The 281,842-nt window shown below is 48.8% G+C and overlaps 7 protein-coding genes across 26 annotated transcripts; 5 read left to right on the top strand and 2 right to left on the bottom strand.

Moving 5' to 3' along the window:
- Positions 1 to 31,772: 31,772 nt before the first annotated feature.
- Positions 31,773 to 48,376, bottom strand: BDH1 (3-hydroxybutyrate dehydrogenase 1). Its single transcript, XM_087739123.1, has 7 exons — positions 48,254 to 48,376; positions 46,826 to 46,957; positions 43,673 to 43,745; positions 42,118 to 42,228; positions 36,785 to 36,926; positions 35,041 to 35,193; positions 31,773 to 33,630 (listed from the first exon to the last, which is right to left on the bottom strand). The coding sequence occupies exons 2-7, from the start codon at positions 46,906 to 46,908 to the stop codon at positions 33,161 to 33,163; spliced, it is 1,032 nt and encodes a 343-aa protein (XP_087595249.1). The 5' UTR covers positions 46,909 to 46,957; positions 48,254 to 48,376; the 3' UTR covers positions 31,773 to 33,160.
- A 16-nt stretch (positions 48,377 to 48,392) lies between these two features.
- On the top strand, positions 48,393 to 67,163 carry LOC104015740 (D-beta-hydroxybutyrate dehydrogenase, mitochondrial). 9 transcript variants are annotated; one of them, XM_087739115.1, is made up of 7 exons: positions 48,393 to 48,512; positions 52,344 to 52,454; positions 53,029 to 53,115; positions 59,501 to 59,642; positions 63,010 to 63,162; positions 64,861 to 65,388; positions 66,992 to 67,163. In XM_087739115.1, the coding sequence occupies exons 1-6, from the start codon at positions 48,393 to 48,395 to the stop codon at positions 65,340 to 65,342; spliced, it is 1,095 nt and encodes a 364-aa protein (XP_087595241.1). In that variant the 3' UTR covers positions 65,343 to 65,388; positions 66,992 to 67,163. The 9 variants fall into 9 exon arrangements, with proteins under 9 accessions (XP_087595241.1, XP_087595242.1, XP_087595239.1 ...); XM_087739116.1 differs by having other exon boundaries at positions 66,976 to 67,163; XM_087739113.1 differs by having other exon boundaries at positions 64,861 to 67,163.
- Positions 67,164 to 79,334: 12,171 nt separating this feature from the next.
- Positions 79,335 to 85,357, top strand: APOD (apolipoprotein D). The gene is made up of 5 exons (XM_009468468.2): positions 79,335 to 79,434; positions 80,233 to 80,386; positions 80,681 to 80,802; positions 82,603 to 82,691; positions 84,166 to 85,357. The coding sequence occupies exons 2-5, from the start codon at positions 80,264 to 80,266 to the stop codon at positions 84,399 to 84,401; spliced, it is 570 nt and encodes a 189-aa protein (XP_009466743.1). The 5' UTR covers positions 79,335 to 79,434; positions 80,233 to 80,263; the 3' UTR covers positions 84,402 to 85,357.
- Positions 85,358 to 86,638: 1,281 nt separating this feature from the next.
- On the top strand, positions 86,639 to 102,129 carry PPP1R2 (protein phosphatase 1 regulatory inhibitor subunit 2). Of its 7 annotated transcripts, XM_087740018.1 has the most exons (9): positions 86,746 to 86,831; positions 87,285 to 87,943; positions 91,553 to 91,660; positions 92,141 to 92,221; positions 92,524 to 92,627; positions 93,897 to 94,070; positions 95,377 to 95,532; positions 97,095 to 97,145; positions 98,527 to 102,129. In XM_087740018.1, exons 3-8 carry the CDS (start codon positions 91,578 to 91,580, stop codon positions 97,097 to 97,099), a joined length of 603 nt encoding a protein of 200 aa, XP_087596144.1. In that variant the 5' UTR covers positions 86,746 to 86,831; positions 87,285 to 87,943; positions 91,553 to 91,577; the 3' UTR covers positions 97,100 to 97,145; positions 98,527 to 102,129. The 7 variants fall into 7 exon arrangements, with proteins under 7 accessions (XP_087596137.1, XP_087596143.1, XP_087596141.1 ...); XM_087740011.1 differs by lacking the exon at positions 87,285 to 87,943 and having other exon boundaries at positions 86,639 to 86,831; XM_087740017.1 differs by lacking the exons at positions 87,285 to 87,943; positions 95,377 to 95,532 and having other exon boundaries at positions 86,639 to 86,831.
- A 2,229-nt stretch (positions 102,130 to 104,358) lies between these two features.
- On the top strand, positions 104,359 to 177,308 carry ACAP2 (ArfGAP with coiled-coil, ankyrin repeat and PH domains 2). 6 transcript variants are annotated; one of them, XM_087738919.1, is made up of 26 exons: positions 104,359 to 104,601; positions 124,912 to 124,969; positions 128,163 to 128,282; positions 129,483 to 129,536; positions 133,267 to 133,325; positions 133,831 to 134,014; positions 136,276 to 136,320; positions 137,444 to 137,539; positions 142,091 to 142,165; positions 149,040 to 149,152; positions 153,519 to 153,539; positions 156,724 to 156,775; positions 158,177 to 158,277; positions 159,483 to 159,588; positions 160,008 to 160,216; positions 160,440 to 160,509; positions 161,726 to 161,820; positions 163,217 to 163,401; positions 163,754 to 163,858; positions 164,227 to 164,319; positions 165,629 to 165,816; positions 166,157 to 166,266; positions 167,277 to 167,387; positions 167,627 to 167,688; positions 172,574 to 172,711; positions 176,679 to 177,308. In XM_087738919.1, exons 1-25 carry the CDS (start codon positions 104,549 to 104,551, stop codon positions 172,675 to 172,677), a joined length of 2,469 nt encoding a protein of 822 aa, XP_087595045.1. In that variant the 5' UTR covers positions 104,359 to 104,548; the 3' UTR covers positions 172,678 to 172,711; positions 176,679 to 177,308. The 6 variants fall into 6 exon arrangements, with proteins under 6 accessions (XP_087595045.1, XP_087595047.1, XP_087595044.1 ...); XM_087738921.1 differs by lacking the exon at positions 172,574 to 172,711; XM_087738918.1 differs by lacking the exon at positions 176,679 to 177,308 and having other exon boundaries at positions 172,574 to 173,486.
- A 67-nt stretch (positions 177,309 to 177,375) lies between these two features.
- XXYLT1 (xyloside xylosyltransferase 1) lies at positions 177,376 to 216,990 on the top strand. Its single transcript, XM_087738924.1, has 4 exons — positions 177,376 to 177,842; positions 184,966 to 185,113; positions 200,518 to 200,650; positions 215,821 to 216,990. Exons 1-4 carry the CDS (start codon positions 177,393 to 177,395, stop codon positions 216,215 to 216,217), a joined length of 1,128 nt encoding a protein of 375 aa, XP_087595050.1. The 5' UTR covers positions 177,376 to 177,392; the 3' UTR covers positions 216,218 to 216,990.
- Positions 216,991 to 271,715: 54,725 nt separating this feature from the next.
- FAM43A (family with sequence similarity 43 member A) lies at positions 271,716 to 273,813 on the bottom strand. Its single transcript, XM_009468525.2, has one exon. It carries the CDS (start codon positions 273,582 to 273,584, stop codon positions 272,496 to 272,498), a length of 1,089 nt encoding a protein of 362 aa, XP_009466800.2. The 5' UTR covers positions 273,585 to 273,813; the 3' UTR covers positions 271,716 to 272,495.
- Positions 273,814 to 281,842: the final 8,029 nt, after the last annotated feature.

Raw genomic sequence — 281,842 nt, 5'->3', positions numbered from 1 at the left:
GTATTCAAAAGTGGGGTATGTAACAAATCTGTGTTTTATATTATTTTCTTTCATTCAAATGTCAGGATGTTGCATATGCAACTCTGCAGCGTGCCCGCCTTCTCACTAAGCTTATATTGCCCCTTCCCAGAGGAATGGGAGCAAGAGCAGCTCTACTGAGTTGCACATTTCTTTGCGGCTGTCCCTGCTGGGTGATGGTGACATAAGCTGGCTGTCTTGGGGATTTCACATAAGCTGAAGCTTGAAAGGCTGAGCTACATAGAAGAAGCGTCAAAGCACACCCAGGAGCCCAAAATAGGAAGGAGGCGGCAGCACATGGACTGAAGTGGCTCAGAAGCACTAGATCTGGACAGCAGATTAAATATAAATTGCTGTGAATGTGGGGTTATTCTAAACCAGCTCCAGCAAGACAGGGATGAGATGTCCTGCAGCATACCGCAGGCAGGGTGCTCCTAAGTAAAAATTCTCCCTGCAACCAAAGCGAGAAATCCCAAATCAAAATCTAGTTTGGTTAGAACTATCAATACCAAAAATATTTTTTGGGCAAGTGGAAAATATAAGCTTTGAAGCAGCAAAAGGCAGGTGACAGAAAGGAAAGAACAAAGTACGCAGGGTCCCTATGCAGTCTGAAAGCACTGGTTGTTACCTTCTACGCTGGGACTCTGAAACATGACACTGAGCATCCCACAGCGCCGGAGGGATCTGGAGTGACATCCAGATCCAAACAAGGCTTGCACAGTCCATTTGGGAATTAAAGTACGGTTTAAGCCTCAGTTACAGTCATGCTAACATTACTGCAACTGGCAGCGAAGGTGTGTGACTGCAGAGCCCCCTTTAGGGAGGGATCGCCAGCCTGTGCAGGGAGAGGCAGACAGATTATTTGCAAGTCTTTTTTTTTTATACACTCCTCAAAACACCTTTGGCTGCTTCCCTCTTTCACGGGGCCAGGTAACAATGCAAACAACCAACTTACTGACTACACGTTCTAGGTGACATTCAGAAAAAAATAAACACGCCTGTATATGAAAATTCAAGCTTTGACTTGCTCATATGTTCTCACGTAGCATGAAGCTAGGGCAACAGCATACAGGTGTGTTTTACGGATGGGTGTGAAGAGGGCAGAGATGTAATCGCTGAGCTGCTGTGGTCACGTTCGGGGATGACTGGCAGGTTTCAGGAAGTGTTCATCTTCCCTGACGAGCTGTATGCGAACGGTGATGAGAAATGCTGTCACTTCATTGCTAAATCCAAAACAACACATTCACCTTTAATCTGCTACATTTTAAAAAGCATTAGTCAGACTAGGCACATGACGCTTGTTACCCCAGTAGCAACGGTAAGTAAAGCTTAGAGTCTCCTAAGCAGTTTATAGGCTATACGTTATGCTCGAGTGCCTCCTCTAAGTAAAAACCCACAAAATCCTTCATCTCAATGCCTTCAGGAGCAACAGAACTGATAACCAGCTACGCAAGAAGCTGACACAAGTCACAAGGTCAGCACGCAGCACAGAGGTACCACCTTGTCCCCGCGCAGCAGGACAGTCCCACCACCAGCACAGGCACCGAGGCACTTTAACATCTTCCTTGCTGCATCTGTTTCTACATCAGCATGGGGCACCTCCCAGGCCTCCAGGACTATATGTCTGTCCCTGTTCTATGCACCACAGTCACTCTGGCCTCTGTGGTTCAGCGTCCCTGAGATCAAGGGAATTTATATCTGGATGAGATCCTATGTAACTAGGCAGAAATACATGGTCATGAAAGCACGGTAGTGAAAACAATCCTAGCAGGAGCTGGGGGAGCACTCCCAGCAAGGAACCAGTTCCTGCCTGGTGCCTCTGTTGGGGATGGCTGGACACAATTCCCTTTGCAAATCAACGTTATTCATATGTAAATCAAAAGCTGGTTCAAAGGCTTCTGTTGAATTCTTGATTCCCCCTGACTCTGGCTTTCAGTTTTCCCCCTTCATGCCAACAGCTTAGTCAGAAGTCTTTTAAATCACTGGAAACATCTCAATTATATAATTAACCAAAATGCGAATATCTGCAAACTGCAACAAGGGAAGGCTTTGGCTGCCCAGGTTTGAAGGGATGGAGGAAGCTTGTATGCTATCAATTTTTAGCGAAAGCTGATAGATAGGAAGCTAAAACCAGCTGGGATCCTCTCTGCCAGTTCCTCCAAGGACATGGCAGCCACAAACGTTGCACTGTGCCTGCATAATCAGGTGCACCCCATGGCTGTGTGGGGAGGTTTGAATCCCCTCTGTTAAGGGAAGGAATTGCACAGGAGGTGGGGGTTTTGCATCCTTAGAGACAACTTGGCAAGCCCGGAAAATGCTTTGTTCCCCAGGCCAGGCTTTGCAGGAGTGCCCCATCACCTGATCCGCATGAATAAGCCTCTTCCTATTTAAGCTTCACTCTCAGCTGATGGACCATGAACTGCTGAGCCCTAAATGAAAGGGCAGAGCCGATGGAGGCAGGAGAGCAAAGGAGTTATGCAGTCACCAGCCAAGGGCAGTGAACAGGAGAGCAGGGATTTATCTGCCTGGGAAGCAAAGATGAGGACAGTTATGAAGGCAGCGTGAAGGGAACGCAAAGCAGCGCAGAGACAGGAGACTGCAGTGCCACAAGATATACGTAGCCCTTGAGAGGGGCACGTGGTGATGGTTGCTCCAGCATATAGTGCCAGTGGCAGAGCTTGTGAAAAGTGAATGGACAAAAATAAATTATTATAAATTGAGCACATATTAATTTACACCAAACCGCTAAGAAACATAGGTCTGATTCCAAATTCCAATTCCAAAAAGCAAATTGATCAGCTCTAGGAAATGAGAAATCAGCTAGGCTGAGGAATTCAAGGACCAAAAGTGGAAGAAAAGCTCTTAAACTGCTCTGGGACTTGTATCTCATGCAAAAGGGGTAAGGTCTGGAGCAACACTGCAAGCCCAAGTCCACACTTCACCACCTTAGAAGAGGAGTTGGAGCACGCAGAGACTCCATGTGGAATGGAGTAGGGAATAAAAGCAAAGGTACCAATACATGACAGGTCAAAAACATTTGGTTATCACCTCTGGCAATCCTCAGACCAAACACCACCTCACAGCAGGTATTAAACAAATAGAAAAGTTTAGTCAGCTATATGAGAAAAAGTAGATCAAAGGAAGGAGAAGAGAAGGTCTTTTTACAGAGAAAATGGAGTAAATGCTAACCTCAGGATGGCCCCAAGCTAACTCTTTGCCTTACTTTTCAATAGGAAAACAATAATGTTGGATATAAGGTAAAAGGCAAGACAAATAATGGATAGATATGATAAATAGTGTAATTGGCCATTTTTTCAGCCCAGAGCTGGGCGGGGGGGGCGGGGAGAAGCAGTTTCATGTACTCAGCTGGAGTGGACTGACACATAAAGCTGCAGAAACAGCAGTATTTGAGCAAGTCTGGGACATTACCATATGACTAGGGAAAAGCAAAATATATTGATACTGAAGAAGGGAGAAGTGATGAGGCAAGCTCGAGGCCCGGTAGTCTAACTGCAGTAAAAAGTTGAGTCTTAAAGCAAATTTTGAAAGAGTACAAGATAATGAAAAATACAATAACAATAAATGTGGACTTTGCAAAGAGAAATTTTGTCAGACTTTGTTCTTTCTTCCTTTGAAAGTCAAAGGAAGCCCTTTAGAGCTCATCCCTTTGGACTTCAGAGAAGCAGCTGACGTGGCATCAAAGGGAGATTAGCAAACTGAAGATGCTTCTGCTAAAAGACAAGATACAAAGTAGGAATCAACTGGCTACGAGAGAGGCAATGAAAAACAGCATTGACAGAGGCAGGAGAGCCTGAAGAATTACTACCACAGGTCCTTAAGGGTCTGCCCTTGAGTTTGATATTTTGTCTGTGTATCTGGCACAAGAAGTGATGTTTGCTCTTGCTGCCTACATTCAAGAGAGCTGGATTAATTTCAACAGACACGAAAGAGGGTACCACCAGGAAACCAGCCTGCTTCGGCAAAGACTAAGTGGCTGGATAGTTCAAGCTGCAAAAGAAAAACAGAGGAGATCTCATTCCTTTCTAAAACAGACCAGAACACAGGCACAAGAGAGGAAACAGTTATTTCAGCCACCGACGGCAGCAGCGCAGGCTGGCTGGGGTACGTCTGGCGTGCATCAGCTGGGGCAGCGGGGGCAAGAAGCCAAACTCATTTCCAGATCAAAAGGGAGTCATTTGTGAAGAGCAGCAGACAGGGCAGGGTAGTGGGTGCAGTTCCACAGAGACACCCACGCTAGCAAAGCCATCCCATTCCCTAGAAACATGCCACTTCTCTCTCTTGCTGCCTGTTTCTTTCCACCCACATTCAGGCAGGGTTTCACTTCAAACTGTGCCAAAGCGCTTGCTCGGCCGCGGTACCTGCAGCACTGCCAGGGAGAGGCTGAGAACTGGCAGAGGTGCTCTGCTGCCCGGCACTGCTGGGACAGACCCCTCGGTGACAGCGGATGCCCCGGCAGCAGCAGCTCCCAAGTAATTCGGGAGCATTTCTAGCAGCATTAGTCACCACCCTTGTCCTGACACATTCTGGGCTGTCTAGCCAAGTTAATGACACAGACGTTGCTTCACGGTGGTCAAATCTCTTGGCTCATAAAATAGTAGCTTGAGTTTCCTGCCTTTCATAAAAATCAGGAGCCCTTCAGTATCCAGCTCATTCACGGAAGATAAAAATCTCTTGGCAGAGGCTCTTTCCTCACTTGTAGGTTAATTTCATTGTTCAGGCTCTGCAGAGCACTTAATACACCTCTCCCCTGTTAATCTCCAGCAAACTTTTTGACGGATAGGGCTGGGTATCAGCCAGGCACCACCAGTTAAGCTGTAGGGGGGGGTTCTTTACTGGTATGTTCATTTTGTCTCCCATCTCCATGACCAGCAACACGCTGTGGGATTGCACAACCCAGCCTGTCATGCTGCCCCTTGCATCTCTAATCCGCCTCATCCACCACTGAAGGCGTGTCCCGTGCCTCGCAGCACCGATGGAGTTAATGACTTGTCCACTGGGGTGGAAGCAGCAATGGGACCCAAAGGTGTAATGGCAGGGAGCAGGAGATGGCAACGGCCACATATCAGGGAAACACTACCAGAAACGGCATGTGCCTGTAAGTGCTAAAACGGCCTGGGCCTTCTGGTTTTCCTTAAGGACCACGCACAGTAATGGTTACAGCCAGCCAGCATCAGGTGTGTCCTTCTGTTCTGCGAGGTAATGGCACCACTCCAGCAAAGTCAGTACAGTTCAAAGAAATTAAGGAGCACAATTTTAATTAAAATTATAACCTAATGAACTAGGTTCCCAAGGGACATAATAAAATATCCATCGCTGAGTTTTCACAGCGAGGCTAATTGCATAGCCAGAAAATTAACAATCCTTGGTCTGGAACAAGCGTGGGAACTGTGCAGAGATCTCAGCATCTCCTTCAGAGACCAAACTTCAACGTCTTTGCCCACCTAGTCCTTCCCTCATAGCTTGTTGTGGATATTTACCAGTTGCTTCCTATCACTATTTAACTAATGTGGTCATACAGACTGCCCAGTCCTCATCCTAAAGCTGTACCCCCTTTATAGCCATCTCCATGAATCTGCAGAGCTCATTTAAACCTTCTGCTGCCTGCTAGTGGTGTAGTGTTTTGTGTCAGGCTAGTAACTGAAAAGCCTTTTACTATCACAATTTAGCCTTACGTAGAAGCGTAGTTAGTCATGGATGTGCCTTTGCAATTCAGAATTGCAGAACTGAGCCTAAAAAACACAGTCCTACAAAGAACATTAATATGCAGAAAGAATGGGGCCATTTTGTGTGCCCCCACATGGTCCTGCATCTGTCCCTGCAGTGCTGCAGCAATGATGAGAGCAGTACCATTCCCTTTGGTTTTTTTCTCCACCAGTGCTAGTACTTTTAGAGGCTCAACATTATAATGCAGCGCTAAATAATAACAATAATTTAAAAATCAGCACCTCTGCTCTGTTAGGCAGCTACAAGGACACCTAGCACTGCTCAACCAGTTTGGTTTTTGTCAGGACAGCACAGGGCTCTTGCACTGTTCCTGCAGCTATGAGCTGGCGGTGTCCGGAGCTTGGCAACCTCTCTGCAAAGCCTCGCTAATAATACTGGCACCACTGTCATGCTCAGGAAGGAGACCTGAGCTTTCCTCGGCCTTCTCTGGTGATGCCCACACCAGGTCTTTTTAGGTCTCTGTTGCACAGGGCAGAAATGGAGGGGCTGCATTCAGTTTATGAAGCTGACGAGGGATTATCTGCAGCGTCCGAGCAGCAGGTCATTTTGCTGTTGCAGGGGGCAGCTCACCATGGGCAGGTCTGGTCACCAGGCTGTGTGTGCCTGTAAGACTTGACCCTCAGTTATTCTCTGCCTTCAAGCTCTTCAGTCCAAGGATCAGTCCCAAGCTGTGTCCCCCAAGGTCCCCCACATCTGCCAGAGCTGGCTATGCCTGGTACATACATACCTTTACACATAGCTTTAGCTCTCCTAGGCAAAAAAGAACGATGTCACACTGAAATACATAGATTAATTCTGCTCCCAATCTATAAACCCAGTGATCCCTGGATCAAGTTTTCCACCTCCTGAGCCCTGTCTCATGGTAATGCCCGTTCCTGCTGGTTAACAGTCTCCATCCCCCATGGTCACAGGGAAATTGCCAAACAGCTGGGGAAACAACAATTTTGGAAAGGATGCAGCAATGATCAGAAGAACACAAGCTTCCGCTGTGACACTACATCCAGACTTGACAAAGTGCTAGCTAGACAGCCAGGGAAATATCAGGGCAGAGATATTGCTGTCCCAGCTGTTGCTGCAGAGCAGAACCCACCCTTCAGGAGTCCTTGAACACAGAGATGAGCTCAGGAGCACCAAAAGGCTTCAACGGGGGAAAATAACACGAGGAAACTCAGCAGATATCACTTCTCTGCATTTCTGTAACATACCTGTCACAACCTGTCACAGGACAAGGGGTGGAGGGTCCCATCCACCCCAGCTGGGCTCCCTGAGGACAGGGCACGTGGAGGGGCAGGATGAGCATTACCGCAGCAGCAGCAAGTACCAGAATCCAAAGCTAGCTGCCCCCCTCCTCCCCAAACAGGCCTGAACCTTTCTCACAGAAGGCTAGGGTAGGGGGAAAAGGGAAATCACAGCTTTGTTTCTAAACCGATGACAAGCTTTCTTTCACTTAGAGCAACAGCTACATAAATGCTTCTTGGAAGAGAAGCATTTGCTTCTTTTTCAGGAGCCAGTAGGCAGATGCACATGCAGCATTTGGGGCAGAGCAAGGGTTTGTCCAGGGTAATTGCGTTTCCCTGCAAGTACTAAAGCTTTTTTCTGTTCTGCTGCCCATTAATTCCTTGCATCGCTTGTCTCACTCAGCAGGAATGACCTGAGGCAGAGGCCCTCTGGAAACATCTGGGTAACAAACCAATACGTGTTTGTCCTTTTTGGTAAAAGGACAATCTTGCAAAACAATAAAAACCCACTTTATAGAGAATTTTAGTTTTATATTTATGTCTCCTCTAGTAATTGTATTCACAGAATTGCATATTTCATCAAGGCATCTTTGTTCTTTTATTTCCCTTCTTGTGTGCTTACTCCAACAATGGCTCACTGCAGTGCCAGCTGAATTAATATAAAAATATTTGTACAATGTCAAACTAAGTAAGTCTCCTGGAGAATCAGAAAAATATTCAAATAGGTGATTTCATCAGGTAACCTATTTATCTAGTGAGAAGGTTTTGTGATGTGGAAAATTATTAAAACCAAGTTTTCATATGTAAATTTACATTAATAACTTCAAGTTCTAGCCCCAATTCTCATTTTCATGTGAAGAAGCAATTCTTTGGCAAAATCAGTGCGACTTGACTCTTCTCTGTAGTAACCATGAAAAAGCAAGAGGTAGAGAAACAGCTTTGATTTGAATCACCAAAAGCTTCCCGATTTACTTCCCACTAGAAACACAAACAAAAAATGAGGACCTCATGAATGCATGCAATAGCTTTTCTATGAGTTGACTTTAAAAAACAGAACAGAATCATACTGGTTCACAGTGGAATAAATGTTGAAAGTAGCATCTTGAAAGTCCACTTCCTTAAGTACATGGTAATAATAGCTGAAATATGAGGGCCAGTGTCCAAGCCATAAAAAAAAAAAAAAAAAACAAGCTCAAAACCCCCATACAGCTATTAAAGCTAACAGGAGCTGAGGGGTTCATCACCACTGAGTGGGTGTACGAAGCCAGCTTGGGACCCAGATCAGGAGACTGTGCAATTGGCACATAGTCTCCACACAAATTTGAGTCAAGACCTGGCTTCGCTCCACAGTCCAGGCTAATGCAGTCTTTTTTCCACACCAAAACATCATCCCCACATCCAAACACGGCTCTTTGGGGACAACTGCAGCAGTACAGATTGTACACTTGAACTCCCATAGCAATATCATTTGTTGCCTGTCTGTTTCCCACCTCAGTCCCCTTCCCATCTGATTCTTTCAGGTTAGAAGAGTTTATTCTGAAGTCAGAATCTCTGTGAACAAGGGTGTCCTTTAGCGTAAGCTCAGAAACATCAGATCTCTTCTCTGGAAGCAAAGAGGTAGACACAGCTGTTCCAACAAAGTGCCCTGGCACAGGACCATCAGCATCTTGCTCTTGGAATTTGGTCTGACCATCCTGTATCTTAAGGTCATTTTGCAGGTGATGTGCATTTTCTGAATTGTTGTAGGTAGTAGATAAAACATGCTTACTTAATTGTTCTGAGCACAGAAAACAGCTGCAGAATGATCTGTTCTAAGAAATATTCTTCTCTGACATGGCTTTTTCATGGAATATGTGTTTATATAATCCACAGCAAGGGCTTTTTCCAATTTATCTGGTTTGTCCAAGCATAGTATAGCCCTCTGGTTGAAAAACAAGGTCAGCAAAAATTCACATATACAAAATAGTATATGAATTTTATTCATACCAAAATTTGTTTGCTGCTGTACCTGTGCATATTTGTGCAGAGACACCAACACACCCCTCCAGGTAACGATGCACAGAGGAGCAACGCACTAGGGTGTTTTAACAAAGTTTCACAAAAATAAGTCTTTACTGGAAGTCAGGAGGGTTCTCCAGGATTAGGTTTGAACAGAATCCACAAAATAAGGCTTTCTCCTGGGCTGCTAGTCAATTAACTTTATTTTTTCCAAGTTTTGCCTGTCTAAGGCAAGACAGCTGTGCTGCCTGCAGTACCCACTCCGCAGTGCCCTGGGCACAGCGGTGATCACTGTGCGGATGGACAGACAGATCTTGCAGGTTGTCAGAGCCTGTGGCCATGCAGCAGGTCAGGACAGCTGCTGGGTCATGGGCTGCTCTCCCCAGGCGCCCAGCACAACAGGGCTGCTTCCATCCGCTGCAGGAGGAGACTGATGTCAGAGAATATTTTGAGCCTGGCACCATGAATGGAGGTAATAACTAGTATCATCACGCAGGAGCTAGAAGTGGGTAGAAAGAGAAGCTTTGTGTGGGTGGTGAGAGAGAAAAAAAGGCAGATTAAGGAGACAAGGATCAGAATTTGCAAATCACGCAAAACCAGTTCTGTGTCAGGCAGGGAATAATTAACTTGCTCTTTTTTTCTAGAGAAGCAGCGCTAGTGTTGATTTAGAAACTCCCTTTCTGACACCAGGTGAAACTGGACACCCTTGAGGATGTTTTGCTTTGGATTTTCAGTGGTTTAGTGCATAGTTTTGCCATTCACTGCATATTAATATGGCACTACAGATGGATGGTAGGTGCTACCCTCCATTGCATATCCAAATCTGCTGGCAAAGACACAGGACCTTAGTGAGGGTCAGCGCCTGGGGAAACCATTCAAGACAGCTCTAGTGATAAACATCAGCCCCACTGCCAGCCGGGGCATTCTCCTGTGAGCTTAAACAAAAGGGGGAGTTACTCCCTAGAAAATTTTTTGTATCAAGGTGTAGTGGAATTCTTGTTACTTTATTCATTTCTTGGAGCTTTCTTCCACACAAGACTTTTGCACTGTTACACTCATGCAACTTTGAGGGTGGGATCCAGGAACCTGACATGCTGGAGGGAGGATCAGCAGCAAAAAGCTGCCATAGCAAAGCACAAACAAAACCAGCCTGCTGGCAGGTGAGCTGCCCCTTCCTGCATCAATATGGGCCTGTTATTTCTCCATTACTGCCTAGGTTTTTTGCTTTGTTGGAATGAGGCATTTTCTGAAGACACAGTTATGTCCCACATATTAAGAAAATTGCCAGTGCAGGCTGTAATGTTATGCAAGCCATACCTGCTCTTGGCCATCATCTGGCCGTGATCAGGCTGCATTCATCTATTTTCTGCTGGCTACAGCACTGAGTGTAGTTAGTTCTGTTGATCAAGTTGTAAAATAAAAGCTCAGTATTAAAAACAAGAAGTCCCCGACCTACACCTTACAAGCATGATACACATGGCCAGCATCAGATTCGAAGACGCGCCGCTTTGCTGCCCTATGCAAACCCGCGCCTGGTCCCAGACCAGCACAACAAGAAAGCAGCAGCTGTTTGCTCTTCATACCTTCGACACAAGAATCCCAGTTTCTGTTGTGCTTATTTTCAGGACATGTGGGGAGTAGGTAAGCATCCCAGGCATAAATAGAGGCACAAAAAGGATTAGAGGACTTGACTACCTGACCTCTGCAGAAGTTGACTGAAAACAAAATCCAGGAGCCTTTACACTTTGTCCTGTGTGCTAAGAGCAGAGGTGGAAAGACTCATTGCATGTTTTCACAAGTCAGAGAGAACAGAATCATCCTGCATTTAGAAAAAACAGACATTCAAAGACTGCTGTTTTGAGAAAGAAATTGTTCTAACTCAGAAAAGAGACCCAGGCAGATATTATTCTGTCTGTACAGGACTTATTAAATAACCCCGTGTCTGCAAACCATAACTTGAAAATTTTCCCTGTCATACAACGTGCCAGACCACAGCTGCATAAAATAGAGAAAACCCATTATAAGTGACCAGAGCCATTGGAAACTGTGGAAATATTGCCTCAGGCTGCAAGGCCCTTTCCTGTGGAAAGAGTATTTTGCAATTGTCTATTAATACTGTTCCTTGCTGACAACTAGCACTGATACATTCTGGGCTTCATCAAAAAGGCTTACGTATAGGCTGTTCAAAGCTCTGAATGCAAATAGAGCAAATTTTCTTCCTCATTATTCCAATTTATTCGTTTCTCCCCCTTCTCTCCTACCTCACACATCAGACATTGAAGAGAATGAGAACTCAAAAGCATGGAAATAATGAATGCATGGGAACAGGGTGCCACATGGCACAGAGGCACCATCACTGGATTCTTCATGTAATAAGGGACATTTCCAGACTAGCATATGTAAGAAGACGCTAGAAGAATGCTTTAAAACAATTTTGTCACTATTGCATCAATACTTAGCATTATTCTTTAAGCAAAGCAGCACTCCACATAATCAGTTTTTTGCAATACCTTCTAAGACACCAAGTGAATGAGCAGAAATTGGTGACTGAATAGCAGAGCTGCAAAATTCTACAAAAACCTGCAAAGTTGTAGACCATGTGCAATGCTCCCCTCCCCCTCCCAGGCTGCTCCCTTCAGGGCTCTAACTCAGCATCCCCGCCAGTGAAAACTGCCCCTCCCCTGCCTCACAGCCCCATCTGTAATGAATTGTCTCTCCCCAGGTCTCTGCTCCGTTTGTGCGCTGATGTTCATCACCACACATTGCTTTTGGATGAGAACGAGCCAAGGCCTTTGAGCTGAATAATTCACATGCTGATTTTTGCAATTTTTTTTTTTTTCTGAGCAACGTACAACTGCAAGCTAACAGATCTGCAGAAGTGTGGAAGCAATTAAACCTGGGGTCCAGGGTAAACTCAAAGCTGACAAAGGGGCCAGTTAAAGATTTAATATGGACAAAGGTTCTTCAAAAGTTTAAGGATGCTGGTTTGGGCCCCTCCATAGCATCTGGGAGAACACAAGCCCAGCTTGCCTACCATCAGCCCTGTCAGTCCTCACTTTTCCACTCACTGGAGAGTTAACTTTCTCTAGATTCAAACACACACAGACCCTGCCAGGACATTCTCCACAGAGCTGAAAATATATTGTTAACTTTTCCTGCCAAAAACGAGTTTGCCAGCAGTCGCCTTGCTGGGGGCCACCAGAAGGAGTGACACTCACTCCAAGGGGTGTAAGCCAGAAGGGTCACAAAAAACAACCCCAGACTGTGAGCCCTCAAATGGAAGCAAGTAAAGACAACTCAATGTATACAACTGGTAAAGCCACTTGCAGTCCTTTGGCACCCCACATCCACAGGACAACCCCCATCCTGTTCGCTGGTTGCACACCCGCCAGCAAGCGTACCACGTATGTCTGTGAGCTCCGCAGCACTTCATTGCCTTATGGTACATAATTCCCCTCTTCAGCTTGACTGCAATCAGAATAGATGTAGTTTGCCCTTGTGTTCCTAACTTACACAGCATGGAAGATATAAGCACTAATGGTTTTAATGGGGAGGCTTCTGGCAGCAGATTATAGCAGTCAATGTAGAGAAGACTGGTCTCACAACTGGACTAAGATAAGCAGAAGTTTTAGGGAATGACCAAAGAGAAGAGAATTACCAAAGGTTTAAAAGGGAAGCATTATTTCTGGAGCATATCCTAGCCACTGTTTCAACGTGCTTTGCTTGTCAGCTCAAAGCAGGATTAAAGCAGCAGAGCAGGAAAAAGCAGCAGGGGACAGGAGCTAATGAGGGTCTGATTCACTGAGCTGGGAGGTGGTGGGCAACCTGGAAATAACAGGACATTTGGAAGGGTGAGAGCTCTAGCAAAGTCAAAACACTGTCAGGAAACACAGGGGTCTTCACCAGGGCAGTGAAAAGAGCAAAACCAAAAGTTGTGCAGAAGGCAACACCCATGCCATCTCATGGTGGTTGCACAACAAGCCACCCACTACAATATACACCCCCCAGACAGCTCTCATGCTGCCATCAGGGACAGGCTCTCCTGCCTGCAGGACAGGATCTACAGCAAGGCAGGAGTGCAGATGCAAAGACGAAAAGGCATTTAACAACAACAGATGTCAGCAAAATCTGAGTAAAGTTTCTGTTTTTACAAGTCTATTGCAGAAAAATAGCATAGATTTGCAGGTTTCTTCAATTTGTCATTATTTTGAACCCCAGTTCTGTCCTCCAGCATGCTTGCTCTCAGCCTAGTATGCTCCTCACCATCCCCTGTGAGCCAGACTTCTGATGGAGCCACAGCGGAGAACCAGACCTGGGGCAGTCCTCCCCGCTTGCTGGTACAGAGCAGCGCTTCACACCTGGGCAGCAGGAGCACTTGCAACATCTCAAAGCTTTCAAACACTTCAGCAAAAGACAGCTTTATACCACTCATCAGAAACTGAAGCACAAGTCTGCATAGTGCTGAGAAATCAAAGAGACGACCTAGAGATCTTGATGAAGAGGGTTAAAAAAAGGGAACGCTAACTAGTGTGGGCTGCCAAAGGGGTGAGCTCCTGCCCCAGGCAGGGAGCTGCCAGGACCAGCCTGGCTGCTACCCAGCCATTAACCATATCACAGCCCAGACCCCTTCCAACAGCTCCTCACCTATCCCCTCCTAGCGAACATCCACCCACAAACCTCCCCATATTCAGCTAATTCACAGGTCACAAGCAACCCGTGCCCCAAGCCAGCTCCAGCCCAGAGCAGGGTCACCAATGTCCTGCCACATCCTACTTCCCGGGACAAGAGGGGAACCTCTTGCTTTCTCAGGCAAGGCAGGCTTTTGGCAAACCAACAGGAGCAGGGAAAAGTCAGAGTAACACGGATGTGAGGAAACATCTTACACAGCAGAATTCCAGGCGGCTCCAGACCACAAGGGCAGTTTGCAGCACTGACAGCAGCCAAGCAGCTCTGTGCTGCACGGCCCAGGGAAAACTGAACCCAAAATAAAGAGAAAAACAGACTTGCTGGTAGCACAAGAAAAATCCACGCAGCCACCTCCAGCTAGTGGGGGAGGGAGCCCTGCGAAGTCACACAGCCCAGGGCCAGATGGAGAGGTGGAGCAGTGGGCAGCACCCGGCTTGCAGCAAGAGTTAATCAGTAAATAACACCAGGATTTTTGGCCATGCAAACAAACGAGAGCAAGGGAAGAAGCGAGGCTGTGGCAAACTGACACTGGGGCAGAACTAGAGTTCTTCCAGGTCCACAAGAAGGAAGCAGTTTTAATTACTTTTCTCTAGAACAACAGTGGGTGTGGGAAAAGGCACGGGCTGCTGGGAATGAACAGTTAAGCGAGGAAATAACCACATCAGAAGCAAAAGGAAAATTCTGAAGTGCAGCATGCCAGACCAGGGGAGGCCAGGCAACAACCATCCTGGAGAGCTGGACGCCAGCATATTGAATCACGAGTCTGACAGCAAGGATTTCCAGCAGAGCCATGACCTCACATTGTGTCAGATGGCTAGGAGAATGGTTTTCCAGGCTAAACACAGGTAGATTCAGCTTGAAAGGCAAGGCTATGGTGGATGAGTGGCTTCCAACAAAAGGTTTGTGTTATCCTGAAGTTTTGAAGATTTGGGGCTATATGGCTGGGGATGAGGGTCTTGTTTTCTACCTCCTTAACACCCCTGCTCCCCAGCAGGAATAGAGCAGAGCTGTCACACAGGCCGCCCCCAGTGCTGGGGCTGAAGGAAGAGCAGGGCAGGATGAGACCCAACTGGTCCAGGGAGGCACAGAAGAAGCTCAGGCAAATGGGATACCCTGGCACTACAATACTTCTCTGCCCACAAACTGCAGCTTTGCATACTGCGAAGACACGCGGATGCTGCCCGCTGGCTGTGGAGGATCTATATACCCTATGCTTCGGTCTCCGGAGGGGCTTTGCCAGCACTACCGCGCTCTGGCTCCCTGCAGTCCTCTCAAGAGAGGGGCAGCCCTTTCCTGGCAAGGAGCTGAACCCATCAGGCTGAGAAAGTTTTTGGGGTGCAACATGGGACAGGCAGAGAGTCAGAGATGCAGCAAGCACCTCCAGGCTCATGGTGTGGCTTGGGAGACCCTGAGGAAGCAGAAAACACCCACAGCACAAAACAGATCCAAACCCAGCCTCAGAGATGGGACAAGGGAGAAACTTCCTAGAGACCCAAAGGACTTGTTTCAGAGTTTCTTGCAACTCAGGAGATACTGAAATCTGCTGAAGTGGAAAGCGAGACTGGAGTTAAATGCCTTCTATCACCCCCCAGAACCCAGCAAGAGGAAGTAAATCAAATAACAAGGTCTAAAACCAATTCACTCACACAGGAGATCTGTATTTGCACTGTTCAAAGGACAACATTACTCTAGTTACAGCAAAGCACTGTTTTAGGGATCAGAACTGTTTTGCTGTCTCCCACTTAGACAAAGATGGGGCAGTTCCACCTCCAGCTGTTGCAGAACCCTCTTCCGCCTCTCATGGTACTTACAGCACTGCATGATGCTGCTGTCACCCCATCACGTACTCACCCAGACAGCAAACCGGCAGCCCAGATGAACCCTCGCCACTCTCACACCTTCACTTCCAAAAATAAAACTGAGAGCAGAGGTGGTTATATACGAATGGGTACCTGAGCAGCTGGGAGTGAGAGGGGCTGTCTAGGCTGGTGTTGCCACAGGAACAAATTGATATCATCTGGCCTCAATTAAAAATCAGGCTGTGATAATTTTTTTTCTAAAACAAGGTTTCTATCCATCAGAGCTGTGGGTGTCTGCAGCAGCTTCCATATAGGAATAGCGCAGGCCAAGCCCCGCTGTTTATGAAAGGGATTACATCACATGGTTGCTTGAAGTAATAAGCGATCAGATTTGAGGATCCATGAATTTCCTCCTGACTTATTTTCTGTGATCCAAGGAGAGGGTGTTTTTGCCTTCATGTTCAGAGCTGGCTAATTAGGAGAACACCTGCAAAGAGACCAAAGCAATCTCCCCATCCACAAAGGCACTCGTGCAGGCTCCTAGACCATAACAAGGACGTTGTGCAAAAATGGCGCAGAAAGTCCTGAGCAGCACCTGGCAGGTGTCAGGTACGTAGGAAGGGAGAGCTCCGTCCTTCCTATGGTTTCTGCACATGGAAAGCATAAAAACCTCATGCTCAGCCTGAGTCATTTATTACCAGTACTGCAAAGCCTTAGCCAAAACAGATTAAATCAGCTGGCAGTGGGCAGGCCGACAAAACATCTGCTTGTACCCATGTGGCATGCGAAAACAGGGCTGCCATGTTCTAACGTCTTAATGGTATGAAATTAGAGCAAAACCACATGGCAAACAGTTAAATGGTGTTTTTATCTTATGGAGAAATTAAAATGTATCTATGGCTCTTGTGTACAGGATGAATCTGTAAGTTGCTAGCAATTAAGAAAAACACACTTGAATTAAAGAGCCATGTTGGTTTTAATTTTGAGATTTTATTATTAGATTGCAGGTTTAATTGAGAGATAAGTGCTGGCCTTCTACGCCCTCTGCATCTCACTGTGCCTGTTGGATCTGAGGATGAGCCCGATGCTTTATTTCACGCTTACACAAAGCCATGGCCAAGACAAACCCAGCTTGGGCTTTGGGGTGCTGCTGTCACTGATCTGAACCAGACCCTTGGGAGGGGAGAAAGTTCCCTCGCAGGATCTCCGCCCTGCCCACACCAGCTCACCTCCCCTCTCTGCCCAGGCAGATACAGGGACTGCCTTCCTCACAGCTGTTTTGATACGATCAGGCAACAGATGATTTTTATTCTACCAAAATGAAACCTATTCCTTGAAGCTATTACAAGGGCAGCTGCGATCAAAGGCGACTGGGAACGCTGCTGGTGGAAACAGCCGTCAGCAGTTTGCATGACCCAGGGATGGTGTAGACTCGGGAGAAGATGAAGAAGGTCCCGTAGCACCTCCCGTGGTCTATTGTTCAGGACTTCAAAGAGCCCAGGGATCTGTAGCCACTGCTAATAGCTGTTATCTTCTGGCAACAGTAATTATGAACTGGAAGGAGACTCAGAGACTGTGACTGTAAAGGGCCCATAAAGCTACACCTTTTCTGCTTCATTTACTTGATTGCCCCCATTTTCATTATATCCACCCCTCTAGGATATGTCTTTTAATCCTCCAAGCTGATCTATCCCTATGAATATTCACTGTCAATAATACACTTATTACTGCTGCCTGAATATCCTGAAGCTGCTATCAATCATGCATTAATCTTACACGTAGCTCCTAGGACTTCATCTAAAATGCAAATGCAAAAATATGTAAAATGTAAAGAACCAGGAGAAGAAAACGCTAAAGTCAGTAAATGCTGATTTAAGCTTTCCCAGTTCAGCTTCGTATTCATTTTGCCATTCTGGATTTTAGAGTAGTAACTGATCAGGCAGCATTTGTTGAAAGTCCACATATTATTTATGCAGAAACCTATAAACTTCACACGTATGTTGAGCAAAGGGACTTGGAAACAGTGACAGTGAGTCGGACCCGTGGTGCATAGCCTCAGTGCCTGCCAAGGGAAGAGTAAGTGTCCAGGGGAGCTTGCAAAAATGACTCCCGAGTGTCCTCCCCACGTCTGCTGGCACTTTTTTCAGGCACTTCATAGTGGGATTGTATTTGAATTAGTGACCACCAGGTATTTTCTTTCATGAATCCAATGAATCATTTTTTGAATCCTTGTAAAATTTTAGTAGCCTCTATGCCACGCAGCAAAGAGTTTCACAGCTTAGCTACAGATTTTGTAAATGAGTATCTCCTCATTTGTTGTTGTGAACAGGCTTCTGCTAGTTTCACCTGGTGCCTCCAAACCATATATGAGAAGAGGCAGAGGATAACCATTCCCTATTTGTCATGGCACTCAGTATTTAGTAGACTTCTATAATATCTCCCTGGGTCATTTATTTTTGCAGTCTGTGGAACTGCCCTAACCTACTGAACCGTCCCTTGTGGGGAAGCCATTCAAAGCCCAGATCATCTTCACAGTGCTTGACTGTGCCATGTCCCTAATAAACCACTTTGCTGAGGTGACGCTGGGTGACATACAGATGGAGGAATTTGCTGACGCAGTCTGCACGAGCAGCTGGTGTGGCACTCCTTGGCTGCCACAGCAGAGCGCTCCTCCAGCTGCAGGCACTGAGCTGGTGCCCATCCCTTCTGCGTGCTGAACCGGCTCCGTCCCTTGGTCCCTTGTGCGCTGAGCCGGCTCCCATCCCTCCTGTGCACTGAGCTGCTCCTGCGACTGCCAGCACAGCAACAGCATCCCTGGGCAGGAGAGGGGCTGGCTGTTTGCACAGCAAGCTGCCCTGGCACTCAGGGTGGACTGAGAGAGCCAGAGGGTGTGCTCTGAAGCCGGGACTTCACTCATCGCTATTTTACACATCACTCTCTTCGTATTTCTTCTTCTACAATGAAATGTCGTAAGAGGGGCAAGAACGCTTTTGTCATCAGCTGATGGGGAGAAACAATAGCTCTGCTCACTCTGTCACCACCCCCAGAGGCTGAATCACCATCACAAGGCGAATTATCCTCTTGCCTGTTGCTCAGCTCCTTCATCCCGGTGACTCATTCTGGAACAAGGCGGATGCTACAACCTCCTCCCCATATACCGAAATGCGAACCAAACAGTAATCTGTGGTTGGGATCATCTCAGGGCAGGGGACAGTGAGCAGAGCTGGTGAGGAGAGCCTGGGAGGCAGCAGCAGGGCTCAGAGGCTGGGGAGCTGGCACGGGGTGCGGGGAGCACAGGCAGCCTCTGCCCAGCAGCTCCGGGCGAGCAGTGGTTTTGCTGGTTCTGCAGCCTCTCTCGGGGCTTGGCTTTCTTGTTAGCTAACTCCACCAGCCTGATACAATGCATAAAAGCTTGTCTTTCCTTGCTCAGCAAAGGTTCCCCATAAGGGATAATATTTCTTCTGCCTGCCTTTGGTGAAGAAATGAAGACTGTTTGGTTTTCTGTACACAGGGCCAGCAGAGCACTGCCTGCTTTGTGGGTAGCATGGAGAGATGCTCCTCTCTACAGACTAGTTTAAATAGATTTAAATGGGCTGTAGGTGCCCACGAGGAGAAATGAACCCTGTTCTGGTCTAACACGGCTCTCATGGCTTGTTCTGGAGGTGACGCATGCCAGGGAGTCTCTGACCGCCAGCTGAAGGCTTTTCTGAAGGGGTCCAAGCCCCACACGTACCGCCGGGCTGTGGGCAGCCAGGGCTGGACCCTGAGCTCAGCCTCACACGTTGTCCCCGCAGCACAGCCACCCGGCTGCAGAGCCCGAGAGGCAGCAGCTCACCCGGCGCGTGATGCGTTGTAAAACAAGTGCTGGTGATTTCAGGTTAAAGAAGCTCAAAACAGCCTGATAGGGGAAAATATATCTCCAGAGAAAGGGTACCATATGTGCCTGCCAAGCAGGGCTGCTTTTGCCGCTGCAGCGAGGCTTCTCTCGTTACTCATCAGCAGTGAAACGCGCTGCCAGGCTGGTGGCAAAGAGACATTGCACTACCAATATTAGACACAAAATCTATTTTGCAGGAGGGATAAAACTAGTCTGAGGGTAACGAATTTTAAAACATGCTGCCTTTTGGAGCATGCCAAAGGGCAATTCCTCCTTCTCGTGGCTTTGCTGTTACCCAGGGAGCCCTGAGATCGAGGTGCAGCAGGGTCTGTGTGAGCACCCGCTTGCCCTGGGGGCTTGGGTGAGCAAAAGCATCTCTCAAAACAGGGCGCAAGGAGGAGGGTGCACACACAGCCCTCAGCTGACCCGTGTCGAGGGGCAGCAGCATCTCTGCTCCCTACCTGCCCCAAGGGCACTCTGCCAGGGAAACCCTAAAAAACAGCCCATGGGCACTTCTTTGCTCGCTGGGAGAATCGCTTGTGGCAGAAGGATTTATGGTGGTTTAACTCTCTGTATTTATGTCTCTCCTGTATCACCGCTTGCCTTCCTGGTCCCCACAGCCACTCCTCCCCTGGGTTTCCTCACCTCCATCACCACCCACGCCGCAGCTCCGCTATACGTACTGTGCCTCGTGGAGGCTCGCAGGAGTGCGGCACAGCCAGCAAAAGGCCTTTCCTGAGCACACAGAGCTGAAGGAGGAGGCAGCAGGCGCCACAAGCCGCTATGGGATAAATTAATTGTTGATGCAAGAAGGTCATTGCATTATCCAATTGCTAACAGAAAAGTTCAGGCAATTAAGCTTTAAGACACATTGGAGGTACTAGCAGTGGTTACAACTGTCAAATATTTTGTGGCAATAAATACCAAACGAACACAGATTTTTACCAGGCTTTTCAAGCTTAGGGGAAAAAAGTCCTTTTATTTTTATTTTCTTATAAACCTTCCCTGTGCAAAGGCAGTCAGTAAATTCAATGTACAAGCCTTTGCTGGGAAGGAGAAGCTCTTCAGTTTGCAGCCCCAGTGTAAGCTCCTCTGTGTATCATCATACCCTTAATTGTGCCTATTATGCTCAGACATCACCTGTGATTTCATACAAACCATATAATACAAGGCACGGGAATTTCAGCGTGTTGCGGAGGAGCAGGGGGAGCTCTGCAGGCAGCATTTCCATTACGAACCGACTACTCCATGGCCCGCACCAGCTGCTGTGCATGTTGGACCAGCCGGCACAGAACAGGGCCCGGCTGCCGTAACCAGGATGCCCCATGGCCACGAAGGGAGAGAGGAGCATCCCCAGGCGCTGCCTCCGGCAGAGCCCAACAGCCAGCACAGGGCTGCGACGCAGCCAGCGCTGCCGTTAGGGGAGGGCTCGAGATGCTTTGTCCATGAAGCCTAGCTGTGGTCTCTCCTGCAGGGAACCACAGAGGGTCTAGGAGCTTCCTGAACACCTAAAAGGTGACTGAATGTGCTGAGCTTCTCTGCTGACTATGCGTGGGATGGCTGTTGCTGCGACAACAGTCTTTGCCCAATGGCACAGACCCCATGAGATGAGCAAGGATTCCCATTGCAGGGTAGCAGGTATCACTGGAAAAGCCCAAAGTGTGGTCCAGCTCAAGTGCCCAGCCCCCATGAGCTGCAGAGCAGCCCTGCACCCTCTGAGAGTATTTTCTGAGACACCCAGAGAAGGGGAGAACCTCTCTACAGCATCACCAGGATCGCTTCAACACTCGAGCAGGGAATAGCATCTTCATGAGGCCACCTGCCCCCATTCCTTTGGGGATTAATGGCACTCACATGTGCTGGTGAATCATTAAGCCCAGGAGAAACGGTTCTCCCGCAGTAATTGTCTTCCCATTGCGCGGTAATGTCTGCTAATAGTACTGACAGCCTTCGCCTTTGGGAGGCTTATAGTGTCAGAATTAGAAAATGGGTATTCGTGTTCCTCTTGACCCTGTGCAGACTTCAGCCTCTCTAGATAGCTAATTTTATCCCAATAAAAAACAGGCTTGCTTAGAGATATTATAAATAGACTGATAAGTAAGCATAAATGACAGGGCTGCTATTATACCAGAGGGTTATGTTGACATTGCAAACCGATGCTGAAGCTGGAGAAGTGGTGCTGGGGTTGTTGGGCTCCCAGGCAGGACGTTGGTGGTGCCCACTGCGGAGGTTCACCCTGAGATATTTCATATCGCTTCGGGATGCGTTTCCGTAGCTATTCATTGACAGCATTTCCAAGCTATTTTTAGTACAAAGAAAATAAAATAATAGTGTTTTGCACAAAAGACAGCTGCCACAGTTTACAACTGCTGCAAGCCTCTTGAAGCCTTTGAGTGCTAAGGGGTATTATCAGCATTTTTGAAGGCTGGGAACAGTCTTTGAGGATGCGGAAGCCTTGGTGACAGTGGCACGAGTCTGAGCAGGGAGCTCGGGAGAGCCAGCTGAGCCTGAGTTGCCCATCCCTGCTGGGCTCCAGCCTGGGGAGGCGGCTCGCAGCAGGGTGATGGGCAGAGGAAAGACAGGGAGGGTCACGAAACAGAGGATGGGGGACATCTGGACTCCTGCATGGTCACTGCCTGCTGCAGAGCTGGAAGATGCTGCAACCACTGTGGGGCCCAGACCCAGCGGTACCCGAGCAAACCGCGTGGGAGAGCCCGTCCAGCACAGCTGGTCTGCGGGAGCACCAGGACCCAGCCCAGCCCCGCGGGTTGCTCAGACGCTGGCTGGCTGGGCACCTGGCTGAGGAGACTGGGGTCGGAGGACACGTCTGACAGCAGTGCCTGCGTGCCGGGAGACCGAGCTGCGGGTCCTTGGCACAGCGCCGCGCTCTCCCCAAACACAGCACACCATGTAAAAGGCAGTGGCACGTATCACACAGATAAGACATTTCCTCTCTGAAGTGCTTCATGACTGTAGCCCAGCCAGGCTTCCCCTCACCTCCCAGATGTTACATGACCCCCGGGGCAGCACTCTGCATATCAGAACTGCGGCTTCTGTCCCCAGCGGTGTGAGACCATGCTTGCTGAGGTCCTGCGCTGGCCCGACAGACACAAGGAAGGGATCGCCGACCTGAGCACTTGTCTGTGTCCCCTGGCTGTAACAGTCTGCTTAATTAAAAACCTGCCTCTCCCTGCAAACCCAGCACGGCAGGAACTCCTGCCAGTGGAGGGGAGCGAGTTTGGCAGGTCTCTGCGCTCCCCAGGAGAGGCGAGTGGCTCTGCGTGCCTCAGAGCCGGGAGAGGGAGCACAGCAGGCACCAAGCCTGGGCCCCCCGGGAGCAGATCCCTCCATACTGGGGGTCCCTGGGAAGCCCAGCCTCTCCACCACCCACCTCAGGGGTCTCTTCCCCAAAAAGAGGAAAGGTCTTCAAAATAACGCTCTTACTTGCTCCCCCTGCTCAGGACACATCCAAACTTCTCTCCACGATGGCAAGGGCTGCAGATCTGCTTCCTCGGGGCGAGGAGGCCAACGCTGCCAGCTAACCGCTTCAGCCCCGCGAGCCTGGAGCTGCAAGGAGAGGAAAGCCACCAAACCTTCTGTGACTCACACCGAAACCATGAGTCGTTTGCATTTCCAGCCAGGCTTGTAATCAGGCTGGAAAAGGGCTGATCCTGAAAGGGTGGGAGGGTGACAAGGATCCAGCCGTCAGAGGGGTCACAACCTGAGCCAGGTGTCCCACAGCTCGTCCCCAAGGGCGCAGACCCCCAGGCTGGGGGGAGCATCTCCCAGCAGCCATGCCTGCATTTCCCCTGGCTGCTCAGGGGCTGCTGCTGCTGCAGAAGCTTCAGTAGGTTTTGCCACTGACAGCACTCATACCACCTCCAAAATTAGGTCTTTTAAGGAATGTGATGTTTTAAAAATTCTGCTGTGGGAGTGCAATGTGCGCTGGTGCGGTTACAGCTTAAGCCACATCCACCACCTGGTTACCAGCTGGCTAAAAATCCAGCCCTGCCCGTTTTCTGCCTGTGCTTACAGAAATCCTCCAGAACAGTTGTGATTGCTTTGGGAACGCTGTTATTAGCTCAAAATCTCCTGCCTGCCTGCTGCTCACCACTGCGGCGCTACAGGAGCTCCTGCGAGCTCTCCCACCACATTCGGGATCAAAGCCACCAGCTCAGCTCAAAGCGCGGCTGAGAGTGGATCTTAAAGAGCGTTTCAGCTGAGTCCTAAAAAAAGCTCATCTGCTTTCATCCTCGCTGCGGTCTCACAGACGTCTACAGGCCCCTGGGTAATTCCTTGCGGATTCCCTTTCTCTCTGCTGTATCAAACTGGGATGAATCCTGTCGAAAGCACATTTCAAAGATCTGAGGGATCTCAGCAGTCCCTGGGAGCTGGGTGGCTGGGAGGGAGGCAGCACTGGAGCCGTGTTTTCCAGGAGCAGGAGCTCAGCCTGCTGGGCATCCCCCGGAGATGCCAGGCACAAGGGCTGTATCGTGTGTCCTGCCTTCTCGGGGGCCTGGCTATCAGCTGGCCTGGGAATTCAGGAGCATTTTTTCCATCTCTGGGATGGAGTTAGCATGCATGGATTTTTTTCTAAAGAATTATAGAAGAGGGGAAACAGCAGTCAGAAGATGCAGTCCTCCAGGGAACCAACATTCCCCTGGAATAGGTAAGAAAAATGCCCGGTGTTATTCTCAGACACTAGGACATCTGCCTCGCTTCTGCTTCCCTGGTGCAATCCCCTGCACGTGCCAGGCACACACCACCACTGAGCCCAGCCTAGGACCCCCTAAGGCCCCATTTACCCACAAGTAACAGCATTAGCAGCAAATCTTGCATCTCATGCAAAGCCAAACAGAGCAGCAAAGCAAAGCCCCAAAGCTGCTGGGCAGAGCTGTGTGCAAGCATGCATCCAGGGTCAGGTTAGCTCCTGGACACAGACCTCAGGGCAACACGCGCAGCTCTGGAACGGGTCTTTGTTAGGGAATGGAGCTGGTGACGCTCAGCACCACATGGGACGCGTGGCATTTGGATGGGATGCACGTCCTGGGAGAGCATCACACCCCAGACACCAGCACACGAGGCTTTCTGCCCAGCGCAGCTTGAGAGTGGTCACATCTAGAGCAAACCCAAAAAACCTACATGTTTCTGGTGCTCCGCTCTTCGCTCTCGGTGATTTCTGGAGGATTTAGGCATGGGTTTCCGCTGCTGTGTAAACCAGAGCATGACTGCAGTGGGTCAGACAGTCACAAAAGCGTCCGTGTGCAGGATCCTCCTGCAAGCGGGGGACCGGGAGCGGAGGTGGGTGGCATGGGGTCCAGCCGCCGCAGCAGCCAGGGCCACAAAGAGCCTTTCAGGGTGGCGGGCGGCAGCTGGGGCTCAGCCCGGTCGTGCAGTACCAGCCCGTGCGTGGCCGGCAGCACTGGCGCGTGGCTCGGCTCTGTCTGCGCTTTGTGCTGGCGGCTAAATCGTCTCTAGCAGATGTGTCACCCCTTGTTCTCATCTGCCCGGGCTGAAAGGGACATTTTCAGGGTCTGGGGACAGTTGCTCGCCTCTGCCCAGCGCTCAGGACACCCAGTGCTTGTGGCACCCAGATGGGGCGCAGCACCAACACCCGTCACATCTGCAGGGGGACTGCAGGGAACAGCACAACAGTAAGGCACCACAGACTGGGGTTTCCAGGAGGTGCCGGGGCTTGAAACACCCCTTGGGCTGCACAGGGGATGGGGATGAGTAATTGCTTAACACTTAGAGCCAAGGAGCCCAGGTATCTGTGTACCTCATTCCCACAGCCTCCTCCACACAGGAGGGCCGAGCTGAGGCACAAGAGGGGCTTTGCTGCACGCTCGTCCCAGGAGCTGGGGATGCCCTGCCAGCTCCCCTCTGCGTGCAGGCAGCAGGTGGCTGGAAGGGCTCCAGGGGTTTCACTCCAGGGCCAGCACCTTGGGGACAGCCCGTCCTCCCACCCACCACCCCATGGCCCTCCTGTGGCCCCCAGGGTAGGAGCTGGCTGGGGGTGGTGCAAAAAACCTGCTCAGGTCCCAGTGCTATGTTGTTTTCAGCAGTGGGTTAGAGCCAAGTGACTTCTGGCAGTACCAGTGGGGGAGGCTTTGGTGTCACTGCGGGGTGGGCCCAGAGCTTCCCAGGGCTGCTCTGGCCAGGGGGAAACACCGCACATGGGAAAGCTGTTCTCGGGGTGAGCCTGCTCCCTGACACCGCCGGCTGGGCTGCAGGCAGGGCTGCATCAGATTTCCAAACCCCTTGGGAGTGGGCAGCAACTCACTGTTCAGCCACGCACACTCACACCCACCCTGCATCAGGCTGCCCTGTGCCCCTGCAGCCTCCCCAAGATGCCACACTGTCCCCCGTGGCACCCCTGCCCCATCCCTGTGTGCCTGTCTCACCCCGCAGCATCCCACAGCACACCCACCCACACCTCCTGTCGGCACCGTGGTCCCGGCCCAGCCGAGTCTGCAGGGAAAACTTGCTTTAAGGAGCAACAGGGGAAGAAAAACTCTGCCAACCTCTTGAGGTGCTCTCGATGTCCCTGCCAGCGGCTCACCTTCCCCAGCGCAGGGGCCTCCAGCTCCGGCTGTGGGCACGTCCCTGGGTTTTGGTGCAGAGTGCTCAGAGGGCTCAGCCAGGGGTCGTCACTGTCCCCCAGGCATGGAAACGATTTTGGATGGCAAACTACAGCTGAACCAAATCTTTCAAAAGACCCTGTGCACCTGCCTGTGCATTTCTATCGCCTCTTCAGCAACAAAATGCAGGTGGGGCACCCCCATAGCCCCAGGGCATCACTGCTCCTGCACCTGCAGTCACCCCCGGGCCACCGAATCCCCAGCCCTGAACACATCACCCTGCGCAGAGGAGCTGACCTGTGCCTGCCAGGGCTTCCCACCCAGGAGTTACCTCTGCGCTGGTGAGCCCCTCGACGCAGGGCGACGGCAGCCTGGCCTGACGCAAAGCCATGCACACCGTGACAAAGACACGGCTGCTGCAGAGAGGAGCCCGGGAGCCGCTCGCCGCCCCCCTGGGGACATTCGCCCCTCCAAGCCCCTCTCGGATTAGTGCCGGAGCACAGCTGGAAGTGCATTGATCCAGCCGAGCAATTAGCCCGAGGGATCCACCAGGAGCTGAGAAACAAAGGAAGGGTCAGAAGGAAGCGAGGGAGGAGGAGGGAAGGTTGCATCCCTGGGGATGCTGCCATCCCTGGGGATGCTGCCTAGGCAGCAGCAGTACAAGCAGGACTGGGCTGTGCTGTGCAGGTGGGTTCGCCCCCTCTCTTCTGCGCAGAGCCCCACTTTCCAGGCACGCTGGTGGTGTTGCTAGTGAGAAGCGCTGCTCCGCCGCGGGTGAGCTGGAAGAGCAGCACATGGCTCCTTGCTGAGGGATTCAGTGCTGCAGAAAACTCATAAGTAACACAGAGAGGCAGAGCTGGCCCACAGCGTCAGCAAAGGGAATGCAAACCCCTGTCACCATGGGGTGGAGGACAATTCATCTGCAAAGGTCTCTGCCAAGTGTGGCTAATCCCCACGGAGCAGGCTCGGAGAGGCAGGGAGCAGAGTGGCATCCAGAGGAGCTTCAGAAAAAGTGCTGGCAAGCCAGAGAAAAGCAGCTCCCTCCGCTCCTACGGATCCAGCACCCTCTGCTGAGGGCCGGCACATTGACTAGCTGCAGAAGACCGCAGGGACCTCTCAGCAGCAAGAAGCAGCAGCAGCATCAAGAAGCAGGACAAGGAGGGAGGGTTGACCTCCCAGCCCCACCAGGGTTATTCCCAGGTGCAGTAGGCTGAGTGAGAGCGGTCTCAGGGCAGATCCATCTCTCACCCCTGGGTGCTGCTCTTCCTCTGAGCAGGAGCGTGGGCAGGGGTCAATCCAGCCCAGCAGGGCCAAAGAGCAGCATCCTACAGGACCACTGGAGCAGGGACAGACAGCCCCAGGAGGGGCTAAAATAGGATCCTGGGCCATGGGCAGGGCGAGGGATCCCAGGTGGGGCTGGTCAGGTCCTGATGATCCATCGGGAGTAAGATCTTTCTCAGTGTTTTTAAACTCATTATAGATCCAAAGGTGAGACATCAATGACAATAACCCAAAGCTTCTGTTGAACCAATCTTTGTAATTTTTCCTGGTCTCTCCTTCAGACCAGCTATACTTTCAGTCTCATAACAACAAATACCCCAATTTCACCGTGTTGTGGAATGGATCCTGGTAAGGTTTCCCACAACACCTCCAAGATCTCATGATAGGGGAAGCAGCAAATACTCACCCTGTGTCCATGGGTACAACAGAAACCTACTGCTTTCTGCGCTAGCAATGCCCAGCCCTGGGTGGGCTGGTTCAGATGCAGCGGCAGCATTCAGACTCTGAAGGCCTGAAAAACTGGCTGGAAGTCTCTGTGGCAACATGTTATCTCGCAAGATTTATGGTCCATCCTGCTCCAGGCGAAGTCAGAACTACCACTGCAGTGATTACTCCGGATGTTACCGCATTTTTTATGCTACTGCTCTGACATTCACAGCCGAGGGAGAAATGAGGACGGGAACATTTACACTTTCACCCCCGGCTCCGGCAAGGGGGTTTGGCACGCAGGTATTTGGGGAGGGGGAGAGCAGGCTCCTGTTACTTCCCAACTTGCGATTCTGGCTGGACAATAAAGTAAGGTTGTGCTCAAGGATGAATGCCTGCACAAGCCCAGGAGGTGGATTTTAGTCTTCTATGTCCTCTTTTCCCTTGGGAAAGGCATGACCCCTCATCAGTGCCTGGCTCTGTATGCTGATGGAGAGGTAAGCAGTGACGGGAGCAAATACCCCAGGGACCAGCACGTTGAAGCTTGTCAGAAATGCAAAGGGAGGATGGGCCGAAGTCCCCGCCGAGGGCTGCACGTGTCTGGGGTGGCTGCAGCGAGGCCGCCGTGGTTCCCAGGGCACAGCTCCTCGGCACCACAGTCTGATCCCAACTGGTTTGTGAGTGGGACGACCCGCTTGCTGCATGGCTGTGAAACCAGGGTGCCCCCACCTCGGGAGAGCTCTGCTTCCCCAGGACTCGTGGTAGGTGAGGACAGGTCTCCCAAGCTTTTCTGCTAAAGCTGTTCCCTATCACACAAATAATTACACAACCTTGTGCGAGGGAAGGGAGGGGAGAGGATGACTGGAGGAGCCTGCAGCCAGGTCCTGTCCGTCTTCCAGTTCATTGTGGTGGTGAAGTCCCAGAAGGACAGAGAGACTCATTTGTGATCGGGGACAGATGCTGACAATAAGGCATCTTCGAATAACCACACTCAATAGCAAACAAAACACTGTGTTAGCAAAAATTATTTTAAGATAGCAACCTACATCTTAGCCAGACTCCTCGCCCCTACGCTTCCCGCAGACCGCAGTGAGCTGCCTTCTGGCTACGGGAGCAGAGCAGCCTGATTTGCCGTTTTCCAGGCAGCCCTGAAGTCCTGGGGCCCTTTGGAAGGTGGTAGACAGCAACCTCCGATTGTCCCTCACTGGTTGCAGGGGAGCTGCAGAGTGGCATCTGTGCCACTGCACGTCCCTCTCTGCGTGGTCGTGAGTGGCAGTCCTGGTAACACCGGCCAAGCTGGGACCCCGTCTTTGCTGTCACCGCCCTCACCGCTCTGCTGGCAGGGGGTGACGGTGAGCCTGCCCAGGCAGTCAGTCTGTCCAGCTGACGGAGCGTGCGCTACCCCAGCTGACTGCCAAAATTAGGGCACGTTTACAGCATCCCTTTCACCCGCTGCCCAGCGAGGGCTGTGATGTCCGGGTGACGGGTGGTGAGAGGCAAGGGGTGGCATAGCCCGGGTGTGACGGTGCACAGGCTGCTCCCGGCCCTGGCATCTCCCCCTTCGTGCACTCATTCAGGATGAGGACGAACCCCTCCCTCGTGAGGTGCCGCTGCCGCCTGCCACTCGCTGCTTTGGCCGTTCCAGGCTGGCGCTCCATCTCGCACGGGGAAGCGCCAGTGTAAGCCTGCAGCACCCCGAGGCTGCACAGCAAGCCCTGCATCGCTGTTGGGAAAGAGGGAAGAGAAACCAATGCTGTGTTCCTGAGCGGCATCTCCCCAGGGAGGTGTCGTCAGATCTTCTGCGAGTTATGCGTATGATTCCCTTTTTTGCTGGAAAGATATTTTCTTTTCAAAGCCATAGTTCCCGAAGCACCAGCAGCTGCACGTATGCTTCAGAGCAAGGCCCCTTGGCTTCAGCCCAGTCTCAGCACAGACAGGGATTTGACTTTGGGGCTCAGCAACTGAGACACTCGTATATTTAATTCAGTATCTATTTAATTGTTATGTTTAATTCAATTGGGGCAGGTACCCTGTGCTCAGCAATTTAACACTGCCTGAACCGAAGTGGTCCCTTCCTCTTTTCTGCATCCAGAGCAGCCCTGTTTCCAAACTGCCAGCCCAGGACCACGTCTCGGCCAGGCTCCCAGGGCTGAGGCACCACCCGGGGGAGCCTGGGCCAGGCCCCTGCTGGGACGCAGGAGCTGAGGCACAGGCATGGGACCAGCTCTCCTAAAGCTGTGAGACTCCCTGGCTGTGAGATTATTTTCTGTTTTACTGGGAAATCCCTGCATTTCATCCAGATAATGTGGCAATAGAGTCACTGACTGCTGGTCTCAAAAGCAGCCTTCACCACCCTCATCGCTAGGAGCAAAAAGTTCTGAAGTGGGTAGGACTTCATGATTTCCTCATTAAGGCTCAGAACAAGCTGTAGTTAAAATTACCCCATCTCTGCTGCCTCCCACCACACCAGGGAGAGTTATTTTTAACTCTAGGTTGCCCAAGGGATGCTGCACGGTGAGATCCGTTGTATCATTGCCAACGGTCTTTGCTTGGCAAGAAATGTGGGAAGAGAGAGCCCTCCCTCCAGCCAGCTGGGATCAGACTAGAGCCCAGGGCTGGACACGGCTGCAAACTGACCCTTCCAGGCTCCCCAGCTCCTCCCGAGTGGGCAGAAGCTCCCACTGAGGCAGCTCAGGGAGTGCAGAGGACCGGGTGCCCGGCCAAGTCCTCTTTTGCTATGCTTTTGCTCTTTTTAGTTTTCTAATAAACTTTGTGGGCTGAAGCCATTCCAGGAGCCACGGTGGCACCATGCAGGCAGGACCTAGAGTGCACTGAGTCGCAAGGACAGTCATGCAAAACCAGAGGGGATTAGCTTTTAATGCGCTTCTCAGGGCAAACCCTGAAACTGTGGGATTGCCAAGATCCCAGCAGGAAAACTAGCCAGCTTGCTGCCCTCCTGACCACGAATCAGCTACCCAACTCTCCATGTCAGGAAACTCGCACAGAAACCTAGGAACGGCCATGATGCACAGGAGCATCCTGGCCATCGCCTCCCCATCGTATCTGGCCACGCGGTCCCCTATGAATCGCGCTGCGGGGCAGCAGTACCGTCACATCTCCTCCGGCCCCGGAGCGGTGGCACGGCTTCAGAGCTCCCTGTGGGCACCTCACGCGACAGGGTTTAGAAGCCTCCAGAAGGGATGTTGTGCAGACGCGAGCGCAGTTACCCCTGTTTGGCTTCATCTTTCTGGCTGGGAATGAACGTGGTACCGTGAAACGTCTCCTACGTTTGCTCTGAGCTAAACTGAGAGCACTCAGCTGTGCACTCAGTCTTTTCCATACCTAACTTCATTGATGTCTGTATTAAAACCCAGCAACATGTGTAAAATTGGGGCCTTGCATCCCAAGTGGAATTGCATGATTTTTTGTGTTACTTAGCACCTTGGGGCTAAATTTTTACACTACAAGAACTTTTCTTGTAAAGGCTTTTCTCTTACTGCTGTGTCATCTGCAGCAAACATTGTTATCCAGGTGTTTTGCTCTGCACTGCAAGTTAGTCCCTGTGCCTGCTGGGTCTCTTGTGGTTCGTACTCTTACGTCTTGTCCCAGATAGAAGTCCACTGATCGGAAAATGAGGCGATACTCCTCCCTGCACCACAAGATGCAGCTACCACTGCTAAGACTCTGGAGAAGATCACAAAGCCAGCAGGTCTCTCCCAGGGTTTTATTTTGGGTCTGTCAGTGACCTGCTGCATGCCTGCCCTGCTGAATCACTTCCATCCCCCTCCCCTCTTCAGAGCTCGGTTTCTCCTCCCACTCCCTGGGAATAATCCATAATAATCCTTTGTAATCTGTGGGAGTCTGGTACAGATACAGGTTTAAGAGCTGCGAATACACAGAATCCAGGGGTTAGGCATATTTGTCAAGAGATACATCCGGTACTCCTGTAGAAGTCTTGCACTATCCAACATGGATATGCAAGACCCAAGACTGCAAATCAGCCTCTGAATGCAGTGTGTATGCGTAACAGGCACAAACCTCACCAAATTAAAAAAACCCACCACTAACGAATATGAGCTTTTCACCTTAAATATTAAAAAAAAAAAGAGAAGGAGCCTCTGAATTTTATTACCATTCATGTATATGTTTATTAAGCCAAAGGAGTTTGATCTTGTCACGGTATGTTACTAGAGTGCGTGAGATCCCTCTCTTTAACTTTGCTAACAATGGTATTTTAATTACTTGTTTGTTTTTTTGCCTTTCAAGCTTAAAAAAAAAATAACTCTTTCCGCATTTTCCCATGAAAGGATCTTTTATGGTTCTTTTCTTTTCTTACAGTACAAAACACATGTTTCTCAGACATGTAAACAACCATCATGGAAATGAAACTGCTCTTAAAGGTAACTTTATTGTTATGGACGTTCTGTTAGATTTCTATCATGTTAGATGTATTTCAGCTCAGTGACTCCTTCAAGGAAAGTCAGTACTGTTATCATCACCTGCACTGCAATAGTGCCTAGTGGCCCTGGTCAGGGTTAAGGCCCGTCTGTGCAAGGTGCTGTACAAATACTTGGGTGTAACTCTGAGGTCCCTGGTAAGAACGGCATTCGCTGATGTGACTATAACCCTCTCCGCTTCCCTCTGCTCAGCAGTGAGCCTCACAAATTATAGGAGCTGGAGTGAAACTCTTCTCCAAACTAAGTCTGGAGTCGATATTCAATTACTGTTAAAGAGAAGAGAAATGTTACTACAGGCCAATTCCGACGCCTGCAGTCCTGTGCGTAAAGCTGCTCACACTCATGGGAATGCTCATATGAGTAAGTAACTCCTGTGGGAAAGGTCTGCAGGATTGAGTCCCTGGATTGTTAAACTCCTTTGCAAGAAAGCATGCAAGAAAAGCAGACTGGTTCCTTTTCTCTATGGTTTCATCAGTATAACTCTAAGAGAGCAAGGGACAGGGTCAGTTGCTCAGTTTCAGCACCTCGAGCATTTTGAGTTCGGATCCCCAAATTAAAGAAGTCTCTGCTCTGCCTTGGGCTACTGTGACCAGGCCTGGAAAAGTCTGTTGGACACTCTTTGTCATCAGGAGACAACAGTTTGCCGTTACAGCATGGAGGGCCTCTGTTTTATGGTGTGAAGGCTGCATCCTAGGCAGGAATTGTGAAGATCATGTTCAGCCATCAGCAGAAATTATTCTGAAAACACTTCAGAGCAATTGCATTTTAAATAATTATTTTAGCTTGACATTTGAGGTGAAAAAAAAAAAGATTACATGAAATAAATAGCAAAGAATCAATGTCCCTGCACAAACTTAATGTATTCCTGCCTATGAAGCATCCCTTGTCAATTACTGCCCTTTAGGTTATGTCAGATGTTTAAATGAACCCTTTAGAGCTAAAATACAGTACTCTGAAATGAGGTTAGAAAAATTTAAAAACGACTAATGGGAAGTGTGTGCAATGCTCTCTTTAAAACAAATTTCCCACCTGGGTAGCCTAGGAGCGCGAGGCCTCAATAGACATAGAGCCGGTCTGAAATGGCAGCAGGCATGTGCGTCATGATCTGCATGCGCAGCCACCAGTAGTAATCCATGGGGTGGTAGCGGGTGTAGGGGGCCGTGGAGGTGAGCGCATGGGCGACGCTTTCGATGACGGGCGAGGTGTCTGTCGAGCCGCTGTTGCAGTATGTCTCCATCTTGCTGACCTGCTCGTCGAAGTACTTCCTGCCATAGTCTTTGCGCACTATCTCAGGGAGCTCGTCCCACATTTTGTCGGCTATGGCTTTGATTCGCTCGGGGCTGTACAGGTTGGTGGCAGCTATGAAGTTGCCAGGCTCCACGATGCTGACCATTACTCCCTGGGGCTGCATTTCGTACCGCAGGCAGTCAGAGAAGGCTTCCACGCCAAACTTGGTGATGCAGTACGGTGACCGGGCAGGGCTGCCCATCCGACCCATCATGCTACTGATGTTCACCACTCGACCTAGGCAGAGGTCAGGCAAAGCACAGCTGAGCTGTGGTACCTGACCCAAAGCAGGCACCTGACACGCACCACCCAACGGACTCCTGAACGTGCATCCACCCGCCCACTGCGTATCTGCAAGGGCTGCCTGGCAGACCTGCTGGTGGCTCTATCTGAGCATTGCTGTCCTATGCAATGGCCTTCAGGCAGGAGAACGAGCCCATTGCTTGCGCTCCCTGGCTTGTTACACCTGAGGGCACAGGCACATGGTGACACACAAAGCTCCGTGCTATGGGGAACACAGAAGAGGCTGGACGGAACCTGCACGGTGGGAAACAGGATTGCTCAGCAGCGATCAGGGCTGAGCCCAGACAAGAGGAAGGTGCAGCAGAGAAAGCCTCTGGCACCAAGGCTGAGCTTGTTTATTTGCAAGTCAAAGGCACAAAATCTAGAAGCCCAATGGTGGCTTATAATGTCTGCCTCTTGAAAGGGAATGGATTGCTCCTGCACCACAAATGGCAGAGCAGTCTAGGTCCACTGCACCCTTTCCTGTGTGACAGCTGGATTATGACTCCAGGCACAAAGCTGGGGCCTTTCTCCTCTCCAGAAGCCGTCCATTTTGGCTGGGGAGACTGCTGGTAGGAGACTGTGGATGCTGCAGTCTAGTCAGAGGTTGCAGTTCTCTGCACTCTCCCTCAGCGCTCATTGCTGAGTTGGGTTAGAAAGAGAAACCTTGACCACAGAAGTGGATAACTTTCCGTGGTGTAAGAAATGCTCCCTGGGCCACATACAGCCCAGGTCTGCAGCACAGGACTATGAAACCAACATTGTTAATGTCTGTGGATGCTTCAAGAGTAAAAAATATTCTCATTTAGTCAGGCAGTTGGCCCCAGTACAGGAAAGCTTTTGCCCCTTTATGCCAAGACCCATGCGAGCTCCAGGTCTGTGTTCCTTTCCTGTACAAACCCCACCTCCCAATGTAACACAGCGCACAGCCGACAACTTCCCTGCAAGCTGCACACAAGATACACTGCTGCTACCCACCCTGCCCAGCACTGCCACAGCTGCTTTTTGTATAGAGGGGAGGATTGCTCCTGGCACTGGAATTTATGGTGAGCTGCAGCTTCTGAACAGGTAAAAGAAGGTATGACAGATTAGATCTTGCATGGGATGTTGCAGGAGAAGGCAACACAGATGGGAAAGAGAAATAATAACCGGTTTTCAGGACTGCTGCCTTGCTGTGTAACTCAGAGTGGTTACGAAATCTGTCATTTGTGTGTATGTTGTGGGTCACATTCTGTCTGTAAAAGTATGAAGGTGACCAATGGTGCAGGGAGAAGCTTAATAGACCTTTTGGCCTCTGACACAGCAAGACATGGGGCAGGACAGGGGACCCACTCCAGAAGTGCCAGTCTGGAGGAGATCACTCACCCTTTGACCTCCGGATGAGCGGGAGGAAAGCCTTGGTGGTTCGCACAGTCCCCCACAGATTCACTTCAGCTACCTCCATGTAGGTGTCCATGCTGGTGAACTCTACTTCCCCGAATGTGGAGATCCCAGCATTGTTAACCAGCCCCCAGAGCCCTGGAAGACAAAATCAAGCAGAAAGCTTTCCCTCTGCGACACTTACGAGAGCAGCATGGAAAAGGCCTTGCTGATAGATTATGGAATCACACAACAGAACTTTTCATTAAGACCTGTAAAGATGAAAGCCAGACAGAAGAGAGGCCAGAGTGAACCTCAGCCTCCTGAGCAAATATAACCACAATCAGGATCTGCCTGTACTGCCCAACACTGCAGCCACAAAGTACCGTGAATGAGGCTTCCTGGGAAGTTCCGAGCCAGCAAACAGAGAACTTCAGCCTTGTCTAAGTTGTTCTCCTTGCCATTCTCTTTTTATCCATCGTGATTTTTTAAAAGAAGCAAAATATAGTCTCTAAATGCAAATAATAAGAATAGGAAAGACCTTGTAAGAAACAAAAGAGTAATTCTTTCAAAGTAAAATCCCTTGTGTCACCATAAGAACTAGAATGTCTGCAATGCTGGGAAGGGGGATGTGGGCATGGGTGGACATGGGTGGGCATGCATGCCACGACCTCTCCCTTTTATTCTGCTGCAAACAAGATGGCAACAACTGAAGCTACCAACTCATTTGGCAATGAAAAGGAAGATTTAAAAGGAATTTGGAATAAAATTAACTCACTTCTTATAATATTCTAACTGCACAGGAAACAGACTGAGAAAGGTCTGGGATGGCTTCTTTCTGCTGTTTAGAAAAACTCACTGTTATCTGTTGACTGACTGTGTCCAGATCTGTGTTCTCAGAAGCAGCCTAGAAAAGGCAACTTCATCCTGGCCTATGCTTGAGAATACATGGCTAGAAAACTTAATTTATACAGAAGATCCATATATAAAAATTAAATATAAAGAAAAGAAATAGGTTTATGCAAAATCCAAAATAAAACATTACTGGTTGTTCTGCTTTTAAACAACCTTCATGGGCTGAAGCATGGATGTTCTTTACAGGAAAAATGTAGTTCACCAAAGGGTGGAAAGGTTTCAGGAATGCATGAGCAACTGGGATTTTCACAGTACTGGAGTAGAATTTGCTGTCATCACCTCAGCAGAATGAGGTAGGCAGGCTAAGAAAGTCAGTTACAGCTACCCCCTGAACTCTGAAATCTGTAATATATGGTAATATCTGCAATGGCATTAATGATATTCAGCTGGCTTCATGGGAAATCCTTCGGAAAACCTCTCCATTTCCTTTGCCCTTTGAAAGCTTGGGGTAGACATTTCTGTTGCTAAGCCCCAATCTTTGGGCACTGGCCAGGTTTTACAATGTAAAGGGAGTCACCATAATAAACTTCAGGTCACAGGAATAAAGCACTAATCCCAGGGCCTTGAACACCACCCTGATTTCTGCTAATGTCCCTATAGGAGCTAGTGGAGAAAAAAGCAGGTTTTTTTGTAGATGCTCTATTAATTGGGAAGCTGCTCTCTGATATGACACAACATTTAAATAGGCCATTTGCTCTGCACTGCTGCTCCTCAAAGCTTTGTGCCCTTCAATCATATGCTCAGCTTTTGAAATACACCCTGAAAATGCTCTCAGAGCCCAGCTGAGGGAGCTCCTGCCATCTCTGAGACCTCAGAGCCCATTGCATGCACCTACCTTTCTCTGGGTCCTCCAGGCTGCTATTCACATGCTCAACTGCTCGGTCCACTTCTTTGCTGTCACAGACATTGAGCTGGACAGTTCTCATTCGATCACTGTTCATGTTGTCAAGATCCTTGGAGCCACCATCTCCCTTGTCCTAGAGGGGAAGAAAGTGCTGGCTTGAATCTGGCCAAAGAGCTTGTGTAGAAGATCAAATGCATAGCAACCATCCAATCAAGCAAAAGAGACTGCACAGGGCAGTCAGAATAATCAGGACAGTCCTGCAGCTCTAAGAGGAGGGGGAACAGACAGGGCTGCTCCTGCAGCAGAACACCATTCCAGCTGACCATGAGCCCTGCCACCGAGTCAGCTGGTACAAACTGCTTCGACCACCAAGAAAGCAGCCGGAGATGGACCAGCCCCAGCAAGGCAACTTCTGCCCAGTACAAGCTCCTGAGATCAAGCTATGTCCCACTACCGCAGTGGTGGGAATGTGGTGCCATCCTCACTTTGGCTTGCATACGGGGGCACAGCAAATAGCTTGGTGGGGGTATGGTATAAAATAGCCGGGGAGTGGCTGCCCATGTACGTTGCATGTGCTTCTCAGTCACGTTGCCAGCTCTGGGAGTGACAGTCCTAGAAGAGGGACTGCCTGCCCACTGCTCTCCCCCTTCGGCTGATCTACGCACACAGCTCCCACTGCCTGGAAACCTACCCACTGCCTCCAGTGGACTCCTACAGAGTCCATCATCAGGTGCTGGGCCAGCTTGCCTGCTAGCAATTCCCCCTGCTGTCTTTTCCAGCATCTTGCTCTCTTCTCTGTCTCTCCCTGTGAGCTTTTTCTCACTCCCATTTCCCATCTCCACTCCTTTTTTCTCAGCTCAGAACAACAGATTGCCCCAGTATACACCCATCCACTCACAGCCCAGCCACGTAACTGTGGCCAACCCCTGAGATACCTCCCACATGGGCTAGACGCTGCTAGCAACAAGGCTGCCATGCCCAGAGCTAGTCCCTTCACAGTGGTAAACCCTGGCTATGGTGCTTCCAGGACACAGACATGGGATATTAATATGAGTTTGGGACTATCCCTGAATCACTCCCATGGTTATAAGCTACTGGACTGTGCTAGCCACTCCAGGGTACTTTTGTAGAGGATGGTGAGGTCTAGCTCTGAAAAGAACCACTTTTTGGGAACATCCTTGTCTTTACTGTGAGAAACTCCCTCTGTCCCCTCAACATCATCCATCACCAGAAGTCTTTTACTCCCCATTAACAGGCTAGCCATGGAGCGTGTCCCACAGGATCATCTGACAGCTGCTCAGCTCTTCTTCCCCCATCACTCAACCCTCCAGGTAGCCCCACTCGCCGTGTCAGCACCAGCAGGCAAGCATCATTCACTCCTGAGCTTTTACAAGGCAGTTGCGATAAATGAGGCTTTTTTGGATACATAGCTTTTTTTCCTTTGACGTGGAACAGGCCAGTTCTTCATGGCAGGGCTGTTTCCTGACAGTTAAATGACATTAGCTCATTCTAAGCACCTCGAGCCACAGGCGCTCCCTGTCAGAGACTGTAGTCAGCTGTCAATGAGATGGGTGTTCATCTCTGCAGTCTGAACCCAGGCTGCCCATCTGCCCCCCCAGAGTGAGAGTCACCTTCAGACATCACGCTTTAGATACCACATGAGGGTGGCCATACATCCCCCTGTCTCTCTGCCACCTGGTCTTCCAAAACACCTTCTCTTGGCTCCTCTTACTCCTGGGCTTATCCGCTGTGCTCACAGACAGTTCACTAACTTAAGTACCTGATGTCTCCTCTGTCTTCACCCTTCCTTATTCCACTGAAGACTATTAATACCTGTTAGTGCTTGTCCTTAAGAGAAGGACACACTACTGCACTCTCTGCACACAGAAGCATAACGCATACAAAATGGAGATGTTAAAAGTCCCATGCACAGCTTAGTGGTGTTTGCCTTTATTGGTGACTGAAAATAGCGTTTTGTGCTAAGTTTGCTGCTCACTCAACAGCCCTGTGGTGCTGAAGCCAGTCTGTATGGCAAAGCACTGAAAAGCATACAAGTGGCACACGTGGGAATGCCAATAGGGCATCAGCAAATGCAAGCATGCAAGTCCCTCGGAAACAGCAGATATGGCTAAAGGGAAGAGGAAGAACAGTAAGGCCAAGGTGCTTCTTTCCCCGATCCCACGTCTACGAGGTGCTACAAAATCTCTCGACCACAGCAATACACCAGCCTCAGAGGTCTTGAAGCTCTGCTGGGACCTTCACAGCATCCTCTTCTTCCTCCTTTACAGGGTTGGCTCAGGAAGCCAATATCCCTCCTGCCCTTACACCCACATGCACCTGGATGCTCAGACAGGGACCCTTGGGGCTGGGATCCCGGCCAAGAGCTGGACTCTGGGCATTAACCCAGACCCACAGGGCCATTCCCTTGGCTCTTCAGAAAGGGCAGATAGGTGGTGTTTAAGTCAGGCACCCTGTGATTGTGTCATGCTCTCCTAGCACAGGACACGGCCTGTCCCACAACCGCTGGGCCCACACGCAGCAGTGGAAGGACCTTCTCATGCTACGCCAAGAGACCAGTACATCTCTCCTGTCGGTCCCAGGGTCTACTGTCCCCAGGGCAAGAGGACCCAGCTCTTGCATACTGAAAAAGCACACCACTGACTCATCTTCTCTTTCCATGGTCACCCTCGGGGGCCCATGGGCTTCAGCTTGTATCTTTATCAGCGTGTCCTTGAAGTGGTATGTAACACCCTGTGACTCTGAGCACTCTTGTTGAGCCCTACAGTAACTGGCCTGCATGCTGGCTGGCTCAGATAACCTCTGCGTTCTCATCCCCCTGCAAGCCCCAACAGGCCTGAGCGCAGAAAGCAAAGCAAACAGGGATTCCACCACACTCCTGACAGCCATGACAAACATCACATATGTCCACTGGTAACAGATACTGATGGAAAAATACCTTCTTCATCTTGTGTCAGCTGGCTCCTCCAGCTATTAACCAAAGAGGAAAAAATAAGACAGCCGCAGTGTGATCGTTCATTGGATCCAGTCTACCTCTGTCTTTTGGCAATGAAGCATCAACACAACGCTCACATGAATATATTTGCCAGTGAAAATGTTAAGAAGAAACTGTGTGTGAAACAGCACACTGTTAGCACAGATCCATCCTTGGGCTCCCCTCAGCCGTGAATCTAAACACCTCTCTCAAGTTTCCTTCAGTAAAAACAGTCAGGTGCTCAGGATCTGGCCACTCTAGGAAACCTGTCCTGATGAAGAGTCAGCACTGCACACACTTTTAATCTGCAATAAGGACGTGACGTTCCTAAGAACAGTGCATACCCTGAGGACACGACGGCTCCCCAAGCTGGAGTATGCTTCTGATGTGCAGGTGTGCTGTGAAAAACAGTTGCATGAAAGTAACACTCAAGTTTCATAGTCATTTCCTCTCCGTCAGGGCTAGGTCAAATATACCCAAGCAAAAGATGATGCTTCTTATTTCTACCTCCACTTCTATCTAGCATCTAAGAACACACCAGGCTTTTTCTGCCCCTAAAATCAGCACCAGCAATAATTACACTCTGATCAGAATTCTGCTTATGGTTTTGCTAGTGAAACCTGTGCCACAATGAGAAGTCAGCTCAGTCTCCTGGAGTTGTTTTAGTTCTACAGAGCTGTTCTACATAAAGTGTATGGCCTGAAGACACATGGGAGGCCAACCTGTTAACTAAGAAGCTTTGGCATTTTACAGTGTTTTTCTGATGACAACTGCTGTTACCAGTCTTGCCACAGTCACACAGATTTTGGAACATAGGATGTGAGTCCAGCTAAAGAAGCAATATTCAATTACACAGCGATACAGCAAAGCTCTCTGCTGATTTCTGGCGAGGAAATAAATATTGATCAAAGCCTAAAAGAGTTCTGGCATGCTGCTGCATGTTAGCTTATGCTAAAATTGTCAGAGGCCAAGGTTTTCCACTAACATGCATTCCATAGAATGAGTACTGAAGACACCAAAATGGAAGGGAAGTTCCAGTGACAGTTAAAGACATGCTCGCTGAAAATTGCGTCTTTCTGGCAGCTCAGACAGAGGAAGTGAAACCCAGAAATAACTTTGCAGCTCTGAAATTTTTGGCTCCTGTCAACATAGAGGCAGGCTATTATTCTACACAGTGGTTTTTAAGTCTGAAACGTTCTTATGTTGTCTAATGTTGATCTTCAGTTACAAAAGCTGAGTAGAAACACCTGCCAAAAAAGTACTCATCTACTTGCTTTTTGACACCTTTTGAAAAGCAGCAGTTTATAAGAAGTGTCTTGTTCTGCTGTGAAGCCTGTAGAGGGAGCCCAGGTTAACAAATAAACCCTTGACCCAAAGCTGAGACACCACAAGGGACAGAGCTATCAAAACACAAACTTCTTTTTTGAAAAAAATGCAGCAGAAAGAAACTAATCATTTAAACAAAACTCAGTAATAATGGAAAAATTAACAGCAGGAAGAGTATTGATAACATTAAAAAACACCTGGCAAATTCTTTTTAAATAATGTAGCTACTCAAGGTACATTTACAGTGATGAGTGAGCTAAAAGATTAGGATCAAAATGACTGACCCACCCCAGGATATCCCAAGGAGTAAGTTTGTTTCTGTTGGGAAACGGCCATGCAGCTAAAAAAGTGCAGTGCTTCATAAGGAGAGAGAGGCTGAAGCTCTCTCCTGTTCTCCATGACCAGGCATCTCTGATTGCCATACAGAGCGCTCCTGGAGAGCGTATCAAGACTGCGTCGCGAAGCTATTTGTGGCCTGATTCTGCTCTCATTTGCACTAGTAGAATTCTATCGCCTTCACAGCAATTTCAGGAGACCCCCAACACACACTGAGGCATGGCTGTACTCATGAATATAGAAAAATACGGTCATACCACATGCCATAAAATCACTGGTGCCTTGGTGTATGTCACAATTAATCAAAATAATCCCTGAGCAAATATGTATAGTCTGAGAGCAGGGCCAAAGGTCCAGACTCAACCTGATCCCAAAATTTGCTTATGGATAAGCCTATAAAATTAGTTTTGGGGTTCCAGTCCATCAGATATGGAACAGACCACAATGTTGTGATTCAAATAGGAACCCTCCTAGATACCGTTCAGTCCCGGTTCTGGTCTAGACCAGGTTATGCTCTATGAAATTCAAGCACCCGTGTCTTTCCCTTTGGGCTACCAACCACCCTCCCTCTCCTTGGCAGAAAGCTGTGCAGAGTGGAGAGGGAAGATTGGATTGGCTCCATGTCTGTGAACGTGCCACAGGTGAAGAATACAGTTTTTGTTTTCCCTACCTTTTGCAGGCAGCCAGCGTAAATAATGAAGCCTTTGGCATGCAGGTGCTTGGCCAAGGCAAATCCAAACCCTGAGTCACAACCTGTTATAAGCACAGCTCTGCTGCCAATCTGCAAAACAAAACAGAACAAAACACACTGGAATTGAGTATTTGAAATCAGTGATTTGCAGTGGACAGAACAAAACCGTGTCCTTGGCCAGGAGCAGTCTGTTCCAGGGATGTTCTTTACACTCATTGCCAGTTACTGCCAGCCGGTGCCTCCTGAAGACAGGAAACGAAGGTTTCATACCGAGTTCACTCCAGTGAGGCAGGATCACTGTCCTCCCAACACAAAGAGAACTTCAGCACCTCTGGCAACAGGCTCCCAAGGCAAAGAGACCAAGCAAACCACCATTCTCTGGCAGTTCACATCCATCTTGAAATCTGAAAATATACCAGACAGTTCCCAAGAAATGCTTTCCCTTCAGTAGGAACTGTTCCTGTATGTTCAAAGCAGGCAGGGGTCTACTATTCTGTGCCATGCAGCCCATACGGCCTGGGGAAGATAGCTTGACTGAAGAAAGGATGTGGATTAACCTTACTGACTGCTCACTCATCTTTCTCTCTCTAGCACATAAACCCTCTAGTGCTGGGTTTTAAAAGCTAAGCAGAATCAAGTGGGTTTAATATTTGAAATTAAGACCAGTTGGTCATCAGTCTTTTTGTTTGTTTTTTTTTTTTGTTTTCTTATTTTTCTAATTTACAATTTAAATAGAGGTACACCTCTTTCCTTCTTCTAACCCAAAGAGAGGCCGCAGTCAAGCGACAGGTTAAAAATTGCATGGTGTATCAGACATTCCAGCAGCAACAAGTGCACGCGCAGCAAGGTGCTGCTGTGGGTCGGATTAGGTAATAATTACTTGCAATTCATTCCAACCCATCTCTTTTAACAAAATAGAAATTTGGCTTTCCCCAGCATACACAGGGACTGGAAGCCCAGCAGCGATGCAAGGGCCATATGAGAATTCCTCTGAGACTCTATCCCAGGCTTACAGAGCAAGAGATGCATGCTCTAGCACTGCTACAATGCTGAGTTCTGTGCCACAAGACAGGCAAAAGGGCCAAACATCCCCTTCCTTTTGTCTGGCACTGTTCCTGGCAAGCTAGCGCCTTCAAGAAAAGGGCTGTTAAAGAAGAGGGTCACTCTCCAGAACAAGAGGTAAGGACACATCTGTTTATTTACATCTCTTTACACAACTACACTCCAGAAAGAGTGCTTTATTAAGAATTTGTCATGCAAACTCCCTCCACTCTAAGGTGGAAGATTTCATCTGCTGAGTGAGTTCCAAAAATAGAAAAAACCCGCTAGTCTGGTTGTTTATTTCCATCCTTAGCAGCATGTACTGTGCTACGTCAATGGAAGCTCTATGCTAGGAAAGAATGTGGAGTATGTTGGAGAGGTCCAGCTCGGAGTCTTTCTGGCAAATCGGAAAGAAGAATTTGGTCACCAGGCTTCAGGGATTTTAAAACCCATCTCAGCAGAACTAGTTCCTGGAAACCACAATCACACTCACCTGATCGACTTCACTTGCATAAGAGCGGCTGCCACATGGGGACAAGAAAGGGAAGCAAAATCTTTGCACAGGTCTGTTAAAAGAAAACAAACAACAGAACAATGAGGCATGGAATATCTTGTCTGTACCCTGGTGCTGCAGCATATGCGTGAAAAGGAATGTAGTGTTGCCTATATACATGATGTAGATTGTCATTTGAGAAGATGGAATCCAGTCTACAGTTCTCCTTAGTCTGAGCCTGTGTGTTTCCTACAGTATGAAACATTTGTTTCTCAAAAGACCTTGATGCTATTTCCAGCTGCAGAAGCCGTCTGGATATTACCAAGAATTCTAAAATAGCTCCCGGTCTGTAAGCACAGAGCTGCTTCCACCTGCAAATGGGCAGTACAGTGTTTTCATTTCCAACAGCAACAACACTCTTACAAGAGTTCCACAAAGCTGGGGTAGGGGAAGTTATTAATTTGTCTGATGAAAGTATTCTGCTGTGGCATTGTCTCGGATACCCAGCCTAAGGCTGAATTTGCTCAGATCTGTCTCACTGCTTTTACACACAGCTCCACCCTTCTGTCATTTTGGATGGCACTTCTTCCTCTGCAGTGATTACCCATTATATACTCTTAGATTTCATATCCTCTCTTTTTAACTGTTTAAGCTAAGAGACACTATGTCTTTGAGCAATACCTGCCATGCAGATCTGAAGCTCCTCTGCATAGTAAGTCTTACTCCCAGGAAAATATCACAAAGACAGACCAGAGCAAATCAACAATGCCTTCCAGGGAGTGAGATTCTACTTAGAAAAGCTATGCTACCAGTAGCATCACACTGTCTTAGTTCTTGCCATCATTCATCAAAACTGGGCCTAGACAACACACCAGAGTGACCCTAGCCTCTGTCCTTGCCAGCCACCTCTCTGGATTATATCAGCTTTTTCATTTTTCATTTGGGCACTGACACCGCCCTCGCAGAGCCTTCTGGCCTTCCCCTGGACTTGCCGTACTTCATCTACCCTCTGGGCCTTCTAACAACATCTATCCTTCAGCAGAGCTTATCTTCCAGGCTCCTCTTCTGTCTTCTAAGTGAATTTGTATAATCATTCACAATTATCTCCTGCTTGGACATCACAGACGCTCCCAGGGTGACCTGTGCTACACTGAACAGCGATCTGCAGACACTCTGGCCTCTGAGCTGCATCTTGGGAAAAAAAGGCTAGAAAAGGGGTCTGCTAGGGCAGAAGCTTTGAACCAGATGGGAAAGGAGCTGATTTATATTCAGGCAACACTGCCCACTCACCTTCCTGCAACAGTTTAGCTCTCTTTCTAACTTTGAGTGTCATAAGCCCAATCAGCTCTTGAAATAGCTACAGCCAATTTAATTGCTGCAAAGGTCAGTCCCCAGGCAAAGTCTGCGTTAACATCACTGGCCTGCAATCCTGGCTTGGAACCTTTATCTCAACAATAAGCTTCTTGGTGTGTTTCAAAGTGCCCAGAAACGTTCGTAACATTTCTTTCACTTTCATGAACTTGATTTTTATTTTTCAGTGTCGTGTCTGGTCCTGTTATTTCACTGCAGAGGACTGATTTGCTGCACTTTATTCACAATAACCTGTAAAGAATAACTACTTGCCATTCTGCCTACCTTCACCTGAAGGCAAGGGCATAAAATAGATGCCGGCTGCTGATCAGCAGGAACGTCATCAGAGGAAACAGTTACGATGCATATGCAACGTTAGCCCCCACACAGTACACTAATGTACCATGAGCCATTTTTGTCATTCTGCATGACTGAATTCTAAAGACCACAACCGAGACTTTTAAAATGCACAGATGGTCCTCGAATTGAATCTGTGCTTGCAACCATGCATTCGCTTTTGTTCAGTTACACCAAAAAAGGCAGTCCTCGGCTTGAAGAGTCAAGTATATAAATGCTACCTCAATGCATTAAGACACTGGTACAGTGACAACACTGCCTTTCAGATGAACAGCTGGATTTCCATTTCAGGTTTAGCAGCTTGTGGGTACCTCAAAAAACGCAATACATTTTTGCCCCGAGTACAAGATGCATAGAGCACAAAACGAAAGTAAACAAAAGAAGAAGAAAAAAAAAAAAAGAATATGCTGAAAATTCTTTTCTCAAGTTAATAAAGTATTAATTTGTATTTTTAAGGCCACAGCGGATTCCTGCAGGTGCAGCTTTGGTGTGTGTGGAGTAAACAGGCAATAAAAGGCCTATGTCTGTTTGCATAGGAAATCTCTAACAGCTTAGCTATCTTCGGTCTGTACAACTCCCTGTTACGGGAGCCATCCTTGACAGTGATGGTGCTGGACACCACTATCAACAGCAGTAGAGAAACACTGGAGGTGGCAGTTCTTGCTTAGCAGGCCATGAGCCACTTTTAAACGGCTTATGTACAACCAGTGGTACCCACACCATTGTTTGGGAACCCTGCTCTAAAGCAAAGCCAGTGAAAGCACTCAACTTGCTCTGAATTTGGACTAGTAGGGTTCCCATCATATATCAATATAAAAGGTATTTTTTTTAGAGCTAGGAATTAGAATTAGATAGGCAATTTTCTGTTCATGTCAGAAAAAAACAGCTTTGTTACTCAGCCCACCTCCATTTCTCACTAAAACCCTCCCTCTCAACTTTCTCTCTCATTTCATGTGATTCATTGCCTCTTTAATGAAGTCACAGAAATATATGACAGTTCCTTGCACTGCAGCAAGGCCTACTTGCTGATATTCAGGAATAAATCCTTGCTTGACACTGAATTAATGCTCTACTCAACCCCCTTTTGACTGCAGATGACTGTCCAAGTGTAAAAAAACCACCGTGTTGCCAACCCCTCCTCGCATATAGAGTCCATCTCCTCTGTGCTCAGCTCAATGACCGAGCACTGGCACAGGTTGCCCAGGCAGGTTGTGGAGTCTCCATCCTTGGAGATATTCAAAAGCCATTTGGACACAGTCCTGGGCAACCAGCTCTAGGAGGCCCTCCTTGAGCAGGGGGGTTGGACCAGATGACCTCCAGAGGTCCCTTCCAACCGCAACCATCTTGTGATTCTGTAAATAAACTGTCCCGCTAAAATCAAATGAGTCCTCGATGTGTGCTTTACTCAAGATCTCACACCTTCTTCTTCTCCACCAAGTTACTTACCTGAAGCCATTTCCTGCGTTCTTGAAATTCAGGGCTTTCACAGAGAAGTTCAGGAGAGGCCGGGACAGCTTGGTAGCCAACATGCTGTCAATCAACACACTCTGCCAACAGCAAGACTGTTCTCCCTGAGCTCTGCAATACAAGATAGCACCTCTGTTTTGGTTGCTCAATTATTTTTTAAGTCATGCTGACTCCATGCATTTCAACAGGAAAATAAAGTCCAAAGGAACTCATCTTTCCCCCTTGCAGTCCCTTACACTGAGATAAACAGCTCAACCTTCAACCACCTCAAGATGTTTTTAAATAAGGAAAAAGATCATAAGTAAACTGACAAGCAGGGAGGCATTTAAAGACTGTCAATTTCTCCTTTTTTAATGCATCTTTAACTGTATTCTCTGAAATACCTGAAAATTAAGGTACTTACATGGAATGTATTATTTCAAGTGAGCTACATGAAATAATTTTAAACTAAAATATAACTTCAAGTCACGGGTGATGTTATGTTACATGTTCCGAAAGCAACCCTTGGGCTTTACAGCTAGTACAGCCATGCAGTTAAAAGTACATTTCTTTGTCATTAAGTAGCTGGTGACGCTGGACTATGCACAGGGAATCACCATTAAACTCACTATGGGGTAACAACAGCTCAAAAACAAGAGTTAAGTACAGAAAGTTAATTTTGATCATATTCATCTTGGCTAAAACTGATCCAGCGCACAAAACATCCCCCCCCCCCCCCCCAGCTTAATGCATAACCTCCTTTATCAAAGCAAAAAACGATATCGAATTGCCAGGGCTTATTTGCATGTCTGCCGCAGGCTGGGCTGCTGCTGCAGGGCCTGCTGGAAACAGGCCTCGACCGAAAACCAGTGAAATTACCACAAAAAGAGCAGCGGTGGGGCACCGAGCTGGGAAGGGAGAGCTCTAGGCTCAGGAGGACTAGCCGCCTCCGGCAGTCCTCAGAAATTCAGGGGTTTTGATCAAATTCGAGAGCTCGGTTGCTGCCCACGCAATTTTTTGTGCGGAATTTTGTAAGGAAGGGGCGGGGGCCGGGCCTTCCCCGAGCAGGCCCCGCCGGCCCTGCCCCACGCAGGGGCGCGGCTCCCGCGGCCGGGAACGGCCCAGGGCGAGCGAGTGCGTGGCGGCCCCGCGCCCGCGGGAGCGGAGGCTCGGAGCGCGCCGCGGCCTCCCACGCCTGAGCGGCGTGGGGCGGGCGGCAGCCGGGGGCCGCGCAGGGGGAGATGCCGGCGCTTCCCGCCGCGGCCTGCCCCGCCCGGATCGCCCCCTCCCCGCGGGCGGGCGAGGGCACCCGGCGGCGCGGCAGCCAGGGGTCCGGCGGGGCCGGCCTGCCGCTGCCGCGACCCCTCCCGGGCCAGCCGCCCCCCTCTCCTCTGCAGGCCCCGAGGCGGCGGGCCACCCGCACGTTACCTGGAGGCGGCGGGCCTGCCGGGCGCTGCTGCCGTTTGAATGAGGCTGGGCCGGTGCCCCGGCTGCCGGGGCGCGGCGGGGGGCGGGCCGGGGGAAGGGCCGGGGCGGGTGCGGGCGGCGGCGGCGATAGGCTGTGGTCATGCGGGGCGCCGCGCTGCTGCTGGCGCTGGGTGCCGCGCTGCTGCTGGCGGGCGGCGGGCGGCGCCTGGGCCGCCGCCTCCTCTTCCTCCTGCCGCGGCGGGCCCGCCGCGGCTTGCCCGTGAGTACCGCGGCGAGCGGCCGGGCGCCTTCGGCCCCTCCTGGGGCTCGCCGGGGGGAGGCCTGCGGCGGCTCCCCCAGGCCCCAAGATGGCGCCGCGCTTCAGGCCCGCCTCTGCCGCCGGCTGCCGTTTAACCGGCCCGGGGCTGAGGCGTTGCGCCCGTGGCGGTTGCAGGCAGGCAAACGGCGGTGCCCGAGCGGGCGGCTGGGCTGGCGGAGGCCGAGCGCAGGCCCTGCCAGGGGACCTGCCACGGCGCTCGGCCGCTGCTGCCGTGCTGACCCCGCTTTACCTCACGGGGCTGGCGCAGCCGTGGGCGCGGGGGTTCTGTGCCAGTCCTCTAAATTTGGAGCGGAGCGTAAGGAGGGAAAAAAGCCCTGTGAATGGAACAGAATTGCATGAGCAGTCTCTTTTATACGTTCTAAAATACAACACAAAATGTCTGGGGTTCTTTCACTGGATTCGAGTGAACTTAGCTCTCGCTTACGCTCCAGACAGCCTTTCTGCAGGCACCGGGAAGAACTTGCAAGTGAACATGTTTTCCCTGCGGGGCCTCCAGCACAGTCGTGCCCCTCTGAAACGGCCAGATAACAGCTTTGGCCCCCTTGCAGCCTCCCACTTCGCTGTTCTTCCATCTGCTCTGCTCCTCTGACATTCCCCATCCCTGTCCCACCTGAGAAAATACCTTCCCTTTAGTGAATATTTTCAGGTCCTTCTCCTGGGGTTGAAAACCTCAGCTTCCTGATTCTGGAAAAAGGGAACAAGCAAAGTTTACTGTGTAACTGCTCTCATCTTCAAATTAATCTGTTTGATACAAGCAGATGGTGAGGGGAGGGCACAAGAGGGAACAGGATCCAGAAAACAAGTGATGCAGTAGCAGAAGATGAAGTCTAGGCAAGCATGGTGGGTTCCCACATCCAGAGGGGCTGAGGCTGAAAAAGCAGCTTTACTTTCTTTAGTCTCTTTTGCAATAAATGTGTATAATTTTGATAGATCACCTGCATGAATAAAATAAATTCTACTACTTAATAAAGCGATCATACCCTAGTAGGAAAAGCTAGTGAGGTGTGCGTACCTGAGCTGGCTGCAGGTTAAAATCAGGCTGCCTCGCTGGGGCTGTTTGAACTGCGTGGGATGTGTATTACAGTGCTGTGGGTCATGCAGCGGGGGTACAGACAGCATTACCCTGCCCAGGTGCCACAGCAGCACCTCCAGTACCAGAAGTTACTCGGCGCTCTTAGGAGGTCTCGGGTGCCCTGGCAGCGCTGTACACGAGTGCCGTCTCCTGTGCGGTATTTCCCGAGAGCACTGTGTGAGCGTTAGTGAGGGGGGCACCTGAAGTTCCTCAAAATGCTGATTAAGGTCACTGTGATGCCTGCCAGAGAGGTGATAGCTGGTCCTCTCTGCCTGCCTCAGCACTGTGTCAAACTGTAAGCTGCAGGCTGACTATATAAAACTCCAGGAACAAGGCCCATTAGGCTGTATCTTGGGAGTTTCAAAAGATAAGGACGATCAGGCTTTCCTGTGTTTGGAAGTTTTTAGGGGATAGAATCTTTTTGGCTGGGAATGGGGTCACTCCCTGCTCTCATCCCTGGGAGCTCTTTGTCGGCCAGGCATGGCACAAGGGCAGGGGCAGCTACAGATGTGAGAGCTAGTACATCCCTTGGGTTTTTGCACACTTGTTAGCGCTGCTGGCGCCTCAGTCTGTTATGAACCGTGCTGCTCTAGTCACATGTTTTTTTTACCAGCAATTAGGGTAATAGCAAATAATTAACAAATAATCACAGGAACCTTCTCATACTGTAAGTTGTTGCTCACTTTTCTCCCCATTATAGACAGCTGAGAGGACTTTTAAACCTCTTCCTTTCTGCCTACGTTTTGGTCATTTGTTTGTTGGTGTTTTTTTTAACCAAAGAAAGCAAACCAGCTGCTGAGAGCTAAAACCAGATGCACGCAGGAACACAGCCCAGCCATTTGCTTTTGTTTCCGGCAGCTGAGCTCTGTGCTTATCAGACCTGCTGATGAAGGAGCCAATAATGATGGTTGAGGATTGGGCATCTTCTTTGTTTGCCTGTCCTGGGCTCTGGAAGTGATCATGACTCCTTATCTCCTGCACAGTTCCTGCTCTTTTGGGAAGTCCTCTGTCTTCAGAATTCAGAGGCAAAGGGTCTAGGGAGGTGAGGCAGAGAAAAAAGTCAAATCCTTTCTTTTCCATGGGCCAGCTTGCTGAATTATTGTGGGAGGGAACCTTGGCAAATTCTGTGATCTGGTTCATACTTGATCCTCATCTCTCTTGGGGTTGTGTCACTGTAAGTTAAATTAAGACTGAGCACTGTATATTGAACTCTCATTTACTTTTTGTCCTTTAGCTGTAGCTACCTTCAGAGCTTTAGTAGAGCTAGCCTGTAGCTGGGTGCTCTTTGTCTGGGCGTAGGAATCGGTGTTAGTGTGGGGGTTTGTATTATAAATGCAGGATAGAAAGCAATAACTTCAAGATCAGTTATAGGACAGGACAGGGTGTAGCTTATTTGCATATTCCTCTCTGCTTAGGCTCATTGTGAGTTTGTGCAGTAGTGCGCTGATCGCTATCACCCTGCAATTATTCCTTATTGCCACTTCGCTACCACACATGTCAGTAAAACCAGATCAGAGAGCGCTGGTGATTGCCCCGTTTCTGTCTGAAAAAGTGGCTGGACAAGCCGGTACAATTCATACCGAAGTAGTATAAAATACAAATGTTCATATTCCAGCTGCTGTTAATACAGTAGCAGGGAATATTAGTTGCAGATATCACCACAGAGATGGAAGTGACCTCACTTCCTTATTGCTTTCTCTAGATTATTATTATATCGTGTTATTGCCTCACAGATATGATTTCAGTTTGGAGCAGTGTGCAACGCTGCAGCTGGGTGCCTGCTAGTTGGGTTAAGCGTTAGGAGTTGATTGCTTCACAGCTGTGGTGAGGAGAGCAGGGAAGAGATGGCTTTCAAGCAAAGAAAGAGGGTGAATGGGCAGTGTTTCGCTATAGGCTTTTCTTCAGGATTTTGGATTCTGTTTTCAGATCTGTCGCAAGCCTGTTGTGTCACACCAGATGGAGTATCGAATCTTCTCTCTCAATTTATCCGTCAGTCAAAAGATAATAATAATGTAGGAGAGAACCGTAGGATTTGATAAGTTGTTCCTGTTAAGACTGCAGCGTTTCAGAAGGAAACCCTACCCTGTAGTCACATTCCTGCATGCTGAAATACAGCGTGGAAAGTACCGCATAGAGTGGGAGTAGGTGGGGAACAGATAATGGAGTCACTCTGCAGTTAAAAGAGCTGCTGTACAGTTCAAGCAGGTGATATACTATCATTTGGATGTTTCCTATGCTGCTCTTTCTTATGATGCCTATGAGCTGGTAGATCACTAACTTCTTTTGAAATGTTTCTGTTTTGCTTTGGCCACTGATACTTGAAAGAAAGCGTTACTGTTCTAGCTCGGGTATCGGGGCAACACAAATTGTTACAGACCAGCAATTGAATAAATTTAGGGTTTCACAATAGTTGGGAGCTGGTTGTGTTTCTGCACAGGAATCTTGTCACCTCATTTATGCTGGTTGCCCCAGCAGAAGCTCCACTGAAATCGCTGGGTTTAGACTACGGTCAGGTTAGCGTGCAGACAGGTAACCTGTCTGTGGCCACTTAGACTTGCAGCTGGAATTGTACCTCCTAAACACTGTCTGGCCCTGGCTGCAGGGCTGCAGGCTGCTCCTGTGCGATGTCACTGGGTGCTGGTGGTGCCTGCAGCATTGCGATATTTGATAATATCATACTACTGTCTTTCCCCACACAGGCTGAAGGGAAGGCGGTGCTAATAACAGGCTGTGACAAAGGTTTTGGACATGCCTTGGCGAAACGGCTTCACGCAAAGGGATTTACTGTTTTTGCTGGATGTTTGCTCGTGGTGAGTAGTAATATTGATCAAAATTCTTCTCTGCTTGGAGAAAAATGCTTCTCAAGACAGCATCTTCATCTGCAGCCTCTGTTTACCCTAGTCCAAGACCTGAGGGAAGTGCAGTGGGCAGGGATCGTTACATCTTTCATTGCTTCATCTGCCTGTTGCATCTTGTCATTCCTGTAATTCTGAGCTCTTTTGGGCAGGGACTGTCTGTCAACTGCACGTTTGTACAGTAGCTTGCACAGTAGGGCACTGTTTGCTGATGGAAGCCTCTCAGCAATACCGCAACACACTCATTAAATCTGATAGTCCAAGATTGCTATGGCGCTGTGGCTTTCTGTCTTCCCTGGCATCTCTGTTGCTGTCTTTCATTCTGTCACTTTCCTTTGGCAACACTTTCCTCAAACTCATCTCCAAGCCACCTCTCTTGCCTTGTTCAGGTTCCGTTTCCAAAGTGTCTTCTAACTGTGCTTCTACAGTTTCAGTAGAAGCTATTCAGTTTCTGGATAGCTGAGTAAACAAATTTACCATATCTTTCTGATATATGTAGGTCTCACCCTCTGTCATCTGTGTTTGGCAGATGGCATCACTTGTTGTAAAAGATCCATTTAGGCACACTGAATCGGATGGGATTGCTGACCCGTCATCCCAGTCCCTGCTCTTGCAGGTAACCATGTTGTGTAATCCTCTTTATATACTGGGCCAGCTCCACTCCCATTTCTGCTGGGGTTTTACCCTTACTATGCTTTTTTGCTGTTTTGATATTCAAAACTCATGTCATTTCCAACCTGGATTGTTCAAAATCAGTTCATACCCACTTGTTTCTCTGTTTGAAGATGGCCATTTCAGCACAGGTGCTCAGGGACTGATGACCACAGATTTTTGAGTAGCGTGGAGGGTGAGAACAAAGAAAATAAGGTGGCCCTCGTTGCCTGTGTGATCTCAGCGGAGGTTACGTTCTTCCACCACACCAGAAGGGAAAGTTATTATCAGCTGACATATTGTGTAACTTGAGAGCAAGAGAGTCCTGTTGGAAAATTGCCACTATTTGGAAATTTCCATGCAGAGTCTCTGTAAATCCTTCAGTAATCATGTCATATGCTGCTTTGGGATGCCTGTCTCTGTGGTGATAGCAAGTCAGGCACTTGCTTTGCAGAGCAGCAGGTGTAGGGAACAGAAAGGACAGGGGAGATAGGGTGGTCTGAGAGGGCTGTTCAGAAGGCAGCACACTAGTGCAGAGCAGGGAGGGCCAGGCTCCATTTGAAGCCACATGAAGAACATAAATGCTCCTGAAGTGAGCCCTGCTTCTTGTTTTATTGATGAAAAAATATATATGACTTCTTGATCACAGATTATTACCTGTCCCAGAATGGCCAGGCAGCTCTCGGCATCACTTCTGATCTAGCCTGGCAATTTCTTACTCAGAGCCAAAATTGTTGTGGTTCCGTACTTATATTCTGTGTGGAAGTGGAAAACGCATCAGCAATCATAGTTGATCTGCAGGTGACTTTCAGGAGATTACCTGAGCACTTGACCCTGAAGGGGTAGAGAGTGGGAGAATGTGATTTTTCTTGTTCTGTGTGTTAATAAATTTTCAGGAGACTTGGACTCGGAGCCCCAGGATTTCACTTGTGGTTTTTTTCCCCTGCATTGTTAGTGTTATCTTATCTGCTGTTATATGCATCTGAAGGGCAGGGTCTGGTGGTAACACAGTTATCTGGATAGCTGTTGCAAAAATATTAGACAAATGCTTTCTACGGTTCTTGGGGCAGCCGGCATCCTCATGGAGCAGCCTTGTGTTTTAGATGGTTGAGGGAGATAACAGCCTAGGAATTTAAAATTTGGTGATGAGGAGCTTACTGAAAATCCAGTGGTAGAATGCATGTGGGATGCAAATGGTTATAAATCAAGAGCTGACTGCTCTGAGAAAAGGAAGTGTATAGTGACTGCCGAAAAGGATGATGGATCCAAAAGAAGCAGGAAACATCAGTGAAGGCGGGGAGCTGTTAGGTCAGACCACTTGTGAAGAACAAGGTATAAGCATATGAAAGGTTATTGCTGATAAGCGAAGGAGTGCACATGCAGCGTGGCTAAGGATGCAGCTACCCTGTGGTAACTGGCCGTGTGCATGTAACTCCTCAAGGCAAATGCAAGGAAACTTACCCTGTCATGAGAGAAGAGTGAGCTGCTGTTGGTTCACTGCAGGGTCAGAGCAGGTATGGGGGCAGTTGTCGCAGAGCAGATGCCAGGCTATTTGTTCACACATAGTTACTCCATCATCACTTACTTGCATGCTTTTATACTGAGAATTAAAGGATCCCTGATGTACTAGCCACCACAGAAAGCTCTTGCATTAAATACAAGATGGTACACTGTCAGGTGCATCAGGAGCTTTGTAATGATCAGACAGTCAAAAATAAAGCTACAGGAATAACAAGAATACTGCAAGCAGGCTGGGATAGAACTGGAGAGGATCGAGTGCAAAAGGGATTTCATTTAGCAAGACAAGTAAGTCTACAGAGAAAGTTTCTGTTAATATATTAGAATTAAGATGGAAAGACACACAGAAATTGAGAAAATAACCTGAAAAGTATGAAGTACAGAAAAAGTTGAAATAATCATTTCCTTATTTTCTTCGATCTTACTGAAAAAAAGGATAAATTGTTTTCAGATGCCTACTGCCAGCAATTTTCATGAGGACTGCAGGTGAGAAAAGGGAAAGAACAGGGAATGTTTACATAAATGGGTGTGTTCAAGTTCACCAGGCCTGGCGAAATGAACTGAAGAGCGTTTTGAAGGATGAGCCATTGTGATTTCTGCCTCATGGGTGATATTTTCAGGAGCATCTGGAGGCCAAGGGATTTCCAGCAGGCTGGAAGAGGGCAGGTATTATACTTGCCTTCCCAAAGGAGACAGACCTCTGGAATTGCCAACCAGGCAGCTCACCTTTGGTGCGCTAGATGAAGTTGCAGCACGCTGATCTGTCAATTTTACAAATGTCTAGATCATAGTGTGATACACACTGTCTGTATAAGTTTACCGGGGACAGACTGTGCCATGTCAGTCTAATCTCAGTCTGGCTGAGCAACAGAGTGGTTAAAGGGGAAGGAATAAATGTATCCTGAATAAGGGTTTTGACACAGTCCCTCATGATAGTCTCATGAGCAAACTTCCACTCTAAGCTTGTGACTGCTGTTCAGTCCCAGTGAAATTTTCTTGGATGTGCCCCCTGGAACAGAGTTCACTTGGAAAAAAAAAAAAGTGCATGGTGCCAAGCAGGGAGGATTGCAGGCCCTTTGGGGAATAGGGTTCAAAGTGATCCTGATAGACTGGATGGAGTCTGAAATCAATTAGATGGTATCCAGTAATGACAAATACAAGGAAACGCAGGAAGGGAGCGGGTGGATAGGCAGCAGCGGGGGGGGGAGCTGGCGCAGATAGAGCGAGCCGGCCGGATCCACGGGTGTTGAGCATTGTGTTTGTGGCTTCCTGATTCCCACTGACACCTCGCTGCGGGTGCCCAAGTGCTTGCCAGGACCTAATCCTGAATCCCATGAGCTTCCCTGAGAAAAGGCCATGGCTTGGTCCGTTAGAGGAGGGCTCTGCTAACAAGGCCCTGTGTGATCTGCCTGTCCCTCAGCACCAGCGGCATTGGGATCCTCTGAACCAGAGCAGGGGAGAGGTGCGAGGGAAGGAAAGGGGAGGCAGCCGAAATGCTGGAGCAAGTCTCCTCTGCTGGGTGGAGCGGGCTTGTGTGGCTGTCAGGCTTCCTGCCCAGGATCAGCCCCTGCTAGGCGGAGGGTGGGTTGGGCGGCCAGAGCCGTGCTGGGCTGCGAGGGCAGGATAACGGGGGAAATGAGATAGCTGGGAGGAAACGGCCAAGTCCCACTGAAGGCCTCTCTGGAGAGTACTTGGGCAGCAGGCTGGGCTGGAGCAGGGCGACTTTCAACTCTGATGGAACTGGGAAGGGCAAGCTGGGAGATTCTCTGAGAGGACAAAAATCAGACCAAAAAAAGTGACAGCGAAGGAAGCGGGAGAGAGGTTTTGCAGGAGCAGTTGGGCCACTGCTGCCAGGACCCCGCTCGACTCACGCTGCTGCGTGGCTCCTGCTGGTGAGTCCCAAGGTCACGAAGGCCATCCCAGGGAGGACAGCCTGGCTGCTGCCACGGGAACTGCTCCAGGTGTTTTCCCAGCCAGCAAATTTCCAATTTAAAAATCAAGGAGGAAGCACCATGTGGGTATCTGAAGAGGGAGTGTGCTTACAGCCCCTGAAGACCACAGACCATAAGATGATGTTCACTTCTGTCCATAAAAATACATGGCTGCTGCATTTCTGAAGAGGTTTTCTGGACGTAAGCATTAAGCAGTTTGTTTTACAGTTAAACGGTGTCTGAGATGGTGTCTGAAACTACGAAAAGTGCTTCCAATTGATATTGCACATTGAAGTCAGCCTTCCAAAATCAATATGTTTTGTCAACAATGAATAAATTGTAGCTGGGAATGTAACTTTGCAGATTGAGTTGCATTGGTGATAGGGGAAAATTCATTTCAATATGCATAATACAAACTATTTATACTGGATTTTTATGACTTTGTTTCTCAAAAACAGTGGAAGTATTTCTTGTTTAGTTTATAAGGATTATGAAAGATTAAAAAACATGCAGGGAAAGACATTGACCCGTTGGAGCAGGTCCAGAGGAGGACCACAAAAATGATCAGAAGGCTGGAACACCTCTGCTATGAGGAAAGGCTGAAAGAGCTGGGGTTGTTCAGCCTGGAGAAGAGAAGGCTCCGGGGAGACCTTATTGTGGCCTTTCGGTACTTAAAGGGGGCTTATAAGAAAGATGGGGACAGACTTTTTAGCAGGGCCTGTTGCGATAGGACAAGGGGTAATGGTTTTAAACTAACGGAGGGTAGATTCAGACTAGATATAAGGAAGAAATTTTTTACAATGAGGGTGGTGGAACACTGGAACGGGTTGCCCAGAGAGGTGGTAGATGCCCCATCCCTGGAAGCATTCAAGGTCAGGCTGGACGGGGCTCTGAGCAACCTGATCTAGTTGTAGATGTCCCTGCCCATTGCGGGGGGGATGGACTAGATGGCCTTTAAAGGTCCCTTCCAACTCCAACTATTCTATGATTCTATGAAAGGTGTTTTCAGTGCTCTGAAATGACAACTGGTACTTGAGTACAGATATAGTTAAGTTTTTGTTTCTATATAGATGCAGTAAATCTCTCTCTTTACAAGCTGAATTAGCTCCACTTTATTCACTGTTAAGTACCTGAAAGTTGCTTTGTATAACTCAGTGAAATGCAAGAGCATCTTCCAGAAATATAGTGAGGCATCACACAACCCTCACCCGTTTCAGAGGGAATATAATATTTTGTTCACTACGTTATTAACTGCTTGTAATGCCACTTTCAGAGATTCTTTTTGTGGCTAGATAAGAGGGCTAGACACAGCATGCAACCATGTTTGATGTGCATTAGAAAAGCTTGAAGTCTTTATTTGCTGTTTTTGTGATACCTGGAAATAAGTCAGCTGTGAAATGATACGCAGCCATGGGGCCAGAAACTCATTCCTACTATTGTCATAGCTCTGGTGTAACTACGTATTGATTTTTAAGAGAGCTACCCTGTTTTGCACAAGGCTGTGATGGACATTTCAGCTCTTTTCCTTCATTACACGTCACTGTTCACTGGACTGAAGGTGGAGGTGAGATGTTGTATACTATATTCATTAAATAGCCTGTGATATGTATAGAAAAACTGAGCGGTTACATGTTTCTTACCTCAGCCTGGCTGCAGAGGCAGCTGAGCAGGTGACTGTGGGAGGGCTGCTTGCCTTGTTTGCCCTTGTGCTGTGGGAGTTGGTATCAAGTGCTAAAGGAAGACTGGCAGCCAGGCATGGTGACTCACCAATTCATAACTTCTCCCTCCCTAATGAGGCAGAGCCTGTGATTCAGGGAGTAGTTTGATGAATTAAATCTCGAGCCTGCTGTGGAACTCCATGGCTAATCTGTGCTCTTTTCACTTGTACTTCTGATATACCGCCTGAGTGAGGCTGTAAGGCTTAGGCAGCAGTCCTGTCTGGAAGTGACCAGATAAAATTTGGAATTGTAACTGTGTTTGGGTTTGACTAAACAAAACAACCCAACACGATAGTAACAGAATCTCTAACGATAGCCAGGGGGTGCAGGGGCGGAAAGAGGAAAGAAAGGAAAAGGATAGAAAGGAAAGCAGAGCCATCACATTCTTATTACCTATAGTGTGAAAAAAAAAAAAAAAGATTTGTTCTTGCTTCCTCAGCCGGAATCTCGTCCTTTCATGGCTCATGTCTATAATCTTGTCATTGCGTGGCAAATCTCTGCTGTGCGTGTATTCCTGTGCATCAGTTCTGCTGTGTAGTAAGAGCAAAATATTATCGTATAGGTTCAGCTGTAAATGTTTCCTGCTGTATCCTATAGCATCAGACTATTTGCTGTTAGGCATGCCAAAGGTGTCCCTGCTGTCTTGTTTCCAAAGTGGTCTGGCAATACTGTTTCATTAGAAGCCAGGCAATAATTTGGAATGAGATGAGTACAGTGCCTAATTAGCCTTTTGCTTTTAAGCTGGAAAATCTGGCTCCAATTTATGTACAAGTGTTTCCTATGTTACCTGCAGAGCATGGAGACTGAGGCAGCAGAGTTGGGGATAACCAGGGTTGGGGAGGCACCAGAGTTGGGATAACCAGGGTTATCCCAGGCTGGCACAGTATTTGACATTGTTATGGATGTGAAACCCTTCGTGTGAGGAGCAAACAGCAGGGACTTTGGGACCCTTCAGAGCAGTGGGTCATTGATGCAGGTGTAGGGGCTGTGCTGGAATAGGAAGATGGCCATGGGTTGCACACTGGTTCGTGTGGCTCGTTGTGCCTATTTGTGCACCAGGTTTATACCTCTGTGTGCAATTTCAGTAGCTTCTATTTCCTGTCCATGTGACCATGCCTGGCCCCAAGCTGCATTACTGTTCCTTGTCTGTCTTAGCAGGACATCTTTCTTTTCTGCTGAGCAGGATGAGAATGGAGACGGAGCCAGGGAGCTCAAGAACATGAAATCAGATCGCATGAAAGTGCTACAGATGGATGTGTGCAGTGACCAGGAGGTGGCTCAGGCTGTGGATTTTGTGAAGAGGACCCTGAAGGACCCAGAGGAAGGTATGTGGGGATCTTTGTATTTGCAGCACAGCTGGCTCTTTGCTGTGCTCACAGAATCCTTCCTACAGAGCACGCCATGCACTAGCCAGGCCATTCCTTCTCTGCACCACCAAAAGAGGATTAACAAGCCTGGAGGCCTGTGACAGTGTGTGGCTGGCAGTCAGGCAGTGCTGTACCTGGGTCAATGGGGAGAATTCTCTTGCTGTTGATGTGCCGGCCACGTGGAAAGAAGCCAAGACAGGCTGAAAGATTAGGCTCTAACTCTACACCCTGTAAAAAGTGGTGAGTGGCAGCAAACCCACAAGAGCCTGTGTCTTTCTCCTTGAGTGTCTGTGAAGGGCATAGGATGGCCAGAGCTTGATCCCCTCCTGGTGCTCCTGCTGCAGCCTGGCTCACAAAGACTTTTCTGTAGTGACCCTGCTAGTGAAGAGGTGATGGGCCCTGGCTGTTTACTGCTGTCCCTACTGCTGTGCTGGTACAATCTGTTCCTGTAATTGAATGCTGAGCTGGAGCACAAACCTGACCTGCCCCCAAACCTGGATTATTCTTCAGCCAGGTCAATCCATGCTTTCAGTTTGCCATGCAACATCCCAGAGGTGATGTGACGCAGTGTTTGCAAAACCTCATGCGTAGCAGGGAGAGAGAGAAGTCTTGCATCCTTGATCAGCAAGTTGGACCGGTTCCTCTTGCTCTTGAGAGCCTTATCCTGTAGTACTTTGCTCCAGCACAGTGTGCAAAGCAGCAAAGGCTTCTTTTTAGGCCCATCAGTGTGACTGAGGTTTGGGACTTGCCAATAAATAGTGCTTAATAAATAAGTGCTGTAACATAGCGACTATTGAGACTGAGGTGCCTTGCGCAGAGGTGCTTGTTGCACACTGAGTGTGGCCCCAGAGGAGCTAGTGCAGAACGGTTCTTGTGCTGTACCTTTATACCTCTTCTCCCTATGCTGTGTACCTAACGCTGAACTCATTTTGATAGCAGTGCCCCTGTTTGTTTTCACTCTTATGCAGTTCCCACTGTATTGTTGACACTAAAGAAATAATAGTGATAAGGCTCTGCTCAATAAACACGCTGCTGTCCAGCAAACAGCCCTGTGACCAGGTACCTATCAGCACTTTGTTCTGTACGTAACGTCACCTGATCAGTGAGCAATGAAATTCCAAGAATGAACTCTTGTAAATAATGTTTTCATGAACGTCCCTGAATCTGATCTCGTAACACAAGAAATGGGAAATCATTGTAGAGAAATTTAGAATCAGGAATATTCTGCAGAGGTCACTTTGGGACTGACAGTTTAAGTCTTTTGTGGTCCGTGGTAAATCTCTGCCAAATTTGCTCTGCATAACTTCTTGTTCCTGGTGAAATTATACCATCAGATGCCCTGTTTCCACAATCCTCCTGCTAGCAATTAGACCCTGCTTTGCAGCAGAGCAGGGGACCCCATTCAGGCTGAGATGCTGTGCTGGCTGCCAGGTGAGTGTGAATTTCAGAGTTATCTTGACCGATTAAAGCTGGCAGCTTCAGTAAGTGCAGCACCGACAGGCAGGGGATCTTGGGCAGAGCAGGAGTAGAACTACCTGACTGCAACATTTAGAAACTTGAATTAATAAAAACAGAAGTAAGGATAGGTGAGCAAGATGTTTTCTTGGCTTTTGCTGCAGGCCACGACTTAGCTGTTATCCCAAAGAGCCCCTGGGGCTGTTGTGGCCTTGTGGGGATTGGGAAAGGGTTGTTCTGGAGGAGGATAGAGCTGCAGGCCAGTGAACTGGAGCAATATTCACTGCTGTCTGTCAGAGACAGGTGTGCAGGGCAAAAGGGGTGCTGGGATCATCGTGCGAGAGCTGGGAGATGCGGGAATGGTGACAGCTATAATAGGCAAATCCATTCTGGGACAGACCATGAGGGAATGGTTAATGCACTGTTATCACTGGGTAGGACGTGACCTTATCTGGTCTGCTATAGACAGCTTGTCAACGGCCTTCAGGGAAAACGAACTTAGCTGGAAACAGGGCAGGGTTACTAGGGCCAGTGTGAGAGTAGAGAGTCAGTCTAGCAAGGGCATGTTGGTGTTTTTAAATGCACCAGGAGGATAAATTCCATTGGTATTTATTGGGCAGTGATGGAATATTGCAATTTGCTTACAGGGCCATGTTTGGTGCAATGGTTACTGTCTGACCATGAAAAAATATAGGCTGGTAGTTATTAAAAAATGACTTTCATACATCAGAGCAGGGAAGCTATGGAGCAGAGGCAGGGCAAACAGCCCAAAAAATTCTGAGAGAGCACTTGATAAGTTTTGTCAACAGGGCGGCATGACGTGGGTGCTTTTGATAGCAATGTCAGAGTTCCTTGGACATGAAGACTCATCCTTAGCCCTGTGTGTGTTCTCGGTGGTAAGAAGAAGGTTAGGGAGTAGAAGGGGGCCCTGACACCAGCTGGGTACTTACACAGTGAAAAATAACCATGCTGTATGACAGGACATCTAATGAGAAGCAACTCTGTTATCTTGTTCAAGCTCCTCTGTTTGTTCCTCCTGCAGTTTATGGCTGCTTAGTCCTGTGCTTCAACAAATTCACAAAGCGTGGACTCAGTCCTACAAGTGCTTGCCTCTGGGACTCCTGCAGTAATCACTTCGAAGGGTCAAGTCCTCAGTGACCTGCTAAGTCCTGGACACATAAGGGGCTCAGTGCAGAAGCTCTTGGTAAGCGCAGTCAATTTAATTTTGACCGGACTGCATGCACAAAAGATGTTCGTTTTTAAATTCTAGTAGTTTTAAGGGTTGGTCGTAAGTTTGCCATCTTCTACTGTAGTTAGGATTCAGGGAAACCAAATACCTGAACTAAAATACAGTAGCTGTTAACTGGGCCATGAACCTGCAGGTCAATACCATGCACCTTCCAAAACAGTGAGTCAGAGTTGTGAAGGGGATTTAGAAATCCAAGATAGCTGTTTTCCTTCCATTTTTTTATTTTTAAATTGAGGGAAAGTCCAGCCCCTTCCAAATTGCAAAAGCCATGATAAAGTCACCGAGTGAAGACAAACCTGGGACCAACAGGAACATAAAAGAGGGTCAGCCAGATCCGGCCGTACAAAGCCCCAGGACAGCATTTGACCTTAGAGGAGACATTCAGGGAGGCAATGCTTGTGTGACCCCATCACTCTCCCTGGTGCTCCAAACAAGCCCCACTGGCTTCACTTCTGGTATACCAAGAGTGTATTTCATCTTCTTGCTGGGTTTTTCTCTACAACTTTTTTCTACAAAACTGCCCAGTTCTTTGTCAAGGGGCTGGGTTACTTTGAACAAGGAAAGCTGCTTCTCTGCAACACTCTTCCTCATTCCACTCTTTAACCGTGTGTTTGCCGGCAGGTCTGTGGGGCCTCGTGAACAATGCTGGCATCTCAACCTTTGGAGAGGTGGAATTTGCAAGTTTAGACAACTACAAGAAGGTGGCAGAGATCAACCTGTGGGGCACCGTGAGGGTGACAAAGGCTTTCCTGCCCCTCATTCGCAGAGCTAAAGGTACGTGCTGGGCAGTGTGGCAAGACTCAGAGAGAGCTTTTGCAGCACAGCAGAGAGATGTAGCTAAAAATCATGACTCAGACTCTGCTTCGAGGAATGCCTGTGCAGTCCAAGGAGGGTGTCTAAGGCATGCAGGCAAACTAGACAGCAGGGTTCAAAGTGCTGTGTAAGCATTTGGTGGCATTGCCACTCCAGGGGCAGGCCAGGCACCTACACAGCAGGTGCTATCTTAAACATCCCAGGATGTCAGAGACCTTCATGCAGTGCTGGCAGATACGACACAGGACCCCAGGCCGCCTTTAGAAAAAGTGAATGGAGGCCAGACAAGATACTTCTGGCCTCCAAAGTCCACCAAGGGTTTATGTTTGGATAACTGAATCTTCCCCCTTCATGTTACTCAATTCACAGGTGATTGCAGAGTGGTAGTGGTGGAATGAATGAGGGTCAATAACAGCCATTTTAGATATCTTGCAAGACAACAGTATTATCAAAAATCTTTGTTTTATTGGGGGGAAAAAAAAAAAAGACAAAAGATATGTATGAGCAGAACTCTGAAAAGCTTCTTTATTTAGCATGTGTGGGAGAATGCTGGCACAGCTGTGTGTTCTGTGAGGACAGAAAGGGGTTATATTGAGAAGATTGCTCAGATACCATTTCCAGAAAGTAAGTACCCACTTAAATAAGCCCCGTCTCACTACAAAAGGTAGCTTACCCATCAGGTCACCAGGTGGTTCTCACAGTCCCTCCAAGCTGCGTTTAGGTCTGGAATGAGAGAGCAGAGCCACCCACTTGTTTCTCAGCTAAAATTTCAAGCTGCAGAAGGGTGTCATGCTCCACACTGTGAAAATCCTCTCTGTAAAAATAGCTGGTGAGATTTCAAGGGCCTGTTTGTAAGTGCATCCGAAACCATAACCGCACACATCCTGGGGAAGGACAGGGCCACCGACAGAAGAGTGACCACTGCTGTCACTGCCCCTAGGCAGTGCATGATCTAACACAAGCTGCCAGAGCTCTGCAATTGGGCTGGCATGGGCTGCTGGTGGGAGTTAGGACAATTGCTCTTCACTGCCCCGTAGACAGCAGCATGTCAAGTTTCCTCTCTGTTTGTCCCGAGCATGTAGCACTCTGGGCACTCCTGGCCGGCCAGCTGGGTGAGCAGGCTGTGCTGCTTGTGCTGCAGGTTCAGAGAAACCTCTACTGGTTCTCTGCCATCCAGCTCAGGTCTAGAAGCCTGTAGCTGTGTTAGGCAGAGTGGCTGCAGATGAGCTGTCATGCTTACAGAAAGAACCAGAGCGCTTGTATGGCATCACGCTGTGTTGTGCGCTTTCCCTGCTAGCTGAGAGTTTGAACCCTTCTCTAGCAAGACGCAGGAGCGGGGCACACTGATGTGAGAGCACACAGCTAGTAGCCTCAGAAGCTCTGGGTACGACCATACTTGGAAATTAGGAGGGAAGGTCTTGCATGCTTTGTAAATCCTTTTCAATATAGAGGCAGGCATGTGTACCATCCATGGAGGAGGTCAGAGCAGGGGCCAGCCTTGCTTGAGTCAGGAGAGAGAGGCTCCTTGACAGGGGATTTGAACACCTCTTCAAGATTCAGATTTTACAAATTGGCATCATCCAGCAAAGCACATGTTACTGGGATGCTCTGGCTGCTGCTTCTGCAGCCCTTTATCTCTCCCTGCTCTTTTCTCTCTAGGCCGTGTGGTGAATATCACAAGCATGTTGGGACGGATGGTGAGTCCATCACGCTCCTGCTATTGCATTTCCAAATTTGGCGTGGCAGCCTTCTCTGACTGCCTTCGGCAGGAGATGTACCGCTGGGGCGTCAGAGTCATCCTCATTGAGCCCAGTAACTTCGTGGCAGCGACGGGCATCCTGACGGCAGATGGCATCGACAAGCAGGCTGAGGCACTGTGGAGCGGAGCCAGCGACACTGTGCGGGAGGACTATGGGAGGGAATATTTCACTCGCCACGTGGCCCTGATCAAGTCCTTTGTTAACAGTGGTCTGAAGGACATGTCTCCAGTCTTGAATGACATCACCGATGCGCTCACTTCCATGCACCCAAACAACCGTTACAATCCCATGGAGACCTACTGGTGGGTGAGGCTGCAAGTCATGACTCACCTGCCCACTGCCATTGCAGACTGGCTTTACATCCCTGCAGCCACCCTGTAAATGGCCGTCCTTCAGGCATCCTTCCAGTGCTCGTACGCACACACAGGTTAGAGCTGACGTCGTCAGGGCTGTCTGCACCCCTTGCTGATGCATCTCCCCTGTAGACGCATGTGCTTTCACTTTGGGTTATGGCTTCAAGTCTTGTGTTGTGGGATGCTGAGAACAGCATGGCTTTTTTGGTTTTTTTCCTAATTCTTGCTCTTTGTATTCACTGCTGTCCTGATTAAAGTTGAAAGGTGTTTTCCTTTTAACTGTAGAGGAGGCAGAGGAAGGTTGACATAATGGGTCAAATATTTGGCTAGTGTAATTAGGTCAGCAGAGTTCCCCCAGTGATCAATTTGGCTCATTAATGGGCTCTCGCTTTTCCTTACAAGGCTGCTAATAGCAGAGCAAAGCTGTTGCTATGAGATGTCTAGAAGGGAGAAACTAAAATGGGAAACAAAACCAGAGTTTTCCATTTGATTGAAAATGGGTCAGTCACAGCCTTCCGTTGTTTTCATGATACTCCTAGGAAGCTCTGCTGTGCTGTAACTGTCTGTTCTTTCCAGGAAAGCAGCAACGCTGCCTCTAAACAGCCTCATTACCTAGCTCGGGGGCGTCAGATCCCTGCAAAGAAGGGTTCTTCCCTCCCAGCACTGTGGCCAGGAGCTGCCAGAGCCAGCGACTGCAGGCAAGCTGGGCAGGCAAAAGCCCTTCTAATAATGAGTGAGGTCTGAGCCATCACGCAGGCAGTCCCTGTGGATGCTGGGACTTGCAGCCTCTCTCCACCCATTAACTGATGAGCTTTGTGGGACAGGCTTGAATCTGATGTAGCAAACAAATTTGGCTCCTCTGCTGCCTTAGATACTGGTGCCTGAACTACTCAGCTGTGGTACAGACACTGTCCAGCCGCCCCCCCCCGCCTCGCCCACATCACTGCCCCATGCTAGGCTCCCTCTTGCTGGTGAGGGAGCTGGTCTTGCTTTCCCAAATCAGTTTTTTGGTTTCATCTCCTCTGCACTTAGCAGTGACAGGGACACTGTGCAGCCAGTGTGGTCTGACTATGAGCTCTGGAAGGGTGCTTTAAGTGACACGTTTCCTTTTTTTAATATTGCACAATGAAATTTCCATGTCACACGTGATTGTCTCCTCAGAGAACTTCCTGATAACTGGTACGAGCTACTTTTGCACAGTATCTCCAAGGATCTCTCCTGTTGGCCACATACAGGGATTTCAATCATTTTTCCAAGTGCTGGGGCTGCCTGGCCTCACGCCCCGTTCCCTCTGTCCCAGTGGTGACTGCTAGTGGAGCAGCCAGCGGGCTGTGGGCACTGCTGGCCAGGCTGGGACCCTACCCTCTCACTCTAGGGACCAGCTTTCTCTTCTACTGCTAAACTTTGTTCTCTTTTGTCCTATGGGAGATTAAGTGACTACGGAAAGAGCTTATTGTTTGCACTTTTCTCATCTGTCTCTGCTAGCTCTGAGTTGGAAACTGTGCCATAAACTTTTTATATGTCGCTGGCTGTAAATGCTTAGAGCCTGCATGCAGCCGTGAATGCTGTGATGTCTGAGGGGGAAAGTAGGCTTCCCTTGAAGATGCTGTGGAGGTAGCTTGTATTACAAGTAACAGCTGCTGGAAATGCTGGCTCTGCAGTTCTTCTCTATTCCAGATCATCAGCACATGGAGATTGCCTGGGGTCCAGGACTCAGAACGATCCCACTGAACTGCAGCTTAAGCGGTGTGGTAATCACTTCTGCTCCCTGCACTGTGAAATGTGAGTAGTGTTAAGTAGCACTGATTTGCACAGAGAGAAAAATAAACTGTGAGATTTGTAAAGCACATGTCTGTGTCTCCAGTGCTCATTTCTACGTTGTTTTTCCCACCCCTTTTGCATCTGAGGTCGGGATGTAATTGCGCTCAGTAATGAAGGAGGTGGCAGTGGTTCAGCAGGTAGTGGGACTGTGGAGGCTCAGTGAGAACTGCCTGGAGCACAGCGGGCAGCATGACCCACTTCATCAGGGGACGGCAGCTAGAGAGGCCTCTCTGCAAACAAACACACCGTCAGTGTTTGTACTTTATGTGGTTTCCCTCAAATGACAGTGCTGAGAGAGTGGTTCTGTGCATTATTCATTGCCTCAGCACTCTGCGTGTAATTAATCCAAATGCTACACCTGCCTGTTAATAAGAATTAGCTCTTCTCACAGACAGAACAGACACTTGCAAGCCAAGAAGTGTTCGAGGCCATGCAAGGACCTTGTGGCCGAGTCAGGGTTAAGATTTCGCAGCATGTGAGTGCCAGTCCCTTCCTCTGCCCCCTGAGAAGTGCTCAGGTGAGCTGTCAGTGCCTGACCTGGTTTCTGCCTGGGCAGGGAGCTCTGGGTGGATGTCTGGGAGCGAGAGGAGCAGAGCGCTGGTGCGGCAGGAGCAAGTACCAACCGTTTCTGTACGGCGCAGATGATCATGTGAACTCAGCCAGTGGAGCAAAGCCAAGATGACCGAGCAGGTCCCTTCCCATCTTGAGCTTCCAGCGGCTGTTCAGTGTCCAGTGAAAACTTGGTTCTGAAATCTATTTCCTGAGGCAGCCAGACCTTGTTTTGCACCATAATGTTGCATTAATGCAGGCAATGAGAGCAGATGGTTATCTTGCTGGTGAATAACAGGGGGAAGAAATCTCAGTTCCGTTTGACAGTGACCTTCAAAGCCAGAGGACAGAGCACACAGAAGGAAGTTCAGTGAAATCCCCTGGAAGTCCATGCTCATTGCTGCTGTGGTATCCTACGAGGAGTTAGGCTGCCGAAGGTACCTGTGGCTTTTCTTTCAAGGGCCAGCTGCTGAGGCTGTGGCAGTGTCCTACCTTTTTCTGCATGTTTCTCACAATGCTGTAGAAGACCACGATGGTACGGCTCCTTGGTGCACCCTCTAGCCTTTGTAAGTGTTCCTGTTTTCCCTTTCAGATCAGCATGGTCCTCTACGATGACACTAGGAACCAGGAGGTGGTCCTCTGCATGTCATGTTTGCTGTGGTTCAGTTTAACACAGCAAGGGGCCTGCTGGGGTCTCCCAAGCGAGCGCTGTGAGTCTGGATACTCCAGATCGCTTCAGGTTCTTTCTGTCTTGACCAAAAACCAAGTCCCAAAGCAGTGACAAGTCCCAGTGTGTGTCCCAGACCCCATGGCACCTGTGGTTCCTGGTTTAGCCCCAACATGAAACCTCCACTAGCAGCAAAGGGAGAGTTTAGAAGACAAAAAGTTTATTGCGGGTGAAGTGCATAAAGATTGTCTCTAAAAGCCAAGAGAAACCAGAAGTCTCTTCTGAGTGGCAAGAGCTGCAGAGGAAGTGGTTCATTTCAGGCAGAGGTGAGAAGCAGCAAGTTGCTATGGAGATCCCTCATTGATAGTCCTGTACGTGTTTCTGCAATGAGCTACACAGGGGATGGGAATGTATGCTGCTTCCCCTGGGCTTCAGAAGTCTTTACCACTGTCATGAGTGGCTGATGTCCTAGGTTTGCTCTTCTGATGTGGCTGAAGATCTCAAACAGTTGCAGGGCTGGCCAGGAGGCGTGCTGTACCAAATGCGAGTTGTGTAGCGTTACTGGGAACTGTGCTCAACAGCCTGCTGGGCTGACAGGCGAGACCCAGCATTTGGAGGAATGTTTGTAGGCAGTGGGATGTGATTTCTCTTAGACAATGTTGACCATCAGGGTGTTCCCGTGTGCCACTTCCCTCCCAGGTGGTTGCCTTGTAGGTGCTGTCTGGTTACTGAGCACTGGCAAAAAAAAAAACAACAGCGCAAGGGGTGCCAGTGTTAGCAAAACGGCTGCTCCCCTCTGCCTACCGGGCCCAGCTAATGGATATTCCTTTTTCTGGCCAGATGATGCATACGACTGACTCGCGCCATGTTGGCACTGGCTGCTGTGTAACCTGTTGCTTCGACACCTGGGATGGAGTTGATAGGTGTTAGGGGAAATTTTAGGATTTGAGAAGCGCTTCTTGCATGTCTGGCTTTGAACCTGCAGCTGAGCAACCGCCCGCTGCCAGAAATGTTATTGGGCAAAGGAGGCCAAGCGTTGGCAGTACTCTCGCACACAGCAACGGCCCTGAAACCAGGAGATTACTCAGGGCAGCTCTCCTCTGCCCTAGGTCAGGGCTTTACCTCTGCTTTCCCTGCTCCCAAAGGCCGCCGCATGGGTTCTCGGTGCCTCCCAGGTGAGCTGCCTCCCCGAGGCTTCTTGTCTTCTTTAAGAAGAAATTCAAGGAAAACATCAATCAGCATTACCCTTCGGAAAAAATTAAGTTTTAAACATGTCAAACGAAGATTGGGAAGCTGTGCTAAAGATGTCTACAACAGCCACAACAGGTCAGAAAGGCTGCTGAGGTCCTGCCTTGCACAGAGAGATGCTAGCCCGGCCGCTCTGCGGGGAGCAGGGGCAGCGCATGGGAGCGGGACGCCTTGGCAGGCTTCTGCTTCTGCAGGGAGCTCTGCTCGGCAGCACCCAGCTCTGCAACACTGCCACCCAGCGCACCCTGAAATAGGAGCCTTGCTGAGCATTTTAGAAACTTTAAGACCTAGGAAACCCAGGATGGGTTTATCTTTCTATCTTGGAGACACACCGCCCCCCGCCCCCGAATGCGGTGGTGCTGTGTAAATAGCAACGGCAGCACCTGTCCTTCTGGCTGGGGTTTTGAAACATGAGTTTTCAGCTTCTTCTGCAGCCACAATGCTGAGAAATGTCTTAGAAACAAACCAAAACCAATACCAGCAGGTTTCTCAGCCAGCAGCCTGAGCCCTGGGGAGTGGAGAGATGCTACAAATAGCATAAGAATTTGTGACGGAGCCAGCTCCACCTCCGGGGCCTGGTCTGGAGCCAGATACAGTTAATTCATTCTCAGCAGTGCTGGAAGGGCCACAGAGATGCTACCGATACAGCCATATCGTCCTCTCCCCTGGCACTCGTTCAGGAGGGAGCAGACCTGTGTCTTCACCTCAAAACAGTGATGTGAAATAATACTTTTGCCCCCACAGAAGCTTATCAGGGGGCCCAAAGCGGCCATGCACGCAGGCCTCCTGCAGCACATAGTGCCTTCTCTTCCAGAGTCTTGGTAGCAAAGCAGCCCTTCAGAGCACCCAGCAGGGTGCAGGGAGAGACGTGCACTGATCTGATGAACTGTGCTGGGTGCGCATCTCTGGCTCCAGGCACGCAGGCAGCAGGGCTGGCCGGCGGCACCGGCTCCCCGGTGCAGAAGGGAGCTCTGGGCACAGCGCTTGCCTGAGCCGGTGTTCAGGTGTGGTTACCATGCGTGTGCTACAGTGAACATGCAGTAATTCACTTCCCTCAGGCTGGTTTAATTTAGTTCCCCGAGGGTAGTTTGCCTCACAGCACTTCTTGCCGACAGAGTGGGTCTCTGCTCACCTCATTGCCTGCGGATTTGCAGTATCGCTTTCCTCTGTCCTTAACGGAGAAGCTGTTCATGTTTTGGTCTCGTAGGCATGGTCAGGGAGGCATTTTTCTGGTCTCTTCTGATAAAGCACATCATTATCAGGTTATCCTTAATGAAGGAACTCCCACCACCAGGCAGCTTTGAGCCCCAAGGAGCTGACATGGGGTAAGAGTCTGAAGTTTTCTGGCTTTTTGGAAAAGTATCTGTATTTCTAAGAGTGAGGTTTTCTAAGACTCGATGGTACTGCTATGCTATTGCCAGCTTTGCAGTTTCATAGCCCTCGCATCATGAAATTGGCCCCAATACCATGAGTTTTATGGGTTTGCTTTGAAGAGCACATGGTGACATTTGGTCTGCTTACCAGTTCCTCCCTTCTTGCCTTCCCCTGTGCCTGCCTCCTCCTAGCCAGCATGGCACAAGGTTGTCCACCCCCCAAGCATGGCCCCTTGTATGAAAGCCGTTTCTCGTGCAGGACCTGGCAGATGATGTTGTGAAGAGCAATGAAGTTTCCCAATCTTTGCCAGCTCCAGCACACAGCTGGAGCAGCTCTGGCCACCTGAAAGTCCAGCAGATCTTCCTTCACTGTGTTTGCCAAGACATCAAAACAAGTAGAAACAGGTAGAATGAAAGAAAATTTCTGCTTTGATTGTTGAGAGGGCATTCGGCAGAGTAACCAGGTAAGAGCTGGTCTGTTTTAATGGTATAACGGAAAGACTTCTGCCTAGGATGGAGATCCAGCACTTCTGGTCCCGGCCCTGCCACTGGCTCGCTAAGTGTCCTGAGCAAACCACTCTGCCTGCACCAAGTTCCTTTACCATCCCGGCCATCTTTGCCACCACCCTGCCTGTGCTGGAAAGCCGAAAACCAGAAAGTATACATTGCAATGCAATGCAGTGCCGTTTGACTCATTTTGTTGTTATAACTGATGCCAGAACAGGTGTTATCTCCCTTCCCATAGGCTGAATTACTTCTTGTGGCAGAATAAAAAATGTGCCATCTCCAGCCTTCCGCATGAAAGCTGCTACAAGTGGCTTATAAAGTCCTCTGAACTTGTATAGCTTCAAGGAGAAAGGTGCCAGGGCTGAGGGCAGACATTAACACTTTAAATGGATTGTGCTGCCTTTAAATGGGTACCAAGGTTAACCATCACCCCACAGGCACCTTGCCCAGGGACCTTGAACTGCAGCTTGGGGGAAAGCTCTGTGTCATCTTTTACTGAGTAGCTCCAGGGCCTCCCTGCCAGAGCGATCGTGCTCCCCGGGTGCTGGCGGTACCCGTCACCTCGTGGGGTCAAGTGCTGTAGGAGAAGTAATTTTCCTGGTGGGACTTTAACCAGGGTTACTATGACAATCAGTCAGCAGGCTGCCAGCACCGCGCGTCCTTGCGGCTCCTTCCTGGTTTCTGCCAGCTCAGGGGTGTTGAAGCATTCGGAGCACAGCAAAGCACCTTCCCTTTCCAATTCTAATGAGATGCAACCGTTGCTCCAGGAAGCATGACTAATGAGGGAGCCGGTGGGAGAGGGAATGCACCCCGATAAGGCCCCATGGCTCCATCACCGACTGCAGGAAGGGATGTGGCAGTCCTGCGTCCTGCCAGAGACATCCAGTGGGTGTCTGGAGTATGGCTATACGGCTCCTCTTCCTATAGAAAGCAGTGCATGAACACTTGCGCTGGTACATACCCTGGCAGCCCTCCAGAGAAGAAGACGGGGATCAAGTGCTCCAATACAGCTGAGGTCCACCTTGATAATGGGAAAGTGCCTGCAGGAAATTTGCCTGGGGACTCGGGAAAGGCTTCGAGGTGGCAATCGCTGTCTTTAAAGAGGGTGGGATAGTGCAGTGGCTTGGCTCCGTGGCACGAGGTGGCTTAGAGGAGGTGCAGGACGGAGTCAGCCGGTGGGTGCAGTCATCTGTCCGTCCCAACAAGGGACTCCAGCACTGAGTTTTCTCGGGGCCAGCACCAGTGTGGGGATGTTGCTGGTGCTTTTACCAGGAGCTGCTGCCGCACCACGTGCGCACGCAGGAAGCACCTCTCCTCCCCATCTTCCTCACGTACTCTCAGCCCCTACACGAAGTCCCAGCCTCATCCCCTCTCTGCACACGCTCTTTTGCTGCACACCTTTATCGACAAGCAAGTCCTTAAGACTCTGTATCCCCAAGAGCACATCTGGACTTCCTTTTTGCACCACTGGCACTTTTCCACCCCCGATCCACACGTGAGCTGCCTGGTTCCTTCAGGCTTTGGGGACCCCTGTACCAGGTGGCCCCTGCCCACCTGCAGCACGAACAGGAGCAGGAGGGCCCCAGCTCGCTGGGGACAGGCATGGCACTTGGTACAGCTGGGTCCGGCTCCTGGTTCAGGCAGCTCTCCCTGCCTGTAGGCATGGGCCAGGAGCTGGCTCCTAGCTCTGCCTGCGCATGGGCACTTACAGACTCAAAATCAGTCCCAGGTTGATCCATTGCATCCCAAGGAGGTTCCTACACTCCTGTACATCTGTCCTGGTGCGAGAAGCTTTTTCTCTATTCCATGGGTAACAACCATTTTGCAAGAATAATTATGTCTGGGAATGCAAGGAATGACATCTGTTGTCATAAAAATTCAGGATAATTGGATAACGCATCTGTTGTCTCACCCCAGGTCTCTTTACGCTGAAATACATGCCTGGCTAGTATCCCTGGGGTGCAGCACAGGTAAAAGCATTTTTAACACTGTCTAAATTAATCATTCCCAAAATCTCCCAACCCTTTTGAATGAAACTCTGAATGAATAGTATCTCTGTGCCGCTTCAGACTGTAACTATGTATTGAATCAAAGTCAGAGCATTGACCACTGAATTTATGTTATTTATTTTCTGTATAATGTAAACTCCAGTCTAGCAAACACTTAGTCCTGTGTTTCAACACAAGGCATGTGTGCTCGGGCTTGGTGGCCTCAGTGCAGCTACTCACGGGCAAAGCCAAACACATATGCCAGTGTCTTTGCACTCTGCAGCCCGTGTGGAGGGATGCGACTTGCTCTTCCAGAAGGGGAATTCTTAAAATTCTCCTCTGACCTGCAGTGTGAGACTGGGGGGAGATTTCTTAATGCAGTGGAGTGTGTTCTCTCTTTCCGTGAGCGGAGCTGCGGTTACCCACACATTATAAATCTATGTCGCCAGGAAGATGTAGGTTTTATATAGGTCATAGAAAATATAATTGTGTAACTGCATTAATGCATTCCTGAGCTAAGGTGCTGAAATATGGTTTAGCTGCAGAAAATAGGGCTGTGGGCTTTAAATAGCCTTACTTGGGCATCTCTTGGACACCGCCGGCGATGCCGTGAACAGATCATTGTGCCTCCTCCGGGAGAACAGAAAGTCCCTTTGCAGAAGGTGCTCTCTAAGTACGTTTAATGACACTTTTTAAATCATTTAAAATATGTTTCAGCATGCTGGGGGCTGCTTAAGGAGTCCAGAAAAAACCATCATGAATCCATGGGGGAATGTGGGAGCTATGCTCCGGGAAGCGGGATGCAGAGCACGGCAGCAAGCACCAGCTGCCTCTCGGGTCTCGGCTCGGAGGGGTGCAGACGCACCCGTGCGAGGGGCGAGCAGCACCCTGAGCCCAGCCGCGGCACTTCAATCTGAGCAGCATTCACTGAGGGGGCCCGCGGGAGCTGGGTACCAGACAGCGGGATCTGGATCTGCTCCCGCATCCACTGGAGAAGCCCTGCTCTGCCCCCTTCTGCTCTGCGCTTCCTCGCTGCTCTCGGCGAGAACGAAATCTGGCTGCACGCCTGTGCTGTCCCGTACCAAACGTGTGCTGTGATAACCCGGCAGCAAAATGCAACAATGAAGAATTTTTTACCTTATTTAGCAGCATAAGGCTGACCCTGGTGCAGGGCATTCCTGGAACATACTGAAAAGCCAGGGTTAAGTGCATTACTTGAACTCTGGGGTTTATGATGAGCACATCCGCAGGGGTGAGATGCTGCTGGGCAAAAGCTTTATCACCAGTCCAGCTCTGCAATGTAGTTCTGTCTGCAGAGACTTGCCTGCTGTCTCTTTTGTACCTCTTTGTCCTTTTTTTCCTTCTCTCTGTTTTGTTTTTTTTCTACTTTCAGAAGAGTAGGGATCCCTCTGGCTCCTCTGTCCAGGGACTTGGACCTCAGCAGCAGCGCCAAGCAGGTTAGGGAGCCTTCCTCAGAGCCCAGCCAGAACTACTGCTGGTCCTGCACAACAGGGTGTGTCCCTTAAATAATAATATCTTTTTTAGTTTTCTACCTTCTTAAATCTCTCTCTTTGGTTTCTTGTGTTTTGAATACATAACTGGATAATTTCCAGGGTGGGGAGCTACTCACTAATTGTATATACATGAACCACAACATCTTTCGTGCACTTGTCTTGGACCAAGTTCCCATATCCCAGAGGCCAGCTCACGCTTCCAGAGTCTGTTTACTTCCTTTGGTGTCACAACTGTAATTTGAAATTTTACACCATTTTGCATAAACAGATTTCAAAGCACTTTCTGCCACTCCTAGAAACAGAGGAACATTCCCACCTGCCTTCCCTTTCTCTGTCTTGTCTCCTGCAAGTTCATTTTTGTTTCTGCATACATGTCGCAACGTGTCTGGCCAACCCAAAGCCCCAGTTCCTTTACAGGAGGGAGAAAAACAAGAAAAATAAACTTGCAGGAGAAAAGACAGAGCAAGGGAGGGAAGGCACCTCCCGAGTCGGGAAGAGCTGTCCATGCAAACAATGTCATCTCCGTGGTGGGAGCCTCAGGACTCCCAGGATATCCTGGATCCCAGGATATGGTGCCTCAACACTGCAGGTCCCGCAAAGAGGCTCCAGCACTGGGGCTTCAAAGGCAGCAGGCCTGAAGACAAGATCTGTTCATGCAGAATGGTGCAAAATGGCCATGCCCATGGCAGCTCTCCAGCCCCCGTATGTTTGGGTTGCTCAGACACCATCCGGAGCTGAAACCTTCCTCATGGGGACAGGCAGGGAGCCCTGAGCTAGTGGCTCCCAGGGCTGGAGCTGGTGGTGTCCCACAAGCAAAGGGTATGCCCAGAGCTCCTGGTCCCTGCAGTGCAGAGGGAAAGCCAGAGGCTTTTCCTGCTGATAAGAGCTTGGGCAGCTTCTTGGCTGTCCTAAGTAACGTCAAGGATCTTATCAGAGGGCTGAGAGGACCATGTCACTCCGGCTGCTCTCCCATCCCATGGCAGGTGGAAAGCTGCTGGGGGCTTCTCTGCAGCTGCTGAAATCCCAGCGAAGGACACAGCGTGATAAGACAGCCTTTCCCTGGGGAGCCAGGGCCCCACCAGGCCTGGCCGGCTAAAGCGCCTCTGTTGCATAGGTGCCAGGAGCTGATTGCAGGGTGGCCTGGGGTGCGCAATGGGACAATCTCACTTCTGCACTAAGCCAGGCTGGCTGCAGGTAGAACCTCATGGGTGGTGTGGCACTGCCCTGTCCCAGCCCCCAGCTGGCTGGATTTTATCTGCAGCTCCAGCTTATTCTAACAAGGGGGTTTTCTTTGCTGGCAGCACTCAGTACCGTTGCCTCCTCTCCCTAGGGTCAGCCCAGCCTTCCCTCTGATATGGACAACTGAGTTAACACGAGAAAATCTCGGCCAATGTAGCCCATCCATATGTGCCCTGCATGCTGGGCTGCCTCACCCGCCCACCCGGGGCATGCTGTGCAGCTCCTGCCACCTCACCCCTGTCTGCTCTGCATCCACTCCTGCCTCCCCGTGTGCGCGCGCTGCCCGTACACCCCACCCGCACCTGCACTGCAGGCAGCGCTGCCTTGTCCTCCAAGCCCTGCAGCGCTTCGTCCTCCGTGTGCGTGCACACACGCCATACGCCTGCCTTGCAGCTGCCTCGTCACCCAAAAATGCAGGGGAAGCTTCATTCTTGCATGAAGCATCCAGAGGTGTCTGCTGTCCCTCCCCTTGGCCCGGGTGTCCCCCCAGCTCTCCTTCCTGTCCTCCCACCCCTGCTCCACCTTCCTGTCCTTTGATCTGCCTCCCCTCCTCTGCTCCAGGGCACGAACTGCTGACCAGGTGGAGACAACTTCTCCCCACCCCACAATTAGGTGCAATTATAGAGTTATGCTTTTCCCTTGCTCCAGTGTGCATGGAAGGTGGACAGGCTCATGAGCGCAGTCCTGCTCCGGGCTAACGACAGGCGGGACACGGAGCAGGGCCCTGGTCTGTGCAGGCAAGCAGTGCCGGTGGGTGCTGGAGGCGGGATGACAGGATGACAGGAGGGTGCTGGCGATGGGGTGGCCACTGAACACGTCCTGGCCTGGTGGCCCCGAGCAGGGACTCAGCTGCAGGAACCTGAGACTGCTCCATTCCAACACAGGAGCAGCAGATACCTGGGTGCTTCCCGCTGTGGTTAGGCAGAGCCCAGATATGTGCCCCTGGGGAAGGCGTAGCCAGCGCTCACGTGGAGACAGGTCCCAGCAGCCGGCAGCGAGCTCAGCTGTCAGCTCTCATCATCTGTGCTTTAAGGCGTGCAGTGCCTCGGCACCCATGGGATGCCCTTGGCTGGCAGCAGCCAGCGGAGGAGTGGGGCTCCATGCACTGCAGCCCCTGGGCTTCTGAAGGTGCTGCCTTTGGCTGGAGGTGGGACCCCTGTGTCTCCTACCAAGACACAGGTTTGCTTCCACTGCTGTTGGTGCTGGCTGCGGGGGAGCTGATGGCTACAGCAAAGCCCACCCCACATGTCATACCTGCTTTCGCTGGGGCTCAAGGAGTGTCAGCTCTTGGGGGCTCCTGGCCCCTCATCGCCTCCTGGCCATGTCCCAGGTGAATGCACACTCCTGCAGCAGGTTTCGTGGAGCGTGGGTGGGTGAACGCCTCCCTGCTCCGGTGTGACTTTGGCCGCAGGGAGCCAGGAGCCAAAACTGCAGTCAGTGCCCAGTCACCTGGGCACGGCTCCAGCAGGGCCAGCGCTGCCGGGCAGCCCTCGGGTGCTGGGCAGAGCCTGGAGGCCGGAGCAAGCACGAGCCCCTCCTGCTGCAGCAGGGCAAAAGGCTTCATCAGAACTGCTCCATCCAAGGGCAAAACACTGCCACCACAGCCAGGGAGCCCTCGCTCCATCCCATAGGAGAATGGTCCATGTGCAGATGTGGATATGCACACGGACACACCTCCACATGCTTGTCCTCAAGCACACAGGGCAAATGCTCTGCTGTGGCCAAGGCTGGCCATTCTGCAGTGCTTTCTCCTCTGGTTGCTCCGCAGGATGCAGGCGGCCAAGCTCAGGAGAAAAAGTGAGCTGGCTGGTCTGCTGTGGGGGCGTGGATCTCACCGCCGCAGCGCACTATGGCGTGGCAGCGCTCGTACTGTTCAGTTCAGGGCATCCGTCCAGGGTTTTTCTGATTTCTAACCTGTTTATATCACAAGAGGTGCAGATGAACGTGAGGCTTGCAGAGGGTCTGCAGGACGCCTTTGACTTTGACATGGGCAGCCAGAGCAACCCCATGCACATGGTGGCTGCCAAACCGCTGAGGGAGCTGCGCGCAGGCAGGGAGAGCCCCTGCGTGCTCCCCTGCCCCATGCCAAGTGCTGCCAGCAAGTGTGGAGCGGGTGCTCCCCTGAGATCTTCACCCCCCGGCCGGCGCTGCTGCGTCTGCGTTGGATGAGCTGTGCTCAGCGGCGATGGCCATTGAGGTCCTGGGAACACCTCGGCTGGGGCTGTGTTTCAGGGCATGCCTTGGCAGCACGGCCCCGGTAAGGGACACGACTGAGCTATTTGTGGCTCTTGGGGTGGCATTTGGGCAGCCGGGGGCTCAAGAGCGTGTGTGTGCGAGTCAGGCACGCGGTGCAGCGTTTAAAAACACACCTAGAGAGAAAGCCTCAACAGAGATTAGATTAAAAGAAAATGTAATTAAACACAGAGCGCATCCTGTCTGTTACTCAACTCCCCTTGCATAACCCTTGGGACCGGCTGCCTTCACAGATGGCTGCTCTGCTGTCATAGTCATTTGCTGGGCACCTGTTGGAAAAACTGCCAAGTCAGCACAGAACTGATTGCACCGGCATCTTTCCTTGTAGTGAGATTTAAAAGTCTAGAGGAAAAATTGCTGAGAGGTCTTGCAGCTCCTCAGATGAGCCTGCAATGCCTCCTGCTACTTAATCCTCCCCATGTGCTCCTGCGAGTGACTGTGATGGGGACGAGGACATTGCAGTGGCCCGGAGGGTCTCCAGGGCTCAAGTGGTCCCTGGCAGAGGAGGCTGCACGTCCCCCCTGGGAGCACGGCAATGGCTGCTGCTGGGCCGGAGGGAGCAGGACAGGAGCCACTGCTGTCCCCAGCCCCTCTGAAAGGCTGCGGCACTTCTCCCCATCCCCTGCCATTTGCACCCAGGTCTGAGGGTCTTGTGGGCGGCCGAACAGCAGAGAGCTCTGCAGCTGCGGAGTGATACCCAGACATGTGGGGTGCCTTTGTTTGCCTGGGTGAGCAGCCAAGTTGCAGCCCATCTCCAGCTTCGTACCAGCTGCCAATCTAAGGCAGCTGACTGGCCTGCCAAGAAAACAAAACACGTCGAGGACCAGGGAGTGGCTTGTGCTAGTCCTGAATAATGATGATCCCAGCACGCTTATAAAACAACGAGGCAGAGAGTTCACCACAGAGCTCTTCCTTCCAGCCCTGGTCCTCCCCAGAGCATCACTCCACCTCGTCAGCCAAGGTACGTTTCTGAATTAAGAGATTCAAAATGGGAAATGTGTCTATGTCCGCAGCAGGGCCCATGCTCTGCAGCTGGACACAGACTGGGCTTTTCCTTTAAACTTGGGGAAAATGCTACCGCTGCTCCTGTGGAGGAGTTTCTGGCCAGGGAAGCAGAGCAGCCCCGTGCTGCAGGGTCTGTACGAGCCAACCTGCCCCAAGCAGAGCCTGAAGCACGTGGGCAGCATCCTGGCTCCAGGGGCTGCCTGGGGGTGAGCAGCACAGCTCCCTCCTCTGCTCTACAAGAAAGTGTGTCCTTTCCCTCCTCGCAGCATGCTTTTGGGGGTCGGTTCGTGTTTTATTTGGTGCTTGACCAACTTCCTCACCCTGCAGTGCGGCCATGCCCCAGCTCTGGACCATGTTCCTTGTGCTCCAGCATTTTATAGCAAACATCTCTGCATGTCCCCTTGCATCAGCTTTGGACAGATGATGATGCTTCTGCACGTCCTCAGGCATTTATCACCCCTGCATCTTGCTAAGTGTCAGGTGTGGGTGACGGGTACAAGTACTCTCACCAGGCATTGCCTTGCTTCCCGCAGAGCTGCTGGGCACAGCCTGAGCACAGGCAGGGCTTGAGGCCATTTTGCCATTTTGGGCTGGGGAGTTATGTGACACAGTGCCTTTGAGCTCTTCTCATGATCCTTTTCTCCTTGCTGTGCCCCCAAGGTGCCCTGCTGCAGATGTTCTGTCCTTCTTGCCCTATTTCACACACAGTTCTGCTGCAGGGATGCCCCAGCTCAGTTATGTTCCTCCTCCCCAGGTCCATTTCCCGCCTGCATCCCGGCGCAGCCATGCTGAGCACGGCAGTGAGGCTCTCAGTCCTGCTCGGCCTCCTCGGCTTTGGGAGAGCCCAGATGTTTCACATGGGACCATGCCCAGATCCACCAGTCCAAGAAAACTTCAATATCAACAAGGTGTGAAGAGCTTTCTAAAAATCTCGCGGCGGGTAGCGAGTTAGGCTAAGGGGGCATGGGAGCAACAGCAAACTGCCTGGGTGCAGGCGGGGGGTTGGTGGGTCTGGTCTCGACACCTTGTGCCAGAGCTGCCAGCGCGGGTCTGTGGCCCCGCTAACCCCCCGCAGCCTCCCACGCCGCGGAGGTGGGTGCTCAAACAAACCAAGCAGGTGAAACCGTGCTGGCAAACGAGCCGGGCTGCTCTGCCTCAGCCCTCCTGTGCTAAAAGTATCTCTCTGGGCTTTCTTTTATCAGTATTTGGGGAAATGGTACGAGATAGAGAAGCTGCCCTCAGCTTTTGAGAAAGGAAGCTGCGTCCAGGCAAATTACTCGCTGAAGGAGAATGGGAAGTTCAAGGTGATCAACAAGGAGTTGCTGTAAGTGTTTGCGTTCGGGCTGTGTCCTCACCACATCTGTGGCACTCCTGTCACCTCTCCTGCTGTCCTGGGTGGTCATTTTTCTCCAAATTGCCTGTTTCTGGGTCTGGGGGTGCTGGGTGCACCCTGTGATTGCAGTAACTCTGCCGGGATAACGGGCTTTGCTGTGGTTACGGCAGAGATGTGGATCTCTGGTCTCTGCCTGCGCTTCCCTGGGGCTCAAGTAGGTCTCCCTCTCGTTGTCCAAGGTGAGTAGTGACAAAAGATCAAATGCACATGGTGACCTCAGTGTGAAATAGCCTGGGTCTCCCCCCAACTGGTTTGTGATCCCCAGTGATGGCTGAGAAGGCAGATCTCCCGGGTCCTGTCCCAGGGCCGGGTTACGGGGTTGGTTACGGGACTGCAGCTACCACCTTGTGCCCCTGCGTGCTGAGAGGTGCCTGTGCCCTGTGCTCCTCTCTGCTCCGGAGTAAAGGGACCCGATGAAAAGCGGCAGGGAAGGTGAAGCACACGGGTTGTTTTTACTTAAGCAAATATTTGTCAGGCTTTTTCTGGAGCATTTACCTTGCACTGGTAGTAACTGCTGTGTAAGGGGATCGGCAATTGCTGCCCATTTAAATCAGTGAGCAAAGTGAATGCACCGATTGTTCTCTCGATAGTTTGCAATTACCCCGAGCTCTCCTGGCTTTTTGCATGGACAGATGCAGATATTAATTTATCTGCTTCCATCACCAGCCCCTGCTGCCATGGGGTGCTGCTGAATGAATGAGAGGGAGCGAGCAGTGAATGCAGCGCTGTCCCCTGCGCTCCTGGCATGGCATGGGGACTTTGTTCTGGCTCACAATAACAACAACGCAGCAACACATCCCTTGTGTCCAGCAGAGAGCAGCGTCCATGCCACTCGCTGACCACGCAGCACTGGCTCTGCAGCTCCGCTGCTAGGGCAGCGCCTGGCAAACAGCTGACCCTTGATTTGCGCCTGCATTCATCTGTGGCAGATCAATCTGATCGTTGGTGTCACCACTTCAGCAGCTCAGTCAGGAAATATTTTGGGTCAGGTGTGCACTGTGCATAGCTCCAGCATCAGCCTCTTGACCTCTGCTGCTGGCAGCATTAGCTTCTGCCTCCTTGGGTGTTCCTGTTTCATGGGGAAGCGTGAAACTTTCCTGTCCCACAGGCAGCATCCAGGTCTTGAGGCATCCAGGGAAAAATGCAATTATAAGATGGGCAGCCCGAGTCATAGGGCTTGCTGCCAGCAGGGCAGTGCTCTGAACGAGCAGCAAAACAAACCCTGGCTCACCAAGCAGGGACAGGTAATTTGTGTGTGGAGGAATGTGCCATGACCTGGAAAAAACGCAGGTGATTAAACAGATGTGAACACATGCCTTCCACAATAAGCAGGAGTTGAGCTGCTCCCTGGCACATCCGAGAACAGTTCTGGGATCATCCCATCCCGTGCGGAGGGGTCTTCCTCTCCCTCTTCTCCGTCACCATCCCCATGGCACTGAAGTGCACCCCGCTGGCAGGGGCACTTGGAGAGAGGCACCCTGGGGTGCTGGGGTGGTTTAACTGGGGACAGCATTTGCCCCGCTGTGCCTGGCCCAGGTCCTGGAGTGCCCCAGGTGCTGCTGGACCCATCCCCAGGGGCGAGCTGTCCCTCTGGGGATGCTGTGGTTACCTGGTATGCGTCTCAGCCACCTCTTGGCAAGTGGATGCGTCAGGAGGGGTGATTTAGTGGAAGCCAAAAAGTGATTTCAAACTCACCTGATTTTATTTCTCACCTTGTGATTCTCCCCTTAGTTCCAATGGCAAAGTCAACGAAGTCGAAGGAGAAATTATGCACATGGATGTAAAGGAGCCGGCCAAGCTGGGTGTCCGCTTTAACTGGTGTAAGTGTGTGGCTGGGAGGCTTGCAGCCTCCACCGACTCCCTGGTGCCTGCCGGCCTCGGCAGTGCTGTGGTGCAGGCATCGCGGGAGGGCAGCGCCTGCAGGAAGCAGGCACCACTGCCATGTCATCAGGGGTGCAAAATTAGCAAAGCAAGAGGCAAAGCTCCCTTGGTGACTTCAGTGCAGCACGACAGGGCAATGGCATAGGGTTAGGACAGACGTTGTGACCAGCAGGGGGTTGTTTGGTGATATTTGTACATCATTTATGGCAACAGGCCCTGCACTGGTGGAGCACTCTTCACCAGCTGATCTCAAAGCAAGAATTAGCAGCAGCATTGCTGTCCCTCCAGGGCCTTTCACGGATGGGGACAGGGAGGGTGGGAGGTGGGGGAGGCAGCCCCACAGCCACTGCAAGGGCCAGGAATAGGCTTGTTTTTCTGAACACAGCACTATAGCTACCTGCCTCTGCTTACAAGCGCCTTTTAATAACCATTAATAATATGGTTTTGTTTGCTTTTTCTTCCCTTGCAAATGTAACACACGACAGGAGCCTGCCGAGGTGCAGTGCCTTTTATTCACATTGCACAGCACTTTGCTCTGTCTGCAGCAACACTTTGGAGAGTGAGCAGAAGTCTCCCCTCGGCTCCCTTTTTATTCTTCTCCCTCACACCTTTTCCTTGGCTGTTTCATGGCACTCACACAGACGGGTTATTTGGAGAAATGGGTGGGGCAGGGGTACTTGCAAAGGTACTTGCAATTATTGCTCATGAGCGCAGCCAGACTTAATTATGCGCTGGTACGGCATCATCCACGGTGTGCGCAACCCCAACCGTCCTCACCGGTCGTGAGCCCCAGAGAACAGCACCTGGCACTCCTAAGTGGATCAGAAATAAATCCCGGGCACTTATGCCTGCCTGGTGGTTTGAAGCTGGAGTGGCTGTCTCTCATCAGAGCAGATGCTTTGGGTGTAGCAGCCTGATGGAGAACAGAATTTGGCCCGGGTGGCTGGTGCTAGTGGGATGGCCTGAGCCATACCGATTCCCACCGCCCGGACTCCAGCTGGCTCTGTGGGACAGGGCACCCGGGGCAGGGGGTGGTGGGGACGGAGGTGGTGGTTTGTGCTCCTCAGATCACCAGTATCAGCTCCCAGCCCGGCAGCTCCTTCCCACCAGCAAGCACCCTCACGCAGGTACGAGCTGGGCTGGCTGTTGGTGGCCCAGCCGAGCTGTTCAGGTCATAGTGTTAACTTTCCAGCAAGTCCTTCCTAGTCAGGGCTTTGTGCCTTTCTTGAATCCCTCTGGGCAGAACAAGGAGTCCTGATAGGCTTTTATAAATTATAGCTCCTTGTACTGACCACAATTATGCGGCTCAGGAGCAGCAAAAGTGGGAACAGCACTAGGAGCCGTGGCTGCAGTCCTGCTGAGCAGTTCAGAGTCGGCTACCCACGGCATTCACGGTGCCCCTCTTTCTCCTAGTCATGCCTTCTGCCCCTTACTGGGTCATCTCCACCGACTATGAAAACTACTCACTGGTTTACTCCTGCACCAACATCCTCTGGCTCTTCCATGTTGACTACGCCTGGATTATATCAAGAGCTCCCGAGATGCACCCAGAAACCGTGGAGCACCTGAAGAGCGTTCTCCAGTCCTACAAGATCGACACCGAGAAAATGATTCCCACGGATCAACTTAACTGCCCTCCTGAGATGTAACTCCCAGCACGCAGTGACACAGCACCAGACCAGCAATGAACTTTGTTGCTTGCTTTATTATCCATTAGAATTTCTCTATGTAACAGAGAAATGTAATAATCCTTTTGCTAACGGTAGTTTGCCAGCCCTCAGTTACTCCTTGCTGTCATTCCCTCTATTGCTCTCCCCGCTTTTTCATCTTGCTCTGACTTTTGCAGAGTAACTGACTGATTCAAAGCCAATGGGTGAAGAAAAGAAACCCAGAAGCGCAGACATGAAGCTCTGCTGTTGCTGCGAGTCCTCCAGTATGTGGATGGGAAAGGGTATGAGATGTGATGTGCAAGTATTAGTCCCGGGGAAAAGCCTTATGTCGCGGTGTTGTTTGTTTGTTTTGTTGTAGGCAGGTTTGTTTCCCATGTTTGTCTTGATGCTTCTGGGCCTGCTAGGAGTCTACGGTGTCTGAGCTACATCGCAGGCACTGCCTTCCCAGCGGCAACACCCAGGCACGGGGGGGTCGGTCCTTGCAGCCTGGGAACTGAGACTGGGGGTCTGTCATGTTTTCTGGTGCAGGCCTGTAGGTGTATGTTACTGCCACGTCAGCAGACCTCCTCACTAGAAATCAGATCTGGTCCTTTGTATTTAAGGTCTAGGAAATCTAAAAATGTCCAGAAATTCAGCATCGCTCCCTCCCCAGTGTCTGTACGTGACTTGCCTCAGGTGAGGCTGGTCCTGCGCTCCCAAGGGGTCAGCTCTGAGAGTACCTGTAAGCAGCCAGAGAGAGAAGGGTCTGCTCCCTTGTCCGCTCCTCCCAAGGCTTTTCCCGAACACAGAGAGACGGCAGGCTCTGCCTGACATCCTGCTGATCGCTTCTGTATGTGCCGAGTGCCCGCTGGCACTGCATTTGCCCTGGCAGGTGTTCACCAGGCACCGTGACAACTCTGCTTGAATAGCATTGATGCAACTCATTAAAAATGAAATCAAAATATCTGCTTCGGGGCTTTTGTACCTTCCCAGCTGCATGACCTTCTCGAGCAGGCTGGGGGGGGCTCGGTGTGCAGGGTCTGCCCCTCCTCTGAGGCCATGGCACTGCGAGAGCAGGGATGCAAAGCAACATGAGCAACCATGTCTGAAGTTAAATGGTTGGCTCCAGGAGCGTGCAGGCCTTTCCAGCTCTCTGGGATTGCATGTGTGGGCTTCCCCCATCATCTGAGCCATGCCAGCAAACCCATGTCGTGGCTTTGGCTGGCGATGCCCCCATCTGCTGCTTTTATTGACATGAAGAAACAACAACGTGGACACAGAATACTGTAAATCTGCAGGAAATGCTCTACCCTTACTGTGGTGGGACCGCGATGGGTGTGGGTGCACAGCAAAGCGCTGTCTTGCCCTGGGAGGGCTACAGGAGCTGGGCAGGGAGCCAGCATTTCACTAACATTTACCAGTCGGAGGAGGCTGAGATGGGAGGGAGGCCGAGACGGGAGGGAGGCCTTGCGGGGATCAGAAACAACTGCCATCTTCAAGCCGTGGCCCCTTTGAACTGTTAAATCCTAATGCCACAGTCCCTGTGGCACAAAACTGATCCTGGCCACGCCAGGATGCCGACAGCGGCACGGTGGCTCCCAGGCGCGTTACGTTTTTGGGGTGGATCATTTCATCCCTGCTTCATCAGGTTCCCATTTCCTTCCCCATCCGGATGGCGACGCGGCAGCCCACGGCCCCTCGCAGCTGCGCGGCCCGCCCACGGCGGGGTGGCGGTGCAGGCACCGAGCCCCTGGGGTGGGGGCCTGCGGCCACCACGGGAGGGGCGGCCGCCGCCCCTGGACCCGGCCGGGAACCGGGATCTGCGGGCGCTGCAGGAACCGGGAGCGCTTCACTCCGCGGCAGAGAGCCTCCATGTCCGAGCCCTCTGGCCTCCGCGCTGCCTCCCTCCGCGTGTCACGGAGGCCTGGGACAGCCCTGGGTTGTCCCGCCAAGCGCCGCAGTGGCACCCCGCAGCACGGAGGGGACTTCGGGGAGGCCTGGCGGGGGCAGCAGCGGCCGTTCCGGACGGGAGCCCTGCGCGCCCGCCGCCCCGGGCCCCCCCAGCGCCAGCCAGGGCCGGCCGCGGGCGCGCAGGCGCAGAGCAGCCCCGCGGTTGGCGGTCCGCCGGCCGCCAGGGGGCGCGGCGGCGGCGGGCTGAGGCGGCGGCGCGGGGCCCGCCCCCTCTCCCCGCGCCGGCGGTTCTGACGCGCGGCGGGGCGGGGCCGGCCGGGGCGGCGGCGGCGGCGGGCGGAAGCGGGCGGGCGGCGCGGCGATGGAGGCGGCCTCGGTGCCGGCCGCCTCGACGTCGGGTGCGGCGGGGCGCGGGCCCATCAAGGGCATCCTGAAGAAGGGCGGCGGCAAGTTATCGGCGGGGGGAGCGGGCCCCGGGGCGCGGCGGGCCAGCCCGGCCCGCGACGAGGACGAGCACGGGTGAGCGCCGGGTCCCCGTGGTGGCGAGGCGGCGGCGGGCCTCCCCTCCGCCCCGCTGGATCCGGCCGCCCTCGGGGGTGTCCGTGGGGCGGGGTCTGCCAGGCGGCGTCTGCAGCGGGGGCTGCCAGGGCTGCCCCGAGTTTGGGGGTGGCGCTGAGCGGGCAGGCCGGCCCGCGGGTCGCTCCCGCGTGCTCCCGTGCTGTGGCGGCCCGGGGCGCCGTTCCCCCCGCCCGCCGTGGTCAGGCCGCGGGGAGGCCGTGCGGAGGCAGCCCGCCGAGGCGGGAGCGCCGCCTGGAGCGGGGGCCGTGGTGGGGACGGGGATGGCGGGGCTGTGCCCCGGGGTGGAGAAGGTGAGGGCGGCCGGCGTGCGGGGAGCGGGGGAGCTGCGGCGGTGGCTGTCGCCGGGAGAGCGGTGTGGAGCCGAAAGAGCTGATGCGATTCTTTGCTGTTTAGGAAATGCCAGCAGAAGCACTATTGTCGTTAAATGCGCGCTCAGAAAGACAAACAGAAAGGGTTTGCAGTTGCTACGGGGACGGTTTGCAGTTTGGGAAATACGCTTTGCCATGGGAGATTCATTCTCGGCCTTCTCAAAGGGCGCGTGTTTCTCTGTAACCAGAAGCGTGTCCCTGGGGAGAGGACCTTCCCTGGGCTGAAGCACAAGCAAGTTGTATTCTTGGTTGCGCAAGATTCATCTATAAAGATCTCACGCTTGAGAATATGCATTGGCCGTGTGGTTTGTATTTTGAATGACAAGAAAATCTTGCTCTAACGGTAACATGCGGAGTTAGTCCAAATATGCAAGAAGTGGTCTTCAGCCAGCCAGCAGCTGCCCTTGACCAGTAAGAATTCTTGCACTTTCCTGATGTTAGCACCCAGTATGCGCTGCCTAACGTTGCTCTGAGACTCCGTCACCTTGTGATGACCAGGATTTGACCTGAACTCTATGTTTCTAAAATTGCTTTTGACAGTTTTCTTCATTTGGGATCTCGCTCTTGCAAGGAGAGAAATAATGATAAAATAAAACGGACGTGCAATTATTTTTTTTTTAATTATGGTAGTATTCCTTTCCGCTTTGCCTAGTTAAGCCACGAATATGGTCTAAAGTCAGCAAGGTAAGAACAAAAAGGTTTTAGTTTGCTGTGTTGCCTGTGTTAGCTGCTCCTGCTTTCCAGGGAGAATTTATTGCAACTGAAGGAATGAGACGGTGTTTTTGAAGGATGTGAATGTAACACATATGCTACACAAATGTTGCAATTTTTTTTCCTGGCTTTTAATTTTAATATGATGTAGCACAAGGTGTTTACTACCACACCAGACATAAAGTAAAACTGGCTGTTGGTAGGCTTTATTTCATTTTCTGTAGTCTCTTTTGTGCCATCTTGAAGAACAATTAGAAATTAGAGTACAAACTGATGACCTGACTGTATGGTGTATTGCTTATAGTACACAGTAATTTCTTGCAAAGCAGTTAAGTGGGCAGGAGTCCAGCTTCTATTCCTGTGTACCAGTGTGAATCAATAAGGTCAATTAGATTAATTCTGAAATTGCCTTGCAAGATAAAGGATCTTGGCTAAACCTGGCAGGCTGCATTGGAAGATTTCCTGGAAAGATCAGTATATGGTATTTAAAGCTGGTCCGTGTGCAGGTATTATTTTTGGTTGTCAACAGTTCATTTAAATAAGTGTTATTTCTGACTTCAGAAAAATAATTTTGTACTTAACAGAATGGTAAGCAGTACAGCATGATTTTCATTGAAGATTAAAAATTAGTTTAGAAATTAAGGTATCAGTTTTCTTCGTGCACCTCTATCAGCAGCCTCTCTGCTTATTTCTAATATTGAAATTCAGATCTGAATAACCTTTAAAAATAGCTGCAGATGAAAGAGCTCGTTGTGTCAACTGTCATCTTTTAAAGCACCATGTTCAGTAGAGCTCTCCTGTATTTGCATCATTATTGACCTTGCACTGTTGTTAGTAATGATAAAATTCTTTGGAAAACTTCCTTAATGAAAACATGATGCAAGAGGGAATCTTGTGAAATTGGGACACCACTGGTGCTGCATCCTAAGAGCTGAGATCATGGTTTAATGGTAGATACGTTCTTGGCATTCCTGGTATACGGTATTTTTTTGTCTTAAGGCTCCTGTAAGAGCTTGTGAAGGATCTGATCTGGCATTTTTCAAAGTAAGTAAGTAAATGAGAGAGAGAGAGAGAGAGTGTGAGTGTGTGTGTGTGTGTGTGTGTAAACAGCTGTGTTGGAACAGGGAAGAGTCGAGTCTGCGATGGTAGGAACAAGTGAGGGGTGAGAGGTGTTCTTTTCAGTAATATTGCCGCAGAACCTTCTCGCCTGTCACGGTGTGGTCTCAAAATAAATGATTATATATATTTAAAGATGTGAGAGAATACAAATGAGCACTTCTGAGATTTTTCCAAATCTGATTTTCCTAAGGAAGATTACATTTCATGTTTCTGTATCCGAAGGGGTGTCAGAAAACATTTTCCCGTGATGGTCCTACTGCTCAGGCATGCCTAAGCATGCTAAACTGGAGACAATCAAGGGAGGCGTGTGTTTTTAGAGCACTTAGTCACCCTCCTGTGATGGCTTTTTATGTGGAGGGGTAAAATGACACATTTGTCTCTTTGCCACTAATGATAGTTTTTTGTAGCTAAATTTTAAATTGTGCTTTGGGAGGTGTTCCATAGCCAAGGCGTTTAATGTTGGAATCTAAGTTTAAAGAAATGAGTGTGAAAAACTAAACCACTAAAATCTTCCTCAGTCTTCTATTTGTAAGTTACTGAATTGCTAGCTGTAGGCTGTCTGATTTCGACAGCAGTGTATGCCAAAGAGATTCTGCTAAGGTTGCCAATATTATTCTTAGGTATTGAGTTGTGAGCCCAGGCAATAAACGTTGATGTGCTCTGGGCAAGTGCGGTGAACACAAATGTGTCCGTGTGATGGGAGTTTCTCCCATCTGTCATATTTTCTCTTCAGCTAAGCTCTGTCTCTTTGTAGGGGCTGCGTACCACTGTTGGGCTGCTATGGCTAGTAAAAATTCTCATGTGCTTGCTATGTAACCGTATGATCATCTTATGTTAGTCATAGATGAACTTTAAGCAGGTGTTTAGCTGATGTTTAACTGGTGATTTTTCGACTCCTAAATAGATAGGTCGGAATAACTGGCATTCCTAGACTAAAGCTCTTGCTTTGTCATCATGAAGCTCATGACTCCCCACCCTGCCAGAGCAGGCAATCTGGCTCACGTGTTGTCCGCTTAGGTAGCAATTCTTGTGTTGCAGTTAGAACAAAATGATTAAATAGATCTGGAACCTCAAACATGAGTGTTTGGCATTGGTTACTATATGCTAAGGGGATTAAGCTCACTTGATTTGTATTCATTTCTGGTGTGTAGGTCCGTGCCATGTAGGATTCAGCATTAACTGCTGCGTCTGTTTTTTTTATGCCTTTAGTTTTTAGCCATTGTATTATGCGGTGCTCTTCATAAATGTAAAATTTAGCTTGTGCTTGGAATTTTTCTTTATCAGTTTTGTTTTACAGTTAGCATTCTGCTCAAGAGCAGTTGTATTATTGAGGCTGAATATATTTTTCAAATCGGGTAATTTGTTACTGGAACAGTCTGTGTTTAAGTAAGAGTAGGTAAGTTAAAGTCTTCTAGCCAACTACTCCCCCCCAAAACAAAACAAAAACCAACAAAGCCCTGTAACATTTGCTTCCTTAAATAATAATTGGCAGCACTTCAGGAGTATGCTAATGCATAAGGTAATATTAAATAGTGGAATTATTTTACGATTCTAAAGCTAAATTTCTTGGTTTAGTCTAAGGGAAAGACCACCTTGTATGAAGCTTGCAATAACCTTTTTGGAGAAAATGTGGAACCTGGTAGGTTCTGTTGATTAAACGTTTCTGTGGCTTTTAGATCAGTGGAAGGGTGACTCTTCGTCTGGCCACAAGGCTATTGCTTTCCTTATAGCTTATATAGTCCTGGGTGGACTTCTGTTTCTGCAAATACAGATAAAGTGGTACATTCTCTGATTAACTGAGGAAATGCTAAATAATGTAATATCACTGCTGTCTGTCTGTGTAAAATGTGAAGCTCCCTTGGCTTAATTACAGCAGTGAATCAGTTCTGTTTTGTGATTCACTTTAGGATGACAAAAGCAGTATTAATAACCGGCTTGTTCAGTGCTATTTATTTTACTGCGGGAAGTTATTTGTTGGTTGGTATTGTTTATGCAACAGTTTCGCTAATAATCACAGCAGCTCACTGAGCAGAGGTGAGGTGGAAGTTATTTGGTTTTGTTGAAGTGTTGTGGGTTGCAATAAGAGGAAGAATGATTTTACAGTAACTTGTAACAAGAGCAAACAGTTAATGGGACAGTGATTGAACAAGACTGGTAGTCTCTTGAGAAAATATATGTATGTATATGAATAAGAATACATTTATAGATAATTGAGTTTATTTAGCTATTGTGAATTGCTAGGGAAGTTAAGTTGCATTGATAATTTGTCATGACTTAACTAAAGTATGTATAGAACAGTGTTTAGTAGCTGTACTTTGAACATGCCTGTGTGTCATAACAATGTTCTTTGTGCATAGTATGTAGTAGAGGTCAAAAGAAGTTCTAAACGTTCTTTTTCTGTGGCCAAACAGAACTAATTGTTTTTAGAAAATAAGAAAATTTAACCTTGTTTTCTTATTTCAGTAAAAAATCCCAGAAATGGGATGAAATGAACATCATAGCTACGTACCACCCAGCAGGCAAAGATTATGGCTTGATGAAAATAGATGAGCCAAGTACTCCTTATCACAGGTAGGCTTGCTAAACTGCTGTCCAAAATGATGCTAGGTGACATAGTAGTTTTACAGCAAAATTGACTTTGTAGATGTTGTAGTATTTACTACAGCTGATTGCCTGACAGACTGTGCAGGCCTACTGGATATATGCAACCTATTCAGATTTACAAAGCTTCTAAATAAATGCTTATAGCTATCGAGGAGAACTGTGAAAAAGGACAAAGTGAATTTTTAGAAGGCCTATGTCTTAACAGGCTTTAGGCTTTGAATGGAATAAATAAGTCTGACTTGCATTGATTTTATTGTTTTTCAGTTAGCATCTGTGTACTAGAATATACAGTTGTCATTCATATCAATGTTTAAATTAGAGTTGGAAAGTTTTTAAAGTATTAAAGGTGTCTTTTAATTGAATTTTGTAAGGTTTTGACTGTTTTATCAAGCAAATTTTAAGCAGCAAATTATTGATAAAGGCTACCTTCTTTGTTTGCCTTCCAAGCATGGTAGGAGAAGATGATGAGGATGCAGTGAGTGATTCAGAATCTAATGAGCCCTTAAAAGCAGATGTGTTGAGTAAAAAGTAAGTATTGTCATGGAAAATTGACTAAATGTTAAGATAATTTTCTCTTTCCTGGAGTAGTTTTTCTTTATGGAAAGGTGTTGCTGGTTTCTCTAGCAGTCAAACTTCTGCTATTGTCAAATTAAGTACTTTTCGGTGTTTGGTAGTGCCATTGGTACTTCAAACCTCTTGCAAGTTGTTAGTACACATAAATATGGCAAAAATAATGAAAAAAGCAGTTTGTATGAGTGTTCTCAAATGTCATGTATTTCAAGTAGCAAAAACTTGCTGCTTCAGCATTTTGTATTGCATGTTTTATGTAGACTGGCAGCTGCAGCTGAAGGTAAAGGACCCAAGATTATAGCAAAGCAAGAAGAAAGCAGTGAGGAGGAGGAAGAGGATGAAGAATTAACACCTGAAGAACGAGGTAGGCATAAGTTGTTTTCTTTGTTTTGTTTTTTTTTCCTGCAAATAGTTTCAGATTTTCAGTAAGAAATAGTTGGGAAGAAGAAGTACTGTCCAACAGAAAAATGTTATCATTTGAAAATGGAGATAAATACTCTTCGAAGGGTGAGTAAAAGATTGAACAAATATGCTGTTTGTTTGTAATCGGGACTGTTTGGTTTGGGATCTACATATAAACAGGAATTCGCTGTTACTGGTTCCCCCCTTGTATACAAGCTTAAGGTGTGGGAATTCCTCTTAAACCTAGACTTCTCAAGTAAGATACTCTTCTGGGTTTGGAGTGAGGGAGTACTTCTTAATCTGAACATATTTCAGGTAGAGTTAACAATTCAATGAGTACCGCTGCAATTAAGATGCTACTAATTGCTTGCAGGCATACAGATGATATTTCTGTTGTTTTCAAAGCAACTGGTAGATGGATCCAGCAGGAAATCTACAATTTATTCCTAAGCAAATTGCCTCATGCATCTTCAACAGAGATGTTGTTTTGTGTTAGCTTGGGCTAGAACATTTTGAGGAAGCAGTCAAACAATGATACTTCTAAGGTTTCAGGCTTGTGTTATCTAGCTGTTGCGTCTCATCTTTCCTGGCCCCAACTTTGAGCGTGTAACCTTACTATTCTAGAGGAAGAAAAAAACAGTGTTGGGGCTGCCAATAAGCAAAGTTTAATTTAATTATAATGCGTTACTGCTAGACCTGCTAATGTTCAATATATGGAGCAAAGTTAGGCTTCAGGCTGTGGGGAAAGTGGAAAATATTTTCTTCTACATGTGGTAAATATATCTCTCATAACTGGCCTTTGGTAGCTAGCCAGGAGTCAAGTCAAACATCTGCAAAAGTTCGTCTTCTATCCCACCAGTACATCTCAATTTGTCCTTAAGTTTACTTAGAAACAAGGCTTGCGAAACTTTGGAATTTCGTATGCTGTTACTAGATGCTTCTTTTGGTTCAGACTTGCTCTTACTTGCAGACAGGTTCTTTTAAAAGTTCTTCAGCCATTCCAGTCCATTACTTACTAGCCTTTTTGTAAGTCAGGCTCATTTAAAAGAACACTCGATTGCTTGAAGAAAATAATTTTAATTCAGTGATTGCTTGACCATATAATCAATGGACTTTCAAGGTAGGAATAAATTTGACCTAGGAAGCAACTAGTTCCTCTCTGAAGAGGAAATAAGTTGATTTTTTTTTAAAAAAAGGGAAGAAATGAGTATTTGCATTTGTTTGTCCACAGAGAAAAAGAAACAGTTTGAAATGAAGAGAAAAATGCACTACAATGAAGGACGAAACATCAAACTGGCAAGACAGCTCATTGCAAAAGAACTACATGGTGAAGACGAGGATGATGATGAAGAGATGCATGATGCTGCAGATGTAGAAACAATGAATACAGAAGCTACTGAACATGGTGAGCTACTGATTACTCAAAAAGCATGTTTAAGTACTGGTGGTCCTTTCAGCTGTTGGGAAATTAATACACTCAAGTATGAGAATGAATAGAAAGGGTACAGTACGTATGTAACGCTCAATATGCAATACTGCATGCTGTCTTGAGAGGTAGATTTGTAGCATGGTACCAAAGCCATCAGTATTGCTAATTAAGCGTGTGGGCTTTTGCTTGTGGTGACATAGCAGAAAAGCAAACACCTCTGCTTTGTACTGTTTCCCCAGAATAACTGACTTTTGGTAGCGAAGTTGCCAGCATCCTTTTTAAAGGAAGAGCTGTCTTGTACAGAACACTTAAAGCTGTGGCCACACGGGAGAGCCTGGCCTTATGTTGTGGTTCAGTTCCCATTCTGCTCCCAAACCATCCTGTAGCCAGCAATGGGAAACTAGCATGAATGTTTCCTCCCTGGTGAGAGGAGTGTATCTAACTTCCTAAGTAAGAACTGTAATTTAAAACTGCTGTCAGGACTTCAGTATGCACTTGTCCTTAAGCAGTAATGTTCAGTTCTATAGTATGGGATAAAACCCTCAGCTCTGCTTTGAGTGCAGCTACTGAAAGAAAGTCTGGGACTTTTAGCTGGGAGCGGTTTCTGGAACCTGCTTCAGGGCTGTCTTTTGATAGAAAGCTCATAAAACTGTAGAGGCTGACACCTTCTCTTTCATCTTTAAGCTTCTCTCTGGGTGAAAAGGGTATACTGTATAATAAAAGTCTTTGATTTTTGTGGTGGCCTTCTGGTGAATAATTACAGCTGTTCGCTACCCACCTCTGTGTGTAACGGCACTTAGAACAAGTTTTTTGGCATGAAAGAAAAAAGACATCTGTTGCTCATGAGACTAGTGGCAATAAAGTCTGTAAGCCTCATTCATCTGTTGCTTGGCAAAGCTATGAGACGTTAGCACAATCTGCAGACTTGGGAAGATGCTGCATGGGTTTAACTTGGTTCACATTTGCTTTTCACAACCACGTGAACTAGGAACTCTTCTAAAATTAGTTTAAATTCCACATAATAAAAAGGTGATTTGCGAAGTTCCATGTTTTTAAGTTCTGCGGATTGCACATTTTAGTCCCATTATTTATTACAGGAGGACTAATGCCTTCATAATTGCTCCGAAAGGGTCATTTGGTATGTGTCTGAGACCCATTAATGGACTGACTTTATCCAGTAACTTACCATACGCCTTATAATGGCTATTTACTAGAACTTCACTCTCCAGGGGAAAGGAGGGCTCCAATAGGCAACATTATGACCTTTCTTCATGGCTTGAAGCTGCCATCTCTCTGCACTCTGCTGTAAAACAGAGGCAACTCCGCTCCCCAGCTGCATTCTCCAGTGGAAAGAAGGCACACCTTTGCAGCATTTTTCCATCTCTATTGTTGAAGTCCATTCCACCTTGCCTCATAACCAGCTTCAGAGCCACAACTGGTAATTATCAATTTTAGACTGCTCATGGCCAATAGATTACATAAATGTAACTGTTTGCCAGTTTATCAACCCATTAACTAACCGGTTCACCTCCACACCACAGCATATAGAAATACTTTCCATTAACTTGATGTAGTTCTCAATTCTTCATTTTTGTTTTGTATCATTCTGCTTAACAAACCTTGATGTTTCATTCTCTCCTAATCTCTGCATCAACTGTCATAGCTTTTGGTCTCTGTACTTGATCAGCTCTTCTGAGGTTAAGCACTGGTCTCACTTTTGTAGCAGCTGGTGAATTGAATGCCCTCGAACTGATCACGTGTGATTCTTTGTGGCAGGGTTGGTCAAAGGATGATGGAATATGGACAAAACTGTTAATAAACCTCTCTGTCTTCTGCCACTGCCCGTGTTTTAAGATATTCCTACATTGAGATGATAAGTGTTTAGCAACATAGCTGTGTTAAAGTAATGTCAAAGTTTTACTGAAGTAACTTTTTTGAGATGACATCTCTATCACTCTCTCATCTGTATTCTGAGGGCACAAAAGAATCTCCTTATTCATAAATGTTAATTAAACAGATATTGGAGCTGCAGAACATATCTCAGATAGGTGGTTTTAACACTCCCTACTAGGGGTTTTTTGCTAGTCTGTGCTCTTGGTCATGCCATGCTTTTGGTCATATAAAGCAATTGGGTATTTAAAACAGTATTTCAATTTGGTTGTTTCCTTCATGGAAGTGGATCAAAATGCTACTAATATTCTTGTTCCTGAGATTTCCCTGTTAGGACTGTAAGTGCGTGGAAAGATTATTCCTCTGGATAGCTTTTGAAGAGCTCTTCGACTTCAAATTGTTGTATTTTAAAGTGCTTTCTTATAGAGTAGAAAAGGAGGGTTTTCTTTACTCAGTGTACTGGGTGATGCAGGAGCTGATTTTTGTGATGGCTTATTTTGGCTTCACTCTGTTAAACTGACTAACAGCTCTGACGCTTGCTTTTAACTGCAAAGGAAATGTCTGTCCTTTTCTGCATGTTGTATTGTAGCTACATTTTGATAACTTCTTCCATTTGACTTCAGTCCCTCTGAAGTTACGGAGATCATCTGGTGATGTGGCTACCGCTCACCTATTATGTCTGAGACTGTCTGTCTATGTAAGTGAGAGCTGGCATGCAGTCTTTTTATTCCAGTGTAATAACATGACTTCTGTAGTACTGGTGATCATTCCAGGTAAAGATGTGACGTAAGAGGCATTTCTTAGTGGTCTGCTGTCACTCTAGGGCTGCACTGGCTCCTGGGTTGTTTTTCAGGCAATTTGAGACCCTCTTCTCACTTGGAATTTTTTTTGTCCATGAAGATCCCTTAAAGGTTCTGTGCTTCTCTTATCCGATGCTCCTTTCTACCCTCTAATGCTGTCTGTTTTGTATTTGAGTAAAACTAACAGTACTCTTCTAATCTCTACACACTGCTTTTGAAGAAGGAGCTAAAGACTTAGGACAGGTTTTTAAGAAGGCTTCTGTCAGATACCACCAGGTCTGCTAATATGAGTTGCGCTTCTTGGTTACAGACTGAGATTTCTTGCCGATTGAAATGAAGATGGCCAGTCCAGTCAGTGATGGTGAGAACTGTTTGTATATTTTTGCCCCTGTCTTCATTGTGGGCTACCAAGTGTTTTAAGTGGATGGGTCATTCCTTTCTTGCCTCAAGTAGCTGTGACTTATCCCATGCATGTGGATTCTAGCGGCCAAGCTTTTGAAAAGAAAGTTCAAGTTGTAATAGACTGCATTAGGATTGCTTGCTTCAGCATTTCAGCTTCTCTGGAATTTCTCTGGCTACTCCCTATTTATGACTCCATGAGTGACGTAAATAGACTTCGCCAGCAAAGTAGTGACCTTTGTTCCTCTCCACAAACACTTTTCCTTTAAAAATTCTCTTTGAAATCACTGAAGGAAAGATTCCTGATGTAGGTAGATTTAAGCGTGATGATTTCAATGCAGACCTGTCTTCTGCTACACAAAAGTATCACATACAAGGGTGTGATCTATAGCAGTTCAATCGACAAGCAGTTCTCTCCCTATGGTTCATTTAGCATTCATTGCTATGATAACCCTGCTCAGAGACTGCTGATGAGCTGAGCTGTCAGCTGACTGGGTATGCTCTTTGGCCTTTGGTAGATACAGAATACATGGTGTTTTCTTAACCACAGTGAGCATCATCCTAGAGATGACTGAAGTGAGAAGGCTGGGAGCATACACAAATTGGTTCTGCTTGTTAGCTATGCTTTTCACTTGTTAAACTGCACTTGTTACCAAGTCTAACTTGTGCTGAAGCCTAACTGGCCTTTTTTTAAAGAAGATTATCATCTGGATGTGGTTTTCTCTGATCTTTGCTTTATGCCACTGAATTTTCAGGTGTGCATATATATATATATATATACACACACATTCATATATATACACACACATTCATATATATATAGTGAGCTTTTTCATATGAAAAGTACTAATGAGAAGGAGCTTTCTCTGATTTATTGCTGTTCTTTGGCTCAAAACCATCAGTTTAACGACTTCCTGAAAAACACAACAGACTATGCTCCTTCATTTATAAGCTTGTTTTGTTTTAACATGTCTTATGTGGAATTGAAATTTGACCTGAAAAGTACTATGCTTGCTTGTGTTTCAGGAACCTCATGTGTTAGTTCTGCAAATTGATCTCTCTCTCAACTCCTGGGTTAAATCCTCCCAGTTCCAGGGGTGGTGAGCATTCAGTGCTCGGTATGCTGCACAAGGGTGTTAGCCACTTCTTCAGAACATCAGGGTGAAATAACTGTTTTGGAAGTTTCTGCACTCTAAAACTGAAAGCTTGTAGGTTGCTAAAGTGGGTTGGCAAACATTACTTTTGGAGAAGCAAAGATGATTTCAGGAGGATTTTTGTGTGTGTTTTGGAAATATTCAACGAGTGTGAAGAATTATCTGTTTTTTGTAATCTTTCTTATGCAGCACATGCTACTCGTGACCAGCTGGAAAGTAGAGCACACAGCATAGAAGAAATCTGTCCAGAACTGTAACTGCTTGTCAAAGACACAAATATAAACATCGCTTCATGATTTTTTGCAATTAAGGCTCTTAAATATTGAGAAGCATATCAGTTACAATGTTGTATTGCCAAGAATGTTAATTTTAGACTTGTCCATTAGGCAGAAAAACCTGTCTAATTGATTTATTCTTGTGCCTAGTATTTCATGGAGAATACTGCTTCATAATCTGTTCAACCAGAATGGCATTCCCTCTATGTATAACGCTGATTATCTTGCATAATGTACTGTTACTCTTCATGCTTCGAAACAGACGGTATCTTTTGTTTTTTCACTATTTATTTGACAGTGTTCTAGGTGTGGTATCTCTAACGGAAAGGTTTGGGATTCAAGAGCCAAACGGTACAGCATATATCAGATTGACATGCAAGCTATTTATCAGATGTGTTAAGCAGTTTAAAAAGGGATTATTTAAGTCTTACAACTTTTTTTGTAAAATGTTGACCTGTTAATCTAGATTTCAGTATGTTATTACCTGTACTTTCCCAGTCTTTACAAGAAGAGCTGTATTAAGAGTGGTGTTTGGAGTCAGTTGTTAGCTTCTGACTAGGGCAGTACTAATGTCTGGTGGAGGGCATGTTTTTACACTGGAAATGTGCTAACTTGAACTTTGCATTTAACTGTCATTATCTCTTCCATCGGGACTGGATGTTTTGTGGAGCTCTTTGGCTTATTGTGAGAACATGGAAGTTCCCTCCAACTTTTCTCTTAAAACCACATCCACTGTCACTCTTCTGGCTCTTGTTTCAAATCTTTGGTCCTTTCCAGTTGCATGAAGAGTGCTTGTGCTACTAGCGCCTGAGGAAAAACACCCAACCGTGAGCAAATCCACATCAGGACTGTGAAGATGAGCTGAGTTTAGGCTCTGGCTGTTCTTTATATAAAGATAACTGCTGATGGTCTCCTACTCATTTGGGGTTGGTAGCCTGCATACTGAAAACCACTGGTCTAAATCTTCCTGTATCCATTGCAACTTACAGCAGCTCCTTTTCGTAAAATGAAGGCTGTTTGGAAGAATAGAAGGGAAACTGCCTAATTCAAATACTTGTTTACAGTGTGGTTGTATAGCCCCTGTAAAGAGGGATTCTGAACCTCCAAATTGCTGTCAACAACTTCCCACTCGGTGGAATCTGACTGGTGAATGTTCCATTATTCAGAGTAGTTCCTGGGTTTTATTACACAAATGAAGTATACACTTAAGCTTTAGCTTGGTTATGGAATACAGTGTATATCTTAACTTTGATCTGAATTTGATATGTTGCAAAAATCCATATAATTATATGGATCTATTTTAAAATGTCTTTTTGTCCACTGTATATGTGAAGTTTGAATAAAGGAATGAAAGTTATTTTACAGTTATATGCATTCTCAAGTGTGAGCTTTCATGACATCTCAGAGAGACTGAGAGTGAATAAGGCAAAAGGATGCTGTCCTTTGAAAGATTTATACAGGAATAATTCAGTAGAATGGATGCATTGCCAAAGATACCTGTGAGTTGTGCTAATTGGGTGTTGCAGTGTGCCTTTCCTAACTGTCTGTTCTCCTTAGGAGGTAACAGGGTTGTCAGTTGTGGGATATTTAGTCTTCTAAGGGCCTGAATCAGGGTTAAAAGCAACTTTTCACAGGAAAGAGTTGAAGTCTTGATTCAGTTCAGTGTGGTGATGCTAATTTTTCAATATGGAGAATGCTGTTTCTTCTTGTATCTAACATGGTCACTTCTATAGAATAAACAGGGGCACAGAGTAAGCACTTAGATACTTATGACTTCTAAAGTCACTTACTGTAGCTTTAAATTTGGCTCCCAAGAATAAGGTTTCAAAACTTAAGTTTGCACCTTTTCTGTACCAGCTTGCAGTGTTCAGATTGTTGGAATGTCCGCACCGACCTTGTGTTTCCAACTGCCCAGCCGGTGGCCTGGGCTGCCCCAGCTAGGGCAGCTAAGTCCTACTGAGAGCGTGGCAGCACTCGGCAACAGTGCATTACTTCCAGACTGGAGCATGAATGGGTCCAGACTTGACCAATGTGTATGGGTAGCACAGAGGCCTTCTGCGATGCTGTAAAACAGATCACTTGTACTTTGTGGTTAAGTACAAGTGGGTACTTTGTACCTGCAATCACAGAATCATAGAATCGTTAAGGTTGGAACAGACCTTTAGGATCATCAAGTCCAACTGTTAACCTAGCACTGCCAAGTCCACCACTAAACCATGTCCCTACGCACCTCATCTACACATCTTTTAAATACCTCCAGGGATGGGGACTCCATCAGAAGCAGCTCTTGTTTGAGCTAATGTCCTGCACTCCTTCCACCCACGCTTTCTGCATCCAAGATCTCGTTTTCATTTTGGTGCTCAGTGGGGTTACTTTGTACCTACAATGCCTACAAAGCGTTCTGTTTAACAAACAAAAAAAACTTTGCTAACTTCCAGTGAAGACCTTTCCTGTAATGGCTTCCAAAATCCTGGATGACATGGGTATGAAGCTTTGAGGGAGGTACAGTATATGTAAATGCATGAAGATGCTTTTAAATGAACCTCAGAATGTATAGTAGGTCTCTTCATCGGTCAGATGAGTTTGAGCTGTCTGGGTGATCTCCCTTTTTCCGTGCCACCAAGCCCCCAAGTTTTAGTTAGATGCCATTTTGGAACTTGTACTGGTTTCAGTTATGGATTTTATTAAAGTCTTTGTTCTTCTCTTAATTCTCTTCAGTGCTAGCAAAAATTCTGTTCGTGCTCCTTCACCTCACTCCCCTGGAGTGCAACCCGATGTACCTGACACTGCTTTTAACTGAAAGGCTGGTTTACTTGATTTTATCCAGGCTTACACCTTCATGCATTTTAAAAGCTAAAATAGGCAAGTTTGCTTTCCAGTAACTTACGGATACTCTATATAGCTTTTTTTAAAAAGGGATGTCTGGTTTGTTTCTATTCTGGAAATATCAATCATAGGTCCCTGCTGAATGGGGACAAGAGAAGAAATGCCTTTCCTCTTTTTACATTTGATGGGGACTTAGCTTGCACGCACATCTTAATCTTGGGGTGCACATGATAAAGGCTCATTCGTGCAGTAGAGAGTGGTGTAAAGAGGAAACAAAAGACACGCAGCCCTTACTAACGTGGACATCGAGCTCCACAGCATCATAATTGTGAAGCTTCTTGCACAGGTTTAAATCCTCAAGCTGCATCCTGTTTAGAGAAAATATTTTCAATATGCTTCCAATAGGAAGATCACTTGCAAATAAGAGCCTTAACGCCATCTTTAAAGGTTTTTTTTTTCTGTCCTTAAAGTTTCTTTCTCACTGAGTTGTACACAGTTCATGGAAACTGCAAGTATTTTTTCCACAGCTCGCTCTCTCGTGTTAAACTTGTGTATCTTACCAGAACTCTTTGTTTCTGTAACATGCTTTTTGTGGTGTTTATGATGATACCACCTCACAAATGTAATTATTCTGTTTTAAACCAGTGTTAAGTGTCACAACGTAAATAAAACCATTGTTTTCATTACTGCATTATGGCACTAATAGTAGATGTATTGGTTTGCCTTCTTGGAGCTTTTTAGAAGAAACTGGCAGCTACTGTAAAGTTTGCAGGTGTGTTTGTAGATGAATACTTAAACCAATATTGCAATTTCCTCGTCACTGCAAACGAGGAAGTACTCCTTAGTGTAACTTTGATAGACACCCGTTTGTACATGCTTCCAGATTTTGTGGTTGCTTGGCTACCTGGACACGAAGGTAGATGTGGGAACCCGAATCATGAATTTAAGATAGCAGCACCACAGAAAAGGTTGCATTTTTCAAGGTAATTTTCTGTGTGTGTTGTCGGATTAAAGCAAGACTGGTCTGTCTCTTCATGGTCAGCATTGAGTAATCGCTCACTAGCCTTGAGTAATGGGAAATGACTAACACCAACTGCTCCTTAGGAAGTAAAACTGTATTCCAGAAAAAAGAGCTGGGCTCTCTTTTCAATTGCACACTTCCAACTGAAAAGTGGATTTCACAACATAAATGCAGGCGAAGTGATACAAAAATTTCTTAACTTGCTGCTTTTTCTATGCGGGTGTGATGGATGCACTTGACTTCTGAACCAAACTAACGGTAGTTTGGTTAGTTTTGGTGAGCGACAGCTCACAAAAATAAACCATCGTCATATCTGCGTGACTCGTAGTTTGGATCTGACATTTCACCAGTCTTAAAAAAAAAAAAACAACCCCAAAACCCTAAACCACAACTGACTGAACCAAAAAGCTTCCCCTTGCTTCTGCGGAGGGGGACTTTAACCCGGGGCGGGGCAGTAAGGGTACAGCAGGCATTCAGCTTCTTGGGAAGGAAAGAAGTCTTGTGTTCCCCTCCATCCCCCGTGCCGACTGCGTCTCCTTGCGAGACCACAGGGCAGTCGGGGGAGAGCGAACGGGTGGGATAAGGGAAAGGGATAAAGAAACAGGGGTGAAGCTTGGTGCCGGTGACGGGGCGCTGGAGGGACGCGGGCCTGAAGACTGCAGGGGGTGAGCAGGCTCGCTGGGAGCAGCTACGGCGGCTCCTCAGACTCCTGGAGGAGCCGAGAGTGGACGTCATCAGCTGACGTCATCCTCCCTGCACGGCGTCCCTGCGACTTGGGGTGACATTGCTTCCTCTTCGCCAGGTTTAACTTGAAGAGAGCGGTAACTTGTGCTGCCCTGTCACTGCCCGTGAGGGGGAGCCGGGGCGGCTGCCGCGCCTTTGCCCCTGCCACGGCCGCACCTGGGAACGCCGAGCAGCGCCACGCTTCTCAAAGCCCTCCTAAGGCATCAGAAACCGACAGCGTTCGGCAGCGCTTCGCTGCAAAGCGGGAGAGGACCGGCACGGTCCCTCTCGCTCTGACACAGCCCTTCTGCCGCCTGAAGCGCCTGCCAAAGGCCTCCTCGGGCGGAGGCTCCCCGGCACGGCCGCCCTTCTCCGCCCGGGGGAGCTCTGAGCCTCTCTCTGAGCGGAGAGCGCCCGGAGCTGGAACTCCTCCGCGGGGCCTCGGCGGCTGCCGCCGCACCCTCAGCCGGCGCCGTCGGCTGCCCGGGGCAGCGGGAGCGCCTGTGGCCCCGCCGCAGCCACCGCCGCGCTTTCTGCTCCGGTGGGCGCCGGGCCGGGCCTTCCCGCGCGGGTCTTAGCCCCTCACGAGGGCTGTAATTAAGAAAAACCGGAGAGTTCCCGGGGATCCACCGGGGACCGGCCGGGAAGCACCCGCCCGGCAGCGCCCGCCCGGCCGCTCCGGAGCCCGCTCGCCGCGCCCCACCCCCGGCAGCGTCATCCGCCGCGAGCGACGGGCGGACCAGCCAATCGCAGCGCTGGAGCGGCCCCCTCAGCGTTTATGAGCGCTGGGATTGGTCTTCCGGGTAGCCGTGGCAATGGAGCTTGCCAATTGGTGGGAAGCCAAAGGCGGTTTTCCCGTTGGCTTGCCAGGCTGTCACTCTTTGGGACGCTCGATGAGGAAGTAATCCCTACGGCGCCCGGCGGTTGGCTGCCTCCTCTGAGTGGCTCACTTATTGTTATGCCCTCCCTCCTCGCCTTGTGATTGGTCAGAGCGCTCCCCTGCTCCTGCCGCCGCACCCTCAGCCGGCGCCGTGGATGGACTGGCTGCCCTTTCCCCGCCCTACGCCGATTTAGGGGAAGCCCCGCCTACGCTGGCATCTTATTGGCTGTTTCTGCTGCTGGCTGCCGCCTATTGGCTGGCCGGGCCGTCAGTCGCGATTGGGAGCGGGAGGCGGGCAGAGGCGTTGCTCGTCGCGGCGTCCCCGCAGCAGTCGCCCCGCCGCCGCTCCATGAGAGCCGCCCCCGCCTAGCCCCGCCCGGCGGCCGGCCTCCGGCCTCGGCTCGCCTCCCCTCGGGCTCGCCCCGCCACCAGCAGCAGCAGCAGCGGCAGCAGTGGAGGCAGCGGCGCGCCCCGCGGCAGGGGAGGATGAAGGTGACCGTGGACTTCGAGGAGTGCCTGAAGGACTCGCCGCGCTTCAGGTGCCGCCGGGAAGGGGCCGGGCCGGGGTCGTGCGGGGGGACAGGCCGCGGTGGAGCGGCAGGGTGCTGGGGGCCGCGCAGGGGGGCAGGAAGCGGGGCCGGGTGTCTGCGGGGTGACAGGCCGCGCAGCCGGGTGGGGAAGGGGCTGCTGGTGCGGGCCGGGCTGCGAGGGCCCCGGAGGGTGGTAGGTGGCGGCGAGCTGTGGGCAGCCGGCTCTGAGGAGAGCGGAGGCCGGGGCCGGGGCTGTTGTGGGGAGGTGGTTGCGCGGGACAGGCGAGGGGCAGGGACCGGGGGACGCGGGGTGGCAGGGCAGCGTGTGCGGAGCGGGTGGCCGTGAGGGGCTGCGTAGGGAGGTCGGGGCCCCATGCGAGGAAGGGGCTGTCGTGGGGCTCTGTGGGCCGAGGGGCTGGGCTGGGGGGGGCTCTGGGGAGGAGGAGGAGGCGGGAGGTGCGAGGAAAGGGGCCAGCCCGCGTGGTGCGCGGCCGGGTGGGCAACGCGCGGGGCCTGGGGCTCGTGTGGAGGCGGCCCAGTCTGCAGCGAACGCTGCGGGGGTTGCCCGCCCTTGGGCAGATGCGGGGGCGCGAAGGGAAACGCTCAGCAGCCGAAGCAATGCCTGCCCAGGCTCAGGAGCGGGAACTCCCCGGTGGTCCATCTCCGATTCTTCAGAGCTGCGCTTAACGCTTCAGCTCCCCGTGTCTCCCGCCTGCGTCTGCTGCATGCGTCCATGCTCGGTCTGCCCGCTGTTGGGGTGCCAGTGCTAACCAGGCTCGGTGTACAAGCTCTTACTTCCTGTTGTCAGACCAAGGCATGTACTTTTTTGTTTTTCCCCACTCGAGTGACCGCTTGTCTGTCACTGCTGTAGGCTTACTTCTGCTTATGTCGGGCCGCTTTCCCCTTCATCTTTCCCGATGCTTTTATCCGTTCTAAATATATACTTTGCACCATTGTATCTACTCGACATAATGCTGCCTCGCTGTTGGATGCGTGGCTGGTCTGTGCACATAGGCCCACTTTCCGTGCCTGGTATCACCCTGCTAGCTGATGGAGAGGCAAACAGCTCTGTGACTTGATGTGATGTGTCACTGCTGTGCCCCTCCTGTCCTGTGCTGAGCCTGTGTTTGGAGCGCCTGTGGCTCTGTGGTTGGCACAGGCTGGGTGAGCTCTGGCTGCGGAGGGAAGTCGTCCTGCTCTTCCTCTGGTCTCTGGCTGTGTGTTCATGCCTCCTCTTTGCGTCAGCTTTAGCAATCGTGTGGTTCTGGGATGTGGAGGAAGTTGGAGAAGAAGGTTTGAATGGCTTACCCCTGGCAGAAGTCGGAGTTCTTGTTCTTCCCTCCTTTGCTCCTGTCTCTGCTGCCAGCTTGGCTGCTTCTGCCGCGGGTTTTTCTGGTGACCGTGACTTGTATTATTGGATCCTTCAATGAGCTAGCTGCCCTGGCAGAAGAGACTGGATGGTTTTCTGCTAGGTTAGTGAGCTGAGTCAGCGTTGCAAGGGCTGTGAAACCTACTAACGCTTATGGGGAGGAGGAAGAGGAAACTTCACTGCCAGAAGCACAGCTAGAGGAAGGCGGTGGGGAGTGAGACCTCCCCTGAGGCAGCAGGGAGCTTTTACATTGCCTTAGCTATTCCAAAAAACTTTGCCCGGAGTTGGACGTGCTTGCTAGTATAGGTACTTTCTGGCACAACTATGTTTAATATGGGCCCATCCTATTTGGTGACAATACAGTCTTAGATTGGCTTAATTTAACTGTAGAACTATACCATTACATATATTTTTTTTTTAATTACTGATACCTGCTGAAGTATAAGATACACTTGAGAAAGCAAGAAATTGTGACTAAAATTTGTGAGCAGAAGTGTGCTGCTGTCTCTTCAAGTTAAGACATACTAGTTTGTTTGAACTAACGTTGTATCATTCTCATTTTGCCCCTCTTTATTCCTTTCCTTCAAGGAGAGAAATGGTGGAAAACCCTTTGTCAGGGTCTTCTAGTACATTGTCATCTTTCTGACAGTCTCTGATACTTCTACCTTTGAAGAAATTGCAGATAACCTTATGGTGTAATCACTTGATGACACCAAAACATCCTTCCAACCTTCAACTGATAGGAAGTGGTTAAAATTGTGAAGCAGAAATCCTGTAGTATTTCTGAAAAAAGTTCCTATCTTTCATTATTAGTCATTAGTATTTGCTGTTGCAACTTAAGTCATTCTTAGTGTTCGTATGAATTACCTAAACCAAATACTGGAAACCCTCTAAAAGAAGTTTACTGCAGTGGTTTTATTAAGGGATGGTAGAGACACTAATGTAGAGCAAGGTCATTGCAAAGGCCTAGTGTTCTTGCAGGGAGTAGTGTGGACACAAAGCACCTTCCTGTGTTGTGTTCCTTATCTTATGGCAAAGCAGAGCTGCAGCTTTCTCCTGACCTTGCTGAGCAGGTGGGTGTAGTCTCCGTCCTTCCCATCAGTATACCTGTTGGAGCAGTTAAATAAACCTGTTGGGAGGCATACAGTGTACAGAAATGTCATAGTTTACTTTCTTATAGTCGTGGAGAGAACTGGGAGGACGTGGGTGAATCAGAGTTCCTGAGTCACCAAATCCCTGTTTTCACAGGGAGCTATTTAAATCTTTTAAAACATGCTACTACATACAGCTTCAGACACATGGCTTTCTTGCTTATCTGTTTCTCATGAAGTTCATGTTGATCTCTTTTGGCTTTGGGATGTAATTGGGAATACCATAGTTACCCAAATCAAAGTAGTAAAGGTTTGATTGCTTGTTCAATATGTATATGAAGGGAGCATCATTTGTCACCGTTGAGTTGCTGATATGTGATTAGATAATAATGGCTATAAAGATTCACGTCAGAAGTATGGTGGGTTATTTCATAGTAAGGCATGCTTTCCTCCCACCCCCAGTAGATAAAGAAGTCTTTGAATTATAAAACCTTAAGCAATGATGGCCTATTGCATCACTAGGTTTGTAAACTTATGACGTACCTGATCAGTTTGGAGTTGGAAACTTGAGGTTTCGAAACTGGTTTCGAAAAGGGTAATGGAAAATTTCAGACTAGATATAAGGAAGAAATTTTTTACCATGAGGGTAGTGAAACACTGGAACAGGTTGCCCAGAGAGGTGGTAGATGCCCCATCCTTGGAAACATTCAAGGCCAGGCTGGATGGGGCTCTGAGCAGCCTGATCTAGTTGTAGATGTCCCTGCCCATTGCAGGGAGGATGGACTAGATGGCCTTTAAGGTCCCTTCCATCCCCAAGCATTCTATGACTCTATGAAAAGGCTATGAATTCAGGCACATTTTTGCAGATTTGCAGTTGTATTTTTTTTAAATCCACTCTTCCTTTGAAGCTTTGAAAATAATCTCACTGAAATCACATGCTTTTCCTTCATGACTCCCTCTCATAAAGTATGGACGGACCAAAGATCTAGCAAGGAAATGCGTTTGCAGTTCTCCTGCAGTGCGTCGATGACTTCCCATCAAATGAAGAAGTTGCCTGGGGAGGTGCCTTGGAGCAGTCCTTGAGTAGTAAGAACTGAGCTGTGCTGGCAAGTCCCATGTGTATAATCAGGAATTCCTGGAGTGGTTTTTTGATACGCAAATGGTATTGTGAAATAACACTTTCTCCTTACGTTTAAACAATTAGAGTTTCAGTGTGTAATGGACCAGGCTTTTACACTGATATTTCATTTTCGTTTTTTCTTCTGGTAACTAAAGAACATTTTCTCTTAATGAGTGAGGTACGCACTGTAGCAGCCACATGGATCACTCTGAACCCAAATTTTTTAGAAAGGAGAAGCAAGTTATAGTGATGTGGAAATATATCTGCTGTAAGTAACAGTTAACAATCTTGATAAACAATGAATAATAAAAAAAGCAAAATTCGGTTGCTTGAGATATGTGCAATTATAAGAACTCTCTAGAAAAAACTTGTCTGCTCCAGTCTTTAAAAATGCATCAGTAAAAAGCTGTGTATTTTTGAAAGAATTTCTTTGTCCTTATCTGTCACTGTTGTTGAAGCTTAAATTTTTGTGTGTGTTCAATTTTCTGCTCACTTCCTGAGACCCCAGCTGCAGAACAGATGATGGATGAATGAGGTAGATGAAAGAATATAAATGAAACTGTTGCCAGCTGCCATTCTTAGTAAAAGTATATCATGGGTAGTTTCTGGGTAGAACTGGTGGTGATAGTGTATTCCCTTCAAAGGGACTTGTCTGAGGAGTCTTCCATTTGGATTGAACTAAAGGATTACTTTGTGTAGGCAGGCCTGCAGCGTAAGTCACTGAAGCTCCCTGGTACGTGTGTTGGTTTTCTTCTTCTGTGGCTTTGATTCTGGTCTATCTGAATGGGGGAGCCTGAGATGCACCTCATGCTTATGTAGGGGATGCGGGCTGAATAGGTCACTCATGCCGCTTTATGGCTTTCTAGATTTACAGATTTTTTTCTCTCTTCTTTAGTACTGTGTAACCAAAGTTTAGTCGCTAAGCATCTGTTTCCCAGGTAACAGGAAGTGTTTTGTCACTTTAAAACGTGCGTAATATAAGAAAGTGACTTATTTCACCTATTTGGAACAGGTCTTGTTCAATAGTCAGAGAAATGGGCGTTGTGCCTAACGCATATACTTTGATCTGCTTGTTACTATCTGAAGAAAACATAGAAATTGGACCATCGGTAAACTTGTCCCTTCTGTGTTGACTTCCAGCGGGTACGGTGCCGCAGCGCAGCCTGCTTCCTAACCTGCTGCGCTACAGTACTGCGAGTAGCCAGTAAACCCCTCTTAGTCCGCGTGTGTTTATGGTGTGGGTAATCTGTGTGTGGTTGTGGTACCCTTGAAATCACTGAGGCTGCTCACATGGGTAAACTCAGCCACATTTAAGGTGTTAAGAGGTATGTGACCAAGAACTCTGTCTGCGTAGGAGATGTGTTTGTTTTGCTCAGGCTTACCTAACTTTTTTAGGAGGCATTTCCAAAGAAACGTTTGCTCAGGGCTTTCTGCCCTTGGTATTTGGGGCTGAAAAGCAAGTTTGTAACTTACTTGTCGAGGCAGGGTGGAAAGTATTGCAGAATAACTGAAAAATAAAGATACAGTAAGTTGAAAGAGAAAGAAAGCTGCCAAACATTTGCTTCTACATTGGCGTTTACCATTTTTCATACTTATGTGGTTATGTTTATAATTGCCAGTATGTGATTGTAGAACAGCGCTTTTCATAGCCGAAGTGTAGTGACATAGAGGACAATCTTAGTGGGATGGTGGTGAGTTACACGTGTACAACATCTCCGTCTGCACTGCTGGGAGTCTGATGGAGTTAAACAGTGCTTCCAGGTTTCTGATTCTTCACTTCTGTGGAGATTACAGTGAATGTGCTGTTCTACTCAGTCTCTAGTCAATGATTTATTTATTTTTAAATTTGTGACTACATCTTTCAAATGTACATTAAGAAAATAATTGACCTAAAGAAAGGGGGATGTATTGGAAGATAGGATCCAATGTTAGAGCATTTTCTTCTAGGGTAACCATACTAGAGTAAAGCAGTTTTATTGAAGATCCCTCTCAAATACATTTCATCAAAATCTCTCACACTGAAATCTTTTAAAGCCTTTTCAAATTTAGTAGTAAGCTGTTACAGTCCTTCCTAACGGAGATTAGAGAAGTGTGTCCTGAAATCAGGTTGTCTTGATTTGGTTAGTGCACCTAAATTGTTTTAATTGAAAAAAAAAAAAAAACCCTAACCTTTGTAATTCATAATTATGACAGCAAACTTTTAACGGTGGTTCTGATTCTGTTTCTTTGTTGTTTGATTATGATTTACATTAGGTAACAAAAAACTGAAAAATCTTAACTATCTCAAATTGCTAATAGGAACTTAAAATGTTAATTTCCTTGGTTTTGGTCTTTTAAAGTTTTTATCTGGGAATGTTTAAAAAACCCCACACACTGAGAAGGGAGCTTACAGTGGAAGTAGTAACAAAATCTGCTAGCTATCATAATGTTCGGGTAACACAGCAGCAGGATCAATTGCTGAAGAGCTGATATTAATTAAGCCTGTGCAACTGATCTTTAATGAGTACTGCAGAATTAGAAGGACAGCTTATTTGTGTGTGTGTGTGTGTGCGCACAATGTAACTGTAATTATACAAGCTCTTACAGTCATTCAAGTTTTAAATATAGATTTGAAGAGGTTTAGTTCTTTAGCCTGGAGTGTCTCATTTATGTTGGCTAAGCACATCTCATGTAATTACATTAAGGACTAAAGTTATGGACATGATAGCTTTATATTTTGGGGGGGAAGAATATCAATGGTAAAATTTCTGGAAAGCAGGGTTAGTAAATAGAATATTCATTAGGAAGGCGGCAACTATAAAATAGAAATCTATCTGTCTTGGGCTAGGCGGGCTTTGGGTAGCTTTGTTTTTTCCTGTATGCATCTGTGAAATCGTTGACCATCGAATAGCAAGTGTGCTGATTTAGCCGTTAGTAATGTCCTGTGATCTTTTTTCAGCCTTAGCTTCTTGACAACCTTGTACTCAGAACTGTATTATTTAGAGTCAGCATTTTTCCTGTTCTTACTTCATGCAGTGAACAATATGGCTTAAGTTATTGGTAAATTTTTACTATAGTAAACCATTCTAAAACGTTCCCAAAGCAAACTCCATCCTGATAATCTGCTTTGGGAGAAAAAGGAAAGGAAAATATCTAATTTTCATTGATGACTACGGAAACATTCCTACTGAAATTATGGTTTACAGAGCCAAGAACCCTTGCCTGGGTCTTGATGCAGGCCTTTCTGGCTAAATCAATTAATTTAGTATTTCAAGAAAATGCAAATACAGAAGTGTCATGAGGGAGTGGAGAAAAAAAAAAAAAACCAAAAAAAACCACACCAAAACAAACAACCCTACCCAAAAAGCCCATGTGGTTACTTAATGTTATGTCTTAGCACCTTATATTTATGTGAATGAATAAATTCTCACTAATTTACTTCCTTTTTTTTTTTTCCTCTGACTTGTACATGCAGAACTCAGTTTAAAAACATGTATAGAAGTTTAAACTGTGTAAATGCATTTGTGATCTTTTTGAGCAGATACTGTGCTGTTTGTTTGAGATTTAGATAACCCTGTGAGTTTAGGTAATAATTTAGGTGGTTTGCTTTTGTTACAAATCTGCCACTACCAAAAAGTAACAGCAAAAGTAGCTGTTTGCAATGGAAATGAGGAACTACAGATTAGCATGTGGACTGTAACATTATTTTAATATCTGCAGCAGTTTTCCATGCTTCACTGTGTGACAATATAAATCCTGGATTGTTGCCACTCTTTCATATGACTAAAAGATTAGATCAAGACCATGAGAAATAGTAGATATTGTCATTATGATCATAAGCTAAACAATTTTAAGCAGTTCAGTAGACTAGAACATTGTTTTGCTTTCCTGATGATCTCTTCAAGAGGAGTCCTTGCATATGCGGCAGAATAATTACTTTACAGTTAACATGTACTTTGTGAATATTAAAAGTAGCCAGGCCTCAGACCTAGGGTAAATCCGTTGTTTTGATGCACTGTACGTAACTCATGCCTGCTCAGAGGAGAAATCTAATTTATGAGTTGATGCCCTGTATACATTTTCATACTGACAAGACACAAGGACAGACTAAGAAAATAATTTGCTGCAAAATAGTCCCTTCAAGTATTTTATGAATGAGAGGAGGTTTTGAACAGAAAATGCCTGTCAGATGGTTGGCAAACTTGTTTGTGTGGCATGAATCTTTCTGTGAATCAGGCTTTCTGTTTGATATTCTAAGTTTTCTGTTTGAAATTCCAAGACTCTACAATATGCAGGCACGATGCTCTTGAATCATTTTGAGTTCATTTGTCAGTAGTAGTGGGGATTTAAATAGCTGCATTGTGGTTTGCATGAGAGAGAGTCTAACAGTAGTCAGTGCGCACGCACAAACTACCTTTTTTTTCTTCCATGAGTTTACGATACGCCTTCAGTAACAGTCATTAAAGGAAGACCTCTGCTGGCAACTTTCTATGAATTAACATAAAGCAGAGCTAGTGATCAGTTTGCACAATGTGATTTTGAAGCTTCTAAACTTCCAAAATGTTTTTTTGTATTTTAAGCTGGATATAATACAAAGAGAAATTGGAGAAGCCATATGTAGTGAAATGTATTCCATCTGACAAAATTTTAAAAACCAATTTCTATGCAGAAGAATTCCAGATTTCCATTTTTCTGGGTGCCAGATGTTAATTTAAGTAGGAACACATGGGTATCAAACACACTCAACATTTCTGTGCATTTTAAATATCCTAGTCTTCAATTATAAGTGATCTTGTAATTACTTTTAAAAAGATATATATCTTACGTAGTGCTGTAGATCATGTAACAGATTTTTGTGTGCTGATTTTTAGAATGACATTTTGTGGATTGAAATTTGAATTGAATTCATTCCTTTGGTACAAAAGAAAGGCGTGTTGTATTCAGAGTCTGCCTTCTGGCTGTGAACACTATCCCTGCTGCAAAAGAGAGGTGTGGAATTTAAGCTGGGAGATGGGGTTTGGTTTTCTGCTCCGTGGTCTCTACCTGGGGAGGCGCTGAGCCTCTTCTCTCCCCTTCCTCACTGCCGCAGCCATCCGAGCTGGGTTCAGGGCTCCCGCAACTGCTTTGCGCAGCGGTGGTCCCTGGTGTGAGTCGGTACCGGGAGACCCGTCCCACTTTCTGATGCCTTCCTAGACTCCAGCTCTCCAGTGATTCCCTTGCTGCTATGGCTGCTCGTCAGTCGGCAGTAATGGGAGGCTGAATGTTGCTTATTGTTAAAATAGAAAGGTGCAGCTTGAGTGTGGTTTTTTTGTTTGTTCGGAGTACTTCATGAAAGTAGTCAGACTCTGCATTTGACTGGATTCTTCTGGTGACCTTTAATGTAAAGAACATGTGGTGTTATTACAATATCATTGGTTTTATGTAACATGCTGTTGCTCATATACTTTAGGTTTAAGATGACCTAAGTAAGAGCTGGGTGGGTGAAGAAGAAAAAATAATGTAGGTGGAGCAGTGTTGGGCCTTGTGATCTTAACTGGGACTAGCAAAAGGTGTTAAAAAGACTCACTGCTCAACTGGAAATGTGGGTTATATCTTGTCTTTCCTAGACTTGTAGCATTCATGTAAGTTGGTTGGAGTTCCTGTCTGTATAAAGAGTTCGGTAATTAATGAAATAGGCCCATTCTTTCTTAACTTCCTTAAACAGGAAAAGTAGAGTTCATCTCATCTGTGTAGCTATCTCTCTTCTTAAGGCAGATCTTAGGCTTAGGCTCCTTCAAATCTTAATGAAGATTCATGGTTGTATCCCAAGTGCCTCTGGATTTGTTTTAGCCATATGGGTCATGATAAGGTGAACTGCACCCTGGAAATAGCGTGTTTCTACTCCATCGTTTCCAAAGGTGATTTAGATGACTAACTCGGGTATCTATGCTTAGATACCAGTATTTGATCAGATAAGGTACACTACAAGAATAGAACAAATGTATTGGCTTTGCTGGTCAGGGTTGTTATTGAGGATAAAAACTGTTTAAGATGACTGAGGAATCTCTGATATTTCATTGAGGATGCAACTTCTGGCTGAATTTGTGTTACTAAATTGGAGTATGTTTAAAAAGTATACGCACATATGCACACCCTACAGGATTATTCTCCAGAAGAATCTCCAGTTTGTGGAGAATGATTTTTAAAAGTACTCATTTAACTACCTGGAATGTTTTCTTTTGTCAAGTGTCTGATTTTGAAGAACATATCTGCCTGTTTATTTTATCCTACTTGATTTATCGCAAAATGAATGATGAAAAATGACAAGGTGAAGTGTTAAATGTGCCTACTATTGCAAAATATCCGCTATATTGTAAGTATCGCTCTTCCAAGATTTTGTTTGAAAATATTTGTAGTTGATCGGAGATGAAAAGCCTTTAGAATGTAATTAATAAAGGATATGTAAGCTTCTGTTTGGTTGAGAAATAGCTTACCTGCAATTAGCGTTGATAGATGAATGAAAGCCCAGGGTCTATAAAATCCCCTGATGACTAAAAGTAGTGGGAGAAAAGATACTAAATGTACCCAAAGAATACTTAAACCTTTTCCAGGGCTGTGGGTGTACCATATGCATTTTGTAGTTTTTATGCTATAATGTTCCAAATGCTTATTTTTTTAATAGATTACCCATTATCATTTGAGAGGGATGAAGAAGAAGGGAGACTGGCTTTTCCAAACGTGAAAACAGTACATTGGAGGAAAACACCAATACACTGTATTTCTGTATTCTCCTACTCCTAATGCTTACGTACTCTGTTATCTTGGAATTGGATTCATTTGACTGGCTGCTTCAGTGCAAAGGCATAAAGGGCAAACAAAGACTGTTTCTTTGCAGTATGAGGGAAAACAAAACTCCACAATAAAACTATTAATTTACATGTAAAATACACTTATGGTAACTGAGTGTGAGATACATGTATGTGTATATACCTAATAGCTAAACAAAGAATTCAAGTTCTGAATTTGTCTATTGCAACAAGGCTGCAACTTCCCCTCTGACTGTCAGATAGAGCATTCTGATTTTGCCAAAGTGTATTACCAAAATATTCAGCTTCTGAAATGGACAAAAAGGGTAAATACTTGCTGAGGACTCTCTTCATAGCAAATCTGAAACTTTCCTCTGGTTTTAGTAAAGAAGATCCACCTGATGTAAGTGGAATTGTAGAGAGCTAATGGTCCTTAGCTCTTCTGAAACACGGTGAGCTCTTACTATAAAGGCTTTGCCATCTTATGGTGGTTTGGACACAACAGTACTTTTCTAACTGTAGTAGGTATAAGTTAGCAGCTAAGGAAATTACAAAAAGAAAGGGACAGATATTGCCTTGTTTTTCTGAAATCAGAGCAAACAGAAGACCCATATCAAGATTATACGGTATCTGTAAAGAGTGTTCTTTGATTAATTACAGAGTACTCTGATCTCCAGTTGCCTCTACTTTATAGGATGTTTTCTGTACAGGTGGCTGTCTTACTGTATCAGTTTTGAACATACTGATACTGAGAATCCTATACTGGGGGAATCTAGTGATATTTACTCTTTCTGTTTTTCAGGCACTGCTAACCCTGTCTTTTGTATTGGCTGCATTTGAGGTACATAAGGGGTATCTTTCCAAATCAGGGATTAATTTCTTCATTCGTCCTCAGGTTGTTATTACTTAGAGCTGTTAAAAGAGAAGTTGACATGACTGCTTAGCATCTGACTAGGAACTCCAGATCTTGCGGCTAATAGGGCGTAGTGTTTGGATGGAGGGATGTCCTATCTTGTATCCTTTGCAGTTGGTTGCTTGATGGCTATATTTATTATTCCACTTCCTGACCTTACTACATATTTGAGTCTTCAAATGTTGAAATCCTTCATTCCTTCTGCTGTTTCTGTGCTCCTGGGTAGTTGCTGAGATTTAAAAGATTAAAGCAGCCCGGTGATGTTTGCAAGTTTTCAGCAACAAGAAGTTTCTGTGCAGCACCATCAGCTTCTTGAGCTTGTTTCTGCTGCCCTTTTTTTGTTGCAACATCTTGATACTATATTCCTACTTTATCTGATAGTAAGGCCTCCTAAAAAGCTTTTGACTCATTCTTGAGATGTTGGAATTACTAGTCAAAGTTCTGCAGGGCGGGTATTGTGGTGTGTTGCATTCTTATCTGCGTTTGCTTACGTTTAACAATGTAATCAGCTTCTTGTCTGTGATGCTTTCATGGTCACCATTGTCTCCCCATCTTGTTAACAGCTGTCCCATAATGAACAACACATTTAAGTTGAAAGATGAAGAGAATCCTGCTTATCAGAATCTTTGTGGAAGAAAAAGGTTGCTGATTTCCTACTTAGGCTTACTATCTATCAGGCTCTCCTCAGGTAAAAAAGCTTAGGGGAAAAATACTGGGCAAAACTATTAAGAAAACAACACTGTTGGGCATTTCTGGCAATTTACTGCGAAAGAGTAATGAGAGAAAAAGCTTGAGAGTTTAGGGGCAGCAGGTAGCACAGATGTCCTTACAGACTGTGTATGATACATTAAATGCTGCTGCAAGTTTAGTGGTAATCACTTTGACTTTCAGCCTTGTATATTAAGTGCAATAGAACTTGTTCCTTTTTGAAGACTGACTTGTTTATAATGTTCATTATCTCTTGAGCCGTGTGTAGTCTCGCAATAAAAAACAAATAAAGTGAAGCATGCATCTTGAAGGGATTTGTCCTGTTTCTTTCTTTGTTATATCAAAGGCCATATGAATTACTGAGGACGAACTAAACTTTGTAGGTGAAGATGACCTTAAAAACTGGTACCTACAAGCAGACTTTTGCTTTAATGCTTAAGTGAATTCAGTAAATACCATTGTCTTATTTAATTTGATTATTTTGTAAGAGGAGAAGTCTGACTTGGGAGAAATAGAAGAATGGTTCCTCTAATATTGAGGACTTGATTCTTGTTTATTTTCTCTGGGGAGATTTGAAACGTGGATAGTGCTTGCTATGGACCTGAGAAAACTTGGTTTGTTGATAATCTTCAGATCAGGAAATGCATTTCCGTATTTCAATCCACCAAGCTCATAGAAAACTTCTAGGATTTCGGGGTGGGGTTAAATAGAACGTCACATTTCTGATTCAAAGTGCTACTGTTCATGTTGTGAAGCCTTTCCAAGCTATTGATAAAACGTTTTGTGGCAATGACTGAAGAATTAATTGTGTAAGGACTACTAGCATGACTGAGGAAGTTTATCTCGGCCTGTCAGGGAGCATTCATCATCTGTTCCTCAGCGTGGAGGGGCTCTGTGCCAGCAGGGAAAAATGTCTGCAGTGCCAAACTGCAGAGGACTTCAGTGGGTTCTGTGACAGGCTGCAACAGTGTTCTTTCTTCAGACCATATTAATGATTATGACACATCTCATAAGTTATAAAACTCTTCTTGTATGTATCCGTGCTGTTATCCAAGGTTGTTAGGCCTTATTGTTCAGTGTATGACTTCTTTGTCCCTCAATATGTCATGTTTCTTTTTTAATCTGTGGTTGTCTGATGCCATTATACATGTACCAAATGTATTACTTGTTAGCATGTTGGTTAAGATGCCTCTAGATACCTTTTTATAGCTAACTATAGATAAAGGAAATCAAGTCAAGTACACAATGATGGAGGGAACAGTTGATATGCTAGAGGGTAGGTCTGCCATTCAGAAGGACCTCAGCAAGGTAGAGGAAAGCACTGGTAGAAAGCTCCTGAAGTTTAACCAGCACAAATGTGAAGACTTCCTCTGAAGAGGAACAACCCCATGCAGCTGTGCTGGCAGACCGGGACCTCTGCGTCCTGGTGAACAGCAAATGGACCATCAGTCAACAGCGTGCCTGTGCGGCAGTGAAAACTGGCGGTGTATTAGGCTGCATTAGCAAGAGCATAGTGGGCAAGTTGAGGGAAGAGATGATTACCCTGTATTTAGCTGTCATGAGGCTCAGTCTGGAGTGTTACGACCAATTTGGGATCCTGCTGGTAAAAGAAAGATATTACCACAATGAAGGATGTGCAGCTAAAGGCAACTGGAATGGAGTACGTGGAATTCAAGGAGAGGATGAAGGCTGTGGCCTTCTTCAGGCTAAGAAGGCTCATGGAGGATCTAATTGCTGTCTTCAGTTACCCAGTAGATTACAGAGTTCAGGTAATAGGTATAGGTGTGGGTTTTGTTTTTAGGTGCACAGTAGAAAGAGATGATGATTAAAAGGTGCAGCAATGCAAATGACATGCATTGAGGGTTAAGCACGGGAACAGGTCGCCCAGAAAGGTTGTGTTACTTCCATCCTCCGTTCTCATTCAAAGTGGAGAGGATCAGGAGTTTTGGTTACAAAGGAGTTACAACTTGGTTTGGGTGGAACAGCATCATCAAATTATTGCCTTTTTAGTGTTTTTGCCATAGCTGTGTTATGTTACAGCCTCTTGTAGGTGAAATGTCTGTTGATCCTTGGGGTTTTTAGCAGAGAGGGCAGATGGGGTATGGCAGCTTGAAACGTATCTCCAGTAGAACTGACTGTTTACTTGTTTGGTACAGTATTGCTATTTTGTCTTTTCTGTGACATTCACAACAGATTTCTATTGGGAGGACTTTGCTGTCAACACTGTATTTTTCTGTACAGTGGCATTAGTCATGGTGTTGTGTGTGTTCTCCCAGCTTGATTTTACCCTCAGCAATTAGTCCGTGTCTGTTTCTAAACTAATCTGTAAGTAGTTCCTTAGCATCTGGAGTGTGATACCAAGGTGCAACTGCTATGTGTGTGTGGAGGGAGAGAGCAAGCGGACCAATTAGGTGAGAAAGTGTGGTATCTTGTGTGGTATAGCTGCATTTTAATTTGCCTTTACATCATACTTACAGTTTGTAGTCCATCCTCTGATTAATGTCTACTGACCTTTTATAAGAAACTTGGTGACTGATTTACTCCTGTTTCCCTCTGTCACTGAGGATGCTGAATACAGTCACTGTTAGGAGTGGTCCATAAGCAACTCCATTACTGATTTTGTTTCAGTCTGATAATTGGGATCAAAAGGATTAGACGTCACTATCTTGCTGGCCTTTTCATCTGAATCTGGGCAGCACAGGTTGAAACCTAAGTCTAGTATCACATAAAGCTATAGCATCAGTGCTTGGTAATTTTGATATAGTTTGATTTTGGCACACGTCTACAACTGTGATACCACTGTGGGATGCACAGATAGCTTGCAGCTAATCTCTACTAGTGTCTGTATTGGGTTTGTATTGAACGTGAGAGTTAGAATGATCAATTGCTTTTACTTTAGCCAGTTATGAACTAGCTTTGGCCCTTGCAATTAGTGAGCTGTACATATCTTTAACTGCTTTTCAGTTTTCCTAACGTCCTTAAAGTTTAAAATGAAACGCGATTGAAGAGGACAAAGGGGAGTTAATGACAGTACCGTTTGCTTGTTGGTTCATGTTCAGTGTTCTCGGTCCCTCTGAGGCTGAATTGCTCTCCACTGGCAGTGGAGCATAGTAATGCTTCTTTATTTACTCTTCTGATACACAGCTGGTCTCATGAAATTATACTGCAGTAAATGAAAGAAAATGTGAACGTAGTCATACTTGAATATGTGTACTCAAATACTTTGATTTAGCTATTGATAATTTGTGGCTAGTCTTGCACGTCAACTTTATACCATTGAACTGTAGTGGATGTTAGTTGAAAGGACGTCATCTGCAATGAAGTCAAAGTTGTGCATTAAAGGGGCTCTTCTGCATAGAATATGTGCAAGTAGGAGAGCGGTGTCTTTCCAAGACTTGAAGACAAGACTTTAGCAGTAATATTATTGAAACTGTGATGGTGAGAATCTGTTATTCCCATTTTATGAGTCCAAATACATTAATATATTCAAAAGTCCCCGTCGGAATAGGAGTTTATTTTGTGTACTTGTTCCTGTTTTTCTGAAAGTATATTCAAGAGCTGAATCTAAGATTTAGGCTTTAAACTTTCCTCAATTAAAATAAAAAAAAAATAATCCCAAACTACAGTAAAATACTTTATTAATGGGCTTTCATTCTTTTGAATATTTTTTATAGTGGGATGTGCTAATTCTAGAATTAACAATAATTAATTGTTAATTATCCATAACACCTCTGACTTCTCCAATTGGTTGTTTGTCAGCAGCTAATTTATAATGACTGCTGATTCCAGCCTCCTGACTTTCAGGAGCGCAGTCTGAAAATGCAGGTTAGAACATGACAAATGAGCGAAAGGGTAAAGGCAGGATGTGGCTTTGATGGCAGTTAGATATCGTTTGAAGAACAGCTGACTTTAAAAGCATTGACCATTTGCATCTATGACACTGTAAGAGTAAACAGGCCAAGCAGACGCTTGTCTATGGCCACAGTGCAGTTGGCATTACAGTCAGCAGTGTGTAGTGGTTTAGTCCAGACTAAGTTATTTCCTTAGTACGTGTCTGCAGCTCGTGGCCTAAAAGTGACCGATTCTCTTCCTAGAGGAGAGTTTAGCTTTCTGTTTGGTTCCTGGGATTCTTGGAGTCCCATAGTACCTTAACCTGGAAGCAAGTCTTTCCCTGGTCACTTAAGGGGAGTGCTGTGATGGACACCAGAGAGTTCATCTTTCCTTCTGTATGCTGGGCTAGGTAACTGGTGACATCGGAATCATAGAACAGAATCATAGAATCGTTCAGGTTGGAAAAGACCTTTAAGATCATCAAGTCTACCACTAAACCATGTCCCTAAGCACTGCATTTACATGTCTTTCAAGTACCCTCAGGGATGAGGACTCAACCACTTCCCTGGGCAGCCTGGTCCAATGCTTGACAACCATTTTGGTGAAGACATTTTTCCTAATATCCAACCTAAACCTCCCCTGGCGCAGCTTGAGGCAGTTTCCTCTCATCCTATCGCTTGTTACTAGGGAGAAGAGACCGACCCCCACCTCGCTACAACCTCCTTTCAGGTAGTTATAGAGAGCAATAAGGTCTCCCCTCAGCCTCCTCTTCTCCAGGCTAAACAACCCCAGCTCCCTCAGCCACTCCTCATAAGACTTGTGCTCTAGACCCTTCACCAGCCTCGTTGCCCTCCTTTGGACACGCTCCAGCACTTCGATGTCCTTCTTGTAGTGAGGGGCCCAAAACTGAACACAGTATTCAAGGTGGCGGCCTCACCAGTGCCGAGTACAGGGGGACAGTCACCTCCCTAGTCCTGCTGGCTATGCTATTTCTGATACAAGCCAGGATGCTGTTGGCCTTCTTGGCCACCTGAGCACACTGCTGGCTCATGTTTAGGCAGCTGTCAACCAACAGCCCCAGGTCCTTTTCCGCTGGGCAGCTCTCCAGCCACTCCTTCCCAAGCCTGTAGCGTTGCATGGGGTGGTTGTGACCCAAGTGCAGGACCCAGCACTGAGCCTTGTTGAACCTCATACAGTTGGCCCCGGCCCAATGATCCAGCCTGTCCAGGTCCCTGTGTAGGGTCTTCCTACCCTCCAGCAGATCAATGCTCCTGCCCAACTTGGCGTCATCTGCAAACTTACTGAGGGTGTACTTGATCCCCTCGTCCAAATCATTGATAAAGGTATTAAAGAGAACTGGATAAAGATATTAAGCGGAACATTATCCTCACTTAAAAAGGTTGCTAAGTCAGGTCTTGCGTTTTCTTCCATCATCTCCTGTATTCCTCCTGCATTGCAGATGCGGCTGTGCAGGAAGCTGTATCTAGCAAACTGAACTGTGTTTTGGGAGGGGGGAGTGGAGGAGAGGAGGAACAGCAGAGGAGAGAAACACATTCCTGAGAGTCCTCGTTACGGAGCATGAAGAGTATGGGAGACTGCTCATTTGTAAAAGTTGTCCTCCACCCTGAGGCAGCTGTTCTGGTTTTGTGCGTTGCCATGCAGTGTTTGAACATCTCGGGAAGCCACAGATGTTTGACTTGGAATCATATACTGAGGCAGATTTGATCCTTATTCCTAATGCCAGAGCGTTCTGGCTAAGATTACCCTGACGCAAACCCTGCTCCCAGCTCCCACTTCACTAAGGAGCAACACTTTTGGTACGTGTCGGGTCTGGCACTTGGTCCTCAGCTGTTCTATGACCGCTTCCTGTGTTTATAGATGGAGATTGGGTCTTGGCTGTGGACGTGAGGTTTACTCGGAATTACGACAGTTTTCTGTGAACTTTTAAGTATTTCCTGACACAGATGTTTTAGAGATGCACCTTTGTGGTTTCAAAAAGTATTAAATTAAGAAAAACAAGGATAGCATTAACATAGCACAGCTCAGATCAGCTGTTCTTAATGTGTTCCCTAACCCAGTATGAAAACAATTTTTGTGACTAGATAGTGTTAATACATTGTTAGATATATGTATCAGTATTCTCTTCATCTGAGTGCATCCTCTCCATTGTTTTTGTGCTTGTAATCCAGTGTTGGTCTAACACTGTTGACTATGTTTGTATGAGAAAGTTTTCTACTAGTTTTTGTGTGATGGAACCAGTGAAAGTAGCCAGTTCTATGCAAAGGAGGAGTTGAAACGGGGTTTGGCTGGAACCTAACAGCTGTTTGATCCATAGCCAGCTGTAGGGCCCAGATGTACCTTCCCTCCATCATGTGGTGGTGGTGGGAAATAGCCCGGAGTACCAGCCTGGTGCTTCGGGGGCCTGTGGTGGTTCACAGATCTGCAGTAAATCAGGTGGTGGCGGGGCTGTATGTTTCCCTTCTCCCATGATATCTTTCTGCTTTGCTTTATACTTCTTTCTTGACCTTCCCCTCATCTATTCAGTCCTTTGATGTTCTGTTGTTACTTCTCTTTCAGTTGAACTTATTCTGTCTTAAAATTTTCCCCTTGGAATAGAGCTTTAATTACTGAGCAGACGTGTTGTCTTCATTCTGCCTGCTCTAACTGCCTTTATCTCTCTTCTTCATCTTGCATCTTAGACTTTTTAGCTCATTAAGTCCCGTGGAGCTAGAACTGTTTGCTAGTTAACGATACTAAAAAAAAAAAAAAAAATCTTATCAGATCTTGCTGCAGTTCTGTAAACAAGCTACTTAATCATGCTTTTATGTTAATGCCAAAGAAACAAATAAAAATTGGTTGCACTGTGATTATAAACAAATGAATACAAAATTGCAGTCTAAATATTGAGATGCTTTTCCTTCCTTTGTGTTGGTTTTTTTTTTTCCTCCGTAATGCTCTCTGAAACAAGGTTTAACTCTAGAGACTTAATGAAAGTTAATAATTTATGGAAGAAAATAAAGTAAAAGAGAAATTGATGTTGCCTGAAGTCCTTTATGGTCTGAAGCTAGAGAAGAGGCAGAAGCCAAAATGTAACTGCGCAGGAATGTGCTTAGATATAAAACCTAGGATGTAACTGTGGGAATGCCTTTAGATACAAAAAGTGGAATGCAACTGTGTTAGCGAAATCCGCAAAAAGCTGGGAATGTCATGCTCAATGTTTGAGAACTGCAGGCAATTGGCAGTGTTTTTCAGAACTATTCTTGTAAAAACTGCTTTTCCTCAGTTTGGAGCCTGATCCAGTCTTTTTTTTTTTTTTTTTGTTCTTGGCTTGAACTCATGTGAACTAGAAGGGAATTAGCAAGAGACAGTAAAGCTGTGGTTCTGTGTGCTCTCTCCTCAGTGGTAAAGCTGGCTTAAGAAATTCCTGTTCCAAATCGTACTTCCTTGCCTGTCTCACTTTTTCCAGGAAGAGTTTTTTTTGTAGGAGTGCAATGTCAAATGTATCTGATCCAAATTTCCAAAAAGCATTACAGAAAACTTCCTATTATACTTTTTTTTTTCCCCAAGGCGCAATACTACGGGTGAACAGTGTGGCTCCGTGAACAGTTACGCTGGAATGGCCGAAAGAATGAGGCACCCTGTGGTGGGAGCAAGGGATGGGAATACAGCTGTTCCTACCAACCTCTGTGTAATATGAAATCCCAGCCTTGCTGAATAGATTTTTGTAGTGTAGCATTCGTTGCCAAAAATTAGTACATTCAAGCTCTCAAGGCAATAGCCTGATGAAACAGCAATGTTCATGAACTCTCTGAACAAAGTGTCATCCTTTCTCGGTCTTCTCCTATTTTTTCAGGTAGCAATAAGCAAGGAAGGATGTGTCAAAGGAGGCATCAGCTCTCAAGCAAAAAAAGTTATGCTTTAGAAATGCTTCATGAAAGCAACTTTTACTGGCAGGTAAAATTTGACTGAGCTGAAAGTTGCAACCAGTCTAGACTAGAGGCAAATGATAGAAACAAGTGTGCCATCTGAACTTACTGCTAAGTCAGTTGACTCATGACAAATGCGCTATTTTTCATAATCTCATTGCAAGGTCATTCATTACATAGCTATGAGTTTGTAGGTTTGCAGGTTTGAGCCAGGAGAGTCACCAAAAGAATTGACTAAGAAATTTCACTCAGACTGAGTTTCTTTCCTTTGTTATTACCTTCAAACATAGAGACTACTGTCTATACAAGAATAGAGGAAACCTGTTTCAATGTGACAAACATTAGGATTAATAAAATTTCATCTCAAATCTTTTACTAAGCTATATGTTTTATCAGTGATGTAGTTTTTCTTCTTTTTACTGTCAAATTTTCTGCAATTCTTGTGATTCTCTAAAATCCATGCTGTTTTATAGTTGAAATTCAAGTGGATCTGTGGTGGCTACAGATGGGTTAAATTAACATGTCCCTGCCCCTTCCCCCCTGTCCCAGAGTATTTTTGTGTAAAGTTTTACAGGAAAACTTTTTTTAACCATGCAGGGCAGCTTTAGAAGAAGTAGAAGGAGATGTGACAGAACTGGAACTGAAACTTGACAAGGTAAGCTTTTTAATTCAACAATGTATGTTCTGAAAAGTGTAAAAAGATGTGTTTAGGCTTTGTTTTAAAGTTCATAGCTGGGAAGCGGCAGTGGCCGCCGAACAAGTGTTCTGCTCTTGGAGAGGGAACGGATCTGGGTCGAGTGCGCAGCTGGGCCCCAGAGACCCAAGCCTGAGTAACAGCAGCAGCAGCCGCCAGTGTGAACTCGCTCTCTCCCCCAGCCGAGGGTTTGGATTGTGCAGTGCCCTCCTGCCCCTGTGGCCCCCTTGCACTCATGTGACTCAGCCCCACAGCGGGGGCCGCATGCAGAGTAATTCAGCTTTCCTGTGAGTTAAAAGCCAGGGGTTGGCCATCCCTGCATTGAGAGCTTATGATTTATGACAACTGCACACTGTGAGGACATCTGGATACTCTTTGTAGAGATTTAAAGTCCATGTTTTCTGTCTTTGGTAGTCTGCGGCACAGTCGCAGCAGGATAGGTATATATATCCTTCACTTTCGTCTGGAGGACTTAACTACTGTAAAATTCATCTTCCTTTTTGTCATGCTTCACGCATGTACGTAAAAGGTTATATGTAGCATCTTTTCAGTGTCTTGCAAGCCATTTATTGGTTTCCTGACCAGTAGTATTTGGAGGCTTTTTTTCTTTCTTTGCTAGTATTTTGAGGGTGGCTTATTTTTGTTTTACATCTGTAGAAAGTCTCCTTTCCTTAGCATTTTATGCTGAATATTTAGATATTTTTTTGCCTGTATTTTAATGTGGCAGGCAGATCATTTGTTCACCTCCTTAGCTACTTTTTGAATATGAACTTTTGTTCCTGCAGCTGCGAGTTGGCTGCAGAAAGATAGACACAAATAAAGTCAGTGTCAAGTGTAGTATTAAGTCTGAAGACTTTTTGTTGCTTCTTGTAATAATATTTCTAGCTTTTGTAGTTAATAACGTAATCATTTGCTCTTTCAAAATAAATTTAAGGTACTTAATTTTGATTTGGTGTGAATTTTGGTGAAACTGATGGGTATAAGACACGTTTTTACTGTAGAGGTGATAAATCTGTTTTGGTAGATTAAACCATCTAAGTATTTAAAGGATCTGAAAAATGTGTCTTGGAAGTTTGTGTTTTCCACCAGTCTAAAAGGGTCATTTCTGGGGAAAAGAATTTTCAAATCCCTTAAGGGGCATTATTCAGGGCCTTGCCCCCAGCCTCTTGCAGGAGGCCAGTGCCAAATATACCATTCTGTCATGTAAAACCTATAATTGTAGTATTACACTTTGCCCTGAGACAGTATCCTAGTACTTAAACCCATTGTAATGTGAAGTGTAAGTGATCTAGTATAATGCTTAAGTTGAAAGCCAAGCTGCTTGTGTGAACTGAAGTAACTATGGCCTGAGGGTAATGATTTGTCTAGGCTTGGTTGGTAACTTGTTCTGCTCAGTTATTCATACTAAATTTAGTTTTATTGTCCCACAACTGTCACTTTGGGCTACGTTATCTGCATTTTTTTCTCCTCTGGAAGAAACAGCGCTGGGTTCAGGATTGTGAACCATAAGCAAAAGTGGAAGAAAAAAAGGGTCATGTTGGTAGTGATTTTTCTGTCCGTTGTTCAAGCAACTTGGCCATTCATCAGAATGTGGGAGATGATACTCGGATTTCTTTTTTTTTTTTTTTTTTCTAAAAGGATCTGAGCCAACATAAAAATGACTGGGTAAATAAGGCAGGAAGGTCACTTGGGTGGTTTCCTTGCTGTAACATAGGATCAAATATTTTTATTATGTTCTTCATGAAAATTTGTCTAACATCCTTGAAAAATCCTTCAGAGATGAAGGTTCAATCTTCTGATTTTATTCTCGGTTTGGTTTAGGGTGGGGGAACTCGATTATAATATGCCTTCTTTTCCTGGTTTCAGCTGGGGTAGAGCTAATTTTCTTTCTAGTAGCTGGTATAGTGCTGTGTTTTGGATTTAGTATGAGAATAATGTTGATAACTCATGTTTTAGTTGTTGCTAAGTAGTGCTTACACTAGTCAAGGACTTTTCAGCTTCCCATGCTCTACTGACTGAGAAGGCTGGAGATGCACAAGAAGCTGGGAGGGGCACAGTCGGGACAGCTGACCCAAACTGGCCAAAGGGATATTCCATACCGTATGATGTCATGCTCAGTATATAAACTGGGGGAAAGCTGGCCTGGGGGCTTGGGAACTGGCTGGGCATCAGTCAGCGGGTGGTGAGCAATTGCATCGTGCATCACTTATTTTGTGTACTTTTTTATTATTATTATCTCTTCCTTTTCTGTCCTATTAAACTGTCTTTATCTCAACCGACAAATCTTACTTTTACTTTTTTTCCACTGATTCTCTCCCCCAGCCCACTGGGGTGGGGGGATGGACGACAGTGAGCAAACAGCTGTGTGGTGTTCAGCTGCCTGCCAGGTTAAACCATGACACTTCTCTCAAGAGAGCATCTTAGTGATCGCACTAATCATTCCTTCATTCATTAATGTCCCAGTGCATAAATGGTTCAAAAAGTGGGAAAATATCCATCACAAGATACTGATGGCCTTCATACCAGACTCTGCAGTACCGTGATAGCTAAGGTGCTGACCTAAGCAGTCAGTGGTAGGGATGGAAACCCATCAGAGAAAGACTAGTCTGTTGTATGAGTGAAAACATGATTGATTTCGCCTTCTGGGATGTAACCATCTCTCTTCAGTTGTGCTTTGTGCAGATAGCCTTTTGCTTTCCTGCGCTTGTATTCTGAGCGTCTCAGGATGAAACCATCAGTGTGGGTTTCTTTTGGGACTTTTTGGCTCAGAAACCACAAAACACTTACAATTTGCTTGGATTCTAACCAATTATGTTTTAATTGCTGGGCTTTTTGCCCTCATACAGCCCTCTCTCGAAATATGTGCAAAATCTCAGTTAACAATAAAACAAAAATAATTTTAAAAAATTTATAAAGAGTAGTAACCTTTTCAATGGCATGTCTGTTGACCTAGAGTGGTATTTTTATAGCTATCACTATGCAATAGAAAGCTTTTCATGGAATATGGGCCTCTAAATTTAGCATTTAACTTTTGAAATCTTTGTGTCTTAGACTTAAGTAAGCTCAGGGTGTTTCATGTTTATATGGTAGTATTTAAAAAAAAAAAAAAACGCACACAAAAAACTGCCACTTTGTCATTTTTTCCTCTTCTTAGCTGGTGAAGCTTTGCATTTCAATGATTGATACTGGGAAAGCATTCTGTACAGCCAACAAGCAGTTCATGAATGGAATTCGAGACCTTGCACAATATTCCTGTAGAGATGTGTTGGTTGAGGTAAGTTCTTTGAGGTGAAAATGGAAGGAGAAAAGCATGACTTATAAAGGATAAAATGTAACAGTTGGCAAGGGAAGTAGTTGCAAGTAGTAGTTGAAGCAAAGGTTTTCCAAGTTCCAGAAAATACGTATTAGGTTAGGAATAGTCATCTTGAGAGGAGTGGAGAAAGTCAGGTTGAAGCTATGAAGAGCTGCCCTGTTTACTTTGCTAAGTAAAGGGGGTTCTAGTCATGAGATCCAAACAGCAGGTTCTCTGCAACTAAATTCCCTGAGTTGATCTCTTGGGTCCTGGAACTGGCACTCTCTAATACATAGGACTTTGAATTTTCAAATGTACAGAGCCCACTTTAACGGTGTAACCTGAGCCCGAGATCTTGTTAGGCTAATTTGGAACACCTAATATTTCCTGTCTATGTTACTTTGAAATGAGGTATGAAATGGTGTAATATGCAGGTAAAATTATGTGCACATCTCTGCATATCGTCTATATTTAATGCGTGTTATGTAATATAACATCAATTGCATATATGCATCTTTGCACACTAGTTGAAATAGATAATGCCTGTGAACTTCAATATAGCCTATGTGCAACTGAAACTGTTGTCTGGAAATTAACTTGCTAGAAATGTAGTGCGATGGCAAACTAGGAAAACTTACATTATTAGATTCCAAGTAGTTTTTTGTTACACTTGTTGTGTAAGCAATTATGCAAATATATTAGGGATCATTGTTTTCTGTCTTTGAGACATTGATTCTACAGATTGATGCTGATGTTGCTAAGCATATCAGCTGTGAGGCAGTAGTTCCTATAGTAAATGTGTGTGTACTGATGATTACAACGTTAACCTGTTTTTTGGAGTTAGAGTATTAAACGTTAACAAATGTTAAGTAGTTTAAATATTGTAAACTAATGTATTTAAATTATGTGAAATTCCTGTAGTTTAGTCAACTTAATTCGAATTTTTCCTGCTTTGCTTTAGTTTGGTCCTTTATATATAGGTAGGTAGCAGTAACATTTTTGTTGCTTTAACAGATTTACGTCATGTTCTCCTTCTAGCATAATGGTCTTAGTTTAATAGTCATCCTAAGGAAAATCAGTTCCCAAGTTCTTTACTGAAAAGCTGTAAACCTCTGAAATGTTGCTTTCGTGCTGTGTGTTTGGTAGGGCTTAACTTAAACCACTTTGTTTTTCTCTTTACAGACTAGCTTGACAAAGTTCTCTGACACCTTACAGGAAATGATCAATTATCACAATGTAAGTATTTCTAGCTGAAATGTGGCACTGGTAGTTTATCTCCAGTTATATTTGGTAACAGAATAATGCTAAAGCTTTTCTTGTTGATAGCGTTTGCAAAGTCATGGTTTAAGTGGTATTAAATACCTCCCATTTTACACTTGTAAATATTTATATTTTGTTTATGAAGTATTTATAAATATTCCCTTATCTGCAGATATTTATTGCTTTATTTTTTTGTTTGGAATTTGTAAGCTTTGCTAAAATCCAGTGTTGTAAGACAGTGTAAATACTGGATTGTTTCATCTTTTTTAATCAAACTGATGGGCAGCAGTGACAAACTGTGAGCACATTTCTTTGCTGGACTGAAATAATGATTACCTTTTCCGTAACTTCTGCTTTTTTCCCATCCTTTATAATGCACAAAATGAAGCACCTCTTTGTGTGTGGTTTTCTTTTTGGAAGTATGACAGATTTAGACAAGCATAGAGAAAGGAGAAAATGCTAGGATTTAAGACTAAAGTGATGGTTTTCTTTAGCATGTCAGACTTCATCAGAAAGCTCAGTTTTTCCTGGATTGAAAACTGATTTATTTTTTCTCCTCTATTTAGAGTTTAGTCTTGTATCCTGAAAGCCAAAGGGATGTGTTTGTTCTTCTGTTTTCTTCCTCTTCCCTTGGCCTCTACTGCCTTTCTTTAATTTTCCAGCAAATTGCTGGAAAGCAACTGAAGTGCCTCCAAAGTGCTGAAAATATGCAGAGCACTTAAAATTTATATACTTTTTTTTATACCACTAGGAGTTTAAAATGTAATGAAATACAGAGAATGCAGTTCAAACAGCTTCAGCTGAGGTTAAGTTTGTTAGCATTAACTTAGCTTCCTAAAACTGTCTTATTTGGCATTTTTTTGAAAAAGCATGCTTTTAGAAGGGAAGGGAAACAATGGGAAGCAGGTTAATACTGTTGAGTTGGTTTTCCTTCCATTATATGAGGTGTATATATCTACACCTAATATAATGAAAACTGTGAAGAGGGGAGTAAGTGGACAGTGATGCTTTGATGGTAGAGAGAAGCTAGTGCAAAGGTTCAAAGCAGCAGTAGTGGGAGAAAGTGTTACTTTCATGACAGTGATTTCTGCAGATGAGATTGAGCAGATGAACCCAGTTGGCTGTCCCTGTTTTATACTCTTCCTCACACTTCTTGCTGCTGGTTAACCTCTTAACCTTTGCTATATGGTGTGCTCTTTTTGACACATCTTACCTAGGTCCTGTATTCTTGCTGCTGTTATTGTTCTACATGACTGTGGCTTGCAGTGCTTTTGTAAAATTTGGCACAGCACGACTCTCCCTTTAGGGCTGTTTGAAGGCAGAAAACAAAGAACAAGCTATATTAAAAGAAGATTTCTTTGCAGATTGAAGTAGGACCACTCTGAGTTCTGTCCTGCTTTTTTTTTTCCCCTCCACTTCCTTGCTGTGCTCAAGCATAGTGAGTAGAACAGTGGCTTTTACCAAAAGGCACAAACATAAGAAGTGAGGTATGTTATGGGGTTCTGATGTAGAGCTTTGCCAGACATGTTGTGGTCCTGTGTTGCTTTTTGTGAATCTGCTGAGTTCAGCAGGACTTACTAGCTTGGAGTGTCAGCTCTGTGGTTGACCAAGTTGGCAGGAGAGCCATCATGAGTGAGAAGAAGCTAGAGGAAGAAAGAGGAGAGGCAGGCATCCTCCAGAGGAAGGAGGGAAGGGGTAGGAGATGGTCCCACTGAGATCTGGATGACTGTCAGTTTTCTCATATGAGGCTTTGCTACAAATAAGGCTAGGAACCAGACTAATGCAGCATCTTCTGATTCAGCAGTGGGGGAGTAGCTTTGACAGCTTGTGGCAAATAGCAGCTTTCTTAGACTTGGTTTGGAGTGTGTGAAAGGTAATGTGTTGGAAAGGCTGTAAATCTAGTCGGATCATGGTCTGGGCACTTTCTTCTGTTCTTTTAGTGAAAAAATGTGTCTGAATTTTTCTCCCTAGCACTTTTTTCCTCTTCATTACTGTAAGCAGAATTGCAAGGCTTATATTTCTGGGAGTCCACTAATCAGTTGAGTTTCCATCTGGTTATACTCTTTCTGTATTGATCTCGATTGGTGCACTCCTCAGGCACTGGCAAGCTTAAATGTCAGCAGTGGGAGTAGTCCCAGCATGACTTCCAGCTTGTCAAGAAGTTCTTTATCTATTCAAGTTGTCTGTTTTTCTGGTTTCCCAAAGCAGGAATACAAACCGGATCTTCCATGTGTTACTGTTAGATATAGGACAATTCAGCTTGGAAGGGGCCTCAGGAGATGTCTGGTTCAACTGCCTGCCTAAATCAGGGTCAGCTCTGAGGTTGGAGAAGGTTGCTTAGGGTTTTATCCCACTTGGTCTTGAAAACCTCCAAAAATGGAGACTGGATGGAGGATATAGTACCACTGTTAATGGGTGACTTAAACTCAGTCATGTTTTCCTTTCTTCAGTGTTTCTGGAAAAGAGAAACAAGCTGGTAAGGGTTTTGCTGTCACTACTCGGCACTGCATGGCTTTTCATTCCCAAATTTTGTAAATGGGGAAATTAAGACTGAGAACGTTTAAAGAAAACATTTGTTTGACCTGAAACTTTGAGTTCTTGACTTGCTCCTTCAATAAAATTATTTAATGCTTAAAGATCTTGGAAGACATTCTGTTCAGTTGGGTCAACTACTATTCTATATATTCTTTCACCTCTTTGTTGTGATTGTGCCTTGTATATTCTGTAATGCAGAATGGGAGGTGTAGAGGAGTTGGAAATTAAGGCATCATTTGTGGTCTGCACAGTGATAAGTGGCAAAAGGATTTGTCCCATAGCCATGGACCTGTTCCACTCTGTCCTAAAACTCAGAGGGCAGATGTGAAGCTGAAGGAATGTGCACTTTCATTCCTCAGTTACAATTTCTGGGGTCATAAGAGAAAATACAAGTTGTCTAACGTTCAGGTATGCTTTGGCCTTGGAAATGTAATGAATTTCTCATGCTTTACAATTTGAATGAGTAGATTATATTCTGCTCCTCCCCCTCCCCTCCAGCCTCCCCAAATCATAAGAAGTTTGAGAAGCATGGCTTAGAACAATTAATCTTAGAAAAAGAAGCAGCCATTCTTCTTAGCAGTTCAACAGTGGGTATTTTTTTACAAATGTGTTATGTAAAGGAGATGGTACTAATTACTCATGTATGTTACATTTTCAGCATTAATTTCAGTCTGTGTTTTTTTTGCCAGAAGCTGAGGGCCTGTTCTTTCTATGGTTTCATTTGTCTTAGTTGTTGGTTAAATTGTGAAAGTCTAATAATAAAAAAAATTGTTACTTAACATTCGAAGTTGTTTCTTCAAGGGTCTTTGTGCAGTCATATTCTTGACTGTTTATAATAATCGTAATAAACACGTTCTATGAAAGTGGGCATGTCTTACATTGTCGGGATGAGAGAATAAGATGCCAGGAGCTCTTGTCTCTACTTATAACCACAGTCTTTAAGAAAAGACCAGCAAAAGGTGTTGGGTTTGTGTTATTTTCCTTATTTTATTCCTTACTTATTTTTTATTTATTTCAAAAGTGCTTTTGAGGGGGTTTATATTTTGATATTAGGGACACGTTGGTTTAATAATAATTCTGATCTAATTCTGCATAATAATCATGCGTATGTCTAAAATGAAAAGTTATGAATACCCTTAAGTTATTGACCTACATAATCCTTTTCTTTCAGATCCTGTTTGACCAAACCCAAAGATCAATTAAAGCACAGCTTCAGACTTTCGTTAAAGAGTAAGTTAATTTGCACTTGTAATGGGAAAATTATAGGTAAAATAAAATTTAAAAACATCTGATTTGGCTGGGTTGGTGAAACATCTTTCCTGAAAATTGCCAGCAATAAATTGAAAAGTGTGTATTGAAGCTTGTCAAAAATCACGCCAAATCAGTGAGGCTTTAGATCCAGCTGCAGAAATGTTGAAATAGTATGAATTACTGATCTTAATTACATGTTGTCATTGTCTTAAGCTTAGGGGAAAAAAGTGCTTACCAAAGCTTTTCCCCAGTAAGCATGAGATGCATTTATTTAAATTTCAATTTTGTCCTTTTCTCAGAAGAGAAACACAGAGAAGCTTCTATCATACTTTGTAGGATTTCCATTTGATCCAAGCGTTTATTGAAGAATATGAAAACAAAGAAACTAGCTGTAACAGTCATGAGCATGGTCTGTCTAGTGTATCTTTAAACACTTTTTCATGCTTTGGAATTCATTTGTTATCTATCTTTCCTTTTTCTTTAGCGATATTAGGAAATTTAAAGATGCAAAGAAACAGTTTGAAAAAGTTAGTGAAGAAAAAGAGAATGCTCTAGTAAAAAATGCCCAAGTTCAAAGAAATAAGCAACATGAAGTAGAGGAAGCAACCAATATTTTGACTGCAACACGGAAATGTTTTCGACACATAGCTCTGGATTATGTTCTTCAGGTAAGTGCAAGAATAAAAGTTATTTTTCAAAAAGCTCTGTTACATATAGTTAGAGATCTGTCCTTTAGAAGTTCTTACTGTAAGCTTCTCAGAAGCTGTGGTGATTCAGTGAAAAAGGAAGAACTTTGTCTGCAAGTAATTTCTTTTTTTAATGAAATCTGAGCAAAATTAATTTACTTGATGCATTCTTATTGCTTAATGCTTTGGTATTTGGTGCTGTTGCTGTAATGACACAGTTTAGTTTTCAACTTGAACATTCATTTTGAAAAAACAGTATTTGCCTAATACTTACCTAAATGTATTTTGTGAGTTGGCTATGCTGTAGTTCCTTATGTATTTGAAGTAAAAACTGTAACCTAGCCTAGGAAATACAAAATACCTGAATGATTCTGATATAGGATGTTGACTACTACTGCAGTTTCAGCCATTTGCTTTGGGTTTTATTTAACAAATCCTACTTGTCTAGAAGCCTTGAAGTCTGGCATTGTGCCATAGGGGAAATCAAGAACACAACTACTCTTTTGCTTTTTAGTGCAGATCTCCTATAGAGTGTTGAGAGGTGTTCTTTGTCCTACTACTTTGAATCCTGTGAAATAATAATAAATTTTCTGCTGATACTTACAATTCATCTGTTTCATAGTTACCCACAACTACAGCAGAACAGGATTATTGCGACTCGGATGGTATGAGGGGATGGGGGCTCCTTAATGGGTCTGGGGTTCTTCTATGATCAAACACAGAACAGCCCTTTAAAATTATGTTAGTTTTTTATTGGATGTTATCATCTTGATTTGTGACAGTCCAGTCAGTTATTTAAAGCTTAAACTGTTCTTTGAGTTGCACGTATTACCTGTAAAGTCAAATGGAATCGATTGGATCAGCCCGGGCACCTGCACAGACATGGTGGTCCGTGATCAACACTGAACTCCTGCCTTTTGAACACAAAGGACGAAGTTCATTTTGATGTTTAAAAAGTCATGCAAATTATGTACTACTTGATTATTTGTACTAACATCAAATAGTAGTGGGGGGGGGGGAAGCTGGCAGTCGTTACTATAGGCCAGTTCCTTGTGTGTGCCTTAAACTGCAGATAGCTTGCCTCCTGCAATTCGTATGTTCAAAGTATGAGCAGTTCCTGTGATAAAGATGCATTTAAAGTAACAGGAAAAAGTTTCGGCTTCTCTTAATTAATGTGGGCAAAAAACAAGTTCAGCTTTGGGAATTTTTTCTACTTGGGTGACTCTCTTATTCTGGAAAAGTGACTTCACAACTATGGTCTCTTTGTAGCTATATTGGCTTTAAACTGTATTTCAAAACCTTGCAAGTTGTAGGTTTGTTCTATACAAACAAATCTTAATTATTTTTGCTGCAGAAGGTTTTCCAAAATACTGACAATTTAAGTATAGAAGTACAATCTGGTTTTGATTATAGCTTCAGTAAGTTTATTTCTTTTGCTGGAATTTTAAACTGACATAGAGGTGTTAAATTACAAAATTATGCATGTTTCTCCTGAATGGGGCTTTTAAAGTAAATCTGTAGTTCTGGATGACAACCTTAAAGATTAGGGGACAAAGAGAATAGAGGAACTATAGGTGAATGGGAGAAATCAATTATTTTGTCTATATAACATGAAATTCTTCAAGTTCTAAGGCAATACCACTGGTCAGTAACTTCAGATAGCTTAAAACTGCAAGTATATATGAAAAATTACTTCTTGAGGCTATTATGCTCTTGCTTGTTTCAGAGGCTGGGGCTATATCCCAGGTTTGGGACACTTTAGACAATGTCAGCCTGAGGGGCTGCCCTGTCCTTTCGTCTCCCCTGGCAGGAGGTGGCAGTGGTGCTGAGTGCAGCTTCTTGAAGAAGTTGGTGGGCTGGGTTAGCTCATACTGTCAGAAAGGGTATTTGAAACATGTTGAATTCAATCTCTTGAAAATGGGTACCAATTTTCCTTGCTTGAAAGGTCTATTATATTACTTCTTATGTCTTATAAGTTTTCCCCTTCTAATATAAGCAAGTTGTGACTATCACTGTGAAATTCTGTCTTTGCAAGCTTTTTCTGATTGCATCACTTCAATATCGTGACAAAACTAGCATGCATCTTTTGAAAGTGCTTTGTGAAGTCTGATACTGAGTGATGTTCTTCCAGTGTTTTAAGCTTTGATGTTATTTGGAAGTGATTTGAAGTTTACTTCTGTGGGGAAAATTTGCAAGTAGAATAAAATAAGTTTCTTGTATTTTTTTTTTTCTTTTTCCCCTAGATCAATGTTCTTCAGTCTAAAAGGAGAGCAGAAATCTTAAAATCGGTAAGATATACTTTATTTTCTGTATGGAAGATATTTAAATACATCTGAAATTAAAAATATACCTGCAAAGCAGTGTATTAAAAACTTAGTCCTTTTACCCATCAAAACATCACCAGTACATTTGGCATTTGGTGACAGTCAGTTTGGCCTTTACTATAACTGGGCACAGACGCTTAACTGGTTTTGGCAATCCTTTTGGTTCAGATTTGAACACTTTAAGGTTTTCACTGCTGTTGACTCTTTGGTATGTGTTTCATGGTTAAAATCTAACTTTGTCTGCCAAGAATTCTGCTGTATAGGTCTGCTATATTTATTTATAAACAATAAGTACTTCTTATAGTCTATTCTAAGATGGATTCAGCTCTTTCTACAAAAATGGTATTTCTCCTGTAAATAGCATATTGTAATAGCAAATAAACAATATGCTTTAGTATGGTATCTGCTAAATTAATATACAGCTATATCTGCATGCTAGTTTCTTCTGATTGTATTCCCTTTTCTGCTTCATATTGTCTCTGTAAAAAGTTTACTGAGGTAGAGACTGCTAAAGTAAATGGTACTTTTCTTTCAAAGGTCTGAAGTTGCACTCCCATAATTTCCTTAATTCCTTTAAGTAGCAAAACCTTTAGTTGGATCACAGCTTTATAGCTGCTTGCCATTCTGCTCTGCATCTTCCCAACTTGTTTGGTTTTGTAAGACTGGACAGTCTTCTCAGCTATGTTCATAAAGGTTATGGTTTTGGATCATTAATAAATATATTCTGTAGCCCCTCTTTAATTTACATGTCATGGTTAAACAGGAGATGACAGAAGTTTCAGGTGACATGAATTAGAAGTAATTTTCTGCCCTTAAGTAGACTGTTCCATTTTGTTAATGGGGTTAATCCTATTAACTAATTTCTGAGCTTTTTGGCTTGCTTCTTTGCTGCCTTTATCTTCCATGTTTGTTTACAACATTGGAAGCTCTATGAGATATTGATGTAAAATTGCCAGGACACAAGAGACCAGAAATTAACCCTGGAATTGTACTTTAAGTTTGTTCATGTGGATTAGTGAAGTGATGTATTTATGTGATATCTGATAAATATTTATCCTTTCTAAAAATATACTTTTTTTCCTTCTAGATGTTATCATTTATGTATGCCCATCTGGCTTTTTTCCATCAAGGCTATGATCTTTTTAGTGAACTTGAGCCCTACATGAAAGATCTTGGTGCACAGGTAAAAAATTACTTTAAAAATTCCTAACTATGTGCTGGAATGGATGAAAACTTGATATATGCATACATATCAGGTACATCATAGACTTATTCAACAAAAAGGGACCTGTAGTGTGATAAAGGCAAAGCATATAAAAATACACTGTAAGTGGTTTGAATGAAAATGGTTAGAAACTGAAAGTTGTCTGTTCACTAAAATTAATACTACCTTTAGGATTTATATACTTAAACCTAGCCATGTAGTGCCGTTTGAGGTAGTCTATGGTATTCAGGACAGTGGATTATTTTGTTTTAAAAACTTTTGTATATGACCCATGTTATAAATATATTTAACAATAAAAAGCAGGTTTTTTTTCTTCCACTTGTATGCATTATTTACTGTATAAATTATGCAGTGTGCCAAAAATAAAATTGATGTTAGCAACTTAGACCATAAAACAGAAGTCTGATTTTAGTAAGTGGTGCAAAACTGAGTTCATACATTGAATCCTTCTTGCCCAATTTTGTTGTTTAAATTTAAGAACACACAATTGCGACTTCTGGGTTTTCAGTGAGGGACTCATGAAAAGGTTAGATGGACCACAGCCAACTGCACACAAGAGACATTGAAAATGGTTATGCAAAATAGATAAAGAACATACAATATTCAACTGAAGATCTGTTGGTGGTGCAGGAAGAAGACTCAGCAGTGTCTTGACTTGTTTTCAGTGCAAGTTGAATGGGCCTGGAAATACTTATACACCACTTTTTTTTTTTCTTTTGCCTCTATCTGAGGACTTGCAACAACTGCACCAATGCAAAACCCTCTATTGCCGCTTCCCAACCTGATACGCAGAACAAAGCCAAACCAAATTCTGAGTGTCTATCCATATGCAAAAGCAAATAAATGACAGCAAACATTTATTTGCATTCATCTCAAGTAGATGTGTCATTGAATGTCTAAGAAATGACATTGTTCTGAGCTGGTTATTTCTGCCACAGCACTGTTGTCAACTGTGCCCCTCAACCTGCTTCTGTGTCTGTGCAGTGAAGCAGATTGGGAACTGTAGAAAATAACTCTAACAATCAAATATCTATAAATAGTTATTTTTTCTGCTAGACTAGTCCCCAGTCAGGTTACTGTGGGTCTTAATTACTTGTACAAACACACATCAGGAAAGTGTGCTTGTGTGTGTGCGTGTGTGTGGAGGGCAAGTGATGGAGCTGAGAAGAGAGGCTGCTTGAGCTGGCACTGCCATCAAGGAGGGAAGTGACTGTACAGCTACAGCCCTCCGTCTTTGGTGTAATAGTGGCGCTTGAAAGGTTCAGGTGCACGTGACTCTGTCCTTAGCTGTGCATTTATTCTTTCACATATTTCCATTTTGTGTTGTAATTGTTGAACTGCAGTGTTTTGATAGTATAGAATGTGTGTCCTGTACCTCTGCGGAAGAAGGGATAGGGAAAGGAGACAAAAAACTATGGAGTTGGTAGTGGTTTATGTTACCAGCTAGGCTTTAATGTTTGCATTTCACTGAGATTATTTGAGCAAGGAACACAAGATTATTTTTGAGTGGCTGGTCATCCTTTTGCTTGATCTGGTAAGGAGCATTGTGTAACATTCATTTTGGTGCTGGTATCATAGCAACTGAAGGAGTTAAATTTAGAAAATCAGAAGCTGAGGATGTTTAAAATATATTGCAATTGGAGGAAAGATAGACTGAAGACCCTAAAGTTGTACAACTTGCTGAATTACTCTTTTGTGACAGACCTTGGCTTTAAGTAATGGATATTTTTCATGACAGAAGCAGACTTGTAAATAGCTTATGAAAGTTTAACAGTTAATGGCTTTGCAGTTTCTATTGGTTGAAGCTTCTGCCTTTAACAGGTCAGAGAGAAGGTATGTTGTGACATAACAAAACAGGGATTTACTAGATTTTTCTGAAAATACTGTGAGATTCTCTCTGTTGGTAAGTGAGTCTTTATTCCCAGGTAAATTTTGTGTATGATCTTAATTACAAGGTTTAACAACACCTGAAGTATTAAAATTGAAGTGGTCTTAAGTAGTATAGTTATAATTTTTAATTCTTTTGTTTTGCATTTTCAAAATAACTGGTTTACATGACAGAATAGGATTGAGCAGTTTTGCTTTCTGGATATTTTAGGTCAGGGTAGGATTACTTGTGACTCAGATTGTTCTAGGGGAATCTTTAATGGCACACAAGTGTAATATAAGCTTTTGCATGGAAATTATGGTATTTGGCACTTTTTATGTGAAATGTGGTATTAGTTTAAAAAGAAAACCTACTTGAATTTTCATTCTGGGATGACTATTCAAAAAGCTAAACACTTTAGCCTTCGTTCTCTACAGAATACCACTCGTATGTTTATAAAAATACGTTTACCAGTAAATGCAGTATTTTGAAAAACCTAATTTTTTTGAAGACTACCCACTAGTGGTATAATGACTGGGATTTTGATAGTTTAGTTGTGTGGTTGGCCACAGCTCTTGATAGTTGTATGCTTTTGGTTTTTTTTTTTAAGACAGTTGATGTGCTGCTCACCTGAGTGAAAAGAAGAAATTCTGGTCTGAGCTTGGAAACTGGGATGATGCAATGCTGTCTTGATAGTAAAAAAGTAAATGATGAAATGAGCTGCTGTTAAGAACTTTTGTTTTGGCACTGATGCTGTGGTAAATGTATCCTCGAAACTCTTGTATTTAAGATAAATTAGAGGCAATTGCCCTAATCTGAACATGGCTATTTTCATCCAGCAGGGTCGGAGTAAGAATGTCTTGGGGGCCATGTGCAGATTCCTGAGTCTGAGGTTTTAGCAAGAAACTTGACTCCTATAAAGTCTTGAACAGCCCCTGGACCAGTTCTCATCTTTATCACAAAAGAACAGGTTTCCCAGAGTTCTTGGTGCAAAACAGTATTTGAGCACAATGGCAGCCCAGCCTCTGTTTTAGAGGCTCTTTTATCATTTTTAAGTCCTATAGCTACGTAAATATGATGTCTGGACACTTCAGTCTTTAACATACTCATGTTCACAAACACCTGTAATGTGTGAAAGTGCTGGTATAGCCATTTGAGCCAGAGAAGCAGCCAGGGAGAGAAGAGTTAAGAAAAGTAACAGAGTATGGAATTGGATCCAGATGTCCCAGCTATCAGATGGCTCCTTAGTTGTTGGAGACTGTCTAACACAAGGGTGTAAGAGCCAGTTATTGTCCCTTTTTTCTCTTGTTTATATCGTTTCAAGCAGGGGAAATACAACACTGGGGAAAATGACCAGAGTTGGCAGGGGTTCTCACTTGTGGTTATGAGCGTGGGTGGAGGTGATCCTATTCGTGTGTGAATTAGAGGTTCTGTTAGTCATACTGTGCCCTCTGCCACGTGACTGACTTCAGCTGGAAAACTGGTGTTGCACACTGTTCCCGGTCTCCTCCTCCTAGGCCGGGAGTAGAAGGCGGTCTCTCCCGCAGATGTAAAGCTGCGGGCTGTACTGCTGTGTTCAGTATTGCATCTGCATCGTTATTCAGTACGATGCTGTGACTGGGGTTAATGGCGGTCTTGGGTTACAGGCTGGATAAAGGAGGAGTTCATCAGATTCCATAGCGTGTCACATAACTACCAAGCTAACTGGTCTTTCAGGCAGCATCTGCTCCTCCACTTCACCATATCACTTATTTAAACATCAAAGTCTGTTAAAAAAAAAAAAAAAAAAACAAAACCCAACAAAACACCCACCCCCCCCCCCCAAAGAAACGCCAAACAAACAAACAAACAAAAAACCCAAACCCACCAAACTTACTCTTTTACAGGATATCTTAAATTTCCTGCCTTGTTTTTCCTTCTGGTTTTGAAAGGAAAAAGTTTATATGGTAGTGCTATAGACAGGCTTGCAGCAAGTTTCTGGTAGTGTCTTTTTTTTTTTTTATCACAGACTTTGTAAGGATGCTAACTGAAATGCTCTTTGTTGCGACAGTCTCTCTTCTTTGCAAAATCATGTTGTTATTTCTGAAACTAGAAACAGTTTGAATGGTTCTACCTAAGATTTCAAGGAATCTTGCTTAGATACTGCTGGTGACCAGATCAAAACTACCAATACAAAAGCCTGGTTGAGGCAGTCCCCCCCCCGACTTTGTGGAGGAGAAAAATCACTACCGTTCGCTCCTTCCAGTTTTTGCTGCTAATGCCAGTGCTGCTGCATAGGCCAGTCAGCCAGCAAGAGCAGCTAAAGCATGAGTCATTCTCTTCGGAGACTGAGCACCAATGCGGTATAGAGTCGCATATGCTTGGCACCATGCTGTTCTTTGAAACATTTCTTCTAAGGCTTACAAGAAATGTACACGTTTCGTAGAGGTTAATTCAGGATGGTAGTGCAGTGCTTTAAACGAGGCTTTAGTGGTTATTCAAGGTAAACACTTTGTGACCAGAGAAGTAATTATACTATGCAAATAAAACAAAAGTCATGCAATGTCTAGACATAATGTGTTCTTTTTTGTCAGCATTATGAAATCTACTGAGCCAAATTTCTCTTGATATCTAAAGATCCAATTTTCTGTTTCTCTTTACAGCTGGATCAGTTGGCTGTAGATGCTGCAAAGGAGAAGAGAGATATGGAGCAAAAGCACTCCACTATTCAACAAAAGGTACTTGAGAGAATGTAAAAGGCAGACTGCACGCACATTTTTGCATCTATAGCATCTCTCCCCAGCAGTGCATCTCTGCATTGGACCTGTGAGGGATGGTATCTTTAGTGCAGAGAAATAGACTTGCACATCATTAAGCATAGGGTTGGATTGCAGATATTCATTTTGTATTACAGAACAGAATATTATGTTTAGTTTTGACTGAAACACAAATAGAACAGTAGAATTTATTTGAATGCTGGGATTCTTAACATTTCATTAGAACTCTTATTCCTGTTACATCTTGGATTCAATATAGTTGTGAAAGTTACTATCTTCCCCTCCTGTATGTCTGTAGAAGAGGTGTATATGCTGCACAGTCCTACAGTCATATGTATCACTTTCTGGACTGTGCCAAATGTGAGTGCAGCAATTTGAGGTAGTGTGGCAGCTGCTATTGCATATAAAGAGCAAAAGTAAACTTTTGTAAAGGCTGTCTAATGTATGGTGTTCAACTGTACACAAATATGAAAGTGATAACATAAATTGCTGTTTGGGGAAGATTTGTGTGTGTAATAATTTTTATTTTTGCTTGTTGAGAAAAATGTAGATAACTCATGTTGTGGGGGGAATGACTTCTATTGTTTGGATGTTTCAGAAGCTCTAGATCAGTATTGGTTTTGCAGGTATAATGCTAGAAGTTAAAAATATTTCCACTGAACTCTCCGGTAGTGAGCTAATACTGCAGGTACTTTTGAAAGGGATTAGATACCAGTTTAAAGGTAATGCAACACTTCTTACTCTCATTGAAATACATTCTGTATCTGTTCAGGTGGCATAAATTAAAAAAAAAAAAAAAAAAGCCTAACGTAAACTAAATTTCATGAGTAAATAAATTCAGGAATGGAAAACATGCTAAGATTATAATTTAGGTAGCCTTAGTAGGAGTCAAGGTTAATGGGAAAAGGTAACATTTTTGTTTGCTGAAAATGTTTTTGTCACTTCATTCTGTCATTCCTGCAGGAGTTGGTGGGAAGCATTAGGATTGCTATAACTGTGAAATTGAGCAGACACGATGATGGGCGTTAGAGCAGTGCTGATGTGCTGTGGTTCAAGGCAGACAGGAGTTAACTACAGGCAAGGAAGGGGAAGAAAGAGGGGAAATGGGAAAGAGATGGAACTTGAGAATTAACATCGATGTTCAAATTTTAATTTGTTTGGGCTCGATAGGCCTAGTTTCAGCAGTGGGAAGTAGTTGAGGGTTTTACTGTTAAGAACAGTGGTGCTTGGTGAAGGATGTAAGTCATGGGCAATTATCTTTTAATTGGCAATAGAAATAACAACTTGTTACCATGAATTATGGTCATTGCTGTTGTCAGTGGTGTTTACAGTCTTTGTTTTTTCTTCAAATGCTGCTTAAGGCTGCTTTACAGGTAAACTATTTCTAATAGTATCAATGGTTTTTGAAACTTTTAAGTTTTATGAAACGTGATAAGCTACATCCGTGCGTAATACAAATATTCTTGGTTTTGAGTACAAATGGCAGTCATAATGAGGTTAGTTATATATTGTTCCTTATTTTAATTGAATGACAATTTTACGCTGTCTCTAAAATATAATCCAGGCAGTCAGGTTGTATTGTATGTTGTCTTCTAAAGTTCTGTGTTTCAAGTTGTGTATGTTGTCTCCTGTTGAAGTGAAGTCAATGATTCATTTTTGTGATGATAATGTCTAGATTAATGCATCTAGGCTTTGGAGGGCATGCTTTATTGGAGATTCCTCTTACAGCTCGTCAAATCATTTTCTTGGTTTGTTGCTCAAATCATGTTGTCTGTTTGTTTTTTGTCTCCTCCTACTTGCTTTTCCCAACAAGTTTGCTTCCCGCTCATCAGGATTTCAGAATCTTGAACTGCCTTAGACCTTGGATCTTGTTCTTTATATCATTATTTGTCATCTGTTCAACCTGATCAGGATGGCAACCTTGTTCTCTGTTCTCTTTTCACGGCTTGTCATGGTGCTTTCCACTGGGCTGCCTCTTAGGCATATGTTCCCAAATCTTCCACTGCCAAATCCTTCCATGTTTTCTAACTACTGAAACTTTTGCTTCTTGTGTTGAATATTCCATGAGGTATATATGCATTTAATATACTGAAGTTTTAATCTAATGCTTCAGAATGATGCCTTTTCTTCATTGTGTGGATAAAGAACAGTTCCTTTTCTGAAATGTATAGGTAAGTGCACATGTGCACACACCTGCCCACCCCACTACCTGTGTTTGCATATACGTGCATATGCATGCAGAATAATTGCACTAATTAAACAACTCATCTCACTTTTCTTTATAATCATCATCCTGTTTAATTCGGCTGTTGTCTGAGAGGCTAATACAAAAGTCATGGAAGGGCTTGGTCACCCCTATAGTTTGATTTCTATTTTAAGAGAACTGGTGTCTGGTTTTTTTTTTGTTTAACTTTTGCGTTCTATTTACAGCAAATTTCCAGCAAATATGCAGGAAACAATTCTTTTTTCAGTGTAAGAAATTATTTTTTCTGTATTAGTCTGGTGCACCACATACTATGAATTAATCTGGAAATGTCATGATCATTCTGGGAACTTTTTGCAATATATTTTTATATGAATCTTTCCCTATAAAAAGAGTGGTGTCACAGTGTCGCTATCACTTAAGACTTATAACTCATGTTTTCTGAGCAGTTTGCAGCCTATTGCTGTAGTAACATGTTGAATTAAGAAATAATTCAAAAATCAGTTGGACCTGTAAACAGCATTATGGCTTTTTGGTTTTGTGACAGCTAATATTTTGTTCTAAAATGAGGGAAATGATACAGGAAAAACGTTTGCATTGAACTTCAAATAGTTTTTGTTGTATTCAAATCCCTTTTTCATTTAAAACAAAAAAATCTGCATCCGAAGAACTGCTCAGGAAACAGCTGGAGTGAGAATGATTTGAAAATTTTTAACATCTTGAGTAAACAAGGTGATAGGAAACCAGATGCTACCACAGTTATAAAGCAGGCATAAACCAGAGCTGCTGTTGAGAAGTAATGCAAACTAATTCCTGACTCAAAAAACAAAGATGTGCCAGTATTTCAAGTGACTTGTATGCTCAGTGACTCTTTTGCCTTCTTTCACTTTGTCTTGGACTGTAAACCTTGTTACTTGTGTCTGTTGTTGTTTTAAGCCCTTCCTCAAGGGACTTTCAACTTAAGCATGACAAACATCTCTTTTTTGCCGATGGGATGGGAATGGAAGCAACTTTCTAAACGGGGCGGTTGCACAATTAGTGTCTTCTGTTTAGTGTGCTGGACTAACTTTTCAGATTAGTGTTTTCTTTGGTGCTTGTATTCCCCCGTTTACTGCCTTTTTTAAAAACTTGTAAAATTCTGCTTCTCTAAAGTAAAAAACATATTGAATACATATTCAGTGTTAAAATGCTGATACTCACACTCCCTAAGATTTACTCGCAAAATGGTTTGAGTAGCTTTCATGACCTGCTAGCAATCTTCATATTGAAAGTAAATTGAAAACTCTGCTTCTGAAAAGTATGGGGGTTTACGTTTTCGTAACAAGAAAATTGTACGTAGAGAAACAGCAAACATGCAAGCTATGAAATGAATCCACTATGTGTGATAAATTGGTAAGTTCGTATGAAAATGCATTCACTGAAACACTGTCAAGAATACTAAGTATTCTGTGACCCACCAGATTAGTATTAATTGTGGAAATGAAAGTTGTTTTTCCATTGCCAGCTGGTTTGCTATCCCTCATGGACATTTAAAGAAAAAGAAAAAAAAAGCATGAAAGCATGCTGTGTGCTTCACTTACATAACCCACCTCTACATGTTTCTCTTCCAGTAGCTGGCCGACCTTGAAAAATGTTAGCAGAATAGGAGCCATAGATGTTCCTTCCTTCAAATCTGAGTGAAATGTGCGATGTAGCACTTCAGTGTAACTTTCATAATTCTGGCTTAATTTTCTTAGTTCCGATTCGGTGAAATGTACTTCAGTCCTAACTGACACCTAATTAATAAATAAATGATGTTTAAAATTCAGTCTTTATCAGCTGCATGTTTGCTTAAGGAATACAAAATTCTGAATCAGATAAAGTGGCTGGGTTTATTAACATGTGATTCTCTTATGCAGGACACTGGAAAGATATGGATGTATGTCTCTCCACCCCCTGATTATTTTTCGTGATTCACTAAACTTTTCCATGCACCAAGATAAAAATAAACTATAACGTGACTGCTTTTCTCCTATTCTTTAATTATAAGATAGCAGAGACTGTAAGATCAGACATGGCTTATCTGGTTCCTTTTTCTACTTTTATCCTTTTAATTGAAACGAAGTGTAGTTTTTTTGTTCGTCTTTTTTCTGACTGCTCCTTTCCTAAACTTTATCAATGAAGTTTTATGGATAAAGCATATAAAGCATAAAGCTTTACTCCCTCATCCCCCGGTTGGTAGTCCGCTATGTATAGTTAGGAAAATATTAAACATTCGTCTGTATACTCTTGTGTCTTTATCTGCTCTGTAAAGGTGGAAGTCAATCAGGGAAGCCATTAAAAATGACACTAAATGCACTTCATGAGGAAGGCTCAGTATTTTACACAATTTGGATTGAGAGTGTAGCATGATAAATGATCCAAAGTTTTCCTGTCATGCTTGTATATGTCTTCAAAGCGTAAATCTAGATTCATTGGAAAAGACAGTTGCATTTTCTACAGCAGTTCTCCAAACCTGGAGGAAAATGTGATTACATAGTAGCTTAGACAGAAAAGACTGAGGGAATGTATGTTGTCTTTCACTAGACAAGGAGCTGCAGGCATCACTAGAGGCAGGAAGATGCAAATCTTTAGCAGGTTTCATTATGTGTGGGAGCTGGTAAGTTAGAGTAATTTATCAGGGTTTTTTTTGGGGGGGGGAGGGGGCAGGGAACGTGACATCAGGCTAAGTCTGTGCTTACAGAGGTTTTCTCCTTTTCTTATCCCCTCAAAAAAAAAAAAAACCCCAAACCCTCCAGAAAACTAGAAAGGACTTTTAACACTTTGAAATGTTTGTGTATGTCATATAAGTTGTGAAATACTAAGTTAAAATTGTACTGTGATATTTGGCTGTTTGTGCTTACATGAGTTCTTTAATGTTCAGCATGTTCTGATCTAGAAAACAGGCAGAAAATCAAAATTACTAAATGCTGAATAATAAATGCACGAATTTTTTATTTTAGGGGCGCTTTTATTTGCAACCTATATGTTTATTCAGATCAGTATATGGTAGCAATATGATAGTTCCATTTTCTTTTGGAACTCTTACTTCTGCACTGATCTTCTGCCACTGTATTAATAAAAATTTTAGATTTAAAATTGCAAATTTAGTTAATCTATTCAGACTGGTAATAGCTGAAAACACTGCAAGTAATTCTATGGAATTTGGTGCTGTGCTGGCCTGGGAGCATAAAGGGCCCATTTTGATATTTATAACCACTTCACTGTCTTATTTAATTGACCTTGGATTGGACCAAACCACCTGCATGTATAAGAGTAAACATTGCACGTAGCAGAAAAGTTGTGTGCAGGCTGGAACATTACATTGGGCTAACAGTATTGGTTTTGAAGCTGATTTTTTTTTTTTTTTGTATAGACTCTTTTCCCATATGTATAGACAAATTCCTAAGGAGCAAAGTGCAAAACAGATTTACAGACATACTTTTCATACAAAGCTGATGTTTGCAATTTACAAAAAGTACCTGCTGAAGGTATGGGAGAATGACATTATGAGATGTCCCATATCTTCAGTATTTAACCTGGGTTTTTTGTTCTGAAACTTAATTTTCAGTGATGTCTCTTCTGCCCTAGTTAAGGAGGAAGAAGCCATATGTTGCTAGTCTACTTTAAGGGTATATTTTACTAACAGTGAAATTAAATAATAGCATGTATATTATTTTGATCTCTGGACATAGCTTATGATAAATTATGTCATTTCATGTGTGCTTTTTCATGCACCTCTGGTAGCTGTTAGCCTCCCACTCGCTGAATACTTGAGCTCTGTAACTCCCTGGGAAGAGTCCATGCTGTTTCAGATGAGATATGAAAGCAGATAATCACCACATGTATTACTGCTTCGTCTACTCTACCTTTGCTGGAGACGTGAAGCAGTTAACCTTTCTGAAACTTGTAAAGCTGTTATTAACTGTTATTAGCTGTTATTATTTGTTATTAGATTGATTAAAATATATATTCCCTTGTCCTACTTCTAGCTTCATATTCTTGTCAAAGATCATAAAGAAAAAATTACTGCTAAGTTCTTGACATCATTGCCAGCATCCTGACCACTTCAATTTAGAGATAACTGATAGCATCGTCTTTATTTTGTTACTTGTCTTCTAAGTTCTGATCCGGCTCACTTGTCAAGATGACAGAGCTGAAGGAAATGCTAAAGCACGACTGGCTCTGTACAGTTGTCTGCAACAGGCTGGAATTGCTTTTCAGTTTTGACTCCTAACTCCCATTGCCCCTTTTCCTCTACCTTACTCTCCCCTTTCTTTGGAATATATGTGAGACCATTTGAGTAGACAGTTGAAGCATCAAATGCTCTGTCAATAATGTTTGCCCTCTACTTGTCCATAGAGGTCATCAATACCTGAGCAAGAAATTCCCCTTGTGTGCAGGTAAAGTAAAAATCTTCAGCATTCTGAACTCCTAAAATGCTTTTAAAAAAAAAAAAAATTGTCAGGGGCTGAGAGTCATGGCTTGACTAATAAGTGTTGCAAGCAAAATATTATTCCTAAATGTTTACTCTTTTTGACATTAATACTGTCCATATTTGAAGTTTCATTTGAAACTGCAATGTCTTTTTCTTGTCTTGTTCCTTTGTACTAGGATTATTCCAGTGATGATACTAAACTAGAATACAATGTAGATGCAGCCAATGGTATTGTTATGGAAGGTTATCTGTTTAAGCGAGCCAGCAATGCCTTCAAGACTTGGAACAGGTAATTATTCAGAACCTCTATTTACTAGCTTATTAAGATACTGCTTGTTAAGCTAAATTCTGGTCTGACATAATCTATGCAACTCACTGATTCCACAGTTTTGACAGAACGCTTGGGCAACTCTGTTAATTAACGTAGAGGTGATGCTTCAAAGCCGTTTTTCCTTATTTTCTGTCCTAGTTGTTTGCAAACCTTTTTCTAAGAGTGTATCTTAGTCTGGAGGAGTCCTGTGTATGGAAAGCTTGCTTTGTTGTGTGTAGTCCAGCTCTGTAATTGCGTTTTGGTCTTTGGGGTTGAAACAGAGCAATCCTTATGATTGTACACAATAAGCTATGTGAATGTATATGCTGGGATTATAAGTGTTAGGGGACAAAGCAAGATGGAAGTTGTATAGCCACTGGAAGCAGGGAAACACAGTGAAAGACTCAAGTACTCAAGTTATTTTTCCTGAAAGAAAAACATGTAACTGTTATCCTTTACAATTCCTGTCCTGTGCAGTGACTCCTGTTTAGCAGTTCTGATGGTCCTGTTGGGAATTCAAAATATATTGTTAGTCATGTCTCTTTAACAATGTATATTTTACTATTGTTTAAATATTTTTCCCCCTGAACAGGATTTCTTTTGCATTTCCAAGGGTGTATGCTTTTTTTAAGGAAATGTTATATATGCTGGAGCATTTACAGTATAGTTAGATACAGTTCTTGAATTTTAAAGTTAATTTGTTGTGATATAGAGCTCTTTTTACTATCTTATGCTCTGCAATTTTTGCATCAGTACTTCTGTTAAACTATTGGCTGTGTTTCAAAGGCCAGAATGTGCATTTGGATATGTCGTCCCTTCCAACCTTAATTATTCTACAATTCCTTGAGCATTTTGGAATATTGCAAGTCTATAACAAATTGGGATTGCTTCACTTAAATCCATAAATGGATGCGAGGGCCACTAGCGTCAATAAGACTATATCTGTATTAGCAAGTCGTGCAACTTGTATAAGGAATTTTGCTTTGGACTACTTCTAGTCTGGTCCTGTGGTCTGAATATCTGTCTGTAATTGTAATGTACCTTCTGGGTTAGTTTCATCCAAGCAGACGTCAGAGCTCCCCAAGACAAATCTGTGAGGCATCAAAGGACGGTGAAGGGAGAAAACTGGGAGATACACTTCAAAAACATGTTCCTGGTCTGAAATAAATGTACTGTAAGCACACTAAGAAAAATCCACAGTAACAAGGCAGGAGATTGTCCTGTATTGTCTTCTCAACAGGCTGAAAGGGTCCTTTTTGCCACGTGTTTTGCAGGATTGACTGCAGCCTCTTGATAATTGACTGAAAGCAAAACCCTGACTCGCTCTCTGGGTTCTTCTTTTGGATAGCATAAAGGCCTTGCTCTGTAGGGAGGTAATGGGAGGGAGCAGGACAGGAGCGTTGGAAGGTAGCTGAGTTTATTGGCTCTGGCTGAGATGGAGTTAATTTTCCCCATAGCAGCCCTCGTAGTGCTGTGCTTTGTATTGGTAGCTACAGAGGTGTTGATAGCACACCAGTGTGTTGGCTGCTGCTGAGCAGTGCTCGCACAGCATCACAGCTGTCTCTCCAACATTTCCCTCCTCTCACCTGTAGGTTGGGGGTGGGCAAGATCTTGGGAGGGGACATAGCTGGTACAGCTGACCCGAACTGACCAAAGGGATATTCCATACCACATGATGTCTGCTCAGCAATAACAGCTAAGAGAAAGGAGGAGGAAAGGGGGGGCATTCGTTATTTACGACGTTTGTCTTCTGGAGTGACCCCTGTGCGTACTGAAGCCCTGCTTCCCGGGAAGTGGCTGGACATCGCCTGCTGATGGGAAGTAGAGAATAAAAATCTTTGTTTTCCTTTTGCTTCTGTGCATAGCCTTTGCTTTTGCTTTTATTAAAACTGCCTTTATCTTGACCCACAAGGTTTTTTTCCATCTCCTTTTCTCACCCCCCTGTTCTCCTGAGGAACGGAGTGGTAGAGGGGCTCGATGGCACCTGATATCCAGCCAAAGTCAACCCACCATGCTGAGAAATAGTCTTCTTCCACATGGCTTCATACCTAGTAATACTGCACATGTATCTTACCTTAAGGTGGTTAGGGAGTAGGGTTCAATTAAAACTAACGTCTGTATGTTGGAAATTTAAATGGACACAAAATAAATATGGGGAAGTCATAATTAAATTAAGGTACACAATGACGTTCTTTCAGGTTAAGTTACAGGTTTGAACATATACAATAAAAACATATCCAAACAATAAGTTAATTAAGAGAGCCAAGGTAAACAGCTCAGTAATGAATCAGAGCTACCTACTTTTACTATATAGTTTATATTTGCTTATAGTTTTTCTTCTATTTGTTGCAGGAGTATTCAATAACCTTTTACCTTTTTTAATCTTAGATTCTTGATTGTTTATCTCACTGTGATAGGCTGGTTGGATGCTTCAGAATTAGGCAGAGAATAGCATTGGATATGCTATCTCTAAACACTTTAGAAATCGAATGAATCATTTTAATTTTGTACTTCACATTCACAAACCATTACTAATGGTTATGAAAGTACTACTACTATTATCATACATAAAATATATCTTTAAGACCTTAATGAAGACAACTATTAGGTTCTGAATCTAGCCCCATTTTTCATGTTTTAATAAAAATAGAGAAGTATTTTTATCTTATTTCTGAAAACATTTGGAACTGCTTGCTACATTGTAGGCACTGAAGTGGTTATTGCCGCTTCCACTGCCTGTTTCCACTGATGGAATGCTTTATGTACGTAGTATTGCAGTTTCAGCTGCAGGGAGATAATACTGATTAAAGTTTGCCATGTATTAGAGGTGAGAGTGTTTTTTCCAGTCACTAGGTAGAGTACAAGAAAGGACTGTGTCACTGCATTAAACTGTTTTGTTCATAAAAATGTACAGTGAAATACCAAAGGAGGAAACATTTAGAAAACTATGTATTTTATATGAAAGAAATCAGAGCTGAAGTCAGAGACCCTAAGACAGACAAGATATTTTCAGTGTTCTTATCGAATAGATAGTTTGCTGCTTCATTATATGCTTACCTTTGGGGGGAGGTGGGTGGAAAATTAACCAGCTGAAATAAAACCAGAAGAATTTGCCTAGAAAGAAATACTGGAATTTCCTGATGTTCTGAACCAAGGGTAACAGCACTAGTCTTCCTTGCTAACTGCTGATTGCACTGTAAGTAGTAACATGTATTTAAAATGGTAGCTTCTCTTTTTCCCTCTGTTGGTATCGGTTGGTATTTTGATGATTCTAGGCCTTTTTAAGTACTCCTTTAAGACTGAATTAAAGGCACCAAAAATCATTGCAATTACCCCTATTAGTGCATACTTGCCAGCATTAAAAACATAAGAGAAAAGGAAGTGGTACAACGGGTTTTGTCTGGGTTTGGCACACATCAGTATGATTCTAGCTAACAAATTGGATAGTTATGATGCTTTGGTGTGCGTGTCTTGGTCAATGAATCCATGGACACCATAGTGGATTATCCTGGGAAAAGTCTGGTTGCTGGGGGAGAAAAAAATCAAACCCATCTAATACAGCCCTTTGAAGGGTGGCAAATCTGTTCTAATGAATTAAGACTTGTTTTGTTTCCAATCCAAGCTAATTTCTTGCTAGGATGATGTAGTTTCTTCCTGGAACAGCTGGCAGGTTGGGTTTAATTGTCTGAAGACTTACTTATTTGGGCTTTTGCATCAAGTTTCCTGTTCTTGGGATAGTTCTGCATGACACTGGCTTGAGAAACAAATAGTATTTGAGCGGATTACAAAGTAAACCACAAGAGCTGTTTGCAATTCAATGTTGCTGTGTTTTGAAAGAGCTGGAGATTTTGCAGTCTTTTTATTGTGACTAAATAGGTAGTGTATAATGTACATGAGTATTTCAGGTAATATACTTTATACTGGAAAGTCTTACAGTAACAGGTATCGAGACCTATTTTTTGAATATGTCTATGTGTTTGTAAATAATATATCTTATTGTACACAGCTTTTCTTAAGGCATCAGGAACTGAAATCAGGTGCATTTATTATTGTGGAGCAGTAGGTGGAAAGCTGTTTTGGTTCCTAGAAATTCAAATGAAAAATAAGTCCATATCATGAAGAAAGATACACGTGAATAAACGTGTGTAGGGAGAAAAGCCTTTGTCAAACACCAGTATATTCTGAATATAGTTTTTAGGTTGGATGCATTAAATGTTTTCCTTTTTAATTCTGCTGTATTTTCAGATCATGCTAATTCTTTGCTTATTTTGCTCATTTTGCATTTTTCATTCCTTCTCCTCCTTTCCCTTATGTTTTAATCCTACCCCATTTTTTCACATGACAGGAAAAAGCCAGATCACATCAGGTACCAACCAGCTTCTTTTATACCTTCCCAATGTTTCTTTGGCACGCAAAAAGCTCTTAATTAACCCTGCATTTAATTTTGATTACTTGCAATGGATGTATAAGTGGCTCAGTCTAAGAAAATAACAGAAGGATTCTGCCTGGGATGTCAGCTGCTCAACACCTTTAAAGAATTAGAAAGATTGAGCTAGTTTTAGCTAAAAAGGAATTAAAGCAAAGTTTCTGCACTCAAACTTCTCAGCATACAATATCAGTGTTTTGACTTTTTCCGGTTAAAGTTGGTGAGATTTTTCTTATCAACTGCATTGGAAATAGAGGTGTAACTTTTAAATGTTGTGCATTCTTAATCACTCTGTTTTATTTGCATGCTGATAGCAACTAGTGAAGAAAACTGCTTTCTTTTGAGAATCAATAAGCATGATTCATTTTTTTATGTAAAAATTTAAATTTTATATTTCTTTTTGGTATTACTCAGTTCTCAGAAATTAGAAATCTGTTTCAATGAATTTTGTATTGCTTCCTATTAACAAGTACTCTTTCGAATTGTGTAGGTATAAATGATGGAAAACATTCAGTTTCTAAACCCAAAGAGCTATATTTAAGCACTACTGAGTGAGGCAGTGCAAATTAAGATTCCCCAAGTGTGTTTTCTCCTTCGCCATGCTTCTCTCCTATTTTTGACAGAATGACACACTTAAACTTTGAGAGTGGTCAGTACTTAACAGCACACGTTGCCTAAAGGTTTATGAACATTAATTCTTAGAACAGGATAGATGTGGTGTGCCCTATAACAGCTCCTTCAGTACATACATTGTACCTCAGGAGCTCCTGGCTGTTACTGCTGTAGACCCCCAGCAGCCTGTTGCCTACTGTGATGAGTAGAGTTTATTGATGATACTTAGTTAATACGAAATAACTCAAAGTTTTTGGCCTGAATGAAACTGCTGTGGTGCTGACATGTTGGAGGGGAGTCTGCCACCTTTATTTTTTCAAGCATACAATAAAATATATTAACTTTATTTTCTGTTGATACCGACTTCAAAAGCGTGATCTACAAGTTATACTACATTCTAAGTTGTTGATCTTGTTCAATAAAAATTTCTTTAAAAAAAAAAAAAATCAACCCCCCCCCCCCCATTTTCTGGCTGGCCTGGAGAAAGTTCTCTTAGATTTAATTTCTCTACTAGGAAAAAAAAGGGGCTGGAATACTTTGAAAACTTCTAGACTAGGCTTTAAAGGTGACACAAATTTGGTTTGCAATTTGTGTGCTCACTTGTATCCAGTTAATCAGATTGGAGCTTATTTACTTTAGTAACTTGCCTAAATATTTAGCTGTAGAACAAGTGAAGCATTGCATTAATGAAGTTAATTACGCTACCTAAGGCAATTATTAGGGATTTGCTCCGTTGCATGTTATCTAGGGGCAAGGCTGCTGCCTTTTTTTTTTTCTTCCCCCCTTTATCACTTAGGGGACTGCTTTTCATGTTTTTCTATTTGGTGTTACATTCAAAAAAAGCCTGAGTTTATTTTCCTTTTCTAGTCTGCTTTTTTGTTGAGTTACCTATTTAAATATTAGCAATATATGCCTTATGCTCATACTTGAGGCTTAGTTACTGCATCTGTGATGGTTTTTTTTTTTAAATAGATGGTAAAGGTGATACCTTTTAAATAGCAGTGACAAAACTACTGCTGTAACAAATTGAAAAAGTAGTTCACTTTTTGCATTATTTTGTTCAATTATCTTAACCCAAAAAGATGACTATTATGTTGTAAATCCAGTATTAAAAGAAGATCCTGTTTGTTGCTTTTTAAATTAAATATATCTGCACAACATTTGAAAAGATTAATTGTTAAAAGGTAGAATCTCATCTGTCTACTAAGTACTAACTTTTCTAACAAATACTAGATTTCCTGATTTTAATCTAACTTTTTGTGTATCTTAATTTTTCTTAACAATCTTTGTGTGCTTTTTTTCATGAATGGCTTGTAGTGGTTGAATAAATACACGGAGCCCTCTTGTTACTAATTGTAGTAAACTGTAGCTTGAAGTTCAACAGCCTGTGGAGAATAACAAGATAGGCTGCAATACAATATTTTGTATACTGTTACTATTCAAACTAGTTGGCAGTGCAGAAAGTAGTGATGTGTGCTATAAGTGGGGTATTTGAGATAATTGAGGAATTATGCTATGATAAACACAGGTTCACATTATAAGCACGAATAAAACAAAAAAGCATAAATTTCACTGCAGGACTGCATTCTTTTTTCATATTCCCTTCATTTTTGTCAGTTCAAAACCAGTGATGATTGGGTAACTTTTATTTTGTGCATCCCCAGAAGAGCTAGAAAGGAATGGTTATATTTTCTGTTTTTTTAATATTCAGTGGTCTAATAAAACACAGTTGTTAGAGATCTGAGGTGCTCGTAATTTTTTGCAAAATACGAACGATCTTTCCATTCTCTATGAATTGTATCCTATCTGAACAGCGAGTTTGACAAGGAAGGATACAGTTCAGAGGCGTTTTTAAGCATCACATTATCTTTTGGATTTTACAGGATGCTGTCATTAAATCTTTTATTTGATATTTTCCTATAAAGCTGAGGCTTGAGTTAGGATCCTACTTAAAAGGTTTTCCTTGGTTTTGTATGAAATCTTTTTATTTCAGCATCTAAAATTTTAAGAAATGCCAAATATAGAGAGACATTAAACCTACATGGGACAGCAACACTGTAGTATTTTTAGTGCCTTAGTAAGTTATTTCTTAGCTCTACTTTCAAAAATATTCCAGGACGGGGTAGTTCACATAGCTTAAGTATTTTTGTTATTCAAACTGACTGAATTTGTGTTATCAAACAATTACTTAAAATTGTAGCTTGCTGCTAAAATACAGAAGTAAATGTTCTTTGAAATGAAAATGTTTTGTGTGATAGCCTAACTAATGTTGTCATAACATGAATGTGTTTGTTTAGGACTCAAATTATTTGAACCTTGCTTTCTTTTCTGTTTTGTCTCTGCTTTCCCTTTTTTCATTATTCTCACGAAATACTTGCCAAAGCTGACTGCGGCATTACTTCTGTGAATTCTTTTATGCAGTCTCTCTGTAGACTGTATGTTAGCACATTTCGGTCAAATAAGCACTGTAAAATCAGTTATGTATTCTCTGGATGTCTCTTTATTTGAATAGGCGCTGGTTCTCAATACAAAATAACCAACTCGTGTACCAGAAGAAATTTAAGGTAGGTATTAAAAACTGGCTTGGGATAGTTTGGGGTGTGGGTGATGGTTTTCCTGATTGATCAGGGGAAGGAGAAATAGTGCTGACATTCGCATCCTGTGTGGTCTTGAACAACCTACTGCATTTTCTAAATTAGATTCTCCCTTGGTAAAATGAGACTAATCGCTACACTTAGAGATTTTGAGATGCCTGCGCAGGGATTTGCAAGCACGTACTTTACTTGCTGTGGGGTTTGTACCTTGTTGCAGAGAAGGTTTATGAAGAGCCTTAAAAGTTGTTGGTCCTAAGAGGCTTGTACACGCTTGGTGGCAGAGAAATACTCCATGCTGTTCTTTGAGCAGTTGTGTTGAACTCTTTCAGGACCTGCTCTCTCCAGTTAATTACTGAGTTCACATACCCAATTTAGCAGTTGGGGAGAGACGGGAAGAAAAAGGCATGAAAGCATTTGTTATGAAACAGTCAGGGATGCTATGTATATGTATTTAATACTGAAAATGTAAAGTGGTTCAGCAGTCAATATCTGTCTTTTTGCTGGTGGGAAAGTACAGTTGTTGTATATTACAGCAGCAAATGCACCTCTGCCCCAAGCTGTGGAAGCCAGCCTTTTCAATCAACATTGGGGTCCGTGCTGCTTTGTTTGCTGCTCTAGAATCTGCTTTTGCACCACATAGCTGACACCGTTCTTCATGTTGGAAAAAACTGGAGAACTGTATGGAGAAGGGAGAAAAAAAAAAAAGAGGGTAGAGCTTAATGACAGTTCATTTCCTTTCAGTGTTAACAGGCCAGGTTCAGAGGCTATTCCTTGTTATCTGATGCTATCAAATCAAGGCTCTTCATTTTTGTGGTTGGAAAGGAAAGAAACTGTTGAGTTTGTGTGAGCACATCTGAGTTGGGCATTTTGTGTTTGTGAATTCCAATTACATTTTTGTTTTTTAAAAATGCACCTTTAAAATGCTATTAGCTTAGAATGGAATTCTGATGAAATGAATCAAATTTTCAAAACCACTGCATCCAGCTTCTGGTTTTGGTACTTGGCACTTATAATACTGCTGGTTTAGGTGTAATCTTTCTGATTTTTTTTGTGAGCTAATTGTGTCTCTTAGAAAATATCTTTGAACTCCTTTCAATACTGTTGTTTAAATTTAAGGTGTCGATTATTTAGTAGATTGGATTGTAGGTAAAAAGGAATTCTCCAAAGTTTGTATTAAATTTTCATAAAATAGAACAAAACAATATAATTTATCTAAATATTTCCTGCTAAGTATCTCTGATTCCACCTATTTAAAATTTTATTTCTGGAGGAAAAATTTGGGTAAACAAGCAAAAATGATAAATAATTTGGGATTATTAGCAACTTTATCTTTCCTCTGTGTGACTTGTTTTGTTAACTTTTGTCTCTCAGGATAATCCCACAGTAGTTGTTGAAGACTTGCGGCTTTGCACGGTTAAACACTGTGAGGACATAGAAAGACGTTTCTGTTTTGAGGTGGTTTCTCCAACAAAGTAAGGAGAAGTGATGGAGCATGTTTATTTTAAAAAAAATCGTTACATTCAGTTGTCTTGAAATGCAAGATTAACATTTCTCTTGGGATAGATCAAAACAGGAAAAGTATCTGAACAGTTCTGTTTTCTGAAATTTTGGCATGGAGTAAGTGATGCTGTGAGAAGTGTTCCTAGAATTTAGTTTACTTTTGTCATTAAAATAAACATGTGTTCCTGTGCTTTATGCATATGTGGCTTGTGGTTGTGGAGCTGTTGGGGCTTAGTAGTAGCTGATACTATTAAGCTGCTTAGTAGTGTAGAAAATAGATCTCAGTTTCTCCAAATTTCTGGTTGGTGTAATGAGAGAGAAAAATATTAATAGGTTGTCATCTCAGTAGTGTTAATTTACGTTTCAGAATGCACTAAATGAAACTACCAAATAAAAATATTTTTCAGCCCTGGCAGTGCAGTGTATTGGTTATCTTTGAAGAAGTATGGCAGTCCTGCCGCAGCCAGGGCACAGGACATGGATTTCTCATTAATGATTTTGAGATGTGACCATATTTAGATTTTTTTATATAAGGTCAACCTTATATCCAATCCTTTAGGATTGGATGTTATCTACAGTCCCCGCTCCTACTTACGTTTCTCTTCTTAATAGATTGCTGTCCTAATGTTTGCATCCTCAGTTGTGGTTCACTTTAACGTGCATTTTGCTCCTGCTTGCCTATACTTCTTCAGCCCATAAGTGTTGGAACAGATTTACACTTCATGACCTGTTTCCTTTGACTGTTGGTGTGAAAAGTGGTTTGTTCTTTGTCAGAGACCTTTAAAATAATTTCCTCTTGATCTCAATGAATGAACTGTGTGTTCAAGGACTGATACCTGTATCTTGTGTAATTAGTCATGGAGGTAAATTGCATGTGAGGATATAAAAATGAAAAATTTGGAATATGAAAAAAAGGGAATAGGAAGTTAAGCCATTCTCTGGGTTATTTGAAGAGTCATATACATATGTTCTAGCATTACTGCCAAATAGTTTTTGAAACAAGGAGTTTGCAATTCATAAAGGGTCAGCTGCTTTGTTATCTCAAAATAAATGGGTTTAGTAGATGATGCCTACTAAAGAATATACTTGTGGTGATAGCAAGAAACTCGACAAAGAGTGTTGTTTGACGTTAGTTGGTCAGCCTCTCTGAATCTGAGTACATGTGTATTTGTCACAGGAGCTGCATGCTTCAGGCTGACTCGGAAAAGCTGCGACAGGCATGGATTAAGGCTGTTCAGACTAGTATTGCTACAGCATATAGAGAAAAAGGGGATGAATCCGAGGTGAGTTTAACATCCCCTTTAGATCCTGAAAATTTAAAATAGAGGAAACCTCTTTTTATGCGAGGGGAGGAAAAAAAGAATCCATTGTTTGTCTTCTGGTAGAAATACAATGAAATTTTGAAGGCTATGATTGATATCTAATCTATCTTTCACTCTATCTGACTAATGTTACTTTGGCCTATATGTTTTGATGAGATTCTTCTGTAGTATGATTAAAATTCATAGGATTATTGGGTACTCCTATATTCAGTTCTATATTTCTTCTAAAAAGCTAAACATTTTTTCAGTTCTATGGCTTTCCTTGACCTTAAATGTAGAAGTTACTTTTCTAGGATTCTACAGATACTGACAGTGCACTAGGACTTTTATTTCTTTATTTTAGTGTGTCTCCTTTTTGTTTGTTTCTTTCCTTTTTTTAGAAACAGGAAAAGAAATCATCCCCTTCTACTGGAAGCCTCGAATCTGGCAGTGAGACAAAAGAGAAGTTGTTAAAGGGAGAAAGTGCTCTACAGCGAGTTCAGTGTATTCCTGGTAATGCTGCCTGCTGTGACTGTGGTTTGGCAGATCCTCGCTGGGCCAGTATCAACCTAGGAATCACGCTGTGCATTGAGTGCTCTGGGATACACAGGTTGGGGAACTCTTCAGAACTATATTTGATTTGTGCATTGTCTTAATTAGGAAGGGTGGTGTTTGCCTTTTCAAATGTATATTGGAGAAAGGTTAGAGACCCCTGTTCCCCTGTTTGTAAACAGAATTAAGGTAACTGCTTTATTTGCATAAATTGTAAAACTGTCTGAGATAAGACACAGCATGCAGTTACAGGTTAATATTTTTTTTTTCATGCTGTTTAGGAGCTTGGGAGTCCACTTTTCAAAAGTAAGATCTTTAACGCTGGATTCATGGGAACCTGAACTTCTAAAGGTATGATAGTATTTTTGAAACAAGTTTCTACTTGGTACTTAGATTGTTAGATAGTCATTCTTGTTACAAACTTGCGAGCCAGAACAACTTGTGACACTTTTGGGTTCGCAAATGCACTTGGAGTGGTAAGTTTCATCTGATACTTTCAACGTATAAAAATGGAAATCTGTTTACAGACCAATAATATAGTGGGCTGAAAAATTTTGGAAGTCCTACATCAGCCTAAAGCATGATTGTACTTGAAAATTCAGATGCCACCTCTTACAGTGAGATCTTGATTTCATACTCCTACTGGCTTATAGGAGAACATTCATGCAACTGCTCGTGTGCTGTTTGTGTGCCAAAATTCTAGCTTGAAACGTGGTTATGAAAATCATGTGATGTTGAAATACTGAAACAGGAACTCACACATGGATGCATGTGTGCAACTGAATAACTGATGCAAAGTGTTTTTCTCTAGTTGTGATGTTCTGGTACTTAGGTATTGCTTCTCTATTCTGAACAATCAAAAGACAATGTGAGTAGGGGTGTTTCTGTTGTGGTTTGACCTTAAATAATTTTAATATCAATGTGTTCATGCTGAGGAAACAAACAAACAAAAAAACCCCAAAACTACACCCCTTTTCCTGGAAATGCCAGAGCTGACTATTCTACCTGATATTAGAAGCAGTAAGTCTGTTCGTTGCCATCAATAAGTTGGACTTTATGGACCAAATTCTCCTTAAAGTAGTATCTGCAGGCTGATTTTTGTCTTTGATCTTCTTCTATAGACATAACAGATTACGGTTTAGCAAAAATGTCTGTTGGACAAGATGGAATAGAATTGATTGAATTGTCTCTTGCCGATGGGATAAGAATAGCTACCGGCAAAGCTGGTAGAAAGAGTACCTTTGTTAATGATTGAGGCCTGCAGGTGTCAATCTGATTGCACAAAAATGGTTCTTGAATGACTGATGGTCATTTTTGCCGTCCTTTTTCAGAAGGGAATGGCACTTTAAAAAAGTGACTATATTTTTTGCTATCTTACTCAGAATTTGGTCTCTCTTTTCACTGATTGTTTCATTACCATGCTATAAACCATGCTGATTTCTGTAAGTGTACTTTTACCAGTGAAAATACTAAGTTGTAAAAACAGGCTGAGTGAGGTTAAAAACAACTAAATAGGTAGATATAGCCTTTTGCAACTGTATTTAAATTTATTTATTTTGCTTCACAGCTTATGTGTGAATTGGGAAATGATGTTATAAATAGAATATATGAAGCAAAGCTGGAAAAAGTGGGAGTAAAGAAGCCACAACCTGGAAGCCAAAGGTAGCAATTTACTAGCAGTGCCTCTTACTTCCTTTTCTTGTTGCTTCCTTCAGCCTCCAGCTTTAAAAGATGCTGCCACTTACCTGTGTAACACTCCTTTGATTTACTCTTCGTTTCCCCTTATCACCAGTATGTTTTGCTCTACTCCTTTTCTATCTCTCTCTCTTGGGTATTCCTTCTGTTGGTCCCTTTCGGCTGCTCCTGTTCGCTTGTTCTTTTTCTGATCGCACTCCTTCCTTTTGATGACAACTCTATAGCATCTTGCTCTGTCTCATCAACGCGGGCATGTTGATTTTGTTTCCTGTCTACTTTGTACCATCTCAGCCAGCTGTACTTGGGTTGTGAGTGCTCCTGGAAGGAGCTTGTGGCTGTGCCTTTTGTTTACAGTGACTTTGTTCTTGAGTTTGACTTTTGTGCCCTGGTCCCCAGAATGCTCTTTTCTTTCTGCCTACGTGGTGCATGAGCTCTTCTGCTTTACACTAACCTTCTAACGATTGTACTGCTGTCTTCCATTTCTCTGATGCTAATTTGCATTTGAAGGTAGTTTTCTAATGTTTTGTTCTGCTGTATAAGATGTCTTTTAAAACTATTTTTTTTACCAGCTTTCCAGTTCTGTGCTGCTTGCTGTCAGGCAGTTTTATGGTATAGAAAACAGCATTTTATAAAGCATTGGCAATTTGGAGATGATGATGATAATATAAATAATGTAGGAGATTGGTGAGGTATTCCTTCTAGTGGTAACTGCTTTTCAGCAGTTTCAATAGTAACACGTTTATAGCCCCTTTAATCAGTTTGTCACAACTGGTCTGTGTGTCTTAAGATGATAACCTCAGGTTACAGGAAAAAATATTTCAGTATGCATTATGGAGCTGGTGGCTGTGCCTACTTGAGATGACTTATTGTTATGGGTCTCTTGTGCAATCTTGATGTTCCTTTAACAAGTGTTGCGATTTATATTTACCTAATAAACTAAATATATGCTATATTAATTGGTTATTAATAATGTAAAACATGTATAAAGGATTAATACAAGAAGTGGTAGTTGGACTAGATGATTGTTGTCCCTTCCACCTGAAATAGTCTATTCTAAGTAACATACAGTAGCTAATGCTTATTTCTTCCACATACCACTTTCTAAAGTCTCTACCTGAAAGAAATATACACATATGAACTTAACAAAATTACTTTCTTTTGAGCCTTAAGCAAAATTTAATCGAGAATCCAGAAAGAGTTAGACAGCGTGCTCTTGATCTTTCTGAAAGTGTCATAAGCATGTCTTATGTGCAGTGCCAAACTACAGTTTTTGTTATGGCTTTAGTATGAAATGGATGTTCTTTTAATACATGAAAATATTAAAATACTAGCTTACTAACTCCGGGGATTTTGTATATGACAGGCAGGAGAAGGAGGCATACATCAGAGCAAAATATGTGGAAAGAAAGTTTGTAGAGAAGCAGCCTGCATCAGTATCTCTGCTTGAATCTGGAACAAAAGTTTTGCCTCAAAGTCAGGAAGAGAAAAGGCACAGTGGCCCTGAAAAATCCCTTTTGGCAGGGGAACAAGGTGCGGCATCCCAAAAAGGTATTTACACACTTCTCTCCTTAGCTATATTACACGTGTTCTTTTTAAAGTAACATATTTTTGTATTAATTGATTTCCTGCCTCATGCAGAGAAATCAGAATCTCTTTTAATGAATCTGTCTTTTAATGGGTCATAGCCTAGTTCAGAAGTATAGGGGAGAAAAGACTTGTTCAGAAATGTGCATTTTTATGTGGGGAAGAATTTGGAGTGGGGATGCTTATCATTCAGAAACATATTAACCACCTTCTTTCCTCCGTATTTTCATCCTTCTTAATTTTTCCAATAACGTTCTTTCCTGCCCTATCCCTTCCTTACTGCCTGCTTTGTGCTTTGCTAACTTGCATGTCCCAGCGGTTGCTGTAAGTAGCGACGAGGCGAGGCGGGAGTCTCTGTTCTGTCCTGATGAACTAGATTCACTCTTCTCCTACTTTGATACCTCTTCAAAACTACGTAGTAGTAAGTACTACAGCTATGGCGTGTACAGTATTTGCACTAGTGATCCATTACATGTTGTGGCCATCTCCCTGCCTTTAATCCATTGTCTCCAGGCTACTGCATTGCTTAGTGTTTTCATGAAATAATTTAAGCTTTTTTACTTATCCTGATCTTTGCCTTTCTAATAATCTTTGACATTTATTATTATTATAAATGTTATGTGACTTCATATTTTTTTCTATGGATATGTTAAGAATATTGAATAATTACTAGTCATTAAAAAAAACGTATTCAGGAACAAGTATAAGAGCTTGCTTTATTATCATGGTATCTGTGGAGAGTAGGTAACTTACGGTCTGCATAGTAATTGCAGTTTCTTCCCAAAACAGTGCAAAGCAGTGACAGTGGGATCCAGCAGAGTGCTGATGACAGCAGAGAACACCTTGCCTCTACTATATCGGCTAACAGTTTGTACGAACCAGGTGTGTTAGGCTTTGCACTTTAAGATGAAAATCTAATCACTTCTTCTTGGTAGCATGCTCTTATCAAAGAGATTAGTACTTGGTGATACAATTCATGTCTCTTCTATCCTGGTGGGCTGAAATATCTTTAACAAGGGTAATAATTGCTTGAATGACCTTTCTCTCCTCCAGGCTTGGTAGCAAGAATGACATTGAATCCTTCTAAATGAGTTCAGACAATTATGTTTTTTTCCAGTCAGATGATACTGAGCCAGAACTTTGTTTTTTAGCAGAGAGAGCAATGCCACATCAAAATATCTCAGACAGACAAGTCTCCACAGAAATGCATAATCCTTTTATAAATAGTTAAATCCTTGGAGGCGGAATTCCTGTTAAGTCACACATAATAGGCTTTTATGTGTTATTTGAGTATTCTTGCTTAATTTTTCTGTTTTCCACTTATGTGGAATTGACCACGCGTTTAAACATTACCCCCTCTTTAATCAAAGTTTTATAAATTGATTGATGAAATTATTTGCTATCTAATATTGGCATCCTGGGCTGACAGATGTATTGAGTATGATGTGTCAGAATATCCAAAACATTTATTTGTAAAGCAAACTTATTCTTCTACATCAAAGCACTCTTCTGAGGTATGTTTTAAACCCAGTAGTTCACAGCTGTGGTTTGTAGGCAAGCAGCATGTGGCTTGGATCCTTTCTTTGACTACATTGTAGAAACATGATGCTGTAACTCATGAAAGCTTATATACAAAATGTCTGTCTCCCAGACTTCACTCTGTTATAACTCTTATTGAGATGAAAAGAAAGATTATGCTTTAGTCCAAAAGATTATAGCCACAGCAAGTATTTGGTAAATGACAATGGTATCTTTTAACGAAAATTAGGTCAGAACAGCCTTAGCCTCATATTCAGGTGTATCAAGCTGTTGCAGATAAAGATATATTTGTATGACTATGTATCTGCAGGAAATTAGTTTTATTCATATAGTATAGGATAAAACACACTTCTAATCTAAAATAATTTCTTAGAAATGACACGGAGTAGGTAGATTGAAGGATATTCACACATGCCAGTAATGTGGAGAGAATGTTTTCTGGGCAGTAATAATTCTGTGAAGTGGCCATGCCTGAATGCTGGAACAAGCTAAAGGCATCTGTGACTTCTCCTGGCAGAATGGGGCAACAATGCACAGCATTCTGCAAAACCTGAGCTACCTTATGCCAGAGAAATTACACTTTTGGTCAGAATTCCAGGAGCTACCTTATAAAAACAGAGATTACAGATAAGCAATTTTTTTTTCTTTTCAGAAGTTGACAAGCAAGAGTCTTCTGTGTTCTGTGACTCCAAACAGCCTAGTCCAGGATTGCAGCTGTATCGAGCTGCCTTTGAGAAGAATCTTCCTGATATGGCAGAAGCATTGGCCCATGGAGCGGAAGTAAACTGGGTCAACGTAGAAGAAAACAAAGCAACACCACTCATTCAGGCAGTGCGAGGGGTATGTGATATACAGCACCGACTGCTGCGGGAGGAGGGGAAGGGGAATAATAGGGATATTTCTGTGTCACTGTTCCTTTTGAACTGCTTGCTTCCCTAATGAATGATAATGTGGTGCTGAAGCTGTCTTTACAATGTTCTCTCAACATTGTTTCTGAACTATTTTTTTCCTGTTAATGCTTTGTTTAGAATTATATAATGTAGTAGTGTTTAAATTTGATATGGAAGCAAATCTCCTTTTGTTTCCTTTGCCACATGACTCAGTGGGGAGAAGGCAGAACAGGTTTGGCTCTTGTTCTAGAGATCTGGTGCTGAATTGTTTCTTTGCTTTTATTCCGTAGGGTTCATTGGTTACTTGTGAATTCTTGCTGCAGAATGGGGCCAATGTGAACATCAGGGACATGAAAGGAAGAGGACCCCTGCACCATGCTACAGTTCTAGGACATACTGGGTAACTCACTGCTCCAGAATTTGTAAATGGCCATCTTTTACTGTAGTTGTTAATGTGAAGCTTCTTCGTTTCCCCATATATTCTGGCACTTTAATGTATTTCAGGTGATCTAGTTTTTTCTGAAACTTTTGTGGTGAGAGAGGAAATAGCATTTTGAATTATCAGTCTCATCTGCTAGCTAAACACACATCTATAAACACACTTTGGTCCATTTTGTAAAAACATGTATTTAGTAATGCTTTGAAATAGCATGAACTTTTGGAGGAGACTCATGAGGTTTTTCTTGTTTTCTTAAAATATGATACAAATAGGAGAAACAGTGGTATGTGAGGGCCAAGGCTTTTTCTGTTTCATCTCACCTGTGTGTTGCACTGAGTGTGTCTCATTTCAAAACGTACGGCATTACATCTTGAGTTTTGGAATCACGGCTTTTACCTGAAACCCTGTACCAGCTCAGTTCAAATGAGGACAACATAATCTGGTTGGCAGTGCCCAATCTCTTTGCATGCATGAATTCTAAATAGAGTGCAACAACTTGGGAGGGTTTAAGATGTAAGCTTAGTCAGTATGCCCTGTTTATAAAGATGAAGAATTATAATAGCAGAGAAAAACGAGATCAGTTTCTATTGCGTAAATCAGACACCTGTGAACTGTGTTTTTCCTGTATTGATTTATCCTGCTCAGTGGTTCTTTTCTGTCATGGTAAAAGGGATGAGGTTTTTTGGTTCTGCAACCTAAGATGATACAGGAGAGTCTCGCTTCTAAAGGGTTCAACTCCTTGCTGTACTAGCATGATTTGAGTTAGGCTATCTTTCTAACGCGGATTAAATAATTAAAGGTTTTGCTTCCTACTGTGTTAATGTCTTAGTTGTTCTAGATGAACAGCACTGTTTTGATATGTTCAAGAGACTTTTGGCAATTTAAGCCAAATACGTTGCAACCAGCTTGAATTTATTTGCTTTTTTCCTTTATTGTTGTGAAAATTATTCTTATGTGCTTTTTCTACACAGACAAGTGTGTTTATTCCTAAAACGAGGAGCAAACCAGCATGCCACTGATGAAGATGGGAAAGATCCATTGAGTATAGCAGTAGAAGCTGCAAATGCAGATATTGTAACATTGTAAGTTGTACGTTCTGTTTTTGACTAGGTAACTAGGTTTTCCTACTCTGTTTCAAGTTAAAAATATAAGAAATGTCAAAATTCCTTTACATAAAAACAGGGAGAGCAAAAGAAAAAGAGTGCGCTATCCATAGATGACCTCACTGGTGTGAGGTTCAGGAGTGCATTGTAGGTCTTGAATTGCAGTCTTTTTTAGTGCTTTAAAGATTACATTCTTCTTTTTGTTTCCTAAATCATAGGTTGCGTTTAGCAAGGATGAATGAAGAAATGCGTGAATCGGAAGGACTCTATGGACAGCCAGGTCAATACTCTACTAATAACCATACTGAAATGCAGTATAAGAAGTGTATTCAGGAATTTATCAGTTTACAATTAGATTCTTAGGATCCGAGGGAAATTTAAGATAGCTTCATACAATAAGGTTTTTTATAAACAACTCACATGTTAAAGCTTCATTGAGATTCACTGGTGTGACTTTGTCAGATTATTTAGGGAACCTAAAAGGAGAGTGTTTAAAGTACATTATTATAGTAGTGTATGTTACTACAGCCATTAGCAATGTGTTTTGCTGGTAGTTGTCCACAGAGCTATCCACAGTTTTCTCCTATTGATGTTCCATTGAAATTCACATCATGTTAGGATTTACCTGACGTTATTTAATAGCAGCCTTCTGACCCGGGTTGCTCAGAGACAGTTGAGGAGTTCATCTTATTACGGGATACCATTCTCCTTCCTGTGGAATGGTCGTCTTTTTTCTTTTTTTTAAAAAAAAAAAAAGCTTGCACACCAATGTAAAAATGTACATCAAATATTTCAAAATAACTCCAGACAGAAATAGGAAAGTATTATTTCCTCAAATTTTATTTTTAAATAATTTTATTTGTTAAGATACAAATAAGAAACAAAACAATCATTCTTAAGTATGTATTTTTGTATGCATAGTATCTTACCATTTGATTAAAAAAAAAGAATTGGCAGACATTTGAGCCAACTGGTACAAAAAAGTAACAAATTATATTTAATGAATATGTGCAACTTTTATTTTCAGGCACTCAGTCCCAATTTACACTATGTTCTGATGTGATGTTTATGCAAGCCATTTCTTCTATTATGGTATGCTTCCATAGGAACCTAATTTAATCTCCTGCAAATATCGATAATGAAGGCACACTTGACTTGTCAAGTTAGACAGCTAAAAACACACCACTATGCCTGGCAGTAGTGAAAGGCAAACCTTATTTTTAAGGTCGAGTGCTGAGTAGTCTTGGCTCACTCCTGTAACGCCCTTATGTATTTCCCACTGACTCATAAGGATTATGTGTGCTTATGTCTTTTACCAGATTGGGGCTGGAATATACTCAAGGGGCAACACTGAGTCTCATGTCAATATCCCAGATGAACTCTGTTAAATAAGCCCAATTTATTTAGTTTCTCCTTAAAAACAGATGTTTTTCAAATTTATTTTTAAACAAATTTTCTAGGAAATTCCAGTTCAAACAATAAAAGTACTACGGACACTCAGACATTCAAAAGCTTTCTTTGGCAGAGCAACAGATAATTTAAAAGTATATGCTTGATTATGAGCTTAAATGAGGAAGAATTCCCCACTCGGAAAACGCAGCAGGCTATGTATATGCAAAAAGTCTATTGCCAGTTTGGCCATTTTGAATGTAAAGCTGTTTTCTGATACAATGCATACTACTTCACTGACAGACTGAAGGTAACAAATACTGAAGTATTTTTGAGTCTCCTCATTTTTATTTTAAGAAGTAAAAAGAATAACTATCAGTTTCAAATAGTAAAATGTCTTTGTTTTAAGGGAGGTAGGTATTTTGATTCAAAAGCTCTGTGCTAAATCATAAATGAATGTATTAAATCATTTAATTGATCTGTCACAAATCCAAAATTATTGTTAAACCAGAAAATGTTTCTATAGTTTGTACAAAAAGCCTCAGTTGGTTACTAAACGTTACAAGTGTTTAGTAAAATGTTTCATTCATAACAAATACAGACACTACTGACATGAAAATGTGAATGTGTTTAAACTGGAGATGAGGGAGACTATTTTCCCTGACATCTTGTTTAAAATATTTTTTTAGGCAGATTCTTCAATTAGGTAGATGAAATAATGAAAGACTTAGCCAGCTTTTCAAAAATATCATGACCTTTTTATCAGTTTGTATGACAGTAGAATCTAGAGACTGCAGTTGATACAATCTGATCCAGATGTTTTACAGATAGTATGTGATCCTTGTAAACAGGCGAGGTTGACAATGGAGAGTAGAGCTGCCACAGGGGATGGAGCTTGCCCAAAACCAGGGGGAGGGCATCATTAGAGTAATTCTTGAAATTCAGGCCACAAGGTCTAGCACCGTGTCCCAGCCAGGAGATCTTGCTGTATCTTTGGATAGCATAGCTCTGCTCTCTCAATTCTCGACTTGCTGAAGTCTCTTTTAAAAGTCGGAGTAAATATTTGTTTTAATGTTAATGTCTGCTAGCCTGCTGGAAGGGTTGTGTAAATGTCTAAGTGTGAGCCCTGCCTCTGCTGTTGCAAGGTACAATACTGTTATGTGGTCGTAGAGGAGGCAGGTCTGTTTCACTGCATATACAAGTTAAATTACCTGCACTGCCCTTATTTTAGAACTCCTTTTTTCCAAAATTATGATTCTAGAAGAAAATAAGGGTTTTCAAGACAATTGTATGTTTGCTGGGAGCTATGTGAGGGTACATATTGATGTATGAGTTTGCTGTCTTCAGAGTGAAGCCAACTGCCTATTTCTCCCCTTTAGTAATGCAGTTGATAAGCAATTACTAATGCAGCTAATGGCATCAACATTTCTAATTTAAATATACCCAGCTGGTTTGAGCTCCTGAGAGAATGTATATATTGCTTTGCAAGGTACAGTTGGTCTTCCAAAATACTCCTAGAATGGGAACTAGCTGAAACTAGCTTGTTCCACAAAAAGTTCATTGCTGGTGGTAGAAGCCATATGCACCATTGTACTGTTTCTTGTATAATACTGGAGTGCTCATCTTCTGGTGCTACAGTCTGTCTGCTAACTATTTGATATTAGTATTGCTACTTTTTCTTCCTATCTTTTCTTGAATGTATGATGTGTGCCTTTTGAGTTACTCTGGTGTTAAACAGTAAAGCAGTCTTATAGTATTTTTGTACATAAAATCTGCACTTTAGGGAAAACATTGCTTAGAAAGGGAATTTCCAGAGTTCAGTTTTAAAATAGGATTTTAAAATAATTATAAGGTTTACAGTATTAAATATTTTAATGCAGCATACAAACTAAAGGGGCACTTTATTTTAGTCTATTTTTGTATGTAATATTTTTGTTATGTAATAGAGCCAAAACCAGAGCCACAATGTATCTTGCAAAAATAGCTTTTGTGTTTTCTTTCAAGTTAATATGAAAGAACCAAATATGGCAACTTGAACCACAGTACTAGTTCACCAGTGGAACCCACTTCTGTATTAAAAGCATAATTGCTTTTATCACACAAGCTTGATTCCGATTTGTGCTCTTCATAGCTGTTCTGTTGGTGAATGTTACAGCTCCCTTCGTGCTGTGCTTGTCTCCCAGTGCAAGCAGTTACCAGAAACTGTTAAAATAAAATGTGTCCGGTGCCTGCTTCATCTCTAGGATATACTTGAAACTAAATCCAGAAACCGAAAGGGAATTTCACTAGAACTAACTTTTCCTAGTAGAGCAGTATTGAATGTATTTATCTTTTAAAGTCTGGGAAGAATTGTGTCATTACACTTTTATATAAACCCACATGCCATGCACGTTAAATATTTCTGGAAGGTCGGTTATCATTTCTGAAAGTGTTTTCAAATGAATGGAGTCTCATCTCCAAAAGAGTAATAGTTCTAATATTGGAAATGTACATTAAAAGATGGAAAAACAAAACAGTGTAACTTTTCACTCTAGTGCAAACTTTTAAACAAAAAAATCCTTTTAAAAACCACCCTTTGAAAAAAAAAAAGTGGTAGAATAACACTTTTCTTCCACAATCATATTGGAAAAAAAAAAAATCTTAATGTTCAACATACACGATGAGACAGATCTTGGATTGATTTCTTTGTCATGCTGTTAATCAAGCTGTCAGCAAGGACCAGTAGTGCTGGAATCTTGTGTCCTGTGTGGTCGTCTGTGTTGGGAAGATGGTAAAATTTGGATGGCTGCATAGTTCCTGACCGGACCAAATGTTTTAAGCATTTAATTCCCTTTGAAGGCAATAGGGTATGGTTGATGTTTTAAAATGAAACCTGAACTCAAGGCCCGAAATGCTGCAGCAGATGAAAGAATGTGAAAATGTCCGTTTTAAAATGGCAGAAGAATGACTTGGCAAGGACTCAAAAAGTAATCATTCCTGAATGTGTTTTCCTGTGTAGACGGGGAGGGGGAGGGAGACAGTCCTGGTGGAAATTGCTGCCATTCCTCGTTTTGGAATATGTACTAGTAGTCGGGTTGTGTTTAAGCACAAAGAGCGAAGATGATAAAAAAAAAAAAAAAAAAAACCCAAACAACCCAGATGAAAGATGTATAAGGAAAGTATCACTCTTACAGATAAAACTAAAAGATGTAATGAATATTTAGTGATGCATGTAAAAATTTATATTTGCTGAAGTAATAGACCAAAAGGATTTATGAACAATAATTTCTCTACTTAGGATTGCTTTTTTTTATACTATTGCTTGCTGATTGTTTCCTTCATGGACAGTTGTGTCTGGCTGTAAGACTTCTGACCTCTGTTTCCAAGTAAACCCTTATTTATGCCATGATTCGACTTTTTTGAAGAGAATCTTGGTTAGCACTTTCTTGCAAAAACAAGGATTTTATTCTTTAATAGCTAATAAACATTTTACTTTTTCCATTGCTTTAAAATGCTTTCATTTTTCCTTTCTAACTCTGAACTTTCCTCTGTGTGGCTGCCTGTGAGGTACTATTTCAGGTATAGTTTGGCTTTGCTTAATTTGCTTCTGCAGAATGTGCATGCAAGTAAACAGTCCCAAAAAGTTCACATCAGCATCATTCCATCTATAAGCAATCTTTATACATGAATAAGTGTTATACAGTAATTGGTGGCACAGTAAGGCATTTGTGCAATGGTGGGTGATGTTAACTGTCATGAATGTTTAAAACTGTTTCCCTTTTTTCTTTTCTACCTAGGAGATGAAATTTATCAGGACATTTTTCGTGACTTTTCTCAAATGGCATCAAATAATCCAGAGAAGCTAAACCGTTTCCAGCAGTCAGATTCCCAGAAGTCTTAAGTGTCAAGAAGAAAAAGAACCTGATCCTTATAGTGCAAGTCTTTTTTTACTTTAACAGAATGAATTGTATGCATTTCATTAGATAGTTTGGATAAAATGACCACTCTAATATAGCTTTAGATCGTGGTAGCTGGGGAAATGTATGAGTTGTGTATGTTCTACAGTATGTATACCTCAGCAGCTGAAGAAAATGTTTAAAAAAAAGAATACCTGCTAGCGCAGTATAAAAAATAGTACCTGTTAGAAAAACAAAGTTTGTCAGTGGTTCGTACATAGTCAGCAGAGTGTAGCTGTATGCATTGCAGGCTCTGGATGGCAGGATGATCCAGGGGATGATCAGACCAGCTTTGCTATTTACTGTCCCCTACTGTCATCTGTCTCCCTATTGCCATAAAGAATGTGCCTCTGACAAGAAGGTCTGGGTTGCATTTTCTGGGACTGTTTGGAAGGGAAGTCGGGTAATGACTTCCTGAGTTGTCCTTCTGTTTGTGGGCCTGTGACTTAACAGATTCTCTTGTTCTGTGCTGATTGTGGTTGGAGGTAAGCTGTTAATAACAAGACATGGTAACTTCTGCTCTTTTGCAAGCTCTTTTTCAGTGGAAGCTTTAACACCAGGCTGGCCTTTACGCTAGTGACTGCGGGTCAGTCACAATAGGTGTATATCCTGGAGGACCAAACTTCTAAAAGCAATCTATTTTCCTTTTTTTTTTTTTTTCCCTCTTAAATTAAACTTTCTGTACAGCAAGTATACTTTTAAATGAGCATGTGGAACCTTTCAAGAAAAATAAACTTGATCCTGCTGGACATGATGAAGGGTTTGTTTGCAATATTTGGACATCAAAGTTTGAAATTTAAGACATGAAAGTAAATATTGAGCCAATGGAGTTTGTGTAGCGCAGTTGTATGATGGCTGTTTGTTACTTTCTCTTTCTGCTGTTCTCACTACTAGCCCTGAGCTTGAATATATAACACCTCATGTGTAATGCAGCCAGCCCGAATTTAGGTCAATCAATCCTTTATATCAGGAAGCGGTATCCTTTATATAATCTGCAAAGATGCGTACGTATACGTGTTGTCTAAACTAAGGTGGGCGCAAGAAAACCTAGGAATTTCACTGCATGTTTTTGCAAAGTAACGAGCAAGCAGTCTCCAGCTGTGTTCTGAGGGCAGCAACATGATTTGCTTTAGTCAATAGTGAGCTCCACTCTGCTGATGTGCATGTCTAAATGGTGTCTGTAGATACATGCTTATGTGTCAGGTTGTTTAATACCGAGACAGTAATCACCTGAAGCCCCAAACCGGCAGATGCAATTCTTTATGCTCTATTTGTCTGCCCTATGGACTACTTAAGGAGAATTTTTAGGTAACATAATATCAATGTGAGTTTTTAACAATCCTAATAGCCATGGCATTATGCTAACCTGCTGTTTAAATGTATTTAGGAAATGAATTGGCTTTTCTCCAAGCTGGCTAAGATAAGCAAAATTGGGTAAAAAAATTCTGTAAACTATAGTAAAATTAAACTTTCTGGCATATTAAATTTTAACAGGGTATTTCAAATATTTATAATTTTGCATCAAATGTATAATAATGCATCAAATCTGGATGATTATTGCTGCAAAGTTAAGAGCATTTTAGAATTGTCCAATAGATTCTTTTTCCAAGCAGAAGAACCTTGCAAAACAGTTCTTGCTTCGTGTGTGGTCTAATCGTGCTAGGAAAAGCAGATTCTGCCCATTTTAAGAGTGCATTTAGTCTGAATAGTAAGAAACTTAGGAATATCACCTGTAAGCAGTAATTTCTACTAAGTTGTTTTTTTAAATAGCTGTCTATGAAATGATAATATACTTCCTAATCTGCAGTATTTAACAGAAGTGGATGTTTTAGTAGATCTTAGAGAAAGTAAAATTCCCCGTGTACAGATGGGACAATGTAAGATATGACTATGTATAGTATACACTTTAAACATAAGTTTTTCTAAAGATTTGTCTTTTGGAGCCTACATGACAGGCAGTATATAGTGTGATTGGCTGTAATGTAAAGCTACCTGAAGTCTAATGGCATAATCGCTATCTCAGTCCGTGCTGCTGGAAAAATATCCGAGACACTTATTTCAAATCTTGACTGGTATTTTCCTTCCTAGCCATAAAAATCTCTCTTGACAAATTTTGCAGGACAACTTCCTATGGACAAAAAGTTTCTTCCCTGTAGTTCTGCAGATCTGCATCCTGCATTTCCGACTCTCATCTGTCTGGGAAGCAGTATCAGTCTGTTTATGCTAAAGGACTAATAACATACATGATCAACGGGTTGTATTACTCTTGACAGGACCTTTGGAGTTTTAATGGTTCAGGGAGTAGGTATGTCACTTCTGATCCTGCAGCCTCCTTCCCCAGTCCTTTTAGGTACACGAGGATGTCCAGTATAAACTGCATTCAGTTAAAGCTTTTTTTCAGGTCAGATGCAATCATGTGTTAGGATGTTGCTCATCAGCAAAAATGAATATGCCATTAAGCTGCATGAAATGTATTGAGGGCTTAGTCCTACCAAACACTGGCAGGCTCGGTGCTCCAGGGCCTCTGTAACTCGTAGGATTCAACCCTGAGTAATACTAAGTACGATTATCTCTAGTACTCTGAAGATCTGGCTTTCCCTATCGAGTTCTAACTCAAGTGCTAATTTTCTGCTTGGTAAGGAAGGAAGGAAACTTCCATTTTTATTACAATATGAATCTAAGTATAACTAGAATAATAGACAGTAAGGCTCCATTGTGGGTTAACATCTTGTACTCTGCACCAGATAATGGAAAGCTTCAATTCCAGTTTGTGTTCCTCTATAGGTATGAAGTATAATAGGTCTTAGTTGGCGAGGTACAAAGCAGTAGATTCCTAACGCAGTTAAAAATCAGCTTTCACATGGGTTTTTAGTAATTTACTAGATGGCCCACTAAAAGATTTTATAATATTTTTCTTAGCCAGAGTTAGATCATGTGTTCCAAAGGTCTCGTGGAAAGACAAATGTCGAGGAGCTCAACATATATTGTAATACATCTTGATTTCAGACATATAATTGACTTACATTGCATGTTGATTAAAATGGTCTGTGGTGTCTCCTTAGTGGTCTGTATTGTTTTGGTGGTTCATAAGGTTTCATATTTTATGTTAATGTCAGTACCGTACATAAAGCTTAACTTTCTGAATTATCATACTGAATCATGCCACTGAGTTATATTAGACATGCTGGAATTTGTTCCCATAAACTTGGGTGAAGGTGGCAGATGTTGGAAGTCTTGCTTTGCTTTCACAAGCGGCACATATTGCAGTCTGAACGCATGTTTAAGCTCTTCAGTAGTACATGGTAGACTTCAGCTTCCTTACCAGTTAGGACCTGACCCAAGAAGTCACTGAAATTGGTAGCAGTCTTTCCACTGATTTCAGAAGCTTTGGATTGTACCTTTCGTGGCTTCTAACATTAGTGCGTTAAAGGATCCTGTATTAATACTGCATTTTTCATTCTGAGGGGTTTTACATTTTACCTGGTTATATACTGAGCTGAAATGGTTTTAGAAAATGCAACCAGACCTTCCAACTGCTGTCAGCAAATCCCCGTACAAGAGGAGGTTTCTCCTGTTTTGCAGTGTGACATCAGTACACACATGTTGTCCAAATTTAATTAACTTCTTGATAGAGCTAGAACTTTGTAGCGCTAAAGAAAAAAGGTGAGAACTAGAATAAGCATAGGGTTGGCTGTGACGTTTCCAGGACTTCGGTGCTTCTCTGCAGCCGTCTGTTTTAAAGTATGGATGTTAACTCTGCGTTTTGATCATGAGAATCTCAAATGACACAGTGAATATAAAAGGACCATTTGATAGAATTACAAATAATATGTAAGTACTAAGGCCGTAATATTTGTACACTGTCAAAGGACTGAGCTGATTATTTAATACATTGGAAGTATTTTGAGAGTCAGTTTTGCAAACGACCATCTCTGCCCATTCACAGGTGGACGCTTTTTCCGAAGTTAGAGTTTATGCCGGTTGTTTGTGCATCCTGATGGCCGAAATGCCTTGCAGTCATGCTTGCACAAAAGCACATTGGTAAAACAGGGACAACTCCAGAACGGCAATACTGGGGAAAAGGATGAATGTACCGCTTTGGTGTATGCCATTTCATACGCTTGCTTTATCTTCGTGCATACAGTATTTTCTTGTTTCTCTTCCCATGGAAGGAGATGATAGAGGAGGAAAAATTCCCACTCACTTTTCTGTTAGGATCCCAGATTTTCCATGTTTTGATAGAAATCGCTGAGAAATCCTTGTTTCCTCAAGCAGAGAGGTTACTCTGTCTGAAATACTGAACTTTTTTTTTCCCTTTATCCACGTGTCCCTCTGTATTTGGTGTTTTTTAAGCATTCCAGCAGTAAAATGCTTGCGTTCTCCTGTGAACCGCCCCCCCGAAGGTGTAACTGTAAAGAACGTAGAACCAGCCCTCGTCCGCATTTAATAAGGCTGTAGACTTTGTATCTAGAACTTGAATGTCGTTTCCTGTAGTTCGTCATTGTAAATGAGAAGCGCGTTATTACCTTTGTAGTTAATCGACTGTACATGCTGTAAGGACTGTAAATACTCTACTTGATTAAACCTTTGTATGCTGTGCACGGCCTCGCTCCGCGCCGGCCGGGGGCGGGGCGGGGGGCGGGGCCGGTCCCGCCCCGTCATGGCGGCGATGGGCCGGGGCCGGGGCCGGGGCTGGTGCCGGGGCTGGGGCTGGGCGCGCTCCCAGCCCTGCGCCCTGGCGCTGGCGGCCGCCCTGGCCGTCTGCGCCTTCTACTACCTGGGCGGCGGCGGGGAGACCTTCTCCAGCGCCACCCGCCGCCTCCACGCCACGCCGCCCGCCCCGGCCCACCGCCACCCCCGGCGCGGCGGCGGGGAGGCGGCGGCGGCGGCGGGGGGCCGCGACCTGCACCTCCTGATGATGTTCACCAAGGCGGAGCGGAGCCCGGCGCTGCGCGCCAAGGGGCAGGCGGCGCTGGGCTCCCTGCTGCGGCACGGCCGGCTGGGCGGCGGGGACGCGCTGCACCTCCACCTCGTCACCGAGGGCGCCAGCAGGGACATCGGCCTGGGCCTGCTGCGGGACCTGCTGCGCGGCGCCGCCTTCCGGCACCAGGTGCGGCGGGCGGGGGGGCGGGGGCCTGCGCCGGGCCGCGGGGACCCCGGCGCCGCGGGCCTGGTCTTTGCCAGCCGCCCGCTAGGTCGCCTCGGCGGGTGGGGGGGCGCCGGTGCCGGAGCGTCTCCTGGGGCTCTCGCTTCCCTGCCGAGCGCCGCAAGGGACGCGCGGGGTGTCCGAGCGGCGGTCATCCTCCCCCGGGGCAGGGGAGCGGCGGCCCGGTGAAGGACGAGGAGCTTCCTGAACGGGCGGCCCTGGCTCCAGCTCCCCCGTGGCGACCGTTCGCTTCCCGCCCGCGCTGGCGAAGGCTGCGTCGCCCCATCTCCTCAGGCTTCTGAAGGGCTCGGCCTGCGGGGGCCCAGGCCCCGCGGCCGCCGGCGGGGAGCTGTCCCGCGGCGGTTACCTCGCCCAGGGCCGGGGGGCGGCGTGGCCCGGGAACACCGCTGGCGAACCGCTGTGCTGGAGAAGAGCAGCTGCTCCGAGCAACGCTGCTCCCCCTCTACAGGCCCTGTTGTTAGACCCGGTTCGGCGTCTCAGCGCAAGGACCACCTCTGCTTGCGTGGCTTCCCGAGGGGTCCGGCGGGACCGTGATCAGCAAAGGCTGTCGCCCCGCTGCTAGCGGCTCTTGAAAAAGGGAACGGAGAGCCTGCAAAGGTTGGAGTGCTTCCACGTGCGAGTGTTCATCCTGCTACCTGCCAGAGAAAGGGTTCTGCCTCCCAAAAACGTGGTCAGTGCAGTCTGTGCAAGATCGGGCTTTCCTTCACGTTAAACACGTGTCTGAAAACTGGAGGAGTGTTAAGTTCAGAGACTCCAGGTAATGTGGCTCCCCCATCCTGAGGTGCTGCTGCAGACTGTCCTCTGCTTCTGCTGTAACTTTTCATTTCTCATCTTACAGGTATTTAATATTAGTTGAACTCTGCTGAGATGTAACTAGAGATGTAACCTTAATGTTGTTCGTACAGATCATTTGTCAGTAAACAATCCCACCTCTCCTTTTTCATAAACAGCCCTTTACTAGTGCCGGCGCTCAGTCAGGTCACGTACCCGCGGTGGGTGTCCTGCACCGTGCCGGCAGTGCTCGGCCGTCTGCAGGGGTGCGCACAGCTGCCTTCAGGAGGATTGCTCCATGCCGCAGCAGGGCGGGCTAGCGCTGCCCCGTGACGGTGCAGTGCAAATGTGGGGTGCGACAGCCTAGCTCAGGGTTGTGGTACCGTGTCCCCTGGCGTGGGGGGACCCCTGGGCCACTGTGGCGTGCAGGTCCCTTGCAGACACCCCGCTCTGTGTGTGGCTGCCTTACTGCTGTCTGCTCTTCTCAGAAACCAAATTTCTCTGTGGGCAGCCTTGCCAGCATTGCTTCTCCAGAGGCACGCGGGCTTGTGAGTTGAATGCTGCACGAGGTGGGGGCACGCAGCGATGTGCCTGTTGCGGGGTGGGCCTCTGTAGGTGCTTGCGGACTCGCAGGAAAGCCTGGCTCATGGCCCCGGTGAGTAGGTCTTGCACCAGAACTGATCTCGTGGGTGTAAGCAAGCAGCGTGGTATGGAGGGCTCAGGTGAGATCCCACTGAGATCTGCTCAGTGGGACAGCCTCTTCCCTTTCTCTGGCAGAGCCTGACGTACCTGCTTTCATTAGGTACCCTGTGGTTGGCAGTACACCTCAGCTCTGTCCCCTTACCTGTTTTTAGGTAGTGTTCCTAGGACAGAGCAGAGGCTGTTGTCTGTTTCTCTAGCGTACAGCCTTGCCCCTAATGCTGTGCCAGTTTCTGGTATGCTAGCAGGTGACAGCACTTCTTTACTCTTGCTGTAGCCTACCCCGTTCCTCCTCTTTCTCAGCAGGAAACATTACCCCAACTTGGACCTTTGGTGCTACTAAAATGTTGAAGGCAGTTGATCCTGATGCTCAGGTAGCTCTAGCAGTAACCCGTCTCCATCCTGAGACCTCTCCTTTCCTGCTTCGCTTGGTGTCCCCAGAACGCTTTCCTGGTTCTTATGCTGTTGTCCTAGACCAGGCCCAGAGGTGAGGCTTGATAAAGTGCTCAGGGCAGCTTGAGCTGCCGAGATGGGGTTGATAAAAACCCTGAACTTTACTTTTTCTTCATGAAGATGTGATTTGGGCTCTGCTTTTGGAGCTGTCCTTGCCCTCCCCTCCCAGCAGAGCTGGGATCAGTTGGGTCCTCTGTTAGAGTGAAGCCCGGGAATCAGACCTGGATCCCAACCCTTGGGGAAGGTCATGGGCCAGCTCTCGTCTCTCCTGAAGCAAATTCAGGAATGTTCAAAGTCTCCTGGAGGCTGAAGCAGCCGACTGCAGCCTGCCAGGGCAGCATGCAGAGGGTGAGAGCCGAGGGGCTTTGGGATGCACCGCGGTGGGGTGTGTGGGAGCGGCTTAGGCACAGGACCCTCCCTGCTGCGCAGGGCAGGGCAGACCTGGGCTGTCCCACTCATGGGGCAGTCGTGACGCGGTGTCACCGGTCCCACAGTGCCTGTACAGATGCGTCGCAGATGTGGAGCTGGGAGTGCAGCGTGCCGATGGCGAGCGGCAGATGGAGCTGGTGCTCCGTGGTGTGGTGCCTGCCTGGCTTTCTGGAGAGCGGCGGGGATGGAGGAAGTTGGCCGGGAAGCGCCCGTGAGCAGTGGTGCCGCAGGAGGACTCACCGCACGCCGGCACCCGGCCAGGGCCCGGCCTTCCTGCCCGTGCCTTGTCCTCAAAGGATGCCCCGGCTTGCGGAGGTTCTGCTGGGCTTTCACCAGGGCTTTTATGCTCGCAGTTGCAGAGAGCTTGTCCTGTCCCGTGGGTTGCAGGGTGATCTCTGCAGTCTCTTCCGCTTCCCAGCGAGCGGGAAGTGCCCGGGAGCGAGCCTGGGCATGTCTCAGCGGCTGATACTGTGCTTACAAAGAGCCCCGACTTGTCCCATTTCCTGCAATTCTGGGCTGCATGCTCTGACTCCTTGTGCTGATTCATATCGCTTATTTATTCCGTTCCCCTCCGAGAATAAAATTAACTGCGTGCTCTGCTCGTTGCTCTTCCTGGTTGCTTGTTTAGATCAGCCCCGCAGAGGATGCTGCCAAACGCTGGCTCCTCTGCGGGTCTGGTGCTGTGCAAAGACGTTCTGGGGTGAATGTAACTGAGCTGCCGTGACCCTGCACTTACAAGAGAGCTGCAAAGATACCTGGCACGAGGGAAAGTTAAAGAGAAACAAAATGGGGGTTGTTTTTTCCTAGTGAATGCATTGAAAGGGTCTTTTCTGGGTGCGGGACGTGTTTATAAAACTGCTTGCGCAGGAAACCCCTAGAACTTACTTTTCTTAATGTCCTAAGCAAATGTGGTCGGATTTAGCTACAGGGATTTACTGAAAGCTGCTACACAAATAAATAACAAAGTACAAAATTAGCAGCAGATCAACAAGCAGTGGGGAGAGGAGAAGACCTCGCAGTCCTGGAGAGGCTGGCCGGCTTGTGGCTGCGGAAGGAAGATTCAGCTGCTCAGGAGTTTGCTTTGCAGAAGTGCCTAACCAAAGGGTGGGCAAAAGACACAAATTTTCCTGTTTTCTTTGGCAGGGGAGGGAAGGCGGATGATGCTGTGTCTGGAGTTTCAGGAGTTGTTTTCCCATGATTTTTGTCCACTGGTGCTTGGCACCCTGCTCATTTCAGAGGTGACTGGAATTGGTTTGACGTTTTTTTCTCCCTGCTCAGCTGTTTCCTATGTGCTGTGCAGACTTCAGGCTGCCTTTGCTGGATGCGGCAGGGCAGTTACAGGTGCTGTATTTCTCCTCCATGCTTCTCCAGTCCAGCCAGACCCCGAAGCTGCCCGTACTGAGCTGGGTTGGGAGCAGAGCATTATGCATCCCAGTGGCACTCGTGCTGGTGGTGCTCAGCTCCATTGTATTGGGTTTGCATGGCAAAGTTTTGGTAGCAGGGGGGCTACAGGGGTGGCTTCTGTTAGAAGCTCCTAGAAGCTTCCCCTGTGTCTGATAGAGCCAATGCCAGCCGGCTCCAAGACAGACCTGCTGCTGGCCAAGGCTGAGCCCATCAGTGACTCTGGTAGCGCCTCTGGGATAACATACTTAAGAAGCAGAAAAAAAACCCTGTGCATCTGCAGCCGGAGAGAGGAGTGAGAATACGTGAGAGGAACAACTCTGCAGACACCAAGGTCCGTGAAGAATGCGCCAGAGCAGAGATTCCCCTGCAGCCCGTGAAGGACCCCACGCCAGAGCAGGTGGATGCCCAAAGGAGGCTGTGACCCCGTGGGAAGCCTGCGCTGGAGCAGGCTCCTGGCAGGACCTGTGGACCCGTGGAGACGGAGGAGCCCATGCTGGAGCAGGTTTGCTGGCAGGACTTGTGACCCCGTGGGGGACCCATGCTGGAGCAGTTTGTGAAGAACTGCAGCCTGTGGGAAGGACTTGTGTTGGAGAAGTTGGTGGAGGACTCTCTCCCATGGGAGGGCCCCACGCTGGAGCAGGGGCAGAGCATGAGGAGTCCTCCCCCTGAGGAGAAAGGATCTGCAGAGACAGCTGTGATGAACTGACCGCAACCCCCATTCCCCCTCCCCCTGCGCTGCTTGGGGGGAGGAGGTAGAGAAATCGGGAGTAAAGTTAAGCCCAGGAAGAAGGGGGGAGGGGGGGGGGGAAGGTGTTTTAAGATTTAGTTTTTATTTTCTCATTACCTTACTCTGATTTGATTGGTAATAAATTAAGCTAATTTCCCTAAGTTGAGTCTGTTTTGCCCATGACGGTAATTGGTGAGTGATCTCTCCCTGCCTTATCTCCACCCACAAGCCTTTCATTATATTTCCTCTCCCCTGTCCAGCTGAGGAGGCGAGTGATAGAGCGGCTTTGGTGGGCACCTGGCATCCCGCCTGGGTCAACCCACCACGTCCGTGCACAGGCGGTCAGTGCCTTTGCACCTGGAGAGTAGCGGTGTTTTGCTGTGTTTGGTCACCCGGGATCGCTGCCATCAGCAGCGCTTGGTGCTGCCGATCTGCTCCCCTCAGCCGTGCCACTCTCCCGCCTGTTCCTGCAGCGCTGCTGGTGCTAACCGTGATGGCGAAGCCAGCCGCGCAGCTTGGCAGGGCTGGGGCGAGATGCTGCCGTAATGTTCCCGGTAACGGAGTTTCCTCCCCTGCAGTGTCTCAGGGAAGGGTTATGTGTGCTGTGCTATCCAAAGCCAGGTGTGGCTGCTGATGAGCTCTCCCAATGCACTTTCCTGGTACATGGTGTTCTCTGTTTTTCCTGCTGTCCTCCTGCAGGCGCTTGGCCCCGAGCCCAGCAGCTGGGACGCCAGCAGCGTGGCCGCCCTGCCGAGGGACATGCTGGCCACAGAGCCTGCGCGAGGGCTCTCATACAGCACCCGGCTGATGGCAAGGGCCAGCATCGAGCCCTTGGCTGAGGGCGGGTGTTTGGGGTGCCGTCCCTGGGAGTGGGGCTGTGAGGACTCCGCTGTGACCATCCTCCAGCGGTACCCCACCGTGGGCTTGGCCACCGTGCCCGGGGTCAGGATGGGCCCTTGCCTTGTTCCGCCTTGTTCGGCATGCTGCGGGTCCCACAAGCAGTTCCCCGCCTCCGGTGAGCTCTGTTCGGACACGGGAGCACTTTGATCTGGGTAACGTTTTCTGCAAGAAAGTGTGGAAGGAAGAAGCTCCTCCAGACCACTCGTTGCCTCTGTCTCTGCCAGCCTCGCTGGGTGTCAGAGCAGCCTCTTGTGCATCCCATAGACAGGATGGTTATTGCACCAGCCCAGGCTCCAGAGCCGCCTTTTCCAGTGAAGCACTTGGTTTAGGTTTAAAAAAAGCAAATGCTCTGTCTTGTATGTTTAAGTGTATAGTGCAGCGCTCCTTGCTCTTAAGCAGGTGAAGTTTTAGTAGGAAAAAGGAGTGAAACCATAGAACTGTTGAATAGTTTAGTTTGGAAGGGACCTACGGAGATCATGGCATTGAGTTCCCAGCTGAAGCCGTAAGGAAGTGTCTCTGTATCCCTCAAACAAGGGGTATAGGCTCCCCTTTCCAAAATTCAAGTACTGCTGCAAAGTCACGTCCTCGCTGGCCTTCAGTTCCTGCGGGGCTCCTCCTGCTTTCCCTGGCCTGAAGAAGGCGGCGCGACCTCGAGTCTCCACACTCGAGTTCCTGCACTCCCCGCTATCTGCATCGGGGTCGTGTCCCTCGTCTCTCTTAATTACCCTGAAAATCCCTCCTGTTATCTTGGGTGATTCAGTGACCTGCGTCCTTCTGTATGCGTAACGAGCATCAGGCTGCATGAAAGTTTCTGTTCATCAGACTTTGACCAAAATTAATTATAAGCTTGTAAAATTTCAGGAGCTGACAAGGTACATTTGCAGTTGCTCCTGTTTCTGCCCTTAACCACGACCTGCGCAGGCGTGCCAGGGCCGGTGCTGGTGCATGGGCTGCAGCAGGGCTGAGGAGTGCAGGGCATTGCTGGCTAAGCACGAGCAAAGCTCTAGCACAAGAGGGTTAAGCTCTGTCTGGAGAAGATGCTTGGCTCTGCTGTGACTGCTGATGTTTGGATTTTCCTCGGCGTGCTGTGGCCCGTCCTCCCTTTCCCCCTCCGGCTCTGGCAGGACGTGCTGCAGAGCTTGCCTCCATGCCGGGCTGAGGTTCAGGAAATCCGGGCTGTGTCCCTGGCCCTGTCGCAGCCTGCCGCTGTAGCAGGGAGCAAGTCTTGGTCCTCAGGGTAAGTGACGTGGTCTGGCTTGCCTCAAAACAGCAGGATGCCGGAGCCTGGAGTGAACAGTCACCTCTTCTGATGCACTCCATATGGGAGACCAGATAACGTGGTTGCATTAGGCAGTGGGAACAGACAGGAAAAAAACACAAAACATAGAACACACTGGATTGTGTGAGTGGATTCAAGTCTCTGCCCATCTCAGGGTTATGAAATGGCTGTAAAAATCCTTCCCTCCTTTCCCTGCCACACTTAGCTGGTTCTTGTGGCAGGGAGCTGTGCAGGGGCTGGGGCAGTTGAGTCCCTCTGTGCAGCTGTAGTGCCAGCCAGCAGCGTCTGTGCTTTAACAACCTCCCCCTCCTCACCTCGTGCCAGTGCAGGCTGAGCAAAGGCTGCCAGCGCTGGGCCAGTCCCCAGAGGCAGCGACTGAGTGGTGTTTCTGGTGTCTCTCCTAGGTAATAGTCCATGATGTGAATGAGCTGACAGAAAAGCTGTTTCCAATCGTTGAAGCCATGCAGAAACACTTCAGCGCTGGATCAGGGACCTACTACAGCGACTCAATCTTCTTCTTGTCGGTTGCAATGCATCGCATCATGCCCAAAGGTAAGTCTCCACTGAGCTGCTGCAGCAGCTGCCTCCGGCAACGCAGGCTCTCTTTTACTTCTGCACCGAGATGTTATCCATTGCTATTTGAAATGCAAAGAAAGTTAACGAACTTTTGCGGTGGGCTTGCGGAGTTCTGCTCCTTCCTGCAGTGATGGACCCTTCGGTCCAAGACTGCCTACGTCCAGGTCTCTGCTGGCAGGAGTGGAGGGAGGTTATCCATGCCGCATGGCAGCTGGCCCTGCCCTCGTGCCCTGAGACAGTAGGAGAGGTGAGACAGGAGCAAGCGTGCTTGCCTGTGTGTGTTTACAGCCCCCTTCCCCGTGGGGTGTCAGCAGAAAGAGGTGCCTCATGTTTGTGGCGCAGCTGCCTGGCTGTGTCCTGGCGAGCATCAGCAGAGAGCGGTTGTCGAGCCTTTCCTCTTGGCTTCGGTGAGCTCTTGGAAAGCTTTGCTGATTAGCAGCCACTGATCACTTAAGTTTCCTTATTGTGCCTTCGCTCTGCTGTTATTGAGTGCGGGAACAACAGTAAGTCTGCAGGAAAACAAGGCAGCTGGCAAAGAGGGCTTGGCTCAGTTGATGCCATGTTTTCCTTCCCTGGCTGCGCATGGGTGCTTCTCCTGGCACTGGGGTGCTCTCTAGCCTTGGACCGGTCGCACCAGGAGGGTTTTGCATCCCTGGGCTCCGAACCCCTTCCCCGGAGCTCCCTCAGCCCTCCCTGTCCCTTCCTGGTGCTGGTCGCTGGGCCTTCCCTGCTGGCTGCCCCGCTGGCCTGATGCACCAGTGGGGGCAGCATCCTCTCCCGGGCCAGCTGCTGGCCACGTGCCCTCCCTGTGCCACAGCAGGGTGCGGGTGGCAGTGGCGGCAGGGAGCCCCGGGGTCCTGCCTGGCCATACACCTGCCCTGGGAGGAGAGGTGACCAGCCTCTCAAAGCTGCTTGTGGATGGCACGCGGTGATGGCGCATTCCCCCATGTGCGTGTTGCTGAAATAGCCGTTCCCATGGCTTGCACCACCGGCACCGGCAGCTTCCTTGGCATCTGGAGCCTCTGCCCAGCCATAGTATTCCCTGCAGACTTCCTGCCATGGGTCTCAGGTGCAGTCTTGCTCTGGCTGGGACATGGGTGGGTGCAACTCCCCTGTGCCCCTGCTGAGTCCTGTCCCAGTTTGGCTCTGCCCAGTAGCTCCTGCCTCTGCACTGGTTCATGAGGCTTCCTCTGGACGGGCACAGCCATCCCATGCTAGCTAGTTAAGCACTGGAGCAGTGGTGTTTAATTTGTGCAGGCAGGCATTAGGGAAGAGCAGGCAGGGAGGTGGCCTGCTTCATCCCCCCCAGGGGCTGTGGGGCAAGGCAGCCCCGAGGATCCCATCCAACCCCCACCGATCATTACTGTGTGGTCTCCGGTGAATGTGCTGTACTTTGCTCTTCATTAGACTTGGGTAATTTTTTTTTTTTGTCTGGTGATGTCTGCATTGCGAGTGCTTTGAAGTACACTGAATACAAATGACAGTATTAATGCTGGCTAATTCACTCCTTGCGATTCACTACCCTGTCTTTACCACGTGCTGAAGATATCCATGCTGCCTGCCAGCAAGAAGCTGCTTGGTCTGAAATGCCTTTTCTCCGTTCATCAACCCACTGTTGTCTCATCTCTTGGAAAGCTTGTTTGCTCTCCCCTAGCCTGATGGGGCTTTCAGTGGTTTGTTCAGGGCACAGGATGTTTAAAGAGGCATTTTTACAGTTTCACGAGCTTAGTCTTTGTTTCAGAAGCTGCTAGTAAAGCTGATTTATATTTCCCTTGCAAGGGAGGTCAGATTTACTGCGCTGGGTGCCTGGTGATTTATGGGGCTGGCGGGGCTTCCCGGCCCCTTCCCTGCTTCCTGACGCGCAGCCGGCACCGGACGGGAGGCAGCAGGGAAGGCTGCGGCTCTGCTGCCCGCTTGCAGGCTTGCGGGTGGCGTGGGAATGGCACTGGGCTCTGCCACTCTCCTGGCTCTGACAAACCAAGCCTCAACTGGTGTGAAGAAGCCACTTTGCTAAGGTGGAGGAGAAAGGACTAAACATTCCTCTTCGGGCAGTATTAGCATTTTTCCTGGTGCATTTCTGTGCCATTTCACCTGCCCTGAACGCTGCATCTTTTTGTGCACCTCTGCAGGCACATCTGGCTCCACAGTGTTAGCACCAGTTTTTTGTGGAAGCCAGATTTAATTGGAAGCTTAAGCATCTTCCAGCAGAAATGAAGGCCATGATCTGAATATTAAACTCCCTTGTGTGTTTGTTTGCATTTGTATTAATCGGTCTATATGTTTTTTTCAAAAGCTAGTGACCTTTGCATTAAAGTTGCCTGGCTTTAGTTGCCCAAATTTATCATTTTTTGAAGGGAGGCATTTTCATAGTGTCATGACTTAGTGATTTGTTTGGAGCCTTGAGATTTTGACAGGGCACTGACTTTGCAGACTGATGACACTCACAACTGAACACCAGAGTTACTTTTTTTTTAAAAGAAGACTTTTGTGGAACATGTGCTGGCTGCGTGCATACTGTACTGAGAATAAATGGGTTTTGCCACTCAACTGCTCTGTTTTTCACTGCTGCTTGGGATCCTTGCCCAAAAAACTTCAGCTCTAAAACCTGCAGCTGCCAAACTATAATATAACAGCTTCTTAGCTGGTGTAAATCATGGAACTCTCTTGCCTTAAATGTCTTACATCAGTGAAGTTGATCTGATTTAAACCAGCTGGGGACTCGGTATGCAGCATGCAGAAGTGCAGACTGCATAACTCTTGTCTGTGCTTGAGGCTCATAAATCCTGTTTTAATGCAGTGTGGCCAGGCCCAAGGAGCTGGAGGAGGGCTTGATGCATCGCAATGGTCTTGCGAGGGAGAAGTGATGGGAAAGTTACACAGGGAGAGGACGAGCAGGGTTCAGGCTTAGGAGGAGCTGCCAGGATGAGGATGATGCCAGCATGAAATGATCCTGGGACTTGCAGAGGAGTGCTTGGAGGGGAGGGGAGGACAAGGACTTGGGCCTTTTTACTTTCCTTTTCAGTATGCCTATCCAGAGGTGGCCTCTCACTTCCCGACTGGCTTCGATCCCTCTGATGACTTGTCATTTTAGTCGTGGAACTTCAGAGGACCCGGCAAGCTTTTTATTAGCCTCCTTACAGATACACAAAGGAACAACGTCTGGGCAGGACTGCCTGGCAGGCAAGATCACAGGACAGACTGCTGATGCCGCGGTGAGAGGAGGAGGAGATGGGCTGGCAGAGGGGCAGCCAGGGGAAGCTGTGGGCTCCCCAGGGAATTCTTGGTCCCTGTCCTTGGCACAGTAAGGTGGTTTTCAGGGAGAATTACTTTAGCAACTGGGTGTCCTCAGCAGCTGGTGGGCTAAGGGACAGATGTCAGCATCCAGCAGCTTGGGCAGAGCTTTGAAAACTGCTGTTTGGTGCTTGACTCCTTTGATTTTGCTGACCATGCTGCAGCAGGATGACCCTGTGGGAGAAGAGAAGGAGCAGAGGGAAAATGGGACAGGCTGGAGAAGCAGCTTTGTGGTTTATCTCTGCCAACTTGGACAGAAGAGTGGAGTCGGTTAGCTCAGGGGAGTCTCTGAAACCTGGCTGGAGGTACCGTGTCTTGCGTGGAGTGAGGGTATTTAGCAGAACTCGATTGAAGATAATATTTGACAAATTGGAAGCAGCAAAGTTTCCTGGCCAGTAAGAACATCTGGCAGTCTTCCTGGGGGATAGCATCATCTCTGAATGTGGTCTCCTCCTCCCTGCCTGGCAGCGTGTGGGGGAGCTCTTGACGTTTCTCTCCCACCGACCAACCCAGCATGAAGGGAGAAGCCCCGACAAAGGGTGGGAGATGAGCACAGGGTGCAAAGGGCCCCCAGGCTCTGCCGTGCGCAAGGTTAGCCCTCGTGCAGCATGCTGCGTCTTCAGGCACTGGTGAAGCACTAACTCGTTCATCCTGGTACCGCTTTGGGTGGGCAGGGAGAGGAATGCGGCTCTGCTTCTCTGAAGCTGGCGGGGTGCAGCTGAGCAGAGCCATGGTGGGATGTCTGCCTGGAGAGGGAGTGCCGGCGAGGATGGGACCCCTGCTCGTGCTAACGTGGCTCTCTGTCTTCTCTGTGTCTTCACACGGGCGGTGGAGGGAAGAGTGCAGAGCAGGATGGTGTGTGACTGCAATGTATAATTCCACTAACGGGATCTCTTACAAGCATATGTATAAAATTAGGCTCGGAGATCTCCAGGAAAGCACCTCAGCAGGATAGTTCCTCCTTGTGCCTGGCTTCTCTTCTGCTTTGATGCCTGCTGCATCCCAGAAATGATCCATGTACCTGCAGAAGGCTCTGCAAGCAGGCAGCGAGAGCCATCGGCTAACTGCCAGGGAGAGAGGCAAATGTTGTTCAGCTCACCCTCTGCCTGTTTTAAATACTTGGAAAGCATGGGACCGAGAAGGGGAAGAGAGCCAATTCCCTGTCTGGTTTATTCTGGTGTCAGGAATTGGGGTAAAAAAATGGATGTGTTGGAAAATATTTGGGAGAAAACACTTGGTGAGGAAATACTTGACATAATTATCACTAGTGAAATTGGTGCGGTGATACATGACTAAATTATTAAGACCACTGGTTACAGTGCTTATGAGAGGCGACGGATAAGAGAAGTAGGAGCTGGGCCGTACTCTACCATGAAGACACAGCTGGGGACTTGTAAATTGAAAACTCAGGAGCTTGGTCTGCAGGTACGTTTCATAAGATTATTCATCAGAGGCTCGTAAGGGAACTAGGCAGCAGTGGGAGAAGTGGATGAGTTTCTGTGTGACTAAACAAAGATGAGGAGCTATGAGGAAGGAGAACAGAGTGGGACTGATCATTATGTATTGCCAAAATTTGTGATATATCAACATGGTCTGTTGGGAAAAACCTGGAAGAGGTTCAGAGAAGTGCAATGGCTTCTGTACGGGATGAACCTGGCTGACTGGGACGCTCCGGTCTGGGAGAGGGCTGGCCAAGGGGGTTACGGTGCGGTCCATGAAGCCACGAGCCATGCAAGGCAGTACAAGAACTAGGGGGCATCAAAGTTGGTGAGAGGCAAGTTTAAAACAGAGAGTACAGTGGTTATTCGCACAGGTGCAGTGATCCATGGAATTTCTTGCTGTGGGATGCTGTAGCTGTTGAGCTGTCTCTTGGAAGAGGAAATCATTGCAAGCTGCTGTCTGATAGACACCGCCTCTGCTTTGGGATCTCCCCGAGCTGCAAGCTGTGCAGGAGCGCGGCAGGGGGACACGGCTGTGTGTGGTGGTGGGAGGCACGGCCGGCTGTTGCAGGTGAATAAGCAGCACCGTGTCCAGGGAAGTGGCTGCCGACAGGGAGCTGTGCCATCGGCTTCATAACGGGTGTCCGGACTTAATGGCTGTGACACACCGGGATCCAACGGGAGGTCCGGTGGTCTTCCTGGCCTCAGGCTCTGAATGGAGTATTTTATCCAGCTCATTATCAACGGCTGTAATGATTATTAAGCATAGACCAGATTATAATGATGTTTGTCCAAGCTGCCTGTTAATGACCAAGTCCCAGGCCGCTTGGGGTTTGGTGCTGCTTGCAGCAGGCTCCAGCTGCTGGCTCCGGTTTGGTCTCCCACGAAACTGATATCAGTGTTTGTCTGCTCTGGGAGTCCCGGCCCGCAGACAGTGGCCTCTGTGAGCATCAGCTTACGCCTTTCCCACCGAGCGGAGCTGGAGGGAGGGCAAAGGCCAGGGAGGAGACGTGTTGGAGCGAGCACTGAAGCTGCTGTGCCTTCTCAGGGCACCTTGCCTGCACCGAGGCCAGGCACACGGAGCGCTCCTGCTGCTGGCTGTGGAGGTGGAGCCTGGGAGCCGGGGGGAAAGCATTAAGCAGAGGTATCAGGAAAATAATCTGTTTGCTGGAACAGCGCTTTGATAAGTAGCTGTCTTCTGCTGGTGCGCTTCTGTAAAAGCAGGCAGACAGCATCCTGAAAATGTGATCTATTGCATTTGGGAAAAGAGGAATTTGTAGGTGTGCGTGCATGAGGGTTTGCCATTGCAGATGTAAGGTTCGAATCCATAATGCGGGACTGCCTGGGTCGGGCTCTGTGTGCCCACGGGGTGCCAGGTGACTGCACGCGATGTTTCCCCTCGACAGCACCTGTGTGCAGTGAGTTACGGTGCATTAATCCTGTGTCACACTGTGAACAAAGAAGTGTGCATCAGTGGTCTGTAAGGTGGAGCCTGGCAGTGGAGATGGGGGAGCACCACGTCCTCTTCTTCCTCCTGTCAGCTGCAGAGCAATTCTGGGTGCACGGTGCAGCTACCCACAAAATTCAGTGACTTACATTGTAATAAATAAGTATTTTGAGAGTGCGTCACTACTGATTCTTTCCTGCTGGCCGAGTGTTGCTGTTGTTGTTGAGTCCCACCGCATCGGGGGTACGCAGAGATGCAGTGGGTTGGGAGAGTGCTAGGAGGAGAGCGCCTGTGGCCCAGATGCTCCTGGCCTGATCGTGTGTTATCGAAGTGGAAACGTGAAGAGGCACAGAAAATTGGGGTCTATGGTGGAGTCATGGGAGATGGCCCCAGAGCCACATGCTCCCAAGCCGCAGTTCCCACGGGATGCTGCAGTAGCTGAAGGATTTATTTTCTGGCAAAAATGTTTCCATCTTTACGGGGATGGAGGGAGTCTTAATAGTTTCTGGTGTGCTCTCATAACCTCCCTCCCTGCTTCACATTGCAGCCATGTGAAAAACAGCCAGATTCCTTCCCCAGCCTGTCTCTGGGCTGCGCTCGCTCATGTCAGATCCTGTGAGGAGAAGAGGCTGGAGTGATGGATTTGTGAGCTACAGGGAGAGCGGTGCCAGCCATTGTTCCTTGCTGGGGTGAGCCTCTTGTGCTGTGGGAGTTGTTTTCATGGTGGTTTTTGGGAGCAGGCAACAACAGACCTCTAAATAAGCCCACCCCAGGTAAACGCTGGAGGCTGTGGCCTTGTAGGGGGGTCCTCACCTGCCGAAACGAGACGCTAACCCCGTCCAGCTGCCTGCAGGACGTGCCTCTCCTGGCAGGAGAGCCCCTTGGCCCCAGCCCTGCTGCGGAGGCGCCGTTGGGCAGGGCTGCTGCCATGAGGGGGGTGCAGATGCTGCTCGGCAGGTGCCTGGCAGCCCCCCGGGAGCTGCGGCATGGCGGAGGCCCCTTCCCCGCGGCGCTGCTGCCACTGGGGGCTGGCGCGACCCGCAGCTCCCAGGGATGGTGTCGCTTCTCATCGCTTCCGCTGGCCGCTCCTCACTGCAGTGCCACCATCGATTAGTTTTGGATGTCCTAGATCTGTCAGGGCAGGGCAGGTGTGTGCGGCTGTTCCCCGCTCCCCACAGAGCGGTGGGGTCTTGGTGGCCGGTGCTGCGGGTCCTGCCCTCCTCCCTCCCCAGCCAGTCATGCTCCCACATCCCCAAAGGGTGGAAGCTGCTTGGGGTCACCCAGCATTGATGCCGGGGCTGCTCTCCCCCATGACGTTGCTCCCTGCTCTGCTGTAGCTCGTTAGAGCTTAGCAAGAAGAAACAAGGACAAAGTCTGCCTGCAGCCCCGCAGCCCCTTCCCCCACCATGTGCAGTTAATCAGAACGTAAGATCATCTACCTTAATGCATTTATTTTCCTGTATCTCTTTTTGGTTTCCCTTTCCATCTCACCCGCTCATTACTTCACAGCTTTCCATCTGCACTGCTTTGTAATTTATGGCAACCTGGAATTAAACCTTACTTTGTCTGATTATAAGGTTTCCTGCTGCTCTTCCTCCAGCTCCAAAAAGTGTCTTCACACTCCTCCCCCAGCAGCACCATCTATTAAATACATAGCAAGCAGCACTTACAGCTCCATCCTGAAAGCTGTCATGTGCTCAGCATTGTCTCTGCCTTGGAGTCCGGTTAAGAGCCAAGGTACTGAGCACCATTAAATACAAGTCCCTCAGACCTTGATGGATTACAAGGAGACACTTGGATGCACAGAAAAAATTAATATCCTGGAACAAAATGCATCCATCTCCTGCTGAGTCTTCCCCATCCCTCTGGAGATGGCCGTGGGGTGTGGAGCAAGGCGAGCAGAGCAATGCTGCCGTCAGCACCCGGGGCTGTCGCTGCTGCACCAGACCCCAGAGCTCACCCAGGTGCCTGCCCTGCGTGGGTGGTAGCGATGATTTGTCATCTGTCTCAGGCAGGCAGCCTAATTTTTTAATTAGCTGATAGGTTGGAATTGCTGTGCAGAAGCTGCTGCTCTGCTCCACTGGGTGCTTAATAGGGGCTGCAGAAACCTGTGGCGTGGCGTGGTTAGTGGCTGGGGCACTTGGGCACGTCCCCCCTTGCCTCCTGCCCTCCCCTGGCCCCTGTTTGCAGGGAGGGGAGGCTGCTTGATGGGGAGGGGGGCTGCTAGGCTGCCCCAGGGAGCAGAGGGGACCCTTGGCTGCACGGCAGAAGTGAGGACCTGCATTTAAGCAGGCAGCTGGAAGGTAAGTTGTCTGCACCTTGGCAAGCCCTGCCAGTGCAGGGCTTTGTAGGATCGTCTTCTCTTGGGAGGGTGGACTCCAGAGCAGCACCAGGTCCTGGGGAGGACTGCAGCCCCCCGCAGTCACTGATAGGCTGGCAGTGAGCTCTGCGGAGCGTGTTGTGCTTGCACACGCGTGCGTGCCCCTGTCTTGGCTGCCTTCCTCTGGGCGAGGCTCTCCGGTGTTGTTGGGGTCAGCTGTGAGGGCAATGGTGATTAATCCTGGAAGCAGAAGGGGAGACTTTATCTGTGGAGAAAATAAGGCCTGGCAGAGGGAGCACACAGTCGGAGAGGAAGCTGCTCACAGCCCTGCTGACAGCAGGAGGGAGAGTGGCCGGGGACAGCCGGCAGTGCGGGGAGGGCAAGCCAAACACAGGGAGCCTCTAACGAAGGGCAGGATGGAGAACCCAGTGTGTTTCTGTAAATAAACCATGCATATCCACACTGGGCTTGTCGTGACACTGGCGTTACCACCCGGCACCTCAGCTGCACTTGTGCTCCGCTCCCCACTGCAGCTCAGGCTTTTGGGGACGGCCGGCTGCTTCTGCTGGGCAGCACCGTCCGGGTTGCACAGGGACCCTCTGGAGCCTCTCACCCGCCCTGCGCCCACGCCTGGCCTTGGTGCTGGCCACGGGAGTGGTGTTTTTCTTGGCCACACATCCTTCTGAGCCAGCGAGGGCGGAGGATCCTGGTTTCACAGCCAGCGCGGGCAGCTTTGCAGAGTCACGCGTTGCTGCCGGCAGGCACGCTGCCTGCTGGAGCAGGGGCTGCTGCCATCCTGCTCCAGGAGGTTTATTGCTCGGGGATGTGATCCGAAAGTTGCTGCTCGTCCTTCTCAGCTCCTGGTTTCCTTGGGCTGTCCCCGTGTCGTGATGGGGAGAGGTGAAAAAAAAATCATCAGTAGTCAGAGCCAAACTTAAAGCAATGGCGAGAGGTGGAAGGGAAGCTGTCCAGGTGTGTCCAGCATTTGCAGACTAGCAGACCTGAGCCCTCCAGCCCCGCTGACCCCAACTTGGAGAGCCTGGGCTGCCTGGCCCTCTTCCTTCTGATGGTTCAAATCAAGTGGCAGAATGCACAGTCACCCCCTGGCCCTTCCCAAGACCCCCAGCTGCAGCCCCGCAACACCCAGAGCTGCAGCCAGCAGGGGACACTCCCGTCCCTTTGCTGCGCAGTGTCACCCGTGCTGGCTGCAGCCACTGTTGTCCCTGCGGAGGGTCTCTGAGCCGCTCAGCATCTGGCAGCTGTCTGTACCTGCCCATTGCCCTGCCCTGGCGAGGCCATTGCCTCCCGCGCAGTCTCCAGAAGGATGCATGGGGCTCCTGCCTCCTTGCGTTGCAGGACTCGCTGCTGCTGGCTCCGTGGGGAAAGGCGAAGTGGCATGCCTGGGTCGCGCAATACGTGAGGCACGGTTAGCAGTCCCAGCGGTGTCCTGATTGATCTCACTTCGTCTGCTCTGCATGGGCGCAACGTGCCAGCCACTGGCCCCAGAAGTCGCTGCTGGGATGCAGAGGAGGCACAGGGAGATCGGGATGCTCCCATCTGATACATGTTGGAGGAGTCTCTCCTCGTTGGCATGGTGCACCAGGGCACTTAGGTCCTTAAAACCAGGTTTGCTGAGACAGGCAGAGACCCTGGTGCAGAGTATGGCAGGAGCAGAGCCAAATTGCCACCAGCGTTGGTGACAGGCGTCTGCCTCGGGAGTGTGTCTGAGGTTTGGGCACAGTGCAGCCTGGCAGGGCGGTGGCCTGTCCCCTCCTGCCATCCCACCGCTCCCTGCAGTGGCTCCACAGCCAGACCAGCTGCAGGCAGGATTTTGTGCTCTGAGAAGGGAGCTGAGCTCGTGCCGACCTGAGCCTGTTGATGGGCTGGAGAGCTCCACCACCTCCAGGAGGTTTCAATTCTTGCTTCTTCTACTCTAAAGCTGTTAAACCACAGCTCAATAAACCACAACTCAATTAACAGTGATTAAGACCATGCTATTTGCTGGACAGCTTCTGCCCTTTGCATTGTGATGGCAGCTCTCCGTTTCACTATTTGTTCCTGGACACAAGTTGTTCATATTTTCCCTCCTTTCCCCTCTCCACAGCATGACGGTGACTGCCGGTGGTGGCATCCCTCTGCCCCAGATCTGGTGTGATTTGTACAGAAGAACAGGGTTTAGAGCTGAGGCCAGCACTTTACGCCCCAGCCCTGTGCCTGCCGTCTGGGCTCAGCTTTGCCAGGGTAGCAACCCTTGTACAGAGAAAGTTGTTGGGATGAGTGTAAATGAGTTTGCCTGCAGAATAGCCCGTGCTGCCTCCAGAGGCCAGGCTGCGGGGCTGCAGGGTCTTGCTTTTCTGCCTTGTCTAACTATTAGAGCCCAATGCACGGTGGGTGAATCACCCTGGGCTCCCCACACCAGTACCCAGGGGTGCCTGGTAACCAGGAGGTTTGTAGCTCACGTAGGAGCCTCTCAAATCGCATGTCATACTCCAGAGACTAGTTTTGGCCATCACTAGGTGACCTATGGGTGCCCCAACTGTGCATGGAGGGTGTCAGCATCGTCTGCGCCACAGGGAGTGCATGCTGCTGCTGCTGCCTGCTTCTGCCCTGGCTGCCTGCAGTGCTGGGGAGGCAGCGACTCGCTGGTGGCAAAGGCACTGGAGCAGGAAAAGACAAATAGCTGAGAAGGGGATCTCCTTTGCTCCCATCAGGTTTCTAGCCGGCAGCTGGTGTTCCCAGAGCAGCCAAGGGAACACAGGCTTACGTGCTTGGCAGCTTCCCCCAGGCTCCGTGCAGGCACCTGCCTTTGCATCTCCTCTTCTCCTGACCCTCCGTCCATCATCCATCCACTTTCCTGTAGTTTTAAATCCACTATTTAAATCTCTTGCAGGCCATCCCCTCCTCAGGCTGGGGGAAAGTAGTCCTAGCCTACAGGCAGGCTCAAGGCTGCCCATCCATAGGCTGCTCCAAACAGTGGCTGTGGGTCAAGAAGGGCTGGAGGGATAATAGCTGCTGCAGGGTTGCTTGCTGTGCAGCATCCCCAGAGCCCTGGCTGGGTCAGCCAAAGCAGTGCTTCTCCTCCCCCTGCCCCTCCACTGCTACTCATGCTCCTGCCTGACTCTTCTGAGAAGAGCGATTTGCTCCCAAGGCTCGCACCACGTGTCGGTGGGGTGGTCCGGCTCGCTGCATGCCCGCCTGCTCCCGTCCCGCTCTGTCCCCGCTGTGCCACGGGGCAGGCTGTGGGGTTGGTGCCTCCTGGGAAGGGCCGTCAGACTTGCTGCAGAAGCTGCTCCCTGCCAGAGGGGCTCCTGGGTACTGCTCAGAGCACCCAGACAACTCACCGAGCCCCTTGGCAAGCACCCAGGGTGCCTGCCCGCGTGCTGGTGTGGCTCTGCTACATCCTGGCAGAGGATGCTGGGCAGCAGGGCACAGGGAAGTGACTGCCACCTGTCCGTGCCCCCTTGCTGGGCTGAGGTTCTCGGGGAAATCGGGAGCGCCCACACGAGAGGGGATCTGCCCTGGCATCTCTCTGGAGTTCTGCTCTGGGATAACCTTGATTCTCCCTCTCTTCGGCAGCTGAGCCCCAGTGCAAGGTGGCTTGGGCCCTGGTGCTGGCTTTCTCTCCTGGTTTACAGCACTGCAGACCCTGCTGCGGGATCGCACATTCCTTAAGCTGGTCTTTCTCCTCTGGACGCGGCTAGAGGGAGGGTTTGAGCTGAGCCCGGACAGCAGCCCTGCTGCAGCTGCTGGTACAAGCCTGCAGTAAAACATTACGAGCGTTAAACAGGGCCAGCCTGTGCCATAAAGCTGTCACTGCTAATGGAGATCATCTCCGCTTTGGGTGGTGTAACTCCCCGTTATGCACCGTGGCTGGAAGAGCCAGAGTTGAACGGAGCAGAGGGTGATATACAGTATGGCCAAGTTAGAAAACTTGGTTGCTGAGCAAAACGCTCTCAGCCTTTTCCCACATTTCCAGCTGGACCCCTCCAAGCAGTTTGTGCCTAAGAGAGCACGCGATTCCTCCACCCTCACATGGCAGCCAGGACAAAGTGCTTGGTAAAAGGGGAAAAGAGCATGATACATCATAAATATTAGTGCCTGGCCCCTTGCCAGTCGCAGGCAGAGAAATCATCTTGGCCATTAATCTATCTGTGCAAGCTGCATCTGGCAAAGCGGCACTTAATGTCACCCATGCTCATATTTGTCTCAGTGTTGCAGTTCATGCTTCCTTTAAAAAAAAAAAGGAAAAGTACTTTGTGCTCTCTGAGTCTAATTTGTTAGTGAGTTTTTCCTGGGGGGCTCTGCCAGCACAGTGTGGGACCAGTGCGGGGTGCTGGTGCTGGGGCGGGCAGGGCTGGGACTGGAGCTTCCCCCAAGCTCAGATGTCATTCTCCGCTGTGATTAATTGCAGTTAGCGCTCATCTGTAATTGTAGAGAACAATTGGATGACGTGCCTCGCGGTTGATTTAATTGAAACCTGATGAGGCATCGGAAGGCTGCTGTGCACTGGGGTGAGCTGTGCTGGGATCCTCCTGGGAACCCCGGCCCCTTTCCCTGTCCTCAGCAGTGCCTTGGAGGGCTCAGGCTCCCACCCCGTTTTGCTTGGGCTGAGCTTGTGCGAGAGGTCCGGGTCTCCTCACCATGGAGGTTTGTCACTAGTCTGGATATTCTCAAGTGCAGTAGCGTTAAGGATTTGGGGTTTTGCCCTGCTGTGGTATGGACCACTGGGGAGGTTTGGGGTATGGGGGATACACGTCTCCTTCCCTGTTGCAGAAGTCCTCCGCTCTGCCTATTCATCTGCTTGAGTTGCGCTAGAGATTTCTAAGGCGGTTAGGAAGGCTGAGGGAAATTGCTTTCAGGTCAAGACCTGCTTTAGCCTGTAGTGAATTACTATGCCTGGGTTTTAAATCTTTGCAAACAGAGGATTATGGTGGTAGTAAATACTAGGTAGGCCTGGGGATTGCCGTGCTGCCAGCTGAAGGGAGGGTGGCATTTCCCTTTAGCAGATAGAGAGTGATGGATGTTAAAAAAATAAATTGAGATACAGCCTGGGTTGTAGCTTAGATACTATTTCTCCTTGATTTATATTTCTGCTTGGATGCTTCACAGAGTAAGCAGTATATTTCTTGCTTAACCTCACGAGACTTTTTCCTTCTCAAATGAGGACAGCGTGGTAGATACAATCAATTGCCAAGAGCCTCGGATTAGTGCAGGATCTGCAAAAAATCAGAGCTGCTGTACAGCCCAGCATCTGCTTGAAAAACAAGCACCACGCGACGAATGCATTTGAAATGGCAAAGCTGCATTCTTGTGCCAGAGGATAGCTGCCCGTGCCTGGCTGCTCTCAGCTTCCCCGGGTCTCTAAGTCCCAACGGTGGCTTTGGGGGCTGAAAACAGAGCGATTGCCTCCCTCTCTCAGCAGAGTGGGGGTAGCCAGCAGCTTGTCCCGGGCACGGCGGGGCGAGGAGGTGAGGAACTGCGGTGGTGTGAAGGCCAGAGCATGGGCAGCGCCACAGAAACGCCAGCCTGATGGGAAGCCCTGCCTGTAGCACAGAGGGTACGGGCAGCAGAGGGTGAGGGCAGGCTGGGCAGGAGGAAGGATGAGGGCCTCATTTGCTAATTGCTGTGAAAGCAGTGGTGACATGCACATCTAGCCCGCAGAAAGCTGTAACAGCACCTGTGCATGACAAGTGGGGGCTGAAACAGGTTGACACAGTCTTTTTAATCCAATTAGTGCCGAGTGCTAAGCAACCCGGCCAGTTTGCTCTGGGCTTTTATAACACATATAAATAGCATTGGCATTACATAAGGCCACGGGGGAAGGCTCGACGCCACTCACAGTCCCCACACAGGGCTGAGCTTGGCTGGCCAGAAGATGACCATGGCTTTGCCCAGGGCTGGGGGAACCCATGGGACGGTCCGATATCTCGTAGCGTTTGCATTTGCTGCATTCCACTTGGCCTGCTGCAATCCGTACAACATCCCCAGATCCGCCCGGGACAAGCAGCCTTGACGAGGTGTGTCTCCTGCACCCTCTCCCAAGCAACTTCTCCATCAGTCAGCCTCGTGTGCTGCAGGGGAGACTATGACAAATGCAGGCAGGGGCCTGACCCTGTTAATGAGCTCAGGCCTGGCCTTCGTAATGATGTCCTCCAGCCTCTCCTCGCTCTCGACTTTCCCACTGCAAGTGGAAGATGCTTCCATGTCTGCACAACCGTCCTTGTCTCTGACAGAGTACCACCGGCCATAATAAAGTTTCCCAGGCTGCCGCAGGCCCCCAGCAGTTCTGTGCAGGCAGGGGTCTGTAATCTCTGTGCTCGGGGAAGCCCGTGTCAGGCCGCTGGCAGCTAATGAGCTTGTGGAGGTGTTACTGAGGGTGTCGTGTGGCTGACTGCATTATTGATGTTGTCCATGATGGGAACTGCTCTGATGCTTCGAGGCAGCGATGTGAGGGTTGGAGCTGGGAAATGCTTGTGGAGTTGGTAGCTTTTCCCAGAAGTACATAAGGTGAGCATGGAGTTTTGTGTGGCTGCTCCTGCAGAAGCATTTCCAGAAGGGGGGAGGCTGGGTTGGAGCTACCTCTTGCTTTTGTCAGCCATATGGAAAACAAGTCTTCTGGAAGGAAGGAGGGAATAGATAGAAGCAGGAGGTCACAAGAAATGGTTTCCAAAGTAAATCATGCCTAAAATGCACAGTGGTAAATGCTGTTGTGATGGTTGAAGGTTGGTGGCTTTATGCAGAGGTTGCAGCTGGATTGCGTTTGCCCTGAAATGGCTGAGTCTTGCACCAAATCCTCGTTGGGTATAAATCGTCATGTCACCATTGGTAATCACTGGTTATGATTTTGGCTTGTATAGCTGATTTTTCCTCTTTGCACTTTCAGAAATAACACAGATCATCCAGGTAGACTTGGACCTGAAGTACAAGACCAACATCCGAGACCTGTTTGATGAGTTCGACAACTTCCCAGAGGGAGCAGTCATCGGGATTGCCAGGGAAATGCAGCCAGTGTACAGGTAGAGCCCCCTCCCTGTGGGGAGCAGGGGGTGGGCAGTGGGCAGCTGGCACGTCTTCAGTTCAGGTCAGTCTTTGGAAGAAAATCTAGGGGGAAGCAGCTCCCTGCTTTAATCCCTGCAGAGGGACTTAATCTGAAACTTGTAGGATGGTATGAACAAAGTGTAGTGTCGCTGTGGTTCCCTTGTTCTCATGCACTGTCACAAGGCTTCCAGAACCAAGTTCCTGGTCATCAGTGCCAAAATCCATACCTAGATTATAGCACAGCCACTAGAGGTGTGTTTGCCCAACCATCCCTGCTGAGGTGCTCTGATTGCATTCTGAAGCATCAGTTTGTACGTTGGGGCTCAGAGGTTTTCGCTGTGGATATTGCCACTCTGCCCAAGCAGAAGCAACATCTTTCTAGCCCAGGTGGGCCTGGGACTAGTGTGTTTCAGCTGTACTCATGCATTGTGTTAGTCTGACGAAGAGGAAAGTATGGTCAGCACTGCCTGAGGACTTGCTCTGAGCAGTGTGGTTGCCTTGTGTCCTGCTGTCTAGCTTTCCTCTTTGCTCTCCACCTGTGTCTTCCACAAAATATCTGACCCAGCATTCAGGGAATCCCCCTGGCATGAGGTTTAAGTGGATCAGTCTGCCTTCTCCAGCCAGTAGCTTGCTTGCAGCGAATGTGAACCCCATCCTCTGCTGATGTGAGAAATTTTTTGGGAAATGCCCAAAATGACCAATGCAGTGGAGACGTGTGTTTCCCAGTGCCCGTTGGTTGGTAGCATTTGGTGGTTGCTTCATTTCCCTGTAGGCAGAGTAGAGGTTGAGTTTGAGCAATAGCGAGGTTCTGGGTTGCTGGAGTGTCAGTGCACCTTCTGTTGAAGAAATATTCCCCTAGGAATGACTGAGTGGACAACTCTGTTGGTGACCTGGGCTTGCAAGCATGCAGATAGCCCCATGGTCACTTGCTCTTCAGACCCTTGGTCCGCCAGCCAGTGCCAGCTGTGGTGGCAGCCTGTGGTGGGAGCCGTGCACCAAGGGGTGGCCCCACTCTTCCCACTCACAGGCCACCGGTGGGCTTCAGGGCCACAGATATTTCCAGGCTGGTACTTAAAGAAATGGATTTAATTTAGCGTGCATTGTTCCAAGGGTGTTTTAGTCCAGGGTGAATCAGATCATCAACTCAGGATGCTGTAATGGCTCCTCAGCTGAGCAGAGTTTGAGTGTTTGAGATGGCTTGGCTAGATTTGCTAATCCTAATGGAAGTGTTCTTGGAGAAAGATAAAAAAGCTTAAGAGCTGTGTATGTCTTTTCCTTCCCTACTGGAAGCCTTAGTAGTGAGATCAATAACTGAACCTCCTAAGACCTGTCCAGCAGCATTCTTGGACAAAGACTGAGCTGCAAAGATCTGGAGCAGCTGTTCTTGCCGCATGTGCATCCAGATGGGTTGAGGGTGGCCACAGAGAGAAGTCCACCAGCAGGGGATTGATGGTGATTAATCACCACTGATAGTTTCCTAGAAGCCCAAGCCAGCCAAGAGGACGCTCATGAGGGCATTTCTGGTTGCTCAAACTGCAGAAGTCACCAGTGTTCCTGGGCTGGAAGAGGACATCTCTGTGCCCATGGCAGAAGTGTTGCCTCCCCTCCTGGCTTGTGCTCTTGGCAGGGAGAGCTGGGGCCAGAGGAACGTGGATGCTGAGGTCTCCTCTCCGTAGGGCAACACCGCGCTTGGAGCATGGAGGGCTCCTGTATCCGCTTTGGGTGTCCTGGCAGGATTTTGGTGCCCGGAATGGTAAATCCAGGCCCAGTTAATCATATCCAATTGTTAGAGCTTAAAGCGGGAGGGAGGGAGCAGTGACAGCCGAGTGTGGCCGCGGGGCTGTGTCGGATTGTCAGCCTCAGTCAGCGCTGCCCAGCAGGGCAGATCTCGTTCGTTAGCAGTGCAGCCTGTAACGGGGTAAATTAAGCGTTTGTTTGCCTGCAATTAGCCCACGGTGGAATTGCTCTGTCTTTCTGTCTCTGCAGCGATCGGTTTTGCATTATTTCCACGCATAGCTAAGGAGCAGGGACGGTGTTCCGCTGCCTGGACGTGGTTTGTGGGACCAGGCGTGCCTGGAGGGGACTGAGTTAAGCTTTGGGGTGCTTCGCTGGAGGGAGAGATCTCTGGGACGGCGGGGGACAAGGCATGGGACCGTGGGCCATCTGACCCGAGCCAAAGCCATGCTCTCCCCCCTCCTGCCGCCTGTGGTGGGGACAAACAAGCCGAGCAATAACAGCCCTCGCAGGCTGCATTTTTGGGCTGAACTTTCTGTTGTTGCAGTTTTGACGTTTTGGGTCACTCTGGGCTATGTTGTGCTTTTCTTCTTGTGCTGTTTTGATCTTCATGTGAAAACAAGTTCCTGATCCTTCTTGTCGCCAGATCACCCGGCGTGGGGTGAGCTGTGCAAACGCCAGCCTGCCCTCCTGCCGAGCCCTCCGCCCCGCGGGGCTCGTACCTCGCTGCTAAAAGGGTTTCCAGACAAAAATGCGAGCTGATGAAGCATGAGTGTCTGTAAAAAAAGTAATCTTTGCTATTTTTATACTTTTAGCAAGATAAAAATGCGTTGTAGGTGTGAAATAAGAGGTGCCAACTCCAGCTGTGTGATTTGCCACGTGCGCAGGCTTGAAGCATCAGTTGGGAAAGCGGCTGTGGGGGTGTTGGAAGGTTACCAGACAGCAGGGGTGATGGTGGGGTCTCTCAATTTCCACTCGTGTTTTCCTCCCCACTTCATGCAGCTCTCTACACCACCACCGCTGCCCAGGGGAATTTATCCCAACATTGCTCCTTTGCACTCAAAGCATTCCCAGCAAGGGCAGCAATGTGATGTGGTTGGATTTGCAGCTGAAGGAGATGCCAGCGTCCTGGTACCTGCTCCCATAGCAGACTGGGAGGCGTTTTCCAAGCAGGACACAGTGCCTGGGGCTGTGCCTGGGGCTGTGGCTCTGCAGCAGTGTGGGTGCACCCTTGCCTAGAGGTTGTGTCGCGTGAACCATGGCTGTGCCAGCACACATTCAACACCGAAGCCTTAAAAGCAGGGTAGCCAGCATGGGGCAAAACATCAGAGGTGAGTCAGCAAAGCTTTCCTGATCTTGCTCACAGAGCTGTGGACCGACACCCTCAGGGCAGGGTAAGCCAGTGGCTACAAAAGGTCTAGGTGCCATCTTCCCCTCTCTGTAGCAGTAGGGAAGATGGATGGAGATCAATCCACTTGGCTGTGTTGGATTGTTGTTACCTACTTGGCCTGTCAGAGGAGGTAAATGGGTGCAAACTGGTGTATTTTGTAAATGATGCACTGTTTTCTGGGAAGCGATGCTGTTCCTACCAGCTGCCTGTTGTCTGTCTGGTTGTAGGCTGCACTTTCCAGGCACGGGCCGGGACTGCGCAGTGCTCGGCTGCTGCACTCGTGCACTGGGCGCACTGTGCCTGGTGCAATGGGTACAGACGCTTGTGGGAAACAGAGGAGTAAGAGAATAGCAAATAGGAAACGTCCCAGAGCCGGCTTGCACGTCCTGAAGGTAGGGGGGAACCTCCAGACAGCAAAACAGGATGGCACAGGAGCATTTCCACTCGTTTGACTCATGCTGAAACAATGCCCGGCCGCTGTTTGTCTTGGACAAACGCATTTCTCTGAGCAACAGGATCTCCTGGCCCTCCTGCAAGGCAAACGCTGGGCTTTTAACTGTTGCGCAGCCTGGGGCTGGCCTCTCCTTTGTGGTTGCTCAGGGTGGGTTGGAGTGGCTTGCGGAGAGCGGTAGCTCCTCCTGAAGCTGTACATGGATCGCCCGGCAGATCTGCCTCCCACCGTGCCCTGCAGGGCGGTGTCTGGTGGGGGTCTGGGGTGCAGAGGCAGAAGGTTGCAGGAGCCCATGCCAGGTGCAGGTGTTGGTCTGAGGTCTGAGGCCGTCAGCGTCAGCTTTGGTTTTCTTCAGCTGCAGCCAAGGAATTGGCACTCTGTCTGTGGGTCAGATGTGTTGTCCTTCCTGTGGCTTTTGGATTCGATGTGTGACGTGAGGTATGGCCAACATGTCTGTGGATGGGGTCACAGGCAGAGCTTCGTCCCACAAGGGGCTGCCCCCGCTGCCAGGGCTGTCGGTGACACTCAGTACTGTGCACTAGGCTCTTAGATGCTTCTGGGCTTTCCATGGCAGTGCTGGATGCCTCCTGCCAGGTTGACATTTGCACGCTGGCCTGCAGGCAGAGCTCTTCTCCGCACTGACATATGCCTGCTCATGCGCCTGCCTGCACAGGATCCACACCGCAGCCAAGACCAGGACCTCCTGCTTCAGCGAGAATGATTTTGATGGAAAGATTAAAATCTGTATCTGAAGTTTGCCTGGTCCAAAAGGCTTTCCATGCAAGGAAGAGCTTCTGCAGAGTCATAACCTTAATTAAAAATCCTATTGTCCCCTGCAGCATTTCAGCTACTCAGGTGTGCTGGCAGTGTCCTGTTCACCACACTACAGAGGGCAAGCGATGATACTCTGTATAAATCTTTCTGTTGCACTGGGCCTTCCATGCCAGATCCTGGCCAAATTGAGAAGCCCAGGCCCTCCTGTGCTCTTAGCCCCGCCAAGAAACACGCAGGCAAGCGTTGCAGATGCAGCCTGCAAGCCAGGTACCAGGCGAGCAGGCAGGTTGCTGTCCTCAGGCTGTGTGCAGGGTGCGTGGCTGGCCTGGGCAGCGGCTTAGCTGTGGTCCCGGCTGTGGTGGGACTGAGCAGTGGCCAAGTGAAGCACAGCTTGTTGTGGGTCAGCCTCCTGGTGCGTGGGGGCACAGTGGACATCTCCATTGGGGCACGATGAGGGCATCCTCATGCAGATGCTGCTGCAGCCTAGACCTCCCCAGGGGCCTTCCTGCCAGCCTGGCTTGGCTCAGTGCTTGTCCCTGGGCACAGGAGCTCAGCGCTGCCAGGTGCCAAAGGGAGAAGTCTCCCCGTTTCAAAGCAGCCCCACGGCTGAGATGAAGAGAGTGGGGGGACACTGCGGCACTCCCAAAAATGTCCTGAAAACTCTCTGATTACAGAAGGCAGAGCTCAAACCCTACTCTTACTCAGTTTCCTGGTTATAGATCCCTCTGGTCACGCTGGTGGCATGCGAGAGGGAGCAGGACAGCGGTATTTGATTGCACAGCGACTCTCAGCAGCCTCAGGCTGACCCCGGACCAGCACACTGCGCCATGCTCCCCACTCCCATCCCCACGACCATCCCTGCCTCTTCGCTTCCTACATGGTGCTGGTGCTGTTACTGGCACTGCCATGTTGCGGTGGGCTCTGCGTGCCTGCCAGCACCAGCGCTGCCTGCGGCCCTGAGTGCTACCCCTGCATCGCATGCCTCCAAGGTCTCATCCTCCACAGGCCCTCAGGCAGCTGCATTTACCCCCTTTCTCCACCTGGGAGCAAGGTATCTGCTAGCTGCCTATGACGGTGGACCTCAGGAGAGGTCCCAGACCTTCTCAGGTCCAAGAGTGCATGTAGCTGGGGCTGGAAGGGTGGCTGCTGCCTCCATTCCTGCCGTTGGGCGAGATCTTCGCTGCTGTCCCCCCGACAAGAAGCTAATAAAAGCTGGAGGCATCTTGGGAATCCACAGTGCTGGAAATGATAAAGGTTTGTCCTGCAGGAAAGGATATCTGCATCAAAGGGACAGCGACAGACTACAAAGGACCGACACTTGAGTCCTTGTATGGCTGCAAGGCCTTTCGCCTTTGCTTCTGCCTAAAACCTAGGGAGAGCTTGAACAGGACATTAATTTGTGGAAAGCAAAAGCTTTGTTTCTCCTTGTGGTTGGGTGGGAGCTGCTGTAGGTATGCTGTGTGCTGTCACACAGGTTTTGTTTGTTTGAGAGCTAGTAAAATAACCCTGAAAAGCCAATTAATGAGTGGAAGCAAGCCTGTGCAACCCCTGGACCTAGAGGCATGGCACTTGCAGTGCTCAATGTTTGCTGGGAGCTCAGCATCAGCAATGCTACGTCAGTTTGTCAGATGTTTGGAAGAGGAACAGAGTTATCCTGGGCTGCGAGCAGACTAATCCTGAATCCACAGCCAGGCCGGGCTGTCAGCATGTCTTGGCCGAGACGGTACGTCCTGTACCTTCTCTTGGGATTTAAAAAAAACCCCAGTGTACTGCTGACAGCTGTGATCAAGGAGGAGCAGCTGGATTCCCTGGCTATCAGCTGAGGCAGTGGTGGTGGTTGTAAGATATAGCAGTGCAGGTGGGCTGTTGCCTGGGATAGAGCTTTCCAGAGTTGGAGGTACCCATCTCCAGCAGGCAGGTCCTGCTGCCTGAGTTCGCCTGGTTTCCTGGGCTCGTCATGCAGGCAGGTTGCCCTGATTTGGAGACTTCGCTCTTTTCCAAGTGCTTTTGCCCTGGGGGAGCAGGGGGCTGCCTGCCACAAAGGGCTCTGTGTTTCCCAAGCCCCTCAGTCGGGGAAGGCAGGAGAATTTGCCTTGCCTGTGCCCTGCCAGGCACGGTGACACCGCTGCTGCCTGCCCACAGTCCTGCAAGCTGGACCCTGTGCACTTTGGATTTTAAACCATTTTGAGGCTTTGACTTGATTTGTGGCAAGTGCTGCTGCTTGACGTGCAGGGGGAACGGTTCTAGGAATTCTTTGGCAATGGCTGCCAAGAAGCAGCCAAAATTACCGAACAAGCAGAACCTGCAAGCAACTGGCAGCAGAATTGATTTCAGGAATTCAGCATTATTTTCTGATAAAAAGTTATCCGAGAAGGTAAAGGGCTTTGTTGTTTACATCTGTGCACATCATTAATATGTAGGACCCGTTGCACTTATTCCCATTACCAACCAAGCCTGAAACATCAGTTAAACACAATGAATAAATTTGGCAAGATCTGACAATGACAACTGTGCATCGGTTAGCACAAATACTATTAATAATATTGATACTACTAACTGTCCCTTTTGAGATGTTGGACATTACTAACAGTATTTTTTCCAACAACCAAGACACTTGTGTGTGTTTGGGTAAGGCAGTCAGGACTCTCCAAGCATGGGTTCAAGCTTTCCCTCCGAGGACTTTGCTGTCCTGCAGAGAGCACACAGGGGTGGTGGTCCTCATTTGCGAGGGCTGCCTGAGAAGTTTGCCGTGACTTTGCTATGGGTTTTTTTGTTGGTCCTAGCACACAAGTCCGGGATGTGTGTGTAAGCTGAGCATGTATCAGTTACCGTACCTGCACTTGTCTTCAACTCCTGAACTGCTCAATTTCAGCTCCTGAACGTCTCAGTTTTGGTGTTTAGAGGTAGGTGTCACACTGGTGGCATCTTCTGGAGCTGCTGCACTTGTCACAGGACTTTCTTGAAAGGCTCTTTCTAGTGGTGAGATTATGGTGCAGTTTGCATGGTGTGAATTCCCAGTGTGGCCGTCTCTCCCCACGGGCAGCTCCCGCTGCTCCTTCTCCAATCTCTGCACCTGCCGTAAGCCCATGATCCCAAAGCACTTTGGTTGGATTCATGGCCTTGGAAAAGGGGCAAACCCAAGTGTTCTGCAGGAAATTGGTGTTTCTGGGCAGACCAGGAAAGCCCTGTTTGTTCGGGCATTTGGAGAATTGCAGCCCAGTTTGCCCCAGTGGATTTACATTGCCTTTTCTATGGCACCATGCCGCCAGCTCTGTGAGCTGCTGAAGCAGTTTCTCCATGCCCAGTAGCACAGCTTCTTGCAGGGTCTGCACCAGCAGCCTCTTTGGCCTTTTCCTCTCTGATGCTTCACTTTGCAAACCCACACAGCTGACTTTTTTGGAGGACCCTGTGGTTTTCCAGCTATTGAGGCTGTTCCGGCTGCCCTCTCCGGTAACCAGAGTTGGAAGCTGTCCTCCTGTCCGGTGGGGAGGTTGCAGAGGGCACATCAGTTCCTTAGCCTTGTGCAAAGCCGTGTTAGCAGAACTGGCGTGAGCAGGGTTTCTGGGTCCGTTTCTCCATTCTGGGAAGCACACTGTGGGGGTAGCTGGAGGACGTGCACTGGTAGATCATCAAACAAGCAAGCAGCAGGAAATCAAGAGGCTTTACTGCATAGCTGGGATGCTTTTTGGAGCAGTGCGGTGCTGGGGCCACACGGGGAAGCTCCCAGCAATCCTCTGGAAGGGCTCCCGCAACACCCTCCTGCTCTCCAAAGCTCGGTGGCGGCTCCCCTTCATGTCAGGACCCCCCTGCAGCAGCGCAGCGTCCCACAGCTGGGACTCCTGAACGGGGATGGAGGGATGGAGGCCTTTTATTTCTCCTCCCCACAGCAGCAGGTGAGCGTCTCTGAAGGGAGAACATCTCTGCTGCTCCTGGGAGCCCCATCGGTGGGCAAGGGTGGCCTGGGGGAGGCTGCCCGTGCCTCTGGGTCAGGCAGGCAGGGGAGCGCTGCTGCAGCGGTGTCCACTCGCAGTTGTTACAGAAATCTGCCATTTTGGCAATAATTAGGCCTGCAGTGTTTGAGTGCCCTTGTGAATGGGCTGCCCCCAGTCCTTCCCCAGCGCCAAATGAGGGGGTGGTCTGATCACTCTGCGCCGCCGCTTGCACCATGGGTGTTTGATCTACAGAGGGAAGGAAACCAATGTGACCCAGACAGAGTGATTTATGGTCCCACCTCTATTTGGAGGGTGATTTTAGCACCGATGTGGGGTGTGAAAATTTTAGGTGGTAAAGGGGGCTCGCCTTGAAAATCTGTGTCCCAAGGAAAGGTTTCGCTTGCGAGCTGCATTCGCAGGTTGCTACTAATCATCTATTTAAGTGTGCACATTTTTGGACTGCTAAGTCCATGCAGATATGTAATCATCAAGAATCAATTTGCTGCTCCAAATACAGGCCTTTTGAAAGTCTGGCGTGCAGACCGTGCTCTAGCAGAGACCAGCGCTGTACAGACATAATTTGTGCATTATGTGAGAAGTTTATTAAGGAATTACTGATGTCTTCATTGAAGAGCTCAGTCTGTTGGTTCATCAGCATTTTCCAGGGGAGGGCTGGAGGTCCTGCCTGAGCTGGATCCTCACCCTGAACCCATCAGAGGAGGGTAAGGCGGTCCTGGTGTGCACACCAACACATCGTGCCCTTTGTCCCAGGCTGGGAATTGGGGTTATTTTGCCCTGGGGTGACATTTTCCCCTGCAGAGTGGGGTGTACTGCTGTGTTGGTGATGCCGTTGCACGTCGCTGGGTGCATGGTGCTCCTGAGAAGCGCGGAGCCAGGATTTCCTGGGTTACACAAGCTGCTCAGCCTCAGCTAAGGCGCTCTGGGCCAGGCTGGTACTGAACCTGCTGCCCCAGCTCCTTAAGGGGTTTAGCGTTTGCACATGGGAAATAAGCAATTAGCAACAAGGGCCGCTTTGTTGCAAAGCCTCCGTCTGCAGGGGCGGGAAGGGGGAGCGTGGGTCAGATGCTGCCCTGGGTGCAGCCCCGGGGCGGCTGCCTCCCTCCGGCTGCGGCAGAAACTTGGAAGGGCCCATCTTCACTGCAGCAATGCCCTTTCTGTGGGGGAGCTGGAAGAAGGGGAGACTGCCTTTTCCTGAGGGTTAATCTTGGTCGAACAGAGTGGTGGTAAGGGGTTGGCAGCTGCCTGCCACAAGAAGGTTTAGCCAAGAGGAGGAGAAGGGTGCAGGGAGGTTACTTGGCTGTGCTCTTACTTCTTGCTGAGGATTAGTGGGGAAAGCCACCATCATCCCCTGGACGGATGATGCTGTCATCCCCATGCCATCACTCTTCCCTCTCCACCGACCACACCCTCTCCTCTGGGTGGGACAGAAGCCACTGTCAGGGCGTCCTCCAGGCTGCTGTGGGAGCCATGTTGCTTTTAAGCCTGTAGCTGTTGTCCCCAGAAACTTTTACAATTATTTACCCCCTCTGTTTGCTCTTACCCCCTCCCTTTCAAACACATCCCCACGCTGCATGCTTCCCATTGGGGCTCCCATCCCGTCCGCCTCCTCAGCCGGCTCGCGAGACCCCGCAGGTACTGGGCACCAGCAGGTGGGCAGCTCGGCTGGGGATTGCTCGGTGGGACTGCAGCCACCGGCCGCGTCCTCCTGCCCGCCTCCGGGGAGCACTGGCAGCGGCACAGAGCGGAGGAGCATGGCGTGCTCGCACCTCATTGCACAGGAACAGCGGTGTTTGCCAGCAGCTGCAACTGGGGATAGCACCGCCAGCCATCTGTTTTCTGGCTGAGGAACGGAAAAGCGTATTTAGAGGTAGCAAGAGAGTGCACTTGTTGTTTTAGTTGGTGTTTGGGCTGGCAGGGCTGCTGCCAGAGTGGTGCAGAGAGGGACAGCCGGCAGCCCATGCTTCCCTTCCGCACCAGGAGCCCTGTGTCCGGCTGGATGGGGCTCAGGGTCCCCCAAGCCCCTGAGCCTTGTGAGAGGGGCTTGGTAACAAAGTGTGTCCTCAAGGTGCTGGCCTGCTGCTGCCCATCCTGCCCTCCCAGGCAGCTGGCCTAAACTCTGCCAGCACTGGCAAGAGGTGGGAGCAAACCAGTGAGCTCCAGCAAGGAGTGTACTGGTCCAGGGATGCTTATTGCATCAAGAATCTTGCAGACCCCTTATTTTTGTGGCTTTATCCCGTGGCTATTGGCTTTGCTTCCCCTGCTGGCGGGGGAGAGGCTGTGCAGCCTTCCTCCCTGGGTACTATGCTGCTCGAGCTCACGCAGTGCATGTGCACGGTGCACAGTGGTGTTCAGAGACCCCACAGCCCTCCAGGAGCACCCTCTGACCGCAGCTGCCCTGGGCCTGGCCCGGCATCTGATTTCACTTCATGTCTTTTTGACCTGGCTCCTCAGTTCCCCAGCTGCACGGGGCGGGATCCCGCAGGCTGTCTGCATTTCTGGATATGCGGCTGCATGGGGAGGATCCACATCCTCATCAGCAAGGCCAGCGGTGGCTGTGCAGCTGGCGTGGCAGGGTTGCAGCCTCTTGAACCTACATGAGATGGTGGGTGCAGGCATACGAGCCCTGTCTGCTGCCTGTGGGGCCAGTACTTTGGGCTTGCTGTTGGTCACCCAGCTGGCAGTAACTCCTCCACCCTGCCTTTCCTGCCAGCGAGGGCACACTGCTGCTTTACCAGTGGTCTCCAGCTCATCCCATGAGGTTGTCCCATAACCCAGAGCTGAAGTAAATGAGCAGAAGTTCGTGGGTTTGGACAAAGTCTTCCCCCCATCCTGCATTTGCCCTTTGCTGTACATGAAAGTAAGAGAAGGACCTGCAAAATACAGCTGATAGGTGGAGCAGTCCCTTCTCCCCCTGCTAGCGGTTCCCAGTGAGGCATTTTAAAGCATGTGATGGCAGCTCTGCAAGCTGGGGCTCGTGACTGCCAGCCTGCGAGGCAGCCGAGGTGCAGCTGGAGCACTCTGCGCCTGGCCAGCAAGGGAAGTCCTGGTGGAAGCAGGGTTTTTTTATCTGGGCTGCCTGGGCCCGGCATTTGAATGCTTGGAAATGCTCTTCTCCAGATGTTTCCTAGCACACGCCGGCTCTGTTTATAAACAGCTCCTCAAAGCAAAGCCCGTTGGGGCTGCAGGCAGGCACTTGCAGCAGCAGCCCCGCATGGCTCCCCCGCGCCATGCTATGGGGTCGGGGGCCCGGGGTCACCTCTTTCCCCTCCCGTCTAGAGGGGCCAGGGCGGTTAACAAAAGCCCGAAATGCCTCCACTTCCTTTCTCCTCCCCTCCTCCCAGCCAGCAGCTTCCTGCCCCGTTGCATCCCGGCAGTGGCCGTGGCCGGCATCTCCAAGCTGCCTTCCTGCCCTGGCTTTCGCTGCCGGGGGTGTGGGGAGGAGGGCACCCCAGAGCCGAGGCTGGTGGCACACTGCCCTGCCCGGACTGCCTGTCCCAAGGGAGATCCTGGCTGCTCCAGGCACTTGGGGCAGGGAGATGTTCCCATTGTATCCAGTTGGGGTTCAGTTCCTTAATGGTTGTCTTGGGGGAGAGGTGGAGGCGTGCATCCCCTCCCTGCATCCTGGGAGCATGCTCCTCAAGCTCCTGGGATTTTCCCCCCATGTTTTGCCAAAATTTGAGGTGGGTGCCAAGGGGCGATGTTGGGCAGGAGAAAGCAGCACGGGGCATGGGCTGGGTTAGCTGTTTGCCTGGTTGCTGTGTTTCCCCAGCCCCATCTCCTCCAAAGAAAATGATGCTCTCATACTCGCCGCTCCTTCCACTTCTAGCTGGGTGGAGGTGCCTTTCAACCACATTCTTCTCTGTCCTGGCCCCTGCAGAAGGACAGTGCCAAAACCCTCTGTTAGAAGGACAAAAGCCGAGCAAAATCCAGGCTAAACAGATGCTGCCAGCAGCCCTGCCAGCATACCTTTCCCTTGGTTGGCCCGAGCCCAGCACTGGAAAGGCTGCGGCGCGGTGCTGCAAGCAGGTTCCCAAGCTGTCGGCACTGCGGAGCCGCCCGCAGCTCGTGGCATCCTGGATCTCGCCCCAGCATCGTGCCCCGGGGACAGCCCTGTCCTCCCCGCCAGCCCCGCTCCCCTGCGGTCCCTTCACGCAGCCGGGGGAGGATGGCCCCATTACGCCAGCGCCGGGAGGAAGGGCTGAACAATTGCTGCTTGTCGGTCTGTCTCCTCTCCCTGCAGAAAAGGGCACGTTGCTCCCTTCTTGTTATCAGCCGTCACCGAGTAATCCGCTGGGGAATGGCATTGCTGAAAAATTGAGTCATTTAGTACAGATCTGCTTTTTCCCTGCCACAGCCTGGTGATGCCGAGGGCTTGGGCACTTGTATTTTTCCTATTTTAGCTGCTTGCAGGGGCTGCAATCTTGTCCCTTAGCTTGGGCAGCGTGTTTTTGGAGGTAAGAATGTGAAAGAAGTCAGCTCCGCTGCTGTGGAGCAGGAAAGGTGCCTCCCTCTGCAGCACTGCTCTCCCTCTCTGTCCTGCCAGTGTCCAGCGTCATTTTTTGGGCACGGGGATGGCTTTCCTGGCACTGCTAGAGAGAAGCAGAGAGAGCAGAGTGTGCAGAGGTGGGCTTGGGCCAGTCTCTGCTCAGACCACTGGACCTGAGCACCTCGGGAGGCTGATTGGCGCTAGTCTGGGTCTTGTCTCTGCAGGTTGAGCTTCCCTCTAATGCTGCGTGGAAAGTGCTTTGCCTTCTTTTTCTCATGAGCATCCACGAGTTGTCTTTGCGGTGGCCTGGTGCCTGTCCCTAAGACATAACTGCTCTTTGCATGGGCAGAGCCCTTTTATCTCTTCCCTGCCCTTTAGATCAAACGAGCGTTGCTGCCCACAGGCTCCGATGAGGCAGCCAGTCCTCCACTCCCCTTCCCCAGGAGGCGTGCAGATTCCTGCTGAAAAACTGAGCCTTCCTTCCATGGGAAACTGGCACTTGGAAAAACCCTTTCTGTCCTGAATCAGGCGAAAGGGAGTGGTGTAAAGACCCTTAATGAAAGGAAAAGTTTCGGAGGTTTGAATATGAAGCATCTAAATGGAAATTTGTAAAGAAGTGATGCTGCGTGATGGTTGGGGTTCTCCAGATCGGGAAATAAAAAAGGTGCTCAGGGCTGACATTATTAATAGATCCACATTTTCTGCTGGGATAATTCTGTGGTGGCTGCTGAATCCCAGCTCTTGCCTTGGCCGCTCTTGCCTGGGCAAGGCTCCTCGCAGTCCTGTGCTGTCCTGGCTCTTCTCAGGATCCAGGGGATCCAGAGGACAGGCCAGAAGGGTAGATTTAATAGTCCAAATCTCTGCACAAGCCGTAGGATTCCCTGAGCTAGTGCTTGTTAGAGCTGAACACAGGTTCTTACACGAAAAATTTCAATTTAAATGTTTGCAGTGGCAGAGTACCCGCTGTGACTCTGGAGCTGTCCCAAGGGCTGACGTCCTTGCATCTTCTTATGTCTGAATTAGCCCAGCTTCAGCTTCCAAGCATGGAACCACTTCAAACGTTTGGGTGCTAAATCCATGCCATCTACCAACAAATTCTTGTTTCCTGGAGGTGCATGGAGACTTTGGTTGGTCTCTGACAGATTCAAAGAGGAACCAGCAGCAGGCTTGGCTTATTCTTTTTAACAGTGTTTCTCCCCGACATCTTCACAGCGAGGTGCAAAAGAAAACCTGCTGTAGCTTTGCCTTAAGTGTAAGGGCTGGAAGGAGAGCGCAGCGCCGGCACCCCTGGGCTGTCAGACGGTGGGGTGGGGGCCGCGGGTCCCTCCTGCCCTCCTCCGAACTGCAGGCTTGGCCAGCTCTCAGCTCCCTGGCTTTGTAGCAGAGAATGCTGCTTGGGGGCAGAAGACTTTCAGTCTGAATGGGAGTGATTTTTTGGGGCGCATTCAACCGCAGCTGCTTGGGTAATAGCATGGGATGAATTCAATTCCTGCAAGTGGGAGCAGCCGGTGTGTGTGTGGTGGGGTGTGCTTACCGCCCCAGGGCTGAGGAAGGAGCCAAAGACATTTTTGGGCTGCTTGCTTAGGCAGTCTAAATTTTTCCCATTTGAATCACCCTCTGGAGTTAGTTTTGTGTATTGCTAGACTGCTCTCTTCTCCTTGGCAGCTGGAAATCAGCTAGTGAAGATTGTGTCTGCTAGAGCTGCTATAGCTGAGCCTTCCTAGGGCTGCAAATGCTGAAGGCAGTGCTTATTTCGCTAATGAGATTTTGCCATTGGTTTTCTACTTTTATTTTGAAGAAATATTTCTGCCACTCAGAGTTATTTCAAGCCTTCTTTTTACACAGCCTCAAAGTGGGGCCCATCTTTGATGTGGAGCTTCCCCATAATCAAATAATAATACTAATGATGCTGCGAGCTCTGCTGCTGAGATCCCATTAACTGCAGGACGTTTTCCTGGCATGTACCAGCCGTGGGGGGCACTTCTGGTGGTTCGCCCTAGGCACTGGGGATGTGGTTTCGTCTCCCCGCACAGCCGTGTGAGCAGTCACGCGGTCCTCTGTCCTGTTGGCTCACCAGAGCGATGCTGGTAGAAACAAAAGGGGCTTTAGGAGCGAGCAAGAAGAGTGTGTGGAGGTCTGGGCAATCTCCTGTGCAGGGGGACAGAGAGAGACGCAGCCCGTGAAGCACCGGGCTGCTCTGGGAGGCTGGGTGCCTCCAGCCAGCAGAAGACAAGCACTGCAAGATCCCTTGGGTGGGTGGTATATCCCGTGCTGTGATCCAGACCTGCCCAGACCTGAGGTGGCTGCTCTTTGGGCTGTGCTCCTTGACTCCCCTGTTCCTGTTTTTCCTCTCTTTGCAGGCACACATTCTGGCAGTATCGCCGTGAGAACCCCCAGACCAAAGTGGGGGACCCCCCTCCTGATGGGCTCCCCGGCTTCAACAGTGGCGTCCTGCTCCTGAACCTGGAAGCCATGAGGCAGTCCAAGCTCTACAACCAGCTGCTGGAGCCCGCCGTGGTGCAGAAGCTGACAGAGAAGTACCACTTCAAGGGCCACCTCGGGGACCAGGATTTCTTCACCATGGTGGGGATGGAGCACCCAGAGCTCTTCCACGTGCTCGACTGCACATGGAACCGGCAGCTTTGCACGTGGTGGAGGGACCATGGATACAGTGACGTGTTCGACCAGTACTTCCAGTGTGAGGGTGAGGTCAAAATTTACCACGGGAACTGCAACACCCCAATCCCTGAAGACTAGGGCACCCGCTGCCCCCGGGAGCAGCTCTGGCTGCAGCAAGCCCTGCGAAGCCATAGTGGCTGCACCAGCAGTCCCTTGGGAAGGGTGGCCAGCCCTGATCTGTTGCATCCCAGGGGGATCCCTAGGGATCCCAAGAGCGTTCAGTATCCCACTGCCTGTAGCCTCAGCCCTCCAAGAGAAAGTGCAGTCCAGTAGTTGGAACAGGACATTCACAGTCACCATGCCTGGACTCAGCTCCTGGCTCTCACCTGCCTCTGCTTGGGGCAAGTCCACGGTGCCTGTCTGTGCCACAGCCAGCAGGGCATGGGGACAGCTGAGGGCCTTCAGGCAACTCCTGCTTTTGCACATGGCAGGGTGCTGGCTCCGTGGGTGCTGTGCAGCCTTTTCTTGTCTAATGATCAGCAGGAGGCCACAGCTGGGCAGTTGGGTTTCGTTTTGGCATTCATTGGTGGCCCGTTTCTGCATCTCATGCAGAGCATTCGTCTGGTCCCTCTAGAGAGCAGACACCGTCCTCAGGTCATCTTCCTTTTGAAGCATTCCAGAAAGGCGAGAGGGTTTTAAAGACTGAAAAGCTGCTTTAAATTGGGTTACTTACAAACAAAAATTGAATGCTAGATGAGCTTTAAAGCCTCCCATTTGTTCTTCTTAGCAATAAAAGCTTTACTGCCCTATCTTGTCTTAAAAGTGTTCAGTGAGCGTGTACCAATAGGTTCATTTTTCTAGCTTTGCCTTTAACCTTTTGTACAAGAATAAAGCTGCGGATGTAAAACACACTCGGCTGTTTTTCTGTGGCACAACTGAAGCCCTGTGTGATAGGAGGTTTCATGCTCTTCTTATCATGATTAAAAAGTAGTTGATGTATATCTGTTGGGCAGTTGAATGTGGTGCCGCCTGTAGCTGATTGCTGTGATTATCCCACGTCTGTCCCAAGCAAGTGATGCAAATAAGCAGGTGGGCACACAAACTGAGTTTTAAAAAAAGATCATCATCACTGTAGCCAGGGTTGGTTTGGAAGGAGCTGGGAACTGCCTGTGCTGTGAATGAGCAGGCTTCAGGCATGAGCACTCTGCTCCCTCGATAAATCCTGTCTCAGCTGGCCCGGCCGGCGTGAGCAAGCTCCTGCGCAGGGCTGTCAGAGGAGGTGGACCCGCGCATTAACCCACTTTCAGCCCTGCTTTTTTGACACTGAGCTGGCGCGTGCCTGTGTGCGTGCATGCCCCTGTGTGCATCTGCGTGACACGCACGTGCAAGAGAGAGGGATGGGAACTTAATTATGGCTTAACCTAGTAACAGCCCATGCAGTGTGTGGCAGGAGTTTCCTGGGCTCCTTCCCCTGTGTCGGTGAATCAATGTCTGTCTTTACTGAGGGAGAGGCTCTCCTCCCTCTAACTGATGGGAACGGCAGGCTGAGATGCAGGCTGCAGCCCTAGCCCTACCCTTTCATTTGCTGAACTGATCCATTTCCAAATAGCACAGAAGCTCTGCTTTAACTACTTTCGCATCCCCAGGGAAGGAACTGCGAAGAGGTGATTAAGGGCTAGTGAAAGAAGCAATAGCCTGCTGTATTAGACTCACATTTTCACCAAACCCCAAGGTGGTCAGGCCTCGCTGTGCAAGGCAAGCAGCCAGGGTGCTGGAGGCCGCAGCGGGCAGGATTCAGGGCAGGCGATGCACCATGATGATGCACCCTGAAGGACAAGGAGGGTTTGCAGTGGCTCAGCCAGCCAGAGCTGCTGCTGTGCCCGGAGGGCACGCATCATCCCGGGAACTCCGGAGGGAGACTTTGCTCAGTCCGTGCCCGCTCTGGCTTAGGTGTGAGCTGGGTGGGGACATCCCAGCGTTGCGTGGTCAGGAGCAGCCCCGGGAGCCACCCACCTGGCCCCTGCCCTGGCAGTGCCACAACGCTTTCCCAGGTGAAACAGAGAGAGGGCAGGGCTTCCTGGTGCCGTGTCACAGTCCCATGGTTGGCACTGGCGCTTCATCACCGCCCTGGCATGCCCCAAGGCCCCTGCGATTGCCCTAGGTGGCTCCCGGGGCTGCCCCATGTGCACAGCCCCTGCCGTGCCCGGGTTGCTGCTGCAGGGACTCAGCCCTGTGCTCACTGACTGAGGCATGCCGGTGGCACTGGTGACACACGGCCTCTCGTGCCAGGGCAGGACCTTGCCTCAGTTTGGAAATGGCCGTGCTGGAAATACAGGCCAGGTGGCTCGTGTCACCGGCCCTGGGGAGCGGCAGGGCGATGAGCAAACGCAGTTATTCAACGGGGCTGAGCAGCTCTGGGGTGGCTCCGGGTGTCAGGGCTGGCCCGAAAGCACTGTGGTGGGTTTGGGATGGCACTGCCACAGGGTGACACCGAGGCTGCCAGCCTCGGGAGCCAGGGCTGCATGGGGTCGAGTGCCCCCCTGCCCCACAGCCGCCCCTGGAGCTGGGCCAGGCGCTGGGCACCCTCTTCCTGTGGCCGGGGGATGCTCTCCACAGGGTTGGGAGCACCTTTCCCTCTCTGTGGGGTCCTGGGGGCTGCGAGGGGGGGTACACCTTCATGCGGCCACCCTGGCACCCAGGCTGAAACCTTTTGCTTAGGTATTTTGCAAAAAAAAAAAATGTTTCCAGTTTTTTCTGTGCAAAATGGCAGTCTGCTGGGAAACTCACTGCATTTTTTCAGCTGGAAAAAACATAGTAAGCAAAGCATTTAATTCAGCTTGGGGTGGTTTTCCCCAGGCCCTGCAGACGGCCCAGCAGCGCAGCTCCCCATGCAGTGGTGCCTGTACCGCTCGACCCGCACAGTCCCCAGGGCCGTGACTAAGCACGGCAGGCGGCGCAGACCCGCACAGTGCTATATATAGACCCTGCACGCAGCCTGGGCCGTGCTGCCTGTGTAATTATCCCCCCTTCGTGCCCTGCTGATTGCAGGCACTAATGAGCTCAGCTGCAGAAGCCAAGCCGCTGCAGCAGCCTGGGGCCGAGTGGCGTGGGGCTGCTGGCTCAGTCTTCTCGAAGGGTGCTGCCACCGGGTCCGCTTTGGGGCAGAAGCAGAGCTTCTGTGCTTGGCCAGGGTGGGCAGCACCCCTGCAGGCACCCCACAGCCAGTGCCTGCGTTTGGTGCCCAGCCAGCTGGTGGCTGCTGGGCCATCCCATGCCCTTCTTTCAGTGGTAATTCGTGGAAGAATTGGAACTTTCCATCCCCATCCCTCCTCACACTCCAACACCTTCCTGCTGTGCAGCCCAGCCTTGGGCAGACGCTGCTGCAGGTGCACGAGGCCAAACCTAAGCATCCCCTCCTGGTCCCCGTGACATTGGACTGGGTCCATCGCAACCAGCACTAGCGACCGCTAGCACAAGCAGGGTAAAAGATGCTCAGAGAGCGTTAAGCAGCACCAGTTTGCTGCTGGGCACCAGGGGTTTGCAGCAGTGACCCTGCAGCAGTGGCCTTGGGGCTGACCGGCAGCTCCTGGTCCCCAGGGGCTGGCACCATGTCCTCGGGCCAGCGCTGGTCCCCTGCCTAGCAAAGGGGATCTGCAGACTCCAGAGCCTGTTTTCGGGTTGGTTGGGGCCCCTCTGGAGACACGGCAAGTGAAAGACAGCCTTGGGCGAGTGGCAGGTGGGGACACACTGCTGTGACACACAGCGATGGGGGGACGCAGCTGTGGGGAGCAGGGGACCGGCCCTGCCAGCACGGGCTGGCTGCAGGGGATGGGGCCGTGCCCCGCGGGCCATGGGCGTTGCACCCACGAGAGAGCTGCAGTGGCCCTGGCCAGGGCCCGTGAAAGAGGACAGTGGGTTTTACACCAACACTACTCAGCTCAGCTCCTCCGTCATGCCTATGGCTTCACGCTCCTTGTCTTCTCACCCGCTTGCTCACAGCAAAGTGCTGCTCGTGCTGAGAGCCCCATGTTTTTCCAGGACAGAGAAGGAGACGGGAGAGCAGAGGGGTCTCCTTGAACTCTTTGTGGAAGATCAGGCTGTGGAAAGTAGCTCTGTAGCTTGAGCTTAAGGAGAAAATTCAATTTCTTTTCTGGTATTGTTCAGCATTCGTGAGAAATTGCACGTAAAGCAAATAGTATTCCCTATTTTCTGGCCAGCTTTGCTTTCAGCCTTGCGCTTGAGCTGCATAGGATTTTTGCTCTCCTCTCCTGTGTTTCGTAACACTGTCAGTGTTTATTCTCTTACTCATTTGTACTTCTTTCCCATTTGAAACGATCAATTGTTGGTATAAACTCACCTAGGGAGCAATTACTGTAAGCCTAACCCAAACAGGCGCTGGGGGTGCTCCATTAAGCAATATAACCACCCTCCCCTCTCTGCTGCTCCCAGAGGATACAATATTTACTTTTCAGCTCTCTGCTATTCATACCGAGCGCACTCCGGTCAGCGTGCCAAGAATAACACGAACCATAACAACTGGCTTAAGCGCCGAGATGGAGTTCCTGACTTTGCAAAACCAAAAAAAAGCCAACCTATTATTTTGCCTCCCCTAAGAAATGCCTGGCTGCAGCAGAGCGAGCGGGCGCCCAAACCACCCCTCTGCCTTCAGCAGAGCCGTGGGCAGCATGAAATCTGCCCCGAGGGAACACAGAAAGAGGCAAAAAAAAGAGCAGTAAGCCTGGGACACGGGTTGGCGACTGCTGGTTTTTCCTCTTAACGCAGATTTTTGTTAGGTTGCTGCATTGTTTTGGGAGCTTTTCCTCAAACGCTCTGCAGAGCTATGGAGGGACATGTTCCCTAGCACCTCACTTGTTAATATTTCAGCCAGGTTTTTAGTACCTCCATTTCTGACCATCATGAGCCACCGTGGCTTTAATTACCAATTGCTAAGAAATTGCTGCCAGGTCTTGTTAGTCTTTTCAGTGCCGTCAGGGTTCAGTTTGTGCAATTCTCCTCTGGAAATTATTTATTCGCTAACCAGCTGCTAATGGGGGCAGCACTTGGAGCAAATTACCTTACTGAGATATTTCACGGGAATTAGCTATATTGTACCTAAAGTCTCAACGTTAATTTAGGCAATTTGCCTGTCGGAAGAAAAAGCTGAAACAAAGCAGAGTCTGGAGCTGCCAGAATCGGCTGTGGGTTGGCCCTGGCAGGAGGCTTTGGCATTGCCCACCTGGGGAAGGGGATGCTCCAATTTGAGAGGTGTTCCTGAGAGCCAGATGTGTTTTTCCTGGGGCATATGTTGATGGGAAACCATGCCCAGGGGCTCCAGCCCCACTCCGAACAGACAGGCACCTTCAAGCTCTTTCTCTCGGCTCGCTCCGGATGGATCTAGCACCCTGCAGCCCTGGCAGGGCGCTTGTCCCTGGTGCCAGCCTTCTCCAGCGCAGCCCCGCTGCCAGCTTCTTCTCCCGCTCCTGCTCGGCCATCATTTAGCAGTAATTTGTGACCCTGCTGGTGACAATCCTAAAGCCGTGCAAGCCACGGGCTGCACGCAGAGCCCTGTTCACAGAAGGCGCTGCATGAAGTATCTCCATTTATCGCCTCCAGACTGCTCGTTCTAAGTGCGTTTTGCAGCTCTTGAAAGGTTTGGGGCCTTTGTCATAACGCATCCCCCCCTTGGAGCTGGTCAGGGCAAACGGACCCTTTTAAGTGGTAAGGACAGTCTCAGTTTAGGGAACAAAACACTTGCAGATGCTCTGTAGCACATGTGGCGCTAGGCAGTGTGTCAAAAAGAAAAGGGTTATTTTTTTTTTCCTGCATGCTTTTTACTTTCAAACTCATCTCTTTTCTATGCTGGAGGACTTTTCTGGCTGCCTGGGGAACACAGCAAAGTCATACCCTTCCAGCAAGATCTGTCGTGCTCAAGAGAGAGGAAAGTTTTACACAGAGTGCTTAAAAACACCAGCAGCAGTAGGGAAAAAATGAACAGGCATGTGAGATTGAGCCCCCCGGCTGTGGAACGGGGGCACGGAGAGCTGCCCAGGTGAAGGATGCTCAGCTGAACTGACAGGCCCTATGGTCCTGCGGCAGAGCCAGTCAAAAACCATTATCTGGAAAATGGGGGTGAATGGTGACACGGCAGAACAGGCCACTGATGCCGAGTTGTTCAGGAGAGGGAAATGCAGAGCCGATGTGAAAAGCTGCAGAAAATGTGGATGATATGGAGCAGATAGGTAATGAAATGGGAACAAAATTCGTTGTCGAGAGATGCTGGGTAGTGCAGATGCAGAAGGGCATAACCCAAGGGTACACGGAAGAGCTGTGGAAAGTGAGACGGCAATCTAGGAGGCAGCGTAGGCAGCTCCTTGCAAATGTCTGCTCGGTGGTCAAAGAGACAACGGGGTGTTGGGAACTGTTAGGGAAGGAAAAATAAACAAATGGGAAAAACCTGACAGTACTGCAGGGATTGCTGCTGCCCACAGCTGGGTAGGAGCTGGAGGGGAGGCTTGCGGATACCCGCACACATCGCTGGTCAGTGAACGCGTCCCAGCTGTCAGCATGTCCCCTAGTTCTTTGCTGAAGCAAAGCACCCCAGCGCAGGGGGTACTGGGATGGGATTTCTCTCCGCTTGCTGCCCATGCCAAGCCATACCCCGGCAGGCTCACGGCAGGAGCAGCTGCTCCATGGCTGCAGGGCAGGAAAGCCACTGCCTGCTCCGCACCGGCGATGGGCTACCTGGCCGAAGCCACCGGTCTGTGCGCTGCCTGGCTGTGCGTATCCCTGCAGGCTGCACTTACAGAGCCCCAGCTCCAGCCCTGAAAATGCCCTCGGGCTCCGCTCTGTTAGCCCACTGGAGCTGGTGCAGAGGCTGTTTTCTGCGCAGTGGTGTGCATCAGCTGTGGGTGCCTCCTCGTGTCACGCCAGCCATGATCCCTGCTGCAGCAGTCATCAACTGATTCTGCCAGCGAGAAAATCTTCTTTCATGGGGGAAAGTCATGGGCTTTCAGCACCGTCTCAGGGACAACATGACCAGGGTCACTTGCGATACTACTGCAAGTCCCCCGGCAGGGACCCCACTGGGCGCTGCAGAGCCGGGGCTGGGTGGGAAAGTGGCAGCGCACCTCTCCGGGGATTAAAGCAGCCTTCAGGTTATGGACAAGGATGGTGCAATTGAGGAGAATCAGCAACGTTCGCACCCTCTCCTGGGAACAAGCAAAATTTTGCAATTATGTAGGATGTCTGCTCAGTGGTTTGGGAACCTCTTAGTGCTACAGAAAAGGCAGAGGTGTCCAGCAGCAATTTTTGTCTGGTAATTGGAAAAGATGTCCTGGCACTGTAATCCACTGCACAGAGCAGAAGCAAAACAGCAGTGCCTGGAGTCCAGCAGGGCTGGGGCTTATTCCAGTTAAATAACGGGAATAAACTATAATGCTGATGCAGAAGGCAAGGAGGATGCGAGTCCTGTGCCAGTGTTCAAAGGAGGAGGCTGGCAACTCCGAGCTAGCAGCTTGACTCCCAGGTTGGGCAAAAGGATGGGAAAACTGGTGTAAGATTCATAGGGTAGTAAATTTTCCAGGTCAAAAAGGTTTAACCTGGAGCAAGAGAGTGGCAAGCAGGGCTTTGGACACCACATTTTTAAAAGATGCAGTAACCAGTCTGGAAGAAAATAGCATACAGGGGAAGAGAAACTGGAGGCCAGGACGCTGTGCCTGTGCTGACACACCAGTGTTTCGCATTTTCAAAGCAGCAGACATTGCAAAAATAGGAAATACAAGAAGTCAGCGCTATTAAACCAAATGTAACGAAATATCCTATCATGAGTCATTTACTTGTAAACCTCAAAAATTTTTCAGCAGATGCCACTAAATTTCTTTTGCCAGTCATTGCTTCAGTGAGATTTTCCAGCAAAGAACGAGGATATAAAATGCACAGAGTGTTTCATCTTCTTCTCTCAAGAGCTGTGTGTAATAGGATGCATTATCAAATAATAATAGTAATAGGGGAAGCATTTAAATAATGCTGGGCTGAGTAGGGAGTGCCAAGGCAGTCATACACTTGTCATAAAAACGGAGTACCAGGTTCTTAATGAATAAATGTGTCAGCTGAATTTGGGCAGCAGCATCAGGCAGGCTGAGTGGGTGCCGGCAGCATCACATACAGAGCCTGAAAACGACTCTGTGGGCTCCAGTACAAAATCACTGGTGTTTGCAATTCTGCAGCTCCTCCTGCCCGCAGGTTTCTGCAGCCTGTGCTCAGCCAAGCCTCCCTGCAAAGGGACCATATTGTCCTGATTTTAGAGCGGAAAAAGAAGCGGAGGCTGAGAAACCACTGTCTGACATGGAGCCAGGAGGGAATGTCCAGATTTTCTGGTCATCCTTTCAGCTGCCAGTGCCAAGTGTCCCGGACTGGAGGGGACGGGACGCTGACCTGGGAACCAGGTGTCCTGGGGTGATGTGGCTCCTTTTCCCTGTTTCAGTTTCATATCCTTCACTGGGGAGCGATGCCTACCCTGCTCTGGTGGGACGGGCCGGTTCAGCAGGTACCCAGAGCATCGCATGCAGGCTGGGAAGGAAGCGGTGCAGGGTGCTGGGGACGGGCCTGTAGGAGCACCAGGGGTGCATGTGTGCGGTGTGGGAGGGTGGCAGGGCACGCTTCTGGGGGGACCTCCTGCAATCTGAAGTCCTCCTGGGGAAGCAGAGGTGCTAGAAAGTGCAGTCCCTCTGCCCCCAAAGTCACATCTGGGACAGGACATGGAGTTTGAAGCGCCACCGCGCTCAGCAGAGCAGGAATGCTGTGGGCGGACGTGAATTATATATAATGGTCTCGGCTACATTTATCCTTCTCGAAATAACTTTGCTTTTTGTGGATCAGTTGTCTGAAAACCATAATTGATACTCTCCGAGCCCTTTATAGTTGCTTGTAGAATAGCAACCCTCTGGTAATGCAAGAGCAGGCGTGGACCTGACCAAAGCTAAATCAGTGCTGAGGCCAGCAGCAGGGACCGGGCTGAAGGAGAGGACGTTTGTGGCTGTCCCACACCTGCCCAGGGAAGGCATTTGTGGGATGGAGCCCACTCTGCAGACACCCTCAGTGGCGGTAAGCTGCAGGGAGGGCACTGGGAGGTTAGCGATGTCCTGGGGGTCCTGCCACCACCGCCGGGGCTGCCCGCCTGCACGCTGCCCATCGCCTGGGCATGCACCAGGCTCTCAGGGTTCCTCCTACAGACCATCCAGGTTCAGACTGCTGTCAAATTTCAACACAGTAAAACGCATGCTAGGTCCTCCAAATTCCAGGTGTGGGAAGCATGGGTGAGCCCATTCGTTTTGCTTGCAGAAGCTGGAGACCTGGGAGCTCTGTGGTGCCATTACAGGAGGTCCCCTGGCAGAGCGGCGTGCCCCACTGCTGTCTGGTTTTAGTTAAGAGCCAAGTTCGTTTGCTTTTTCCTAATTTCCCCTTCAGAGAACAGATGTTGCAGTTTTTCCCATACAGAAGATCAAACCATGTTATTTTTAACCAGGCCTCGTAAAAAAAAAATGTACGGCACATTGTGGAAGAAATTAAGAGTCATGTAAAGCCCACGGAGAGTTAAGCGACTCAGCTTGGCTGGGGAGGGGGCAGGCGTCTGCCCCAGGAGAAGGGAGGCTTCACTCTGGGACACCTGCCTGGGATGGTACAAACAGGGCTGCAATGTTAGGTGAGATGATAGCATTTATGCCAAAATGATAAATTATGCTGAAAATGACAAATCGGTGAATTCTGAGGTTTGTAGCCTAGGAGTAATTCATTGCCAAGGTTGCATACGCAGTGCTTCAGCAGTAGTGGGACTGGCACAGTGGGTAACATCAGGAGGAGCTGCCGCTCCTCGCCCGCGTGAGCTGCTGTGAACAGGGGCGCAGGGAGCTGCACCAGGCTCGTTTTCTTTAGAGCGGTGTTCAGCTTGAATGGGTGTCCTGGGCTAAGAGCGATACCAAAGGCCACTTTGCTTCCTGCTGCCCGGTCTTTGCCAGCGTGCCCGTCGCAGGGGGCTGCTGGGCAGCAGCACCGGGGAGGATTCAGGCATTGGCAGCTTCTCTGCCCGGTTCCCACCATCCCCGCCCTGAGCGATGCGGCTCAGCAGCCCTCACTTCATGCACGAGGAAATGTCTCTGAGCTGGGAAACATCTCAAGATCATCGCAGATGGCAAAGCATAAAGATAACTGGCTTGTCAGGGCACGCCTCTGCATTTCCATGTACTCAGAGACAAAAAAAAATGAAATCTCCCCTGTAATCCCAAAATTGTTTTGATGATGAGAGAAGGCAATTGAAAAGTTTTGTTGCACAACCTTCAAGATCAAATGATAATTTATTTAGAATGCATTTTGTGGTATTACACAGCATACAGGCTCAGCAATTAGCTGGAAGCAAATATTCCTCCTCATTTTCTGTGAGTGTGTCATTAGGATAGTGTCTCACCAGTTTAACGTTACCATTATCAGCTGCAAATATTGTCGAAGTTCAAACCATTTGCTTGTAGTTTACTTTTTATATTTTCAAATATTGTTAATGTAGTTTCATTGCTGCCTTCAAAATAATCAGACGATGGTTTCTTCTCCTTTCAAACGGCCATTAACAAACAACTGTTGGAAATATTCTGATATTTCTACAGCTGGAAGTATCAATGGCAATCAGAGAAAATGCCCCTTTTAACAAACCTTTAATAGTCTATTTTCCAGCTGAAAGAAGAACTAAGGTATTGTATCCAATGCACGTACCTTCTGTCTGCTGTTCATCTCTGGTGTCTCCTACAACCTTCGCAGCAGCTCAGAGCCACCAGCAGCCGTGCCCAACACTGCTACAAAACCTGGTTTGATATTGCCTTCCAGCCCTTTGATAAACCTCTGCAACAAAAGGGCATTTAGGGGGGGCAGATATATGCTTTTTCCATGGTTATGAATAAATATAAATCTTTGCCGTGCCATTTCCCTGCCCGGATTGGCAGCGTGAAGAGCAGAAACCTGGGGTAACCTCACTGGGTAAGCCCAATCCTGAGCACGACGTTACGGCGTGGGCTCTCCCTGTGGAGAGCGGCTCAGGGCGGTGGGAGGACAACGCAGAAGGAAAACTTCTGCCAGGGTTTGTGTTGGGCTTGTGAGCAAGGGCTTGGGTTTTCCAGCCTGACTCCCACGCTGAGCACAAGGTCTCCCCGGTGCTGTTTGGGATCGCTCTCCGGTGGTTCCTCTGCTCGTGCCAGCTTTCTCCTTGTTCAATCAAAGCAAATTAGAGAAGAGGGGTGTTTTTAGGAAAGCACCACTCCCTTTTTAGCCCGTTGCCCATGGCTGGCATGGTGTGGGGAAGGCTGTGGGGCTGCTTGCCCTCCCTGTGTGGCACCCTGCTGTGGGGCAGAGATGGGGGTCACTGCTGTCCCTTCCCCCTTGCGAACAGGCAGTGAGTGTTTTGCTGTTTTAGGAGAAAATTTGATCTTGGCACTTTCAGCTCATTCCCAGCCCTCTGGCACCAGTGCCAAGCCTGCAGGACCTCTTCTGAATACCGCTGTTAGAAAAGGGAGCAGGTAGGCTCCTGGTGTCCAGGAGCATCTCCTGGGAAGGTCCATGATATACTCTTGGCCCATGGGGCAGCTCTTGCTGGGGAGCATTGCAAACCCAGGCTGAGAGCATGCTGGGGAGGTCCCACGCTTGGGACCCTTCTCCTGCAGCTGGGCTCCTCAGGGCTTTGCGGAGGAGGATGGAGGCATCACCCCTCACCACCCTTGCATCCTCCCCTTGCTTCAGCCTCCCCTCTGGGAACAGCACGTCATACCCCACAGTATATACTGGACCAGCAAAACTCCTTGCCCGGTTGAGCTGGAAACTGTAATTTTCTAGCAAGATGAAATTTGTATGCGCAGAGGAGTGTTGCATGATCTGTGTTTGATGGGGAAGAAATGCTTTCAGAGAGGGCAAAGATCTTTGGTCACAGGCGTTTGATAGAAATAAAGATTGTGGAGAGCTGTATGAGCAGTGATAAATGTTTCTCACAGAAAGGGCAGTTAATCCCGGAGGCCTCAGCTATTTTTCTTCTTTCAGAACGATGCTAGGTGAAAATACCTGCCAAGAGTGTCGTCTTTAAAGCCTTGGGAGCTTGAGAGGAAACTAAAAACCTGCTGCTGGTTGTATTAAGTCCAATAAACAATTTCAGCCCCAAAGAAACACTTCCCATGCATGTTGCATGGGAGGCTTTGCAATAAGAGTCTTTAGCTATAAATCAAAAAGCAAAATAGATCAAGATGTGGCGCCTTATTCTGCCTGTTCAGGTGAAAGCCCCAACATTTGCCATTCCCTGCTCCCAGGCCATGCCGTAGCCGGGGCTCCCGTTCTCTGCAGTATATTCTGCACCAGGAGAACATCAATTGGGCTTTCTGCATGGATTTACATTCACACCTTGCGAACCTATGCCTCCAGAGGGAAAAATGATAGCATGAAAGATAATATCTGCTGGCAGCTTTTGCACCTGCCAGGAGGAGGCATGAATTATCTCCAGTCGTTATCGGTCACGCTTATAATGCGAGAGGCTTCTTTCAAGATGTGGTGGGACACAAGCTTTTTGCACATTAAATGTTAAAAGGTAGTGTCAGCTTTCACAGTAATTTAAGGCTGGCATTTCTTCCTGCCTTATTCTTGCTTCCAAAGAGCATCTTTCATCTTTTTAGGAGGCTTATCGCTATTAGACATCATAAGCAAAAAGGCTTTAAACGCTCTCACTGTCTCTCATAGACTGGCTTCATTCAACACCTGGCCTGAAATGCAGGGTGTCCCTTTCGTCTGTGCTACAGGACATTTGGCCAGGGGGAACGAGTGTCTGAGGGAGGGCGAGCGCACGCGGGTGTGCGTTTGTGCACGGGCACGTGAGATATTTCATGTCATACTCTCCAGCCTTTAAAGCAGAGGCAGTGTCCTGCAGGAGGGTGGGATGCTGCTTTTCCTGGCACACGGGCACGCGTGGCTGCGTTACAGAACAGGAGCGTGGGTGTTTGCACGTGCGCACAGGCGTTTTGCTGGGGGAAGCTGAGGCAGGAGCTACGGGGCAGAGCTGCAGGTGATTTGGGGGGAAAAAAAATTTAAAAAAATTTAAAACTGAGGAGGGAGGTGCCAGTCGCTGTTAAACACAGGGGCAAGCAGCAGCTCACCGTGTGGTTGTGGCCCTGCTGTCTCAATGCACCTTGGAGGTTCTTTTTGGATATTGTGGTCTTTGTTTTCCTCCAACATGTGAGATGCAGATGTGAGGTGAGATGCAAATGGAAATTTTGAAGGGTTTGGCTGTGTTTTTTCAAAACCAATGTCAATGCATGAGTTTAAAAGGGAACCACCCTCCAGCAGCAGGGTTTTTCCAGCCCTGGCACAGGTGGGACCCCAAGGAGGTCCCGAGCCCCCTCCTGCTTAATCGAGCTGGTCCCATGTGGAGGCTGCCCTGACCCACCTCTTCCCAGAGAACGGCCGCCCCGACCTCCACGCCGGGCCCTTCCCGGCAATTAGCTACCAGCCAAGCTAATCAACACCAGCCAAGCTAATCAGCACCGCCGCAGCCAGGAAAACGGACCGTGTGCTTGATCCGGTGCTGGGAAGCACCACGAGCTCCAGCCAAGTTGGCACTGGGCAGAGCAGGCTTCCTGCCTGCCGGAAGGTGACTCCCAAGTCCCTCGAGAGCAGCAGCCATGGGGAGGAAAGCCCTCACGGTTTGCAGCACACATGCTTTTCAGCAGGTTACGCTCTGGGGCGCAGGGAGCAGGATTACTACGTGGCTTCTGAGAAGCAATAAGCAGCTGTGTACAGGTCTTGCATAATGGCACAGTCTGATTTCCAGCGCTGCTGAGCTCCTCCGTTGGGAAGAAGAGCCACTGAAACTGGGCTGTGGGCCAGTCTGCGCCCTGTTGCTCGTGGAGCGCAGTCTTCCACCCTTCAAGTTTCAAAATACATACAGCACCCTCCTGTCCCCCCAGGATCTCCCACATCTCCATGCCTGTCAGTGCTGCTCTGGGTTTGTGCTGGAGCAGGGATGAGCAGAGCCAGGCCAGGTCCCTCTGCCCCTGCTTCACCGTCCCACCGGCTTCGTGGTGTGGGCAAAGCCCCGGCAGCAGCCACTGTGGGCAGGGCAGAAACGTCCCTTCCATCCGCTGTGTCCCCCATGCTGCTGGTGGTCAGAGCCATGAGCTGCCCAGCGTCCTCTGCAAAACACACTCCTCAGCTAATGTTCCCAAGGTGGCAAATAAATGTCCTTGTGTTCCCTTGGCTGGCGTGTGGCTTCACCCGCGATGCTGTGCCAGGGGAGCTGTGGCCCTTTGCCCAGCTGCCCCGTGGCTCGTGCCCAGGAGGTGCCTCCAGCCCCAGGCTGGCACACTCAATGGGATGCTGGGGAGGTTTGCCAGCCAGGAGCACCCAGCCGCTGGCTGAGCAGGGAGGCAGGGGATACTGCAGGCTCGCTGTGCCCATGGAGCTCGTCTGGGGACTGCCCACCACTGGGAACCCCAGGGCAGTAGCCCATGGACCAACATCTGGGATTTCCATAATGAGCATACCATGGCAGGCTCGCTCTGCCTTCATTAAAATGAGTGGGCATAACCCCACTGCTGATGGATGCTTTGCCACTGACGGGCAGTGCCCCGCCGAGGCACACCTCCGAGCCGCAGGGAAGGGGCAGCCGGTGGCAGAGGGCTGTTTAGGAGGGATGTGCCGAGGCTGAGGCAGAGGGAAACGAGGGCAGCTGCCTGCTGGAAGGGATTAGATGCAGCTCAGAGCAGGGATTATGGGCAGCCCAGCCTGCCAAGCAGTGCTGATGTGGAGGATTGAGGGGAAAAGAGGAGCATCAATTAAATGATTGCTGGGTAATTAATTTCTGGGCACTACCTCTGCTGCCAAATGCGCTGGGCTGAGGGACTCTTGCTCCATTCCCACAGGCTGGGTGCAGGGGCCAGCACAGTCCTGCTCAGCTGTGGCCCCACTGCCTGATGATGGTGGCACGGAGCCGCCCTGCCTGGGGCCAGCTCCTTCGGCATCACACCCAGGTACTTCAGAGTGATTTACAAGGAGCTGCCACATCACCAGAGAGAGAAACAATTCGACACGATGTTCCACCATGCTCCTTAGGGTGAGCTCTGAGTAATTACTCCAATTACATGCTGAATCACAGAGAAGGCGGTGGCCTCCACACAGGGACAGGTTGCAGGATCCATCTTTAATCATGGCTCAAGTGTTGTGCTCTGCTGCCTCCAATTTGAAGCACACGTTCATTTCCCCTTGTGGGTCTCTAATCATGCTGCTTATCATCACCTTTTTATCCACTTCTCTGTTTCTAGCATGCATGTCAAAGAAGAGAGTATATTAATCAGCCAAGTTTTCTTTATTGCTTCTTGTCAGCAGCAAACTGTCTTCTAAAAAGGAGCAACCAGGTGTCTTCACCTGCATTTGCCTAAGAGAGGCGTCGATCAAAAGCCGGCAAGTGACAAGCCCACGGGGACCGTGATTTGTTGCTCCAGGTAAACGATGAAGGACGGGGCTCAGCCAGGCAGGGAGAGGCCAGCTGTAAATCCAGATCCCTCCCTGAGGCTGTGTTTATGCCAATATTTATGAAAGCCCATCAATAGCTTCTCCGTCTGCCCGCAGCCCCGGTGCACCCCACCGAGTGGGGCTGGCCTGGCCACAAGCCCCACGGCAGAGGGCCGGTCCGTAAGCACGGCTTTTGTCCATAGGGGAGCTGCAGGGCTGTGTCACGCTCCTTGCCCCACCTGAAACGTGTTCATCCCAGTTAACCTCAACTCAGACCAAGGAGGGCAGTCATGCTGGGGGCCACCATGGTGCAGGGATGGGGGGCCACATCACCCGGGGGCTCATCGTGGTGCACAGCTGGTTGCTTCACAAAATCGGGCACCGTGACCTCCCCAGGGCGCCCAGGTGACAGCGGCTCTGCCCGCGTCAGCTGCGGTCTTGCCCTCCGGCTGTGTGCCCTCCATCACCTGGCATGCGGAAGCGATGTGTCCCCATCCCTACGGAAGCAGCTGTGTCCCAGCAGGAAAACAACAGGCCAGAGTTTCTGTCCAAGCTGCAGTGCCTGAGCGTGGTCAAGTGGGACATCCCCTGAGGGCTGGGGCTGCTCAGGCTGCAGGCTCCCCCGGGCGTGGAAAGGGACCCACTCCCGATTTCTCCGTAACACATTTCTGGTGAAGATGACTCATGCACTGGGACCTCATGTCTCTTTGGAGACAAGCCAGCAGGACAGCCAGGCCAGGGGCACGCAGGCTGAGCCTACCCAACCTCAGTTACAGCATTGCCAGGGACGGGGAACTCGCGGCAGGCTTTGACAGAGCATTTCAGGGGCCAGCTACTCTCGCACATTGAAATCCATGCCTTATTTCCAACCACAGCCTTCTTTCATCCTTGTCTGCCAAACAGAGGCACTGCCAAAGATTTAATCACATCAGAAAGATCTTTAATAAGCTGGGATCAAGTAAGCCCTTTAACCTCTTTTTCTGGCCCACGTGGATGGTGTCCCGGGAATTTCTCTCCATGAAAAATCTGTCTTCCCGTCCCTCCATTGCTCCTCGGCTTCCTCTTTGGGCTTTATCCAGCTTCCCTCCCTCCTCCTTAAGTGCTGACCCCACACCGGGCACGGCTCTGCTGGGGGGCTGCAAACCTCTCCTGGGCGGCTGTGTTCAGCCCCTTCGCTAGGGAGGCATCTTTTTTGGAGGGATACCCAGCCTCCCTGGGGGCAGCCCCCCCTTGCCTGGGTGCGGAGTGCTGTGCTAGCGGCACAGCCTGCTCCTGGGGCTGTGGCTGTGCCGGGATTGCTTTGCCAGAGCCTGGGCACCTTCTGCCTTCGCTGAGAAACGGAGAAGGTGTTAAATAACGGAGGGTTGAGAATTAATCCCTGGCAGAGGCCCCTGGAAACACCCCGGCTGAGCGGCAGTGCTGTGTTTGCAGCAAGGCTCTGGGACCTCTGGAGCATCTGGATTTCCAATGCACTAATGCCACACGCTTGATCCAAGCATCTGGAATTGCCAAACACCTTACGCAAGCTTCTTACATCAGCACTGTCACAAGTTTGACTGATAGGGGCAATCTCAAGAACATAGATGTGCCAAGATCTCTTTTCCATAAAATGGTGCTAATTGACACTAATGATATTTCCCCACTTCAAACCTTTATTGATCGAGCCCGGCCGCAGCCGTTTTGCCCCTCGGCACAGGGCTGATGTCAGCTGGACGGGCCTGGGACATCCTGTTTACACCATGGAGGTACGGGCAGCGTGCCCGCGCTGGGACCCCGGGGGAAGTCCCAGGGACCCGCAGGCGCTAATTAGACGGCTCCTTACCCGGCTCCTTTACACTCGCTCATGTGTCAGACCTGCTGATTTGAAAATCTAACCTCAGTAGCTATTGTTTAACATCTTCCTGAAGCCCTCATAGGATGGAAAGTGTTTTATAACGATCATATTTTATTTTATAACCTGCTGTATTGTTTGGCTTTTGCCTCCCAAATGCTGAAGAGAAATATCAAATACCTCTCCTTTTCTGGGCTGCTGCTGACATGATTTGTCACCCTCTGCCTTTTTGGGCCAGGCAGAGATTTCTCCTTGTGCTCACTGTTTCTTTCATCAATCTTGTAGGCTCCTGATGTACATGTGGTTTGTCATAAAATTATGCTTTTTATTCTGGTCTTTATTTTTGCAGCTGCCTTCACCTCTTGCGAAGCTTGTGACATGCAAACCTGCACCTTCTCCCGGTCGCAGCTTTGGGGGGCCTGCCAATGCGTGCTGGGGCAGCTCTCGGCCACCATGCCAGGGTTTCTATTTGCATGCCCCGTTCCTGGCCGATTGTTTCCAGATTTCACAGCATGGGGCTTCCCAACCCACCGACTGCTCTGCTGGGCTGCGGCATCTGCGGCTCCGTCCTGCTCCCCGTCCTCTCCGTGTGGGCACCGACCTGCGGGTGCTGCTCCCCTTGGGCTCTCCAGCCATCACACCAAGGCAACAGCCGGCAGAGCAGAGGTGGAGGTGTGCTGTTGGGCAGGTTCCTGCTGGGTGTGTGTGATGGCTGCCTTTCATCCCCAGGAGAGGCAGATAAACCTTTCGTGCTACTTCCACACATGCTTAAAAGCACAGGCGCCAACACCCAAGACCCGTCCTGCATGCAGAGCTCGGGGAGGGGACTCCTCTGGGAGTGGGAAGGTAGGCACCCTGCAAGGCAATGCTCCAAAGCAGCAATCCCACTGCGGGGTGAGTGGCTCCCCGGGGAGCACTGCTGCTGGCTTGCTAGGACTTTGCACAGATAACATGTTTTGGTTCCAGCAGCAATGAGAAAATACAAAGAAACGTGCTTTCAAACATGTGTCATGGCAGCCTGAAGAGCCGAGACCTCAGCATGATCTCAAGCTGGGACACGTTCCAGCTCCCTCCTGCCCCAAAGGAGAGCATGGCCAGAGCAGGCTGGCGCTTCCCAACAAGGGCTGGGGCGGAGGGAGGGGCTTTCTGCCTTTGGCACCTAGGAAGGGTCCTACCCCTGCTGCAGGGAACGGGCGGTATAACCTGAATATCTCTAACTGCGGTGTGCCCGATGCACACGTGTGCGTGGCCATGGCTGAGGCCGTAGGGCAAGCGGCATCCCTCACCGCCGTGCGGGCTCCTGCGGTTCCCTCCCCTGGTCATTAGCCTTCCCTGGGAGCTCTCGAACCGGCGTGTGCGTCAGTCATCACAGCAGCTGACCGAGGCAGAGTACAGGTAGCAATTAATTTCTTCTCTATAAATTATCAAATTGCAAACTTGCTTTTCAATTGTACACTCTTTGAAGGAGGCCACTGCATGGCTGGGACATATTTCTGGCTATGGCTCACCAAAGAGCTGTGTGGCAGCTGTTTTGGGTGGTTGGGGACTGGCGAGCTCTCCAGCCAGGTTAAACAGCAGTACCCCCATGCTGCCATGATGCTCCATCCCCTCATTCCTGCCTTGGCCACCTTTGTCCCAGCAGATGCATGGGTTGCTCTGCACCCCACATGCCTCTTTCCACCTCCCCGAGCAGAGCCTCATGCAGAAGCAGAGGCTGGCGCAACCCATGGGCTGCCCATCCACAGAGTGGGGACCAAATTGCGTGGCAGCCCCCAGGCTGTGCAGCCAGCATCACTTGTTTCCCGGCTTGCTCCCCTGCGCCCCAAAAAGGCTTGCCACCCATCCCAGCCCCAAGGCACTTCCCGCAGGGCTGCAGGCCCTGTGTAAGAACTCGCGTGCCCGGTTCGCTGTCATTGCGCTGGGCTTGTGCGGGGACTGACTCAGCTGTGAGAAGGGGGAAGGAAATATGAAGATGCCCACGGGAAAGGCACCGTCCCAGAGCACAGGGCGCCGCTCCCCGGCCACTGCCCCGCACACCCACACCCTGGGAAGCTGTGATGACAAATGCCTGTAGGTACGAGCAGGACAAAAAAGCTAACAGAGGTATGATGGAAGGCTGATTTAGCTGGTACAAGGGCTTCTCACACCTGCACATCAGCAGCTACCTTGGGACCACTCTGACAGCTGAGTGAGATTGACAGCTCTCCTGGCACCCAACCCAATCCCATAGCAAAACACACCTCTGTGTTGCCCTCACTTGCTTTTTTTATTGGCCATCCAATGACACCCCAGCTGGTCCTGGTCAGGCTATTTAAGCAATGCAGGCAGGTATAGGCCTTTCTCTGTGCATGGAGTAGGGCTTGCTCTTCCTTGTGCTCAAGACCTGCAGCAGCAGTTGGTCCCCCAGCTCCTGGTAAGCTAGCCAGTGTTTGATCTATCTCACTGTAGAAAAACTGCTAGTGATTTTGAGGTGGCTTTTGTTGAGTGTCACGTTTGAACCCTGAGGTGCTGTTTGGTCTCCCCTTGCAGCAATGGAGGGCTCAGTTCCACTTCCCATGTGTCTGTGTCCACCAGCTGTGCCTGCAATATCTTGCCCTTCTGACTGTTCCCTTTGAACGCTTGCTTTGCTGGTCAGGCAGCTTTCCCCCTTCTTTTTGTCAGGAGGCTGGTGTGGTGTTGGACCAGGTCACTAGAGAAGTGGTTGTGAGGGGCCTCTGTTCTTGGAGGTCTCCAAAACTCAAATCTCTTGATACAGTGTTTGCAACAGTCCTGCTGGGAGCAGAAGATTGGACCAGAGATCTCCAGAGGTCCTTTCTAATCTGCATTTTATTTTTCTCTGGGTGCTGTGTCCAGCACAGTGCAGTCATTTATCAATGATCTCACCATCACAGGGCAGCCTGATTGCTTTCATCAGCTGTGGCCCCCAGGTCATGTCCTCAGCCATTGCTTCCCTGCATGGAGCCTCTCATCCTTCATGGCACCTGCGCCCTCAGGTCCCAGCCTGACCTCGTGTTCACAGTTTCAAGGTGTATTTGGGACTGTGGCTGTTCCCTGGGTGATTCAGATCACTGGCACTAGCAGCATGTGCTCCTTGCTGTTTATGGCACCATCAGCCTGTGTCATCTGCTTGTCTTACCAAGAAAGATTTTTCTAGTCATTTAGTTAATTGGTTAAAATATTACATTATGCAACACCAGGAGCTGATCCCCCAGGAGCTGCTCGTAACAGCCTAATGGCATCTCTAATTCTCTCTTGCACTTCAAACTTGGTCAGAGCATCTGTTTGCATGTGATGTTTTTGCTCAGATTGTCAGGTGGCATTAAAAACCTTGAGGAAACTGAATGGCAAGGCTTGTCAGGCAGGGCTGTAGTCTTGTCCTTTTTTTTTTTTTTTTAGAACAGCTCTGTTTTGCAAATCTCTCTCAAGAGCCATGCTGGCAGAGAGTATAAGGTGCTTAATTGTGTTTGGACACCAACTTGTACCTTGGTTGGTTGGCTGTGGCGGGGAATTGATGGCACCGGGGTGTTCCTTGCCCTATCCCTCTCCAAACCGAGGTCCCGGGCTCTGCCTGGTGCTGGGTTTGCAGTTGTCCTTCCTGGAGCTCCTGGGTACCACGCTGCATCGGCTCCTTCATTGCACAGGCTTCAACACAGCAAAAATCGGTGGCAGTCAATTAAAAATATTAATGGGAGAAGCAAGTTCCCTCTAGGGACAGCAAGGAGTCTTTGCTGTCTGCCATCGGTTCCTGGTGGTGCCTCGCTGAGCATCCCTGTCTTGTGAGGAGGTCTGGGGGTACGTGGTGGTTATGAGGCTGTGCCAGGGCTCACCGATGATGTGCGTGCACAGGGTCACTGCTGTGGCGTTGGGAGAAATGGCATGGGCAATGACCATCAGCAGCGCAGTGCCTCTGCCCTGCCCGTGGCTGGGTCTCCCCTCCCTGATGGGTAGGTCCCATAGCTGCACATGCTTTGCTTGGGTGAAGGTTGGGGGCTCCAGAGCTGGGGCAGTGTTGTCATTCCCGGAGTGGATAGACTCATTTCCAGGTGAAACAGCTGAGTGGGTTGATGCAGGAAGCCCTGCTGTGCCTGCAAAACTCATCACCCCGGCAGGCTGGGGGGGAGGCAAGAGGTGCCTGCTGCCCCGATGTGAGGGAGGATGCAGGCTGGAGCCGGCCAGCCTGCCGCTGGTGGGATGAGAGGGGCAGCTCACGGGATAACCTGTTACTGGATCCCAGTGAAATCCCATGTGCCAAGGATAGGGAGCTGCAGCTGGGATGGCGCTGCCTGCACCGGGAGCGCAGGGCAGGGTTCCAGGCAGGGGCTGAGCCAGGACCAGGCAGCGTGTGTCCCGGGACAGGCTGAGCCCCGTCCTCCTGGCCGGTGGAGGAGGTGGAAACGCGGCGCACGTGCAGCTTGTCCCGTGGGAGGTGTGGAGGCACCGCGGGGGTGCTGGCAAACGAGCCCTCGCACCGTAATTCCTGCGGCTCTGCACAGATGTTTTCTGGCTGGTTTAGTCTGACTGTGGCTGTGAGCATGTAACCCTCTTCTGGGAGGATGCGGGTCCAGCAAATGCAGGCTTGCTTGGCTCTGCAGCCCATCCTGCGGGCACCACAGGTGGGGCAGGCGGCAGCAGGGAGGGTTTTACCCCTTCGTGGCTGCCCCTTTCTCGTGTCCTTGGTCAGCACCTAAGGGAGCACTGGAAAAGCAGCAGGCTGTTTGGGGAAGTCTCTGCTGATATACTGGGGTCCTTTCTGGCAGCCTGTAGTTAGAGCAGCGTGCCAGGGAGCTGTGCAAGGTCTGGCACGTGCATGGTGCAGGCAGGGAATGCCATCTCTGCACCCCTGTGCCAGACCAAGGTCTGCTCTGAACTTAGACCTTGGTCTCTATGCAACCTGCTTAGCTTGTGTGCTATGGGATAGGGTCTCCCAGACTCTGTTCTCAACTCGAAAAGCTTTTTCTAATGTAGTGGCTGTTTGTGAGGCCGCAGCACGGGGCCTCCCAAAATCAATCCTCCAATTGAGAAAACCGCTTGCAAGCACTTCTTGTCTCTCCTCCCTGGCAGCTCGAACACCCAGAGGAATAAACTGCACAAGGATGGCCCCGATCTCGATGTAACATGATAAATTATGTAACACAATGTCACAATTATGCATTTATGAAAGAGAAGTAGGGCAGGGAGCTGCCAGAGATGGCTCCGCTCTCCGGGTGAGCAACACCCACGGGCTGCTGCTGAATGAACCGTAATCTGGTGGGGTCACCTCCCTCTGAATCCTTAATGCCACAGTTCACTGCAGAATTGGTGAGAGCTTTCAGGAGCCCTTTTTTCCCTTCAGAGGCAGTGGGGCAAGGCAGAACTATCAAAGGGAATAAGCAGGTAATTTCTGCAACCAGCAGCAGGCTGCCTTGCATGATGCTTGCACAGCCCCTTGGCAGCTCTCAGTAAATTGTTTAACCAGGGCCCTGTGCTGGGTCAGGTCAGAGCCTCTCTGGATCCTCTGACCAGCGCATTTGCAGAGCCTCTCTTCGCTGTTTCTGTAACAATACACTAGGCACTCATGTTTCATCTCCCCCACTGCACCGAGAGAAGAGAAAATACATTGTGCTCTTTGCAGAGCTTGTCAGCAGTGGGCAAAGAAATGCAGAGACTGAACCGAGTCGACTGGTTTGGGCGATTCGGAGCCTGCAGGAAGAGTCAGCAGCCTGTGTTTCATCTCCGCTTCCTCTGCTCCAAACACAGATGGGAAAAAACAGGAGGGGGGGAGGAGAGGCGATGAGAAAGTGAGAGACAGGAGGAGTGAGATCTGGTACAACACTAACAGTGTTGTTGGAGCAAGCTAAATATTTTAGAGCAAAACAGTGCTTTGGAGTAATGCAGAATTAGGGAAACATTTTTTGGATTTGCTGTTCTGACTGTTGTGATCTGAGGGCCTGGAGTCAATTGCAAAGTAAATAATTCACATATTTCTTCTTCTTCCTCTAAGAGTAAGGAATGAGCTCTCTGGCCGGCGCTGGCTCCTGCAGTGGGCTGGCGGGGAGGCTGTGCTCCTGGGGGTGGGTGCCCAGGGCTGTAGGGGTGCCAGGTGGCTGTGTGAAGGTGTCTGGAAGCAAAGGGAGCCCAGGGCACGCTGCAGCTGCCTGGTGTCCCTGCAGGCAGTGATGTCCCCGACGTTGTGCTTCAGGATGGGCATCTGGGTTATGCACCACTGAAAGTGCATTGCACAGAAGTGAGGTATCTGTGATGAGAGAAACCAACACCTGTGCTGGGAGAAACTGGGGAGCTGGATTTTTACTCCTTATTCCCAACAGCAGGGACAAGCTCTTTCCCAGCAGTTCTGCCCTGTGCTTTTCTTTTGGACTCACCCAGGCCATTCGCATCCATGTCACTGTCCCTGGGAGCTGCGGGCTGGGTCGTGCATGGGGTTGGAGGAGCAGGGCTGAGCACAGCACACTCGCACACCATCACATACCTCCCCCACGGCCCTCTGCATGCCTGGAAAGGAGGAAATCCTGCCAGAGCTCACCGGACACAGAGGGGAATGACCCAGACCCCCAGCAGACGTGACCTGTTCCCATGCCGCAGAGGTGCGCAAGGCTGTGCTGTGCACGTCAGATCTTGTGTGATGCCAGTGGAAGAGTCAAGGCGCTCATGCGCGTGGATGTGTCAGATCAAGTCCTGAGAGCATTTGTTCAGGGTGGAAGAGCCTGAGCCATGCTGCTACTTCTCTGACTCCTCCAAAGGCTATCAAAGTCCTCCAGGTAAAGCAGGGAAGTCAGCTGTAATGTAAAACTGCAGCAGGAGACAGCTGCTTTCAAAAACAACCTTTGCAAGGTCGTCCCTGAGCAAGGCAAAGCAGCAGCAGAGGGCTAGAGCACTTTTCTGCAATTCAGCTCAAAAAGACTGGATCTCTTGCCCTGTCTTTATGGGAAGGAAAGCATGTGATGATGGGTCCCCAGAGCTTTTATTTTGAAGCCAAATGCTTAGAGTGCATGAAGACAGCAAAAGCATTTTCCTTCAGGCAATACAAATCAAATAAATGGAGACAGCGCACTGCAATTCAGTGCAACAGTCAACACGAGTGCTTGTATCTTGGCGTCGTGAAGGCATCGATGACAGGAGGTGCCTGGGACTGGCGGCGTCAGCAGCCCTTCTGCCCCAGACATTTCCTACCCGATGGGTCAGCATCTCTGCCCTGGTGTTACTTTGTGCTGGAGCTTTAACAGCCGGGTTTTCCTGCCTCCTTGTTAAAGATGGTTGCGTGAAGCTGTTGGTAGTGTTTAATTACACTGTACAGAATAAGCTCCAGGAGATGCTGTCAGGTTTAATTGACTCCCTATTCAACGTGCAAAGCTGAGTGGAGTTCCTATGGGAATATATGTATTTTTTTATTGTCCTTGTGGGAGAGGGACTAGGATTGGGATGGGGCACTGCCCCACTCTTCCCACCCCCAGTGCTATCATAGCCATAGTCCAGGCCGCTGCCCCGTACAAGAGGGGGGCTGTAAAGAGACCTGCCCTTCTGGGCCGAGTATTGCAAGGTGCTCTGAGCACTGTGGAGATGGGGAGGTAAAGCCCAAAAGATGATGCTGGGGCTCTGCAGAGCTGCCCCAGGCGCCTACGAGCACCCCTGGGTGGGGGTGGGCTGCAGAGGGACAGCTGCCTGGTGTGAGCCAGGGGAGCTGCCGCCAAGAGCCCAGCAAGCAATGGCTGGGACCACGGGCACCAGTGCCTGCAGCAGGGAGAGGCTGTGTGCTGGCTGCGTCCTGGCAGCTGCACCCTGTGGGCCATGCAGGCGGGCTTTTGGGAGCACACGGTTGTGCCTAGGGAGTGAAGGAGTACTGGATGCAGTTAACTTGCCTTTGCTGTACTAACATCTGCTAAACAAATGATCCTGAGTACAAATTGAATTGTAAGCAACACTGGAGGCAAGAAATGAGCCAGTGGATTTTCTAACAGCTCTAGAGCTCTTATCCTCTCATTAATGGGGTTTTACAGCTGTCATAACTGAGCCATCTCCCTGGAAATAAAACATTTTCTTTACAAACAGCCCTTTAAGTGTTGCAGGCTATTTAATAGATGGGGCTTGTTTCTAATTAAAAGAATCATTCCCTTAGCTTGTGTGGTTTGTGGCTGGACTACCTGCCACAGCTGCAAACTGGAGCAGCCTGGTGGAGGCCACCAGGTCTCCTGCCATCCTGCTGAGTGAGGGGGACCGGAGCTCCTCTCCCACATGGTCTGGAGCAGCTCACCCTGATCTCTTCCCCGTTTCGCAGAAGGTGGTGTGCAGCGCAGATGCGTGGTGCTGCCTTCCCTACCCCTCCAGTCAGGAGCTGATGCTTTGTTTACCCACATCACAAACAGAGCAGGGAAGAAGCTTTTACTTAAAGTCCCTGGAAATTAGAGTCAGATGAAGCAAGACTCGATAGCATTGGCATAATACCAGCAAGAAATCCATTTAATCCTATCATGATGAGTTCACTACATCTCCCCATTTGATTTACAGGGCCAGTGCAATGTAGACTTTGAAACAACCAGCAGCTCTGCTCTCCATCCTGGCCAGCTCCTATCACAGCTACAGGAGCTTCTGCCAGAGGCTGTAAATCAGCTCCCCGCATCTCCTGGCCCAGCTGGCTTTGCTGGAAGGGTCCATCTCCTGCCTGATCTCTGCTCTGCCTCATGCAGGGGTGAGGACGCGACTGTCCCGCAGGTGGCTGTGACCGTGGCACCCTGCCTGATGCTGTCTCCAGGTGTAAAGGCAAGGGGCAGTGTGCTCCAGGCTGGCCCCTGCCCAAGCTGGGGTCCTATGAGCCCATCTTAGTACCTTGGGACTGAGAGCCATGGGTTTGTTGGTGAACCTCTTGCTTCCTTGATGCGTCTCCCTTCGCACTGGGTTGGACTGCGTCCAGGCAAACGCTTATCTTCCTTCCCACTGGAAGCTGTGCAGGCTCATGCCGGCTGCTGTCTGAGGCACTGCTCTCCATTTCAAAAGAAATCAAGCCAGCTTTGTTTCCAAGCCTCTATTAATCATCTTTTCCAACTCTTCTTGTCTTCTAGCAGCGGGCTCTGGCCATTTGAGCCGGAGGATATGGGAACTGTGGCTGGGGTTAGCCCTGGTCTAGCCCTGCAGTTTAAGCTCCCTCCTCCTGACCCTGGTCCTCTACAGAAAACCCTGCCAGGCAGGATGGGTGGCACTGGTCTGGGCATTTTGCTGGTGGTAGGAGTGGGCACCAGGCACTTGCTCTGCTTGAAATATGCTTCTAGCTCAGAAGGTTTCTCATGTATATGAGCTTGTCAAATGAATCATCACCACAGAAGGACCCGGGGTCTCTCCAAATCGTTCACAATGTGAGTTTAAAGGCTACAGTCAATGTCAAATCTGTACCTGGCTCTCTGCCATGGCTGCCGTGCCGCATCATGGGTGTGATCTGTTCCTATGTGGGGGCCAGGGGAGTTTTTTAAAAAGCAGAAGTGACTATCCTTCCCTTGTTATGTGGGCATGGCCTCCACAGCTGCCAGTGCTCACAGCGAGAGCTCATGCGGCATCTATGCCTGGTCACTGGGGATGCATCTGCGCCAGGAGTGCTCCAGACTCGGAAAAGTCACTGGTCCTCCCCCTGGAGCTGATGCACCAGAAAGGCTGATGTAGCTGTAAGAAACTGATGTTACTTATTGAAGGCACTTGTGGCTCAGCTGTACCTTGGGGCGATAAGATCTGTTCAGCCCCCACAAGCTTGTTGGCTGCAGAACAACCCCTGCCATGTCCCACCCTGTAGCAACACCTGCAATACATCTGGTCTCATTGAGAAATAGCCTTGCTCTCTGCACAGCCCTATGGCTCTGCTCCTTGGAGCCCCTTCCCGCGTGCTGACAGATGTCCTGCCCTGCTCCAGCCTGCAATAGCAGTGGTGTTGATCTCACTGCCGTGTGTCCCAGGACTATGCTATGTGCTATCAGCAGCACCCTGCATGCCGATGTGGTGCCCACGTGCTGCTTTGTGCATCAGCGGCCACCATGTAGTAGAGCACGTAGCTGCATAAAACCACTGTGTGCCCACATTTTGAGTGCTGTGAGCAGTCCCAAGGAGGACCAAGGGGACTCAGAGATGATCCAGCAAAAGGTAACTGAAATGAGCCTCTCCTAGAGGCTGTGGACTTGGCACGCTTGCCTGGAGTTGCCAGACCCAATGTGCTTTGCACCATGGAGCTGAGAGGGCAGGCGTCCTTCAAAAGGGCCTGGCTCTGGACATGAAGAGTTAAATCATGGTTGACATCCAGTCCTGCTGTGATTTGTCAGCCTGGACACATGTAGTCTATGGAGAAAAACAGGCAGGGTAATTTCCTGGTTTAAATGAATTTCAGAGACCACCGCAGGAAGGAACTTGGGATATGTCCAAAGGGTAACCAGGCCATGGAAAAATACCAGGCAGGGGAAGGGGCCAAGGGAATCGAGACTTGAATTTTCCCCTTTGTCACTATAGAGGTGGTAGCTGCCATTGGAGTTTCCAGTTATGAGTCCAGTTTAAGGAATTTAGGACACTTTAAATGTCAGATTGTTGAAGAATCAGCTCTTCCTTAGGGGAAGCTTCCCTGGGAGCCTGTGCCCTACCCAGCTGGCATTTAATTTTATTTACTGAATTGCTTATTGTACCTGTGTCCTGAGTATATATCAGAAAAGCTCTTTGCTGCTGCCTTTCTTGTCCATAGACAAGACACTATTTAGGAAATGCTTTGTTGGAGTCACCTCTGCACTCCCGTGCCAGGGACCAGTCTACCCTGTTCCTCCTCTCCATGGCATGCCACAGACACAGAGGACAGTGGCTTTCTTCTCCTCACCTATTACCTCCTGTGGCTCTGGTCTTGCAAGACATTGCTGCGAAGGCAATTCTCAGTCCCCACAGGGTCGTCCCCCCCCCCATGTCTCCCCTTGCACCTCTTTTGGAGGAGGATGGTTCTGCTTGATGGAGATGAGCCGTAGATGAGACTTCTGCTTTTTTCCTAACGAGATCATTTTCTAATTCAGCATGTGGGGCTGGAGAAGCATCCCAGGAGCACTAGGAGCAGATGCACTGCTGTGGCCTGTGCTGGGGGTGGGGAGTCCATGCTGTGCTTGGCTGCCATCCAGAGCGTGTCCGAAAACATGTCTGTCTCCCTTCCTCAGCCTCTCGGTGCCTTACCATGGTGTCGCTTGCTGACATGGGGACTGCATTCCTGGGGAGGCTTTGCTCTTTGCAAGACACTTTGGGGGCAAAAGGACCTTGTTTGGTGTCCCTCACTGGGGCTGAATGCCAGAGGCAGGCAGCTGATGCTGCTGTCTGCTGGAGGCTATAAAGGCAAGGTATCACCTGGCTCAGGAATTAAATTCTTAATGACTGGTGGCATGTCCTGGGACATACCATTAAACATACCCTTCTTTGGGAGTCTGCTGCGTGCCACAGCTGGAGCTGGGATGCTGGGTGAGATGGGATCCTGAGCAGGATAGCCCCTTGCTGCGACTCAGGGCAGCTGCTCCTCCGCTAAGTATTTTCTGTTTCATTGTAGCTCTCAGCAGTGAGTCATTCTCTTTTTTTCATAGCAGCTTCCAAGGGTCCCAGACAGAGGAGGGTCCTCAGGATGCTGGTGGCTGTGCAATGGAGTAAGGTCTCGTGGTGCCTGCTCTCAGCGGCCTCACTTGTCAGCATGTGTCTTTGTCACCCTTGCAGCAATCCTGGCACAAGCTTGGTGGCAGACCAGGTGTGGGATATAAATGGCAGTTCAGGGGGTCAAGATATTCCTAAAAAAATGTGAGGGGATCTGAACCTAGAGAGGAGAAATGAAGCTGAACCAAGTCACAGAGGCCAGAGGGCTGGGGTTATGAACGTGCTGGTCCATGTCCTGGGGACTTGGGTGATACTTCTGTACAAAAAAAAAAAAAAGGCAAAGCGCAGAGTAGCTAGACATAAAGGCATGTCCCATTTATTTTCATCCCAGGGGACAAAACTTCCCCAGCAGCAAAGCTCCTCAGTCATTAAAAGTCAGTTGAATAGAAAGGCTTTTTGCAAGTGCTCTCAGCACCAGCACAGGCTGGATTGCAGAGACTGTATCTGCAGAAAATATAAGCTGTAAGAAAAAGTGCTAATTGACCACTACTGAGTAAATTTATCATCCTGCTTGAGATGCAGGAGTTAATAGAATAAAAGCCTTGTAGACAGTATGGAGGTTATTATTTCAGGCTATCATCAACCTTAATTCAGAATTATCATTCCAAGGATGCCTGAGTGAACACATGTGCTACATTAAGAGCTGAGTAAGCCTGGCTTTTTTATAAATTCTCTGGTGTTTTCCTGTCTCTTATGATGTAATTGCATGGTAATTATTTAAATAGTGTCAATAATCAATTGGTTTTTTTAGGTTTAGAAATTTGTATGAAATTTAGCACCATGGTACAGGATACAATTTGCTGGTCTGGGCTTGGATTTTGTTTAAAGACGCTGTGAAATACATGTGCAACTCCTTCAACACAAAAGGTACTTCAGCTTTAGGGAACTCTGTCTCCCGGTATTTGCTGTGCTGGTGTCCTGGGGTCTCCCAGACTGTGACTGTGAGTTAGGGAGCGGGGTCGCATGGAGGGGAAGAGGAGGAAAAGGTGGCGTTGCATATGCTGCAGACCCCTCGTTCGTATTCCAGCAGTGAAAGTCCTGAGGAGCAGTGCTTTTTCGGATGAGGCCTACAGGTGTGTCCCCATCAGGGTCCTGAGTCTGTGGCAGCAGCACGGGAGCATCCTGAGCATGCTGCTGCAGGTTTCTGCTGGAAGGGCCTGGAGCCCCTCTGGCAGTGCAGTACCGAGCTGGGACATGCAAACATTCATCCTGCATGCAAAATAAATCTGCATTTGCAAAGTGTGGAAATGGGTGTTTATAGGCTCTCCTACAAAGCCCATATTCATGAGTGTGCTTTTCATGTTAGCATCACACTGCAGTCTCCCTTTTTCTTCCCCAGTCGACTCCTCCTTTCATATGGAAATCCTTCCCTCCCTCCCAATATATTTTCACCCATGCCGGGCTCCTTCGGCTGGAGCAGGGTTTTCTCAGAGGTCTGGGCCTTTAGCTGGAGGAAGCAAACGTCCTCTGGTGACCTGGGGAGTCTGAGGTGGCTGCCCGAATGCTGGGAACTCTCTGTGCTGATCCACATCAAAGTGCTTGGCTGCCTTTTCCACTTTCTTTATGGCTCTGCATAGAGATAAAACCTATGAAAGACCCAACAGTAGATTCTCATGCCTGTCACAGGGCTAAAAGTGGTGATCCATCATGTGCTGACCATCCCTCCCTCCCACGGCGCAGGCCTGGGGATGTGGCTGCCGGGGCACTTTCCAGGCTGAACTTCAGAGGGAGCAGTGTGTCACAGGTAGCACTGGTCACAACCGGTGGTTGTGTCGTCTCCTTGCAAAAGCTGGGAAGCTCACAAGAGGTCTTTGGGGGGGCATTTTAGGCTGGGAGCAGAAGTGGCAGCAGTGTCCTGCACTGGATGGGATGCTATGGTGGGAAGGTGGCTTGAGCTGGGGAGGATGCTGGAAAGGATGCGTGCAGGTGTTGAATCACTTGGCTGGGTGTGATGTTTCTTGCCCCAAAATAAAACATTAATTTGCTTTGCTTTGACTTTGCAATGCCTGTGTGCTTCAGGTGGTGTATATCCCAGCGAAGTGAAATAGCAAACTGAATGTTGATGCTGTAGAAATAAATATTCCTAAAAGTAAAGAGGGAGTCTGAGACCAAGCCCTGCTCCGAGGCAGGCAGCTCCGGGAAGGGACACGGTGTTCCTGCCCTGTGGGAGTACATTTGGAAACGCTATGCCAGCGGCAGTCACTGAGTGAACAGAGTCTGGGGAGGGAAATGACCGCGGGTGCGGGCGAAGCTCAGCTGGTGAGCATCCCCCACCCAGGGTCCTCTCTTGGGCAGATGCACAGCCTGAACTGGAGAGCTCAGTTTGTTCCCACACCAAAAATAAACATGTAGGAACACAAGACCTGGGAGGGAGACAGGCAGCAAGGCTTTTCTCATGGTACCTCAGAGAAAAGAAGAGCAGATACCTGCAATAACTTGCTGTATTAAGCTTAAGGGCAGCTTCAGCATCTTGGAAGCAAGTGAAGTAATTTGTGGTATCCCATTACTGCAAATATGCTTCTCTGCAACCAGAAGGGACGAGTCATTAATGACACTGAGAAACCACTTGAGGAAAATCTGTGTGGATTGATCCACTGTTGTGAATGAGATATATTCTGCTGTCCTTTAGCAAGACATGTTTGTGACAGACTTCTATTTAGTGTGTATTAAAGATCCCACTGAAACCTCCAGATTTATTTATGAAATCACTCCTGGGGCACTAACTGCGCTCTGTGCAATTTCATTCGGGCTTTTCAGCGGGTAGAGCTTGAATTAAGCGTGTAACTGCCCACAAAAAACCATTCATTTTATTGCTCTCCTGATGAGAGGGAGCAGAAGCTGCGGCTGGGGTTTGGAGGGCTGCATATCAAATCCACGAGTGTCTAGACAGAAAATAAATACCGTGCTGAGGGGGACGTGGCAGCCTGACCCATTGCCATGTGGATACGGTCTGGGGAGGATGGTGAGGATGGAGGGATGGGCTGGGGGAGAAACGCAGCCCCAGGGTTGGCTGAGGATGTGGGGGCCTGATGGCCGTGGAGGGCTGCTCTGCTGGGACGGCTTCGTGCTGGGGACTTCCCTCTGGCCTGGCTGTGATGCTATGAGGGCTTAGAGCAGTTTAAACACTTACCTGCCTTAAGCTTTTAAGTCCTCTTTGAAAGCATCAAGTGTTCATCTGCATGAAGAGCTTAGGGTGTCCTAAGCAGCCTTACATCCTTTGGGAGTCTCGGGGACTGCTCAGCACCATGGAGCGTTTAACGGGATTTGTGCTCAGTGGCACAGCTCTACTGCCTCTGGCACAGCTACCCTGTGATGGCCAGAGTAAGGAGGTGGGGGTGCTGCCTGTCAGCTTGCCTTTGTGGTACACGAAGGTCCCCAAGAAGAGCCAGGGACCCACCAGGAGCAAGGGCCAAAGATGCTCCTGAAGGTTTGCATTGGCCTGGCAGGGTTGGTCCAGCTGTGGCGCAGCAGGGACCCAGCCCAGAGACTGCACAGCCCCCAGTGATCCTGGCTCCATCTTTGCTGCCCGCAGCTCCGGCAGAGCCCCTGCTAATGCTGCATCCCTGCTGCCAGGGAAATAGTTAAGTAGCTGATAGGAAACAGCTAGGGCTGGAGCTGAGCTCTGTGATCAAAAAGGCTTGTGAACAGCAAGGTCGGTGTGCATCGATTGCCTGCGCGGGTGGCGTGCCTGGAAGTGTCTCTGTCACGACTTTCACAGAAACCACAGCGTTTCATGGCAGGCGTTTGACAAAATCCCACCCGCCACCCAACGGCAGCCTCCCCTGCCCCAGCCCAGCTGATGGTTCCCGGCAGCCTGGCCGGGCGTGTGTGGCATGGCCACGTGCCAGCGGCAGGATGGAGAAACCCGCTGTCCCTCCTGCCCTTTGCTCATCAGAGGTGTAAAGCCGGCCAGTGGGCAGCACATGCTGTGCTTAGCACTTCCAGTTACTGCCTGCCACAGCCACCAGCAACACTAGGGATGGGTAAATGAGCAGCAGAGCTGTCAGCACAACCCAGCGTTTACCACTCCGGCTGCTTTTGGGAAGAGCTGCCAGCCCCCTCCTTGCAGGCAGGGGCTGCGGTGCAGCACAGCCATCCCCCAGCTGTGTTCACAGGGACCAAGCCTGGCTAGTGCAAGCCTGCAGAGCATGGCACCACTGCCGCAGCCATCGCAGGGGTGTCCTCTCCCAGCAGGACCGGGCGACTGTCCTGGGCACTGCTCCCCATCTCCCCCAGCAAGCCCTATCCCCACTTTCACCTGTTCGGGCAGAAATAGGGCTGCTGTTGTCCTGGTGTCCTAAGGAAACAAGGTCCATGCAACCATGGGGGCCTGCCCGGTGATCTCCTGCCCTTTCAGGGATGTCTACTGGCATGTTTCATTTCAGGGCCCCAGAGGTGAGCAGGAGCAGGTACTGCATGAGGGTCCCCCTGCCCGGCAGGGCTGCAGCAGGAGCTCGGCACTCACCCGCCATGCACGGACTGCCCAGGGCACCCGCAGCCCCCCAGCCAGCCCGTGGTTTGGGGAGCCGGAGGCAGCTGAGGGCAGTGTGAGACGGGGCTTTTGCAGGCATTGCAGCAGCGGAGAGTCCGTGGGGAAGAGGTGTGGTTGTTGTGGGGGTGTAAGATGTTTGTGGGACACACTTTGGGGCAGAACAAGCAAAACCATCCTTGGTTCTGCACGGAGACACCCTGGTGGTTAGCTGATCCCCCGCATCGTGAGGCTGTAGTAATCCAGGGACCCTGGGGATTTTGGCAGTAAAATAAGAGAGGCAGAGTGCAGCCTTCTCGTCCCAGAGGCAGTACTCATGCAGCCTGCAGAGCCAGGAGTGTTTTCGGGAGAGCTTCACACATCGTGGGAATAACAAGCACAGTGGAGAATGTCACCGTCCGCTCACGAGCAACATATGCCCGGGAAGAGGCACGGCTCTGTTCCCAGGATACATTATCCACCCATGGCTGTTTATTTCACTGCAAGGGGCATGTTTTACCCACAGGTATTCCTGCAGCCTCAGCCACACACGAGCTGGATATTTCCTGCTTTGGGTGCAGTCAGCATCTTTCCAGGAAGCTTTTAACTCCCAAATTTAGTTTAATAACTGATTAATAGACTTAACAAAATCCTACGGTCCATGCGAGGGTTTTCTGGGGTTCTCAGAAGTGCAGTAACACGGAAATGTAGGCAGGACCAGGAAAAGCAGGATCATCACCTCCTCTTACCCTGTGTCTCCCTGCTCCACCGGGAGGGGAGCGGGTCCGAGCTTTCCCTTCCCCAGCTGCACACGCATTGCACGACGGAAGGAGGCCTATGGTATGATGCATTGTCTGGGCCTTGTTCCCCTTCCCTGCTGCAGCCAGCACAGATTGCCTTTCCAGCTTGGCAGTGATGTCTCCAAGGACCTGAAGCCCCCATTGCCCCTGGACCAGCCTGTGCCTGCTGAGTGCACCCGAAGCAGCGAGCTCCCCACTCCTTCTGCCTCTGCCGCTGCCTTGTTCCCAGGGCTGCCTGACTGTCTTCCAGGCCACGCTGACCGACAGAGATTGCCTTGGCTCTAATGGCACATCTCTGCTGATCAGCACTAAATAAACACCCCAGAGAAAAAGCCCTCCCTATAATTAGAGTTTGCCACCTGCATCGCGTGTTCTTGTCACCCCACATAAGAGAGTAATGGCTAAAGTCAGCTCTTGAGCAACAGCCATGCCTTGGCTGGGCTGGAGCAGCCTGGCTTAGAAATCCCGCTCCAGAGGGCAAAGACACCACTGTATTAATAAACGTGGCTCCATCTTTAGCCCTTGAGCTGAACGTTATTAGCATTTCTTTTTAGCAGTAAGGCTCAAAACTAATTTTACATTGTCTGAGTATCTTGGACAAAACTAGAAAGGCCCCAAAACAGCTGTGGATGACAGCAATGTTCCAGCTGTTGTCAGGGCTATTTGGATGCCCCCGTGCCTGCAGCCCGTGCTGGTGCTGCATGGTGGCAGAGCCTGGCGGCGGGGACTGGGGGCACATGGGGGAGAGGGGCTGGGGTCTCATGGGAGCAGCTTGTCCCTCTCTGCTGTCAGGAGAAGTCACTGCTGGGGCCTTTCAAACCTAAGGCTTGCAGTACAGCACCCGGGGTCAGTACTGAGGCTGCTGTAGCTCCTTGAAAACAAGGATTATCTGGTTAAAGATACTGGTTCCTGTGTCCCTTCCCAAGGCCGGTGTCCTGCCCACTGTCCCTCCCTGCACCAAGGCATCCTCTGGGAGAAACCCAGCTTGGGTACCCCTGTGCCTGGGGGTACCCTCCTCTTCCTCCCCTCCCAGCAGAGGTCCTGGCATCGCTCACAGCTTTTCCAGCAATGCCACGCGATGCCTGGTGCAAGCGTGGGTGATCTGCCCCCTCACCAGCGCTGCCACAGATCCCAAAGGCACAACCCCTCGCCTTATTAGCAGCCGCAGGTATGAAGGCAGTCTTGCCTGCCCAGATTACCTGCCCGCTTGGCAGGATAAGATGACTTCTGGCAAAAGCACAGAGGAGAAATCACATCCTTGTGCTGGAAGTAAAAAACAGTAATTAAACCTGCGGTATCATTGATTGCTATCTCAGGGGAGAGGCAGAGAGGGAGAAAAAGCTCGGGGGAAGGAAACCCAGGCGAGGATTTGCGAGGAGCCTTCCTAACCTTTAAAAATGGGCTGATTATTTCTGTGATGTCGGCATCTTCCTATGGGGAGGCCCTTGGAGCAGGTCAAGCTCGTGCTGGGGGTGTGCAGGGCACGCAGTCCCCTTAGGGCAGGGGGGACACATAGCCTGGTGTCCCAGGACCCTTTCCAGCTAAATACTTGATGCTGCCCAGGTAGGAACCTTGCCCATGCCAGAGGACCTGGCTGGTACTCCTGCAGCGAGCACCCTAGCAGGGACAGTCGGATGCTCACTGCTCAGTGCCCAGGGAAATCAGCCTTTTTTGTCTGGGGGTGGAAACTGGGCACCTCCTGAGAGCCACGCCAGGAGCACTGTCACCGGGCACTGAGCTCTCCGATCCTCGTATAATGGGATAGCGACAGACCCGTTTAGGCTGCCTGTGTTATCAGGCAAAGCTGCAATTACTCCAGAAATATTCATCCAGCTAAACTCCCTCATTACGAGCCATTTGCACCTAGTGGCTTTATCTAAGCACAATTGCTTCAGCTGGATTAAGCCGTGACAGAGGCTTTCCTCTTAGACTGCAAATACTCAGCCCTCAAATGGCACGCGAGGTCTGTGGCTTGTGAACCTCCAGCAGCCTCTCCTTCTCTATGGATCCTGCCTCTCTCCCTGCTCACAAAGAGGGTGGCTGGGGGGGGAGCAAAGTCCCCCTTTCCCCGGTGCTCTGTGGGTGCCTGGCCCGGGGCTGCGGGCACAGCCCTGCCTACCTGCCCGTGCCCAGGACAACGTCCTGCTTTACCAGCTGGGACCAGCTAACCTGCTTTACCAACACCAGCTAACACCCCCAGCCTCGCAGCGTGGCCCCGTGGTGACAGTGCCTTGGGGAGGGGGTGCTTCCCCATGCCCCAGCACATGCTCAGGAGCACTGGGAGGGGAGCTGGGCACTCCCACACCAGAAGTGGCCATGGTCCCTTTGCCTGGGGACAGGCAGTGGCCTGGTGCTTGTGGTGGCCACTAGGCATGCACCATGCCCTCCCCTGCCAGCTCTTTCGCTGGCAGTCCCACTGCTGCCATCCCTCTCCCTCCCGGTGCCTGCTGCGCTGCCCTGCTGCATGCACGGGCAGGGGACCAACAGCTCCCAGCCCTTCCCCTCCCAGGGACCTGCTTTCCAGCTCTTCGTGCTTATTCATCTGGCAGAGGCTGCAATGAGCTACTCGGAGCTGGCTTTGCTCTTTTAGTGGAGAGACGGGAAACAGAGGTGCAGGAGCAGGATGAGAAGACGGGACTAAGCATGAGGCTGTGGGGCAGGATTAGGTGTTGGGCAATGGGCTGGGCGGCTGCTGCGTGCAGGGTTGCACAGCACCCGGGCGATGCCAGCAGCTGCCGAGCCGGCTGGGCAGCATGCACCGCGCTGGTGTCTGCTGCAGAAAGTGCTGCAATTAATGGGAATTTTTTCCGGTGGCACCAACAGATCAGGGAGCCAGGCTGAGGGGGAAGGCAGGTTATCTGCCACAGCCAGCGTGGAGAAGAGCCCCGGCTCGCTCCAGCCCTGTGCCCACGTGAGCACGATCAGCACCAGAGTGGCAAAAGCGCGGTGGCATTTGTAGGCAGTGGTTCCTGCCAGCTGGTCCTTTCATCCCGGCTTGTCTGACATGAAATGGTGGGAATAAACCTCCCTGCTTCCTTTGATTGCTTCCCAGGCATTCCTCCATTTGCATTATAATGAAGTGATATTTTGCTGTATAAATACACCTGAAAGTTGACATAGATTTATCAGCTCTGAAGGTATTTGCATGCTCCCCAGAAGGAGGGAAAAAGCCACACAGGGATTAAGTAGGGACAAACTTTGAGTGCTGGTGAGGACAGTGAAGATTTACAGCAAGATGCTCTCCTGGCGCTTTATAAGAGAAGTTGTGCCCAGGGCTGTCACAGAGCAGCAAGACGGGGGTTGCTACTGGGAGAAATGCCTTAAATACTGGCCTGAGCCACCCCTTTTAGCAGTGGTGCTCCTCTGGCTGGGTCTGCTCCTGTCTGCACCCAAGGATGGGATAAGGTAGTAAAAAATGTGGTTTATTCTGGGCAGGCAGTGTCAAACAGAGTTTTTCCTCTTGGCACCATCTCCATTTCCCACTGACACCCCGGCTAGGTTTAGAGAGGGAATACGAGCAAAGCACCGACCGCACTGGTGCCTGCCGTGGCAGACGCTTTGCCATGGGTCGAGGTTTAGTTCAGATGCTCTGGGCAGGCAAGTACTGATGTTTCTGCTTTTATTACCTCAGCTCTTTGCTTTCTGCCAACACTAAGGAGAGCAGAGGAGCTAGACGGGGGGTCAGGTCAAGCTGTGTTGCTTGGGGTGGCAGGGACGACCCGTCCCCCTTGCGTTGCAGATTTGTGTGTTCACCCCTCCTGCATCCCCAGTGCTGGTCAGGTTGTGCTCACTGGACATGACAGTCACACCAACCTGCTTTGGACCCTTTTCAGGACCCTTGCCTGACTCCCACCAAGGAGTGACACCAGTGACTTTGTGGTCAGGTTAAGACATAGTGGTACATTGAAAACCACAAACACCTGAGTGTTTGGTGCTTGCCTGTGCTGAGCCACGTCACAATTTTTTTTGAGCCTCTCTGCAAGGAAAGCAGAGTGCCGGACACGATGTCTCACAGGCATGCAGCTCTGCAGCTCTGGCTGGTGTCTGCAAAAGCCACTTCCCTGACCCACTTACTCTGCAACCACGCGTCTTGCTGGAGACCAGCTCCTGCTGGTGCCGACAGACCTGTGTTTAGTCCATAAAAAAGCAGAATCCAGCTTTTGCTAAAACACTTGACAGGACCATGGTATTGGAAAGCAATTTGCAAGCGAATCAGCAAAGCATGGCAGCACACCAGCTGCAAAATCAGGCTTGTCGACAGCTCACAGGGTGAGGACACAGGCACGGCTGCCCTGGCACAGCCGTGCGTCCAGCCCGCCCAGCTCCTGCCATTGCCATCGAGGGTGCTGGAGAGCAGCCCATGCTCTTTCCCTTGTTAATCTCAGTTTTGCGGACAAGCAGCAGGGGAAAACGTCGCCGTGCAGAGCAGGGCGCAGTGGGGAATGAGTGTCTTCTCTCCTGGGCAGTGGTGAGGCTGCTCCTGACCAGCTTTGGGCTCGCCAGCTCAGGGGGAGGCAGGGGAACTGGAGAGCATCCAGAGGAAAGCTGGCATACTGGTCAGGGCTGGAGTGTGGGGAGGAGAGGCTGCAGGAGCTGGGCTGCTCTGGGGAAGGGCAGGCTGGGGGCACGTAGGCGCAGCCACTGGTACTTTGCTGAGGATGGGTGGCAGAGGACAGAGCCAGCTGCTCCCGGCAGTGGGGCAGCAAGGGGCAGCAGCCCCAGACTGGGGCTTGGGGGGTCCAGCTGGGCATTAGGAGAGTGGCTGGGACACCCCTCCTCTTCCGTGGGGACTGCTGCCGCCCAGCCCCATGTTGGGCTGTGCCGGGGTGACCCACATCCCCGCAGCAGCATACCCGGGAGAGCCAGCCCGCGCTGGCTGGCACCGTTACACAACCCTGCCGCAGCCCGCTGCCTGCACGCTACAATAGGCGCTATTTTTATTCCCTTTCTGGTTGTCACAGGCAGCACAAAAGTCCTTGGGGTGGAGGCTCTCCTCCCCCATGCTGTTATGTAGGACATTTCAGCCACTTGTCCTCGTGCCCCGCTTGTGCCTGTCCACACCAGCCCAGCACACCGGGACCAGCAGGGACAGGACACGGGGTCAGTGTCCTGCAGGGAGCAAAGCCCTAGGCTTGGGCACCTCTCCGAGCCTGCCCTGCCTGCTCAGCCTTCAGACACCAGCCTGAGAAGGCATGTATTTTTTGGGGGAGACAGTGCTTTTGCCCCTACCCCACTCCTGTGATGGCATCGCTCCCCAGAGCAGCAGGGAGCAGGGGAGCACCACAATGCTGTGCCTGCCCGGCCACAGGCCCCATTGGTGCAGACCTGCAGGTGGGCTTCCCACCTTAACCTCAACCATGGGGCTGCCTGGGGCTGGGGCTACCCCCGATGCCCTGCTTCGGGACGGTGGGACGGGCTTGCTGCCCCGGCGGGTGAAGCCCACGGCCCCCGCAGCACCCTTACGCTGCCTGGTGTTCCTGGGAAACTGCTGTCAGTGGTGGGTCTGGCCACTGGTGACAGCCAGTTACTCAAAGCAGAAATTCCTCATGGGCATGACGTGGATGGAGCAATTTTCTGCACAATTACTCCAGTTTATTCAGGGTGATAAACCAGTATTAAAGAAGGAGGAGATGAGGCATGGGAGCGATGTATCTTCCTTCTGTACCTATTTCTTGCCATATAACACAGCCTGGGCGTTTCCTAATGGGGCTGGAAGAAGTGGGGACCTGCAGTATAGGGATTAGATCAGACTAGAAATAAAATTCCCGCACTTCCTACATTAGAGATACATGTACTGTGGTTTCAGACTCCTTGGGCTTAACAAAATTATCTCTCCCTGTGTGCTTCATGCAAGTACCAGGTGCGGGAAAAGCAAAAGGTGCCGTCGCACAAATAGCTTTGCTAAGGAGGAGGATGGGGAAAATGAACCTCTCCTGGCAGATAGTAGTGATGCTGTGCGGCAGCGGGGGAAGGTGCCGGGGGATGAAGGTGCAGTGTGAGCAGGGACGGCGGCACATGGCCAGAGTGAGCAGACAGGCAGGCAGCGTCGATGCGGTACCCTCCTGTTGCACGCCTGTCACGAAGCCTCCTCCCAGCGATGTGGATCTCCCCTGAGCAAGAGCCGACAAAGCTGTAATTCCAGCTGGCTGACACGACATCAAAGCACTTCTCCCCACCAGCGCTGCCTGCCAAGTCATGTTTTGCATGGTGTGATCCTGCACCACCACATTCACATGGTCTGGGCAGGTTCTGGGGTGCTGCTTGCATCCCCAGCACACTGCCAGGCGTACCCGCTTGGCGATGCAGTTTCCCAGACCTGGGCCTTGCAGCACCCCTTGGAATAGTTCTGCTTCCCCCAGGGCTTCCCTGCTCCCTGTGGAGTCTCCTGTTTTCTACCTGAACGATGGGGCCAGCGTGCCCCTTGGAGTGGGCACTGGGCAGGCAGCTTTCTGGGGGGAGCCCATGGTGAAACGCCCGGCAGAGCATGCTGAGGGAGAAATGTGGCTATGATTTCATTGCTAACTGGATGGACGCCTTGTTGGCGAGGGAGCCAAGCAGAGGGTGAGGATGAGGAGAAGGGCTGCTAAAGACAAACCCCAGTGGCTTGGTGTCTTGTGGCTGCGGAAGCACAAAACATGCTCTCAGAGGCATGCTGCCAGCCTCCTGCCTGGCTTTCCCACCACTGCCTCCTCGCTCCCCTCCCTGGACCCTGCTCCCTGGTTTTTCTCCTTGAGCCTGGATTTGCCCTGCAGCTCCTCAGAGCCGCTCAGAGCCTCCCCTCCCTGGGGCAGCAGCTCCCTCTGCCTTGCCCTTCTTGGCACAGAGCCTTGCTGCGCTCAGCAGGAGTTATTCCTCTTTGCCCTTTGATGTGCTGCACTCCACCACTTGGGACTGCTGATGGGGACAAGCCCTGGCTGATGATCAAAGTCTCCTTGCGGAGTTCTGCTGCTGCAGTCTGGCTGGGTCCCTGGGACTTCCAGGTGGGAAATCCCTCGGTGGTGTTCTGGGTGGTGGCATGAAGCACGGCGTGGTGAGCGCTGGGAACTGCCTGTGTGCCACTGGGACCAGAGCCAGCGTGGCACAGCACCCGGCTACTGATAACTGGGCACGGAACAGAAAAAGGGTTACTCAAAAAAAATCACAAGCCAGTGCAGCCAAACCCAGCCATTGGAAAAAGTCCAAATATGTCAATATGTTACATCAGCGCCTACCAGGCAAACCGGCCAGGAACAGCGCGATCGGCACTTGGTTGTTTGCTGGCACGTGCTGCTTGCGGAGGCTGGCTGCCTCTGTGCAAACCCGGCTGTGCTGCAGGCTGTTGCAGGGGCCTCGGCGCTGTGCAGTTCACGGCCTTCTCGGTGAAGGCCATTAAACAACGATCCCGCTAAATTGTTCCACTTGCAGTGCTGTGTTCGGAGCCAGCCGAGAGCGACCTGCTCTAGAAACCCAGTCCTGCTGTATTTCTGGGAAAAGGGACCCCTTCGCCTGCCCTCGCTGCCAGTGCCGGGCTGGGGGAGGCCGATGCTGGAGCACAGGTGCTGGCCCTGGCTTGTGGGCTCTGGGGCTTCCCAAGCAGCACGCACCATGGTCAGGCGCTCCCCGGGGAGAGGCCTGCATCACCCTGTGGGCTGCCTTCGAGCCCAGGAGGTTCCTGCATCCCCAAGGGTCCCCAAGGCTGGCATAGGGAGCAGGGCATGGCAGCTCCATGCCGGTGGCGGAGCTGGTGGGACTCATGGATTTGCTCACATCCCACTCGGTATCTCATGCTTTTCCAATGGGAGAAACCACCTGCCTAATTAACCAGCAGTAACAAGCTTGGCATCGCCAGCCATGCCTGAGCACACTGCAAACCCTAATGACACTTAGAAGAGGAAATGTGCTGCCTTCTGGGTCTCTCTGCTAATATTTAGAAGGCTGACAGCTGTGTCCCGAGCCCAGTCAGTACAAGGTATAATTAGAAAAGCTGCTTGAATAGTGTTGTTATAAAAGTGATGTTAAAATAATGGTGTGGAAGGAAAATCTGGGGCCGTATGTTTCTGGGGTGTGCATGCTACACTAGGCACTGTGCCCAGTGCGCCGCAGTGATACATTTAAGGCAGCCTCTGCTGAGGGAAATTAGCATCTTTGCGCTGTACACAAGGTACACTCTGTTCTTTGGAGGCAAGTTGAGAGTCACATTTAAAACCATCCAATAGAACATTTTCCAATTTTTATTTATCAACAAGCATCTATGCGTATTCCTGGAGAATGAAATATTTATCTACAGACACACGCATGCAGAATGTGAGAATGCCAATGTATTATTTATCGCCGCTTCCCTCCCGTAGCTTATAAATAACTCATGAAGCCTGTTTGCCCAGCACAGCCTGTTAGCCTCTACCTAAAGCAGCTCCGGCTGCCACCACATGCCAGCTCCAGGCATCTCGCCCCAGGCAGAGCATCCCCTGCCTCCAGGCCCTGCCAAGGAGAGGGCTGGCGCAGGGTGGCAATGCAAATGCAGGGTGGCTTTGGCCTCGACGTCGGACACCTCCACGCACATCCCTGCTGGCTCTGCCCGTGGTGGCTGGTGCTGGTCAGGGTTCCCTGCCTGCAGAGGGGGTGACAGCACCCAGGAGCCAAAGGGAAAGTGCACGAGCGGCACGGTCTTTGCTGCGCTCCCATGGAGGGAGCACGGAGGGATGTGGGTGCTGGCTCCTGGCTCAGCCACCGAGAAGGGAAACTGAGGCAGCACCAGTGGCGAGCCAAATGCACCGTGCTGGGCTGTATGGAAACACTGTCATCTCACTGCAAATGTCAGATGATGAGAGCTGTTGCGTAAATAACATTCCCCCCCCTGACATGAGATACGTCGTTTGTAATGAAGCTATGAGAGCTGCAATGGAGCAAGACACGCTGTCTGGTAGGGAGGGATCAGATAGTGGCAACTCAGTTAACAGCCTGAACGGGAGGCTGAGGCAGGGAGCCCTGCCACGGGGCTGGAGCCTGGGTCAGAAGCCAGGCCGCTTGCGTGCAGCCTTCGGCTCTGTGGCCTCAGGGAGCAATGCAATAGGCCTTGTGGACAGCATACTCGGGAGGGAGAAAGCACCCAGGGCTTATTCTGGGATCTCTGGGCATCTGTGGGTGCAATTCAGGCCCCCGTGGTGCTGATCTGGGACCCTGTATTTGAAAGATGCTGTAGGTGAAGAAGAGCAGATGGGCATCAGACACAGTTTACGGCTTTGCACATATAACTCTAGTTTCAATCATATTAAAAAAAAAAAATCACCCTTCTGCTGAGCTCGAATAACACCTTTCTCCTGTGCTTAAAATGGATGCAGATGAAACAGACACCAGGGAGCTTTTTGCTTCCCCTGTAGTGTGATTGCAGACAAATCAGTGCTGCTGTGTGAGCCCAGGGCCGTGAGCTGGGGCAGGTTGCAGAGGTCGGGCTGGTCCTGCTGCGCTGCAGGGGACAGGTCGGGGTCTGGTGCTGAAGGAAGAAGGGGAGAGGGTCCTCCTGGCAAGGCCACGCAGCGGCTAAGGAGCTCACGCGTCTCACAAGTGGGGCTAACACAGTGCACAGCTCTGACTCTGGGATAGCATGAGTCAGAGCAGGGCAGAGATTACAAAAGACCTAAAAGAAATAGAAAGCACAGTATTAATAACTAAGAATTGCACTATATGACTTGATAACTGAATTATCCTCCCTATATAACCTGCTGACAGCAGGAGCATCCCTGCCTTCTCTGCAGAGAGAGGATGGATGGATGGCAGCATGGCTTTCTTGACTTTGACCCTCCGGTGCTGCTGGTCGCTTGCTCCATGCGGAAACACTTGTGAATGGTGCTCACATGGGCGAGGACTTGCTTCGTTCATTGATAAATAGTGGCCGCTTGGGAAATGAAGTGCAGCAGCCATTTGGCTTTGCACAGCAATCCTGCACAGCAGCTGAGAGCATGGATCTGGCTGGGGTGGCAGGAGGAACTCCGTCGGCAGATTGCAATTACCCTCGCTGTCCTCTATCCAGGGCCGAGCAACCAGCCCGCTCTTGGCAGGGGTCAGGGCTTCTCCAGCCGGCGCCGGGTGCTGGAGGGCTGGGGGGGGCTCAGGGGCAGCCGCCTCGCAGCCAGCTCGGGGGAGTGGCAGCAGCGAAGGGGGTATGCGGAGGGCTGGGAAGGGGGCTGGACTGGACTCAGGTCTCATTGCTGGAGCACCCCTGGCCCCACAGAGTCCAGTGAGTTCTGCAGCCCAAGGCTGAGCAGGACTCAGTGACACCAGGAGGGCACCAGCCAGCACTCCCAGGATGCTCTGGCCAAGCACCACTGCTTTCCCAGCTGGAGGACCTGCCAGACCTCAGCCCCCTCCCAGGGCCACATCTCCAAAGAGAAATGGAAGCAGTACCCTGGCAGCTCTGCGTGCTGGACTTGCTCACGGAGGCTGAGCCCCTGGGGAGGCCAACACACCTGCAATGTTTGCAGGACCAGAGATGTTTTCCCTCCGTCCCAGGAGAGGAGCTGCTCACCTGGCCAGCCAAGCAAAGCTCAGTGCTCATCAGACATGGGTGCTGCATGTCCTCGAGCCAGGCCCTCGGTGCTGGTGAGCCAAGGGGCAGTGCGGCCAGGTGGGAGCCAGCTGCTGGGCTGCTGCAGAAAGTCAGCAACATGCATCAGCCTCCTAAGAGCATCGTCTAGCACCGAGTTATTTCTAGGCCACGGCGGTTATGGGGAAGGCATTACGGGGCTGTGAGGTACAGCATGTCTCTCAGCTGGAGGTGCACTCATTGGCTTGGGAGCAGCACACACCAGCTGTCCTTCGGGGGCTCGCTGGCTTTTGACTTCACTCCACTTCAAAGCCCGGGCTCCTTATGTGCATTTTAGCAACATTCACACACTTCAGGTTTCTAGGCCAAGTGAGAGCTTTGATTCCGTGCTGCACTCAGCAGCTCTGCATGAAGGTAGCCTGCGGTTAAGTAAGGTGAGAGGCTGAAAGTGGTTCAATTTTGCAACAATAGCTGAGAACAAAGTACAGATTTTACCATTTAAAACTGGGACAAAACAGAGCTGGAAGGTTTTTGTGCAGTTATTTTTTTTTTCATTTTCCTTTTAACACCCAGTAGCCTTTTTTGAGTTGAATTAAATACACGGTGTCCGTGGCCTCTGCCTCACGCTGGAGCATTCCCGTTCGCATCCAAATGGCAAAGCCAGGACAGGGCAGCAGCACCTGGGGAGGGAAGGAAGCAGAAGAAGGAGAGGAGAGGAGAGGGACCTCAGCTTGGGCTTGCTCTCCTGGCCAGGGCTTGTCCTGGTCTCTTCTGCCAGCTCATTTCAGCATTACTATTTTTTTCTTCTTTTTCTGTCCTGCGCTTAGCACATCCAGCTCATATCTGGGCCTGGGGTACATAGGAGTGACACCAAGACAAGCAATTAATCCTAATTGAGCTGATCTGGTGGCTTTTGTTCTCCTTCCACCCTAGTCTGACCTGCAGAGCATCTCTTCACCTTGCCAAAGAGTATTTTTATGTTAAACAGCTAAAAAGTCAGCATCACCGTAATGGTTCTTATGGCAACCCAGCAAACTGAGCTCTTAAAAGCTCATCTTGCCTAATGCATCTCTCCTATGTGTGCCGTTACGCTTACCTTACCCCGGGAACACGGGCAAGCCCTGGGGCTGAGCCAGCTCCCCTCTCAGCTGCCCCCCAAAACAGGAGAGGAGGGCTCACCCATTCCCGTGGAGGGCACCCAATTAGGAAAGCAAGCACAATCACTGCCACCTCAATCACCCACCTCTATGTTCCTTATGGATACCACATGGTCTGTAACAGCCTCGGAATAATTTCCCTCCTTACAGTCTGAATTTTAAATCACCCCACAGCCTCCTCCTGAAAACCTGCCGACCTGAAGCCACTGCAGGTCATGTTGTGCAATTTGCTGTTGCAAGACAAAGAAAACAAGTTCTTCTTTTTCACAATTACCAAACCACTTCATCAAGCAATTTCCCTGCCTCTGCGCTTCGGTTTCAGTTAACAGTATTCCTCGGGGAGGGAAAGTCTAACTGCACCTCTGAGTGACTTGCTGCTGGTTCTGCCATTACAGATGATTGTGAAAAGTTGCTTAAGTGCTGTAACTGCCGGCAGTAGCTCTTCCGTGCCTTGCACTAGAGCCGAACCCGGATGAGGCTCCCTGGGATTGCAGGCAGATGCTGGCTGGAGGGGCCTGCGCAGCCTCACCTTGGGTGCCAGCTCTCCAGCTTTCGGCTGCCTCTCCTCGGGGTCGAACCCCGTCTGCCTGTCTCAGTGTGGCTCTCGCTGGGGGCTCAGCCCTTGCGTGTGAAAGCCCTGGTCCTGATGAAATGGCTCCCGCCGGGGGTCCCAGCACAGCCCCAGGTGCTTGGCGGGAGCTCAGCATCAGCCTGGGAGGGGTAATGGCACCCCTGCTTCGGGGCGGAGGGCAGGGAGGGGGCTGTCCCCGCGGCACACAGCCGTTATGGGGGAACCGCAAGCCTCCGTATGAAGCAACTCCCTGCGGCGGCTGCTCGTGGCCCTGGGTGTCCCCGTCACCCCATGCATGGCACAGCGGGAGGAGCACGGCTCCCCACAGCAGAGAAGGCACTGATGCTAATGGCAAAGCTTGGCTGCACCAACCCAGGGGATGCCGGTTCCCCCCCATTGCCCCACGGCAGGAGCTGGCACTGGGGCTGTTCAGGCCGGCGGGTGCTCCTGGGTGGGCTGCCACTGCGCTGGGAGCAGGCAGGCAAGCCCACCACCACCAGCTTTTAGGACCAAGCCATGCCGGGGTGTGGGGTCTGTGTCTCTGCTGCCGCCTTTCCCACGCTTCAGGGCTGCCCCACTGGTGCTTCCCCAGGGATGGGGACCAGCACTGGGGCCAGGCATGGGGACCAAGGGCCGGGACCCCCTGTATCAGCTCTTTTACAGTGCGAGGGCAGCACCCCCATTTTGCAGAGGGCAGGACCCTGGGTCTTGGCTCACTTAAGCTCAGCTGCCAGCCCCTTGAAGCCCCAGCTGCCCCAAGGAGCCCACGGGGGTGCCCAGGCTCCTGGCCGGCCGCTCTGCTCCGAGCCCTCCAAACTTCCTACATTTGTTTCGCTCGAGCTATTTGGGGGAAGTAGGGTGTTGTTATGTCTTCAGCTCAGCGTCTATTTAGAGAAGGATAATGCTGTTGTGGGGGAGGACAATGAGAATATTAAGTGCCTAAAATTCTCTGTCTCTCACTATTTTGACTTTTTTTTTTTTTCAAATGGGTATTTACTTGGAAAACTATAGTGAGATTTGATGGGCCCCGGTGGGGGGGTCAAGCCCACCAAGATGAGCCCAGACTGATCCCTGCTTTACTCCTAGTGCAGGCAGGTGAATCCTGCCCGCTGCCTGGTCAGGGGCAGATCAGAGGAAGGCCAGGTCACCAAAGGGAAGGGATGGCCAGAGCAGGAGCAGACCTCCCCAGGAGACCTCGGTGCAGAGGACAGCAGCCACCCCCTCCTGCCACTTTCCCAGGGCTATGTTTAGCTCCTGGTTTGCTTGGGGAACCCAGATGAGCACCTGGGATGTCTTAATGTCATTGTCCCATTAGAGCTGTCTTTAGGGGACTTTTTTCCCTTGCAGGATATAACTAATTGGACCTGACATCAGGGAGAGTCATGTTGAGTCCTGAAATAGCTTTCTGCACAGCGTTACTCACAGAGGTGCCGTGGGGAAGCGTGGGTGTAAGTGTCCACGGAGTCACTTTCGCAGGCGCTGGGGTGCTGCGTGGCCATGGAGTGCACCTGAGCTCAGGTCATGTCTCGAGTCCTGGCAGCCCAAACTGGGGAGCGGAACTAATGACCGTCTATGGTCTGGCTGAGGAACCCCAAGCCTGGCTTTGCCCAGAGGTGCAATAAGGACCCTCAGTCTTTCTACCACTGCGCAGCAGGTCCTTGCAATACCCTGTGTCTGCAGCGGTCCTCACTCTTCTGCCTCTCTCACCGACGGCACCCTGGGGGGTCTGGCTTCCTTGGCGTTTCTCTCTTCAGTAACAGCAGTGAAAGCCGGCCAGAGGCAGCGGGTTCAGCTCACTTCAAAGCAGCCGTAATCAAAAGGTCTCTATGGGATTGGGCTGGGAGTCCAAAAAGGGAGAAGGCAGATCCTAGCAATGGCTGTGTACCTCCTGGCCACCAGCTCCAGCAGATCCTGGTGCACCTTAGGGTCTGCCACAGAGCTGTACCTTGCTGTATGCTCTGCTAGAAATTTGCTGAGACCTCACTCCAGCCAGCGCTGGAGCCAGAGGTTTTTTTGCAGCCAAGTCATGTGTAGGGGATAACTGCTGTACTGGTGCGTGGGGGATAACTGCTGCATTGGTATGGGAGGGATAACTGCTGTACTGATGCAGGGACTCTTCTCCTTGCCATGCAGAGCCTTTGCATTACGAGACACTCTCTAAAGCCTGAATATCGCTTAAGAAGGTAAAATTAGATCAGAGCAGCACTAAAGGTGAGCGGCTCAGTTCTCATGCCACAACTTGCTGGAGCAGTGTAGCAGATGGGGGGCAGGACAGGACACAGTGTCACCTGCAGGGACAGTGGCAGACTGCCCTGGGGGAGCCTGAGCTCATAAACCTGCCCCAGGCCCTGCACTGACCAGAGCTGGATGTATGGAGGTATTGGGGATGCTGGGGGGATGCAGGACATGGACATGGGGTGTTGTTGCTGCTGCTGAGCCAGGGCAGAGCAAGGGCAGGGACCTGTGTGTTGTTCTTGCCCTGACGATCCCTCCAGGCGGGTCAGGCTACATCCCAGATGAAGGCGGATGGTGGGACGGGGAAGGGCCTCCCATGGCCCTGGCTGCTCCTCAGGGATCTGTGCATGATGGAGACGCAGCACATACCCTGCTCTCTGCAGCTGCATCCTTCCCTTGCTCCTTTGCCTCCTGGCCACGGTGCCTGTTGCTGCCGGGGCCTTGGCAAGCTGCCTTCGGTTTGGGCTCTCTTGGGACCTGCAGAGGAGGTGGTGGGCAGGGCACGGACCCCAGGACCTGCCCCTGCTGCTGGGAAGCCTCCATTTCCTCCCAGGTGGGTGAAGGCAGAAGCAGGCTACAGGGCAAACACAGTCCTGTCCATATTCGGAAGTCATCATCGCTAACGCTCAGCTTTAATTAGCTATTGCCAATGAATGTTCTTGCCAGTAGCTGCCTGGGGCCGGCTCTCCACTTGCACCCGTCTCATCTCCTGGGCCACCGCGGATGTGGACGGAGCTGCCCCTGGGGGTCAGCAACAACAGCGTGCACAGGCAGAGAAAGCGCAGGCCTCCCTGTGCAGAAACAAGTATTTCCAGACTGTTCTTCTCCACTGTCAGGAGAAGAGAATACGTTTTTGCACTGAAACAGGCTGCTCTCAGACGATCCCAGTGCTGATCCTGGAGCTGAAGTTAAAATCCCTGTGCCAGGCAGAGGGGAATGAGGCTTCCCAATGCCCAGAACAAGATGCTGGGGAAATACTGCATCCCTGCCGGCTGCCTCGCTGTCCCCACAGACCTGCTTCACGCAGCAGAATGAGAAGCTGCTGGTCGAGAAAGCAGGCGGCTGCATGCACACTTGGCTCCATTGTTTCGTAATTATTAGCAGAGAGAGTGAAAATGTAATTATGATAATTAAGCTAAATCGCAATCTTCCTACAGGAGCTACCGAATTATTTATATCAACTTTTCATCCTAACTCCCTTAACCGTTCCCTGCCCAGAGGAGAAGGAGCCCTCACCGCTCCGGGCTGCCCGCACTGTGTGCCGGCACAGGCAATCCTCTCCGACGCTTGCTGAAACAGCAGCGAGTGGCAGCTCTTACTCAGCATGAAATTGGGATGGGAAAGGAGCTGTGTGAGAGACAGCGGCCCCGACCGCTGGAGCGCTCCAGGGGCCAGGAGCCACAGCAAGAGTGGGGAGCCAGAGGGGAGTGTGCAGGACTGGAAAAGGCAGCGCCCGGCTGCAGGCAGGGCTGGCTGGAAAGGGCAGAGCAATGCTGGGCAGACGGTTGGCAGGAGGTGGCTGCCAGGGCTGAATTTGGGCACTGCATCTGCTGTCCCTCGGGGCTCAGGGCGTACCTGCCACCCTGATTTTTGGAGCCAGAGTGAGCACAGAGCTCAGCGTGGCAGGACTCAAGGGCCATGGCATGCGCAGGCCAGCCTGCTACGGAGCCTGGCTCTGTGCACAGTGTCGGTGATCTCTGTCCCCCAGCAGCAGCGGCTGTGGCGCTGTCGCTCTGCCAGCTCCCTCCAGGAACGCTGTCAGCTCTAATTACTGTCACTGTTTAGCTTGCTCATGCATCCGAGCAGACTGTGTGCAACTTCACAGTGCCGCAGGAAGAGCAATGAATCCCGTCCCACAACCTTTTCCTCGCATCCCCTGGGCTCTGCAGAATGCCTGTGCTGGAGCAGTGGGGATTTCCAGATCTGGATGTGATGCTGAGCGTGTCACCCCTCTGTGCAGGCTGGCAGCAGGACCAGCTGCAGGAGGCAGGCTGGCCAGCCACCCCCATTTTGGAGCAGGAGAGCACGGGAGGAGCTCGGGAGGAGCTCTATAGGCACAGCCCTTTGCTGGGGTCAGTTCTCCAGGGGGAGAGCTCATATCCTTCCCACAGAGCTGAGGACATGTTCGGGGCATGGGGACAGATGATGTGTACCATGATGTGCCACCACCGGGTCCAGGGCACCTGGCATAGAGCTGCAGGGCAGTAGCGTGAAAGCCCAGATGCCTGCAGCGAGCAGCCCCTGCCCCTCAGCAGTGCTGGGCTATCCCGTCCCAGACCTTGCCCAGCTCCTGCGACCACTGAGGCCTGGTTTAAACTCGCAGATGGGAGCTGGGCTCTGGCTTACTGACGCTGAGCATACAGAGCATCTCCCAGCTTGGGAAAAAGCATTTTGCAGCCTTTGTCCCGCCTCCACCCCTCGGCAGCAGTGACCAAGGCCAGATCCTGGAGGGTGCTGGGCAGCTGCAGCCTGGAGCTCAGCTCCTTGCAGAGCCACCGTGTCAAGCTGAGGGCAGGACTGGGCCCATGTCCTTCATTATATAACTGCTTCTCTGAGTGTTTTCATAGCGCTCAGCCCTCCCGCCGGGCAGAGCCCCCACCGGCAAGGGGGAATGTCATGTTTTTTTGAATGCATAGCTTTGATTTCATGCCGGCTCGTAGCAGCAGCCAATTCCGCCTCCCCCCCGCTCCCCAGCTCATGCACCTTGCAGGGCATTAACCAAGATGCAGTCACCTATGGGCCACCAGCCAGCAAGCTGGCAGTGTCATCTTGCCTGGGGTGGGTGATGGAGATGTGGGGAGAAGCAGAGCCCCAGAGGCCAGGCCAGGTCGGTTCGTCCACGGGGCTCGGGTCCGACCTGGCCTGGCCTGGCCTGGCCTTCGGGACCCCACGCTGTCCGTGCCCTGCCCCAGCTGCCTGCCCTCGCATTCCTGTCCCCACACATCATCCCCCTCCAGCTGCTGGGGAAAACAGGCCCCGCTGCCACCAGCAGCTGGGGTGTGGAGGGGGAGCCGCCTTCGCAGCACGCAGGCTCTGCGGGAGCGGGGGCTGCTGCTGGCCTTAGAAATGCAGGGGTTTTTTCCTCCTGACTCCAAGAGAAGTGAGAGGTGAGGCACAGCTGGCTGGCACTGTGCACTGCTTGCAGCCCTGCAGATTTTTTCCATCACTGATGGGACCCTGGCCACCCTCTCCCAGGAAACAGGTCCTCACCAGGACGCACACCCCCTTGGAAGGTATGAAGGCAGGAGATCTGGCCCCACGCCTCCTTTGCAGGCTGAGATTTGGGAGCTTTCCCCCTAATTAATGGGGAGTTTTGGTGTGATGGCTAAAAATTGGGCAATAGGACGGTTGTGGTGTCTTGGGGATGACTAAGAGCAGTAGGACAGGTCAGCTGCTCTTCTCTAGCACATTGCCAAGGAGGAAATCCTGATGCCTTCCCGCTTCCCCATGAGAGTCGCAGTATGTGTGCTGAAGGTGACTCAGAACTGCCCCAGGGGCTGGAGCTGTACTCGATACTGGGTATTGCCTGTAGACCCCAAAAAGCAAGAGGTTTTCACCACCGGCCTGGTGACATGCAACCAGACCTTGCACCAGCCCCTCAGCCAGCAATTCTCGCAGCATTGCCCCTGGCCAGACAAACTGGATGTCACCCATACAGGCATGTCACCAGACTGACTGCAAGTAATTCTGGATCTAAATCAGTACCACAGTCTGGGCTAAAAGTCATTCCGTGACCTGGCTCGCTCCACTTGACCACTGGCTAATTTTCCTGGTTGTAAATGATATTTTTTCCTGTTGTGGATTAGGGAGACCTAAGGACAGGAGAAGGGCATGCTAAGGGCAGCGAAAAACAAGAAGCTGCACATGGGATCCTGCAAACACTTCCACGTTTGTGTGGCCCCCTCAGCCTCATTACCTATGTGCAGGAGCAAGTCTGGAGTACACCAGCAAATACACAAAGTCAACAAATAGTATTAGCAACAAGTGCTCTTTTTCCCTTAATCTCTTCATATTCAGGGAATCATCATTGTTGCCTGGAATAATCACATGCTGTGTTTAGCTGTAACACGCTCTGGAAATCTCAGGCATCTGGTGGGGAGCCTAAGCTGGCTTGCCAAAGCATCAGCCCCATGTGCCGGAGTCGAAGCAGCAGCTGAAGCCTTTGGAGCGGGATCGTTGCTTTTCCTGGTGTTGTATCATTTGTTATGGGTATTTTCTGGCCAATTCATCACATGCTGTCTGCTAGGTTGGCGCTGTGTGGAGCTCAGTGTTCAATCTTGCTGTGCTGGAAACTTCCAAGGGCTGCCCGAGCTCAGGCAGGAGCATGGCCCGCCAAGCCCCAGCTAATCTGTCGGTGAGCAGGGCAGTGATTTGCACCTGTGGCACACAGCAATGCTTGACTTGCAGTTCTGCAAACATCTGCTCCCACATTTGACTTCTCCCCACCCAGTCCAAACCTATCGGCAGAGCAATCAGGCTGCCCTTGGTCTCCCTTTGCAGGCCCATCCCTGGGAAAGCGGCGGTGGGATGGGGCTGCTGGCTGGGGGGGAGCTGCGTTTCAGAGGCTGCGCTGCTCTTTGTGCAGCCCACGCGCCTCAGCTGCGTCAGGGGCTGATTCACCATCCCCGGCTGTAGAGCTGAGTTAGCGCTGATGGATGGAGCCCGATTGACGGGGGAACGCGATCCTCTGCCGACAGCGTGAGCAGGGGCCGTGCCACGCTCGGTGGGACGCTGCACCCCGTCTGCGAGGAGCAGCCCTGGCACAGGGGCTGGCATCAACCCCAGTGCAGAGCAGAGGCCACAGAACCGTTTGTCCTCTACCGATGGGAGCGCAGCCCGAGACAGGATCAGCCTCAACCGCAGTCAGCAGAGGCTGCGTGTCCCCCAGAGGCCTGTCCCATCAGCCGGCAGCAGGCTTTTCAGCTTGGCAAGAAGATACTTGTTTCCAAGGAAAATCATTAGCAGCTCAGCCCTTTACTCGAACCAATTGCAGAGAAGGTCTCGCTCTCTTCTCCTTTCCTTATCCTAGAGAGATGCTCCTTCAAACTTGCTGTGCAGAAAATACAATGACCTTTTTCTCCTCACATACGCTTGTTCTCATTTGCAGGCCCATGCATGCTGCCACGGGGAGGGCGCAGCGGTTAAGCACACTTGAATAACCTCTCACTAGCACTGCAGACATCTGTATGAATTTTTTTTTCCAATGGTTCTAGTACCAAAATATCCCAGACACAAAGGGATCTGGACCCTACTTTTACAGCTAATGGTCCGTACAGGCCTCTAAGGAAGCTGCACAGTAGCCCTGCTAATGGCTTCAAGGGGAAATGCTTCAGGCCCTGGCTGCTGCTAGTGCTGCTCAGGGAAGTCTGTTTTCAGCTCCGGCATGCGATAAAAACTTTTCCTTACTGTTGCAGACATGATGGCTCTTCTGGAGAGAGGAAAGGCATTGACTGAGCTAATGCCATTAACCACCTTTAAGCACACACAGAGGATGTAAAAGCAAACACCACCCGGTCATTCAGCAGCCGGGGTTAGCTCAAACCAGCCCATGCGCTCCCCGGCGTGCTTGGCGTGCCCTGCTCTTGGGGTGCCGCATCGCTGCCCTTCTCCAAGCGCTGCCTGCTCCCCCCACCCCAGGAGAAAGCAGGCAATGACAGAGAGCCCTGGGCATAGACCGGGGGCACTCATGATCTCCAGGGCACCGAAGGTCCCCTGCTGTGGGCAAGGCAGCCTCGCAGCCCCCACCCTGGGGAAAGCACTGCAGGATAAGTTTTCCCGTGTGTTTCATTTCCCACTCATCGCCTGTCCCTTCCCTCCCTGGGAAAGGCGAGGGGAGCTTCACCTGAGAGCTGCGAGACACACTTTTTTCTTTTGTGGTGTGTCTCAGCAGTGCCAGCCTGAGCGTGCTCAAATCCCGCCGTGGCCACCGTCACCTGCCGCATCCCACTGCCCATCACGGGCCGAGTGGGACCTGGGCAAGAAGGTGCCCGCTCTGAGGGGCTCCCCCCTCTCGCCATCACCCCTTCCCGTGCAAACCACTCCGGCGCGCCTCCCTCCTCAGACTGACTCACACTGAAGCAATGGTAAAAACTTCTCGCCAGTGCGGTGGCAGATTTTGCAATCTGTTTTAATGAGATATTTACAAGTTCGGAGGCTGGCTCCTTGCACAAGAAGTGCGGCCTGGCCCCAGCAGCTGGTTGGGCTTTTCATTGATATTCCTGCAACCCGCCTGATTGCAGCATAGGCACAGTGGGAAACATTTAGATATCAGAAATGCCAGATTAATTATCTCTTAATTGATACCTCCACTTGGGGACAAATGAAACCAGAATATCTCTACTGCCCTGGGAGACTGCCACTTACAAACAGATTTACAGCTAAAAATACTGCAGCAGTCCCACGGCTAATCAACTTCGCTGCTTACTCCGGGTGAGGTTATGAAATTGTCTCGGGCTGGCGCTGCAAGCGGTGAGGGATCATCTGCAGCGGCGGCGCCCGCCAGCAAACCCCATGAGGGCTGCGTGGCGCCCAGGAGCGCGCTGCCAGGTGAGGGGCAGCGAGCCCCGTGAGCCCCACGGCAGCCTCGGAACCCCGCAGTTATGTCTCTCGAGGCCGCGATCCAGGCGGAGAGCCCCGGCGCGAGGCTTCTCGCACCTTCCTGCCCCTGTTGTTAGAGGCTGCGGAGAGAAAAATCTCAACCTTGTGTCAGAGACCTTAAGGGCCCGGTGTGTTTCCCTGCAGTGTAAGATTTCCAGCTGGCTTGGGAATCCCGCTCGGTGCTTGCGAGGGCCTTTCCGTGCAGTGCCCTGCTGCAGCTATACCGCATCCCAAGTGATCTCTCCCCCCCCCCCAATCTCCTTACAGGAATGCACACACATAGAGGCCAAATCCCCACAGCAAGCCCAGTTTCTTTTAAATTACTGTCATCTTTATTTTCTTCACATATGTGCAAACAGAGGAGATCGCAATGGTGGTGTTCTTAAAAATAACAAAATGTATTTGCATACATTTCCCTATGTACAGGTGAACAGCCACAAGTAGAGTCGTCTTTTGCACAGCAAAAGATCTAGAGCATTGAGACCGGGGATAGGACCGGGGCCCAAAAAAAGGGTCTAAGTTAAAAATAATAATAAAACCAAAAATTCACAACAGTGCAAACCTCTCGACACGACAGCACGATGGAGTGACTTTAATGGAGCAAACGGCGGGGGGGCCCTCTCGGATGTGAGATTTCTGACTGTAAACAAGGCGCAACACCTCCCTCCCGCCGCCCTCCCCGGGGAAAGCTATTCCAGGAATTTGGCAGATCTTCAAGGGCTGAGCCGGAGGTAAACAGCCCGCGGCCGCCTCCCCTCCCCGGGCCGCGGCGGGCTGGGGCCCGGCTCCGGAGGCCACCGGCACCGGGAGGGGCGGCCGCCGCTCCCCGGGATGCTGCGGGACGCGGTGGCGCCGCAGGGAACCGGGGCGGGGAGGGGCGGAGGGGTCCCGGTGCGCTCCCGGGGGGACCGTGCACGCCCGGAGGGACCCGGCGCGCCCCGGCGGGGCCCCGCGCTCCCGGAGGGGACCCAGTGCGCCGCGAAGGGACCGTGCGCTCCCGGAGGGGACCCGGCGCGCCCCGGCGGGGCCCCGGGGAGGCCGAGGACGCCCGGAAGGGACGGTGCACGCCCGGCGCGGCCGAGCGCTCAGCCGGTCTCGGGGTCGCCGGGGGGCGGCTGCTCGGCGCCGTTGCAGGGCGGGGCGGCGCCGTCCGGGCCGTTGCTCTCCAGGGAGGACTCGCTGCCCGTGCTCTCGCCGGAGAGCAGCCGGCGGACGCGGAGGTCGGCGCGCAGCGCGCGCAGGTCGTTGCCCAGGCTGAGCTCGCCCAGGTCGCGGAGGAGCTGGCCCAGCTCCGGGCCCTCGCCGCGGCCGGCGCCAGGGCGCAGCAGCTCGCCCCCGGGCTCGCCCAGCGCCTCCAGGATGTCCTCGCAGTCGCAGTGCATGGCCCGCTCCTCCTGCTCCTCGCCCAGCAGGTCCTCCGTGATGGAGCCCAGCTTGGGCGCGCTGCGGCTCCGCTCCACCGGCGGCTTGTAGCAGCACTGCCCGTTGAGCAGCTTGCGCAGCGGCACCAGCGGGATGCTCTGCTCGCCCACCAGCTGCTGCTGCTGGTGCCGCGCGTCGTCCCGCTTCTTCAGGCGGCGGAACTCGGCCAGCGCCGTGGCCGAGGTCTGGTAGAGCAGCAGGGCCATGGCCTTCGCCTTCTCGGGCTTGGAGACCAGCACGGCATGGCAGCGCAGCATCACCGCCTTGTGCTTCAGCTCGTGGCGGTAGATCCAGGCGAAGACGCGCGGCAGGCGCGGGTCGGCCACGCAGTAGGTGACCCGGTGCAGCAGGTAGAGGTGGCCGGGCCGGCGCAGCCCCTTGTCCTCGGCGTGGGCCATGCGGATGCCCTGCGCGCTGATGGTCAGCTTCATCTTGGTGCCCTGCCGGCCCGCCTCGCTCTTGCTCCAGATCTTGCAGACGGCCAGGTCGGTGCAGCCCTCGCCCTTGGACTGGATGGTGGTAGCGTTGCCCAGGTAGAGCACGGTGTACGTGGGGTCCTCGCTGGTGACGCGGAATTTCCGCCGCTTGGAGCGGAACATGCTGCCCACGCGGTGCAGGGCGCTCTCGGGGCAGGCGCGGGCCAGCGAGGTGAGGGCCGAGTAGTGGACGCTCACCGCGTACCCCTTGGGCTTGCTCTGCCGCCGCGCCTCGCCCGCCACCAGCTCCACCTTGCTCCGCTTCCAGGGCAGCATCGCCCCGCGGAGCCGCGGCTAGGCGCCGCGCCGACGGCTCCGGGCGCGGGGGGGCATGCCACGGCGGCGGCGGCGGCTGGGCTGCCCGCCCGCCTCACATCCTTGCGGGCGGCCCGCCGCCGCGGCCCTAGATATAGGCGGGCGCCGGCGCTCCGCGGGCGCGGAGAGGGGAGGCCCCGCGCACCGAGGGCGGAGCGCCCGCTGCCCGCGGCCCGCCGAGCCGGCGGCGCGCTGCTCGCCGCCCGCCCGCCCGCCGCCGCCGCTCTGCGCCGCCCGCCGCCGCGTCCCGGCCCCGGCCCCGGCCCCGGCCCCGGCCCCGCCGCGCCGCGCCGCGGGGCGGGCAGGGGCGGGCGCGGGGCGGTGCCAGCCCGCCCGGGCCCCCCCCCTTTCCCCGCTCGCCCCCGCCCGCCGAGCGGCCCCCGGCGGGGGGCACCGGCCGCGGCCGCCCCGGGCGGGGAGCGGGGTCCCGCGGGGCCCCGGCCGGCGATCAGCCCCCCTCCCCGGGGCGTCCCGCCCCGCCGGCCGCCCGGCTCCGTCCCACGACGCGGCCCGCCCCGGGTGCTCACGCGAGAGGCGTCCCCAGGACCACGCGTGGAGGGTGGGCGGCACGGCGCTCTGCCGCAGCCCCCGGCAGCGGGGCGGGCAGGATGGAGACGGCAGCCGGGGGGGGAGCCGGGGGCTCAAAACCTCCCAAATGGATAAAAATCCCAAGGCCGCTGCCGGGCCCCGCGCTCCCGGAGTCCCCACGCCCGGGAGAACCCAAAGCCCAGCAGCCTTCCCGGCCAGGGCGTGCCGTGCAGGAGTCCCGCTCTTGCAACATCATCTTCCCTTTGATTTGGTTAGTCCGGCTCTGAGAGCCGAAGAGCCTGCAGCAAATGAAAGCTATTATGTATGAGTAACGCTTTGCTCTTTATTTACAGGCAGCAGCCGAAAAACAAGAAGCTGTCATGTAATTTCTTGCTGGGGCTGCTCAAGTACAGTCACAGACATAATGAGAGCTTTGGAAAGTTGGTCTCTGTGTCGTTGCTATAGCTTCTCCTGTCATGTATCACATCCTCCGCCAGAAAGAATAGAAATTCCACGGTTGCGGAGAACAGCACTTCGGCAGGGTTTGAATAAACGCTCGACGAAAGGGGACTGGTACGTACTTGTGCAGTAAAATATGTAAATGCCTGTTTAAATTATTTGACAAATCATTTCTAGAGTTTGGATCAATTAAAGGAAACCCGTGTAGCGTTATTGTTATTATCATTATTATGATTATTACATTATGCCATCTAGCAGATTACTTGGGAACTGCAAGTAACCACAGTGACCAGCGTCAAATTATTAAAAGCACTTATTTGCCCATTTGCTTACATTTCAAAAACAGCCCCTCACTGGAGGGCAGCGTCATCGACGCCGTCTCCTGAGGCTTCTCAGCCGCAGCTGGTACCGGGGGACGCCTGGCTGCACCTATGGTTTCCAGAGGCTGGTGGCGGGCGTGGAGCTGTGCCGCGCTGCGTTTCCTGTCTCCGGCGGCTGTAGTGCAGCACTTTTGCAGCGTTAGGAAGGCTGTTGCTGGCCCTGAGACATGAATGTGTTAATGCTCCCATTTTCCTGTGGGAAAACTGCAAGCAGAGAGCTGGACGGGCTGGGCACGGGCCGGGCACGTGCCGGTCAGTGCCCATGAGCCCTCACATGGCTGGGGCAAGCTGGCTGGAGCCCTTGGCGTAAAGCCCATTGCCCATGGAGATGCCCATCTGGGCTCGATGCCATGCCGAACCGAGCCCTCTGCCTCTTGGGCAAAGTCCCGCTGGGACTCGGCGGGAGGGCAGGCAAGGGGCTGAGCTCTGCCGCGGCCGGCAGTGCCCAGCAGCACCCTGCCCCAGCTGGGGGGTCCCTGCTTTCGGCCCTGGCTGGCCTGAGGCAGGCTGGGTGCTGGGCACCCATTGGGAGCCCCCGCAGCACTGTCAGTGTGGTGGGCAGGAGGGGCTGTGTGCTGTGCTGCAGCCCGTTGCAGACGGCTCCTGCCAGCCTGCAGGGCCATCCCGCTGCATAGCCGGGAGAGAAAGACTGGTTTGTACGGCTAATTCATTTCATCTCCAGTGTGCTTTTCCTTTGTCTTCTTTGTCTTGCAAGGTGAAAACAGAAGACGCTGCTGTGCACATAAACTAAATCCAGTGGCTTAGGGTGACATGTGACACCCACACGCGTTGTGGCACTCCCACGGTGCCCACAGAGCTGCCTTCTCCCCTCGAGGTGTCCTGCTGAACCCCGGTGCTGAGAGCCTGCAGCTCCTGGCTCGCACCCCCAGCCCCACACCTGCCCCGTGTTCAGCTGCAAGGCCAAGAGCAGCCCTGGCTGCTCCTCTGAGACGTGGGCACGGCAGCCTCTCCGTGGGAGCAGGACTTGCCTTGCCAAAGCCCTGCTTGCCTCCGGCTGTGGGCAGAGGAGCCTGTCCTGGGTCGTGGGCTGGTGGCTCTGCAGGCAGGCGTTTGCTCCGGGTGGGATGGAGGGGGCAAGAAGCCCCCCACGCCTGCCTGCGACACTGCCTCCGGGGGGGGGGGGGGGGGGGCTGGTGCTGGTGCACAGACACTTGTGATAATTACTCGCACAGAGCTGTTTGCAGAGCCATTCTAGGCCAGTGCCTCTGTCACCCCCATTAAAGTAACCCATGTTAGGAATGAAGACCTTAAATTTTCACGGCACGGCTTGCACAGGCTGCCAAGCCCCATGTCTCTCTGACAGCCCTTGGACATACCTGTCTGCAGACCCCAGCAGCATGTAAGGTGAGGAGGAGCTCCGACCCCCTTGCCCTCCCACCACCTCCCCAGCCCCCAAGTCAGCAGCACTTCCCTTTCGGCGTTGCCTTCTGGGGGCAGAGGTTTCCTTCTCAGCCTCTCAGAGACTGGCTGGGGGCTCCAGGCGGTGACTGGGGAGCAGCAGCACCCCAGCACAGCTGCCTCCAGGCCGGCTGGAAGTGCAGCTGCAGGGAAGGTATCTTGTGGTTACAGCTCTGCTCGAGGATAGAAACTGTCTCGGCTCAGTTCCTCGCCATGCTTGCTCACCAGTTGGTGTGCCAGAGACCATTGCAGCCTTCCTTGCTTCATCAATGGGCCCAACTAGCTTCAGGACCGTCTCTTTCCTGCCGTGCAGCGGCTGCTTCAGTTCTGGGCATGGAGAACCACCACATGCTTCGGCAACAGAAGAGCACGTTGCAAATCGTGGTGGCCTGTGATGGCAATTCCCAAATGAGATGCTGACCCCTCCTAGTTCTGTGCTGGGCTGAGGAGCTGTGCCACAGTGTTTGGATGAAGTCTGGCAGCAGGCAGCAGCCCAGTTAAGCTTGGGGCACCTGCCCTAAGCGTGGGACTATTCCTGTGACATTGGATGTCTGTATTTCACTGCCAGGAGGAGAAGCTGAGGCACAAGGAGAGGGGAGCCTGCCCTGCAGGGCCAGCGCATGCTGCCTGGTTCCCAGTGAGCATGAAGCTCCCTCCCCGCCTGCGAGGCCGGCAGCACGGTGCTGTGTAGGACATGCACGCTGGGGGCTTATCTGCACAGCTCTGTAGCCTGGGGCAAGCACAGGAGCCTGCCCTCTATTTATGCAATACCCCAGCAGCTACCGAGCATCACCTGCCTGCGTGCGCCCGCCTGGAGAGCTTTTGCGAGGCGTGGGAAAGTCTGTAAGATACCATCTCTCCCCTGTGGCCCAGCCTGCCCTGCGCCGGCAGCGTGGCGAGTGCTGCACTTGGCCCTTGGCAGACCCCCCTCCCTGCCCCACTCCGTCCTCCTCCTCCCCTGGCTGCTCTGGTCTGTGCTGGAGCCTGTGGTTGCACCCCACCACGAGCCTGTGGGGCTGGCTGGGCGCAGGCAGGCGGGCAGCTGCCCACCGCCTCCGTTGGAGGGGGATGCCAGGCTGCCCGTGCTGGCTGCCCTGCCGCGGCGTGGGGAGATGCCGGGGCCTGCCTGACGGGAGAGCGTAAAACCCTGCAGGGAGCAGCCCCGCTTCGGGGATGGCTTTTGTGCCCAGCAGCTGGAACTGGAGCTGACGTGGATCTCTGGTTGGGGAGAGTAGCAGGAAAAAGGTGCCGGGAAAAGTTGATATGACAAGACCAACATAATTCATGGGAATGTATTGATTTTGTCAGCATATGAAAACATCTCAGGCTTTGTCCTCTCAGATAGCAACGGAGCTTGTCGTGCCGCAGCAGCCGAAGTGACACAGTCAAAGCGAAACATTTCAAACTGGCATTTCAGTATTTTCCAAAACAAAGTGTTTCAGAGGCTCTGTCACCATGCTAAACGTTGAAGTTTCGACTCTTTGTTCCAAACCAGGACAAAGGAAACGCTGAACTGTCAGGATTTTCCACAAAATGGAAAGGCTGAGTGGCACCTGGGCCCCATGGGCCATCCATGGGGGCAGGCGGGGTGCAGATGGCTGCCTGCTGCCGGGAGCTGGGGCAGCCTGAGATGAGTCGGCAGGGCAGGAGACAGCATCTCCAGCTCAGGGAGAAGGGTCCTTAATGGATGCCTCATGCCGCCCCTGCTGCCCTCCTGCCTCTCCGAAGGGGAGCAGCACCCCATCCTGCTGGCAGCCTGCCCTGGCGGGGCTCCAGGGCTCAGCGCTGGGGGCATGGGCAATGCTGGGCCAGTGTGAGGACCGCGGGGGGTCCACGCAGCGACGGTCCTGGATCCCCCTGGGTGCACCAAGGGCAATGCCGCTGCAGCTCAGGGTGCTGCAGCCTGGGGGCAGCCCCAGGGCTGGGGCTGTGCTGCTTGGCGGGGCCGTGGCGGTGGCGGCACACCTCCACCGCGGTTGTTTTTCAGTCACCGAGGGCGGCACACCCCGTTTCCTGCACAGGCGGCCCCAGCGCTTCCTGCACCTGCAGCTATAATTAGAAGGGCAGCCGGTGACCAGGGGTGCAGAGCCCTCCCTCAGGGGTCACGGCACCCTCAGGGGGGCTCGCTGGGCCGGTGGGACTGTGCCGGGCACCCATCCTCCCACCATGCTGCCAGCCAAGGGGTGCGGATGTGGTGTTGGGGCGGCATCCTCTGCTTGACGCCCCGTCCTGGGGGCTGCCACCATGGGTCCATCCCTGCCCATGTGGAGGGGGAGCCGGTGCAGGCAGCGGTGAGCAGCGGGGACGAGCCAGCACACCGGGAGCTGGAGAAATCCCCTGCCTGCTTCCTGCCCGGCGCTTTGCGCCTTCAAAGATGCAGGCAGCTCTCTCTAATTAACCTTCCCCCACCCTGCCAGGTGGGGAAGCGATTTTTATCTTCATAGGGCTGGTGGAAGAAGCAGAGTTTAAAAAACTCGCCCAAGGGCCCCGGCAGGGTCGGTGCCTTCTCAGGGCTCGGCCTCGGCCAGGCAGCCCTGCTTCAGAGCCTCCCCGGGGTGCTGCTCTTTCTAGAGGGGACTGAGACCTTCACCAAAAGATGGGGGAGCTTGCAGAGCGGGCTCCCCCTGTTCCTACAGTGCCAGCATGCCTCTGAGTACGGCTGTAAAGAAGGGGGTTCAAGCAGCTGCAGTTGTGCACAGAGCAAAATTGTCTTGGTGTTCTTGCAGGGGTGCTTTGTGGGGGGTTTCTTAATGGGTCTGCTTGTCAGGCTGAGGCTGGCAGTACCGCTGAATCGAGCATTGTGAGCCTACATGAATAATGAATAGCCGTCACATGAATATTTTAGAGACACAGTCCCGAGATCTCCCAGTGCTGCCTTAGAGGAAAATGGAGGAAAAGTTGTCCAGAAAGAACAATGTTTCCTTTAGGCAAAAATGCACTGGTGTCATTGGCTTTTGAAAAAGAGCTGCTGCTGCTGCTAAGTAATTCTCAGGATTTGCATCAAAAACTGGAGCAGTTGTTTGGCTCCAAGGCAGAAGAAGTTGGGAGGGAAGCCAGCCCTTTTGACACAAGTCGACGATTACAGCGCGCTAGAAGGACAGCAGATTTTACTTCATCTATGCAATGGTTTTGTGAGAAGTCCCAAAGCCATGGCCACCCTCCAAAGAGCCGGCAGCGCCGGGCACTCAGTTAACGTACTTCAAAGGAGCGTTGAGAGGTTTGGTGATGCACAGGGGGTGCTTGCTCTCCCAGGACAGCACTGCGCTCCAGCCTGAGCACTGCTGTCAAAAAGCTGAGTTGTAAAAACAAGGCCCAGCAGCGAAAATAATGTTCATTTTGCATGCTGTGGTAGCTGCTGCATCATATGGGAGCGGGCTGCAAATCAACAGGTTTATTGGACTTCGCAGCAGCATGCCCCTCTCCTCCACGCTCTCCTTGGTTGTCTGCGCTCTTGGCATGCACACACAGGTGCCAAGCCGCCTCTCTACAGCTCTTGTGACAGCATCTCTTCCTTGGTGGCCCTTTTCACTGCGTGCGATTAATCCACACATAAATGTCTTCTAGGAGAAGCAGGTTGTCGTGTTTAGGTAAAACCAGAAGCAGCCTATCTTGCTCGGGTAGGCACAGCAGAGCAATAGGAGTGGGATGAGAAAAATTGCAATTAGAAATAGGCAATTAAGACTCTAGCTGAGACTCTGATGTCTCTGTCACTGGGATCACACATTCTGTATCTCCTTCAGCATTGCTCTGCTCAAAGTGATCCTCACTGTGCTTCTGGCATCAGCAGACAGAAATAATTCCTTAGTGTTTATGAAGCCCCCAGAAATGTATCTGTTGCAAGAATGAGGGCAATTTGGGCATTTCTTCAGCAGCTCCCACAAAGGTGGCAGAAAATGTCTGCAGTGACTGTCCCTGGAGCGCTTCAGTCTGGAAATGGGGAAAGGTGTGGGGAAAAAAGAGCAACGTGTGGGAAAAACATCCCAATCAAAATGCACAGATCTTTGCTCTTCAGGTTACCCTCAAACCTCACCGCCCCCAGGATGCACAGAGGGTTGTGGGCGGTGGAGCAAACCTGAGCCTCCTTTTCCCACCGCGCCAGCACTTCTGCCCGTCCCCGAGCGCCTCCGTTTCCAGTTCGTGCCACCAGCCGCGGCTGCCCATGTCCCATGGAGGTCCATCGAGCTCTGCGCTCCATACCGGTGGCTGTATCGCCAGCCAAGGACCCTGGCGGTGCCGAGGCCACGCTGCCGGGGCTGTGCCGATGGGATTATTAAAGCGTTTTGCCCCTGGTTGGGCAGCCTGGGAATGGCATTGCGCGTGCCTTGGCTGCGGGGTTAGAAGTGCTGCCAGACCCAAGGCGTGGGGAAAGGCCGGGCTGGTTGGCTGCTCTGGTTGATGATTATGCAGTGTAGAAGGAAGGTAACTTTTAACTGAAGTATAAAAGAAATACAAAAATGAGTGCTTATATTTCTGCCTTGGTGCCCACATAAAGAACTGAGATGTTTTTATTAAAGATGACTTGATTAAAAATGAATTTACTAAATCGCTGCGTGCTGTCTGCAGCCCACCAGCCTTCCACTGAAGAGCCTTGTGCAAATGAAAAGGTGAACACTGAGTCCCCTTTCATCTGTCTTATTTGCCTTTAGGAAGCAAAGGAGGGGCTGGGCCAGGCTGGCGGTGGTGGCAGAGCCTGGGATGAGCATGGCAATGGTTCAGACGTACTTGGGAAATTTATGCCGTACGGTTGCTGTCTTTGAAAAGAAGAAGAAAGGAAGAACTGCGTCTGCCTAACGAGTATTTATCATGGGGAGGCACCACGTAGTGCTGAGTGTGAGAAAAGACCCCTGTTTGCACGCTGCCGTGCTGCTGGTGGCCAGCACCTGAAGTTAGGCTTTGCCTGCCTGGGTAGGCAGCGCCTGTGTTTGCCAGGGATTAGCCAGGTTATTCTCCGATTACAACCGATACACATTGCAGAGTTATAGTCAAAAATGTCTGGCCTTCACCCAACACCCATAAAGGAGAAATGGTTCATAAATCAGTTCACTGTGCAAGAACAGGTCGAGTTGTTTATTAATTTAACCTTCTTTCCCATCTTGACCCGGACCGGCCGCAACGGCTGCTGCCGAAACCCGTTTGATGGTTCCCCGTCTGGGTGGGCAGCGTTCTCCGTCCTGCAGAGATGCCCAGGCTCTGGCTGGATTTCGGCAGCCGCCTCGCGGCACACCTTCCACCTCCGCATCCAGGATCCCTCTCTGTCACCGTCGTTCCTCGTATGCACCGTTGGCTGCCTTGGGGTGATGGAGACCGGGGACGGGGATCCTGTGTTGGGCTGGGTGAGGGCACAGGGGCAACCTCTGTCCCGCCGGCTGCCGGGACAGGGTTTCGCACGCCTCGCTGCCGGCGTCCTTCGCTTCCCGGAGATAGCATCTGCGC

The sequence above is a fragment of the Nipponia nippon genome, unplaced genomic scaffold (genome assembly GCF_047370975.1).
Source record: "Nipponia nippon isolate SJK-2023a ecotype South Korea unplaced genomic scaffold, ASM4737097v1 scaffold_7, whole genome shotgun sequence".
Taxonomy (NCBI): Eukaryota; Metazoa; Chordata; class Aves; order Pelecaniformes; family Threskiornithidae; genus Nipponia; species Nipponia nippon.
This window is presented reverse-complemented; position numbering and strand designations above follow the sequence as displayed.

What these genes read in the sequence shown, in the direction of transcription:
- BDH1 (XM_087739123.1), bottom strand. Translation starts at nt 46,908, where the DNA reads ATGTTGGCTACCAAGCTGTCCCGGCCTCTCCTGAACTTCTCTGTGAAA. An exon ending in ACGCTGGCTGCCTGCAAAAG is followed by an intron (nt 36,927 to 42,117) that starts GTAGGGAAAACA and finishes CTTCCCCTCTAG; the next exon opens with GACAAGGGAGATGGTGGCTC. An exon ending in CCTGGAGGACCCAGAGAAAG is followed by an intron (nt 35,194 to 36,784) that starts GTAGGTGCATGC and finishes TTTGTCTTCCAG; the next exon opens with GGCTCTGGGGGCTGGTTAAC.
- LOC104015740 (XM_087739115.1), top strand. Translation starts at nt 48,393, where the DNA reads ATGCGGGGCGCCGCGCTGCTGCTGGCGCTGGGTGCCGCGCTGCTGCTG. An exon ending in TTGCTGGATGTTTGCTCGTG is followed by an intron (nt 52,455 to 53,028) that starts GTGAGTAGTAAT and finishes TGTGTTTGGCAG; the next exon opens with ATGGCATCACTTGTTGTAAA. An exon ending in CCTGAAGGACCCAGAGGAAG is followed by an intron (nt 59,643 to 63,009) that starts GTATGTGGGGAT and finishes GTTTGCCGGCAG; the next exon opens with GTCTGTGGGGCCTCGTGAAC.
- APOD (XM_009468468.2), top strand. Translation starts at nt 80,264, where the DNA reads ATGCTGAGCACGGCAGTGAGGCTCTCAGTCCTGCTCGGCCTCCTCGGC. An exon ending in GTGATCAACAAGGAGTTGCT is followed by an intron (nt 80,803 to 82,602) that starts GTAAGTGTTTGC and finishes TTCTCCCCTTAG; the next exon opens with TTCCAATGGCAAAGTCAACG. An exon ending in GGGTGTCCGCTTTAACTGGT is followed by an intron (nt 82,692 to 84,165) that starts GTAAGTGTGTGG and finishes TCTTTCTCCTAG; the next exon opens with TCATGCCTTCTGCCCCTTAC.
- PPP1R2 (XM_087740011.1), top strand. Translation starts at nt 86,674, where the DNA reads ATGGAGGCGGCCTCGGTGCCGGCCGCCTCGACGTCGGGTGCGGCGGGG. An exon ending in CCAAGTACTCCTTATCACAG is followed by an intron (nt 91,661 to 92,140) that starts GTAGGCTTGCTA and finishes TTGCCTTCCAAG; the next exon opens with CATGGTAGGAGAAGATGATG. An exon ending in ATTAACACCTGAAGAACGAG is followed by an intron (nt 92,628 to 93,896) that starts GTAGGCATAAGT and finishes GTTTGTCCACAG; the next exon opens with AGAAAAAGAAACAGTTTGAA.
- ACAP2 (XM_087738919.1), top strand. Translation starts at nt 104,549, where the DNA reads ATGAAGGTGACCGTGGACTTCGAGGAGTGCCTGAAGGACTCGCCGCGC. An exon ending in TGTACCAGAAGAAATTTAAG is followed by an intron (nt 156,776 to 158,176) that starts GTAGGTATTAAA and finishes TTTGTCTCTCAG; the next exon opens with GATAATCCCACAGTAGTTGT. An exon ending in ACAGTTCTAGGACATACTGG is followed by an intron (nt 166,267 to 167,276) that starts GTAACTCACTGC and finishes TTTTCTACACAG; the next exon opens with ACAAGTGTGTTTATTCCTAA.
- XXYLT1 (XM_087738924.1), top strand. Translation starts at nt 177,393, where the DNA reads ATGGCGGCGATGGGCCGGGGCCGGGGCCGGGGCTGGTGCCGGGGCTGG. An exon ending in GCATCGCATCATGCCCAAAG is followed by an intron (nt 185,114 to 200,517) that starts GTAAGTCTCCAC and finishes TTGCACTTTCAG; the next exon opens with AAATAACACAGATCATCCAG. An exon ending in GAAATGCAGCCAGTGTACAG is followed by an intron (nt 200,651 to 215,820) that starts GTAGAGCCCCCT and finishes CTCTCTTTGCAG; the next exon opens with GCACACATTCTGGCAGTATC.
- FAM43A (XM_009468525.2), bottom strand. Translation starts at nt 273,584, where the DNA reads ATGCTGCCCTGGAAGCGGAGCAAGGTGGAGCTGGTGGCGGGCGAGGCG.